This window comes from Saimiri boliviensis, chromosome 2 (genome assembly GCF_048565385.1).
Source record: "Saimiri boliviensis isolate mSaiBol1 chromosome 2, mSaiBol1.pri, whole genome shotgun sequence".
Classification (NCBI taxonomy): domain Eukaryota; kingdom Metazoa; phylum Chordata; class Mammalia; order Primates; family Cebidae; genus Saimiri; species Saimiri boliviensis.
In genome coordinates this window covers 213,064,617-213,316,434 of record NC_133450.1, presented here as the reverse complement: position 1 = coordinate 213,316,434, position 251,818 = coordinate 213,064,617, and the positions used below count along the sequence as shown (strand labels likewise).

The 251,818-nt window shown below is 43.9% G+C and overlaps 1 protein-coding gene across 1 annotated transcript; it reads left to right on the top strand.

The window, feature by feature from the left end:
• The first annotated feature begins 14,232 nt into the window (after positions 1–14,232).
• Positions 14,233–211,693, top strand: CDK5RAP2 (CDK5 regulatory subunit associated protein 2). The gene is made up of 38 exons (XM_003925184.4): positions 14,233–14,481; positions 22,311–22,378; positions 26,157–26,224; positions 45,605–45,715; positions 50,722–50,798; positions 57,631–57,754; positions 60,254–60,408; positions 66,412–66,574; positions 68,060–68,113; positions 68,932–69,051; positions 72,058–72,150; positions 78,067–78,285; positions 109,976–110,146; positions 113,976–114,119; positions 123,631–123,731; positions 128,759–128,889; positions 130,414–130,523; positions 132,943–133,080; positions 139,519–139,614; positions 141,568–141,740; positions 146,479–146,896; positions 152,863–153,094; positions 157,480–157,599; positions 160,900–161,473; positions 163,295–163,527; positions 175,377–175,431; positions 178,144–178,316; positions 182,725–182,844; positions 186,891–187,007; positions 189,117–189,306; positions 190,346–190,467; positions 191,835–192,074; positions 195,283–195,360; positions 196,324–196,589; positions 198,628–198,771; positions 206,048–206,174; positions 211,103–211,149; positions 211,600–211,693. Exons 1-38 carry the CDS (start codon positions 14,423–14,425, stop codon positions 211,654–211,656), a joined length of 5,688 nt encoding a protein of 1,895 aa, XP_003925233.1. The 5' UTR covers positions 14,233–14,422; the 3' UTR covers positions 211,657–211,693.
• Positions 211,694–251,818: the final 40,125 nt, after the last annotated feature.

Here is a 251,818-nt window from a genome sequence, read left to right as displayed (position 1 = left end):
TTTAAACCTTGTCTGTTGAATGGAACACTGCACTTCAAACAGCTGCAAAAGAAAACAGCCAAAACGTTTTCTTTGTATGTAATAAGAGTAGGTTTGGGTAATAAAGGAAGTGTTTGGGAGGAAATCTTCTTCTGTGGTTTCCTTTGTGTTGTCAGACAAACTGCTAAAATTGTGTATGTCAGTATTGGTTCTTTTAATCTTTGACTCAAAGAAGGAAAAGTCTCAGCTCTTTCCCATGTTAATTACTATTCCAATTCAACTATGTTAAACTCATACAATTTCCCACATATGCCAGGTTATATGATGTCTCCCTTTTGCTGATACGGCTTCCCCTACCTATAATATCCTTGAGAACGCTTATTCATTCTTTGCAAACCTCTGATAAAGGAAAGTTGATCAATTCTTAATTTGCCTGATGAATACTTCTACTACTGCACATATTTTATTATAAATACTTGTTAGTTCGTGCTTTCCCCAGTAGACTCTGTATTCCTTGAAATCAGGAGCATTTATTCTTCTGCCTGTAGCATCTGGCATGTTGCTTGTACATTATGGGTTTTCAGTGAGTGGTGGTTTATGTACAAAACGTACTTGACAGTACAAGAGTTGGTATGTGAACTTATTGAAGTTTGGTTAGAAAACGTCTATTCAGTGGATAGGATAATATTTCTTATGCGAGAGGTGTCAATTTATATGGGCTTCAGAGGTTCTGAGAAACACTTGAAATTTTAATGCTGTTTGTTTATTGATGCAATTTTTTTTTTTTTTTCTGGAGCGAAGACCCATACTTTAATCATCGTCTCAAAAGGATCCATGATCATCTGGGCATGGTGGCTCACGCCTATAGTTCCAGCACTTTGGGAGGTCAAGGCGGGCAGATCACCTGAGGTCAGGAGTTCGAGACCAGCCTGACCAACATGGTGCAACCCTATCTCTACTAAAATACAAAATATACCCAGGCACGGTGGTGTGCACCTGTAATCCCAGTTACCCAGGGGGCTGAGGCAGGAGAATTGCTTGAACCTGGGAGGTAAAGGTTGCAGTGAGCCGAGATCGCACCACTGCATTCCAGCCTGGGCAACAGAGTCAGACTCTGTCACACACACACACACACACACACACACACACACACACACACAAAAGGTATACTTGAATACCAACTGGGGTTTATCACATAAATGTAAATTTAGTATAACATTTAAAGATCAATTAATGTAATTCTCAAAGGCTGAGAAAGAAAAATGATGATTATCTCAATAGCTGTACAATAAGCATTTGACAAAAGTCAATATTCATTCATGATAAAAATGATGATGATACTGTCTTGTGATACTGTGATATAATAAGAAATCTAGGCCAGGCACAGAGGCTCACACCTGTAATCCCACCACTTTGGGAGGCTGAGGTGGGCAGATCACTTGTGGCTCAGAGTTTGAGACTGGCATGGCCCAACATGGTGAAACCCTGTCTCTACTAAAATACCAAAAACAAATGGCCTGGCATGGTGGTGCACATCTACAATCCCAGCTACTCTGGAGGCCGAGGCAGGAGAACCATCTGAACCCAGGATATGGAGACTGCAGTAAGCTGAGATTGCACCACTGCTCTCTAGCCTGGGCGACAGAGCAAGACCCTGTCTCAAAAAAAAAAAAAAAAAAAAAATATATATATATATATATATATACACACATATATATATGTGTATATATATATATATATATACGTATATATATATATATATATATATGTATATATATTAGTCTTTGTCTAGCTCCTAGCCAGACCTCTTAAACTCTGTACAAGTTTCTAAACAATAAGAGCTGTAGTAGCATCTTATGTTATATTTGGTTTTTGTCACTGGCTCTTGTAATAGGTTCATGGTGATAAAGGTGAAAGGAACACCTTTTGTTATTTATAAGAAGCCCCTGTTGACCACACCTGAGGTAATGAATTGACTTTGGAAAAGCCCTTCAAGATGAGGGTGCTGGTTGCTAGAGGAATCAACTGTACGTTTGGAGGATTGAAACGTTTAGCCCAGGAGGTTTTTTTGTTTGTTTTGTGACAAACTCTGTTGCCCAGGCAGGAGTGCAGTGGCGTGACCTTGGCTCACTGCAGCCTTGATGTCCCAGGCACAAGTGTTTCTCCCACCTCAGCTTCCTGAGTAGCTGGGACTACAATTGCATACCAGTACACCCAAATAATTTTAGTTTTTTTAGAGATAGTGTATTGCTATGCTGCCAGGGCTGGTCGTGAACTCCTGAGCTCAGGCAATCCTCCTGCCTTGACCTCCCAAAGTGCTGAAATTATAGGCATGAGCCACTGTGCCCGGTAAGGCCAAAAGGTCCAGGCTGTAGTGAGTCATGATCTCGCCACTGCAATCCAGACTGGGCAACAGAGCGAGGCCCCCCGCCCCACCCCACCCCTCTCTCTCTCACACACACACACACACACACACCCCTCATTAAATGGTAGTAAATGAATAATTGAATCAGGCCGCACCAGTTTTTACATTCGTAAGTACAATAAAGGTGTGTAAGTATACTGCAGTCTGTAGGCTTTGAATTTTTTATAAGTAGAATTGTCGATACTGCAAAAGAAGTAGTGCTCTAATATATATTTCCTCAGCAAGGCAATTTACTTCTATAGAAGGATGCGGCTCACAAATGGAACAATGGCGAGTGTATATCTGGACAAGGAAGGAAGGGATCCTTATGCCCTGATGGAGGTCACCCCTACTGCTGTGTCATTCCCCTATTGGCTACGGTTAGACCGCACAGTCTAGTCTAATTCTGATTGGCTATTTTAAAGGGAGCAGGGGTACAAGCCGGAATGGCAGGGTGTGTAGTTCGGCGGGAAGGACAGTTATGGCAGGTCAGAGCAGGTAAGCAGGGGTCAAAGCAGGTGACCAGAGCAGGTGGCCAGAGCAGGTGACTGGAGCAGGTGACCGGGATGAGTCAGGATGGGGCAGGGGACTGAGGGAACAGACGTGAACTACTGATTAGAACTAGTGGAAAAGATTGTTTACTGAAACTACAAGGAAGTTAAACTTTAAAACAGAGAATTGAATAAGGGAGTTGAACATACTGACTTACTGATTCTTTGAAGAGAAACTTGGGGTTCACTATATCTAGCAAATCAGTGCAAACTTAAACCGAAAACCCAATAAACTATTATTTTGGAAAACAAGTCACTTGTAAGTACGGATGTTTGTGAGTGACCCCAGGAACATACAGCACAAAATTTCCTTCCATGGAATGGTGCTGATGAAGCTCATTCCTTCCGTGCAGAGAGAGATCACACCCACAGACCTGACTGCATGGCCTCAAACACCGCGGCCTGTGCTGAGTGAGTAGGAAGCAAACATTGTCCAAAATATGGATGCTTTTGGTGCCCTCCCCTTTCTGCCTTTACTTTCACTAGCCTGCAGAACCAACAGGCTTCATCGCAGCTTTTTAATCTCCCCAAAACATTTTCTAAATGAGCCATTGTTATCTTTAATCACCATGGCTAGGGGGATGATCCAGCCTCATTTGAAGAAGCTATTTTTTTTTGTAAAGAATTGAGATTCTTCCAGACAAGGAAGAAGACATTAATGTTGTCTATTAAGATTCTGCTTTAGTCTAGATAATAATTTTAGGGTAATTAAGCAAATTGTACAGACTCCAATAGGCCATTAATCCCCAGGGGAATTGTCTGAACTGGGGAGGGCTTTAAATTTGAACACAGAGAATTTGGCAACAGTTACATTTTGAATTTCCTTCAGTTAAAATGAAAAGGTTTCAATGTTAACAGGTACTGTCCTGGGTAAAGAATTTTATTTACTTATAATTTGTATCCCAACTTTTTGTATTAAAAGATAGAGATCATTAAGCCTTAAATTAAGAGTTAAAGATCAGTTAAGTATACTAAGGAGGAAGCAGAAATATACCAGAAAACCTAGACCAAAGGCCTGAGTTAGCAATTGACACTGCTTAGCTATGAGCTGCCCAACAACTGACAACACAGATTATTTACCTATATTACTATCTAATTAAAAGGTGCACACTGGAACATCAACAGAATGTCTATTTTTCTTGGTTCTAAAAGATAATAGCTTACGGTACAAAGAGCATGAGCTCTGAAAGTGATACAGACAGGAGACAGGGAAATACTGAGTAGAAAAGGGTGGTTCCCTGGCAAAGGCCCCACCCTCAAGCCTGGAGACCTTCGGCCCTAAGTGAGAATAGGCATTTCTCTTTTTGCACCCAAAAAGTTTGCCTTTTGGGCCACAACATCTCCCTATTCTATACCAATATAAACCCCGCACTCCAGGCTCCAGAAGCAGACAAGCAGGCAAGGAGACGAGACAAGCAGATGAACAGCAGAATTATGCAGCAGAGAGCGAAAAGGAGGAATGCCTGAATGGCCAGAGGAGTTTGACTGGGGTTGGCCAGAGAAGAATTCAGCCACTGGATGGCCAGGTTGCAGGGGAATATCATCTTCCCACTCCATCCCCCTTTCCAGCTCCCCAACCATCCCTCTTAGAACCACCTACACCACTTAATAAAATCCCACATTCATCCTTCAAACCCGTGTGTGACCTGATTCTTCCGGGATGCTGGGCAAGAGCTCACAATACAGAAAGCTATTACACTGGCCCTCTGCCCTTGTGAAAAGGCAGAGGGTCCATTGAGCTGGTTAACACTCAAGCTGTCCACAGATGGCAGGGCTAAAAGAGCACACTGTAACACATGCCCACTGGAGCTCCCGAAACTGTCGGTCTGTGTGCTCCCCCTCCCCTCGGGGGTTTGAGTGGCGGCAGTGACCAAACAAGTGAGCCACGCTTGCCTTCACCATCCTGTGAGGGAGATCAGGGAACTCTCCCATTTCAAAAGCAAAGAGATATGGGTTCTAGTGCAGGCCTCACAACTATAGGATCTTGGGCGATTTAATAGATGGCTTTTCGTCTTGTTGCCATTACCTATAAAAGTAGCAACTTCTTCGTTATTACTTAACATGGTGTTCTGCCATGTCGCGCCAGGCTGGTCTTGATGCTGACCTCTTAGGGTTGCAGCGAGGTTAAGTGAAAGCTTTACGTGAAGCACTGCAGCACATGCAAGGTCTACAAGGAATAGTTCCCTTCCTCTCTCCCTATTATTTAAGAGGTCTTTAATAAAAAACTTTACCAAAAAAAAAATGTCATGTTTTTCTTTCTCTAGTGAGTGGAGAATTGGATCAATTATCAGCTGGTTTGCTTCCTGACTAGAAAACCAATATACAGCCTAGTATTTGAGTAAGGCCACTCTTGGGTTTGGGGTATACTTGGAATGAAATGAGATACCTCCCTAAGTTGAATTGCTGCTTTTCTGTGTTTTCGGTGAGTTGTCTGGGGCTGGGACGGCATCCATAGGAGGCTGAAAGAAGCAACGTGACATCTTGTCGGCATTCTGTGGTTCCACAGGGATCCATGAAGAGATGCCATATTTGCCATGGGAAAAGAGTGAAGGGGGGAGCTGTGAAGTGAGGAGAGCACAGGCCTGGGAGTCTGCCCACTTCGGGTCTATTCCCGCTCTGCTACACACTTGCAGAGTTAACTCGGGCAGGTTGCTGAATCCATCTGGATCTCAGTTTTTCCGTTGGTAAATCCAAGAGGTTTAGTTAAATGTTCTCTATGAGGACCTTTTTAATTCTTGTATTCTATTCGGTGGGAAGATAAGGGTGTTTAGAGTAAGAAGGTTAATTCTGGCTAAGATTTATTAATTGATTCTTTCCTCAACATTTATTAAATACCTACTATCTACCAGGGACTATAATAGACCAGGGGATATAGAATTAAAAGTTCCTGCTCTCCAAAGAAGCCAGATATAAGAGTATGTACTATGTGATTCCAGTCATAAGAAACTGTTGAAAAACAAATCTTGGCTGGGTGTGGTGGCTCATGTCTGTAATCCTAGTACTTTGGGAGGCTGAGACTTGAGAATAACTTGAGTTGAGGAGTTTGAGACCAGCCTGGGTGACATGGCAAAATCCTATCCCTACAAAAAATACAACAATTTGCTGAGTGTGGTACATGTGCCTGTAGTACCAGCCACTTGGGAGGCTGAGGCAGGAGGATGGCTAGAGTCCAGGAGGTAGAGGCCACAGTGAGCTATGATCGCACCACTGCATGCCAGCCTGGGTGACAGAATGAGACCTTGTCTCAAAACAACAACAACAACAAAACAAAGAATGAAAGAAAGGAATGACAAAAAAAAAATTTTTTTTTGAGGCAGGGTCTCACTCTGTTGCCCAGGTTGGAGTGCAGTGGTGCATTCTCAGCTGACTGCAACCTCTGCTTCCCAGGTTCAAGGAATCCTCCTGCCTCAGCTTCCCGAGTAGCTAGGACTACAGGCATATGCCACCACACCCAGCTAATTTTTATATTTTTAGTAGAGATGGAGTTTCACCATTTACCCAAGCTAGTCTTGAATTCCTGGCCTCAAGTGATCTGCCCACTTCAGCCTCCCAAAGTGCTGGGATTTCAGACATGAGCCATTGTGCCCACCTCATGACCCACTAATTTTTGAATATTTTGTAGAGACAAGATCTCTCTATATTGAGTAGGCTGTCCTCAAACTCCTGGGCTTAAGCAATCCTCCTGCTTTGGCCTCCAAAAGGTTTGGTATTATGGGTCTGAGCCACCATGACCGGCCTGAAAAGACAAATCTTTAATAATGAAAAATAGAACAGTGAGGCCAGGCATGGTGGCTCATGCCTGTAATCTCAGCACTTTGGGCAGCTGAGGCAGGTGGATCACCTGAGGTCAGAAGTTCGAGACTAGCCTGGCTAACATGGTGAAACCCCATCTCTACTAAAAAATACAAAAATTAGCTGAGAGTGGTGATGTATGTTTGTAATCCCAGCTACTCAGGAGGCTGAGGCAGGAGAATTGCTTGATCCTGGGAGGCGGAGGTTGCGGTGAGCCAAGATCATGCCATTGCACTCCAGCCTGGGCAATGAGAGCAAAACTGCGCCTCTAAAATAAATAAATAGATATAAATAAATAAATAAATAAATAAATAACAGAATCACTAGCATATATCGTTCTTCTGTGTGAGTTAGAACAAAGGCATCTCTACTTTGAAATAAACTCACAGCTTGTCCAGCACAGGATGGACTGAATTTCAGCCTCCATCCTCCTTCGTGTGGATGTGCTCATGTAGGGCGCAGCCTGTGCAGCGTACTTGGTGGTGTGTCACACAGAGCGGAGGACACATGCAAGGAAAAGGGGACTGTCACTTATCCCTTTGAGGAAGGAAGCACTGCAGCTGGCACAAGTGTCGTGTTCATCCTTCTCTAGATCCTGCTCTGTGCTCTCAGTGTGAATTCACTGCATTTAAGGGAGAAGCAAAGTTTACTGTCCCCTCCTACAAGTCACAAGACATTAAGAGCTTCTTTTAATCTGCAAAATGTCCAGACAGTTGATTAATTTAATTATCCTTCTCTGCCTAGAGCTATCACTGCTTTACATATTTGATCTGCAGCTGGAGAGGGTGCTTGAAAGTGCTTCTGGCATCCTAGGATACTTTTTCCAGCAACTTTTGGGTCTCTGATAGCCAGCCCCTGGATTTAAATGGGTGGAGGATCTGGCCATGGTATTGAGGATGATCAATATAGGTAGGAGATCTTGGCATGGGACATATCTGTGCCTCCTGCAAGTTTCAAAAACTCAGGAACCCTGGCTTTTGTGAATCAGGAAATGGAGGTCCAAGTTCCTCTTTGTCACTAGCTTGCTGTGTGACTTTGGGACAATCGGTTCATGTCTCTGAACCTCAATCCCCTTATCCATAGAAGAATGATAACAAACTTGTCTCAGAGCTGTTGTGAGGCAGAATCAAGGGAAGAAGAATGTGACATGGGCTTTGTAAATAGTTGCATCAAGCAGGGATTTTATCGTATCCCTGTGGACCTTCAAACATAAGGAGCTAGTGCACATATGGTATGTACAGGTTTTTATCCTGCTTTTGAAGGGCATAAGTCTTACTTGTAAAACAGCCTTCCCCAGTCTGGACACGGTGGCTCATGCCTGTAATCTCAGCACTTTGGGAGGCCAAGGCAGACGGATTACCTGAGGTTGGGAGTTCGAGACCAGCCTGGCCGACATGGTGAAACCCAGTCTCTACTAAAAATACAAAAGTTAGCCGGGTGTGGTGGCACACGCCTGTAGTCCCCAGCTATTTGGGAAACCGAGGCAGGAGAATCGCTTGAACGTGGGAGGTGGATGTTGCGGTGAGCCGAGATTGCGCCACTGCACTCCAGTCTGGGTGACAGAGCAAGACTCCATCTCAAAAAGAAAGAAAGGATGATGAAAATCACTAATTGGCAACAAATACTACTGTGAAAATTGTTGTGGGTAAGAATTATCCATAGATGCTAAAATTAGTGGGTGAAAGAAAGTATACAAACTGAATACATAGCTTCAAATATCTTCCCACAAGAATAGTATTAATGACAAAAGGAAAAACAGTAATTTTACTGCAGATACTACCTTAGCCAAGAAATCAGAGTTAACATCACCATTAATGAGACATATAAACATTCTGTGCCTTCTGATACGCAACCAAGGAAGTGGACATCATTTTTGTCATGTTCTTGTCAAAAGTGCATAACTTGGGCTCAGCATGGTGGCTCACACCTGTAATCCCAGTGCTTTGGGAGGCTGAGGCTGGAGGATCACTTGAGCCCAGGAGTTAGAGGCTGCAATGAGCCATGATGGTGCCACCACTGCACTCTAGCCTGGGTGAAGGAGTGAGACTCTGTCTCTGAAAAACAAAAAACAAAAACAGAAACAAAAACAGAAACAAAACAAAACAAAACAAAACAAAACAAAACAGTGCATAACTTGAATTTCATCATGAGAAAACACCACACAAACCCCAAATAAAGAACATTCTATCAAATAACTGGCAACTATATTTAGAAAGTGCCAGTGCTGGCTGGGCACAGTGGCTCACACCTGAAATCCCAGTACTTTGGGAGGCCGAGATTAACTGAGGTCAGGAGTTTGAGACCAGCCTGGCCAACATGGCAAAACTCCATCTCTACAAAAATACAAAAATTAGCTGGGTGTGGTGGTACATGCCTTGTATTCTTAGCTACTTGGGAGGATGAGGTAGGAGGATCACTTGAACCTGAGAGGCAGAGGTTGCAGTGAGCCAAGATCGTGCTACTGCACTCCAGCATGGGTGACAGAGTGAGACTGCATCTCAACAACAACAACAAAAAAAAAAAAAAAAAAAAGGAAAGAAAGAAAGAGTGTTAGTGCCGTGAAAGACAGAACTGTCAGAGGCTGGAGGAGAGTAAGGAGATGTAACAGGTAAATGCAATGTGGAACATTGGATTGGATCCTGGACCAGCAAAAGGAAATTAATGGAAAAAGATTAATAATTAATAATAAAAAAATAAAAATAAGGTCTGTAATAAGTGATTGTATCAATGCAATTTCTTAATTTTTGACAATTGTGCTATGGTTGTGGAAGATGTTAATATTTTAGAAATTCTTTGTACTATTTTTTTTTTTGAGACAGAGTCTCACTCTGTCACCCAGGCTGGAGTGCAGTGGTGCAATCTTGGCTCACTGCGACCTCTGCCTCCCAGGTTCAAGCGATGCTCCTGCCTCAGTCTCCCGAGTAGCTGGGATGACAGGCGCCTGCCCCTGCACCTAGCTGATTTTTGTAGTTTTTAGCAGAGACGGGGTTTCACCATCTTGGCCAGGCTGGTCTTGAACTCCTGACATTGTGAGCCACCCGCCTTGGCCTCCCAAAGTGCTAGGATTATAGGCATGAGCCACTTCACACGGTCTCTTTATACTATTATTGCAACTTTTTTCTAAATTTGAAATTATTTCTAAACAAAAAAGAAAAAAAAACTGTGGCCTTTGGGAAATCTCTTCCCTTCTCTGAGCCTTCAGTTTCTTCTTCTATAGAGTAGTGCGATCACCCCAATTCACTTCACAGCATCATAAGGATAAAATGGAAGAGTGCGAAGTAGCAGCATTGCGTATATATTGATCCTATAAAAAGTTATTCTTGCTGTTAGTAATGGCAGTTCAAGTGTCTTGGTCTACTAAAGCTTCAGGAGGGTTCTACCCAAATGAAAAACATCTGGCTGCAAGCTACTTCCTCCCAGCCATTTGATATGACCTTGTCCATGGAAATAATAATGCCAGCTTTGTGGCTGGGTGGCTGTTGTCAAGGAGATAGCTCCAGATAGCCCAAACAGCTGGTGGTAGTGACGTCACCTCTAGACTTGGCAGCAAGATCATGGTGAGACAGAGACAGGACAAAGGCCTCTGTCTCTGACCATGAAACCACTACAGTAGCAGGAAAACCAACTTCCAAATAGCCTTTCTTTAGTGCAGTTGATTCGGTTTTCAGTTTCCAGGTTCATTAAAGGGTTTAGCACACAATTCAGGGACATAGTCATGCTGAACAAGACAATGAACCAATCATAATGATAGCTCCTAGGCTGGGCTTGACAGCTCACGTCTGTAACCCCAGTACTTTCTGAGGCTAAGGTGGGAGGATCATTTGAGCCCAGGAGTTTGAGACGAGCCTGGGCAACATACCAAGACCTCATCTGTACTAAAAATAAACAAATTAGCCCGGCATGGCGGCACCCGCCTGTGGTCCCAGTTTCTTGGGAGGCTGAGGTGGGAGAATCACCTGGGCCTGGGAGGGGGAGGCTGCAGTGAGCTATGATCACTGTTTCTGCACTTCGGCCTGGTTGACAGAGCAAGACTCCGCGTAAAAAAAAAAAAAAAAATTAAAAAACCCCAGAAACCCAGCTCCTCACTGGTTCTTTCTTCTTCCTAGTGTCCAGCGTATTCAATTAGGTAATGCAGTCATTGACCTCAGCATTGTCCTTCACATTTACACATGGGAAAACTGAGGTGTAGCAAGAGGAAGGAGGCCCTGGGTCACAGGATAAATGGGAGGAGCTTCAGAGTCGGAATCATCCAGGTGTCCAGATTTCCATTCCTGGGAACTGCCCACACTAAGATTCACCTCCTAGCCGCTTTGAAGCAGTTGCCCAAGGAGTAAGGTCTGGTGAACACAGCCTTAAATACTGTTGTCTGGATGTAGACCTCACCTCTTAATCCTAAATTCTAAAGCAGATGAAAAAAGAAAACCCTAAATGGTGATGACAGGCTACCTGAAACAATCAAGGTGCTGGAATTCAAAGGAGCCTGGTCTCAACTCCCAGCTCTGTCACTTACCAGCTGTAGGAGCTTCAGTAAGTAGTTTTTACCTTTTGCAGCCTCAGTCTTTTCAATTGTAAGTAAAATAGCAGCATCTCCTGCAGGAGGTTGTTGGGGAGGGTTAAATGAGGGGGTGCCTGTGAAATGCCTGGGACAAGTGACATGTAAGACATGCTCAAAATGCGAAGTCCTCTTCCTTGTTTATATTCTCCGGAGTTTACATGGGCTGGAGATGCAAAGTTAGTTCCTTAATGTGGGAAGGGTTAGCCTCCCTCCCCAGAAGAGAGTTGGTCGTATGTTAGAAGCTTCGAAATCAGCACGGAAGCCAGGTGCGATGGCTCATGCCTGTAATCCCAGCACTCTGGGAGGCCGAGGCGGGCAGATCACCTGAGGTCAGGAGTTTGAGACCCATCTGGCCAACATGGTGAAACCCTATCTCTACTAAAAATACGAACATTAGCTGGGCATGGTGGTGGGTGCCTGTAAACCCAGCTACTTGGAAGGCAGAGGCAGGAGAATCGCTTGAACCTGGGAGGCGAGGGTTGTAGTGAGCCGTGATAGAGCAAGACTCCATCTCAAAAAAAAAAAAATCACCTCCAGAGCTGTAACATCCTGAGAGACTATGAGAGATTCAGCCTTCTCATTTATCAGATGTAGAAGCTAAGGTCCATAGAGAAGTGATCTGCCAGGCCAGACATGGTGGTTCATTCCTGTAATTTCAGCACTTCGGGAGGCCGAGGCAGGTAGATCACCTGAGGCCAGAGTTCGAGAGCAGCCTGACCAACATGGAGAAACCCTGCTTCTACTAAAAATACAAAATTAGCTGGGTGTGGTGGCACATACCTGTAATCTCAGCTTCTTGGGAGGCTGAGGCAAGAGAATCGCTTGAACCCAGGAGGCAGAGGTTGTGATGAGCTGAGATCTCGCCACTGCACTCCATCCTGGGCAACAAGAGCAAAACTTATCTAAAAAAAAAAAAAAATGATCACAGAGTTGGTGGCAGAGCTGGGTTGGGAATCCTGACACCCCAGCTTTCCTGCTTTTGGACACAATGATTTTAAGGGTTGAACTTACTGGCAAGGAATATTGGTTCCTGGCTTCAAGGACTGCCCCTTTCCTGGGGCAGTGCGCTCAGTGTGGCAAGCTCTCCCTCTTTCTCATGCTCTTACCATTGCTAATTCTGGGGGTGGTTGAAGATCTAGGGAAAGAAGAGAGACAGGCAATTTGGAAGCCTCATTAAAGCTGAGAGAGAAAGAGAGAGAGAGAGAGAAAGAAAGAGAGAGAGAAAGAGAGAATATGAAACTGGAATACACAGAATTAATATTGACTGAGCTCCTAAAAGTATTTTCGATCACTCTCACAAAAACCTTGCAGGATAGGTATTGGCATCATTTCCAGATTAATTGATTGAATCATTCATTCATTTAACATATATTTTCAACCAGCTGCTAAGTGGCAGACACAGTGCTAGGTGTTGAGGATATAGCAGTGCACAGTTCTGAATGTAGTCCGTGCCTCATGCAGCTTCCAGTCTAGTGCAAGGAAAGACACACACACACACACACACACACACACACACTTACAAAATATGGTAAGTGCTACAAAGGAATAATATGTGTTGCTCGATTTAGATTAAATTGAGTAGGAAGGGTTCTTTTGAAAAGTGTTAATAATTGGTTAATTACTTAACTGAAGAATGAAGGCCTGGTGCAGTGGCTCAGGCCTATAATCCCAGCACTTTGGGAGGCCAAGGTGGGAGAATTGCTTGAGACCAGGAGTTCAAGACCAGCCTGGGCAACACAGTGAGACCCTGTTTCTATTTTAAAAAAATGAGGACACTGAAGGTGAAAGGGGAATTGTTCAAGATTGCTAAGGGAAGTCACCATCTATCCGCTTGCCAACTGTTTCCAGTTATTTTCATCCGTGCTGTCACAGCAGCCTGCAGAGGAAGTAGCAACACTGAGTTGAGGAGGGGAAGCCTGATTTTACTGCTTAAGCTCTGCCAAGATTATCTAAATGTTTGGTTATTGCTATGTGCTTTAAGAAAGGCAGCCAAGGCGCTGGGCACGGTGGCTCATGCCTGTAATTCCAGCATTTTGGGAGGCTGAGGTTAGTGGATTACGAGGTCAAGAGATCCAGACCATCCTGGCCAACACGGTGAAACCCTGTCTCTACTAAAAAATAACCAGAATTAGCTGGGCGTGGTGGTGTGCGCCTGTAGTTCCAGCTACTCAGGAGGGAGAATCGCTTGAACCCGGGAGGCGGAGGTTGCAGTGAGCCTAGCTGAGATTGCGCCATTGTACTCCAGCTCAAAAAAAAAAAAAAGAAAAGAAAAGAAAAGAAAAAGAGAAAAGCAGCTAGGGTTTTATGCGGAGAGCCCTCATCTAGCTGGCAGGAGCTGCAGATCCCGCTCCAGTTGACTTATTGTCAATACTTAATTACTTTGGGAGAGTCCCTTACTCTCACTGGGCCTCAGTTTTGTGATCACAGGTGCCTTTGAGTCCTCACGGTAATAAAAGATCATTAGGTGAGAGACTAGAGTGGGAGTGTTGTTGACCACTGGCTCCTGGGAATGAGTTCTTTGCTTCAAACTAAGTCTGCAAATTACTGTTTGCCTTGAGATTACGCATGTAGGATTTTTCTGAAGCAAGTCAGCCCTCAATTATCTGGGTTTTATCTTGAGGCCAAATCCCAAAGTTCTGGGGTCATTATTCCAGAAAAGCAAACACTAGCTTAAGAACTTTGAAGATTCCTAAGGGGCTGTATTCATTCCCATCTCCCGCGTAAATTAACGGACTAGGGCCGGCTTTCGCCCTCAACAAAGATGGCACTTACCCTCGCCTCGGCTTGAGTGCCCTCACAAAGAATGGCCGCCGGCCCTTTTTTCTCTTAGTTTTTCTGGCACAAGCGCGGATGCTTTGCCCTTAGTTAAGATGGCGCCCACCCCCGCTTCCCTGCCCGTCCTCTGGCGCCAGCTGGTCGGCTTCACTGCGTGCACCTCGGTGACCCCGCCTAGTTTCCGTAGGAAGAAGCGCCGGGAAAGATGGCGGCTTCTGTGGTTTGAATTCCAGCGGCGCCGCCAGAATCCGAACAAGAGCTGGGGTGGAGGGGGCGGGGACCCCGGGAGCCCGGCGGGTCGCTACCGCGGGGGGAACTAGTGGCGCCGCCGCCGCAGACACCAACGCCGTCACCACCTCTGTATCCATGATGGACTCGGTTTTGGAAGAGGACGTCACCCTCCCTGGGACGCTCATCGGCTGCAGGTGCGGCCGGGGCATTGGTGGTCGCGGTAATCGGGCCGGGGTTGCAGCTGATGGGGTTTTGCCCTAACGCAGCCTTGGGGTTTGCTCTTGAGGGTGTCTGGTCAGGGGCAGTGTGCGGGGTGTGTTCCTTCGGAGAGGGTCTCTGGGCGGCCCACCATCTGACACTCTGGGGGGCTGGGGTCCCCGACCTGCACCACAGCCGCCTGTAGCATTGCGCCAGGTACCTTGTAGAAGGTGTGAAGAACAGGTAAGGAGTTTTCTGAAAGAGTAGGACGACGGTGGGGCCACTTGGAGAATCCCATTAGTGGGGTTAGGTGGAGAACAGGGACCTTGAGGGCACTTGATGGTTCATTCTGTTTTGAAGATTTATTTTCGTTATGGAGAGTGTAGTCTGGATGCCCAGACTTTGCTTTTTGGGTTGCATAGTGGCCACCTAGGAAGCAATGGAATGCAATGATTGAGAGCCTTGGCTGGAGTTGGACAAAACAGGATTCAAATCCAGCCCTGTATACTGACCAGCTGTGTGACCTTGGTAAAGTGACTTAACCGGCTTTCCCATCTGTAAAATGGGCCAGTGGTAATATCCACTCAACAGAGTTGGGATGAGGATTAAAAGAGGTGATGTCTGTGGAGCAATTAGTTTGGCAAGTGTAGTGCCTACTACATAATCAGTGCTTAAAAAATGATCCTGTGTTGCCATTAGTATTGTTATTACTACGATCATCAAAGGTGATATAAATCAGGGAATGATGGCCAAGAGTGGCCTCCCATGGTCCTGCCCCAAGAGACTGTGGGAGTCCCCATTGCTGGTGGAGCTGGGGTCTGGTAGGAAGGCCTAATAGAGCGCTGCACTGCTCCAGGGCTGGCCCCTGCGGTTGTCCTGGACTCCAGGTTGGAGAGTGAGTAGATGGAAGACAAGGAGATCCCTGTCTGAGAATCTGCACTGTTTACCCCACTCTACCAGGGACAAGCTGCTGCTTTTAGTCAACAGACCCTAATTGAAAGGGTGACCATGGTATTTACTGTGCTAACTGGGACACTTTTAAGAGTGAAAAGGGCCAGGTGCGGTGGTTCACCCCTGTAATCCAGCACTTTGGGGGCTGAGGTGGGCTGCTTGCTTGAGCTCAGGAGTGTGTGAGATCAACCTGGGCAACATGGTGAAACCCTGTCTTTACAAAAAATACAAAAATTAGCCAGGCATGGTGGCATGCATTTGTAGTCCCAGCTGCTTGGAAGGCTGAGTCAGGAGGATTGCTTGAGCTCGGAAGGTTGATGCTGCAGTGAGCTGTGTTCATGTCACTGCACTGTAGCCTGGGTGTCAAAGTGAGACTCTGTCTTAGAAAAAAAAAAAAGAAAAATGAAAAGTGAAAATCATATTTATGCCCAGGCAGCAGACATAAATAGGGTCTGTCTTGGGTCAACCTGGACAAATGGTTTTTCTGTTTATGGAGAACCTACATGTATCAGGCACAGACTAAGATGCTTTGTAGTTCCTGTCTAATTGAGTCCTATGACAGTTCATCATGCCCTTTTCTATCCATTTTACTTCCACTGTCCCCATATACTGGGAGTATGGCTTCTCTCCTGGGTTGTCCTTTGTACACCTAATAGTTTTTTATACTACAGTTGGAAACTTCTTTTAACTATAAGTCTGTTCTTCATAGTCTACTGCTTTATACTTTTAATGCTGCTTATTGCTGTTATCATAACTCCCATTATTATTCTCTCAGATAGCTGTTTTCATTTCATTGCTCGTTGGCCAAACACTTGGGTTTTGGGGTTCCAGACCTAGTAGGGTTTCAGTCCCAGTTCTGCCACTTAACAACCCCTTGATCTGGGGCAAGTCACTCATCCTCTGTGAGCCTCAGTGTTTATCATCTGTAAAATGGGTTAGTATAAAGTCTAGGATTGGCATAAGGATTAAAATGAATCTTAAAAAGTTTAGCTCAGCGTCTGACCCAGAATGACTACTGAACAGATCAGCAAATATTCTCCTTTCCCTCATCTCCCTGACTTTGCAGGACCTAGGTACTGCATACATTTCATCTTAACCATTTTAAAGCATATAGTTCAGTTGTATTAAATGTATTTGTATTGTTGCGCAACTGTCACAACTATCTTTGTAACCCTTCATCTTGCGAAACAGAAACTCTGCCCCTGTTTAAACATTAACTCCCTATTCCCCTCTTCTCCCAGCCCCTGACAACCACCATACTACTTTCTTTCTCTGTGATTTTTTTTTTTTTTTTTTTGAAACAGGGTCTCACTCTGTTGCCCATGCTGTAGTGCAGTGAAGCGATCTTGGCTCACTGCAACCTCCGCCTCCAGGGTTCAAGCAATTCTTGTGCCTCAGCTACTTAGTAGCTGGGACTATAGGCATGCCCCACTACGCCCAGCTAATTTTTGTATTTTTGGTAGAGACAGGGTTTCATCAGGTTGGCCAGGCTGGTCTTGAACTCCTGGCCTCAAGTGATCTGCCTGCCTTGGCCTCCCAAAGTGCTGGGATTACAGGTATGAGCCACTGAGCCCAGCCTGTCTCTATGATTTTGACTACTCTATAAGTATTGCATGTAAGTAGAATCATCACTCCTTTTGTGACTGGTTCATTAAACTTAGCATTATGTCCTCAAGGCTCATCCATGTTGTAGTATGTGTCAGAATTTCTTTCCTTTTGAAGGCTTTTCTTTTTAATTTTTTTTAGAGTCAGGGTCTTGCTATGTTACCCAGGCTGGTCTTAAATTCCTGGGCTCAAGTAATCCTCCTGCCTCTGCCTTGCTAATTGCTGGGATTATAGGCATAAGCCACTGTGCCTGGCCCTCACTGATATTTTTATTGTCCTTTTGATTGTAGCCATCCTTGGGATGTGACGTGGTATCTCATTGTGTGTGTGTTTTTTTTGTTTGTTTTTGAGACAGAGTCTCACTGGATTGCCCAGGCTGGAGTGCGGTGGCGCAATTTTGGCTCACCGAAACCTCTGCCTCCCGGGTTCATGCGATTCTTGTGCCTCAGCCTCCCAAGTAGCTGGGACTACAGATGCATGCCAACATGCTCGACTAATTTATATATATAAATATATATATATATATAAAATATATAAAAATATATAAATATATAAAAATATATATATAAATATATATAAAAATATATATATAAATATATATATAAAAATATATATATAAATATATATATATAAATATATATATTTATATATATAGTTTCACTCTTGTTGCCCAGGCTGGAGTGCAGTGGTGCAATCTCGGCTCTGCCTCACCACAACCTCTGCCTCCCAGGTCAAGTGATTCTCCTGCCTCAGCCTCCTGAGTAGCTGGGATTCCAGGCATGTGCCACCACACACAGCCAATTTTGTATTTTTTGTAGAGTCGAAGTTTCTTCATGTTGGGCAGGCTGGTCTCGAACTCCTAACCTCAGGTGATCCACCTGCCTTGGCCTCCCAAAGTGCTGGAATTACAGGTATGAGCCACTGTGTCTGGCCTAATTTTTATATTTTTAGTAGCGACGAGGTTTCACCCTGTTTGCTGGGCTGGTCTTGGAACTCCTGACCTCAGGTGATCTGCCTGCCTTTGCCTTCCAAAGTGCTGGGATTATAGGAGTGAGCCACCGTGCCCAACCCTTATTGTGGTATTAATTATACTTTAATGACTACTGATGTATCGAGCATCTTTCCATGAGCCTTTTAGCCATTTGTACACTTTCTTTGGAGAAATGTGTATTTAAATCCTTTGTCTGTTTACAAAATGTGAATATATTTTGACCCAGCAATTCTTCTTGTCATCTATTCTAGAGAAATTCTCATACTTGTGCAGAGTGGGACCTTATAAGGACATTCATATGACTGTGTGTGTAAAAGAAAAACTTGGAAACAAATTGAATTATCATCAGTAGGGGATTGGGTAAATACACATTCTTTCAAAGGTCTCTTTCAAACTGCGGCCCATTGGTAGCTCATGAAATTCAATTTTGTAGGTTCAACCAGGATTTAGAAAAGTAGAACAGAATAGAAAACATTTCAAGGATGAAGCATAATAAGATTTCTTCTGTGGTTCATGGTCAGTAAAGTTTGAATAATACTGCTGTAGAAAGCTTTGTAGGAGTTAAAAACTTTGAGGCATATCTATTTGTACTGTCATGAAAACATCTTGAGGGCATATTAAGTAGAAGAAACATGTCGTGGCATGATATATACTGTTTGATTGCATGTGTTTTATTTTTAAGCAGCAGAGTTAAAACTATGTAAAAATGTATAAAAAGATCTGGATGCTTATAGGTCTTTTTGATAACAGTGATTCCCTCTTAGGCAGGTACTAGATGGGAGTGAGGAGTAGCCAAGGAGAACTTTAGGTTTATCTGTATTTTTTTATTTATGTATTTTTCTGTAATTAAGAATAAATAAAATGGACTAGCTTGGAGTTTCCAGCTTATCAACTTTTGGGTCTTTGTTTCCTGTTTTTTTTTTTTTTTTTTTTAAAAAGAAAAGACCAGCCTGACCAACATGATGAAACCCTGTCTCTACTAAAAATACAAAAAATTAGCCCGGTGTGGTGGTGCGCACCTGTAATCTCAGCTACTAAGGAGACTGAGGCAGGAGAATAGCTTGAACCTGGGAGGCAGAGGTTGCAGTGAGCCAAGATGGTGCCACTGTACTCCAGCCTGGGTGACAGAGGGAGACTGTCTCAGAAAAAAAAGACAACATTAAAAAGTACCACCAACTGCACAAGGACTGTGGTGAGGATTAAACCTGATTTTAGTTTTAAAATTCACTTTAGAAAATGGACTTTAATCCTGTGATGAGGATGAAAGGGAGGGCTGCCTGTCCTGTGCTGAGTGTGGTGCTTGTGCAGCATGGGTGCCCCCACACAGGGCAGGTTTCTTAGATTGTGCTTTATTTTGCACGTGAGGAAACTGGTACTTCACTGTGTGTCACATTTGTATAGGAGCTTTGGGCAGTCCAGACACAGGTTAGCAAGTGGAAAAGCCACTGGGATCCTGGATTTGGGGCTTGGCTTTGCCACTGACTTGTGATTTTGAGCAAATAAGTTCCTAACCCATTTCTGGGTTTCAGTCTTCTCACCTGTGCACTGATAAGATCGTATCTGACCCCTCTTGTTTTGCTTACATTGTTTTTATTTCTAGTGAGTCTCCCAGAGGCCCCAACCTCAATTTTAAGGCTACAAGTGAATGATCAGAATGGGAAGAGGGAGGTGCTTGGGGCTGGAGGTGTGGTTGGAACTGACTGGAGGGTGCAGATGATAGAGAGTCATAGCATTTTAAAAGTGGGTAGGTAAAGCTCAAGTGGAAATTTGGCAGGATCCAGGCAAGAATTTCTGCATTACATAGTGGTTTTGTCTAAGACTTAGGATGTCAGGTATCATTTTTCAAACTTCAGTGTTTGCCTGTAGGATGCTTGTCTAAGACCAAAATCTTTGGCTTTGCTTGCTAGGTACTTTTCAGCTGTGATTGATGTTGGCTTGAGTTATTCATGGGCAGTTTCAGCCAGTGGGAGTTAACGTAATGGTGGTGGTGGAGAGAACCGCAGATTGAGAATGTAGGAGGAGACCTTAGGCCGAGCTTGGCCAATAACCTGGTGTGTGTGACCTTGGGCTTCTGAACCACCAACTGCAAAAGATGATGGTTGAACTTTATTTTAGTTTTTAAAATTCAGTTTAGAAAATTGACTTTGTCCTTTTAGTGATGTTTATTGGAGGAAATTGAGAATCATGGAATATTAAAAGAAAGAAAACCTCTCATTTTTCTACAAATGATGATTTTAAATATTTCAGTGTATTTTCTTTGTCTTGTTATGTATCTGTAGCCCACCTATTTCCAAAACGGACTTGAGGTGGCTTCAGTGTTTACGTACTGTATAGTATTTGTTTTCATCTGTTTATATTTTTTCATTTACCTTTGTAAAGGGGACACTTTTTTAATTTTTTGAGACAGAGACTCACTCTGTCACCCAGGCTGGAGTGCAGTGGTGCAAACATCTCGGCCTTCCAGGTTCAAGTGATTCTCCTGCCTCAGCCTCCCTAGTAGCTGGGATTACATGCACCTGCCACAATAACTGGCTATTTTTTTTATTTTTAGTAGAGATGGGGTTTTACTATGTTGGCCAGGCTGGTCTTGAACTCCTGATCTCAAGTGATCTGCCCACCTTGGCCTCCCAAAGTACTGGAATTATAGGCATGAGCCATTGTACCCAGCCCGGACACATTTTTTATGATCGTTTTCTTGATGTTGGAATTTTATGGTATTTCCAGTTTTTTGCTGTTTTTGATCTTGAAGGTCTATTCCAACTCCAAAGTTTGGTGGTCAGGCAAAATTGTCCCAGGAGCAGAATGAATTTGGATTTAGAGGCATGGAAAGAGCAAACTGCCAAAAAGTCAAGCTGAGCTTCCATCAACTCCTAGTTTATAGCGTGGGAGGGGGAGCGTTTGTGGAGGTTGGATGTTAAAGGCCTGGCTTCTGGACCTGGCTCTCCACTGAACTGCCATGTGATCTTGGCTAGGACAGTGAAATTGTCTGGGGCCTTGGAGCCTTCCTTTGAAAAATGTGTGCACCCTCAGGGAATTTGGCAATTCTAATGATGGCAAATCTTTTCTAAATTGCAAAGTACTAGCCGGGCGTAGTGGCTAACACCTGTAATCCCAGCATTTGGGATTATATATAATCCCCTATGTTTGGGAGACTGAGGCAGGTAGATTATGAGGTCAGGAGTTTGAGACCAGCCTGGCCAAGAGACTAGCCTGACTAATACGGTGAAACCCCGTCCCTACTAAAAATAAAAAATTTAGCTGGGCATGGTGGCGGGCGCCTGTAATCCCAGCGACTTGGGAGGCTGAGGCAGGAGAATTGCCTGAACCCAGGTGGTGGAGGTTGCAGTAAGCCAAAGATCGTGCCACTACATTCCAGACTGGGTGACAGAGAGTGACTCCAACTCGAAAAAAAAAAAAAAAAATTGTAAACCACTGTAGGTTTCAGGGTGACATGATATTTTGCTCCCATTTATGGAGTACCCACAATATATGGGTACCTTGCTATATCTTGTTTAATTGCCAATTACTCTGTGAGGTAGCTGCTGTTTTCCTTTTACAGCTGAAGAAAGTGAGGCTCAGAGACATACATGGCAGAGCTGAGAACAGAATTCAGGGTAGTGTCTTTTGTGTCATACCACCCCTCCTATTATGGTTAGTTTTCTGTCAATGTTTCCAGATCCTCACTGAACATATTTATATAATTCAACCAGGGCAACTTCCTGGATCAGTGAATTTTGCATTGTTTGACATTCTTAAAGCATCTAAGTTGGTGTCTGATTCCCAGAGGTTGTGATAGGTATATTAGTAGTCATAATGATGATAGTAACAAAACAATAGTTGCCATTTATTGAACACTTACTATGTGCTTTTTGTTTATATACATGAAGTAATTTAATTTTTATAGGGAGGGCATGGTATCCCCATGTACCAGATTAAGAAAGTAAGACCCAGAAACATAAGTAGCTTGTACTTGGCACAGTGCCTCTGCCACTAGCACATATTTGGCACACAGAACATTTGATGTATGGCTGAATGAATGAATGATATTACTGAAGGTCACTCAGCTACCAAGTGTTGGAGCTGGAACTCAGTCCTAAAGCCAGAACTCAGCCCCAAAGCCTGAGTTCTTAATCTCTGTGCTTCGTGCCTCACAGGTAGTTCAGCTGTGTGTCTGTCCCTCCTGGCCGTGGGATAATTGTCATGTGCAGTCCAGGCAGTCTTAACAATCTGTGTCGTTCAAACATTAGCTCATCTCTTATCCTATGTATTCTCTCCTAGTGGCCTTGTTCCTAATGTACCAGATGACCTGGATGGCGTCACCCCCAAAGCTGGGTTGGGAAATGGTGGTAAGTACACAAAACCAGGCATTCTCTTGAGAAAGAACAAGGAAAGTAGACATTAGACTGTGGGCATCTTGAGCTTTCATATCTCTGGAGCCCAGAGGCTTCCCTGGACTGGCACACAGTAGGTACTCAGTAGTTTTTGTGTGTATTGATTTGCTCTCCACTGCCTTTCGTAAACTCTGGACTAGAGGAATTGCCCTTTAGGCCATACTTGATGCATTTCGTTTGTTGCTCCTAAGCCTGTAGGGATTCAGTGAGCATTTGCTGAACTGAACAACTGCAGGGAGGCTGGACATTGAATTGGTGGCCAGGCCAGTGGCTGGAGGCCTAGGAGAGCTGCCATCTGGGCTCCAGCGTGCCAAGGCCTTCCTGGCAGGCTGCTGGATCCTGTTTGCCGGCTGAGGCCCAGCATTCCTACACGGGCCTGCCCTTTGGAGACAAATAGCTGGTTAGACCACAGGAGATGGCACTGGGTAAATAAATAGCGTATTGTGCTTAAGCTGGATTCTAAGGAGACTTTGCAGTTTGGGTCCAGCTAAGCATTCTTTATAATTTTTGTTTCTGAAAAAAGTGAATGCTTAAGCGTCTCTGTGGGTAGTGCTAGTTTTTGCAAAATATCTCTAAGATATTTTGACTTGTGTTTTTGTTTCTCTTCTCCACAGTGCTGAGATATGTGCAAAGAAAGGAGATTTTGGAGCAGACAGGAAAAGAGTCCCAAGGTTTATTTCTGGAAAATCCCTTAACTTACAGGGCACCCTCACGTTTTCCTTAGGAACTTGTTATCTTTTACTTTATTTTTACTTTTTATTTTTTTGAGACAGGATCTTGCCCTGTCACTCAGGCTGCGAGCGTGGAGGTGTGATCACACGCAGCACCCTTGACCTCTTGGACTCTCTCATCTGTCTCCTTGGTAGCTGGGACTACACATGTGTGCCACGACACCCGGCTCATTTTTGTATTTTTTCTACGACAGTTTTGCCATCTTGCCCTGGCTGGTCTTGAATTCCTGGACTCAAGTAATCCACCTGCCTCAGCTTCCTAAAGTGCTGAGATTACAGGCATGAGCCACTGCACTCACTGGCAACTTTTACTTTAAATGCAAAATGGAGCAAGTCTGATTTCGACTCTTCCTGCCCAGAGGCAGTTAGCAGAAGACTTATAGGCCTACTGTTTTTTTTTTGAGATGGAGTGTTGCTCTGTTGCCCAGGCTGGAGTGCCATGGTGTGATCTTGGCTCACTGCAATCTCCACCTCCTGGGTTCAAGCAGTTCTCCTACCTCAGACTCCCGAGTAGCTGGGATTACAGGCACATGCCACCACGGCTGGCTACTTTTTGTATTTTTAGTAGAGAGAGGTTTCATCATGTTGGCCAGGCTGGTCTAGAACTCCTGACCTGAGGTGATCTGCCCGCCTCAGCCTCCCAAAGTGCTGGGATTACAGGAGTGAGCCACCGTGCTCAGCCGGCCTATTTCTTTTCTTTTTTTTTTTTTTTTTAATTTAAAAAAATTCTCTTTTTTTTTTAAGACGGGGTTTCACCATGATGGCCAGGCTGGTCCACCCACCTCGGCCTGCCAAAGTGCTAGGATTACAGGTGTGAGTCACCATGCCTGTCGGCCGGCGTATTTCTTAATTCAGTCGATAGTATATATCTGCTTCGTGTCGGGCTCTGGGCTCAGTGCTGGAATTCAACCTCAGACATGGTTACTGTTAAGCTGAGAAGACAAACACTTATGAGAAACTGTGTGATCAGTGTCAGGAGCAAAGAAGTATAAAGTGCTATAAGAGGGCATTAAAGGGAGATTTCCTCTGGTGTGGAGGTGGGGCAGGCTAGAGTTTCCCAAGCAATTGACATTGGAGCAGAGACCTGAACAAGTAGGATGCAGGTAGGGAAGAAGGAGGGGATGAGTATCCCAGACACAGGTAAGGGCATGGCCTGTTTGAGGAATAGGAAAACAAACCAGTGTGCCCTTCATGTCTGCCCTGCCCACTGCTTAGCCTCTTTTCTGCTAAGCGGTTTCTGAACACCATGCCCACTCCCACCTCTGTGCTTCTGCCTGGGCTGTCTCTCCTTCCTTTTGTCTCTCTCATCTGCCTGGTGCCTGCTTGCTGCCTCTTTAAGACTCAGCTCAAAGCTCACCACCGTTTTTGGCTCTCCCCAGGCTAAGGTGTACTTTCCTCTTTGAACATTGTGTATTTCACTTCATCTCATTTCATTTCATTTATTCCTGTTGGCTACTTCTAAAGTATCAGAATGAGACTAGTTCTCACCTGCCTATACTCCTGCCATCCTGCTCCAAACCACCATGGTCTGTGGCCTAGATTATCCCAATGTTCTAACTGGTTTCCCTGTTTCACTTCTAAGCCCCTTAGAGTCTGTTCTCAGAAAGGCAGCCAGAGGGAGCCTGTAGAAGCCTAAGTCCAGTTATGTTATTCCTTAGCTCCAAACCTCTGCAGCTTCTGAGTCCTTAGAAGAGCCTAGAAACCATATGCAGTCTGTCCCCATTTACCTCTCTTACCTCCTCTCTTGCTGTCCCCCTTTGGTTATTGAGCTCCAGCCTATTGGCCTCTTGACTGTTCCCCACACCCACTGGGGACCATGCTTCCCCTTCAGGCTTCTCCCTGAAGAATTCTCCCCCAGGTAACTGGTCCTTTCCTCTTCAGGTCTGCCCAGATGTCACCTTCTTGGTGAGACCTTCCTTAACCACCTTACTTAAAATGGCAATCCTCACCCCATCCCTCCTATTTCCTATCCTTATCTACTTTATTTTTCCCCATAGCATTTATCATGTTTTTACATATTATTCAGTGGGTTTTTTTGGTTTTGTTTATTGTATTTCTTCCCTCTGGACTATCAGCTCCATTTGTTTGTTTTATGTCCTGATGTTTCCACATTTAGAAAGGGACCTAGCAGAAAGTGGGCTCTCAGTGCATATGATATGGAAGAATGAACTTCTTTACCCAGCGCACATTTACTGAACACCTGCAGAGTGCCACAGGCTTTCCTCAGCCTGATAACAGTTAGTTTAGATCTCCGTCTTGCCCACTTGATCGGGAACCTCTTGGATCCAGGATTGGTGTTGTCTCTACCATTGTTTCCTCAGCACACAGGGTGGGGCTTAGCACCAAGCAGGTGTGCAATGCAATATGTGTTTGTTGAGTTAAAGCTGTGCAGAGATTTGGGTATTGGCACAGTCTTTAAAACGGGTCAGCAATTTCTGGTCCACTGCTTGCTTTTGAAAATAAACTTTTATTGGAACATAACCACTTTGTTTGTGGATTGTTTGTGGCTGTTTTTCTGTGGCAACAGAAGATTTGAGTAGTTGTGACAGATTTTAGGCTTTGCCTATGGCCCACAAAGCCTAAAATACTGTCTGGCGTTTTAAGAAAAAGTTTGCCAACCCCTGCTGTCAAATCAGTTAGACATGCTTTGTTTTAATTACTGATATGAGAAGATGATAATTCTGTTGAGTAAAGTAATTTCTTGAAATAAGGAAGTACCTATTAGGACAGCCTGCTTTGCAGAATTGCTGATGCATTTGCTGGTTTCATCCTCTGATGTGCACATTCCTACTTTGGGGTTAGTTTAAGTAATTTGTCAATTAATGATTTAGAGTTTTCCCTGGCCTAAGATCAGTAAATCACGACAGACAGCAAGTACCAGCAGGGTATACTGTGGAAGCAGTTCATGTTTTTTTTTCTCCTCTGGGGTCTGTTCCCCAAAAGGAACATTGGGCAGTTTGAATGCTGTGACGTTTTCCTATGTCTGTTTCGTCTTTTTATAGTGCTCCCAAATGTGTCAGAAGAAACAGTGTCTCCCACCAGAGCACGGAACATGAAGGACTTTGAAAATGTAAGTGAAAATACCAAATTACTATCCCAGCAAATCATCTCTGCTGCTACTGTCCAGCCAGACCCAGGAAAGATGTGTTTCCTGAGATCTAAGTTCAGTGATACTAGAGGTAGAAGGGGTGCCATGTCTCCTGGACATCCTCTGTGAGACTTATATGTACACATGCAGTCAGCCCTTTATACAAGGGCCAAAGACAGGTTCTGACGGGTTCAGCAGTTTTCAACGTTGGGTGAAACCTTTGGTTTTCAAGTTTGGTGTCTCTCTGGCGTCCTAAAGGTGAGGATGTTCCCCTGTTGCAAGTTGAGGTGAGCTAATATTTGTCAAGGGCCTTAAGGCAAGTTATTTACGGTCCCCTATTTGATGCTCACTGCAACCCTTTGAGATATTTTGTATTATTCCCATTCCTACAGAGAAGGAATCTTAAGACCAGGAGAGACTTGTTTATGGTCATATAATGCAGGAGTGTCAGAGTTGGGATTTGAATCCAGGTTTTTATTAATTCCGAAGCCATTATTTCCACTGCATTGTGCTTCCCTTGCATTGTATAGACTTTATCATTGTTGCTTTTGAATGAAATGTGAGTAGCCTGTACCCAGTACTGTGTAGTTTTTTTCTGAGAATGGATTACTCGGTGCTAGATTTGGCTTCAGTGCTTAATGTCTTTTAGCGTTGTGTCTTTCATTTGTTAGCAGATGGGGTTTGTTGTCAAGTAACAGGAAAATAAGGTTATTTTCCCAATTCCAATTCTCTTTAACAAGTTACCTGTTCAGTGCTCTCATTTATCATGGGAAGAATTAGACCCTTCTTCATTTGTAAGCAAATGAAATCCATGCAATGCAAGACACAGGAGATACTTATCAGAGAGAAGATGGAGGACACAGAGAGAAGGACATTCCACAATTATGTTTCTCTCTCCCCAGTTGTCTTTACAGAACAGAGCAGTGCTGTCTCTGGATTTAATTTAGAATACTCATTACTGCTAATAGTTATCTGCAAACCACCAGTGACCAATTGAAGAAATGACTTGTCAGATCTCTAATGGAAACAAGTAATTTCTGAGCGTTGAGTTGTTATAATTTCAGCTGTACAACTCGATCTATGCTGTGGGGTCTGGGGCCTCAAACGAATTTGATTATTCTACATCGTGTATAATTAAAATATACTCTACTATTAAATGGTTGTTCCTGTTTTATCATAAGAGTAATAACAACTACTGTTTATTGAGCTTTTGCTCCGAGCTGGGCACTTTAAGTGCTAAGCTCCTTGTATATGTTACTCCAATATTAAAGCGGCTCTGCAAGATAGTTATTTCATTTTGAAGGGCACTGTGTTACATCTCATTTCTAAATTGGAAAATTTCACAGAATGTTAGACTTTTGGTGTCATATCTATTATCTGCTTATTGAATGGAAAGGAATCCGAGAATTGAGTACAACCCTCTTTATTATATGTAGGAGAAACTGAGGCCCAGGGATGTGGCGTGGCAAAATTGTTCTCAGAGGCAGTCTGTGCTGCCTAAGGACCATGGTCTCTGGAGCCAGGCTTTGTGTTTGTCCACTTCTGCTGGGTGCCCTGTGGCCAGTCACTTAACCTCCCTGTACTTCCCTCATTTTAAAAATGAGCATAGCAGTACCTACTTCATAGCGTTGTTCGGAGGATTGAATGAGTGAATATATGCAAAGCACAGATGCCTAGCACAGAGTACGTTCTGTGTTTGCCATCACTGCTTCTCCCTTTTCTTACTGTTACTGTTATAATTACTGTTATTTTTTTTTTCCATTCTTCCATGTGATCCAAATTTCCCTTGTTCAGATGTGTTCTTGATGACCTAAATCCTGTTTTTCTTTGAAGGTGAGGGAGAGCCTTCTATGCCAACATGTTTTAGGATTTATGTTTTTTTCTTTATGACTGTGGTCCTTTGGCTGCTGTTAGGTTTTTATGGCATTAATATTTTTTATTGTAGCATTTTCAAGAGCAAATTCTGCAGCCGGAATTGAAATGGCCACACTGTTCTCAGTGTCTCCCTTTCAGGTCTTTATAAGTCACTGAAATTTTTCATTTGGCCTGAGTTACAAAATGCATGATCTCTATGTAGTGGTAGTCTGAACTTTCTGTGGGATGCTTATAGGAAATGCTCTTGGCATCTAAAGCTAATTTTAGAGTCAGCATGCATGTTTAAGGAGGGGGCTGAGAGGTACTTTGGATTTAAAGTGGAAACTCATGATTCGTCTTACTCTAGTCGCAGATGATTGATACCTAACCATCAGGAGTTGCAGTTAGCTGGGGACTGGCAATACATAGGTACCTTACGGTTTTCCTCAGAGTTCATCCATTCAGTAAACAGTTTTTAATATATGCCACTGTGCCAGGCTGTCTGCCAGGGGGAATCTGCAGTGGATTAAGACCCAGGTAAGTCCCCCTGTCCAGAGCCTCCCCCTGTCCAGAGGCTCACAAGTCTTCATTTTGGTCTTTAAACTGGTAATCCATTAGTCTAATATCCTCATTAGTGGAGGGTATAATCACCTGTATGGCAGGCCTCATGGTAGGAATTAGGTAAATCAGTTGGTCTTCACTGGGAGCTGTCTTACTGGTCTTCCCTCCCTAGACCAGAGGAGGCCTTGTGGAAGCAGCATTTTGTGAAGGCCTGTGCTTACATGCTGTGACTTGTTCTGGACACTAATCTCTCTCTCTCTCTTTAAAAAAATGTTTTTTTGGGTGAGTATGGAAGACCCAGAATCTGGTACAACGTATGCTGTCCAGGTAGCTATCTTTCTCAATGTATGGAAGAGTTTAATTCTGGTGTTTGACAGGGAATGACATGGATAACTTTCCATTCTCAATACTGATGGATGGCATTATTATTGGCTGTGTAATATTAAATAAAGGCTTATTAAAAGGGATGGATTGAGCCATAATTTACATAACCTTACTGTGGGACATTTCAGGTTGTTTTTAATTTCTCACTTTTATAAACAAAGCTGTGATGAATCTCCTTGTGCATATATCTTTTTTTTTTTTTTTTCTTCTGAGATGGGGTCTTGCTCTGTCACTAGGCTGGAATGCAATGGCGCGATCTCGGCTCACTGCAATCTCCGCCTCCCGGGTTCAAGCAATTCTCCTGCCTCAGCCTCCCAAGTAGCTGGGATTAGAGGCACGTACCACCATGCCCAGCTAATTTTTGTATTTTTAGTAGAGACAGGGTTTCACCATGTTGGCCAGGCTGGTCTCGAATTTCTGACCTCGTGATCCACCCGCCTAGGCCTTTCAAAGTGCTGGGATTACAGGCGTGAGCCATCGCGCCTGGCCACACATATCTTTTTATAGTTATATGTGTGTGTCCTTTTTTTTTTTGAGATGGAGTTTCACTCTTGTTACCCAGGCTGGAGTGCAATGGTGCAATCTCGACTCACTGCAACCTCTGTCTCTTGGGTTCAGGCAATTCTCCTGCCTCAGCCTCCTGAGTAGCTGGGATTACAGGCACACACCACCATGCCCAGCTGATTTTTTGTGTTTTTAGTAGAGACGGGGTTTCACCATATTGACCAGGATAGTCTCGATCTCTTGACCTCATGATCCACCCACCTCGGCCTCCCAAAGTGCTGGGATTACAGGCGTGAGCTACTGCGCCCAGCCCGTGTGTGTTCTTTTTAAGGTAGATTCCTAGAAATAAGATTTCTGGATGTCGGAGATAGTAAGCATAACTTAGATGCAATAAACAGTAGATACTATGGAATAGGATTTGTTACGTCTAGTGGCTTCCTTTCTAAGAAATTGAAAGAACTCTTAGCCAGGAGTGGCGGAAACAATTGCCTGTATCCTGTCCACACCTGGTTTTGCTGTTCTTGTCTTATACTCACCTGCCTTGAGATGCTGGCCTTCTTGCATTGACGCTTTTGTTCCTATTGTTGAAAATTCTTGGTCTCAGCCGAGGCAGTTCATCAAATTTGAGTGTTTTATTTGTGATTTCACTAGCAGATTGGCATCTTTAAATTTGCTCTGTGATGTCTATGTTGTCAGTTACTTAGTACCAGATCATAGTTCCCTCATCTTCCACCCCTGCCCCACTTGTATGGCCCTGAAGCTTTCAGAAGCACCGTGGTGTATTGATATGACATGGATTTGAGAATGCTGAGGACTGGGTTTCAGATTTCGCCCTGCCACTTACTAACCTATGGCCTTAAATGGGTTGCTTCCAAAACTTGATGTATAAAGTGGGGCTACTACTGTCTTTCTTTCAGATTTATTAATTAGGTAAAGTATGGAAAACACCTAGCATGCCTGGTGCAAAGTGGCTACTCAATACATGCTGATGTTTGACCTAATCTGAAGATTCTGTTGACTGCCCTTGGTTTTGCCCCATGAGTGTTCAGTTTCTGCAGACCCTTCTGTGATGTTTCTTTGACCTTGGAATAAAATCCCTAACCTTACCGTGGTCCATGAGAACCTGCCCTGTTTGATTGGCAACTTCCTGTCTCTTTGAACTCAGCATATTCCTCTCCCCATCCTACACTGCTCTAGCCACAGAGGCTGCTCTTCCTCAGCCACACCCAGCTTGTCCCTGTGCCAGGGCCTTCATGCATGCTCCACCCTCTGCCTGGACACTCTTTTTCCCTTTCCTTGAATGGCAGGCCTCTGGACCTTCTTGCCTTAGTTTAATGTGACCTTGTTAGAGACGCCATCCCTGACTCCCTTCTCAACTCATGATTACTTCTAGCAAGTACTCAGCACCCTGTCTCTCCCATCATGACTCTTGTGACAATTTGTGATTATTTCTTTATTAGTGTTCTTGCTTAACATGTGTTTCTCTTCCATGTCTAATACTCAACACTGAACCTAACAAAATGGTAGGCACTTAATAGTTGTGGATTGAATGAATGTGTGACCTTGTATGGAATACTAAAGCTCCAAGTTTTGCTTGCTTTAGCTGTAAATCTGGGGAAAAATACTTATCTGAGGCTTGTGGTGAGGAGTAAATAACATGCTAGGATAGTGCCTGCTATACCAGATCTTTAGCAACCCGGGCGGCTGCTGTGGTTATTGTTAGTAAAGTGGCTGGAGAGGAGATACACCTAAAGACACACTAGGCAGATAGCTTATAATGAGGATGGGGGCATGCAGGACCAGAGTCATAGGAAAACAAGTAGTAATGAGGGCAAGGTGAGGCTAAGGGTGGGAGAATGAGGGTGAGCGTAGAACGTGGCAGGAGTGCAAGAACCGTGTGGGATGCAGCTCAGTGGAAGTGGTTGAAGACCAGGTCTGTAGCCGGCAGAGTGAGTGTTGTAGCCACTTCCCATGGAGCTCTGACGGTGCTAGGGCTCTTTGCAGAGTTGAGTACTTGGAATCAAGTTGGGCTTATGGCTGGTGGGGTAAAAGTGTTAAGTCCAGGGGTTCATCTGTGTAGGACGATGGCCTGCTGGATTGAATGCTCTGAGTTCCCATACCTCTGCGTGTCCTGGCCGTGTCCTCCAAAAACCTGGCCAGATGGAGGGCTGAGTCGTGTAAATTTTTACCATCTTTTTGAAGGCCATTTGGAAAGAGATTTTGATAGTCATAAATATAAAATTACTCTTGAGCCCAATCATCCATTTTGGGGAAATTGATAGTAGGGAAACAACCCAGTAGAAGGAAAAAGCTCTGTTCATGAAGGTATTTGTTGCCACATTGTGTATAATTGTGAAAAATTGGAAGGAAGGGAAATTACATTTTATATTTGTTATCTCTTTGCTTGCGACAAGTGTGTTGAGGATATTTCACAGATGAGGAGGCTGAGGTTGGAGGGATTAAACAACTTGCCAATGAACTTGTTGTCACTGAGAAACAAAAGGCAAAATTCAAGCCTGGTCTTTCCGGTTGTAAAAGCTTGTCACTTTCCATTAGAACACACTGAGTCCGTCAGTGCACGGCAGAGAAATGGTTATACAATTGACTGTGAATCACTTCAGTAGAATATAGAGCGGTTATTTCAACTGGAAGTTTTGTGCAATTCTGCCACAATATGAAAAATACTTAAGAAATACTAAGTGAAAGCAATGGAATATGCAAATTCACTTAGGTTATAGTTCTACAGAAATATGTATTCATGAGCAAAGGTTGAAAACAATATGAAAAGATTTCATAAGGTAGTTAAATTCCAACTAGTGTTTGGGATTCAGTTTTAAATTTCTGTTATTGAGGCTGGGTGTGATGGCTCATGCATGTAATTTCAGCACTTTGGGAGACCAAGGCAGGGGGATCACTTGAACGTAGGAGTTTAAGACCAGCTTGGGTCACAAAGTGAGACCCTGTCTCTACCAAAAAATAAAAAAATTAGCTCAGCATGGTGGTGCGCACCTGTGGTCCCAGCTACTCAGGAGGCTGAGGTGGGAGGATTGCTTGAGCCTGGAAGGCTGAGGCTGCAGTGAGCCATGAGTGCACCACTGCACTCTAGCCTGAGTGACAGAGAGAGACCCTGTTTAAAAAAAAATCCTGTTATTACTCCAATATTATTTATAATAGATACTTACCTGGTAACAGTTTTCTTGATGATTTGAAGACACCAAAGAGAGTATCTGCATCAGAAACTTGATTCCAAAGTATCCTCCCCTCTTTACTACCTCACTTAGCTGCTGGAGGCAGAATTATCTTACGTGCAGCATTGTTTACTAGAGATCAATTTTGGGTAGCCAAGTTCATGGTTTCTGTTATGTCTAGGTGAGTTCTTTCAGTTTTTGTACTTTCAAAAAGGATAAAAAATTCATTATGGTCCAAGTATCTGCTTATTGAAGGCCTGAGAAGTGAATTCTTTTTTTTTTTTTTTAGGCTTTATTGTGTGTGTGTGTTTACACATACAGTTATTTAAGATAGACGAAATATCAGCTGGGCACAGTGGCCTGTAATCCCAGCACTTTGGGAGGCTGAGACAGGCACATCACCCGGGGTCAGGAGTTTGAGACCAGCCTGGCCAGCATGGTGAAACCCCATCTCTACTAAAAATAAAAAAATTAGGTGGGCATGGTGGTGGCTGCCTGTAATCCAGCTACTTGGGAGGCTGAGGTAGGAGAATTGCTTGAACCCAGAAGGCGAAGGTTGCAGTGAGCTGAGATTGCGCCACTGCACTCTAGCTTGGGCTACAGAGTAAGACTCTGTCTCAAAAAAAAAAAAAAAAAAAAAAAAAGACAATACTACCATCTGTGTATGCAGACCAGAATAATTCCCTAGATGTAAAAATAGATGGTTTCATGGAGGAAGGATACCATACTGTCCTGAGACTGTGAGTGGGGCTGGCAAATGGTACATAATCACAGGGTTAGCAACAGCCAGGATGGCACAGACCATTCCCAGTCAATAGTGAGTGGAGGACACAGGTCTTGAGACAGCCAGATGGGCAGGTTGGAGAAGATCTCCTCCCTTTAGCGCTATGGCATTGCCTTCACGCTACATGATTTTTAACACTGTTCTGTGTTTACTGCTTGTTAAGTCCAGGGCTCTGCCAGGTGCTTTAGTTAATTTAGTTGTCACAACACCTCTGTGAAAGAATTGATTTTGTCCTCATTTTATAGATGAGCCACCATTGGCACAAAGATGTTAAATAATTTTCCCAAGGTCACACAATGCAAAAGTAGCATCTCTGGTAGTATCGTCTGTTTCTGCTGACCCCAGAGCTCTTGCTCTTAGCCCTTTCTGTCTTAGATGGGAAGATGATTTGGTAGGGTGAGCCTCAGCTTTGGAGGCCCAGCTTCTTGTGAGCCATTGAAATGGAGAGCCAGAGTTAGGCCCTTTGCTTAGATTTCAGTTGTGGTGGGGCTGGTTGGAGTTGCCCTGATTCCTTTTCATGTTGGTTTTTCTTCCCTTTTAGATGGAACTGCAGGCTAGGCAAGGCTTTTGACAGACTGGGATTAGGAGGAGGCCAGAAAGACTGACTCGTAGCTCCTGCAAAATTTTTCCTACTGCTAAGCTGGGGCCCTTCTCCAGTTTCAGAAAGCACCACCCCATAATCATGTTGGGACGTTTTCCATTTCAGATGGCTGCACTTCCACAATAACATGTGGCTTCCAACGGCTGGAACGTGGCTAACACAGCCTTGCGTTGGCTTACTTTTGAGCATTGGGTTTCCAAGTCATATTTGGTGGGTTTTGTATTTTGAGTATTTATTCCTACTGTATTGTAAGCTGTATCCAGTTTCTCCACCCCAAGTTTTTTTTTTTTTTTCTTTGTTTCTCTTAAAGGGAAAAGTACACATGAGAAAAACATTAAAATGTTTTAAATTCTTATGTTGTGCTAGGCACTATACTAAACATTGTAATTAATTCCTTTCAATTCTTAGACTGGCTCTTTGAGATGGTTATAATAATCCCTTTTTTGCAGAGACAGGAGCTGAGGCACATAGGAAAAGTGAATTTCAGTAAGGTCATACAGCAAGTAAAGTGGTCCAGATTGTATTTATTCATTAGTTTGTTCATTCATTTAACAGATTATTGAGCATCTCCTGTGTTCTAGATACTTGTTGAAACCTCAGAGGAAACAGCCATGAAAGATTAAGTGGATTATATTCATGTAATAAACACTATAATAAGAAAAATGCAAATAGATGAGACAAATACAGATTGTGAAACATTCTAGCAAGAAAGTAAGAGCTATGCATTAGAGTGAGCTGGTTAAGGTAGTAGAGATGGGGCCCACTTTAGATGGTGTAGTTGGGAAGGGCCTCCCTGAGGCAGTGACATTTGAGCTAAGATGGAAGGGATGAGACAGAGCCACTCTGGCAGATGCTGCAGAAAGAGCTTTGTAGGTAGATAAGGGCTTGGCTTATTTCAGGACCAGAAAGGAGGCCAGTGAGGCTGGAATATTGTGAACAGGGAGAAGATGATACCTGATGAGGTTGGAGAAGTAGACAGGGTCCAGATGATGCAGGCATTTTGTGACTGTGGTAGGAAGTTTTATTCTTTTCTAAGAATGATGGGGGGAAAAAGAAAACTAATGGAGGATTGCCGGGCGCGGTGGCTCAAGCCTGTAATCCCAGCACTTTGGGAGGCCGAGGCGGGTGGATCACGAGGTCAAGAGATCGAGACCATCCTGGTCAACATGGTGAAACCCCGTCTCTACTAAAAATACTAAAAATTAGCTGGGCATGGTGGCGTGTGCCTGTAATCCCAGCTACTCAGGAGGCTGAGGCAGGAGAATTGCCTGAACCCAGGAGGCGGAGGTTGCGGTGAGCCGAGATCGTGCCATTGCACTCCAGCCTGGGCAACAAGAGCGAAACTCCGTCTCAAAAAAAAAAAAACAAAAACAAACAAACAAACAAACAAAAAAAACGAATGGAGGGTTTAACCGGGGAGTGATGTATACCAGATCCGTCTGGTATACATCAGACGGATGTATACCAAATTTTTAAAATTTAAAAAATTTAAAAATTTTAAAAAGTGGCTTATACCTGTAATCCCAGTACTTTGGGAGGCTGAGGTGGGTGGATCACCTGATGTCAGGAGTTTGAGACCAGCCTGGCCAACATGATGAAACCCTGTCTCTATTAAAACTACAAAAATTAGCCGGGTGTGGTGGTGGGTGCCTGTAATCCCAGCTACTTGGGAGGCTGAAGCAGGGAGAATCTCTAGAACCTGGCAGGTGGAGGTTACATTGAGCCAAAATCGCGACACTGGACTCTAGCCTGGGTGACAAAGGGAGACTCCATCTCAAAACAAAAAACGAAACAAAAAAATTTTTTTTGATAGAGGGTCTCACTGTCATCCAGGCTGGAGTGCAATAGCACGATCATGGCTTACTGTGGCTTTGACCTCCTGGGCTCAATTGATCCTCCCACCTCAGCCACTCGAGTACCTGGAACAACAGGTGTGTGTCACTACGCCCGGCTAATTTTCAAAATTTTTTTTATAGAGAGGTGGTTTCGCCATGTTGCCCAGGCTGATCTTTAAACTCCTGGTCTCAAGTGATCCGCCTGTGTCTGCCCACCAAAGTGCTGGGATTACAGGTGTGAACCACCCTACCCAGCCAAGAAATTTCTAAATGTATCTGTCTGTCCATCTATTCTGCCAACCGTTGACTATTCAGTAGCCGTCTCGTTGGTTACAGACTAGAGTGCTGCACAAGGTCATTATGGGATGGGGGTGGGTAGAAAGGCAAACATCCAGCTAGTACAATGCAGTGTGGTCATTGCTCTGATTAAGAAAGTAGAGGGTGTATGGAAACATGTAGAAGGATCCTCATTCCAGCCTGGTGGTGGTATTCAGAGAAAACTGTGAGGGAAGTGGTACTAAGCAGAGAACAGAACTGGCCATGGTGAAAAAGATGGTGCTTGTATTTCATTTCATTCATTTGGGACTGTCTAAAGGCGTATTTTCCTTTGCCATATACATTTTTAAAATTTCCTTACCTATAAATAGGACAAATATTCTTTGAAGTGTTGCTAGGAATTTTAGCTTTGTGTACAATGGAGGCATTTTGACCAACCTCCATAAATATTTTATTGGTAGCTGAGTAACAGAATAAGGTTTCTCTTTATAGGAAGCATCTGGCGGGGGGTAGTCATTTTTGTTTGAATGAATGTTTTATGTGCTGTTTTCTTAAAACATTTAAAAGGAGGTGCTAATGAACCTACCAGTTGTTCCTTGTGCTGTTCTTGTTAGCCACAAAATTGAAACCTTAAGTGATAACAAGAGGGCCAAGGGTAGTTTGAAAATATACTTAATGTGAAATATGCTTATCGTTTTCTTTTATCCAGTCATAAAATTGTATTTATTGACCGGGAGCGCTGGCTCACGCCTGTAACCCCAGCACTTTGGGAGGCCAAGGCAGGTGGATTGCCTGAGGTCAGGAGTTGAAGACCAGCCTGACCAACTTGGAGAAACCCTGTCTCTACTAAAAATACACAATTAGCCATGCATTGGGGCGCATGCCTGTAATCTCAGCTACTGGGGAGGCTGAGGCAGGAGAATTGCTTGAAACTGGGAGGCAGAGGTTGCAGTGAGCCGAGGTCGTGCCACTGCTTTCAAGCCTGGGCAACAGAGTTAGACTCTGTTCTCAAAAAAGAAAAGTTGTATTTATTAAACATAATATGATATACTATTGAAATTATTTTTAAAAACTGGAAAAAATACCTGATGAGTGTTTATGTGTGGGAATGTACTAGCTTCCAAGTGTAGCTTTTCCATTTTGCTGTGTTTCATTTCAGTCATTTTAAAAATCAGCTTTATTGATGTATAATTTATGTAAAATGCCCAGCCAGGCACAGTGGCTCACACCTGTAATCCCAGCACTTTGGATCACGAAATCCAGAGTTTGAGACCAGCCTGGCTGACATGGTGAAACTCTCTGCTAAAAGTACAAAAATTATCTGGGCGTGGTGGCAGGTGCCTGTAATCCCAGCTACTCTGGAGGCTGAGACTGGAGAATCACTTAAACCTGGGAGGTGGAGGTTGCAGTGGGCCAGGATCACGCCATTGCACTCCAGTCTGGGCAACAAGAGCAAAACTCCATCTCCTTCCCTAGATCGTTCTTAAGGTCAGTGCTTAAGATATTTCATAAACCCTGCCCTTGATGGATCAGCTGGCACCACCCAGAGTGACAAGCTGGCTTGTTTGATTTTGTGGCCCTTACTCAGGAACTGACTTAGCACAAGAAGACAGCCATCACTGTAAAATGGTGGAGACTAAAACAAAGTATTGCTACCCAGTTACAGATTATGTTCCCAAGGACATGAAACAAGTTGGAGGCCTTTAGCTAAGTTTGTTAATGACTGTTTTGTTGGGCTGGCTTGAATAGCAGCCTTATAGTGGCCTGGGCCTGCATCCTAACCTATGATACCCTTTCTTTGACAGAACCATACAGAAAGACATGCAAAGCCCACCAGATTGTCCACAGCTTAAGACCAACCTTACCAATCCTTTTTAATTAATTGTACATTTACAGGGAACATAAACAGTGATCCTTAGTATCCCATTTACTGGTTTGCACAGGGAGAGAGAAGCCAAAAGCCTAACTGGTAAGAAAATTTTACCCTTTTGCTGGTATATCAGGCTTCTGGATTCCGTTCTCCCGAGCTCAGCTCTATGCCAGGCATCTTAAGGTTTGGAAAATTAGTTTTTCCTAGGTTGGAAGAACATTATAAAAGAGAAAGAAGTCATTTTAAAACCACAAAAGAAGGAAAAACACCCTAGAAAGGAGTTCCAGTTAGGGTTGTCGAGAGGTATTGCCTCTCTTCCTATTGGGAACGCCGTTTCCCCTGTTTCTTTGCCTGCCGTATTTTCTCTTTCCCCTTCTGGCCTACTGTAGGAGACGTATTGCTTATCTCCAAAATTGTTTTCTGCTTGCAGGGCTACCTGTTTTAGCTGCAGTAAGGGTTTGACTTAGTAGCAACATACATCCCTCCATGCGAGGTCAAATACCTGAGTTAAATTTTGGAATGCTTCTGTCTACCTCTCAGGGTCATCAGAAAACCAGCCTCAGTTTTCCTTTACTTGCCTAAGGTCCTGCAATGAGAAGGGAACCTAAAGGGGCCCCAAATAAGGGGGACCCTCAGATGACTTCCCTGAAAGTTACTTTTTTTTTTAATTTTGGGGAACTGTTTTCCCTGGGCCTGCCTGATGTGGCTGCAAAAGAAAATAAGCCACTTTTTCTTCAAAGTTTCAAGGTTGAAGGAGTGCCAGTGTTTCGAAACACACTCCAGGGGAGTGCCTGTTGAAGACGATCTGTCACCCATCTAGAAAGAGAAGTGAGAATAAAAGCGTCCTTTTAGTCTCCTTCCTTTTGGTATGTGATCCAGGATGGAGATGAAAACAGTAGAGGGCATCCCCCCAACTATTCTCTGCATCGCTCCTGGATTCCCAGCACCCACTTAAATGTGCCGCCCATGACTGCAGGTTTGACCCTCCAAGCCATGGCACCAGAGGAACTGAGTTTTGGGCCTTAGTCATTCTGTCCCCAAGCAATCAGTTCTCTGCCTTTTGTTTCCCCTTGATCTCCTAGACTTGTGTGGCCTGTGTGCCTTACAAAAAACCGGATTTCAAGGAAAACCATGTAATTAGGCAAGGCCCCTCTAAGGGAGGGGGAGTACCAGATTGAACTCTATATCCTGATATCATAGCTCATGCTGAAGCATTTACCCATCCAGAAATGGTTCTGGTTAACTTCCAGACTTAAAATCCCCTTATTAATTAGGCGCTGTCTTAATAGGAGACAAAATAGATGCCTTAAAGGAACATAGAAACTAAATGCCCATTTCCCTGCCAGTGGGACAATATTGGGACTAAAATTTGGCTACAGAAGACATCTTTCTCCTAACTGCTCAAAGCAGAAACTTCCCATTTCCAGAAGAGGCCTAGAGCCTAATTTCTACTGGGTGGCTTAGAAATACCATGTACTGACCAGGTGCGGTGGCTCACGCCTGTAATCCCAGCACTTTGGGAAGCCAAGGCAGGCAGATCACGAGGTCAGAAGATTGAGACCATTGCGGCTAACACGGTGAAACCGCGTCTCTACTAAAAATACAAAAAATTAGTGGAGCATGGTGTCATGCATGGGTAGTCTCAGCTACTCACGAGGCTGAGGCAAGACAATTGCTTGAACCTAGGAGGCGGAGGTCTCAGTGAGCCGATATTGCGCCACTGCATTCCAGCCTGCGTGACAGAGTGAGATTCCGTCTCAAAGAAAAAAGAGAAAAGAAATACCATGTATTCACCAGAGAAAACGTAGAGGGAGAGCCATTTATTGAGTTACCACCTGCCATGATTCACGATCTTTTCGAACAGACCTGTTTCTTGAACTATAAAGATTCCTGCACATTAGACACACACAGAGAGGGGAAGAGACCACGGATAGAAAGAGAGTTTGGTAACATGGTAGCTGGAAGAGAGCCTTGAGATTAAAGGACAGATTTAAAGTTGAAATCTGCTCTACACTCACCAGTCTGATGATTGAATTTCCTTTCCTGGCCTATGCAACAAAATGATAAGGTTCTGATGAGTGGAGGAACACCAGGGTTCTTGGTCCTCATGCCGGTTTAGATAAAACGAGGCAGACACATGTGGAATGGTTTTAAGGAGTGGAGAGTTTAATAGGCAAGAGGGAGAAGACAGAAGGAAGAAGCTCCGTCATACTGAGACAGAGGGAGGGGGCCTCCAAAGCCAGAAGAGGAGGTCCCCCAATATTCAGTTTTTTAAGTCTTTAATTAAATGTGTTTTCTGTAGATGTATGGCTTTTTTTTTTTTAGATGCCCTTTAGCAGATTAGCAAAAATTTCTCTTTAATTTCTAGTTAGCTGAGTTTTAAAAAAATGAATGGCAGTTGGGTTCTGCATCTGTTGGTATGATCATGTTTTTTTTTTTTTCTTCTGTAGTCTGGTAGCATGGTGGCTTACATGGATTGACTTTCAAATATTAAATTAGCCTTGCATTTCTGGGATGAATCTCACCCACAACTGGGTGTGTTGGCATGCACCGGTAGTCCCAGTTACTTGAGAAGCTGAGATGGGAGGATTGTGTGAGCCTAGGAGTTAGGGGCCAGCCTTAGCAACATAGTGAGACCCTGTCTTTAAAAATAAAAAATAAACCCCATTCATGATGTATGAATCTGTTATTCATTTTGCAAAATTTAGTTGAGGATTTTGTGTCTATGTTCATGAAGGATTTAGACTGTGGTTTTCTTTTCTTTCTTTTTTTTGAGATGGAGTCTTGCTCTGTCGCTTAGGCTGGAGTGTACTGGTACAATCTCGGCTCACTGCAACCTCTGCCTCCCGAGTTCAAGATATTCTCCTGCCTCAGCCTCCTGAGTAGCTGGGATTACAGGCGCATGCCACCACACCCGGCTAATTTTTGTGTTTTTAGTAGAGATGGGGTTTCATCATTTTGGTCAGGCTGTTCTCAAACTCCTGACCTTGTGATCTGCCCACCTCGGCCTTCCCAAGTGTGGGATTATAGCTGTGAGCCACCGTGCCCAGCCTACTCTATCATTATATTTAAAGTGGTTTGTTACATACAGCATATAGTTGGATTTGTTTTTCTCCTTCTGTAAAAAAAAAAAAAATTTTTTTTCCAAATCCAGGACCAGGTTTTTTTTTTTTTTTTTTTTTTAAATCCTGACAGTCGGCCGGGCGCGGTGGCTCAAGCCTGTAATCCCAGCACTTTGGGAGGCCGAGGCGGGTGGATCACGAGGTCAAGAGATCGAGACCATCCTGGTCAACATGGTGAAACCCCATCTCCACTAAAAATACAAAAAATCAGCTGGGCATGGTGGCACATGCCTGTAATCCCAGCTACTCAGGAGGCTGAGGCAGGAGAATTGACTGAACCCAGGAGGCGGAGGTTGCGGTGAGCCGAGATCGCGCCATTGCATTCCAGCCTGGGTAACAAGAGCGAAACTCCGTCTCAAAAAACAAACAAACAAACAAAAAAACCTTTGAACATTTTTAGTGGTTGCTTTAGAGGTTGCGATATACACTACATACTTAACTCTTCATTTTAGTATTAGTGAAATGTAAAAATGTTACTACTGCCCATCCCCCCCAGCACGTATCATATCACTGCCTATTGAAAATTTCACCCGACCATGTTATAACTTTGCTTTCAGCTGTCATACATGATTTAAAGAATTTGTAGATTTTTAATTTGAATTGCTGTAGTTACTCAGATATTTACAATTTGTTATTCTCTTCCTTAATTTCTGAGGTTACACATTTCTTTCTGGTATCATTTCTTTCCTGTCTAAAGAACTTCCTTTAGGAGGTCCAGAACAGGTCTGTAGGCAAGGAATTAATTTACTTTGTTTTCTTTTGAGAATGTCTTCATTTACCTTCATTTTCAAGGATAATTTTAATGGATATGGAATTCTGACATGGAAGTCCCTTTCAGTGCTTTAGTAATATTGTTCTACTGCCTCTGAACTCTGTGGTTTTGGTTGACAGATCTGCTGCCATTCAGATCATTGTTCATTGCCCCATAGGTAATATGTCATTTTCTCAGGTTGCTTTTGAGGTTTTTTGGTCTTAAGTGTTCATCAGTCTCTGGGTGTGAGTTACCTTGATCTTATCTTGTTTGGTGTTTGATGAGCTTCTTGAGTCTTTATGTTTTGTTCCTTTTTCCAGAATTCGAAAGTTTTAGATTATTATTTATTCAAATGTTTTTTTTTCTGGCTGGGTGCAGTGGCTTGTGCCTGTAATCCCAGCATTTTGGGAGGCTGAGGTGGGTGAATCCGTTGAGGTTGGGAATTTGGGACCAGCCTGACCAACATGGAGAAACCCCGTCTCTACTAAAAACGCAAAATTAATCAGGTGTGGTGGCACATGCCTGTAATCTCAGCTACTCAGGAGGCCGAGGCAGGAGAATCGGTTGAACCCAGGAGGCAGAGGTTGTGGTGAGCTGAGATTGCACTGTGGCCCTCCAGCCTGGGCAAGAGCAAAACTCTGTCTTAAACAAACACTACATCAGAAATTAGCTAGGCATGGTGGCACATGATTGTAGACCCAGTTGCTTGGGAGGCTGAGGCAGGAGACTGGCTTGAACCCAGGAGGTGGAGGTTGCAAAGAGCTTAAGATTGCACCATTGCATTCCAGCCTGGGTGACAGAGGGAGACTCCATTTCATTTATTCATTTATTTTCTTATCACAAAATAGTCAAATTCATTTATTTTCTTATCACAAAAAGCTTTGAGACTGATTTTGTTATCCCTGTTTTAAAGTTGAGAAAACTGAGGCTCAAAGAAGTAGCAAGTCTAGGTTGCATCATAAAAGAGAGTTAAGATTGAACTTGATACTGTCTCCAAAGCTGTTGATCTTTCTGCCTTACCATTGAGAACTGAGGTGAACAGTGACTTTGAGAATGGAAAGGGAACAACAGATGCACAAACTATAGTGTGGACAGGCACACTGCATTTAGCACAATATCATTAGTACTCTTTTTACAATTCGGAGAGTCTCAAAAAAAGATTGTGTTTATCTGTTGTTACTTTAAATTTAATTTATTTATAAGAAATTTATGTGGTACAAATATGCAGTGTACTTCTGGATGCATACTAGCATATCAAGTAATTAATTATGTATTCATATCCCCTGCCTTTTTAAAACCTGTCTGTATAATGTTCCATACCATGTGTTTTTATTTAACAATGTGTCTTGGAGATAATTTCCTGTGAGTGCACCATGTGGTCTCTCGTTCTTCTTTATGATTCTAGCATATTCCATTGAGTTGACATGCTATAATTTACTTAACCGTGAATGAATTGACTTTTAATAATTGACATACTGTAATTTACTTAATCATGGATGAATTGACTTTTAATAATTCACATTAACCATAGTCTAATAGACTATTTGACTTTAAAAACTTTAAAAAAATGAGGTCAAGTGTGATGACTTGCACCTGTAATCCCAGCACTTTGGGAGGCTGAGGTGAGAGGGTTGCTTGAGCTCAGGAGTTTGAGGCTGCAGTGAGCTGTAATTCTACCACTTCACTCCAGCCTGGGTGATAAGCAAGACCTCATATTTAAAAAACAAAACAAAACAAACAAACTTTTAAAGAAGTGTAACATACATGCAGGCATACCCACAAATTACATGTGAACAGTTCAAGGAATTATCAAAAGAGGAGCATACCCTATAACCATCACCAAAGCCAAGATGTGGAACATTATCAGTACCACAGAAGTTTGCTTTGTAGCTCATTCTAGGCAGTACCTACCTTTCCTCCCCAAAGGTAACCATCATCTTGAACTAATTTAAAGTCCCTTCCTAGCTTGCGCTTCTGTCACTCTCTCTATAACAGTGTTAAGGAGAGAAATTTTTCCCCCCCTAAAGGCAGAGTCTTAAAAATATGTGAAACAGAGAGGGAGAACTTGGGGATGTTGGTAGGATTTTGGAGAACATTTAGATATTTAAATAGGTGATATAAACATACTAGGAATTACTTTATTGTGTAGGCTCATATCTGTTCTCAAAGTTAAGTTAGACTGCATAGAAAAGTGTACTGGATGAACCAAACCAAAAAATTGGGAATTTTCTCTATAGGCAGTGAGGTTTAATTGACAGATCATGATTACTGGAGTCAGACAGCAGGATAGGAATCCCAGCTCTTCCCCTACTGGTGTGATCTTTGATCTTGTATATATTGGAGACGGTACTTTTGCAGTGTTACTTTAAAAATTGAGATGTCGTATGTAAATCATCCAGCTTGGTGGTGGTTTATGTAGAGGTAGGTTTGCAGTAAATATACTTTTTCTTAATTCTCTTTTCCTCCATCTTTTTATTGTGACAGATTTCAAGCATATGAAAAAGTTGCAAAATAGTATAGTGAACAATCATGTGTTATTCATCTGGATTCACCAATTAATGTTTTCTATATTTGCTTTATCTCTTTTTTTCCTGTCTCCACTTATCTGAGTTAATTGCAGATGTCTTGACACAGTACTTCAGCATGGGTCTCTTTCTTAGGATATTTTCCTGTAAAATCATAATATTATTACCTAATATAAAGTTGTGATTCTAGTTTCCCTGGGTATCATCATATAACTGTTTTTGTAAGAAATTCAAGATTCTATTGTACTTAGTAGTCATGCCTCTTCAACTTCCATTTATTTAGAAGAGTTCACCAAACATTTTTGCCTTAGGATTGTCATTAAGATTTTTGAAGAGTTCAGTCCTGTTGTTTTACAGAATATTCTTCAAATTAGATTTATCCGGTAGACTCCTCTTGATTAGATACATGTTAGAGGTTATAGACAGAAGCACTTTAGATGGAATTGTTTGCTCTCATTGATTTATTTCAGGAGGAACATGATGTTAGTTTATCCCTTCAGTGGTGATAAAGATAAATTTTTTTGGTTAAGATGGTGTTTGCAAGGTTCTAAATTTTAAAGGTAACTTTTCCTTTTGTAATTAAGCCATTTGTGGGGCGATATGTCTGAGACTGCCTGAATATGATGTTCTGTAATGCTCTTTCATCTAGTGCTTTTAGTGTTGCTGATTCTTACCTGAATCAATCATTACCGTAGAGGTTGTACAATAGTGATTTTCTGTTCTTCTTATTCTTCTACATTTATTAACTGGATTTCTTTTGAAAGGAAGAGATTCTCCTTTCCTTTTCTTATTTCTTATTATCAGTGTGGAGTTTCTTTATTTATTCAGTCTTTATTTATTCTTTATTTATTCAGTTTCTTTCTTTATTCAGTCATTATTCATTCCTGTCATTATTCATTTGAATGCTCAAATTGTACTAACCTTGTCTAGTGGGAACCACTTAATTCTTCTGGGTTAGTACAATGGTAGCAAAAATAAGCTTTCTCTAGTATTTAACATTTGAATCCATTTTGTAGCTTCTTAATCTATAGGGATTAATGTATGTACTATCTCTTGGACCCTCTGTCTTTTGTTTGCTTTTGATGACCCTTCTGTGATATTTTCCAGCAAATCACTGAATTGAAGAAAGAAAACTTTAACCTAAAGCTTCGCATCTATTTCCTTGAGGAAAGAATGCAACAGGAATTTCATGGTCCCACTGAACACATCTACAAAACTGTGAGTGGCCCACTTCTCATTTCTGTCCCTTGTGTCTTTTCTTATTGTCATTTCAAGCTGAAATTTGATTAATATTTGTTCTCAGAGTTAGTGTGACTAGAGATGCTTTCATTTAATCTGAATTGATTATGGGGAGCATAAAGATACTAGGATGACTTTAATATTAAGTAAAGGGTACCTGATTAATTTTAAGGAAGTCTTTCATTCTGTCTTAAAAATCAGAATTTGGATTCAACTGCTTTTTACCTCAATTAAGTTTTTATAATTACGTGTTATTTAGCAGTGGAATGGTGGAATGATTTTGAAGTTGAATTCCACTGTTACCAGCTAACTTGTGTAACTTAGGCAAGTGGCTTTAGCTCTTGGGGCTTGCTTCCAGAATTAAGTGATAATCCCTTCGTCATAGGGTTATTTGTATGGATTGAAATGAGAAGACAGATGAAAAACTCCAGCACACAGTCAGTGTTTGACAATCATTGTCTTCTCGAGGCTTCCTTTGGCAGCCCAAAGTTAGGATTGTCAGTTTTTCTGTGATAGGATTCTTCTGTATTCTTGTGTGCTTGCCTGTAACTGTCAGAAGAAAAGCCTATCCCCATTTGAAGTCTTGACCTGGAGGTCTTTGTCTGAAAACAAACTATGGTTCTGAAAGTTGAAAAAAGAACTTGGCTTTCTTGAAAAGACATGAGTACAAACAATATTTCAGTGCCTGTTTCTTGGCTTTTTCTAGTAGATTAGCCCTTGGCCTGGGAATTATTCTGGCTTTTCTTCTCTGAAGTTTGTACCAGTGGAAACTTTTGAAGGAGGAAAAAGAACTCTCCTTGAGTTTCAGCAGATGAACTTAAATTGACTTGTCTTGAAGAGGGATTGTGCTGTACTTCTGAGCCTTTTCAACAATTGAAAAGCTTCTTTGTCCCTTATGAGAGTTTTTTCCTTCACTCTGGGGGTGGAAAGACAATGAAGATGTCCCCTTTTCTGGAAGGGAGTGGTGGTGCAATCACACTTTTAAAGGAAAACCAATAGTCTAAAGCAGTTTATATGTGAGTATGGTGGTCATGCGTCTCAGGACTTCTTGGATGATAGGAATATGAAACGTGTCAGTTGCCAACTCTTGTCAGGCACTGTCTTGGGCATCTGTACATTTGCATCTTATTGTAGCTCTCACAGTAGCTCTATGCAGTGGAATTTATCTTCATCTTACAGGGGAGGAAACTGAGGCTTATGGAAGTTGAGGAACCCATTTGATGTCATATATCTACTATGTGAGGTGGATTTTGAGCCCAGGTCTTCCAACCTGATTGTACTCTGCTGCTTCAGCTGTCTGACTGGACCTGATTTCATTGCCCCTTTCTTTAGTGTACATTTTTGCATAGGTGCACATGGTTTAGAATTCAAAAAGTCTAAGAGATACACACTGAAAAGACTCTCCCAACCTTGTGTCCTGGTTTTCTAGATCTAATAACTATTGATTGCTTATGCAGAGGAATTTTATGTATATATAGTACAGGCAGGTTTGTATTTGTGTGTGTATGTGTATAAACCCTCTTTTTACATAAATGCAAGCATGTCCTGTTCTGTATCTTACATTTTTCACTTAGTGATATCTTTTTTTTTTTTTTTTTCCTGAGACAGAGTCTCTGTTACCCAGGCTGGAGTACGGTGGTACAGTCTTGGTTCACTACAACCTCTACCTCCCAGGTACAAGTGATTGTTGTACCTCAGCCTCCTGATTAGCTGGGATTACATGTGCACACCAGCATGCCTGGCTAATTTTTTTGTATTTTTGGTAGAGATGGGGTTTTGCCATGTTCTCCAGGCTGGTCTCAAACTCCTGGCCTCAGGTGATCCATCTGCCTTGGCCTCCCAAAGTGTTCACATTACAGGCCTGAGTCGCTTTGCCCAGCCTTACTTAATGATATCTTGGGTATCTTTCTTTCACAGCAGTTTAAGAATGAATTTCTTTATTCTTTTTGTTTTTGAGACAGGATCTCACTCTGTCACCTGGCTGGAGTGTAGTGGCCTGATCATAGCTCACTGCAATGTTGAACTCCTGGGCTCAAGGGATCCTCCCACCTCAGTCTCCTGAGTAGTTGGAACTACAGGCATGCACCAGCACACCTGGCATTTTTTAATTTTTATTTTTTGTAGAGATGGGGTCTTCCTATATTGCCCAAGATTGGTCTTGAACTTCTGGCCTGAAGCCATCCTCCTGCCTTGGCTTCCCAAAGTGTTGGAACTTACAGATGTGAGCCACCACACTAAGCTGCCTTTTTTTATAGTTTTCATAAAATTCCATTTTATGCTTTGAAGGTGCCCTTACTTTTGGTTTGGAAATTATAGTTATGTATATAAGTTTGTAACTTGAGATCCATTGGGCTTGAGAAAAATAGCCTAATGGACCTATTAGTATTCATTATTTTAAATTTATTAAATTGGAGTGCTTGCCAGGTTATCAAAAAATGAAGCACTTTGAGTTTATTATATCAGTTCATAAATAGAAGCTCTCCACCCTTCTGAGAGCTGGAAAAGGAATCCTCTGTTTAAAGGATGTTTCTGTGTTTTTCACGGAATAACAGTTGAGGACATTATATACTGTCACCCAGTGTCCTTTATGTAAAGATCACTTTCTTCAAGAGAAAATTCTGCCTCATAGATGACTTCTTTAGTTCTTGTTCTTTGACAGTGAAGAAGATAACCTATTTTGAGCCCTGTCTCCCAGGCCTTTCTCATTTGCTACCTCATTTAGTCCTTAAAGCCCCCATGTCGTGGGAGCTTTTCTGCTTTGTTTTTGACACTTGAGGGATTGGAAAGAAGCATTGCTTTCTCACCCTGTGGGCTGACGCGTCTAAGGACAGTTACAGTATTGTGCTTCCAGTTTTGTATTCTACGTTAGCATGTCTTGTTCTTCACTTCATTGTCTTCTGTGGTAGGTCCTTCACTGGTGCTTGGTACATTTCTGTGACGTAAAGGAGTGAATAAGGGAGTCGCCACTGACTCTGGTCTTCTCCTGGTAGAGAGTAGAGACAGGTAGAGAGAGTAGAGACAGAATTTGTACCCATGTCCTTTCGGTCACACATCCATGACCTTTCTGTCATGGCTATGCTTCTTAACCTGAAGTACTTGTTTCTCTAGGGCTGCTTGACAGAAAGAAGGGAGGCATGTCCTTTGAGATGGTAAATTTTACTGGAAATGATTTTTTTTTTGAGATGGAGTCTTGCTATGTCGTCCAGGCTGGAGTGCAGTGGCATGATCTCGGCTCACTGCAACCTCCGCTTCTCAGGTTCAAGTGATTCTTCTGCCTCAGCCTCCCAAGTGTCTGGGACTACAGGCATGTGTCACCACACCTGGCTAATTTTTGTAATTTTGGTTGAGACGAGGTTTCACCATGTTGGCCGGGCTGGTCTTGAACTCCTGACCTCAAGGATCCGCCCACCTTGGCCTCCCAAAGTGCTGGGATTATAGATGTGAACCATTGCACCGGCCTGGAAATATTTTTGTTTAAATAATACACATGCAGTTGGGCGAGGTGGCTCAGACCTGTAATCCCAACACTTTGTGTGGCTGAGGTGGGCAGATCACTTGAGGACAGGAGTTCAAGACCAGCCTGGTCAACATGGCGAAACCCTGTCTCAACCAAAAATACAAAAAAATTAGCTGGGCTTGGTGGCAGACACCTGTAATCCGAGCTACTCAGAGGCTGAGGCAGGAGAATCACTTGAACCAGGGAGGTGGAGGTTGCAGTGAGCTAAGATCATGCCACCACACTCTAGCCTGGGTGAAAAGAGCGAGACTTTATCTTGGAAAAAAAAAAAGCAAAACTCATGTATGATGGAGTAGAATGTAAAATTGGGATGGATTATTAAAATAAAAGAGGAACTGCAAGCCCAGTGCTTTGGGAGGCTGAGGCAGGAGGATCGTTTGAAGCCAGAAGTTCAAGACCAGCCTGGGCAATATAGCAAGACCCCATCCTTAAAAAAAAAAAAAAAAAAAAAAAGACAGGCATGGCAGTTTACATCTGTAGTTCCAGCTACTCAGGAGGTTGAGGTAGGAATATCCCTTGAGCCCAGGAGTTTGAGACCTGCAGTGAGCTGTGATGGCACCACTGCACTCCAGCCTGGGCAACAGCAGAGCGAGACCCTGCCTCTAAATAAAACAACAACAACAAAAAGGGAGATTTCCAAGATATCTGAGATTTATAGCAGTCCTCCACACACTATGCATCCAAACCTCCATCCACTACATGAGTTCATCTAATATCCTGTCTGGGATTCATTTGTGGGTAAGTTTGAGAAGCCTGCCACTGTTCCACTGTCTTGTATTGCATTCCATTTGCCAAGCATTCTATCTTGGATTCTAACATGAGTTGTTAGCCCAAGGCTGTGTGCAACTCCCTTTGTTCCAGTGAGTTAAGAGGAAGACATTTGGTTGGAGAACATTGTGGTGTTCCTTACAGACAGCTTGCCCCATGCGGTTGCAGCTTTTCTGTAAGTGAGAAGCCTGAAATCTTGTATTGAAATGACACATGCCATGATGTGGCCTCCTGTTTTCCATCCACATGTTTTCTTTTTTTTTTTTTTAAAGCCGTAACACGTCCGCACTGTCACAGCTCCCACGTGCATGATTGTGAACAACCACCAGTAATTGCTTTGGAATGGGAAAAACACACTGCAGAATTGCTTGTAAATTTGCTTGGCGGAAGGCATACGATTTTTAAATCAGCCTTACTTGTATGACATTTATGCCTTGATATTTGAGTGTTCTGGCTGTTAGAAGCATTTACATAATTGTTCCAAGTCTCCCGAAATCTAGGTCTTTCTTTTGAGACCACCAGTGTTGGATAATTCCCTTTTTCTTGTGCCCTGAGGCTAATGAGGGTTTTTGAATCATCTAACATCTGCCTATTACAGGCATCCTGTAGTCAGTCCTGCTGGAAGCAGTTTCCCCATTGTTGACATTCATAGGGCCTGTATTTTATATTGTTTCTTTTCTTTCTTAATCTTGTCTTGAAGAACATTGAGCTCAAGGTGGAAGTGGAAAGTCTGAAGCGAGAACTCCAGGAGAGAGAGCGGCTGCTCATCAAAGCCTCGTGAGTACCGTCATCCGGTCGAAAGCCTGCAGGTCGCCCACACTGGATTGGTCAGTGAAATAGAGCCGTACACTTTTCTAAGACAGTTGATTTCCAACTGGACTCTGAGGTCTCCATGGAGGTTTTTGTTTTTACTTACTTACTTTTCAACAAGCTTTTAAGGTAGACCATGTTTATACAAAAATGAACAGATCTTAAGTGTACAGCATGAATATTCACAAGGAAACACACCCATGGAGCCACCATCTAGATCAGGAAACAGAACATACCAGCCCCTCAAAAGCCCTCTTTGTGTTCTCAGAACCCAGCTTTCTCCCCTAAAGATAACTACCATTCTGACCACTGTTAGTGCTGCCTGTTTTTAGACTTTATATAGAAGGAATTGTATGGTAGGTTCTCTTTTGTGTCTGGCTTCTTTCTTCAGCAATATATTTGTGAGCTTGAGCCATATTGTTAATTATCAGCAGTGCCGGGTGCGGTGGCTCACGCCTGTAATCCTAGCACTTTGGGAGGCCGAGGCGGGCAGATCACGAGGTCAAGAGATCGAGACCATCCTGGTCAACATGGTGAAACCCCGTCTCTACTAAAAATACAAAAATTAGCTGGGCGTGGTAGTGCGTGCCTGTAATCCCAGCTACTCAGGAGGCTGAGGCAGGAGAATTGCCCGAACCCAGGAGGCGGAGGTTGCGGTGAGCCGAAATTTCACCATTGCATTCCAGCCTGGGTAACAAGAGCGAAACTCTGTCTCAAAAAAAAAAAAAAAAAAAAAAAAAAAAAAAATTATACCAGTAGTTCATTCTTCTTGTTGTAAAAGCCTGGGAGGATTTGAAGGGGTCCTGGTGAGTGAGGCAGAGAGACAGAGGATGGGGCTTCAGCCAGAGTAACTGACTTTTGTTTTTCCTTTAAGATCTGTTAAATATACTAGGGACCCTCGTAATATTTTACTTGAAAGAGGTTCTACTGCTTAAAAAACATTTGAAAACTAGTATTTTCATTTATTGAATTTGCAGTTTAGCAAATACAGCCTATGAGTCAATGGACTATTCACTCATTCATAAACATTTATTATATGATTACTTGTGAACTACACAAGTATTTCGAATCTAGCATCTGCCTGAAGATCTGAAAAGAGACAGCCCTCCACCTCTCTGCTCCAAGAGCACATCAGAGACTGGTGATCTGTCCATCACACCTGTGAAAAATAACATGCCAGGGAGGTACAGTGATGGAGGGTGTTTGTGGGTAAAGTGGAGGCACCAAAGTGTGCTCAGTTTTGTTCTGTGACAGTGGAGTAAGACTTTCTAGGGCTGTCTCACTGAGGTTCTAGCGTAAAGCTTATGTGGAAATGCTTTATTTGTCCTGGCAATAGAGCTCCTGCTGGGTATGGTAGGCCAGGACCATGGAGTCCTTGGCTTAGGGCATGGCTGCACTGCTCTGGGCCAGGCCGGTATAATTCCCTTCATTGCCACAGGGTCGAGCAGCTGGAAGTTGGCCTGCTGTTGGCTTTGAGCAGACTAGAGGATACCAGGCCCAGGCTTCTTCTCCGGGTTATGCTGAACTGGCACACATGGTACTTTCTGAATCAGTGAAGTAATAAATATCACTAGATTAGCAAGTTGTTGTTGTTGATTGAAGTACATCATTTTCTGGGCAGAGAGGCAAATTTGCTTTATCAAGCCTGAAGATCAGTAATGGAATTTGGTTTCTTTCATACTCAGTGGCCTGTCTGCTGCAGGTCTTGGCTTGGACTTGTTTTTCGTTAAGCTCATACGCGTGGAAACCTCAGTTCGTAAAGGCTTGTATACACTCCTCAGTACCAACACACGGGATTGAGTATTTTGGAGGCTTTGTGCACCTGTTTATAGGTATATATTTCCCAAACTACTCAGCCTGGTGTGGTCTGACTAGCTTTACTGATTTATTCAGAAAATATTTGTTAAGTGGCTCTTGTGTGCTGCAGTGGACTAGGTTCCTGGGTGTACAGTGGTGATGCAAGCAGATGCATGAGGCTCACATTCTAGTGGGAGTGATGATGATGAAATACTTGGAGTAATAAGTATATAAACACAAGTTGGAGAAAGAGCTATGAGGAAAAATAAAGGGAGCTATGAGAATTTACAGGTAGGGGAGTAAATATATATTATTATTGATTTTTGAGACAGAGTTTCACTCTGCCAGGCTAGAGTTCAGTGGTGTGATCTTGGCTCACTGCAACCTCTGCTTCCTGGGTCTAGGTGATTCTCTTGCCTCGGCCTCCCGAGTAGCTGGGATTACAGGCATGTGCCACCATGCTCAGCTAACTTTTGTATTTTTAGTAGAGATGGGGTTTCGCCATGTTGGCCAAGGTTGGTCTCGAACCCTTGGCCTCACGTGCTCTGCTCACCTTGGCCTCCCAAAGTACTGGGATTCCAGGCGTGAGCCTCTGTGCCTGGCTTGGTAGGGGAGAAAATATATAGATGTGGCTGTATAGCAGGGAATGTGTCCCTGAAGAGGTGGCATTTGAGATGAGATCTGAAGGATATGTAGGAATTAACCAGGTGAATGGGTAGAGAAAATGTTCAAGGAGAAGAGAAAGTATAGGTCTGAGGGAATAGGAGCAGTCTAGAACACTAGAGATTTTGGTCTTTATCCTAAGATCTCATGGAAAGCAGTCATGGGTTTCAAGCGAGAGGCACAATCAGAGTTCTGTTTTTGCAAAGGTCATTCAGGAAGCTGGGTGGGAAGTGGATGGTGGAGGGAGCCCGAGTGGAAGCTGGGAAACCAATCAGGAAGCTAGTCCAGTGGTTGAGGTGAGAGGTGAGTAACAGAGCAGCCATTGAATCAGACATTTGGGAAGCAGAATCAACAGGCTTTGATGATGGATGGGAAGGGAGATGTCTGGGGTTAACGTCATGAGCTCTGTTTAAGAATGTTTGCAATGACCTGACTGCTCCAACTTCCTCTCCACCAACTCTATCCCAAACGCAGTTCATGGATGCTAAAATGTTCTTGCTTTTGCTGCTCTAACTCTGCCCCAGTAGACCTCCTCCCCTCTCATCTCCTCCCAGACCAAATGCTTTCCATTGCTCAGCCCTTTGTAAAGCCTCAGATCTGGAACCACACATGGCTTCCTCTAGCCCGCATCAGTCTCTTGAGGGACTTCACTGGTACAGAATGAAAATACTCTATGTGTAACACTTTTAATTTATAAAACACTTTCACATCCATTTATATTACATCGTTGTTCTGGGAACTAGAAAAGTCTTGAGGAATACCCTCATTTCATAGAGGAGAGACTATAGGCCAGGAAAAGGGAGGGGCCATCCAGGAAGGTCACATCTGGTATTAGAACCCAAGTCCGTGACTTCTAGTTCAGTACTAGGTTCCATGTTCTTTTTTAAATTTTTGTATGCATATATAGTGTGTGCATAATATCTATGTGTTTGTTCAGTGACAGTATCTACCATGAAACCACCAAGTATGCTTTTCTTTCTCTCTTTTTTTTTTTTTTTTTTTTTTTGAGATGGAGTCTTGCTCTGTTGCCCAGGCTGGAGTGCAATGGTGCAATCTTGACTCTTTGCAAACTCCGCCTCCTGGGTTCAAGTGATTCTCCTGCCTCAGCCTCCTGAGTAGCTGGGATTACAGGCATGTGCCACAATGCCCGACTAATTTTTGTATTTTTGGCAGAGACAGGGTTTTGCCATGTTGGCCAGGCTGGTCTCTAATTCCTGACGTCAGGTGATCCACCTGCCTCAACCTCCCAAAATGCTGGGATTGCACCCGTGAGCCACAGTGCCCGGCCATGCCTTTCTCTTTAACCCTAGTTTCCTAGCTCCCAGCAGTCTGTCTATAGTGGATACTTGCTGATGGAAAATATCTATGTTAATATAATACTCTCAACACTCCTTTTCAGTGTTAGGATTTTTGGTAGGTTGTGGGGATACGATATGAGATCCGCCACTGCTTTTTCCTGAAGAACCGTAATTAGATTGGAAGAATCCAGGAGAAATGTGGAGGAGCAAAAAGGGTAGAGAAGCTGGCATTTACAAAATCTGGCTTTCCTGTATTGGGTGGAAAGCTAGATGAAACCAGTTTCTCTTACCCTTTCCTCTCCTCAGGTCTTGCTGTCCACCTTGTGTGTTAGCCCAGATTCTGCAAGGAAAGGAAGGGTTGAGGGAGGGAGCTGACACTTACTGAGATCCTTCTTGGTTCCATACCCTGTGCCTGGCACTTGATAGGCTTCATTGTATTTGATCAGGTATGTGGGCAGCCAGTATTCCCATTTGAGTGGAGAGAAAACCGAGGTTCAGAGGAATGGAGAGACGTGCAGGGTCTGCTCTGGCTCCAGAGCATGCTGTGCCTTGCTGTGAAATAAACACGTTTGTTAGCTAGTTTTCCACTGTTACGTTTATCAGTTGCTGTAAGAGGACATTAAAAATGAAAGCAGTCATATTGTTGGAAGTAAATTTGATCTCTGTAGCTTTAAAACACAAACAAAAATAATAATTCCATTAGTAGAGGGAAATTGTACCACACTACTGAGTATAAATTTTATTGCTACAGAAACTGTAAAACACAAAGATGATAAATGAAAAGTTGGGACATTTATTGGGAATATGTTTTATTGCTATAACTACAACTCAAACAAATGGAATAATAATAGTACTTGTTAAAAATTGTAGTCAGCCTCTTGACAATGTATGTGATTCAGATGGCAAAACACAAAGGTTAAATCTGGGCTGATAGGAGGGAGACGGCGTGTTTGCACTCTGGTGGGTGGTGTAGAGGGGTGAGGGCAGGGGTAGCAGGCGAGCCATTTTATAGAGGTGGCTCTATAAAGCCCCATGCCTCAGACCTTGGTGAATGGGTAGCAGAAATTCATTCCTGGAAAATCCTGTATCTAAGGATTGGGAAGGAGGGGCCTCTTGTCCAGAATTCTTTCGATCATGTATAATGCTCCGTAAGGAGTGATAGAAATGATTGTGAGTCACTGTGAATTCAAGACAGTGATCCAGAAATGAGCCCAGGGAGTGGGGGATGACGGCATTCAATGGCATTAATCAGGAAATGGAACTGGCCATCGTGGCTGTAGCCAGCGGAGACCCCAGCAGAGGGTAGCATGAGGCCTCTCACAGCAGCTCAGCAGGAGCCAGTGGTGTGTGGGCCTCAGAGGCCGAGGGCTAGCATGCAGAGCTCTCTGATCAGAGAGGAACAGGCCCACATGTGTGAGCACATTAATTCTGAGAGGTAATCATCTCATTTTTCACATGAGGAAACTGAGGTGTGAGAGGTAATTTACTGAGGCTAGATAATTCACCCAGAGTCACACTGAGGATATAATAGAGTAAAAATTTAGAAGCAGATCTGTCCAGCTTCAGAGCCCATGCTCTTTTTCATTTGTTCACATTGAATTTCATTAAAATGATATGACACTGGGGCCTTCTGAAGCCTTATTGGTGAAAAGAAAAAAAGATATGAATAAAGTCTTTATTTTCAGGCCACTCATGTTTGAGACTTGGACAACAACTATGGCCCTCTTGACTTTCCATTGTTCTCAGTGAAAAACTCACATGGCTCGTACATGTGAGTGTCTGATCACGTGGCTCTCAGTTGGAAAAATTGTATATATCTCTAAAGTAGGGCATGGGAAGCTGGTGGTGAATAGATTTGTTCTGTTGCAGTTTTTCTGAGAAACCAGCCTTAGGTGGAAGCATTTCTTTTATTATTCTGCCTCTGGAAACCTGCAGTGATTTTAGAAATCTGATGAGGACTGTTCATACAGTCTTACAGAGTCATGTTTGACATTGTTTGTCTTCTGGCATCAGTGGTTGTAGTCCTGTGTCTGATTTGGGCGTGCCATTCCCACCACTGCCGGTCATGTGGAGAGAATATTCCATGGTGCTCTAGCAGTGTGTACTCTGTGTTTTATGTTAGAGTAACACGGAGTGTGGCCTGCTTATGTAGCCTCCCGTCTTCATGCCCTAAGAGTTAGCTAGTGCATGAACAGATTTGATCCTGATGCATTTAAAATGCTTTTCCCTTCAGTTGGCAGAAGGTGAAATGTACAGACCCTTACTCCCACAGATTCATTTTCGTTGCATACTGCTCCTTTGCACGTTAGTTTGTCAGATCAGCGCTCTGCCCTCCTTGAACCACTGATGCAGGTGTACTTTGTTGGAAGCCCCCTGATGGGAAGTTTGGCAATAGCTGTCCAGAGTCTTAGCAGTGGGCTTACTCTGTGATCCAGCTATTCTCTTTCTAGAAATCTATTTTCAGGAAGTCACTGGATAGTGGACAAACAAGGATGCTTTTAATAACATTGCTTGTTACGGTTAACAGTATCACCAACATTTATTGAATACTTACTTTGTACCAGGCACTGCTCTCAGAACTTCATGAGTATCATCAGATACAATGTGTTAAATGAGCAACAATTTAAATGTTTTAAAAATAGAGACTTGATTTAGTAAACTATAGCACATTTCATACATTGAGTTAATATGCAGCCTTTAAAAATGATATAGACATTTATTGACATAAAAGGATGTTTATAGTATATTAAGTAATAAAATCAATTCACTGATGTGTACTAAATGGTTCTTTTTTGTAGAAAATGTCTTAAAGGCTATATGCTAAAATATTGACTTAGTTATCCTGAGTGACAAGATTATGGGTGAATCTTACTTTTTTCTTATCTGTGTTTTTGAATTATGAATATTAAGCTAAAGAAAAAGAAGCTCAGCACAGGTCTGTGGGTGAGGTGACTAACAAATATTCCTTGTCTTTTTGGGGCTGCGAAATGACCCTCGTACTGTCACCCTTGCACGTTTTACCGCGGTGCCTCTTTTTGCAGCAAAGCAGTTGAGAGCTTAGCTGAAGCGGGTGGCTCTGAAATCCAGCGGGTAAAAGAAGATGCTCGAAAGAAGGTGCAGCAGGTGGAAGATCTCCTGACCAAAAGAATACTCGTTTTACAAAAGGCAAGTCTGGAAATCCCGAGGGCAGTATATTTCTTACAGTGAGTTAATTAATACCAGGCTGGTATAGTTTTGTTTCTTTTTTTCATAAACCATCAGTTTCAGCAGAAACAACAGCCACCCTTATTGAGCATTTCCTGCATTGTAGCCCCATTTCAGGCATTTTACATGTACAATTTCTAACCCCTTTACCCTGCAAACTGACCATTGTGGTCTTCATTTCTGTATGAGGACGCTGAGATACAGTGAGAAGTACTAATGTGTTTAATCTAATACTAATAGATTTAATCCTGGGTTTAACTATGCTGATTTTAAAGCCCATGCTTTTTCTAAGCAGCACTCTGCTTATTGTCTAGTTTAGCCCATTGTTTATGTGGAAGCTGAGGACCAGAGAAGGGAAACGACTTACCTAACAGTAACCAAACCTGGAACCAGACTCTGACCTTTAGGCCACTGCTTGTCCGTCCAGCTCTGGTCCCTGGTATCCAGCTTCTCTCCAACCATCCTGCCGGTCTTTTCTCTGTGAGGTATTCCACGCCACTTCTCCTTCTATTTATTCTCAGTTAGGTATTTCTGTCACTGTGATGGGAGTCAGGATGTTTCTTGGCTAGAAAATTCTTTCTCCTAGATGTTAAAAAGTTCTTATCTATTTTAAGCTAGTATTAAGTAGTACTATTTGGTTCTTGGTCTTTGAAATCTATAGTTTTATCACAGTTTCTCTACCTGAACCTCTGGTTCTTTTTAGATATGGAGAGAAATGGCACCAAAAGCACTTCTGGATACAAAGAGCAGACACTGTATTTTGCAGTTCACGATTTTCCATTTATGATGTTCACATCAGCCCTTAAATTGTCCTCTTGGGGATATGTAGATATTAGGCCCAAAATACTGGTGTGGAAACAGGCTTGGAGAGGGTCGGAAACATAGTATAGGTGAGAAATGGTAGAACTAGAACTACAGGAAGGGTCTCCTGATCACAAATTCTGAATTTTAGCTGAAATGTAATTATGAGGTGTAACTTACTGGTTCATTTGTTTTTCCCTGTAAGTGCTTTCTCATGTGTTGGGGTGCCAGATCTTTGCTCTGTCACTTACTGGTTTTATTACCTGGGCTAAGGTATTTGCCTACTTTGAGCCTCTGCTTCGTCATCTGTAAAATGAGGACAGTGATGCCTGGTTTGCAGTGGTAATTGTAATAATAACTGTGGTATTAACAATTTATTGTGGGCTTACCATTTCATTGTGTGAGACATCCTTCTAAGCTCTTTATAGACATAAAGGTAATCTTTTCAGTAAACCTCTGTGAGGTGAATACTTCTGTCATCCTTTTTTTTTTTTTTTTTTTTAAACAGATGATGAAATAGACACAGAGTGGCTGATTCACTTGCTGAGGGCCACACAGGCAGTAAATATCGGGTAGTCTGGCTTCAGACCTGCATTCTAACTGCTGTACTCTATTGTCTCAGGATAGAACATTTTAGGGTTGGATACAGATCAGAGGTAATACGAATGAAGCTCCTTGCTCAGAGCCTGGCATTTAGTAGGCATTCAGTAAATAACAGGCTTTGATGTTGTCTAAGAATATGATAAGTTATTTTTTTCAGCTTTCATTGAGAGTGACAGGAAGCCCCCTGGGGAGTTAGTGGTGGGGGCAGCACTGTCGAGGGCAAGGGCGGGGAGGAGGGAGCCAGCATTTTTTCCTGAGCTTCCTGTGATGGAGCAGGCATTTGACAGACTCACGGCAGCTTTTTGATGGGACGGTGGTTATCCCTATTTTATAGATTGGGAAGCTCAGGCTCAGAGAGGTTTCGCAACTACCTGAGTACGTGGGAGAGCTGGGTTTTGAACCCAATTTTATTTGATGTTTATCTTTGTGATATAATTGGAGGCAATTGGTGTGAGTAGTAGGACATTCATATATACTCCCAGGTCACTTTCATAAGCACCGGGGCCTTTTTCCCTAACATAGACACTGCCTGCATGATTTAGATAATTTCCTCATTGGCTTCTATAACCTCTTGGGAAGAACATAGAGGTTTCCGCTCCGACACCTAAATCACCTTGGAGATAAAGAAAACGTACTTTAGAATTGTTCAGTCATTATCTTAAAAAAAATAGTGAGGGCGGTAGGGGTGTGTGGGAAGAATTTGTATGGAAATTATGGTGACTCTTTGGAATTTATGTATGTTTAGTATTGAGAGGAGCATTTCTCCTTGTTCTTATTGAAGCTGTAAATATTGATCTGATTTTTCAAAACCAAAAATGCAGTTCTTACAGAGTCGAGTCTTTTCCATTGGAAATGCCTCTTACGCTTCAGGATACAAGAGGGAAAAATGGCTGGCAAATGTATTTATTACCAATTCTCTCCATGTATAGTACAATTCAGGGAGGGGAAATGTGCCGGAGAAAAAGTCATAAATATTTATATTTTAATCCAATTTCCTTTGAAAATGTTCCCAATTGTATTGAAAAATTGCATCAAATGCATTTAATTTAACTCTAGGATGTGAAAGCCGCCCAAGCAGAACTGGAAAAGGCCTTTGCAGGGACGGAAACGGAGAAGGCTCTTCGGCTGAGTTTGGAAAGCAAGCTTTCAGCGATGAAGAAGATGCACGAGGGGGACTCGGAGATGGCTCTGGTCCTGGATGAGAAAGACAGGTCTGGCTCTTGTCCTTGTCATCCCTTGACATCACATTATCTGGCAGCGTGGGGAAGGAATTCTTGCCTTTTCTTACCTTTTGTCCCTCCCTTCTCCCCATGTTTCCCAAAGGACTTGAGTGACTAATGGGAACAATTCGAGCACAGTTAGACAACTAGGGATAAGGTCAGGAGGAAGAGAGAAGGACTAGCGTAGTCATATGAGGTCAGAGATAGTCTACTGATAGACATTCATGTTGAAATGTTCTACTCAGATACTAAAGTTAGCATTTGGTTTTGGCTGTAAGCCTCCTGGGAGCCAAAGGAAAGAGGGTAGAGACAAGATTCACATTGCAAACGAAGTAAAACAAGCTAGTAACTCAGGAGAAGTCCAGTTTTACTTGGCACTGTCAAAGGAGATTACTTTTCTGGTTCTTCCCAAAGTGAACAGTGAGCGACTGCCCCCACAAGAAATGCCGGTGAATTTCACGTGACTTGTTTGCCATCATATCTTTTAATTGCAGGCCAAGGCCCAAATTAGTATAGGGCAAGGTGTCAAAAAGAAAACAGTAGAGACCAAATACAGAACTCCAGGATAAAACAGATGCCTTATAGTTTATTGGATAGCTGATATGGCCTTTAGGCAATCTTTTTTTTTTTTTTTTTTTTTTTTTTTGAGACGGAATCTCGCTCTGTCACCAGGCTGGATTGCAGGGGTGTGATCTCGGGGCTCACTGCAACCTCTGCCTCCCAGGTTCAAGCGATTCTCCTGCCTCAGCCTCCTGAGTAGCTGAGACTACAGGTATGTGCCACCATGCCTGGCTAATTTTTGTATTTTTAGTAGAGTCGGGGTTTCACCATGGTGGCCAGGATGGTCTCAATCTCCTGACGTCATGATCTGCCTGGCCTCCCAAAATGCTGGGATTACAGGCATGAGCCACTATGCCCAGTCCTAGGCAATCTTTAATGCCCGTCATATTTTGCAACCAAATTTTTGATAAAAACTTGTCAGGAGAAAGCTGATGTTATTCCTTACCATGAACCTTCCATTTTGATACTCTTGCCTTATTCTGGCAGTCACTAAGTGGAAGGTTAACTAAATAGAAAAGAAACTGCTGGATAACCTGTGACCTATCTGTTGAAGAGCCAAGCTTGTTTGGAATTTGATAGAAATTCTTCCAATGCAAATGATCTGTTTCAGAGGATACTGACTGGCTCCTTTTTCTTGGTCATTTGGTGCCCCAGCGTGTTCTGGGCCTGATTGCCCTGGTTCCTCAAGTGTTGTCTGCTTTTACTTCTGCCTTGGTACCACCTGTGGAGATTGGAAAATCAGATGAGCAAATCCCAATCCTTGGGATAGGATTATCCTTAAAAGGGAATAAATAGACCCAGAGGGAGAGCACATGCCTCCATGTAAGTGCCCTAGCTTCAGCATTTGGAGGTGCGAGCATTTATTTGGTGCTCTGCAATCTTTTCTTAGCTTTGATCTGGAAAATGGAAGTTTGATGATTAATAATTTCAGGGTGAGTGAGGAAACTGGGTTCCCCTTGTACCTCGGAGTGAATGTGTATTATCTCAGTTTACCCGTTTGAGACCTTGTGTTTTTCTTGACTTCGTGGCTGGGAAGAGAAACTTCCCTGGTATGTGCCCTCCTACTGAGCCTCCCCCCAGAGTACCGGCCTTTCTAGGCACCACCCATGTAGCCTCCAGACTGCGAGAATTCTACAGAATCATTTCTGTGTTCCCTTGAGTCTTTCCCAACCCATCAGCAGTGAGGCCCTTAGACTAAGGCTTATGGGCTTGCCTTCTTGGGGGAACTACAGGTCTGGAGGAGTTAAACTGGGAGCAGGGGACCCGGGGAATAAAATATGTGAGCAGCCACCAAAGAAGGAAAAACAGGCAGAATTCCTGGCACCTGTGAAGGGGAAGGAGAGTTCTTGGGATAGATTTGAAAGGAGGTCCTGGGGCAGAGTGAATAGACAAGGCCCTGCGAGGGTCCTGACAGATGTTGAGCAGTCAGTTCGTTGGTTCTATTGGATCTTTATGCCTTTGATTCAACAAATATTTCCTGAGCATCTTCTACTTAGCACAGTGGTGATGAGAATGCAAAAGGGAGTGGTACAGCCTGGGTTCCTCTCCCCAGGAATCCCATTGTTTGGTTGAAACTTACCATTTAGTAGGGTGGGAGGGATAGAGGGAGGAGCAGGATGATAAGGGCTAAGTGGGATCAATGCTGTGTTAACATTTATCTAATTCAGTTTAGAGAGGTTAGAAAAAGCTTCCTGGGAGAAGTACTAGGATGAGGAAGAATTAGTTGGACAAAGAAAGGGAAGTAAAGGAATAGTGCCTGTGAAAGTCCAGAGGCAAGAAGAAACATGGCAGGATCCAGGCACAGGAGGGTGCGCAGCCTGGCCTGGGTGCTGTGTTCTGGAAAGGAGGGTGGAGGAGGTGAGGAGAGGGAAGCTGGGAGGTGACATGACCTTGCTGAAGAATTTGAGTTTTATCTGAAAGGCATACAAGAAGGCATTGAAGAGTTGGGTGGGGCTTTGGGGAATGACAAGATCAGATTTAAATTTAGAAAGGTCTTTCTGGCTGCCCTTGGGAATGGATTGGCGCTGGGGCTGAGTAGAACACTGCTTCTCAGGCTGATGCAGAAATCCAGGAAAGAGTTGATGGTGACCAAGGTGGAGGTGACAGAGCTGGGAACGGAGAACAGGCTAGAAGGTAGACATGATGGGCTTGAAGGGCTTGGTGACTGACTGGATTTGGGAGATGAGGGGAGAGGCTACAGCGACACACCTTGCCCAGGGTTTTTTTTTTTGAGACAGAATCTTAACTCTGTCCTCCAGGCTGGAGCGCAGTGGTATGATCTTGGCTCACTGCAACCTCTGCCTCCTGTATTTAAGTGATTCTCTTACCTCAGCCTCCTGAGCAGCTGGGATTACAGGCGCCCACCACCAAAAAAGCCTTGGTAATTTTTGTATTTTTAGTGGAGATGGGATTTCACCATGTTGGCCAGGCAGGTCTCGAACTCCTGACCTCAGGTGATTTGCCAGCCTCCCAAAATGCTGAGATTATAGGCATGAGCCTTAGCAACTGGCCCTTGCCCAAGTTTTGAGCATGCGTAGCTGTGGGATGGTGCAGTTTATTAAGTTTTGTCAGGGGAAGAGGAAAAAAGAGGAAATGTTTCTGGGTAGAGGGAGAGGGAAGATGGTGCCTTCAGTTGGCCATGCTGGGTTTGAGGGCCTTGAGCCTCAGTGAGTAGTGTCTAGGATGTGGTTGGATATATAGATTAAGGCTTGAATTAAAGAAAATACAGATTCATTCCTTAACCAACTACCGTATGTAGCCTTGGGAATGTGTGCTGGGAATGCAGGGCTGAATGTTGTCCTGCTTCTGTACTGCTCCCAGTGTGGGAGGGGATAGATGTCAAAAAAAATATGTCATGATTGATGCTGTGATAGAGGTGAGCCCAGGGTTCTGTGCTGTGACGAGCAAGATGTGCTTGGGCGTGCGATGGGAAGGGCTTGTCAGACAAGGAGTCCTGGGAGTTGGGTGAGGACGCTTTGCCAAGCAGAGAGAACAGCACGTAAAGGTACAGAGCTTGGCAAATTTTAAGGCGATCCTAGAGGAGAGTGGTCCTATTAGCATGTGCCACAGAAGCTTGATCGCTCATCTTTTTTGGAAGGCAGACTTTGGGAAAGGTTAACGTGTATCAAGTACTAACCGTGTTCTAGGCGGTGGAGTCTCCATGGATGTTGAATCATGGCTTTGCTAAAGGCTGCATCTTCCTGGGATTTCCCATAGGTCTGGCTAGACAGGCACTGAAACCCAATTTGTCAGTCCTGTGAATGCAGCTGTGTCTCAGGGGTAGCTGTGCCCCAGGTTCACTCCCAGAGACCAGTGCAGCAGTCAGATGCCAACTGTGGATTTTTGCTCAGGGTGTGGCCCCATTGGTGGTGATACTCTCCTGGGTGTAGGATCAGTGTGCCCCCTCCCTGAAGGCAGGCCTGCCTAGGAAGCTAAGTCAAGCTCAGATGGTTAGCAGAGAACTGGAGCCAGAGTCCTTGGTTTCGCTTGGTGAGATGATCCAGGTCTGCCACACAGATGGACTCACTGTCGGGCGGGGCAGGGCAGGTTGTTGAATCTTTAGCGCTCACGAGGATGGGCTCTGCCAGTATCTTTCTGGGCTCCCACCGCTCTTTTTAAAGGTGCATGCTTTAGCGACTTTATTGTCTTCAATCTGGCCTTTGAGCTGCTCTGTGTCTTTAGGACAGATAGTACTGGGAAGCCCTGCAGATCATATATGCCAACAGATATGTTCTGTTTGGCTTATAGTATTTTTTCAAGTGTGAATTAGTTGCTAATATATAAAAAATTGAATTTCATGCAGAAGTCTGGATTTCCAAAGTCTGGATTTCCAGCTTCTCTTTAAAACCTGGGAGATTGGCAGCCCTGGGTATCATCTTGCTGGATTGAGGCTACTGCTCCCCTTAGATGGGCCTGGTGCTCCAGCTTGGCCACAGGAGTCCCCACCAGGCCTGCCTACTTTTTCTGTTCCCTATCTAGAACTTGCTTTAAGGTTACTTAAAAAAAAAAAAAGTTTTGTTGACGTATAAACTACGTACAACTCAGTGCTTTAATTTTAAGTGTATATTTTGGTGACTACCTCTCCCATTGATTATGTGACGATTTCAGAGTTGAACCCCTAGAGGGCACTCTTACACCTCTTTCCAGGTTTTCTGGAGCATTGCACCAGTGCTGCCTGACACCCTGGAAACTAGTGCACTGCTAGGTATTTTAATTACCTTGTCTCCCTCCGTACCTTCATCCTGGGAAGCTGTGTTTCACTAGGGCAGCTCTGTCTGACTGCAGAACCTTTGTTCTTTCTACCAAACAAAGTTGCTTTAGAGCCCTAGCTGCAGAAAGGCTATTCCGAGGGTCTTCTGACAAAATGCTAATTGCTACATGTTAAAAAAAAAAAAAAGTAATAATTACAGCAACTGCCATTTGTTGAGTTCCACCATATTTCAGGAGTGGTGTAAGGTTGTTTTAAATACCTTGTCTCTGGTCCGCGATCGCAAGTCAATGCTATTTTGCAGCTGAGGAGGCACAGGCTCAGAGAGGTTGAATTACTTGCCATGGCCAAGGGCCAGTTGCCATGGGATAACTTGGTAATTATATTGTGTTTGATAACACAGCCCACAGAGGGATGTGTTCAGCTGTTCCTGAGGGGGGCCTTAGGGGTGCAGGGTAGCAAAGCTTCCTGGAGGGGAGGTGATACTTGATTAATTCTGGCAGGATGAATGGGTGTTTGTCAGGTAGAGGTGGGGGTGAAGTGGGGGTAGGGTGGGGAAGGGCATTTTAGGTGGAGGGAATAGCATAAGCAAAGGCGTAGAGGTATGAAACAGTCTGGCTTCCGCAGGGAACTGGAAATGAGGCTACTGAGTGGAGACGGGGAGGGCGATGGTTTCCTGTGAGAGAGGAGACCGAAGCTGTCAGCAGGGGCCTCTGATCTGGTAAGCCCTAAGACCTGGGCCTACAATGCCTGCGAAGGAATTTCACTTTTATCTTGAACGTCAGTATGTTTTTATACTTTGCCCTGAGAAGCCTTGGCAAGACATTCCACTTATTCCACACTCACCGGAACGGCTCTCCTTCATTGGTTTTGTTTGCTTAGATTTCAGTGACATTTCTTTTGGAGAGATGATTTCTTGGCCAAAAAAAATTAGTAGTCCACTGCTGTTGGTGGGGGCGTCAAAGGTATTTGAACAGGAGTACAGCTTGGTTAAAGTCCAGAAGCTCTGAGTTGAATTGACTGGAGCCAGGCTGGAGGCAGGCAGGGGACCAGTGAGTGTCACACAAATTCTGGTCCTTAATCTCCTCCCTGCAAAATGTGATTCTGTTTATGTTCAGCCATTGTGTATGTCTACTTTGAAGATACCTGGCCCCATTTCCTGCCTCCTCCTCCACTGAGCTAAGAGAACAGCTTAGAATTAATATTTAAATTTTGTTCTCTTTTAGACTGATTGAGGAGTTGAAGCTGTCTTTGAAGAGCAAAGAAGCTTTAATTCAGTGCCTTAAAGAAGAGAAATCTCAGATGGCATCTCCTGATGAGAATGTGTCATCTAGAGAGCTCCGAGGATTTTGTGCTGCTGGGAGGGAAGAGAAGGAGAGAGAAACTGAGGTGAGGTGACGGGACATGAAGCAGGGACTTTAATTAGCCACCTAGGCTCCTCTGTGGAAAATGGAATGCGCATTCAGTCCTCATGGTTCACACACAGTCTGCTTCTAAATATGAGTTCCCTGTCAGCTGAAGAGTGAGCAGAAACTGCCTTTGTCAGGAGTCCTGACGTTCTTTTTTCCTTCTCAGCCTCCTGTTCCTATGAAGAGTTGCTTAAGGCCAGGTGCGGTGGCTTCCATCTGTAATCCTAGCACTTTGGGAGGCCAAGGCAGGCGGATCATGAGGTCAAGAGATTGAGACCATTCTGGCCAACATGGTGAAACACTGTCTCTACTAAAAATACAAAATTTAGCTGGGCATGGTGCCTGGTGCCTGTAGTCCCAGCTAGTCGGGAGGCTGAGGCAGGAGAATCGCTTGAACCTGGGAGGCAGAGGTTGCAGTGAGCCGAGATCGCACCACTGCACTCCAGCCTGGAGACAGAGTAAGACTCTGTCTCAAAAAAAAAAAAAGAGTTGCTTAAAAAAACCAGTCCCTACCTGCTTGGCTCTGTTTTACCATGTACTGATCTGCTGTTACCTGGGGACTTTATTTTCATCCTTTGGGTTTTCTTAGGATGCAGTTGTGGTACATTGTTTTCCATCTTGCCTTTTTGGTTAGAAGTAGGCATGAGGCCAACTTTCGTCTGCAACTTGAGAGGTAGGGTGGGAAGGGAACTAACTTGTATCAGGCTTGGCAGCACAGGAGAGGTTCCGCATACCCCCTCGTTCAGTCCTCTTAGCCACCTGGTGAGATAGAGCTCATGGTCTCCTTGTCAAATTTAGAAACAGCCTCAGAGGAATTGTTACATTTTTCCAGGTTCCAAGAGATGGATTACTAGTAACTGACCCCACAGCCTCCCCGGACTCCTGCTTCCGCATTAGGCGGCCTCCCCAGCAAGCTCTTTTGAAGAGGGTAGGCAGGCCAGGGAAGTGCAGGTAGGTCTTCGTCTAGGCCTTCCATTCTTGTTGGACTAAGAGTAGCTGCTGCACATGGTAATGTTCACATTGGGGATGTTCCGGTTGTTCACAGAAAGTCTTGATTTCTTTGTGGGGCAGGGCCTGTGTTCCTGCCCTGGCAGTGAACGCTGTAGCCTTGGCAGTTCCTTTTCATCTCTGATCCACGGTTGTCCCCTGCCCCTCCTCTCAACCCTCTTTCCCACTTCCCCGGCCCTGCCCTCTAGTAGGCCTCCATCTTGTTCAGCAGCACCTTGGTTTACTCTCTGTGGGGCTGGTGATCAACTAGTGTAGGTTGTTTGTCTTCACGTTTTTCTTCATTCAAATCAGGCGGGGCTTTGGGTGGGGCAGAGAGAGGGAGGGGACACTTGTTTTAATGAGTGCCGCAGTAGTAGGGGAAAGTGAGTAGGCAACAAGGACGTGCTCATTCTAATTGTTCTGGAGAAGCTGTTGGATTGCACGTCTCTTCTTGACACCAATTAATGCCTTTTCTTAGGCTGCACAAATGGAACATCAGAAGGAGAGAAACAGCTTTGAAGAGAGGATCCAGGTATGCTGATACAATTTTAAAAAATGTATTGAAGATTTAGCCTATTCTTGCCTCTTGTTTTATTCTGAGTGCAGCAGATAATTCTGTGTCACAATAGCTGTCATTCACTGAATGCTGCTGTATACCAGCCAAGCCTAAGGTACTCAAGAAAGGGTTTCTTAATCTTTGCAGTAACTCTGTGAAGTAGGCATTCCCATTTTACAGATGTGGTACCTGAGGCCCTGAGAGGTGAGGTCACTTGCCTAAGAGCACATAGCTAGGAAGAGGTAGAGCAAAGATTCGGACCTGCCCCTGCTCCGTGGTTCCTCTGTCACAGCAGGAGGCATTTGTGTAGTGCCTGCCAGCTTAGAAAGTGCTTTCACATCCATTATCCCATTTGATCCTCGCAACAGCCCGGGAGGGAGGCAGTGGTGATTATCTTTAGAAATGAACTCAGACTATAAATGTATAGTTCAGTCTCCATCAAAAGGAATGAAATTAATGATCTGTTATTTCCCCCAAATAACCTGGTATGGTTTCAAAGACTCTGAGTGACTGTATTCAAATTCCAGAAGGCATTGGAATCCTTCCCATAGGAGTAGCTGTCATCGTCTTAACTGATTTGATCCCCTTCCCTTCACCCAGCCCTGTTGCCGGGAGCGGTAACACAGTAACTTGGAGCTGATGCCACTGTGTTCAGCTCCACTTGGAAACATTAATCACAGGTTGACAGGAATAAGATAGAATAACTGCATTTGAGTGTGCTCTTAAAGATATATTTACAGTGCATTTTGGTTGGAACGCATCAACTTAGTGAATCTTTTTCTAATCTAATTTAGGCACTTGAGAAGGACCTGAGAGAGAAGGAAAGAGAAATTTCTACTGAGAAGAAAAATAGTTTAAAGAGGGATAAAGCCATTCAGGGTTTAACCATGGCATTAAAATCAAAGGAAAAAGAGGTATGTCTGATACACTTGAAGTAAGATTTTTCTTTATTAGCTTCTATGACTGGCCTGTCCTACCCTGAATTTTTAGCTTTAGATAAAAAGTTTATAAGAGAGCTGAGATAGTGAAGTCAGGAAATGATCCTGTAGTCAACCGGAAATTCTTTTGGAGGGTCTAATCCAGTGCTGTCCAGTAGAAATATGAGTTACATATGTGATTTAAAGCTTTCACATTAAAAGGAAGTAAAAAGTGGCCACATTAAAAGAAGTAAAAAGAAATGAAATTAATTTTAATTGTATATATGTATATATAATATAATCAGTTCAACATCATCAGTCCAAACATAATCAGTTCAACATGTAATCAGTAAAACAAAAGTAATAAGATAGTCCACACTTTTTTTTCCAGAACTAAGCATTTTGAAGTCCAGATGTGTTTATAGCACACCTCAGTTTAGTCTAACTGCATTTCACATGCCGAGAGCCACATGTGGCTAGTGACTGCTACATTGGATGATGCAGGTCTAATCTTCTGAAGGATAACAGAAAATTGAGATAAAGGAGTTTTGGGAGGCAAGGCCATGGCCGAGCCGGTTAAAGAGCTACCTGAGTGTTGCCTTTGTGATCCAAGGTGGTAGTTGATGGTTCTGTGCTGTTTTCTTGTCCTTACTATGGCAATCTCTTGTGTCCTAGTAACTATGCTAGGCACAGACATAGAGAAGAAAACCCAACTCTGCCTGCAAGTCTACTGGGGAAGAAAGAGTGATGAGTGTTGTGATTGAGGGAAGTGTAGGGAGCTGGGGAGGTAGAGGGAAGGGGACCTGATCCAGATTAGGTGTGGATGTCATGTGTGGGGAGTAGAAGGTGTCTGAGCTGCATCTTAAAGGATGAGTGGGAGTTAGTTGGGAGGGAAGGCAGGGACGGGGAGGCCATTTTGGACAGAGGGAGAACATTGGTCAAGGTGTTTAGTTAGGAGAGACCCTATGTGCACCACAGACAGTTTGGAGTTGTCAGAGCACAAAGTAGAAAACTTAAAGGAGGAGAGAGAAGTTGAAGCTTCTTCAAGTGGCCAGCTGGTGGGGGTTGGGGAAACTAATCATATTGAGCTGCTTGAGTGGTACTTAGTCCTCTGAAAACTCTTAAGCACGTTTTCATTTTGGAGAGGTCCCTGGCTCTATCTGAAGAGTGGATTGCAGGAGGGAGAGAATGGAGGCTGGGAGGCCAGTAGCCTCTGTGAGAGCTAAGAAAGGCTGAATGAGAGCAGTGGGCGCAGCAGGTAGGAATGGAGGGAGAGGGGCTTATTCAAGAAATAAAATTCAAAGTAATTAGAAATAGGGTTGGGAAAATTAGAGGATTAGATGTGGTGCTTCAGAGAAGCATAGTGAAGGATGACTTCTAGGTGTCTGGCTTGCATGACTAGAGGTATGGTGGTGCCATTGACTCAGTTCAAAGCGTGGACAATGGAGGCTGATGGCAAGATTTGGGGCAGTGTTAGATGTGATGAATCTGATTAGAAAGTGCAGACTTTGGGCTGGGCGCGGTGGCTCAAGCCTGTAATCCCAGCACTTTGGGAGGCCGAGGCGGGTGGATCACGAGGTCAAGAGATCGAGACCATCCTGGTCAACATGGTGAAACCCCGTCTCTACTAAAAATACAAAAAAATCAGCTGGGCATGGTGGCGCGTGCCTGTAATCCCAGCTACTCAGGAGGCTGAGGCAGGAGAATTGCTTGAACCCAGGAGGCGGAAGTTGCGGTGAGCCGAGATGGTGCCATTGCACTCCAGCCTGGGTAACAAGAGCAAAACTCAGTCTCAAAAAAAAAAAACAAAAAGAAAGTGCAGACTTTGAGGAGCCCATGGACCATCCATGTGAGATGTCCAGGAGGCAGATAATGTGCATGCCTAAAGTTTGGACAGAGCTCAGTCCTGAAGAGATCAATCTAGGAATCCCTTGTGTACAGGTGTGAGTTAAGATTTTGAGAGTTGATCTACTTATCTATGGAGAGTATAGACTGGGAAAGAAGGTTGACGATGGGATTGCAGAGGACATCAGAATTTCAGGGATAGGAAGGGGAATGCACAAAGGAGACAGAAGGAATGGTTGCAGAAGTAGGAAAATAACCAGGAAACTGTGGTGGTGTTGCTAAGGAGTTTGAATGATCACCAGTGTCAGATGCAGCAGAGATTGGCCTCCTAGTAATAGTAGTCATGGTGGGCATGGTGTCCTTTTATTCCAACATTTTGGGAGGCTGAGGTGGGAGGACCAGCCTGGGCAACAAGGTGAGACTGTATCTCTTATAAAAATACATAAAAGTAGCCAGATATGGTGGCATGTAGCCATGGTCCCAGCTACTTGGGAGGCTAAGGCAGGAGACTTGCTTGAGCCTGGGAAGTTGAGCTGCAGTGAGCTGTGATCAGCCACTGTACTCTAGCCTGCGCGACAGACCAATAACCTGTCTCAAAAAAAAAAAACCAAAAAGTCAACATTGTATCACGTGTGGGGAGTTTTAGCCCCAGCAGAGATGGGAGGGCTTCAGTGTGTCAGGACATTGGTGGCGGAGCTGCTCTGGGTGCTGGCAAAGTCCAGAGTGTGGCCACAGTGGTTCATGGCCAACTCCAGGGTGTAGGAGAAAGTCACTGGAAGATGAGGAATTTGGGGAATATCCAGGCTAGGTTGTTGGGTAGGTAATCTGTGCAGATAATAATAATGGTAACAATATGAACCAGGCATTATTTTAGCAGTGATGCACATTACCTTATTTAACCCTAACAACACAAGAGCTGGGTGAGTGGTGGCATCCTCATTTTACAGTTGAGGCAATGGAGTCTCAAAGATGTTAGGTACCTTGCCTGAAGTTACCCAGCTAGTAAACGGCTTAAACTGGAAATCCCACTCGGATCTTTTCTGACTACAAAGCCCTTGATTATAAGCAGGACACAATTGAGCAGGAAAAGCATGTGGGCTGTGCAGAGAGAGGAGGGGCCTGTCATATACTTGGCTGGAATTCTTGATTTTTCCCCAGGTTGAAGGACTTAACTCTGAAATTGAAGAGCTCAGTGCTGCCTTTGCTAAAGCCAGAGAGGCTCTGCAGAAAGCACAGACCCAGGAATTCCAGGTAAGTGTTCACTTTGACTTAAGTGGCAGTCTCTTTGATCCTGACCCCTGGTGAGGCGAGGACTCTGCAGCTGAAAGGAACTTGGATGATTTTAATAAGGAAAACTGTGGGTGGTCTTTAGTGATAGAATTTGTTCAGTCTAATTAAAGGGAAATTCTCCACCAGATTTGGGAGCTTTTCTAGCCCCCTCCTCAATATGTAAGTACCTCCACATTTAGGAGTGCTGAGTGTTCTCTGTGGTAAGTAATAGTGGAAGATACGTGAATTATCTCATTTAATCTTCGCCAGCCTCTGGGGAAGGTAATCATCATCCCCCTTGTGTTTGTGAATTTTTTTTTAAGACGGAGTCTCGCTCTGTCGCTGAGGCTCGAGTGCAGTGGTGCAATCTCTGCTCACTGGAACCTCCACCTCCTGGGTTCAGGCAATTTTCCTGCATCAACATTCTGAGCAGCTGGCATTACAGCCCACCACCATGCCTGGCTAATTTTTACTAAAGACAGGGTCTCACCATGTTGGCCAGGCTGGTCTCGAACTCCTGACCTCAAGTGATCCACCCACCTTGGCCTTCCAAAGTGCTGGGATTACAGGTGTGAACCACTGTGCATGACTGTATTTGTGAGGTTTTGAGGCCAAGGAGTATATGCGGCTTGTTCACTGTCACATAGTTAGCAAATGGCAGAACCAAGATGTTAATGTAGTAATTGCTAATAATAGCAAGAGGCATTTATTTATTTTATTTTATTTTATTTTTTTTTTGAGACGGAGTTTCGCTCTTGTTACCTAGGCTGGAGTGCAATAGCACGATCTCGGCTCACCGCAGCCTCCGCCTCCCGGGTTCAGGCAATTCTCCTGCCTCAGCCTCCTGAGTAGCTGGGATTACAGGCACGTGCCACCATGCCCAGCTAATTTTTTGTATTTTTAGTAGAGACGGGGTTTCACCGCGTTGACCAGGATGGTCTCGATCTCTTGACCTCGTGATCCACCCGCCTCGGCCTCCCAAAGTGCTGGGATTACAGGCTTGAGCCACCGCGCCCGGCCATGAGGCATTTATTGAACACATACTACGTGCCAAGGCCTGCTAAGTGCTCCGCATAGATTATCTCAGTTATCTGCATAGCTGCTCAATGAAGTAAATACTATTAATTTTTTTTTTTTTTTTTTTAACTGCTGAGGAAATCCAAGTTAAATTCTAGTAACTTGCTTAGGCTCCCCGAACTGGTAAGTAATAGAGCTAGGATTTGACTCCAGAGCCAATCTGACTCCAAAGACTGTGCTTTTACTGTCAACCCATATCTCCCTCCCCTGGCTGCTTTGGTCTCAGCTGCTCCTTTCCAGGTTCTGTTCCAGACCTTGATGGTTTTGACCTGCCTTTTCTCTCCTCCCTCTACCCACCAATGTGGAACTATAAGGACTCCTGCTGATCAAGCCCTCTTTCTTCCTAATTTTAATTTTGTATTTTAAATTATTTTAATGTGTTTCTTCTCATGTATCTAGTTTTCTATACAGCTTATACCTATCACTAATAACTTAATCAATCAATAAAGTGTCATCAACAAAATAAATCCCTGCTGCCTGAAGCTTCCTCCTCCCACCCCTTGCACTGATGTTGCTTTTGGTTGTAATGTAGAAGTTAGAAATTAAATCTAATTTAAGACTGTTTCATTTCCAAGATTCATATCCCATGCCTTATCTTTTGCAGAGCTTTGGTTCACAATAAGAATAATTGAAGTAATTTGGTTTAAATCATGGTACGCTAGGAACATAGACAGATCTTTGCTTTTGGAATCTCAGACTTGCCTTCTCTCACCGTTTTGACAGTGGTTGATGAAATGGAGCTAAGATTATACTGTTTCTCTTTTTTCTTGCATAGAAAATAACAAGCTTTAGAAGCTGAATTCTTGGGAAAATTGTGTTTTCCATTGCTTAGGAAAAAATCTGTTGGCTGCTGATAGCTAGAGAGACTGATATAAACATTGTGATATTTTACTTGTTATTATAGGCCTTAAAGGAAAGAAAGGAATCTTGTAAATTTAAATGTTACCCAGATTTATCACGTACATTTAACTTAATAACCCCCAGTCTTAGTCAAAAAACTTTAAGAATGAGTTTTGAGGTCTTACAGCGTACAGTGTTGGTCAGCTTTCTTATCTTGCAGCACACAGAGATCAAGAACTATTGTAACTCCTCAGGTTATACATGTCAGGTTGGCTCTTCAGAGAATCCTCATTTAATCCTTGCCCAACGAGGTAGCAGATTTACAAATCAGTGAGTTTTTGCAGGACTTGAACTCAAGTCTGTCTTCAAAGCCTATGTTCTTTCCACTCCTCTGCTGGTGTGTGAGTAAATGCACACAACACACCTACATTAGTGATCTCATTGTGAGGTCTACATAGTTTGAATAGTGCACAGATACTTGTAAATACATTTTTTTCCCCCCGTGTATTGGGATCTTTTTGGGATATCCTGTGATTTGAGCCAACTGCAGCATGAGTTAAATAGCCAGCGTTCACAAGGTTGGCATCAAGCCTGACATTGAAGCAACAGCAGGTGATATTTAAACCCTTGATGTGATTGCCAAAAGTTCAGAAGCAGAGATGTGAATTCTGATCACTGCTATCACTGTTCAGGTGATAGTGTGGCCTGGCTGCTGCTACCTCCATACTCATTAAAAAAATATTTTCAAATTGGAAACGGCATCCTTCCAGCTATTAAAGTAAAAATGCACATTGTAGGAAATTTATAAAATACTTAAAGTAGTAGTAAGAGATTGATAGAAAAAATTAGCTGCCTCTTGCTTTGACTCTAATGCATATTTGTACATATATGCATATAAACTTTAAACAATGAAATAGGATCATAATATGTATTTTGTTCTATGACCATTTAAAAAAATTTAACATTCTTGCCGTGGCAGTATATAGAGATCTACCCAGTCTTTTCCTTTTTAATTTTTATTTTGACGTAATTGTAGATTTACATGTACATTCTGTATCCTCTTTACCCAGTTCTCCTAAAGGTAACATCTTGCATAATTGTGATATAATATCACTACCAGGACATTGACATAGTACAGGTTAGCTTGTTTAGATTTTTAGCAGTTGACATGCATTCATTAGTTTATGTGTGGGGGTGTGTTTGTGTTTAGCTCTGTGCTACTCAGTCTTTTTAAACAACTGTGTATAGTCCATTATATGGAGATACCATATTATTTTTATTGGGAAGAACATGGAGTAGGACATGGATTTGAATCTTGACTCTTCTCTTGCTAACTGTACTAATTCATTCTCATGCTGCTAATAAAGACATGCCTGAGACTGGGGATTTATAAAGAAAAGAGGTTTAATGGACTCACAGTTCTTCATGGCTGGGGAATCACAATCATGGCAGAAGGTGAAGGAGGAGCAAAGACACGTCTTTCATGGTCACGAGGAAGAGAGCATGTGCAAGGGACCTGCTTTTTATAAAACCATCAGAACTTGTGAGACTTTTTCACTATCATGAGAACAGCATGGGAAATATCTGCCCCCATGATTCAGTTACCTCCCACTGGGTCCCTCCCACTGGCATGTGGAAATTGTGGGAGCTACAATTCAAGATGAGATTTGGGTGGGGACACAGCCAAACCATGTCACTAACTGTAACCTTGGCAAGATATTTGAGCTCTCCCAGTCTGTTTGTGCATTGTAAAACCTAGATAATCACACAAGGATTAAATAAGAAAGCGTATATGGGCACAGTAAATGTTGTTAGCTCACCCTTAGATTAGGTGGTATTTGGACAAAAATAGTACTTTGGTCTGTTTTTCAAATTCTTGGTTAATAGTGTTGCTATATATAGCTTTTGGTTTGTGGAACCTCTGTTATCTTTTGATTGGGAATGAAAGATAATGACTAAGTAAAGGAAAAGTAGAACTAGATTTATTTGTGTATATTTGAGATGGAGTCTTACTCTGTCACCCAGACCGGAGTGCAGTGGCACAGTCTCCGCTTACTGCAACCTCAGCCTTCCAGGTTCAAGCAATTCTCCTGTCTCAGCCTCCCGAGTAGCTGGGACTACAGGTGCCAGCCACCATGCCCTGCTAATTTTTGTATTTTTAGTAGAGATGGGGTTTCACCATATTGGTCAGACTGGTCTTGAACTCTTGACCTCAGGTGATCCACCTGCCTCCGGCTCCCAAAGTGCTGGGATTATAGGCGTAAGCCACCATACCCAGCCTGTGTATCCTATTTAATCTTCACAATGACCATAACAAAATAGAGCTCATTCCTCCCAAAGTGTTGGGGTTATAGTCAGTGAGTCGCTGTGCCTGGCTAAGAATGTGTTTCTTGATATGAGTGTGTTCAGTTTGTGAATATTTGTTGAGCTGTATACTGATGATTTGTGTACCTTTCTGTATATATGCTATATTTAGTGGAATGCTGATAAACCAGCTTTCAGAAAAAAAAGGAAAAAATATAATTAAAAGAGAGGTAATTACTTCCCATTTCACAGATGTACATGTATTTGACAATTGTATGTATTTTCTGTTTTTTTGAGATGGAATTTTGCTCGTTACCTGGGCTGGAGTGTAATGGCACAATCTCGGCCTACTGCAACCTCCGCCTGCTGGGTTCAGGTGATTTTGCTGCCTCAGCCTCCCGGAGTAGCTGGGATTATAGGCATGTGCCACTACGCCTGGCTAATTTTGTATTTTTAGTAAAGATGGGGTGTCTCCTTGTTGGTCAGGCTGGTCTCAAACTCCCGACCTCAGGTGATCTGCAGGCATTGGCCTCCCAAAGTGCTGGAATTATAGGCATGCGCCACTGTGCCTGGCCAATTGTATGTGTTTTCTTTAGTGAACTGTGTATTACTGAAATTTCACATATTCTTGACTCATTTTGCACTTGGACTTTGCTGAAGTTATAGTCTCTCAAGCTGGCCATGGAACTAGCATGCTGACCACTTTTTTTTTTTCCTCCAAATGACTCTGGGTTTGAGCCATTCTTATGTGATGAACATTGCAAGTGCTTACATACGTGCTTTTTGTCGATCTAAACAACAGAGAGAATCTCTCTAAAATAAAATGATACTTATTAAGGAATAGGACATTGAAGTGGGAATACATGTGTCATAGCTATGTGCATATTCAGGGAGGTTAAGGAAGACAAACATTTTTACAGAAAAATAAGAATTACGTAACTGTATTGAGATACTTATCCTTGGCTACAAGGATCAATGACAAGGATGACACCAGCCCTAGGTGGGATAGGCAGTTGCTGGGGAGATGTCCTTGGAGAAGTATTTTTGTATAGGATTTCAGTGGCCTTTGTGCAAGGTTGTGATTTTTACAGAGTCTTTTGTGATAGCTTTTGTTATGAGGCATTTATGTTTGAGTAATCCGTCTTCATAGCCTTACCCGAATCTATTTGTCAAATTTTTTTTTTTTTTTTTTTTTTTTCCAAAACACAAATGACTCCATTTTGATTCTGACAACTTTCACATTTTCAAATGAAGGTCTTCATTTTCTCCCATTTAAAAATGACTTGATTAAATTGTTTTTTAAATCATTATCAAAGTAACATGCTCACTTACCTTAGAACAGTTGAAAATACAGAGATATGAAGAAAGTAAATTATAGTTTCACCCAACTAAAGACAGTTAGTGTGAAAATTTGTGCTTTTCTTCTGGTCCTTTAAGAAAATACTTCTTTCACACGACCATACTGTTTTCTTCCTTAACATCACATCATAAGAAACATTATCTTGTGTTATTCGAAAATCTTCATATAATTTTTCCTTTGGATTCTGAATGTTGTCTATGTTAATCTTTTTTTTTCTTTCTTTTTTTTCCCCCAATGTGAAAAAGAGCCCAGGTTTCTTGGTTTGTTTCATGAGGTATGAAAATTAGCTCATCTTGCCTCTCTGCCTTCTCTTCTAGGGGTCCGAAGGCTATGAGGCTGTTCTATCAGAAAAGGAAGCCCTTTTGGCTGAGCTGCGCTCACAAAACCTCACCAAGAGTACAGAGAACCACAGGCTGCGTAGAAGCATTAAGAAGATCACCCAGGAGCTGAGTGACCTGCAGCAGGAGAGGGAGAGACTGGAGAAGGACCTGAAGGAAGTCCATCGAGAGAAGAGCAAAGGAGACTGCACCATCCGTGTGAGTACCGCCCTGCCCTTCTGACACAGTGGGCAGTGCTCTGGGGCTGGGACTATGTGGTTGTGTCTGTCTGGTTGTAGGGTGATATTCAGTACAGAAGACTTAAGAAAAAATTATACTCATTTCACTACCTCAAAATGACCATCTTCCTTTGATCTATTTGATATTTCAGTCCTTTTATTCTCTTTCTTTCTCTGACACACACACACACACACACACACACACACACACACACAGGCACACACAGTTGGTATCAAGCTGAAAATACAGATTTGTATCGTGCTTTTTTAACTTTAATGTTCTCTTTCTGGTGTATTGCCATATCATGAATGTTCTTCAAAAACAATTTTTTTGTGCCAGCATAATATTTCATCACTTGGATGTATTGCAATTTATTTAGCTCTTTTTTGAATGGCATTTAGGTTATTTTCCTTTTTTTTTTTTTGCCTTATGACTTCTGCAGCAAATATTCTTGTACATAAATATTTATCCACTGATTCTTCCTTTTTTGTTTTTTTAAGATAGGGTCTTACTCTTTTTCCTGGGCTTTTCCTGAACCCTTGGCCTCAAGTGATCCTCCCACCTCAGCGTCCTGAGTAGCTGGGATTATAGGCACATGCCACCAGTCTACCTCACTGATTATTCCTGATAGAGGTATAATAACTGGGCCAAAGAGTATGAATATTTTAAGGACTGTTTTATAGATATATTCAAATTGTTCTACAGAAAGATTATACTAGGTTTCTCTAGGTGATCTTTTTAATGACTGTACTCTATTTAGCATTGGGTATTAACATTTAAAAATCCTCTCTGAGTTTGGTAGGCTTGTTACATTTCAATTATACTTAAACTTAAATATTCAGTGTCTTTTAATTTAATCCCTCCTTAGAGTTGCATCCAGATACATAGTGTTGGTGCAATTAGGTAGGATTGGGGTCAGAGTCTGAGTGATCGTTGCCATGCAGGTTAATTGAATTGTCTGCCTGAGATCCTGGGCCAGGCGGTCATTAGAGTAGAGGACTCAAAAGAGTACCAGTGGTTAGTTCTCTGGTGGCTGCTGATGGTAGGGACACCAGGATCCAGAGGTTGAAATCCCAGTGTTAACACTGAAGAAAGAATTGAAATGCAAATGTTTGCATATTTAATTAATTAATTTATTTTCAAGCTCCCATGCTCTTGTGAGAGGGGATCCCAGAGAGGGAAATCCCTGTTTGCATATTTTAATAAAATTTTAACAAACATTAACGGAATGATAAAAGAAATCTAGAAAAATAAGAAAATGGTAGCTATAATTCCACTACCCTGACAAAGTAAACTCTGATTTTCAGTATTACTCCTGGTGCACCTGGGCTCCAGGTCTAATCAGTGGCTACATACCGTTCTGTATTCTTTGATCACTTAGTCTATCATAGGCACCACCCCATGTTGTAGGCTCCAGAACAATCAAGTTGAATGATGGTGCATGTTCTTTCATGGAATAGATTTCACAAGATTTACTTAATAATTTCCTTTGTTGGACATTTTGGCTATTTAATGCCATAGTGGACATCTTTTGACTTAAGGGTATTTTCTCTTGAAATCCCTAGGATAGATCCTGTGGAGTGAGATTACTGGGTCAGATAGTGCCGATTTTACGTATATATATATATATATGTACACACACACACACACACACACACACACTTTTTTTAAAGACAGAATTTCTTACTATTCCTAAACTGGAGTGTGGTGGCATGCTCATAATTCAGTGCAGCCTAAAACTTCTGGGCTCAAGGGATCTGACTACCTCACCCTCCTGTGTAGCTGGGACTTCAGGTGAATACCACCATGCCCAGCTAATTTAATTTTTATTTTTTGTGGAGACAGCATCCAGCTGTGTTGCCCAGGCTGGTCTCAAACTCCTGGTTTCAAATGATCTTCCCATCTTGGCCTCTGAAAGTGCCAGGATTACAAGTGTGAAACACTGTACCTGGCCAGTATTTTATACTGGCTCATCATGCTGCCAAATTGTCCAAAAGGCTGATTCATTTTATGCTGCCACCAGCAATGTTAGAGTGCACTTGTTTATTGCATGTTATTAAAAAACCTGTTTCTCGTATTTATTGGATGTTACTGAACACAGAATATATCTGGTTTAGATACTGATGGAATTACAATACATAACTTCTGAAAGTTTTATTTTTCTAAGGGAGATGAAAATGTTATACAAGACAAAATACAAAACAGTTTAAAATCCACAGCTAATTAATATAACCTATACTCAGTGCAAAAGATCCTGTGTGATGCAGTAGTTAGGGAAATCTTCTAGGAGGAGCTGACACTTGAGAATGAGAGGAGTAAGATTTGAGTAGTGTGCCTTTGCATAGGTGAGATAAAGAGAAGCCTGGCCAGGGGGCCCAGAGCCGCACGTTTCATAGGCAATTCTTATATTCTTCACTATTAGATGACAGTTTTTTCTAGTTTAAAACAATTACCCCCATTCCCCACTGCCATTATATATGTTTGGTAAAATTTGAATGGCTGAGGATGAGGGGATGATACACACAAACACACACACACACACACACACTCTCTCTCTCTCTCTCTCTCTCTCTCTCTCTCTCCCCTTTGTAATCATTTGAAATGGCTGTATAACATTACATCAAGTGTATATACTGTAATTTTCTTAGGTATACCTCTGTTGTTAGACATTATTTGTTGGTTTCATGATTTTCTTTTTCATGTAAATTCTGGTACTTGTAGAGTAATTTTGGGCTGCTGTGGATAAAAAGATGTATATCTTGTCATGTATACATCTACATGACATGTATACATCTTCCTATGGAGGTATTTGGCAGGAATGGAAGGGGACTGTGATGGCAAGAGGGCAGGGATTGGGGGTGAGTATACTGTGGGTAGGACTTTCTTGTGAGTGCCAGAAACCTGGCTTGAACTAAGTTTGGTAGAAAGGGAACTTGATTGCCTTGTGTAAACTGCTGGAAGGACAGGAGCTCTGGAACACTACCAGGACGGACTCTATCTCTGAGAGCTGGCTGTTTTTTCTTGCATCCATACTCCAGTTCCGAGTGGTTGAACTCCTCATTGCCAGCCATGCTGGGATTGCATCTTCCCAGTTTATTGCAGAAGAGGAAAAAGGACTCCCACAGTTTGCTGCCCTGGCTGATCTCTTATCAGGCTGGCCCGATGGGTGATACACTGAGAATCTCAATTGGGGTCACATGTTCATTGTGCCTTGGCAGAAGGGTGTGTGTGTGTGTGTGTGTATACCATCATTGGCAGCCCCCCCAGAACCACATGTTTGGAAGGGGAGGAGCAGGTACCCAGAGAAAGTGGTATTTTGTTTCCGGGCACTGGGCAGACCAAAACAGTGCTATATAATCTAAATGCTTTCCTCAGGTAAGCATGCCAGTGACTCAAGCTTCCTGGCTTCTCATGGTGACTACCTTTACACATCAAGTTACATACATGTTTCCAACAAGATGATACGGCCATGGTTTCCTTCTTTTTGCATAGATACTGTATCACAGTTGTATCTCTAGTTAACTTTTGCTTATAGTCTAAGAATTTGGTTGTGACCATCTCACATGACTATTTTACACCTGGTCTTGGGAGTACTGGCTTACTCAGAGCCTGAGGAAACATGGCAGGGTGGTACTTTTGCCTTACAGCGCTAGGATAAATGCACAGGTGGAGCATAACACACTAGCCTTGAATAGCTTATCAGCTTGTTTCTGGTAACTAGGCTTCTTATTTAACTGGAGTACCGCCCACTCACCAGCTGTTACTGGTGTTGCTTTTGGATTGAAACAGAAAAACCTAGACCTTTTAGTGGTCTCTGTTTCTGTCCTGGCAAAAGAAAGGAATCCATTCATACGTTCAGCAACGTTGAACACTTGGTGTGAGCCCTCTACTAGATAAGGAGAAAATTCCATTATAGAGGCATTAACTAACTACCACAGGAGCACAGAGAAAGGAAGTGGCTTGGAGGACCACAGCAGGACCCTGGGGAAAGTAACTTTTGAACTGGTTCTGAAGTTTGGGCTAGAGATTAATAGATAGGCAAGGGAGAGGAGAGTTTTGTATAGAAGGCAAAGGTTTAGAGGTGGGAGAGGGTATGGTGATTTGGGGGAAGAAGAGTGTGGGGTGGTTGAAGGGTGGTGCCTTTAGGGATGTGTCGGGAGATTAACCAGAGAGAAGTTGGTTTGTGGAGAGCCTTGGATGCAGAATTTGGGAGCCTGGACTTGAGGTGTAGGCAAGGGGCCCCTGACGGGGTAGGGGTTGGGTATGGCAGTCAGAGGGTAGACAGGCTCAGATTTGCAGTTTAGAAAGACTAGTCTGATAGATGTCTAGAGGATGGATCCATGAGGAAACAAGATGAGAAAAGGCTTTCCTTAACACATAAGTCAGGTTCTGAGAGGTCAGAGTTATAGGGGAAAAAGAAAAGGAACGTGTTTTTCTGTAATGGGGATGCTCAGGTGTGCCTTCTAGGGCTTTACTTGGTGCATATTCAGTGCCTCATCACGAGGGCTCTAGGATGTTCAGCTTTGGGTCCCTCTCATGTTTGCTCAAACTTTGCTGCATCCCCACAGGTAGGATAAGGAAAACGTTGGTAAAGACAACATCTGAAACACAGGTCTCGTTTTCAATTTACATTCAGCTTAACCCTCATTGTCCTCTTTGGAAATGAAAACTGCTATTCAGAGTGATAGAAATACAGCACGTATGATCCTGACGTGTAGATTGTACTGTACAATTTATAGAGATTGCCTGTGTGTCCACATAATGCTCCCAGCGTTGGGTTTGGGCATAGAGAATGTTTTCCTCATTTTATAGATTAATCTGTGCCTCAGAATTTACATTGCTTGTCTGTCATTACATAGAAAGTGATGTATATGTGACATGGATTCAGGTCTATGGACTGTATCTAATTTCAGGACTTTGCTAAGATACTATGCTGTTGCTATGCCAAGCCATCAGTAATTATGTTGAGTATACTGTGCTTTTGGCAGAAAGGAAGATTGGTATATTTTCAGCTTTTCAACAGACCAGAATAATATATTCTCAAAAACACCCAACTTGAAGTATTCTGGCTAATTGAAGCTGTAAACATTTTAATTTGTTCCTTTTTGTGTTTCAGAAATACTTGCAGAGGTTTATAAAAAGTCATAAGATTAATTGGAATTAAAAATAAAGGCTTTAGGGTCAAGGAAAAATAAAAGTTACTAGCAAAATAAAACCAGAGTGAGTATTTTAATTAATTCGTTCATTCAAGGCAGGGTCTTACTCTATCATTCAGGCTGGTGTGTAGTGGCACGATCCTAGCTCACTGCAGCTTCAAACCTTCAGGCTCAAGTAGTCTTCCTGTCTCAGCCTCCTGAGTAGGTGGGGCTATAGACATGCACTACCACACCTGGCTAATTTGTTATATTTTTGTAGAGAAAAGGTTTTGCTATGTTGCTCAGACTGGTCTTGAATTCTTGACCTCAAGCAGTCCTTCCACCTTGGCCTCCCAAAGTTTTAGGATTATAGATGTGAGCCACTGCACCTGGCACAGAGTGAGTATATAAAAATGCATGTTGTGGTCGGGCGCCGTGTCTCATGCCTATAATCCCAGCACTTTGGGAGGCCGAGGTGGGCAGATCACCTGAGGTCAGGAGTTCAAGACCAGCCTGGTCAATATGATGAAACCCCATCTCTACTAAAAATACAGAAATTAGCCTAGCATGGTGGTGCACGCCTGTAGTCCCAGCTACTCTGGAGGCTGAGGCAGGAGAATGACTTCAACTTGGGAGGTGGAGCTTGCAGTGAGCTGGGATCGTGTCACCGCACTCCAGCCTTGGCAAAAGAGTGAGATTCTGTTTCAAAAAAAAAAAGCATGTTGTGATATCCTTCACAGTGCTAAAGAGGGGGACTTACAATTCAACTGGTAGTTCCTGGCAGGGAAAGCAAAAAGAGAAAATCAGTTACAAGGTCTCCATTGTCTGTAAGATGAATATGTGAAGTAAAAGGACAGCTTTTGCTGGCACTGAGGCCCAAGAAAAGAATTGTCTCTGGTGGGCTTTTATAAAGAGTACTTTGAGCAATTTAGAGTGTCTTCAACATTACCCCATTCAACAAAAGCAATTCTGTGCAGGGACAGATTTATGTTATCCAAGTCAGTAAGTTTGTAAGCAGAAGGTGTTCAGTCCCTGGGACTACATCTAGCTGCTTCTCATTCTCTTTTCTTGGACAAGAACTACAAAATCAATTGGAAATGCTGCAGCCCTATTTCACAGATGAGCCATGACTTAAAGCCTGTGTACGGGATCCAGATCAAGCAGTCCTGGTTTTTGTAACATTCCTTGAATTTTGATGGTAAGCCAACCATTATGCTTGGATGTGATCAAACCATCCTTTGCTCATGCCAACAACATTTATTGCCAGTCTCATTGTGTCTATTCTTTAACATTTTGTAGGGAGGCAATTCTTTTGCTGAAAATTCAGCTTGGATCAGAGGCTTATGAATTCACTGTGTCTGATTGTGCATGAACACTGAAAAGTTGAAACCCGAGAGTTGGTTCTCTATGTTTGTTTGTTTTAATTGCCTGAGATTGCAGTGACCTAGTGCCAGTTGACTCAGCATGTGTTGTAATTTGCAGTTGTTTGTTTATTCAACACACATTTATTGAGTACTTGTAATGATATTGTTAGGCTCTGGTGAATACAAGCTTTGATTTTTACTTTGGGAATCTTGTTTACAATGAAGGAGTTCAAAAAGTGAGGAACACAGATAGATTCCCTGTATTGTATTATACCTCTTTGCTGCCAAAGGGACCCACAGCCCTTCAAGGAAATTCAGGAGACCTTTGCAAAAGCAAACAAAAAATTCAGTGTTCCCAAGTCTATACCTGAACTGTGATTTTTAAAGTGTCCTGCTCCTGAGGTTGGTAACAGGGATACTGCTTGGATCTTCACATCTCTGCCTTAATACATCTGAGTTTGATACATTGTCAGAACCCAGAGTCCTTTTAGTGTGTGTGAGTGTGCACATGTGCATGAATGTGTGTGTTTGGTGAAGGGTGAGAAAAAGAAATCTTTATTTTAGTTTCACTCTCTCTGGTTCAGGCACTCAGTATTCTACTCAGGGTAGGTGTGGGACAGAAGCAAGCTAAGGTTTTTTTTTGTTGTTGTTGTTCTCCTTGATAAGCAACATATATTAGACCATTGGCTTAGCCGTATTCCTCAAACTGTTTCAGAATGCTTTCATCTGTTTTAAGACCTGTCATCCACTACCCTGACAAATGTGTGCTTCAGTACCTGGGCACTTAGCTCTGTGGGGATGTATTTGCTGGCCAAAGCCCAAAAATCTAATTAAAGTTGTACCTGTCACCCAGCTGGCTAATCCCGTGTGCTTTGACAGGAGTGGGTTTAATTTCAGGGTAGTTGAGCCTGAACCCCCCAGTTCTCACATGTACTCATTGATGGATAGCTCTGAATGAGATTGACAGCATTTAGAACATCTCTTGGTTAATCAGAATCAAAACATGGCATTTGGAGACAGTGTCTCTACAGGCTAGTTGGCTAGGGCTAAGACCACAGACCTGAGGTAGTGTGTTTTTTACTAAGGGCCAAAGCCCCTCTTGCCTTAAAAAAAAAAAAAAAAAAAAAAGGAAAAGAAAAAGAAAAAATATATATAAATAAATTTATTAGGTGTGAAGATTTTGAGTTGGTGTCTTGACAGAATAATGTGCAGTTTAAATGACCCATGTTGGAAGAAGTACTGCCTTTGCAAATTTCAGTTTCTTGTGAGAGAGCCTGAATGCAGAAACACTGGAATCAAACTGGTTTGGAGTCCTGGCTCCATTACTTACTAGCTGTTGAACTGTGAACCAGCAAATTTGCTTCTTCGAACCATAGGATGTCCATTTCTTACCAGACTAATAGCCATTAGTTGTTAGGATTATTTGAGAGAGGAAGTGACACTTAGCATAATACTTGACAGATCATAAATGAGCAATAATTGGTAGTTATTTTGATGATGGTGCCTTGGCCTCGGGCACTAGAACCGTAGCAACTTCAGTGGGCATCTTTGGAACAGTGGAAAATAGTTTTCAACTTGGGTTGCAATCTCAGCTTCACTTAACTCTAAGCCAACTACTTAAACTCGCTGAACTAATGTTCACTACCTTAAAATGGGATTGATTATATCTATTTTAGGATTAAACAAAATGTAATGTGTGAGAAAATGCCTACTGTGGTTCCTGGCACAGAGAAGTTGATGCTCAGTGTATCAAATTCCTCCTTTTTTTCTGCTCTTTTCCTGCTTTTAATTGTGTGGCAGGGGCTGGCTCAGGACTTTGAATAACAAACCATCGCTTGCTAGAATCTACCAGATGCTGTTGATTAATAAATGTGGTCTAGCCTTTTACCACCCAAGCCACCAAAGCTGTAAGTTTCTTCCTGGATCAACAGCAACCTCTCCTCTGAAGAAAGTGCTTGTCTGTTCCTTTGCAGCGGATTGATCCCTCTAGGAAGGGAGTCGGAGCACTCTTCTATTGGGAAACTCTGGAGTATCCCAGTAGCTCACATGTGGGGCTGCTGTTAAAGCTGCTTTAAAAGGATGTCCCCATCAGTTTTCATATGGAATTGCTGTGATCTCCATGGGGCACAAATAGGGATATTTTCCCTTATCTCACCCTCTGATTTTATCATTTCTGTGCCAGGCTCTGTCCTGGGCACTAGGAGTACAGGACTGAATCAAATCATACACAGTTTCTGAAGGAATCTAGTTAAGAAATAGAATAGAAATTAAAGCGCTAATTGAAATATAGCATGGTAAGGGCTGTTAGTGGGAAGGACCGAATGCTGTGGAAGCTCGGAGAATGGAACTGTGTTAAGAGACTATAAGGGTAGGGACGGAAGGCTTCACAGAGGAGGTGGATTCGAGCTGAGATTTGAAGGATAAGTAGCTGTTTGCCTGGGGGAATGGGAGGTGAGAATGCATTCCTGGTAACAAGAAGGCCTGTGCCAAGGCTTGGGGGCATGAATGAGCCTGGCTCATGGGGAACAGTGACTGGGGCTTGAGGAGGGGGCAACTGGTGAAAGCTCCATCAAGCCCCTTGCTCAGAACTTGTGCAGTCATCACAGCCATGCTGTTAGGTGAGTCACATGTTTGTTCTTTATGGCAAGGACTGTTACATTCTGGTGGTCTCCAGTTTTTTTTCCCCCAGCATATGAATTTGTTTGAATGAAGTGTTACATGGAGGAAAAACATAAAAGTGGAACTGCTCAGGGTGAAGTGAGGTAAGAGGCCTGGCACCCACCTCCCCGCATCATCTGTTTCTGCCACAGCCGCCAGGAGCAATGAGGCTCCACAAGACGTGGCTTGAACACCACTCTTCATCTACTAATTCTGGAAATTCTTCTTATATCACAGAGTACCCTCTTCGTCATTAAGTTTGTGGAGAAATTTCCTTTGTATATTTAAAGGTAACCACTGAGCACTTTGACAACTTTCTCTCAGTGAAACCTGATAAGGTGGAAAATTGATGGACGAGAACCTTTTCATTCTTCATTTGGCCAGAGATAAAACAAAACTAGCTGGATGGAGGAGGAAGTGTGAGGGCTTGACTTTTCATTTCTAATATGATTCTAAGATTTTAGGGACATGTTATTTTTCAAACAATCCACTTAATTTTTTTTTTTTTTTTTTTTTTTTTTTTTTAACATAAGCCAATCTGCTCTAAGAGAGCCCTGCCATGCAGAGGCAGCTCTCAGCCCAGTGCTAGTCCATAGTGCACCTGTGAACCTTAAAGGAAAATTGCCCATTAGTGTAGAAATTGAGGCCATCAGTTGACATCATTATACAGGTCTTGCTGTGGCAGCACTAACTTTAAATCAAGATGATAGTCTGGTATAGGATGGTGTTCTTTTTTTTTTTCTTGTGTAAACCCTTTGTTCAGAAGCAAATAAAACAGATGCACCCAGGGGAGCTCTGCAGATTCCTTAGAATGGTGGCTTTTTGTATTGAAATCAAATATAATTTTCTGTGCTCCTCCCTAAGCTACTGAGTCCGTTTCTGGAAGAATGCCCAAGAATATGTAGTTAGAGGATACTGATATCCAACCAGGTTTGGGTATTCCTAATCCTAGAGCTTCTTAGGTTTGGCTTGTAAAATCACTGGTGTAGTAAAAAGAATACAGGTAGACTTGGTTTCAGATCCTGCTTTCACTGCTTTTTACCTGTGTTACTTTGGTTAAGTTGCTTCAAGTCTTTGAACTTCAGTTTTCTGACTGGTAAAAAGGGTATAATTAAAGTACAGATATTGGGCCAGGCGTGGTGGCTCACGCCTGTAATCTCAGCACTTTGGGAGGCCGAGGCGGGTGGATCACGAGGTCAAGAGATCGAGACCATCCTGGTCAACGCGGTGAAACCCCGTCTCTACTAAAAATACAAAAAATTAGCTGGGCATGGTGGCACGTGCCTGTAATCCCAGCTACTCAGGAGGCTGAGGCAGGAGAATTGTCTGAACCCAGGAGGTGGAGGTTGCGGTGAGCCGAGATGGTGCCATTGCACTCCAGCCTGTAACAAGAGCGAAACTCCGTCTCAAAAAAAAAAAAAACAACAAAAAACAAAAAACAAATATCCCTCAGGAGATATTAGGATTGGAATAAAACAAGTCATATGAATTTTTTGGTTTTCCAGTGAATATAAAAGTTATGTTAACCCTATACTATGGTCTATTATGTGTGCAACAGCATTATGTCTAAAATAAAAATGTACATATCTGAATTAAAAATACTTTACTGCCCAAAAATTCTAATGATCATTAGAAACTTCAACTAGTTGTAATCTTTGTTGGTGGAAGGTCTTGCCTCAGTGTTGATGGCTGCTGACTGATAGGGTCGTGGTTGCTGAAATAATGAAGTTTGCCACATTGATTAACTCTTCTTTTCACAAAATATTTCTCAATGGCATGTGATACTGTTTGTAGCATTTTACCCACGATAGAACTTCTTTCAAAATTGGATTCAGTTCTCTCAAACCCTGCTGCTGCTTTATCAACTAAGTTTGCATAATATTCTAAGTCTTTTGTTGTCATTTCAACAATGTTCACAGCATCCTAAGATGGAGAAGACTCCATCTCATGAAACTACTTTCTTTGCCCATTCATAAGAATTAATGCCTCATTTGTTCAAACTTTATCATGAGCTTGCAGCAATTCAGTCAGATCTTTAGACTCCACTTCTATTTCCCTTGCTGTTTCTCCCACATTAGCAGTGAAGTGAAGTCTTGAATCCCTCATAGTCATCATGAGGGTTGAAATCAGATTCTTTCAAACTCCTGTAATGTTGGTATTTTGACCCTTCTTATGAATCACGAATGTTACTAATGGTATTTAGAATGATGAATTCTCTCCAGAAGGTTTTCAGTTTATGTTGCCCAGATCCATCAGAGGAGTCGTTTTTTAAAATACATTTCTTAGAGACTTGAAAAGTTAAAATTACTCCTTGATCTGTGGGTTGCAGAATGGATGTTGTGTTAGCAGGCATGAAAACAGCGTTCATCTTCTTGTACATCTCCATCAGAGCTCTGGGATGACCAGGTGCATTGTCAATGAGCAGTAACATATATACATACATATATATATATATATATGTATATATATATATATATAAATAAATATATATTTTTTAAATTGTACTTTAAGTTCTGGGGTACATTTGCAGATGATGCAGGATTATTGCATAGGTATACACATGCCATGGTGGTTTGCTGTCTCTGTCTGCCCATCACCTACATCAGGCGTTTCTCCCAATGTTATCCCTTCCCAACCTCCCCACCTCCCACTGTCCCTCCCTTAGCCCTCTATCCCCCAACAGACCCCAGTGTGTGACATTCTCCTCCCTGTGCTCATGTGTTCTCATTGTTGAACACCTGCCTGTGAGTGAGAACATGCAGTGTTTTTTTTTCTGTTCTTGTGTCAGTTTGTTGAGAATGATGGTTTCCAGATTCATCCATGTCCCTACAAAGGACATGAACTCACCTTTTTTTATGGCTGCATAGTATTCCATGGTGTATATGTGTCATATTTTCTTTGTCCAGTCTAACATTGATGGGCATTTGGATTGGTTCCAAGTCTTTGCTGTTGTAAACAGTGCTACAGTGAACATTTGTATGCATGTGTGTTTATAATAGAATAATTTATAATTCTTTGGGTGTATATCCAGTAATGGGATTGCTGGGTCAAGTGGAATTTGTATTTCTAGATCCTTGAGGAATTGCCACACTGTCTTCCATAATGGTTGAACTAATTTACACTCCCACCAACAGTGTAAAAGTGTTCCTATTTCTCCACATCCTCTCCAGCATCTGTTGTCTCCAGATTTTTTTGATGATTGCCATTCTAACTGGAATGAAATGGTATCTCAATGTGGTTTTGATTTGCTTTTGTCTAATGACCAGTGATGACAGCAGTAATATTTTTAAAGGAATCTTTGTTTTGAATAGTAGGTCTCAACAGTGGGCTTGAAATATTCAGTAAAACATGCTGTAAACAGCTGTGCTGTCATTTAGATTTTGTTGTTTCATTGTAGAGCACAGAGTTGATTGAGCATAATTTTTAACGAGTTTTGGAATCATAGGTAAGCATCGGCTTCCACTTAAAGTTACTAGCTGTGTTAACTCCTAATAAGAAATTCACCCTGTCCTTTGAAGTTTTGAAGCCAGACTGTTCCTCTGTAGCTATGAAACTCCTAGATGGCATCTTCTTCTAGTATAAGGCTGTGTCGTCTTCATTGAAAACCTGTTGTTTAGTGTAGCTACCTCCCATCAATTACCTTATTTAGATCTCTTGGGTAACGAACTGCAGCTTCTACATCAGCACTTGTAACTTCCTTGCACTTTTATGTTACTTAGATGGCGTCTTTCCTTAAACCTCAGGAACCAACCTCTGCTAGCTTCAATTTTCATTTGTTCTTTTCGCAGCTTCTTCACCTCTCTCAGTCCTCATAGAATTCAAGAGAGTTAAGGCTTTGCTCTGGATTAGACTTTGGCTTAAGGGAATGTTGTGGCTGGTTTGATTTATTCAGACCGTAGCTTCCTCCATATCAGCAAGGCTGTTTAGCTTTCTTACCATTCATTTGTTCACTGGAGGAGCACTTTTAATTTCCTTCAACTTTATCTTTGCATTCACAATTTGGCTAACTGGTGCGAGAGGCCTAGCTTTTGGCTATGTGGCTTTTTTTTTTTTTGGGACAGCATTTCGCTCTTGTTGCCCAGGCTGGAGTGCAATGGCATGATCTTGGCTCACTGCAACCTCTACCTCCGAGGTTCAAGTGATTTTCCTGCCTAAGCCTCTGGAGTAGCTGGGATTACAGGCATGTGCCACCATATTTAGCTAATTTTGAGACGGGGTTTCACCATGTTGGTCAGGCTGGTCTCAAACTCCTGACCTTAGGTGATCTGCCCGCCTCGGCCTCCCAAAGTGCTGGGATTACAGGCATGAGCAACTGCACCCGGCAGGCTATATCTATCGACTTTTGGCATGCCTTCCTCACTAAAGTTAATCATTTCTAGCTTTCGATTTAAAGTGAGAGACACACTTTAAATTTAAAAGAGACACACATCGACTCTTTCTTTCACTTGAACATTTAGTAGCCATCATAGTTATTCACTGGCGTAATTTCAGTTTTGTTATATCTTAGGGCATAGAGAAGCCTGAGGAGAGGGAGACAGAGGAATGGCCAGTTGTTGGAGCACTCAGAACACACACTTTTCCTTTTTTTTTTTAATGTACAGCACAACTACAATCAGGAGAAAGAACACTCACTTTTAAGTTTGCTGTCTTATATGGGTGTGATTTGAGGCACTCCCAGACAATTGGAATCAGAACATCAAAGATCAGTGATCACCGTAACAGATACTAATAATGAAAAAGTTTGAAATATTGCAAGAATTACCAAAAGGCAACACAGAGACATGAAATGAACACGTGCTGTTGGAAGAGTGATGCTAACAGACTTGCTTGATGGAGGGTTGCTGCAGACCTTCCATGTATAAAATACAAAATCTCTGTGAAGTATAGTAGAGCAGAGCACAATGAGATGAGCTGTGCGTGTACCTGCTTCCTAGGGTTGCGAGAGTGGAATGAGGTGATGGGTAAAGAGCCCAGCACTCTCCTAAATGTCATAGAGTTTGTGGAAGAAAGTGTTGGGTGGTATTTTATGAAGATGATTGTTGTTGGCCTGAGTAATCAAATTGGGCTTTGTAGAAGAGGTGACACTTGGATTGGGCCTTGAAGGATAGCGTGCTTTCTCTAGGTGGAGCTGGAGGGAATTCATACTTTTTTCAGGTGGAGGGGACTAGTAGGTACAGGCAAAGAGCCTGAAAGTATGTTAATGAAGTGGCTGGGTGGAGGCGACTGGTTGCAGATAAAGCTGAAATGTAAGCTGAAGCCCACAGGTGGGAGCCTTGAGTAGACGCCTTGTAGGGTAGCTTCGTTCTGCAGTTAACTTGGGGTCACTGAAGGATGCTTAGCAGCGATGTAATGATCAGAGGTCTACATGTGGTTTGGCGGAGTGAACCTAGAAGCAGCAAGACCGGTTAGGAAGCTGTTGAAGTTGACTAGCTGGGAGATGAGTTCTGAAGAAGGCAGAGGCAGTGGGATGGGGAGCAGGGAATACTTCTTGTCTGGCAGGGAGGAATATTTTCTCAGTACTGCAGCTTCTACCCTTCTTCCTTTCTAATTAAGGAAGGAGTTACCAATCTAAGTGATGAGAGTTCAGGGTATTTTGGGCGCCATCCTTGCTCATGGGTAAGTTATAAGAACCCAAATTTCAGATTCTTTCACTTTCCTGCTCCAGACCCACCCAGGCTTAGCCCTCGCTGGGCAGGTCAACTCCCTCATTTCCTCATCAGTTGTCTTTGTGCACTTCTACTTCTACTTGAGTAAGAGGACTTGGGCAGCTCCTTAAGCTGCATGCACCCTTCCTTTTCCCAAACAATAACAAAAACCCTTAATTTTATCAGAAAGCACTTATCTGGATATGAGATTGTCACAGAAGGATTCCCATTCTGCTATTGTGTATAACTCTTTTGAGAACTCGGGGGATAGTAGGAATGATTGACAGGGCAGGATTTGGACACTCAGCCATGAAGAGCACCAAATCCTCGCTCTTCATCTCCGCGTGCTCTATGTTGAGGGCGAGCCGCACCTTGAGGCCTGGGTTAACTGTTGGATGACAAGGTGCCTGTGAGAGGGGCAGGCAAGAGCTGAACCTTGTGGCAGGATGGGGGTGGTGGTGGTGGTGCCATGGCCACATAAGGAAACTGGCTAGTGGGGATCAGCCTGGGGGTTGTGTGTGGGGGGAGAGGGAGGTGAGACGGCTTCATTTGCTCTGCACTGTTGTCTGCTGGGCACCCCATTGTGCATTCTCTCCTCCAGCCCTCCAAGCACCCTGGAAGTTTGCATTATTATCTTCATTTACCAGAAAGGAAACACTCAAAGATCTCAGTTCTCCATCTCTGGTCACACAGCTAGTTAGCAGTAGAGGCAGGATTCAAGGCGAGGGTTGTCTGTTTTCACAGTCCAGAAATATTGAAGGAGGTTTAGAAAAACCACCCAAGATTATCAATTTTCAGTTCTGATTGTTATACTCAGGCAAGACAGGCCATCTCCATGCCTTCCCAAAACATTTATTCGAACCCCACTGGTGGCAGATGCCTGAGTCTGTCCGCCGTCCGTGTGTTGCCATGACAGCCTCTCTTCTTCAGGGCCACCTCAGCACGCAAACCTGCCCTCCCACTAGTCATTTCACTTTAAACCTTCTTTGACTGCTCTTCATATGAGGTTCAGGGTGCTTGGTCCTGCCCCATTTATTAGAAGGAGGGCATCAGTTTCAGGCTAGTGTATCAGTCCAAGTCCTTAAGAAATGATAAAATTAATTTCAGGTATTGGAATTTTTGGCTAGTGGAAGCCTGTGTCACAGTGGTTTTATATTTAGCCTTAACAATAGCACATTTGTGTGGAAAAAGCACAGAATTCGGGGTCATACTGACTGGGGTTTGAATTTCAGCACTAGAACTTACTAGAGCTTTTGTAAAGCTATGTGAAAATCTCTCAAGCTTTGTGGGCCTTAGTTCTCTTTCTGTAAAAACAGAACTAATAATACCATCTAGGCAGTCATTAGGGTTGGAGGTATTTTATGTAAAAATGCCTTGGCCTGTGCTTGGTTCATAGCTGTGCTCAGTAAATGGTGGTTTCCATAACTGAGTAAAATAAGGGAAGTGGTCTATCCTCTTTGGTATCCCAACTTTCCCCAAGACCTGATGATGCTGTGGGCCCTCCACCCACCCCCAACCCCAAATACACGCACACACACACACATTTGCATAGGTTCCCAGGCCTCCCAGTCAATAGTCCTTAGGTTGTTAAGAACTCCTAATCTTGGGGAATGACCAAACTACATGTCCTTTGTAACAGGTCATTTTCACATTGTCAACTCTGTTAAGTTTAGTGGATTTGTGGAAGAAATGTGGCACATTAGTAGCCCTTAACACTTAAGCCATGTAAGATGCTCTTAACCTAGGTAGCTGAATTAAAAATTTTAAAGGAAATTAAAGGGAGAATGGAACAAATGGTTGTTAAATATACATGTATACACTAGAACTTGAACCAGACATCACAGTATGGGTCTGATAGGTGTTTGTATAGAGGAGGGAACTGAATCTCGGAAGTGAGATAAGTGCACAGGAAAAGTGCACACTCTTTACTCAGCACGATACATGAACATTTTTAGAATTAACAGGTATACATGATCTTTCTAGGATGACATACACATTTATTGTGAATTTAAAGATGTACCTAAATGGCTGGCTTAACATGGATTTTATAGTTACTCTTCACAGCATTTTTCAGGGGAAGATTTTTTAAAAATATATTTTGTATTTTTAAAATTTTCTTTTATTTATTTATTTATTCAATGATTAAATCACCAGCACTTTATTATGACATAGTTGATGGTGAGTTCTCAAAATGTGATTTTAGGGAGCCACTACAGCAAGCAAGTGAAGAAAATATCAGAAAGCCAGAAGTAATGTGGGATAAATCAGTACAGTATTCCAGTACCAGAACCCCAAAGGAACAAAAATGTTAGCAAGAACTTACATATTGACATTGCTCTTTGGCCCGTAAAATGCAGAGAAGTAGTATTTATTTTTTCTTTTCTTTTTTTTTTCTTCAAGCTTTTTGGATTTTTATTAAATTACAGCACAGAAAAGGGAGTAAAAGTGGCTACTGCTTGGGTTAGGCCTAAATGATTGTATTTTGTTCTTAATGTTTGAAGACACCTACCATAAATGAACACATTTCTATAAGACGGCCATAAAATGTATATGCACATATAATCTTTGACTTTTTACAATGAGATTGCTGTATTAGCTGAAGTCGTAGTCATTCTCCTGCATCTGTAGTCTTAAAGATTGTATTTTCTTTCTTTCTTACTTTTTTCTTTTTTTTTTTTTTTTTTGGCTTGTTTTGTTTCGTTTTTGACATATATTTTATTGCACTTCTAGGCTCTGGGGCACATGTGCAGATCTTGCAGGACTGTTGCATAGGTACACACATGGCAATGTAGTTTGCTGCCTCTGTCCGCCTGTCACCTATATCTGGCATTTCTCCCCATGTTATCCATTCCCAACTCCCCACTCCCTGCTGTCCCTGCCCTATTCCCCCGCAACAGACCCCAGTGTGAGATGCTCCCCTCCCTGTGTCCTTGTGTTCTCATTCTTCAATACCCACCTATGAGTGAAAATGATGGTTTCCAGATTCATCCATGTCCCTACAAAGGACATGAACTCATTGTTTTTTATGGCTGCATAGTATTCCATGGTGTAGATGTGTCACATTTTCCTTGTCCCGTCTGTCATCTATAGGCATTTGGGTTGGTTCCAGGTTGTTGCTGTTGTAAGCAGTGCCACAATGAACGTACATATGCATGTGTCTTTATAGTAGAATGATTTATAATCCTTTGGCTATATACCTGGTAATGGGATTGGTGGGTCAAATGGAATGTCTATTTGTAGGTCCTTGCGGAATCGCCACACTGTCTTCCACAATGGTTGAACTAATTTACGCTCCCACCAACAGTGTAAAAGTGTTCCTGTTTCTCCACATCCTCTCCAGCATCTGTTGTCTCCAGATTTTTTAATGATCGCCATTCTAACTGGCGTGAGATGGTATCTCAATGTGGTTTTGATTGACATTTCTCTAATGACCAGTGATGATGAGCATTTTTTCATATGTTTTTTGGCCTCATAATGTCTTCTTTTGAAAAGTGTCTGTTCCGTGTCCTTCGTCGACTTTTGAATGGGTTTGTTTGTTTTTTCTTGTAAATCTGTTTTAGTTTTTTGTAGATTCTGGATATCAGCCCTTTGTCAGATGGGTAGACTGCAAAAATTTTTTCCCATTCTGTTGGTTGCTGGTTTACTCTAATGATTGTTTCTTTTGCTGTACAGAAGCTCTGGAGTTTAATTAGATCCCATTTGTCCGTTTTGGCTTTTGTTGCCAATGCTTTTGGTGTTTTAGTCATGAAGTCCTTGCCTATGCTTATGTCCTGAATGGTTTTGCTTAGGTTTTCTTTTTGGGTTTTTATGGTGTTAGGCCTTATGTTTAAGTCTTTAATCTATCTGGAGATAATTTTACTGTAAAATGTCAGAAAGGGGTCCAGTTTCTGCTTTCTGCACATGGCTAGCCAGTTTCCCCAACATCGTTTATTAAACAGGGACTCCTTTTCTCATTGCTTGTTTTTGTCAGGGTTGTCAAAGATCAGATGGTTGTAGATGTGTGGCTTTGCCTCTGAGGCCTCTGTTCTGTTCCATTGGTCTATATCTCTTGTTTTGGTACCAATACCATGCTGTTTTGATTACTGTAGCTTTGTAGTATAGTTTGAAGTCAGGTAGCGTGATGCCTCCAGCTTTGTTCTTTTTGCTTAGAATTGTCTTGGCTATGTGGGCTCTCTTTTGGTTCCATATGAAGTTTAAGGTGTTTTTTTCCCAAGTCTGTGAAGAAGGTTATAGGTAGCTTGATGGGGATAGTGTTGCATCTATAAATTACTTTGGGCAGTATGGCCATTTTCACAATACTGATTCTTCCTAACCATGAGCATGGAATGTTTCTCCATCTGTTTGTGTCCTCTCATTTCCTTGAGCAGTGGTTTGTAGTTCTTCTTCAAGAGGTCCTTTACATCCTTTGTTAGTTCTATTCCTAGGTATTTTATTCTCTTTCTAGCAATTGTGAATGGCAGTTCATTCTTGATTTGGCTCTCTTTAAGTCTGTTATTGGTGTATAGGAATACTTGTGATTTCTGCACATTGATTTTGTATCCTGAGACTTTGCTGAAGTTGCTTATCAGTTTCAGTAGATTTGGGCTGAGACGATGGGGTCTTCTAAATATGCAATTATGTCATTTGCAAATAGAGACAATTTGACTTCCTCCTTTCCTAATTGAATACCCTTTATTTCTTTTTATTGCCTGATTGCTCTAGCTAGAACTTCCAATACTATATTGAATAGGAGTGGTGAGAGAGGGCATCCTTGTCTAGTGCCAGATTTCGAAGGGAATGCTTCCAATTTTTGCTTATTCAGTATGATATTGGCTGTGGGTTTGTAGTAAATAGCTTTTATTATTTTGAGATACATTCCATTGATACCTAGTTTGTTGAGAGTTTTTAGCATAAAGGGCTGTTGAATTTTGTAGAAGGCCTTCTCTGCATCTATTGAGATAATCATGTGGTTTTTGTCTTTGGTTCAGTTTATTTGGTGGATTACGTTTATAGACTTGTGTATGTTGAACCAGTTTTGTGTCCCCTGGATGAAGCCTACTTGATCATGATGGATACGCTTTTTGATGTGCTGTTGCAATTGGTTTGCCAGTATTTTATTGGAGATTTTTGCATCTATATTCATTATGGATATTGGCCTGAAGTTTTCTTTTTTGTTGAGTGTCTGCCAGGTTTTGGTATCAGGATGATGTAGGTCTCATAAAATGATTTGGGAAGGATTTCCTCTCTTTGGATTGTTTGGAATAGTTTCAGAAGGAGTGGCACCAGCTCCTCTTTGTATGTCTGGTAGAATTTGGCTGTGAACCCATCTGGACCTGGGTGTTTTTTTGGTTGGTAGGCTATTAATTGCTGTCTCAACCTCAGCCCTTGTTATTGGTCTATTCAGGGTTTCGACTTCTTCCTGGTTTAGGCTTGGGAAGGTGCAAATGTCCAGGAATTTATCCATTTCTTTCAAGTTTACTGGTTTGCGTGCATAGAGTTGTTTGTAGTAATCTCTGATGGTAGTTTGTATTTCTGTGGAATCTGTGGTGATAACCCCTTTATCGTTTTTTATTGCATCTATTTGATTCTTTGCTCTTTTTTTATTAATCTGGGTAGTGGTCTATTTTGTTGATCTTTTCAGTAAACCAGATCCTGGATGTGTTGATTTTTTTTGAAGGGTTTTTTGTGTCTCTGGCTCCTTCACTTCTGCTCTGATCTTACTTGTTTCTTGTCTTCTGTTAGCTTTTGAGTTTTTTTGATCTTGCTCCTCTAGCTCTTTCAATTTTGATGATAGAGTGTCGATTTTAGATCTTTCCTTGCTTCTCATGTGGGCATTTATTGCTATAAATTTTCCTCTAGACACTGCTTTAAATGTGTCCCAGAGATTCTAGTACATTGTGTCTTCGTTCTCGTCGGTTTTGAAGAAAATCTTTATTTCTGCCTTCATTTCATAGTTTATCCAGTCAACATTGAAGAGCCAGTTGTTCAGTTTCCATGTGTTTGTGCAATTCTTAGTTTCTTCATCCTGAGTTCTAATTTGATTGCACTGTGGTCTGAGACACTGTTATGATTTCTGTTCTTTTGCATTTGCTGAGGAGTGATTTACTTCCAATTATGTGGTCAATTTTAGAGTAGGTGTGATGTGGTGCTGAGAAGAATATATATTCTGTGGATTTGGGGTGGAGAGTTCTGTAGCTGTCTATTAGGTTTGCTTGGTCCGGATCTGAGTTCAAGTTGTGGATATCCTTGTTGATTTTCTGTCTCGTTGATCTGTCTAATATTGACAGTGTAGTGTTAAAATCTACCACTATTATTGTATGGGAGTCTGAGTGTTTTTGTAAGTCATTAAGAACTTGATTTATGTACCTGGCTGCTCCTGTATTGGGTGCGTACGTATTTAGGATTGTTAGCTCTTCTTGTTGCATTGATCTTTTTACCATTGTGTAATGCCCTTCTTTGTCTCTTTTGATCTTTGTTGGTTTAAAGTCTGTTTTATCAGAAACTAGGATTGCAACTCCTGCTTTTTTTTTGCTCTCCCATTTGCTCAGTAAATCTTCCTCCATCCCTTTGTTTTGAGCCTATGTGTATCCTTGTATTGAGATGGGTTTTCTGGATACAGCACACTGATGGGTTTTGACTTTTTATCCAATTTGCCAGTCTGTGTCTTTTGATTGGGACATTTAACCCATTTATATTTAAGGTTAATATTGTTATGTGTGAATTTGATCCTGCCGTTTTGATGCTAGCTGGTTGTTTTGCCCGTTAGTTGATGCAGTTTCTTCATTGTGTTGATGCTTTTTTTACCATTTGATACATTTTTGGAGTGGCTGGTACTGGTTGTTCCTTTCTATATGTTTAGTGCTTCTTTCAGGAGCTCTTTGTAGTGCAGGCCTGGTGGTAATGGAATCTCTGAGCAAATTGCTTGTTGGTAAAGGATTTTATTTCTCCTTCGCTTATGAAGCTTAGTTTGGCTGGATATAAAATTCTAGGTTGAAAGTTCTTTTCTTTAAGGATGTTGAATATTGGCCCCCACCATCTTCTGGCTTGTAGGGTTTCTATCGAGAGATCCGCTGTGAGTCTGATGGGCTTCCCTTTGTGGGTAACCCGACCTTTCTCTCTGGCTGCCCTTAGCATTTTTTTCTTCATTTCGACCCTGGTAAACCTGATGATTATGTGCCTTGGCGTTGCTCTTTTTGAGGAATCTTTGTGGTGTTTTCTGTATTTCCTGGACTTGAATGATGACCTGCCTTGGTAGGTTGGGAAAGTTCTCCTGGATAAATATCCTGAAGAGTGTTTCCTAGTTTGGATTCATTCTCTCTGTCACATTCAGGTACACGTATCAAATGTAGATTGTCTTTTCACATAATCCCATATATCTTGGAGGCTTTGTTCATTTCTTTTCACTCTTTTTTCTCTAATCTTGCCTTCTTGTTTTATTTCATTGAGTTGATTTTCAGTCTTTGATACCCTTTCTTCTACTTGTTCGATTCTGCTGTTGAAACTTATGTATGCTTCACGAAGTTCTCGTGTTGTGTTTTCCAGCTCCATTAAGTCATTTATATTCTTCTTTAAGCTTTTTATTCTTGTTAGCATTTCGTCAAACCGTTTTTCAAGGTTCTTAGTGTTTTTGTATTGGTTTAGAACATGTTCTTTTAGCTCAGAGAGGTTTGTTATTTCCCACCTTGTGAAGCCTGTTTCTGTGAATTCATCAGACTCATTCTCCATCCAGCTTTGTTCCTCAGCTGGTGATGAGTTGTGATCCCTTGGAGGAGGAGAGGCATTCTGGTTTTGGGTGTTTTCATCCTTTTTGTGCTGGTTTGTGCCCATCTTTGTGGATTTATCTACCTGTGGTCTTTGTAGTTGGTGACTTTTGGATGGGGTCTCTGAGTGGACATCCTTTTTGTTGCTGATGAAGTTACTTCTTTCTGCTTTTTAGTTTTCCTTCTAACAGGGCTCTCTGGTATAGGACTGCTGGAGGTCCACTCCAGACCCTGCTTGCCTGTGGATCACCTGCAGCAGCTGTAGAACATTAAGGGTTTCTGCCAGTTTCTTCTTCTGTTATCTTCATCCTAGAAGGATACCCACCAGATGTCAGCCTGAGCTCTCCTTTATGAGGTGACTCTTTGGATATATGGGGGTCAGGAAGCTGCTTGAGGAGACAGTCTGTCCCTTATAGGAGCTCAAGGGCTGAGCCGTGAGCTCCGTTGTTCTGTTCAGAGCTGCTGGGCAGGTACATTTAAGTCTGCTGCAGCGGAACTCATAACCACCTCTTTTCCTAGGTGCTCTGTCCTGGGAAGGTGGGGCTTTATTTATAAGTTCCTGACATGCTGCTTCCTTTTTTCAGAGCTACCCTTCCCAGCAAGGAGGTAGTCTAGTCACAGTCTACCAGTAGAAGTGTTGCTGGGCTCTGTCCAGCAGCTGTGTGAACTTCCTTGCAGTTTTGTTTATAGAGGTACAGTTAAAACTGCCTTGGTAATGGCGGACTGCCTCTGTAATGGCAAACTGCCTCGGTAATGGCAGACTGCTTCTGTAATGATGATTGCCTTGGTAATGGTGGACTGCCTCGGTAATAATGGAGTGCCTTGGTAATGGCAGACTGCCTCGATCATGGTGGACTGCCCAGTAATGGCGGACTGCCTTGGTGATGGTGGACTGCCTCTGTAGTGGCGGATGCCCTTCCCCCAGCAGAGCTGGACCGTCCTGGGTCCAGCTGCGCTTGCTGTGAAACTGTCAATCCAGAGCATTTCAGATTGCTGTTCTTTGTGGGTGGGGGACCCACCAACCCAGGTTACCTGGCTCCCTGTTTCAACCCCCTTTTTTTCAGTTGAATGTGCGGCTCTGTCTCCCAGGTGTTCCAGGCACCAGTTGAAATGGCTGCCCAGATTTGTGTGAGTTTTTGTGTGGAGACCTGCTGTGCCAGCTGAAACAGCTGTGCTGGAAACTCCTGGCGCTTTTCAGCCCAGGAATCTCTTGGTCTGTGGGCAGTAATAACTCGTTTGGAAATGAGGTGTTCACTCACCCTCTGCGTTGTTCTTGCTGGGAGCTGCATTCCAGAGCTGTTCTGTTCTGCCATCTTGGATCTGCCTCTCCAGGGTAAGATTTCTGAAAGTGAGTGTTAGATAAACATGAAGTGGATTGGGAACATTGCCGTTAGTGAGTGATGCAAAAGAGTGGAGGTGAACTGAGAAGATGTGGAATCAGAGATCTGGAATCAGGCAGATGTTGTCCCTTAGTGACTATGATCTTGGACAAATTACCTGTCTCAGCCCGTTTCCTCATGCATAGAATGGTAGCAGTCCCATCCAACTCATTTCTTGATTCATTCAGTCATCCAGCAGACGCTTATTGAGTGCTTTCCTGGTTATCTATTGCTGCGTAACAAATTACTCCAAAATGTGGTGTCTTAAAACAATAAGCATGTCATTATACCTCATGAGTTTGTGAGCCAAGGACTTGGGCAGTGCATATCTGGCTTTTCTGCTCTACGTGGCCCAGGTTACTCAGTCTTCAGCTGGTGAATTCGGTGGGCTGGAGGGTCCATGATTCTTCACTCACATGTCTGGTACTTGGCTGGAAGGAACAGAAACTGGCACACTGTCACTTCTGCCGTATTCTCATGGTCACAGCAGGTGCTACGCTGCCCACATTCAGTGGAAGGGGACATAGACATCACACCTCTCGATGGAAGGAAAGTCATAATTTATGGCCGTGTTTAATCTGCCATAGTGTCTACAACATGACAGGTACCATTCTAGGTACTGGAGATACAGCAGTGAACAAAATACACAAAACTCCCTGCCCTTTTGGAGCATACATTCTGGTGGGAAAACTTAAAGCAAAATACACATGTAAATTATATACTATATTAGGAGGTGCCATGGGGCACAATGGTGAAGGGAAGGAATATGGAGAGTAGGGTGGATGGTCAGGGAAGACTGGACTGAGAAGATGACGGTTGAGCACATACTTTAAGAAAGTAAGGGGAGCAACCTGGAGAACTTTCCAGGCAGACAGAGCAGCAGGCTTAAGGGCTTTGACCTGGTGTGTAGGAGGAACAGGAAGACAGCCAGGGTTGCCAGAGCAGAACTGGTTGGGGAGAGACACAGGAAAAAGAGGGCAGTGAAGTCAAGGGGGTCCAGCTGGTGGGTGCCTTGTGGGTCATCATATGTTGTGAAGAGTGAATGCATCATTGTGAAAGTGTCTAGCACCTTGCCTGGAACAATGGTAGGTGCTTGACACAGAATATCTTCTATTATTAATAAAACTAAAATGTGGGAGCTCCCAGATGTAGGAATTTCCAGGTAGGGGAGTTCCCAGGCCCCCCTTACTCAACTCAGTACCCACTCTTTAGCCACAGCTGCTCTGGCACTGGTGGTTTGGACTATTTCTGAACAGTCACTGACCAGCAAAACACAATCAAGAAGGCAAAAACATAATGATGTCCATTTGAAAGGTGAACCCTCATAATCAGCCTCTTCTCTAATAGCGTTAGTTTGGTAGCTAGACCTTGCCCTGGTAGATTTTCTCATGTAGGGGGAAAATGAGCTTTTGTGTATATGTTTGTGTATGTACACCTTGGGTGATTCTTGAGAGATCAGCTTTTCATTATGACTGTCCTTGAAACTATTTTCATTCATGGCCCACAAGGACAGTTTGCACAAGGAGAAATTCGAACAATAGTCAAATATATAGAAGCATGATTGGCAATTAAAGGATGCAAATTCCAACACTTGTGAAGAACCTTTTAGTACCAATTAAATTAGCAAACATTTAAGAAAATATCAGTGTTGGTGAGGATGTGGTGAAACAAAAAACTCACACTTGGTGATTGTACGTTTGCCACTCTTTTTTGGAAGAAAGTTTGTCACTTTATAGAAGGAATCCTGAAAACGTACTTACCCTTTTGGCCTAGTAGTTCGACTTTTGGGTATTTGGCCTAAGAAAACAAATCCGAAATTAGAAAAAACTACTTGCTTTATGCTCACAGTTATTCCTTGTTGTATTTTTCTTTTCTTTTTAAATTTTTTTTTCTGAGATGGAGTTTCACTCTTAACTGCCCAGACTGGAGTGCAATGGCACTATCTCGGCTCACCACAACCTTCCACCTCCTGGGTTCAAGCGATTCTCCTGCCTCAGCCTCCTGAGTAGCTGGGGTTACAGGCATGTGTCACCGTGCTCAGCTAATTTTGTATTTTTAGTAGAGATGGGGTTCTTCCATGTTGGTCAGGCTGGTCTCGAACTCCCGATCTCAGGTAATCCACCCACCTTGGCCTCCCAAAGTGCTGGGATTACAGGTGTGAGCCACTGCGCCTGGCCTCTTTGTTGTATTTTCTTAACTACCAAACAGTTGGTGACAGTGGGAAAGTAGTTAAGTGACCTAAGAGATATTCATTAAAATTGTTAAGCATAAAGATTATGTGCTTTCACTTTAAGCTCTGCCTTGCCACCTGTCCTGCCTTTCTTTTAGACTAAAAGAATAAGCAGAGCCCCAAGGTGGAAGCTCAGTACAGCAGCTCTCTAGACCTTTCTCATTTCTTTTTTTTTTTTTTTTTTTTTTTTGAGACGGAGTTTCGCTTGTTACCCAGGCTGGAGTGCAATGGCGCGATCTCGGCTCACCGCAACCTCCACCGCCCGGGTTCAGGCAATTCTCCTGCCTCAGCCTCCTGAGTAGCTGGGATTACAGGCACGTGCCACCATGCCCAGCTAATTTTTTTGGATTTTTTAGTAGAGACGGGGTTTCACCATGTTGACCAGGATGGTCTCGATCTCTTGACCTTGTGATCCACCCGCCTCGGCCTCTCAAAGTGCTGGGATTACAGGCTTGAGCCACCGCACCTGGCCGACCTTTCTCATTTCTGTACTTAAAACACTTCTTGACTTTATACTCTTAAGCTTTTCTTTTTGTTTAATTGTTCTTTTATGTCATTATTTAGTTGCTGTCTGCTCTTTGTAGACCATAGTATAATGGAGTAAACTGAAATGGGGTAAAGTTCAAACCAAACTTAAAACTGTATAAAAATTAGGGCTGCAGATGGACAAGAACTGAAAGGAGCACCTACTGTTTGAGAATTTTGAGAATATTTGAGAATATTGCCATGACTGTATTTTGGGGGAATGTTTTTATTCTTTAGCTTAGAATTCTGTTAATGTTGCTTCAGTATCATTTGTAAAATAATATAAAAACCCCTTTCTTTCCTTCTCCAGAATTGAATTTCTATTTACTGACATTTATAATTCATGCTAGGTTCTTGGTCTAGCTGTTTGGAGTAAAGGTTTAGGACAATCTCATCATCATCTTTTTGCCCAAGAAAAAATTAACCATTTTTAAAGCATTTTAAAAAATGTTACTTTACCAGTTATGAATGTAGTCTTTGCTTAGTGTGAAATATTTTAAATTTGAGAAAAGAATAAGACAATTTAAAAAAAACCCTCCTTAATCGTGTGTTCTGGTATTTCTTGCAGGTTTCTAATAAATACCTTAAATTAGAAAAACCTTGCTTGTTATCGAAAATTTCGAATACCCACAAAATGAGAGAATAGTACATTGAACCCCTATGTATTTGTCTCCCATCATCAGCCATCATAAACTCAGAGCTAATCGTGTATCATCTCGTTCTCCCTCTCATTCCCTCCTTTTCAACACTGAATTACTTTAAGCAATTCCCAGACACATCGTTTTATCAGCATTCCAGTATGCTTTAAAAAATACCATTTTCACATCAAAAAGCGCAGTAATCTCTTTAAGATTACCAAACAACCAATAAATTTTCAGATTTCCCTGATTGTCTCATTAAAAACAATTGTTTGAAACAGTTTGTTTAAATCATGATTCAAGGAATGGTGTAGTGGCTCATGCCTGTAATCCCAGCACTTTGCGAGACTGAGATGGGAGGATTGCTTGAACCCAGGAGTTTGAGATCAACTTGGACAACATAGTAAGACCTTGTCTCTAAAAAAAGACAAATCGTGATCAAAACAAGGCATACACATCGCTGTTTGTTTGTTTATTTTAGAGATGGGGTCTTGCCATGTTGTCTAGGCGGGTGTCAAACTCCTGGGTTCAAATAGTCCTCCTGCCTTGGGCTTCCAAAGTAGTGGTATTACAGGCGTGAGTCACCACACTTGTAGATATGTTTTTTCTTATAAAAGGCTTTTTATTTTGAAATAATTTTAAACATACAGGAAAGGTGCAAAAACAATATAGAGAGTTCCCACATATCCCCTAGTGTTAACATGGTGCGTAACTGTGGTATACTTATCAGTATCAGGAAATTAACAGTGATGCAACACTATTAATCTACAGACTCTATTTGAATTCTGCCGGTTTTACCATGAGTGACCCTTTTCTGGTTCAGGATCTCACGAAGGATCCACATTAAATTGTCATGTCTCCTTAGTCTTGGCTCATCTGGAACAGTTGCTCAGACTTTGTCTTTTATGACCTTGACTGGTTTGAAGGGTAATGGTCAGTTATTTTGTGAAATGTTCTTAAATTTGGGCTGGTCTGGTGTTTTCTCATTATTAGATGGAGGTTTTGTGTTTTGGGCAAGAATAGCATGAAAGTGATGTGCTTCTCTTAGTGTGTCGTATTTGGAGGTACATAATGTCAATCTTTCATTATTGATGAGGTTAGTCTTAGTCATTTGGTTAAAGTGGAATCTTCTGGGTTTCTTCACTGTAAAGTCACTATTTTATTCACTTTATAATTAATTTTGTGGGGAGACCTTTTGAGACTATATGAATATCCTGTTTCTTGTCATACTTTCAAGACTTCTAGCATCCATTGATGATTCTTACTTGCAACAGTTATTACTGCGGTGTTTACCTAGTTGTTACATATGTTTTCAATCTTTCTTTCTATTCTTATTAGTTGTAAGTCTACTATGAGGAAGAGCTGTCCTCTTCCTTCTCCTGCACTTATTTATTATTTTGCTGTTAAATTTCAGTGGATTATTTTGGTCTGATATAAGCTTATGCAATGGAGAATATTTTCATGTTACTTACATTAACATTATTGCTTCTGTTACTCAATAGAGTTGTTTCTATCAGTATGGACTTGTGGATATTCTTTTACTCTAAGTTATAAACCATTACTATCATTATTTATTTTATTGTTCAGATTGACCCAGATTTGGCCATTGGGAGCACCTTCACATTGATTTCTGTGCCTTTTCAACATGACCCTTCATTTTTTTGAGCAATTCCTTGCTTTCTAGGACCACGAGGTATCCTGGGCTCATCTTGTATTATATTTTCCCTGCTCTAAGCCTGGAATCAAGTATTTTCTGAAGAAACACTGGTTTCTTCTATTGGAAAATGATATTAGAAACCAAGATATGAATGACAGGTAATCTCATTACTACTGGAGTGTTACTGCCTCTAGGCTTTGTCAGTGTACAGAGCTGAAATATGCATGTGTATTGACACATGCATACAAACATCTGTATTTCTGAATCTGTCCAATTCTGTGTGTGTGTGTGTGTGTGTGTGTGTGTGTGTGTGTGTGTGTGATCATGAATTCAGCCACACATAATCTCTCCCAAAGTGCTGAGATTACAGGCCAACTTTTTTACTTACTATTTAATAAGTAGGCAGCTTCTCCCTCCTGTTTTTTCCCCCATGTAATTTATTTGTTGAATATGTTGGGTCATTTGTTCTTTAGAGTTTTTCACATTATGGATTTTGCTGACTGTCTCTGTAATGTCATTTGACTTATTTCTCTGTTGACTCTATTTCTAGTAAAGTGGTAGTTTAAATAAGATGCATGGTCAAATTCAGGTTAAATTTTTTGACAAGATTACATTATAAATGGTCATTTGTACTTTCAAATATTTGATAGTCTCTCTTTTTGTGATATTACTAGCTACTGATCATTTGCAAGTGGTGATAATTTAATTTCATTGTTCCTTTTATAGCTGAATACGTCTGTAGAGAGAAACTTGGTTTTTCATCACTTGTTTAGTTACCCTGAGGTGCAGTTCATACAGGAAAGTCAAGACAAGTTCCATAGAATCCTCCAAAGATGACTGTATTAGCGTTCTGTTGCTGCTGGAACAAATTACCACAAACTTGGTGGCTTAACAATACAAATCTGTATCTTGCAATTCTAAAAGTCAGAAGTTTGAAATGGGTTGTACTGGACTAAACTCAAGGTGTTGGCAGGGCTGCATTCCTCCTGAATGCTTTAGAGGAGAGTTGGTTCCTTGCCTTCCCCAGCTCCTAGAGCCTACCTGATATCCAGGTCTGAGTCATCTTTCCATCCTCGGAACCAGCAATATAGTTGCATATATGCAGGTGATACTGATTATGCTGTTCTAAGGACTGTGTTTTGGAACCACTGCTTTAAAGAACCCTGTTCTTTTTTTGTGGGAAAACGTATTTAGAGACTATAGTCTGGGTACCAGGGAGGACATCAGTTCTAACTGTTTTAAGTGGAAGAAAGGAAACAACAGAAAATAGAAGTTCATATTGATAATCGATATTTCAAATTCAAATTGAGAATGACAGAATGACAAGTTTTCACTTCTTTTGTATTTGTATTTCTTTTCTACTTAAAGTTTGGCTTTTGTGACATTAATAATTGTTTAATAAATATATTTGCTATATATACTCACACGGTTTTGGAATAACATTACCAGTAGTGTCGCTGATAACATGGTTACTAAAAACAGTAAGATTTTTTGCAACCTCTTTTGTGCTTAGAGAAATATCCCACTAGGGATGTAAAAATTATTCTGTTTCAGTGTTACTGAAATAATTGCTCTCTGGTTAAACAATCAACTGGTTACAAAGTTAGATTCATTTGTTTGTTTGCTCTTCATTCAGTTTTAAGGGATTTTTATTTTATTTTTAAGATAATTGTATAAACATTTAAATGATTGCAACATCATATGTGTAAAATGAGTTCTAGTTTCTATCTTTGTCCCTTCTACCTTTTTCTCTCTTATACCTTATAGGCACTCATTTAATTTGTTTTGTGGTTAAATAAATGGCAGTATGCTATTCATACCTATTTCTCCTGGGTCTCTGCTGCTGCCACACACACTTAACAAAATATTCAGAAGATTACTTTAGGGCAGTATATTTATAGAGAGTCCTTTTCCTTTATAGCTTAGGAGTGCTCTATTGTGAGAATGTACCATAGTTTATTCCTCTATTGGTGGACATTTGGATTGTTTACAACCTTTTGCTCTTATGAATAGTGCTTCAGTATTACAAATAATACATATTTAAGGCTAGTCACAATCATTCTGAATATGGTTTTTTCTTGTCTTTTTCTGTAACATGGAAATAACATGAACATTTTTTTGTATCATTATGAATTCTTTGTAAATGGTATTAAGACAGTTTTTTCCCCTGATTGTAAAGATAACACAGAATTATTTAGAAATTGTGGAAACTTAGAAAAATAAGTAAGTAAAAATCAACTGAAAGTGAGCCATAATTCCTCTACTTAGATATGCTGTTGTTGTTTTGATGTGTTACCTCATAGCCTTAGGGCATTTGTATAAACATTTAGAAAATAATGAGCTGCTTCTTATTTGTACAGTTTGATAATCTGGTTGTTTTGACTCATAATTGTGTGTGTGTGTTTTTTAAAATACTGTACTCTTTATAATTATTTCTCTGTTATTGACTATCTAGTTTTTTTGTGAGTTTTCAGCATTTTAAATAATGCTGTGATAAATATGCATAAATCTTTTGCCAAATTGCAGATTATTCTTATAGTGGTTTTTGTCAGATTTTGTAAATGAGAAGTATATACTTGTATACTCCCTTAAATACATCTATTATCTTGTTCTCTTACAGCAGTAATTTAGCAAGTCAAACACATAAGAGATTAAAATTTTTGTCAAGTAAATTCCATTTTTTAATTTTCTTCTGGTAGGACCTTAGAAATGAAGTTGAAAAATTACGCAATGAAGTGAATGAAAGAGAGAAGGCAATGGAAAATCGTTATAAGAATCTTTTGAGTGAAAGCAGTAAAAAATTGCACAGTCAAGAGCAAGCGATCAAACATCTAACAGAAAGTACCAGTCAAAAGGACTTGCTGCTTCAGGTACTGTCACTTTTGTATTTAGATTTCTAAATTTGGCATGGGTTGATTTTTTTTTTTTTCCCAAAACAATTCTTTGCAGGAATATTTATGATTATAGTCATCATTGCTATGTTTCAGAGCACTCTAGAGCTTTCATTATGTCATTTGGGCTTCAGCCACCAGGGAAGTGAGTGTGGTGAAACGGGAACTCAGAGAAGGGAAGAACATATCCTGGGTCATGTGACTATTAAATAGCAGAGCTTGGATTCAGGCTCTGGTTTGTTTTGCCCTAGGGGTCAACGCACTTCACTGAGGTTCTTCTATTGCAAATACTTCCTGTTGCTTATTTATAATATGCCCTTTCACTCCTCTGTACATTTCCTCTAACTGTTCCTTTTTCTTTAGGAGTACCCTTCTTGTTTGATCATATGGTGAACTTTTGAGATTCACTCAGACTTATAGATAACCATGATAGAGTAAACATAGGCATTTAATTCTGCTTCCTCTGGAAACCTCATTCAAATAACAGTGAACGAATAAAAAGGTATAAACCCACAGGGACTAACTAGGAGACTGGAAGCAGATATAATGTGAGTTGTCTACAGAATTTTGGATAAGTGTGGCTTGTAAACAAAAGAGGTGGGAAAAAAAAAAAAGAAAAAATTGGCTAAGTGGAGGAGTGAGTGTTAGGGGCATAGAATTTGGCTTTCTCCATGCCTTTGGGACAGAAAGCCAACAAGAAGCAAGCTGATTTGTGCTACAGAACTCCAGAAAGGCATTGGATATACTTGGTATCTTTAAAAATGGGAGATTGGCTGGAATTCTAAGAGTTATAGGTGAGCCACTCCTCACCAGCAGGAGACCTCTGGAGACCTTAAACCAGAGAAGCTGTGGCCATTGGGCCACCAGATGTAACTGAAAGCAGGAGTGACCACTTAAGTGAAAACAGGGAGGGAGTGGAAGTGTGCATGCCTAGTAATGAGATGCCTGGGAAGGGAGAAACAACCAAATGATGCTGACAGTTGGGGCTCCTCCAGCAAAATATCTGGGCCCCCACCTGCGTACGTCACTGTGAGGCCACCTTTGATGGGTCCTTTCCACACTCCCAGAGCTGCTGCTGAGCACTTTTAACCCCTAAAAGTAGATGGATGGCCTGAGTTTTATTAAATGAGAGAAAAGAATTTAAGAGGAAAGATGGCTGGCCATGGTGGCTCATGCCTGTAATTCAGCACTATGGGAGGCCAAGGCAGGCAGATCACCTGAGGTTGGAAGTTTGAGACCAGCCTGACCAACATGGAGAAACCTATCTCTGCTAAAAGTACAAAATTAGCTGGGCATGGTGGTACATGTCTGTAATACCAGCTACTCAGGAGGCTGAGGCAGGAGAACCGCTTAAACCCAGGAGGTGGAGGTTGCAGTGAGCGGAGATATTGCCATTGGCCATTGCACTCCAGCTTGGGCAACAAGAGTGAAACTCCATCTGAAAAAAAAAAAAAGGAAAGACAAAGGCCAAACAGAACAGAGGGAGGTAAAGGAAATAGAAATGTGCAAGGAGGAGAAAACAAGACAGCTTTAAAAATCCAAAAATTCAGGGCTGTAACATCTTTAGAGAAGACTCTGACAAAAAAGATACTTGGAAAAGACGAATGACCTATTGGTAATTGAAAGTATGATTACAGATATAAAAAGTTTAAGAGTAAGAAAAGTTGGAAGATACAGTTAAGTAAGTCTTCCAGAAAATAGAACTAAACAAATAAACAGATGAGAAAATGGGAGAGGAAAGAAAACCAGAGGCTTGATACAAGAGGTCCAAAATATGACTAATAGGAGTTCCAGAAAGACAGAACAGGCAAAACAGAGGGAAGGAAATTTTCAGAGTAATAAGATAAAATTCCCCAGAATGGAAGGACAGCTATTCCTACATTGAAAGGGCCTGCTATGTTTCTAGCACAAAGAATGAAAAAAGACCCATACCCCATGGTGTGTCATTTTGAAATATCAGAACACAGGGATAAAGAGAGGACCCGAAAGGCTTCCACAGAGAGGAAAATACAGGTCACATACAAAGAACCCACACTTGGAATGACATCAGAATTCTCAGCAGCAACATTGGAAACCAGAAGATGGAAGAGCAGTGCTTTCAGATTTTGAGGAAAAGTGATTTCCAGTCCAGCATTCTGTACTCAGCCAAGCTGTCCGCAAGCGTGAGGGCAGAATAAAGGCATTTTCAGACATTTGATGCCTGCAGTCATCTGCCTCCTGTGTACTCTTTTGCAGGAAGCTCTTGGTGGATGATTCCACATGTATAAAGGAATAACCAAATGGGAGGGAGTAACCAAAAGAGAGAGGCATGGGCTCCGGAAAGTAGGGAATTCACATGGCATGTGGTGAAGGGAAGTCCTGGGATGAGAGCTGAGCTGCTTCTGTAGAAATTCCAGATTTGAGCTCTTGAGGAGGGCTTCAGTTGAAATTTCTCCACAAAAGTAAAATGTAAATGGTCAGTTTTTTGATGCGTGATCATAGAACACCATGTGGCTAAGTCATGAGCAGTATTTGCTGGCTATAATGTAAATGCAGACTATTGATTTAACTAAAATTGGCATAGAATTATTAGGAAAAAGGTTGAGGGACAAAGGATGTAAGAGCTGAATCCTCAAACTTCTATGGCAGGAGCCAATAGATACAATCTAAACTTAAGAAACTAAGAAATGTACGAGTAAGATTTTGTATAGAAACATGGAGGTATATAGCAGAAGAAATAGCTGAAGAGTTTGAAGGTTGTTTTTCTTTGGGAGTGGGATTTGAGAGGTGAGAGGAGAGGAGAGGGAGAGGATACTAATTTTCCATTTAAGCCTGTACTACTATTTGACTGTTAAACTGTATATATCTATAATTGGACTTTAGAAAAATGAAAATGAATAGTGTAATTTAAGCACAACTGTATTGTAACAATTCTAGAAAGTCAGTATTGGTTATTCGATTCCTAGTTCTATTACAGTTCAGTGGGTTTTTATAAAGAATTGCTTCTACTTTTTTTGTTTGTTCACTGAATTTCTTATAAAAGTTTGAATGGATAAATTAATTCTGCTAGGTGCTTAGGAATAAGATGTGGTTCCTACCCATTATTTTTGACAGAGAGTGGACAGAATCCTAGTTCAAGAGTTACCAGGATTTTAAATGGTTAGTAATAGATTCCATGCAGAAGACCGGAGATATGTCTCTGGTCCTGTCGTATTGTTGGATGTTAGATCTTCTGAGGGTTCAGTCAGTGGAACTGTATTGTGTGTGATCATGAAGGACCCTTTCATATGTGACCAGATCCTAAAGCAATATTTGCAGTCTTGGTTTTTTCTTCCTGGAAGTCAGATCTCCTTTTCGATATGGACAGTTCAAGTTTTGTCAAATTTGTAACATTTCAAGAGAGACTAAGACTTTGTTGGGTTTTGATGTACAGGTCTTATAATCATCCCCATAATCCCACAGGGTTGGAAACAGATCACATCCTGAGCAGGATCAACCCAGGTTTGGAACCAGGTCTGTCGGATGAGAGCCTGGCTTTGTCCTCTACACCCACTGGAAGGTCATCACAGTGGTGGTGAGCGAGGACAGTTTGTAGCAACTGCCACCGTCCTTAGCTCTGCCTTGCTGGCATGCTGCTATTTTCCAAGTTGTAATAACATAGAAATGGACTTACATGATGGTTTTGTAATTGCCTAGTATTTTGGAATGATGAAAATTATGTAGGGGACATTGTGAACAAATAAAATATTTTTCCTTAAGGAGTTTGGGACAGTTTCTTAATATTTTTTTCTTGATGACAACTTCCTTATAATTTGTTTCATTTCATTAGAAATTCAATGAAAAAGATTTGGAAGTAATACAGCAGAACTGCTATTTAATGGCTGCAGAGGATCTCCAGCTCAGGAGTGAAGGCTTAATAACAGGAAAGTGCTCTTCTCAACAGTCACCAGGCAGCAAAACCATCTTCTCTAAGGTAAGCTTGACTGAAATGGGACGTTCACATGTGAATGGATTCATATAGTTTTCTGAAACATATTTGATAGCTCCTTTGATCTAGAGATCCTCAAATGCCTTCTTGCTGATAATTGAGTCTACAACAGGTAGGAGGAGAAGTTCTTATCTTACCATGTTACAGATTAATACCCTTTAGCTGAATGTAAGTATTTGTACTACACAGCAAACTGAGAAATCACAGCTTGTTAAGCGAGGAGCCTCGTTTGCTCTTTCAGGGCTTACCTCTTAAGAACTGTGTAATCACAAGTGTTTCATAAGTTTTCCTGTTTAAATTCATACAAAAAAATGGCACAGCAGGCTCTTCCTTATCTGGCCCCAAATCATCTTTTCCATCTCATTTTCTTTCTTCTCCAGCAATAGCGGATTTTTTACAGATTCCTGAAAACACCATGTTTGTACCTCTTTGTGCCTTCGCGTGTGTAGAACCGTCTGCCTGGAATGATTTTTCCTTCCCTGTTCACGTGCTAACTCCTGAACATCTCTGCAGGTGCCATCCTAATGTCGCCTTCTCTGTGGAGCCTTTCCTGACCCTGCTTAGTAGTGAGGTCCCCTCTTCCTCTTGTTCACCAGCACTTTACACACTCCTCCATCATGGCACTTACTCTGTGCGTTGGAGTTATAGATCCACTTTTCTGCTTCCCCTCACCTGGGCTCCTGTGCTCCTGTACAGCACCCTGGGCAGGCACTTCTTGGGTAGGGAACTGGCACATGTTCTGAATCCCAGTGTTCAGCCTGTTGCTTGGCTCTGTAAATATTGTTTAGTGAATGAATGAATAATACAACCAGGCAGCCAGATACGGGAAAGGAAAAGAATTAGCTGTAGGCTAGTTTTTTTTTTTTTTAAAAAAAGAAAAACCTGGCTTTAATTAAGTTCATACATTTGGAAGATAGAGAACTCTTAGGCAAATTAGTTTTCTGATGAGTGGCTCTGATCGTGACTTGCGGTTTTGTGAAGGGTGATTCTCAAAAGAATTAACAACTGGTGCAGCATGGGCATCAGCCTTCAGAAAATACTCAGGCACTACGGCTGGAGACCTGGAGGCCTGCTCCTGTGCCAGGCATCAACTGTGTAGTTTAAAAACTACTAGGGACCTCATGGCAAGATCCTAGGGAGGAGCCAGGGCAGCTAGAGTGGTTGGAATGGATGGTCCAGTGTTTATTTTGCAGTTGGTGTGGAAGTATTTCAGTATTTTAGCAACCAGTACTAGCCACTGTGCTGTGTATCTGCTCAGTATCAGAGCTTGTCCTGGAGGTATCATTGGCTGAGCAGTTGGAGCTGTTTCTTAATTCTGACCGTTTGTGTATTTGCATTTTGCTGTTTCTCTTGAGAATGTCACCATGGAATCATGGAGCCTTTGGGCTGGGCCAGCAATCTGGAGGCCTGAATTTCTCTCTCTCGACTCTGTCATTTCACTTACATAAGCCAGGGCAAGTCTGATAACTAAATCTCAGAGGGTTAATAGTTTGTGATTCTGATTAGCATTTAGCTAATTTGATTTTGACCAACTTTACTTGACTAAGATTCGTATTAACCTGTAATAGGACATAGTCTGTTTCATACCAAGATAGCAGCTCATCAGGTTATTTTAGATAGAAATATCTTCATTACTTTGAATATATTTAGTTAGTTAAACTAAAATGCTATTTTGAATCACATTTTTAGTCATGTAAAAATATCTGTATGTTGAACAAAATGTTTATAAATTTATTGGACAGGTTGGGTATTTTAAAATTTAATTTCACTAGTTTTATCATTTTGTTTTTAGTTTTTTTGTGGTAGTTGATGTCTGTACTTCATATGACCACAAATAACAAATATAAAGTTACTGCCTGGGCGTTTTGGTAATATTCAGATCCTGGTGATATTTAAATTACTGTGTCAAATACCTAAGTATTTTAGCAAAGGCTTTAATTGTGTTCTGCAAAATGAATTGCAAATTGTAGCTAGTTACTGGCCAGCCACCATAGCTCACATCTGTTAATGCTAGCACTGTGGGAGGCTGAGACAGGAGGATTGCTTGAGGCCAGGAGTTTGAGACTAGTCTGAGCAGCATAGTAAGACCCCAGCATCTACCAAAAAAATTACAAAAATTAAGTTGGCACAGTGGTACATACTTGTAGTCCCAGCTACTCAGGAAGCTGAGGCAAGAGGATTGCTTGAGTCCAGGAGTTGAAGGCTGCAATGAACTATGATCGTGCCACTGCACTCCAGCCTGGGTTACAGAGTGAGCCCCAGTCTCTTTATTTTTATATTTTTTGAGACAGAGTCTTATCTGTTACCCAGGCTGGAGTGCAGTAGCACAATGTTGGCTAACTGCAGCCTCTGCCTCCCGGGTTCAAGTGATTCTCCCACCTCAGCCTCCCAGATATCTAGGATTATAAGCATGTGCCACCATGCCTGGCTAATTTTTTTTGTAGTTTTGGGAGAGGCATGGTTTCACCACATTGAGCAGGCTGGCCTCAAACTGCTGACCTCAAGTGATCTACCTGCCTCAGCCTCCTAAAGTGCTGGGATCACAGACATGAGCCACCAGGCCTGGCCGAGACCCAGTTTCTTTTAAAAAACAAAATAATGGCAACGAAAGAATTGTAAGTGATCACTTAAGAATTGTGAATTTCTGGTGTCAATCCGAATTGTCACAGCCTTGAGGTCATAACCCCCCAAACCCCCCCACTCCAAGAAAGGTATGCTTTTCAGATTGTAGTTCTTTGTAGAAAATGTGAATTTCTTCTGCTCTGTCCTTGGCTATTTTGTGTTGGTTTAGAATTTATCATGTGCCCATTTCCAGAAAGGACTTGAGGCTATGATCATGTCTCCATAGACTCTGGGCAGTCTGTTTTCCTTCTAATTATTGTGTGATCCTGAGAATTAATGCTAGATGACTAGGGAATTGAAGAATAGAGAGTAAAACACACTGACCATATTTAACTTACTGCAGCCAGAGATTTATAGCTTGGTTATTGACATGGTTGGGACATTGCTGCTGAATTTTCCTAGTATTAAAATTAATGTCTTTGTTGCAGGGCTGTGACATAGCTACTGAAATAGACACCATCTATCTACTAGGCCGCTAAATTGCCTTGATTACCAAGAAGTGATCCATTAAGCTTTCTCGTTATGTGTCTGCTGCCTCTTTAGATGTGATCTGCACATTACATGTGTTTCCTTCAAGTCATTAAGGAAACTATGGTAAAGTAGAAAATGCCTGGCTTTGGTGTCAGAATGCTAGTCCTGCTACTCACTGGCTCTGTAATCTTGGGCAACTCACTTAATGCCTCTGAAACTCACTTTCCTCATCTGTGAAGTGGGCAACTGCATGCCTGCCGTTTGAGAGGATTAGAAATAATGGAAGTAGATTAGTTAAGGTTGTTTTGGTTGCCAGCCACAGAACCCCACACTGGGTGGTCTGAGCATGGCCACCCTGAAAGGGAATATTGATTGGGAGCAGACCGGAGGCTTTCACAGATGCCAGGCAAGACTTGAGCAGCCACACTTTGGGGAGGGTGAAACTAGAGCAGCACCATGGACCTTGACAGCAGAAGTCCCAGACTTTAAGGCTCTGTCGTTGACATGACACAGGCCTAGAGACTCCCAGCTGTCTCGTGTCTTGGTTTCAATCTCTCACTTCCTGGGAGAGAATTGTACTGGTTTAGCAAGCAGGCCCAAGCCTGGCTCATAAAGGAGAGGAGTCTTCCTGGGACTCACTCCTGTGTTTTAGGGACAGTTCTCAGGTGAGGCAGGGGAATGCAGTAAGTGGGGTGGTCATTTCAAGGGCCGTGTGGAACACATCACAGAGCCAGACACAGAGCAGATGTGCAGCAGTGATGAGTCTTATCTGCACTGAGAGGCTTCTTGTCTGGGTTGCTCCTTGTTTGGACAGGCTGGGTGGAGAGGGGAGGGTGGGGGTTAGTGGCTCCTGCTGAGCAGGTGCTTCTCATGACTCCCCTCTGGGCAGCCTGGCCGCCTGCCTATGTGTCCAAGAGAAGCTACTGGTTTGTCTGCTCTGCTGAGGGAGCCAAATGACTTCATTCTAATGGGGCATGATTCAATGCAGGGGAATAGGTGATTGATGAAATGGGACCCAAATGGCTTTGAAGAGTTCATTTATTTAACATGGGTAAGCAATTTGCTTCTAGGAAGACGTTGACTCACTCTGACTTCCATTATGCAAAATAACCCCAGGAATCTCTGCTCTTAAGATTCATATCAGTCTCTGGGTTCCCCTCTTACCTACTTAATCATCAGTTCAGCAAGTATTTGTGGCAGCATTGATTTGTGCCAGGCACTGTGCCTGGCTTAGGACACTGCTGCTTGCCAGGATCCGTCAGCCCTGTAGACAGGTGGCTGGTGCACCAGCTCTGGGGGCTGGAGGAGGGCATCTTTGTCAGTCAAGAAAGGGCTTCCTGATGAGATTCGGCCTGAGCAGATCCTGTAAGGTACCCTGGAGAGTGGTAAATGATGGCACTGGGTCTTTGCGGGGGGGGGGGGGAATAGACATTCCCCCTGGGGCTCTGTTGGAGGGATTTTCCAGTTCCACTGAGATACAAGGGCAGGAGAAAGGGAAAAGGGCAGGAGCTGAGGAGAGTGATGGCCTGAACATTTTGAGGAACCTTTGGAATAGCTGCCAGAAAGAAGAAAAGAGCCTGAGCTGATAGGCAGGCCCTGGTGTGGCAGTGGGCTGTCTTCCTCTAGGACTAGGAGCCAGCCTGCAGCGGTCCTGTTAAGAAGCTGGGTCCCACATACATACATTCCTGGAGTCTCTGTGCCATCTATCAGAAATCCATATTTACTGTTTTTTTTTCTTGATCCTAACCTTTTTTGGTTGGCTTTGAAGTTACATACTTAAGCACAAATTCTCCCTTTACCAGTGACTAGCTGAGTGGACTCAAACAAGTTACTTCTGCTCCCAGAGTCGGTTTCATCATTTGAAAAATGGAAAGTTCCCTGGAATGCTGTGGCAACTAGAGATAATATGTCAGTAGCTAGTATAGCACTCGGGAGTGTAAGAATAATAGTAACGGCTGACATTTATCAAGTGTTTGCTTCGAGCCAGGCATCATTCTGAGAACTTTGTCTGGATTAACTCATTTAATCTCTTTAACACTCCAGGACATAGGTAGAATGATTACCTCTACTTAGAGTTAAGAATATTGACATACAGAGAGGTTGAGTAACTTGTTCAAAGTTGCACAGTTTGTAAAGTCACACACTCTTAATCATTACTGCCCCTCATGTTAGGTGCTCACAAAACAATAGATCTTCTTATTTTGTCACTGGCTTTTCTTATTTTCTTTGGCTGGGCTTTATATGGCTGACAGTGATGATGTTACCCTTGCCAAGCACCCAGATGCACTATATTTAAGGCATCTATTATGGGGCAGTGATGAGTGGGCTAAAGAGCATGGGCCTAGAAGCCCACACCTGGCCTCATCGTCTTGAACTTCTGTGCCACAGTTTCCTCATCTCTAAGATGGGGAGCATAGTAACACATAAGCACATTGGGTCCTTGTGAAGATTAAATAAGAAATTGCCTTGAGGTCGGGCGCGGTGGCTCACGCCTGTAATCCCAGCTCTTTGGTAGGCTGAGGTGCGTGGATCACAAGGTCAGGAGATTGAGACCATCCTGGCCAACATGGTGCAACCCTATCTCTACTAAAAAAATACAAAAATTAGCTGGGCATGGTAGCGAGTGCCTGTAATCCAAGCTATTTGGGAAGCTGAGGCAGGAGAATCACTTGAACCAGGGAGTCATAGGTTGCAGTGAGCCAAGATTGCGCCACTGCACTCCAGCCTGGTGACAGAGTGAGACTTCATCTCAAAAAAAAAAAAAAAAAAAAAAAAACGGGTCGGGGGGGATAAAAAAGAAAATGCCTGGAATGCACTTAGCTTGGTGGCTGACATACTGGACCTGGAGATGTCCTCTTTAAATCCTGCCCACTCTTCTCTGGGGTTCTCTGGCTGCGCATGTGTTTTTGTGCAGGTGGAAGCTGAGAGAATCCCACATGATACTGTTGTTATGTACAAATGGCATTTGGGAACTCCTTGTGCCGTTGACATGTGGCATGATTTACAAAAGGGCCTGGCTTTTCCAGCAGTCTGGATGACTGACTTATCATGACGAAACTGGTGGTTTAGCATTTAAAAGCTTTAATTGGCAGCTGGTGCCTTGGGCTTGTTTTGTCAGGCTTGGAAGCATAACGGTATTCCCCTAGATCAGGGATGCTTCACCTTTTTTGCCCTCCGCATCCTTTTGGCAATCTACTGAAGCCAGAGACCCTTATCTTGAAAAAATGTTTAAATGCATAAAATGTATGTGTAGGATTCTAAAGGAAACCAAATATTTTGAAATTAAGTTATCAAAATATAAAATTATGCTATGGAAATCATGCTTCTTTATTAATATGTTAAATAGTAAGATCTGGTGAGTATAAGTAACTGCCATAGTTATAAAGTAGCAATAAAAATGAATATTTTGAGATATCTGCAACATATACAAATCTTTTGATGACAAAGTCAAGGTAATACCACTAGTATTACTATGGTTTGTAGGAATAGCAATATTTCTTTAATTCATAATTGAAGGTAATACTAAATTTCAGTTAGAGGTTAGTGGAAACAGATGTAATTTTTTTCCTCTGCTCATATGCCTTCAGCCTGTAAATTTTAATCAGGTTGAAAACCCCTGTTGTAGGTGGTATCTTAGCTTTAGGAGAAAACGTTAAGTCAGTGTGAACTACAAAGGCTGTTTGCGGCCCCAGTTTCTTCACTAACTGAACATCCGCCTTCCAGCATTTAGAGAGCAGTTAGTTGGTTCTAGGCCCTGTATTGGGTATTCTATACCATTAACTTTAATTGAACATTTTTTCTTATTTTGAAAAAGTTTTAAATTTGTAGAAAAGTACAAAAATAAATGATTGTATTTTTTCTGAGCCTTCTGAGAGAAAGTTGCCAATGTGAAGCCTTGCCTCCTCTGAATATGCTAGTGTGTATTTCTTATAAACAGGAACATTCTCCTGTATAACCTCAGCCCAGCCACTACCACCAGGAAATTAACCTGGACTAATTTTCTCCATCGCTACCTTCTAATTCTCAGAATCATTCGCATTTCATCCGTTGTCTCGATAACATCCTTTGCAGCAAAATGATCCTATTCGGGATTATTAGAAATGCCTTGCATTTAATAGTCTTGATACTTTAGTCTTTAGTTTGGAAAAGTTCCAGAATCTTCCCTTGACTTTCATGACTTTGACATTTTTGAAGTGCCCAGGCCAGTTATGTTACAGAATGTCACTTCAGTTTGGGTTGTTTGTCTGGTGTTTTTTTTGCTGATTAGGTTCAGTTTATGCATCTTTGGCAGGAATATCATGGCAGTGATGCTGTGTCTTCTCATTGCGTCCTGTCTGGTGATTCACAATTGGATTTGTCCCATGATTGGCTATGCTAACTTGGATAACTTTATGAAGATAGTGTCTGCCAGGTGTCTTGACTGTCTAGTTATGCTTTTTTTCTCTTTGTATTTAATAAGTATTTTAGGAGAAGTGTTTTGAGTCTGTGTAAATATCTTGATCTTCAAACTTTTACCTACTAGTTTTGGCATTCTTTTATGTTTCTTGGTTGAATTATTTATTACTGTGTTGGTTGGCAAAGGGTGATTTTTCTGATTCCATCATTCTTTCTACATTTATTATTCATCATTTTTTCTATAAAGGAAAGCCTGCTCTTTTTCCCTCCCATTTATATCAGTATGGATTTATGAATTCCTATTTTATTTGGTGGGTTATAATCTATTACTATCAGTGGGGTATAAACCATTACTCTCAGTATTTATTTCAGTGCTCAAATCATCCCAGATTTGGCTTGTGGAAGCCTTTTCAAACTGTATGTATGTCCTTTTTGACAACATACCATCATTATTTAAGCATTTCTTTAAAAATTTTTTTTCAGCTTTGAGTTATAATTGACAACTTAAAATTGGATATATATAAGGTACACTAGATGTTTTGATAAACATATACATTGTGAAATGATCACTATAATCAAGTTAATTGGCACATCTATCATCTCACATTGTTACTTTTTTTTTTTTTTTGTGATGAAGAAACTTAAGATCTACTCGCTTGGTACATTTCCAGTATAAAATACAGTATTTTTTGTTTGTTTGTTGTTTCAGGACCTTGCTCTGTTGCCCAGGCTTCAGTGCAGTGGCATGATCCTAGCTCATTGTGGCCTCAAACGTCTGGGCTCAAGGGATCCTCTTGCCTTAGCCTCCCAAGTAGCTGGGACTATAGGCGCATGCCACCATATGTAGCGAATGTTTTTTATTTTTTACTTTTTTGTAGAGGTGGGGTCTTGCTATGTTGCCCAGGCTGGCCTTGAACTTCTGGCCTCAAGTAATTCTCCCATCTTGGCCTCCTACAGTGCTGTGATTATAGGTGTGAGCCACTGTTCCTGGCCAGGGTATTATTATGTATCGTCGTCATGCTGTACATTACATCTCCAGAATTTATTCATCTTGTATAACTAAAATTTTGTTTCCTTTGATCAGCGTCTCCCATATCCTCATCCCTCCAGCCTCTGGCAACCACTGTTCTATAAGCACTTCCTCATTTTCTGGCGCAATAAAATGCTATACACATATCTTTTATTGTTCCTGGTTTTCCTTTTCCTAATACAGGAATTGGCCATTTCTCCAGGTATTTCTGGTTCTTTACAGTACACAGGTTATCTTTTATCTGCTCCATAACTCCATAAGGTGGTGGCAATTGCCCACCATTTTTACAGGTGAGAATACCAAGGCTCCCAGTAAGTAACTTCCCAGAGTCTCAGAACTGGTAAGTGGCAGAATCAAATTTTGAACATTAAAACATTTCACATTTGTGAATGTGAATTCACAAAACGACATCCCCATTTCATAAATGAGGAGATTGAAGTTCATAGAGGTTTGTTAAGCTACTTACCCAAGATCATACCTCTAGTAAGTGGCAGAGATCCAACTCAGGTCTCTTCATCATCACCCTGTTCTGGATGCCTCCCAAGAATGTCTCAGTTGACCTCTTGTATGTGACTCTAAATCCCTAGTCGCCAGTACTTGCCAGGTTTTTGTTTGTGAATTTCTCTTCTTTGGAGCAACAGTGAGTATGGAAAGACATTTTTTTGTAGTGTTGTAAAAATGATGACCAGCAACTCTGAGGGGTGACAGTCTCATGATGGACTAATCCCATAACTGATGCGTCTTCCTAGCAGCTGTTGGAAGCTCGGCTCTCAGCTTTGTTCTGGGGTGAGTGATGGGCGGTCATTCCCCACTCCTCCTGAAGGTGGTGCTCTCTGACTGTGGCCTGAGCCAGAGCTAGGCACAGGGCCTCACCTTCGTTTGGTTTTAAAATCTGGGACTAGCTACATCTGTTTGTATAATATAAGGATGTACTCTTTCAAAATTCTTCCCTTAATGTCATGTCTTCATTATTTCCAGGAAAAGAAACAATCATCAGACTATGAAGAGCTGATTCAGGTCTTAAAGAAAGAGCAGGACATCTATACCCATCTGGTCAAATCTCTGCAGGAATCAGACAGGTAAGCATTTCTTTCTGTCTGGACATCACACACGTAAATGCGCGTGCATGTGCACACACACACACACACGCGCGCACACACACACACACACACACACACACCCGCCCGCCCCCTTCAGTCAGTGCTGGCGATCTCTAAGGCAGCAAAGTCCTGCCAGGTTGCTTATGGAGCTTATAAAGCTTAGATGGTGATTGCCCTATTTAATAATCAGATGTACCTGTTTTGTATCAAGAATTGTCAAGAAGCGTCTGATTTTTGGCAAGAAAATTATGATTAAAATATCATGATTATTCAGGTTTTAAAAATACTGTATTATATATTTAGAAAATGCTTCCATGTGTATTATCTCATATGATCCTCATAGCCATTCTATGAAGTAATAATAATGCTATCCCTGTTTTCTATAAGGTCATGAAAACTAAGATAGGGTAAGTGACTTGTTGAAAGTCACACAGATGTCAAGCGACAGAACCCTGGGACTCAAATAAGTCTTCCTATCTCTGCAGAATTGCTGAAATGATTTGCTGTCAGCAAGTGTGGCGAGGAGAGCCAACTCTAGGATAGAGGCCTTGTTCTAGCCTTGGCTCTCCCACTTTCTGGCTCTGTGTCCACAGGCAAGTGTCCTGCTCTGGGCCTCTGTTCACATATCTGTACATGCAGGGTTGGCCTCAGGGAGTTCTCACATTGAGAAATCATCTCTTTACACAGCAGGATGGGTACAGTTGAAAGGATATGATGTCTGGAATTCATTTCCAAACAGTGCAGAAGCTGAGGAAGTGGGTGGGGAACAAGATTGGCCCTGGCTCTCTGATTGTTGGGGCTGGGGCACATGTAGATGGGGGAGAGGTTCATTATAGTAGTTAGTTTTTTCTTTTGTATGTGTCTAAAATTTTCTGTAATAAAAGCTAAAGAAGAATCACCCCTCATTTCTCTGTCTTGTATGCCTTCTGCTCTCACCATAGTGAGCTCTTTATCATTCCCTGGGCTGCATGTTCCTGCCTGTATTCTTCACCTGGGTTTCCTACCCCTCTATTCCCAGCCTTTCCACTACTTTGTCCTCCCAGTCCTTAAAATTTAGATTGACTGTTACCCTTGTCAGGCGACCCAGCTAATCCCCAGAACACTTGCCTCTCTGTGTTTCTACCCTGTGTTGGGAGGTCACCTTGTGTCACCATCTGTGCCTGCTCTGCCTCCTCACCTGTGTCGGGAGCTCCCTTAGGGCAGGGATCCCACCTTACTCTCTCGGCCTTCTGGGGCCAGTACAGAGTAGGCAGGAATGTTCTATTCAGGAATGCCCCTCCCCACCATGCTGATCTTCTAAATTGTGAGATAATTTCTAGAATTTTTCACTGGAAATGAATTTAGGGAAAATTAAAACATGCTGCTGAAGAGGGGGCGGCGGGGGTTTGAGTCATGTGTGGAAACTCACTTAGGGAATGGACACATTTCCTTTCAATCGTGCAGCTTCTCTGGATAGGAGCCAGGTTGATTCTGGGTACTGAGAGGCCCTGTGGGTGGATGTGGTTGCCCTTGAGTCTTCTCAGCTTCATGAGTGGCTCCAAGTTTCACAGGCTCTTTCTTAATGAATGAAAACTTGGATGGGACTGAGACAGGTCAGGGCTGTGACTAACAAGGATTCTTAAAAGGTTTCCTGTTCATCTTCAGACTTGTAATACATTTGGTGGGAGATAGACCTGGGTCCACTTCTCAGCTCTGCCACTCAGCAGCCCTGAGCTCTTGGGGAAGTAGTTTCTCACTCTGAGCCTCAGTGTGTTTGTGAACTTGAGATTGGCTGGTCTGCCTGCTTACCTACCTACTTACATATCTACCTACTTTACAGGGTTGTGTTGAAACTGGAGAGGACACTGTCTATTAATAAAGACTTAATACTTCCTGGCATGTAATAAGCACTCAGTAAATAGTAAGATTCTTAAGAATAATGACAACATGAAAAGCTTACATATGTCTCAATATTCCATCATGCGTAAACTTAGTTTGCAGGGGGCTTTTGAATCCTCAGACCGTGGCGTATCCAGAGGGCAGTATGTGGGCTAAGGAAGATGGAGCTCCCTTCTGTAACTCTAGCACTGTTCACTCTGGAAATTGGCAGGAAAGGTGGATGACCCTGGAGACAGATGAGGTACTGTGATTAAATCTGGAAACGGAGGGCAGGAAGGGAGGAAACTCATCGTGAGCAAGAATATGGCTGATCCTTTCACTTTTACTATTAATTCTTCACAGCAGCACTTAGAAGTTGGTGGATTATCCCCAAATTACAGAAGTGAAAATGTGCATTCTAAGACACTGTGTCCGCAGTGAAGGATTATCAGTGCTCGGGTCGCCTTGGCTCCCGAGCCAGGTTCTTGCTGATACACTCCCAATCTTGAGGACTAGCTCAGTTTCCCTGTAACTCAGGGTTTCTCAGCCTCAGCAGTATGAGGCTTTTTGGGGCCGGATAATTTTTTTTTGTCATGAGGGCATGTCCTGTGCTTTGTAAGATGTTTAGTAGTCCCTGGCTTCTCTCATGGGAGGCTCAGCACACCTGATTCTCCCATGCAGTTTGAAGAACCAAAAGTGTCTCCAGACATGGCCAAATGTCCCCTGTGGGGTGGGGGCAACATCATCTCCAGATGAGAATCATTGCTGTAACTCACGTAAATCAGCAATTTTGGCTCGTAAATACTATCTTCTGTATGGGAGTTGTCGGAGTACGTGTAAGGAAGGAAATGATGTTTGTTGAGCATCTCATATGTGTTAGGCCCTGTCCTAAGATCTTTCCCACGTAACATCTGATTTACTCCTCAAAACAATCGCAGAGCAAAGGTATTCTTCCCCGCATTTTGGATGAGGAAATCAGGACTCAGGTAGTTGAACTGGCCTGCCCAGAAGTGGTGGCGTGCTATTTTGAGCTTGGGTCCCTCCAACGCCTCATTTTTGTTCCTGTCTGCCCTGCCCCGATTCCAGGAAGAAGGGTTTTGTTTTTTTTCTGAGGGACGCACCTTTTGTTCTCCCAACTCCTCACACGCTGGAAAGCTTCTCAAGTTGGGAAAACATAAATGACAGACACAGGAGCAGCAGCTGTGTACTTTTCACCCTGTCAGAAAATGAAAGAGGGAGTGAAGCAGTTCCTTTCCCCAGCCCTAATTGCAGGAGCATTGCTAAAACAGTCTCTTTTTTCCCCTTGGTTAAATGCCTCTGTGGTACCACGGCATCCAAGCGAGTGCTGTGCCGTGACACCTCTGTGAGGTTTTTCATCAGCCTTACAAATTGATCATTGTGATTGTCTTAAAATGGAACTAGGTACAAGTTGCTAGTAGGACCCTTTCCCTTGCGTGAAGACCGCTTCACAATGAACTGTCCTCAAAGCAGCAAGCATAGAAGATTAGGCATGATGGCTTATTTTCCTTCCAGTGTGTGTTGATTTATGTGTGCAGTTCAATGGGTGTAGTTGGAAGTCTCTGAAGGAGAAGTGGGGCTTCTTTGAGGAGTCTGGCACACATATTTAGAGCAATTGCTTCTAACCATTCGGGGGGTATTGATCCCTTTAGAAAAAACTGATGAAAGCTTATAGGCCCTCTCCCTAGAAAAATCCACATATTCGTACCTTTTTGCAGATAATTTCATGGCATTGATGGACCTTTTTAGGGAACTGTAGGTGCTGGATGGAGAATGATCGCTCTCTGGCTGTCTAAAAAATGAACCTTTCTGATTTGTTAATGTGTTTCAGTAGTCTTAAAGATTTTCATATACTTTGACCCAGTAATTGCATTGCTGGGAATCTTTCTTAAGAAAATAACCTGGATGTCAAACAAGGCTTTAAGCACAGAGATGCACAGTGAAACATTATTTATGCTATTCAGATGTCAGCTGGGGTCTCCATGTTCTTCCGAGAGCTGGATTTAAGTGGTCAGATCTCTGCCAATTGCACATCAGTAGGAGTCCAAAGCCTTCCTTATGGATCTGCACTGTCCACTTCAGTAGCCACTAGCCATGTGGCTTTTCACATTTAAACTTACTTTTAATTTAATAAAATTAAACATTCAGTTCCTTGGCACGTTAGCCACATTTCAGATGCTCAATAGGCACATTTAGCTAGTGGCTACTATAGTTGACAGTGCAGATATAGAACATTTCCATCACTGGAGAAAGTTCTATTGGACAGGGCTCCCCAAGATTAATGCAGGTTCTGGGAGGTGTGCATTTTCTTGGTCTCTCTGGGTTTTGGGCTTCTGTTCCATGCAAGCTCTCTGTACAGCTAGGCACTACATTCCCTCTCCCAGAATAGAAATCCATTCATACGATTCATTTTTGAGTGGTTAACCCACCACAGTTGAGTTTTTTTGGCCCCTAACTTAGTCCTTTTCTCCCTCTTACTGTTGACTGACTCCTCCTTTTTTTCTCTTCCCACCTGTCCCACATCCTTACTTCCATTCTGACTTTTTTGGGGAGTAACATAACAGGAGTCCTCTGTCTCCCTTTCTTCTGAAGCCTAGGTGCCCAAGTAACACCAGGCCCTGGGGAGCCTCCCTTTTTATATCCAAGCCCTTTCAGGGCATTGTTCTGAACAGAGACACATTCTGGACTGGAGAATTAAATTATTTTCACCTAGATAGGCCTATAGCAAAAACTTGGAAATGACCCAGGTATCCACTAATAGGGGACGAGTTAAAGTAAGTGGTGGGACAGTCACCTGGTTTCATATTATACAGTCATTAAAAATGATGTTTGCAAACAGTTTCTAAAATTATAGGGAATTATGACGCAAGGAATGCTCATCAGAATTGTATGTCTAGTAGTATTACAGCCATGTAAATTATGCATAGGAGAAAAGATTGGTGGTAGGAGCATGGTCGTTTTTGTTTTCTTTATACTGTTGTATTTAAAATTTTCTATAGTAAACCTGTGTTTACTTTTATAACCAGAAAAAACCGCAAATGACATAAAAATCACAGGAAGGCTTTCTGGGCTTTGCATCTAAAAGAACAAATAGGTCTGTTTTAAAACTTCTGGTGTCTTGTTTTACCAAGTATCAACAACCTGCAGGCTGAGTTAAAAAACATTTTTGCTCTGCGGAAGCAACTGGAGTGGGATGTGCTGTCTTACCAGAATTTGCGAAAGACCTTGGAGGAGCAGATCAGCGAAATTCGGAGGCGGGAAGGTACTCACTTTCTTCTACGCACTTCTCTTTGGTTTTTCCACTTGGAGGGCATGGACTGAACTTCAGGAGAGTCCTAAATGTTTGTTGAGGGATGAGACATACACGGGGTTTAGTCTGGAGAGCCTTTTTGTGGTGACCATGCTGATGCTGGCCTTCTAATAGAAGAGCCCAGGAAGTTGTACTAATTCTGCAGAAGGTCGGGTGCAGCGTTGCTCCCGCGGTACCTCTGCTACTTTCTGCATCATTTGATACTTCTAGTTCCAACTATCCCTGGGCCCTTGCAATCCCCTTTTTCTGGGGATTGCGGCCCTTGCTGCCTAAAACGTCTGAGTACTGCCACCACAGCACCTACTGCAGAGATCCCAAGACTGCACAGACATATGGTGAGGCGCTGTTTCAGGTTGAAACACTGTTTGTAGCATTGTAGATGCATTAAGGGCCCTCCCTCCCTACAAGATGAGGGTCCTGTGGGACTTAGGTTTTCCGGACTCATCACAGTAATATTAATATTTGACCCCCTTCACTGGTAGAACTCAAGCCCTTTAAAATCTGGGTTAATATCTGATTCCCTTCTGTATCTCTAGCCCAGTGCCTGACACATTTGGTAAAAATTGGTGATAACAGTGATAGGTTTGACATTTCTTGAGCATCTGCGGTGTACAAGGCATGGTGCTAGGCACCTAACTTTTCATCTGTGATCCTCAGCGTCATCTCATTAGGTAGAGTAGGTATTAACTTCATTTTACAGATGAAGAAACTAAGGCTCAGCTGGGGGTTGATGTGCCCAGATTTGAGCCAGGGCATCTTCTTTTAAGCTTAGCTCTTTCTCGTTTTCTGTACTGTATTTTGGATATATCAGCTCTTACATGGATGTATTAAATGAGGTACTGTTTGTGGATATGCCTTGCTCAATACACATATCTTCTCCCTGCCCCTGCTTCTTCCCTTCCTATTAGAATTGACCTTTGCTGCAAAGGAAGCAGTTCCTCCTTACATTGGTGACCAGAGATGCTTTTATCTTAGCACTAGCAGGCACTTTCTGCACTTAGTGTGTTGTTTCCCATGAGGGGTCTGGGGCCTGTACAAAAATAGATCAGACACTTTTATCTCCCTTGAGTTCTACCCTTGAGGGTCACATCTAATTTTTCTGCATTCTCCCCTAAACACAATCAGTCCCTCATTTAAACTGAAATCACCATTTACTGGTGCCATTCAGAATGGTCTCCAGGCACAATACTTGATATGCAAGTTATAATTCACAGTTGGCCACAGTGAAAACCTACAGCCTAAGATGAAACTATACATTGAAATATCAGCCTGTTGAGAAAGGGCAAATTACGTTTGCTCCAAAATTGGTGCCTTCAGCTCCCTCTGTGTACTTACGCTCCCTTCCACCCACCGTCCCCATTCACACTGCTTCAGATGGATTGCACAGGGGTAAGTCTTGGGAGAATCTGTTTCTGATATTCTTTCTCTCTTCCCAATCCTCACTTTTTTTTTTTGTTTGTTTCTTTTTGGGAGCAGAAGAATCATTTTCATTTTATAGTGATCAGACATCTTACCTAAGTATTTGCCTTGAAGAAAACAACCGGTTTCAAGTGGAGCATTTTTCTCAAGAAGAGCTTAAGAAAAAGGTATTGACCTATTAACTTTTAGTGCTTTTCTTTTGTTTAATGTATCTTGGGTTCCTGAGGAGAGGCTAAGATTCTGAAGGCCCTTCTTCCTTCCTTCCTGTCCCCTCTTGTGTGTGCCCCTCCTGTGTCCATTACCTGGAGTACCTTCCCTCGTGTCTGATAAACTCCTCAGGCCCAAGAACCCAGCCAGCCTTGATCTCCTTGAGGAAAAGCTCTCTGGCCCCTCAGTTTAAGAGTTAGCCACCTTTCCTTCAGGTTGTTCACCTCTTTTCTTGTACCTAATCCAAATAAATGTCCTTTTCTTGCTGATCTGCAATTATCTGGTTATTTGTGTGTATTTCCTTGCTAGGCTGTGACCATCTTAATCTTAGTGATTGTGTTTTATTTATTTCTGATTTCCCATTGCCTGGCACACATATAGGAGGTAATAACAGATGCATTTTGAATGAATAAATTTCCAGGTTTGATCAGCAAATCTTTTTTTAAACTGGAAAGGATTTTCTTTTCTTTTTTTTCTTTTGAGACAGAGTCTCGCTGTGTCACCCAGGCTGGAGTACAATGGCATGATCTCTGCTTACCTCAACCTCCGCCTCCTGGGTTCAAGTGATTCTCCTGCCTCAGTCTCCCAAGTAGCTGGGATTACAGGTGCACACCACCACACCCGGCTAATTTTTCGTATTTTTCTTAGAGACAGGGTTTCACCATGTTTGCCAGGCTGGTCTTGAACTCCTGACCTCATGATCCACCCGTCTCAGACTCCCAAAGTGCTGGGATTACAGGCATGAGCCACCATGCCTGGCCTGGAAAGGGTTTTCAATATGTTGATCAGTGGCATGGTTAGAGCGGCTTAGTGTTTCGAGGTTCTGAAAACCATTGTTAGGAATAGGAAGTGTGAAACTATATGGTTTATTATAAAATTATCATGTATGTGTGACTGAGATTCAGTTTCGGTCTTGGAATAATTTATATTCTGATAGAAGAGACAGTCATGTAAGCAAGTAAGTGCAGTATGAGGTACGAGGTTGCTATATGGGCAGCTGTACAAGGTATAGCAGTAGCAGAGGAGAGGTTAACTGCCTGTATGGGAGATGGGACAGGGGTGAACTCACTTGATCAGGGGAAGCTTCTCAACAGAAGTGAGACTTGCAGTGGGGTTTGAAGGACAAATTCGGAGTTTGTCCAGGTCTCCACTTTCTTAACCAAGAAAGAGAAAACAGCCTGCGTAAGGCACAGAGCTAAGAAATAGCAAGGATAATACAAATTTGGGTTTGGGAGGAGAAGGACAAGAAGTATGGTGGCAGCTCTTCATTTTTAAAGATGAAAATAGAGATGATAATAGCTGCTGCTAGTGTCCACTGGGGCTGTGGTAAGGGCAGGAGGTAGTTCGCTGGGTTGGCACTTAGTAAATGTTTGTAGAACCAGAATGTCTTGTTTTTCCTACCAGAACCTCCTTGAGGATTAGATCCAATTTTTGTTCATATTTTGATGTATTGGACATCGACTATGTGTACTCAGGGTGGGGATTTCCATGTTATCTGAAGAGCTAATAATCGCTTCCATCAAGAAGCCTTCGAAAATTACTGGCCTTTGGGATTTGAAGACTACAGGAAACCAAGGTGGTGTCTGCTTGATTCCTTATGTGCCTGGCCTTGCAAGATCCGGGCCCAGCTCTGCCTGTGTGGAGGCAGCTGCTCTTTCCCACATGGTTAGACATTTGGCCATTGTTCTGTCTCATTTAGTTCTCCAGACACCTCATCTGTGGGACTTTGGGCAGTTAATATCTTTGTATTTCATGTCCTCGTTGTAAAACGGAGATAGTCACACTAGCCTGTCCACCTCCTCAGGATTTTTGCAAGGAGTGATTGACTAAAGCTTGTAGGAGTATTTTAGTAGCCATAAATTGCTTTATAATTGACAGCTGTTAATATTACTGGCATTGCCAGATAGGTGTACAAAGGAGGAGTTCATTGGTGAAAAATAAGACTGATACAGTTTCAGAAACTTTAGCATTGGGAGACTTTTCTTCCAGAGGGTCTCAAGTGCAAGGGAGATATAGTATTAGCTGTCACGGACTGAGCACTTAGACTCTGCCAGGACTTTAGTGCACTGTGACCATAGTCCTGCCCAGTTCTCATCGTAACTCTACAGATGAGGAAACTGGAGCTTAGATTGTGCAGCTTGCCCAGGATATTTTTGCCTTGAAATAAGTGATGACTCTGGGATTAGAATACTGTCATGCCAGGTGTTAAAGCCAGTGTTTTTGCCACTGTGTGCATGATATCCTGAGGGCTAGAATCAGCCTGATTTCCCATGACTGTGGTGTGAAAGAGTCACCTAATAGGGCTGTCTGGGGCTGTGGCCAGGGGAAGCTGAAGCCTCCTGCTGGATATACAGTCCTTTCCCCATTCTTACCTCCTAGGTCAGTGACCTCATACAGCTAGTGAAAGAGCTGTATACAGACAACCAGCAGCTGAAGAAAACCATTTTTGATCTCTCCTGCATGGGTTTCCAGGGAAATGGGTTTCCAGACAGACTTGAACCTACGGAAAAAACAGAGGTAAGAAACATTTTTGTTGTCATGCGCTAATTACAAAAAATACAACAACTGGCTTAGTGTGATGGCTCACGCCTATACTCCCAGTACTTTGGGAGGCTGAGGTGGGAGGATCACTTTGGCCCAGGAGGTCGAGGCTATACTATGATGAGCTGTGATTACACCACTACACTTCAGCCTCGGCGACAGAGCGAAACCCTGTCTCAATTAAAAAAACAAACTAAAACCACATATTTGTATATATGTATGTATACAAACCATATATTTATATATGTATATATATGTGTAACAACCCGAAAGGTTTTTTAAGACTGCATCTGTTTCTGGGGAGGTCTCTAATTGAAATTCCCTTTGTTGTGGGCTGGGTGTTGAGAGCCCCACTAGGCTGGCAGGTCTGTCCACAGGCTTCCTCAGTTCGGATCATGTCTCCATGGACACGTTCGATATACTATGATGCTTTGACTCTGGGCCAGCTCTGGGACCTGTGCTGAAGATGGCACATCTGGATGAGTGATGTGGTCTCAGAGGGATCTGGAGAGTTTCCAAACCAACCAGATAATTGGAATAGCATGGATGCAGCCTTAATGAATACATTAACATTGAAAAACTGACATATACACAACCTACCCGGGAAAGGAGGAAAGAAACCTTCTTCGCCTTGATGACTTCTGGGTCTCAGTGCAGATCTTTGTGATTTGTTGGCTCTGATTTTCTCTGTTTGGGACCTGGACTGAACAATGGGAGGCCCCTGAAGTTGTGATGTTGTTTGTTTCCCTCTTCATCCCCTAGCTTGGCCTAACTCTCCCGTAGGAAGAGCCTTTCTTCATGCATGTATTAGCATTGTTTCAGAAGTCAAGAACTCTTCTCTCATGAAGTGCAGTAGTAGGGCCTTTTTGTACTTGGGTCCCTCACGTGTGAAACTGGAATCTTCCTGGTTGGGGTTGTCTTCTGCTCTACCTGGAGTGCCAGGTAAATGGAGAGCTCACATTCATTGCAGCATCATTTCTTGGGAAAGATTTGTCAACTTTAAGCTGTCCCCTCCTACCTTCCAAGTGGGAAATGCTCAAAGGTATTTATACTGCACTCTGGCCATCTGCTTTCTTTGAGAGAGGGTATATTATTGATGTTAGCCTCCAGGACTCTAGATAATTTTGAAAACCAAGAATATCTGCGATCCATTTAGGGAGAAAGAAGTCTGATTTGCTTCCTCCGAGGCAGCATTCTTCAACTTCATTTGAGACACAAATGGTGTCTTTTGTTTGTTCATTTGCCTTTAAAAAAAATCTGTTAATTGTCTCATTATGTCCTTTGGAGAAAAAGGCTTTTTCCTTTTCCCACCCTAAGATCTTAATATCAGCCAACTTAGATTTGTTGAGTCTTTTGTCATATTGTACTTCGATTTGATGTTCCCCATGAATAGCCTTGTTCTTTATAGCACACCTCCCCATCATCCCTCAGAATGGGATGGGAAAGGTGATGTGCCCACTGTAATTTTGAGCTGAGGGAGTAGATGGAGTTATGGTGAGGGTGAGATGAGAAAGAGTGGAGCCTGCAGTTCTCTGGGAGTATGCACAGCTCTCTTTTGATGAGAAACAAAGCAGAAACAAACCAGAAATGCTTATATTGTCCACAGCATTTTCCGAGCAGCATGACGTGCAGAGTGGGGTCTGGGCATGATTCCTGTTCTCTAGGAGCCTATAAATCAGAAACGCAGGCAGGGGGAGAGCAAGTATGTTTTTATTTTTAAAATGCAGAATCTCCTCTCCAATATTTAATTAACCCATAGCATTACCCCAACATTTGGAAAACAGAGAGAATAAATGGCCACTAATTCTGTCACTTTAAAAGGAGCACATAGTGGATTAACGTTCGGAAGTGTGCCTTCTGTATTCATGTGCATGAACATGTGGATGCACACACCTCTCCTGGAATACATCTTTGTCTCCTGTTCTTGCTAATTGCCATTATGTCATAGAATCTTATTCCATCTTATGAATGCGCTGAAACTTAACTGCCTCATTGCTGTTGGACATGTAGGTTGATTCTAGTGATATACTCTCTTGAATTCTCTAATGAATGTCTTTGGACAAAAATCTTTTTCTGTGTTTAGAAGTTTTTTTTTTTTTCCTTAGAGTTGATTCCCAGATATGTGTAATTGGTAGGTCAAAGGACAGATATGGATATGCAATAGGCATAAACTTTATTTTCATATACCCTTCTCCCCCCCAACAACCTTTTTTTTTTTTTGAGACAGAGTCTCGCTCTGTTGCCGAGGCTGGAGTGCATTGGCGCGATCTTGGCTCACTGCAACTCTGCCTCCTGGATTCAAGTGATTCTCCTGCCTCAACCTCCTGAGTAGCTGGGATTACAGGTATGCATCACCATGCCTGGCTGATTTTTGTATTTTTAGTAGAGACAGGGTTTCATCATGTTGGTCAGGCTGATCTTGAACTTCTGACCTTGTGATTTGCCCGCCTCAGCCTCCCAAAGTGCTGGGATTACAGGTGTGAGCCACCAACAATTTTTAATTTCTGAAAGACCGTAAGTAGTTTGAAGGCTCTGATAGAGTTTGTCAGGTTTCTTTCTAAGATACTGGCCCTGGTATGGAGCCCCACCAGCTGGCTACCATGGTGCCCAGTTCCTGCCTGGTGACATATCACATAGACATCACCAAATAAAAAACCAAGAATAGGTATCCTGTTGTTGCCATGTGCATTAAAAAAAAAATCTCTAATGAGGTTGCACCTGTTTTCTCATATTTATTTGCTGGTTATTTATGCATTATAGGAGAATTAGGTTGAAAATCGATATAGAGGAGTGATTTCAGCAGAGTGTAGTTAGGTTGGTCAACATAGCCAGGAACTGGGTGACTTGTGGACCTGCCATCTCTGAGTATAGGCTGCATGTAAAGAAAGCACGTGGCACAGGTCCTGGCACACTGCAAAGGCTCAAAAGGGTTACTATTATTATTTACTTCTATTGCCATTATTAAGAATGGTTAGAAAACTATTTTTGGCATAGAGAGGAAATGTTGATAAAGGGGCATAATTTAGTTGAACTCAAATATTTGTAGGGCTGTTGTGTTGATAAGAAATAGGCCTTCTGTGACTCTAAAGGGCAGAAATGCTCTCAGAAGTAGAAGGTGCCTGTTAAATATTCTGTTAATAGTAACAATAAAACTTGGCTTGTCAGAGCAGATTTAATTTCATTAAAAGGAGGAACTTTCTAACAATTTGACTTCATATATTATTATGAGTTTTACAAGATTTATAAAGCCTTTGGCACAGTTCTGGCAAGTGGTAGGCACTCAGTTACACAGCTATTTTAATTTATTTTTATTTTTTTGTTAAGTTAGTGGCAGAGATGGGACTATAACCCTCTTCTGACTCTGTTTAGAGCTGTTTAGCACCATAGGGCAGTGCTTATGAAATTTAATGTGCATGTAAATTTCCCGGGAGCCTTTTCGAAATGCAGATTCTTGTCCAATAAGCTTGGGATGGGGCCTGAGAGTCTGTATTTCTAACAAATTTGGGTGATGATGCTTCCGCTGCCCTGGAATACATTTTGAGTAGCAAGACTAGAGGTAATCCTGAAAAGGACTTATTTTTAGCTCTTGTTTTGAAAAAAGTCTTGATTCATTTGTTTATTTGTTCAGCAGTGTTGAGCATCAGGCATTGATGTTAAAACTATGAACGCAGACATGTCCCTGCCTTGTCTAGGATGTAATCCAGAGAAGCAGAGGGGCAACTGCAGCAGAGTGTGGTGAAGGCTGTGATGGAGTGAATGCTGAGTCTCAAGGGAGATGTAGACAGGTGCCCAGCCTTCACTTTGGGGATTAAGGGAAATTCTCTCTGGAGGAGGAAGGGGAGGTGCCAAACAAATGGAAGAAAGATTAGCTCAAGAGGTAGGTGGAGAACAGGTAGAGTGCAGAGTAGCAGTGTGGGGTTTCAAGGAGGGAGTGTTTCATAGTGTCGAACACTGAGAAGACAAGAAAGAAGAAAGTACTGGGAACTTCCTGTGAGTCCCATGACCTGAGCGGTTTCATCAGAGTGAGGGGGATAGAAGCCAGCGTGCAGGGGATAGAGAAGTGATGAGAAGTGAGGAAATGAGGATAGAGCCAGTTGACACTTGGAGGCTTGGAGGTTGCTTCTTTAGTAGGGCTGGAAGCGGAGCCAGGTATAGTGACTCAGTTCTTTCTGATATCTTAGTTCTGTGTCTTTGAAAATGGGTAAGTAGCATGTAGCATGCAGAACATTTCCCTATGTCCATAACATTTAATTTCTTGACCATTCCTGGAAACTGAGAGTTAAGATTAATTTTGACCAAGTCAATAGAGGTAAAGAGAAATGAAAGTTAATTTTTGTTTCACTGTATCAAGTATTGGCATTGTTGTGGCTCTAGAAATGCAGAATAACTTTGATGCTTTTGATATTTCAACTTGGAATGACGTGTTAATGCTACTGTCTTTGCTTAGCTAAACTTAAGGGAAACCCTTCTCAGATCCTCAGGAGTCAGGGAGGAGCTTCTCTCTGCCTCCTTCCTAACCCCATGTGAATTTCATCTCTCATTAATACAAGGAGGTCTTTGGGGACTTTTCCTGGGCAGTAAAAGCCACATTGCAGAAGGTAAGAATAGACCCCTTGCAGAAGCTTGGAGAGAGACAGAGAACACTCAGTGACCAGAGCTGTTGGGGAATCAGAGAGAGACGTTGTTGTTGTTTTGTTTATTTAAAAAGATGAGAGAGACTTTTCTCCCAATATTTTATTTTGAAAAAATTCAGACATAGCAAAGTGAAAAGAATTTTACAGTGAACACCCATCTACTCACCGCCTGGGTTCTATTCATGTTTCCCACATTTATAAACTTTTATGCCTCCGTAGGTATATGTATGCACGTCTAGTCTGTTTCATGCTTGGTGGTATAGTAGGATGTGGTTTTTGATCATCACTTCCATTTGGTCCTGATTACAGATTTGGAATATGGTTAGATTGAATGTATTCTGACCTTGAGAAGTTTCTATAAAAACTGAACTCAGTTGGCTTTGTTTTTCTTCCAAAACAAGGTTTTTCCTCTGAAAGGAAAACCAGAGAGTTGAGCTGGAGAGCTATGGGGATAATTGACTAAATGTAGGGATTCAGAAATAAAACTTGAGCTAGAACATCGGTATCTTACATGTACAACACACCCAAAAAATGACCCAGTACTTTGTGGTTTCAGCATCTTTGGCACAAGACTATTTTGTTTTGTTTTTTGTTTTCAAGACAGGATGTTACCCTGTTGGCCAGGCTGGAGTGCAGTGGTGTGATCACAGCTCACTGCAGTCTTGACCTCCCTGAGCTCAGGTGATCCTCCTGCCTCAGCCTTCTAAGTAGCCGGGACTACAGCATGTTCCATCACGTCTGGCTAACTTTTATGTTTTTTGTAGAGATAGTCGTCTCAGTCTGTTGCCCCAACCGGTCTTGAACTGCTGGGCTCAAGCAGTCTACCTGCCTTGGGCTCCCAAAGTGCTAGTATTATAGGTGTGAGCCACTGCAACTGGCCAGACTCTTTTATTGGTGAGATAAGGTTTGGTTTAATTTTGAAATAGCTTTGACTGATTCCTTACCTGGGAGTGACTGGCCACCTTTTTTCTCATTTTTAATTTGGTTAATTCAATTGTCCCCTGACTAGAATTTTTGCTTTTCCAGAGAGCTGAGAACTGGCTTTCTTGACAACTTTGTACTGTCCATTTTGTAGAAATCAGAAGCTTTGGGATTTACACTTCTTTGGAGCATTAGGGATTTATGCAGTCTTTATAAATAACTGTCCTTCATTTCCAAAAGCATAAAGTTATCGTCAGGCAAGCGTGATACTCTTCTCATTAGAGATGAGGACTTTTTGTCAGCAAAATGACAGTGTTGCTAGGACTGTCCATCTCAGATGTGTGACAGTATAGCAAGAAGAGGTTTATGCCTTGTGCTAAATAGGAGAAGTGATGCATAAATTGGGCACATAAATTTCATTTATTACTTTCTTGCTATTTGATATTTTCAATTCCATCAATAGCTATTTTCCGAAATCTTGTTACTTTTCTATAATCTGAAAGTGAATTTAGCAAAGGCAGGACTGGCAGTGGCAGTGGCATGACAGCATATTTAATTTACGGCAGCTCTGGAAAGGCCGTGCAAGGGCAGGGGGAAATGCCTTTAGTTACTGTCTTGGGGAATTTGTCTTTAAATTATGCTTGATTTGGGCAGCTGGGTGTGATTCGCCACAACTAGTAACTCTAACTTTGGTTAATTTTTATTTCATGGCTTTGGCATTTGTTTCTTCCTCTTTTTTGTTTTTTCGCTTTGTGTTTTGCTTAAAAAAAAAAAAAAAGACATCACTGGCTTATTCATACATATTCATGCTGTACACTTTTTTGGGTTGCATTTTCACATCATTCCATGCTCCACGCAGCTTCTGGCTAGCAAGGAGGATGAGGGCACAATCAGAACTGGAGAGGATGACGAGAATAATTTCCTGAGTGACCAGCATTTGCAGCAGAGTAATGAGGTAGGTACCTTGCCGTTAACTCCTTATTTCATCCACTCCACTCTGTGTTCAAACCAGTCTTTGAGTCTGGAATGAATCCAGTGGGTTTTCTGTTCATTCTGCCTATATCCCGTGCCTTCCATGTGCCAGTGGAAAGCAAAGACTAGGTCTCTTCCCTCTTAGAAGTTATAAACTGGATGATAGAGCCAGTCATGAAACATGAAAACAAGCATGTACTTGCAAATAAAAATGGGCTTGTCGTAGGAGAATAGCAGGCACTGGATGTTTGACTTGGACAAATCTTTAGTGTTCTAATCCAACCCATTTTATGATTTAGAAACTGAGGCCTTTGAGGGGTGATGATTTATTCAGGACACAGAGTAAGTCAGTGATGGAGTTGGGATAAGAACCCTTGTTTCTGGACTGTGTGAACTACCAGATCATTTGGTTAAGGTATAAAGGCCCACTGATGGAACTTACCTCCCCTTGCTGGGGTCCTTCTGCAGTCTCCTCATCTGGAACCAACATTACTGTCATTTGGGCATTGTGAGAATCTGACCCCCGTCCACATAGGGTGCTCTTCCAATCACATTGATAATGAACATTTGGAGCAAGCTGTCTCTAACCCTCTAATTCATAAAATGGGTAGGAGACTCTAATCAGTCTCCAAGGTTGAAAGAACCCTGGAGACGGGGATGTGGTGGGGGTAACATGCTACAGACTTGGGCTTTTTGGCCTTCAGGGTGTTGAAGTTTGTGGAGTCACAAATGGGAGATCTTAAAATGTAGATCGTTTTAGAAAGCAAAGTAATTAAAAGTTGGGCTTTGCAATCAGATGGACCTCATTTGAAGTCTTAGCTTTGGCACCACTATCTCTGTGACCTTGGTTAATTAGTGCTTAACCTCTAAGCCTGAGTTTCCTTATCAATGAGGATAGTAACACTTCCTATTTTAGGATTGTGATACTCAAATAGAAAGGCATGTAATAACTACTCAGTAAATAATTATTTTTTTATTATTCTACACATTTCCTTCTTTGGAGGTTTGCTTATTAGATGGATTTAAAAACTAGGTTGGTGGCAAAGAAGACCCTATAAATAACAACTTACTTGTGTAGGTCTTACCTTCCATTTAAAAAGCTTAATCATTTCACCAGTGTGTAGAGTTGGGGGTGATGGCTAGTGTGTATATCACCAGCAGTAATGAAGTCAAGAGGAATTATTTATAGACTGGTAGAAGAAATTTACAGCTTCGGATAGGGGAGAAAGGATGCTAATTGCGGCACCTCAAGACATGCCCAGCACAGGCTTTAACTAGATGCATCTTTGGTACCACTCTCTGGGATCCTCAGTGACCCAAGAAGGTGGTCTGTAAATAACATCTCCATGAAATTAGGAACTCCCTACCTTTGTAATGAGAAAGATAGAAGCCATGTTAACTAATATGTATCTGTAAAGAGTAAGTCAGCTTTCTGATGTATCCTAAGGAGGATACATTGCAAGAAGAATATAATAAACACTCAAATCATTGTTAATGACATGGGTTCCATACTATTCTTAGGAAGCACTTTCAAGGAGTGGGCTGTAGGTGTAGGAGAACACATTTCCAGTGTGCACCTGTAGTGACTAAGACATGTAACCCGAGGTGGTCTCATTTTATTCTTCTAACCACCTGGGGAGGTACCATTACTATCCCCATTTTATACGTGAGGAAACAGGGTGAGGAGAAGTGATGTAAGCATCTCTGTCTTCTTTCTAGAACATCTCCCTGTGTTAAAGTGAGTATTTGTGCACCTGCATGCCTGTGTCTCTCTCTGTTCCTCCTTCTCCTCCCCCTTTCCTTTTCTGTTTCTCTCTGGCTCAGCGTGTCTGGCTTACTTGCACTTACTCATTTACCCTACATCTCCGTCCTCTCTCTATGCGCCCCATTCCCCTCCTCCTTATTCCATTATTTGACCGAATACTCTTATTTGCAGGTTATGAAAGATGTTTCCAAAGGAGGCTGCAAAAATGGATATTTAAGGCACACAGAGTCTAAGATTTTAGACTACGATGGGGCCAACACGCCTGGCTGCCTAGAAGAAGGCGAGTTCATGAACCTGCTTGCCCCTTTGTTCAATGAGAAGGCCACGTTGTTACTGGAATCCAGGTAGACATGGGGCCCAGACATTCCTTTGTTTCTCTAGTTCTAGGGGAGAACAAACTCATTTTGCTAAGTGGGTTTAGATGATGGTGCTGTGTAATTTACCTGAGAGAGCTCCTGAAATGGTTTGGAAGGAATCTTGCCAGTCATGCAATTAAGTAATTAGGCTGCATGCTGGTGGCTGTGAGGGGACGTCAGCAAAACCTCATGTAAGCCCATTATAAAGAGGAGAAAGAAAGCTTTCTTTGAGAATTACTCCTGGGAGCCCCAGAAAGGGCTGCCTCACTGTCAGCGAGAGGAATCAGCCCTACTGAAATCTCTTTCAGTTTCAACAACAGCTTAAAAAATACCATTGTAGCTGTAATTTTGCTGTTTTTGTTGAGCTGGAATTAAAGTTCTCTTCTCTATCTGTTGGGAGCCATTCCTATGTGAGGTAGTTTTCCTTAAAAAGAAGAAACATTCAGTACTTTTTGTATTTTTTCAATTAATCCTTTAGGAATCATTTTCTCCCCTTTCATATTCTTCCTAGTCCATCCATAACAGCTGTTTGGGCTTTGGAACCAAAAAGAACTGTCCATGTGCATCTCAGTGCCTCAAATTCTCTGATTACTTCTTAAGGCTGCTGTGGGGAGTAAGAAAAAAATGTTTAAGAAAAATGGCCGGCATGAGGTGTGGTGCGTGTTCAATAACAGTTTTCAGTTTTCCTCCCCAGCAGATAGAGATATGGAGCAGGAGTGATTGCCCATGACTCTTGATAAGAGCCAGGAACCCTAGTATTTCTTGTATCATTGATGGACTAAGCCTTATGGCATTTCTTCAGCTAAATAGCAGGGTTGAAGCACTCTGTTTTGGGGAGCTCAGCAAGGCTAACCCTTCCCTAGTCCCTGACATCTGTCCAGTATTTTTCTAGCATGAGCCTTCTTGGAAGACATCCTTAGTGGCAGTCCTGACTTGTGATCACATGTAGTTAGGTGACCATAGTAGTTGGTGCTTGAGAAATGGAGCATTTTCTAAACATCAGGGTCCCAAACTTTACTTAAGAATTAAAAGATACTTTCTGTCTGAGGGCCATGTGGGAATGTACTTGGGTGATGTGAACCAGGGAGAATGCAGTGGGCTATGGTAGGAGCTTGGTGAATTGGCGGTTGTGGGAGCATTTCAGCCCCAGCTGATGGTTGGGAGTCAGAAAGGTCTGGGATCTCGTCTTTGCTCTGCCACTTGGTTGGGGGGATCCTGAATCTTTATGAGCCCATTTCTTCATCTGTAAAATGGACTTTTTAAAGAGTCCCCCTGTCACAGTCTTATTGTGAGGATTCAGTGTATTTAGAGGATCTGGCACATGGTAAGTGCTTAGGAAATGTCAGTTCCTCTCCCCTTACACCTTCTTCATGGCACAGATGCCCAGGAAGGGGGCATAAACAATATTTAAGCTCTGAAAAGTCTCTTGGACTGAACCATTGAAAAGGTCCTGCTTACAGTGATAGCTTAATGAATCTGTTGTTCAGATTTCTAGCAAAGTGACACTTGAAATATTTTATTTAATAGCACTACCACATTTGTGTATTATAATGGCCTCTTTCACCACCTTTTACTACCCATTTGTAAAGTATTTTTCCTCGGTTTTATTGTATTGTTTGGTGGTAAGTAATGGTCCTCCCTTGGCTAGCTAAATAACAATTGTCATTATTTTTTATCTATATTAAAGAGGTGGAGGAAAGGAAAATTTAATTTAACATCTCCTGAAGCTTGAAATGCCAGAAATATTTTTATTAAAGTCTGGGTTTCTTATAGTTTGAGGTTGTTTCTGTCATTACATAATTTCACGTTAGAAGTGAAAAAAGTACCGTACATTAAAATTTTGTTATTAACCCCATTTCAGTGTGCTGTAGCTGTTTAATTTAAATGGAGTTGACTCTGCCTCCATCTAGATAATAGAAATCTGGATATGCAGAGGGTCTTCCCCCTCCCCTCGTAGGCCTCAGTGGGGAAAACAACATGGGGTGCCTGTCATTGCCAGTGGCAGCAAAGATCGGAGGAAGGGAAGGTCGGAGTATGTTAAAGGAGTTGTAGAGTGCAGCCTGACTGTTTCACAAGGTTTCTGGAAAAAGGGCAGGTAGTAGAAGTGAGAAGAAAAAAGAACACCAGTGAGGACCTTCTGTTCCTTTCTCTTCGCTGACTGCCACCATCTCACCCAGACCTGCGTTTTCTTTCTCCCGGGAGTTAGCAACAGCTTTCTAACTGGTCTCTACCTTTCTACTTCCCGCTGTTTCTTTTCCCAGAATTTTCTGTCTCAATTTCATAACTCTCTCTTCTTATGATTTTTTTTCTTTATTTTTGTTTTAAACATACTTATTTAAAAATCTTCAGATTGCTTTATTATTTCTATTTCTTCAGTTGTGAATTCTCTCATTTGTTAGATTTTTGTCTTTTTTAATAGCCCCCTTCTTACAGCTATGGGTTTTCTCCCCTGTTTCTGATCTTTGGATACTTCTATCTTGATTTTGAACCCTGTAGTATACCTTACACCACTTTTTTTAAGGTATGCATATTTTGCAGTCATTCCTCTGTGATTAGACCAGCATGAGGGGAACTCCTGTGTGTTTGAGGCCTCTCTGTCCATTCTCTATGCAGTAGCAGCCACAGTCACCTTTATTTATTTATTTATTTATTTATTTTTGACACAAGTTTTGGCTCTATTGCCCAGGCTGGAGTGCAGGTGGTGTGATCTCAGCTCACTGCAGCCTCTGCCTTCTGGGTTCAAACCATCCTCCCACCTCAGCCTCTCAAGTAGCTGGGATTACAGGCACTCGCCACCATACCTGGCTAAGTTTTTGTAGAGATAGGATTTTCTCATGTTGCCCAGGCTGGTCTCAAACTTGCGAGTTCAAGCTATCTGCCTGCTCCGGCCTCCGAAAGTGTTGGGATTACAGACGTAAGCCACGATGCCCGGCCTGGAGTCACCTTTCTGTAGCACTTGTGTGACCGGCCCACTCCATCGCAGGGCCTTTCAGTGGCCTTCCTTTTCTTTAACGTGTTGTGCAGGACTCTTCGTTTCTCCCCTACCCTGCTTTCCAGCCTTACCCTCTTCTTCGCCACTTGACTCAGTTCATGTTGTTTTCCATGCTTAGCCTGTTCCATTTCCCCTCCTCGAGGCTTGCCTGTCGTGGATGTTAGAAGCTCTCTCCTGTCATTCTCCCTGCCACCCCCCGTCTGGGGCACTCTGGGATAGTTGCCCTGTAACCCTCATAGTTTGTTTACATCTGTTTCTCTAAAACCGGTCCATGTCCTTCTGGGATGGTTTTATATCCCTGGTGCCTACTGCAGTGCACAGCACAAGAAACACGCAAGGGGCCCTTGAGCTGCTCCACCCAAGCACCATTCCAGGTGTTTTACATGCTGACTTAGTTTTGCTTCCCTGGAAATCAAAGCCTGAGATACAGGTTAGAGTATAAGGAGTTTATTTGGGATTTAACATCAGGGAGCAGGAATGAGGGCTCAGGTAGAGTAAGACAGGAATAAAAGCAAAGCGAATAAGGGTGCAGTAATGACCTGGTTACTGCTGGGCACCCTGTGAGGGACTGCATAGACCATACCTGTGTTGTCCCTCTGAAGGATGGGAGACTGGGACATTTACTCAATGGCTGTCTTTCCCCACTGGCTGAGTTTCCCCAGAAATGGAGACTGTTTCACACTTTCACACTGCTTTACTGGCTTGCTCAGAGAGCTCTGGAAAAAGCCCCAAGGCCCCAGAGATGTAGAGAGGGTGTCTGAGGTGGGACTCTGTCTATGAGAACTATCCACACACCTGCAACTGAAATCAGAGGTGGGCCAAGGTTATGTGGCAAGGGACATGAATATACATTAAATGAGATAATTGTAGCATTTGCTGCCTATACATGATCTCGTTTAATCGTCATAGCTGTCTTGTGGAGGAACACTTACCTTCCTTCCAAAGAATTGCGGAGTTAGAATATGAAGGCATCTGTATCCATCTTCAAAGCCAACACACTTTCTACTATGCCTGTATACAAATATCCCTTCATTAACACTTCTTTACTCAGCATCCGTTTTACATCCAGATGGATTAGAGCAGGTGTCCCCAAACTTTTTACACAGGGGGCCAGTTCACTGTCCCTCAGACCGTTGGAGGGCCGCCACATACTGTGCTCCTCTCACTGACCACCAGTGAAAGATGTGCCCCTTCCTGAAGTGCGGTGGGGGCCGGATAAATGGCCTCAGGGGGCTGCATGCGGCCCACGGGCCGTAGTTTGGGGATGCCTGGAAGATCATGGAGTAATCAGCCAAGTTGGCTAGATTCATCTAGAGCCATACTTGCCACTGGATGTAGAAATGGGGTCAGGGCCAGGAGGCTGGCTGGTGGGGTGGAGTAGGGGAAGACCCTGTAATTGTCGGACACCGTATGATCCTGTGTGTTTCTACCTGGGCCCAGCCTGCGTTCACATATTCATGTGGCCCACTCACCTGCTGTGTACCTTGTGTCAAGATTAATTCTGCTCGTCTTATCCATGAAATGACATGGTAGTACCTGCCTTGTTTGGTTGCCATGAGGTTACACAGGATAAAATACTGAGTGTGGGTCCTGGCATGTTGTGGGTACACGCTATGTTTAGTTTTGATGGAATCTGGGCAACAGTAGGTGGGGATAACTTGGGATACTGGCTAGGGGACAAGGCCTAGCAGAGAAAGCTTAGTTCTCCCACTTCCTTCTTTTTTGGAAAAACAGGCCAGACCTTCTAAAAGTGCTACAGGAACTGCTTCTGGGACAACTATGCTTGACAGAGCAGGAAGTTTCTGGAGAACGCCTTGATGGTAAAACTAAGAAGACACCTAAGAAAAAAGGTGAACTCAGACATTTTGTCCAAACCAACTCATTTTCCAAGCCACGTGATGCACTGCAGTTGTCTTGTGAGGCCCAGCTAGTAAAGGCAGGTGGAGTGCCCAAGATTGAGCTGACCGACGCCTCAGTGCAAACTGTGGCCACGGAGGGCGACCTGCTCAGATTCAAGCATGAAGCAAAGAGAGAGGCTTGGGACGAGCCATCAACTAACACTGCACTCAGCGCAGAGCATCGGCCAGAGAACCCGCGCAGGGTGCCTGGGTTGCAGGCTGCTCTCCCTTCTTTCCCTGGTGGGACCAACAGAGTAAGTTTTTCCATGTATTAATTATGTACTTACTTTATACAAACAAAAAACTTTAAACATCACCTTTAATCCCACCACTTTTTCCCCATTTATATGACGAGAATGTCCAGTTTCTCCCTCTGCTTGCACTTACCCTGGCCTCCACCTAGAGCTGTGTGTCCTCTCTGACCTTCCCCTGTCTCCCTCTGTCTGTCTTCCTCCATCTCAGCCCTATCTAATTTATCTATATATTGTGACAAGTATGTGTTTCCCTTAGGAAAAACACACGCGGGGTCATGTTGTTACATCTGTCTGTAGCTTTCTCTTTCATGTTATGAGGAACGTCTTTCCTTGCAATGGCCGCATAAGGTTGCATTGTGGAGATGTCCCCAAATTTATACAGTTTTCATTGTATTGATGAAAATTTGCTTTTGCAGGTTGCAGTCAAACTGTCATAACCTGACTTTAGGGGTAGGGATGAGAACCTAGGTTTTATCTTGTGCAGACTTTGTGTAGGAGAGAGATTATTCTGAGGGCTTCGTCTGCATTCTCTTATCCTGACCATACTCATCAAAGATCTGGAAGCCACATCCAGATCTTTGTGAACCATTGTTAACTAGTGGTTAAGGGGCTGAGCCGGGACTCCCACCATACCTGACTGCACAGCCACACCCTTTCCCTGGATCAAGCTACCTTCCAAACCTGGTGGCATGAAATGATAAAGTCTGGGTTTGTTGAGTGAATGTCTGCATGTTGATTTTCCTTCAGCTTAGATACTGTCTCTAAGCCCTGAAAATGCTATCAAATATGCCAGATGGTCAAAACCAGATTCTTTTAGCAATATTTGATTGGACCCTTATGAAAATCCTCTTGAGGTCATTACTTGGGGTCACGAATCCCCATAGAAGGGAGATGTGTGCTGGGAGAGAAGGCAATAGGTCGTGTTTCTAATAGTGAAGCCTTGAGTGAAGGCTGTTGATATTCTTGTTTCTGATGGGTGTTTTGTATTTGAGAAATCAACTGTACACACTGCTTTATAGCATCAGAATAGAGAATTAAGTTTATTTTCTGACCATTAAATTACTGCTTTTGCACATACAAAAGAGAGTTAGATATATCATTAGCAAAATTGCTTTTGATTGTTTTAAATTATGCACCAAAACTGTAATTTCTAGAAAAGGGTTTTCTAAAGATACCAGTAGAGATTAAAAAAAAAAAAAAAAAAAAAAAAAAGAGAGACAGAGAGAGATAGTGCCATTATATTAATGGTACTAGAAATGCAAATTTGTACAGTTTGGCTAGAATAAAAATGCTGTCATCTGCCCCAGCTCCTTCAGTTTGTACCTGTATATCAGGAAAAGTAGGTGTCTTTTGTTTGTTTGGTTTTTTTGTTTGTATTTTTTATTGTGTGAGAGATGTCATTCTGTACTCAGTAAAACTGGAAAATTGAATGGACTTAATTTCCCCAAATATGTTAAAATATATATATTTTTAGTTTGAAATTATTCTTCTTGCTATGTCTTCCTAAGGAAGGAAACTGTGTTTGTTTATTATTATTTCTAGTATCTGTTAGGAATTGTGCTACTCTCTCTGTGTGTATATATATATATATGTATATATATAATCTCATTTAATTTTCTCAACAAGAATATCACTTTGGTAAGTATTACCTACATTTTACTTGTGGAAAAATACAGGCTCTGAGAAAACTAGCTGGTAAGTGGAGTGATAGGGATAAAAACGAAATTCTGGTTTCAGATGCAGATAGAGATATTATAAAGCTACCTTTTTCTGGGAGGGAAGAGCCCTCCTATCACCACCATGACCTCCAGTCTCTGCAAAGTAGAAGGAAATTTAATGATATTCTTTGTGGTCTTTGGTAGTCAAGGAGTTGAGAATCCTATGGCTTACCTCTTTTAATAGGAGACTCTGATATCCTGTTAAAAGGAACATCATTGCAGCCCGAGGGTGAGACAAGGAGACCAGATATCCTTCCAGTTGTTTAGTTGTAGAGACAAGGAAACCAGGCTTCCTTCCAATTGTTTAGTTACAGACAAGAGGATGGACTTTACTGATACACATGGGTTTGCATCGAGCCTGGCCACTTACCTGCTTTGAGCCTTTGGCAAGTGTCTAACACAGTACCTTGTACATGGTAGGAGCTCGGAGTGTGTGAGTTCCTGTCTCCCTTACATTCCCAAGTAAGAAGTTCCAGTGTGAAGTCTTTAATAATGTGGTAGGTGGGACTCTGTTCAGAGTCCATAAGGTAGCATTTTGTGTGGTGTTATTTTAGAACCAGCGTTAGGTTGACTGACGGCAGTCTTCCAGCTTGAAATTGGCTTTGGCATTTGTGTACTTGCAGACATCTTTTCTGCTGCCGTATGACACACAGATTTGGATCCAGGAATAAAGATTGGTGGAGAGTGAGGACCAAGCAAATGATTGTTATTTTCCAGCCCTCTTTGCTGAGGCATACACCTCCTCCCACGTGGTCTCTTTTGCCATCTCAAACTGTTCTTATCCCCAAACCTGCTCTTTCCTCTTACCTGAAATTTCAGAGCAGAACTGAGCACTGGACCCTGAAGAGTTAGTCTGAGGTCTCACTCTTTTTTTTTTTTTTTTTTTTTGAGGTGGAGTTTCACTCTTGTTACCCAGGCTGGAGTGCAATGGCGCGATCTCGGCTCACCGCAACCTCCGCCTCCTGGGTTCAGGCAATTCTCCTGCCTCAGCCTCCTGAGTAGCTGGGATTACAGGCACGCGCCACCATGCCCAGCTAATTTTTTGTATTTTTAGTAGAGACGGGGTTTCACCATGTTGACCAGGATGGTCTTGATCTCTCGACCTCGTGATCCACCCGCCTCGGCCTCCCAAAGTGCTGGGATTACAGGCTTGAGCCACCGTGCCTGGCGAGGTCTGACTCTTGAACCTTCTTGCACTGTGACATTGGACGAGTTGTTTGGCATCTTGGTTCTTCATCTGGTGGCATCTTGGTTCTTCATCTGGAAAATAAGCATGATAATGTCTCTTATCTTTTGAGTTCTAGGAATGCAGAGTTTTCTTCAGGATTATGGGAAAGAGCCCTTGAAAGCATTTATATGCTAGAATGTTCAAGAAGGGACCCTTCCTCTTTTTCTTTCTTGAGAGACCTCAGTGATCTCATTTCTTGGGTCCCAAATATTTTCTGTTTTCCTCTTGAGTTCCTTCTTCTCTGCTATTTAAAAACCTTAAAGGCTGGGCGCGGTGGCTCAAGCCTGTAATCCCAGCACTTTGGGAGGCCGAGGCGGGTGGATCACGAGGTCAAGAGATCGAGACCATCCTGGTCAACATGGTGAAACCCCATCTCTACTAAAAATTCAAAAAATTAGCTGGGCATGGTGGTGCGTGCCTGTAATCCCAGCTACTCAGGAGGCTGAGGCAGGAGAATTGCCTGAACCCAGGAGGCGGAGGTTGCGGTGAGCCTAGATCGCACCATTGCACTCCAGCCTGGGTAACAAGAGCGAAACTCCGTCTCATAAATAAATAAATAAATAAATAAATAAATAAAATAAAAACCTTAAAAAAACAAACAGCCTTTTTGAGGTTTAATTCACATATCATACAATGCATCCATTTAAGGTATACAATTCAGTGTTTTTTTTTTTTTTAGTCTATTCACAGAGTTGTACAACAATTTTGGAACATTTTCATCATCCAAAAAGAAGCCTTGTACTCATTAACATTCACTTCTCATTTCCCTCCAACTTGTCTACCCCAGCCCTAGGCTACCACAAATCTACTTTCTGTCTCTTTCAATTTTCAATTTGCCTGTTCTGGATTATTTCATATAAATGAAATCATGCCATATGTGGTCTTTGGTGACTGGCTTCTTCCACTTAGCATACTGTTTTTGAGGTTCATTCATGTTGTAGCATGTATCAGTATTTCATTTGTTTTTATTGCCAAACAGTTTTCCATAGTATATCCATATGGATATACCACATTCATTAGTTGTTGCACATTTGAGCTGTTTCCACTTTTGGTTGTTAGGAATAATGTTGCTATTCATGTACAAGTTTGGGGGTGGTAATCTCTTTATTTCTCTTGAGTACATAGCTAGGCGAAGAATTGATGGGTAAGATGGTAACTCCATGTTTAACCTTTTTGAGGAATTGCCAGTCTGTTTTCTAAAGTGCCTGTACCCATTTTACATTCTCAACAGCAGTGTGTGAGGGTTCCAGGTTCTCTGCTTCTTTATCAACATTTATTGTTGTCCTTTGATTATAGCCATCCTAATAGGTATGAAGTAGGGGTATTTTATTGGGATTTGATTTGCATTTTCCTTGGTGACTAATGATGTGGAGCATTTTTTCACATGCTTATTGGCCATACACATATCTCCTTTGGAGAAATGACCATTAGAGTTTTTGCTCATCTTTTAATTGGATTATTTATTTTTATTATTGAGTTGTAATATTTCTTTATACATAGTCTGGATTTAAGTCCCCCTTCCCAGCTTTTGAATGTTTTAAATTCCCCTGTTGAAAGAGACCCCCATTTGGCCTCTTAAGTTATTGTTTATATGTTCATTCCATAAATAGTTGTTGAGTACCTACTATGTACTAGTTTTTATGCTAGAAGCTACACAGAGAGTATGGCCAAGATATGCAAAGCCTCTTAATCCTGGAGCTCACAGGTTGGTGCAGAAGATAGACAAGGAACAGGTAATTGCACAGGTATTTAATTAAAATGTTACTAACGTTCTCTGAGGGGATATGTAGCGGACTGTGAGTGTGTAGTATAGAGACCTGACTTGGTCTTGGATATCAAGGCCCATTCTCTTGAGGAAGGCCTATTTTAGCTGAGTATTAATGAATGCTTTAGAGTTAGTTGGGGAAGTAGGAAGAAGTGAGTGTTCCGGGCAAAGGAGTCGGCATATGCTGAGGTCTTGAGGTGGAGGGAAGGCATTTTGAGGAACCAAGGTCATGGTGGATGAAGAGTAGGGTTAGTGGGAGGTGGTGATAACTCAGGACACAAGTTCTGCAGGACTTTGTAGTTTGTGGTATGGATGTTGACCTTTGTCATGAGAGAACTGGGAAGCAGTTAAAAGAGTTTTAGGCAGAGGAGAGGAGTAGTAGGTTTGTCTTTTTGCTGTAGCATGGAGAATGGCTTAGAGAGGGCCAAAGTGAATGTGTGGAGACCACCCAGGCGGCTGTTGCCATGACTTGAAGCTAACAGCATCTTGGAGTTGGGTGGTGGCAGTGGAGGATGAGAAGGGTTCAAAGAATTGAGAGACATCTTGGGAGTTGGACTTAATGGACCCTGATGAATGGTGAAGGTGGGTGGCAAGAATAAAGGGAAACTTAACAATTATTCCCATGGTTCTAGATTGTGTAGTATATGGCTGATCATGTGATTCACCAAGACAAAGATTGTTGAAGTGGCATGGATTTGCAGTGGAGACTTGGGGATGGAGCTGAAGAGTTGAATTTTCAGTTGACTCTGTAGTGCCATGAGTCATTACAAATGAAGATGTCTGGGATAGGCAGGTTGGGAAACCTGAGCCTGGGAAATGTCTACTGGGTTGGCAGCTTAGTAGCCACCGAAGGAAGGGGTGGTTCTAGTGGACTAGCAAGGGTTGGTAGGCCAGATTAGATTAGGCTGAGGAATGTTTGGGAAACAAGGAAATAGATAAGGAGCAAAATAACATTTCCCGGAAGATCATGTTAGAAGAAGAACTGCCATTTATGAAGCGTCTGGATTGTCCAGAGATACAGTGGACCAGGGACAGGAGGGTGGTGAGGAGAAGCTTGGGCCTTGATGATCAGAGGAGGGACCTGCCAAGATACAAGCTCTTTGACTGGTGGATAGACACAGATGCCATTTTAGGAACCAGAAGTCTGGGCAGCCAGTTCGAATTCCATTTTATAAGCCTGGCATGAGAATGTTGACTGTGCAAGCAAAGGAGGTGTGTTCAAAGTGTGTTCATTGTTGCATATGTGTGTTTTCAGGAGGCTAAGAAGTCCCGCTTGCCAATCCTAATAAAACCATCTGGGTCATCAGGAAATACATATCATCTCCCTGGTACCCAGGAGGTGGTGGCCCAGCTGCAGAACCAGATCTTGGAGCTGCAGGGGGAGCTGAAGGAGTTAAAAACTTGTAATGAGCAACTTCACCAAAAGTTAATTCTGGCTGAAGCAATGGAGGACGGGAGGCCAACGCCCGACAAAATGTTACTGAATGGTAAGCACTAGGAAAAATGTATTCCCTGTGAGCTAGACAAACGACCCGATAGAACTGCTTGAAATGTCAACCTTGTTGTTTAGAATTGCAATAAGTTTGAGTATAAATTTCGTGAATTGCAGTGATTAATCTTGACTCTTGACAAATGTACAACAGAGGGAACACAATAAGGAGAATGAATCCATTGCTTTCATTTTATTCTGGTGTCTGGATAAAAGGAACTTGTAGTGCTCACAGGTCTTGGGAGACATTGCTGCCTTCACTTAGGATGGCCTGCAGATGCCCCAGTTGTGTTTGGCTTTGTCTGTGGCATCAGAGGTATGCAAGTGAGGGTCCACTTCGCAGGGCTCTCTGGAATGGCCAAGCCAACTTGGGGCTAATTCCAAATCTTACTAACCTTGTATCTTCCCCACCGTCTTTGAATCTGCTGGCTCTGCTCTCTTGGAAAGCAAGACAACACAGAGCCCCTGTGTTAAAATGTATCTAAAAAGTTAGAATCCCGAGACTTGGAGGAAGTGCATCTAGTGGCATCCTCTAGTCTAGGACAGTGGTGCTTAGAGATTTTGGACCACTAACCCTCTGAGAACCTGAAGAAAACTGGGGGCCCTCCCACGGCATGATGCAGGTGAGCATATGAGTAGCATTTTACATCATTTTCTCAGGGCTCAGGAATCCACAAAAGTGCATATGTTGACTCCCAATTTTGAACTTCTGTAAGCAGATGGCTGCAGCACCATAACAGGAACCACAAAAGTAATCTTTTATTTGTTTCTTCATTTCTCCTGTGTGCCAGGCACTATTCTAGGCACTGAGGAGAGAGGAGTGAACAAAGCAGATGAAGTCTGTGTCTAGCTTACATTCTTGTGTCTGTGCAGGGTCGGGGGGAAGACAGAAAGCTGATAAGCATATGTATAACGTGAGAAAATAGGTGCCGTGGAAAAGAATGAAGCAGGATTTGGGTGTGGGGAATGTGGAGAAGGAGCAGGATTTGCTCATGTCATGAATGCTTAGAGAGCCTCCGTGGTGAGGTGGCATTTGAAGGGAAATGGGAAATGAGTGCACTAGTCATCCTGGGAAGAAGGAAGAAGGCAAAGTCCCTGGAGCTGCTGTGAGCAGGGGAAGATGGATGAATAGTAAGGAAGCTGATTGTGTGGCTGGAGGGGAGTGAGGAAGAGGGAGAGTCATAGAAGATGATGTCCGGAAGGCGGCACATCAGGCAGGCTCTCAAAGGCCATTCTGGGACTCTTTTACTTGGTAAGATTGGAGACTTCTGGAGGGATTTGAGCAGCAGAGTCACAATCTGACTTAAGCCGTAAAGTAGGAGTTGACAGGCTGGGCACTGTGGCTCACACCTGTAATTCCAGCACTTTGGGAGGCCGAGGTGGGCTGATTACCTGAGGTCAGCAGTTTGAGATCAGTCTGGCCAACATGGGGAAGCCCTGTCTCTACTAAAAATGCAAAATTAGCCAGGCGTGGTAGTGTGTGCTTGTAATCTCAGCTACTTGGGAGGCTGAAGTAGGAGAATTGCTTGAACCTGGAAGGTGGAGGTTGTGGGGAGCAGAGATGAGCAAAACTCCATATCAAAAAAAAAAAAAAAGGAGGAGGAGTTGACGAACCACATGCTGTGGGCCAAATCCAACTCACTTCCTATTTTTGAAAATAAAGTTTTATTGAAACACAGCCACACCCATGTTTGCATATTGTCTGCTTGCTTTTGTGCTACGATGGCCGAGTTGAACAGTTAGTTACCATTAGAGACCCTATGGCCTGCAAAGCCTGAAGTATTTATGATTTGACTCTTTAAGAAAAGTAGTCCAACCTTTGCTTTAAAGGATTACTTTGGATATGAACCTTTGGAAGGATGGAGTTGTCATTCACTGAGATGAGAAAGACTGCATGAGATGTAAGCTTGAGGGGGACATTTGGGGTCTGCTTTGGACATATGAGATGCCTGTTGGCCATCCTGGTGGAGATATCAGATAGGCAGTTGAAAGACAGATGAGGCTGGAGTCAAGGGCAGACGTTCTTGAATTAGAGATGTAAAGTTAGGAAATAGCAATACACTGGTAGTATTTATAGCTATATGACTTGAAGCCATAGCAGTAAGGTCCAGGAATTGAAACTGGGGCTCTCTAGTGGTTAAAGGGTGGACTGAGCCGGGCACGGTGGCTCGAGCCTGTAATCCCAGCACTTTGGGAGGCCGAGGTGGGTGGATCACGAGGTCAAAAGATCGAGACCATCCTGGTCAACATGGTGAAACCCCGTCTCTACTAAAAATACAAAAAATTAGCCGGGCATGGTGGCGCGTGCCTGTAATTCCAGCTACTCAGGAGGCTGAGGCAGGAGAATTGCCTGAACCCAGGAGGCGGAGGTTGCGGTGAGCCAAGATTGCGCCATTGCACTCCAGCCTGGGTAGCAAGAGCGAAACTCTGTCTCAAAAAAAAAAAAAAAAAAAAAAAAAAAGGTTGGACTGGGAAGACCAGGCAATGAGGTAGGAGGGAGCCAAGAGAGGATGACTTCGCAGAAGCAGAGTAAGGAGGGGATTCGCTGTGTCAGATAATTGCTGTAGGATAGTTAAGACAAGGACTGAGGACTGGCTTTGGGATTTAACAATGTGGAAATCATTGGTGTCCTTGAAGGGAGCTGTCTCCGTGGAGTGGGTGGGGCCTGATTGGCATGGGTTCCAGAGAGAGAATGGAGAAGAGAGATTGGAGACAGCAGGCATAGGCAGCTCTGAGGAATTATACTATAAAACGATGTAGGGAAGGAAGGCAGTTAGGAGCCACATTGTCAACTAATCTCAAGGGATTCAGTGAATCGGGACTGTGGATGACTACAGTAAAGTGGGGTTGTCTGTGGTATAGTCTGAAAGCATGAGCTACAAAGCTGGAATTTTCAGGGAAGAGAGAGAATGATCTAGAATTGGAAGTGAGGAACAAAGACACTTATTGGGAAGGAAATGACCACAAAGGCTGCAGGAGAAGCGGAGTCCTTGGGGGCATCCCAGGTTCACTTGGAATGACGGGGAGAGATGAATGTTCAGAAAGGATATTAATGTTCTTTGGGACTTGCAAATGAAGGGAATGAGTACCAGGGTGCGAGGCTGCATCAGATTTGAGGATTTCCAGAGTGGTTCAGGGATTGGAGATGACTCTGGAGTCTTGGACATACTGTGGTGGTAATGAAACAAGCACCTATTATTTACCGAGTCTTGCTATGTGCTCTAAGTACCAGATCTAATAGGGTCTTCCCAATAGTCCTTTGAGGCAGATACAGTAATTACCGCCATCTTATATTAAGGCACCAGTTTCAGAGATAAAGTAACTTGGCTACAGTCACACAGTGACTAACTTTTCTAGCTAGATGGGAATCGGCCTGCCTAATTTCAAAGCCCACGTTCTTTACTGTTTCACAAAGCCTAGTATCTGATACTACTTGTATGGATTTTATGATGATCCATAGCCAAAGGTATGTTCCATTTAATTTTGGGTTTTCTTTTGGGTTTACCATAGTTGAGGTTTCCAGATAATATGACCTTTGGCAGAATTGCTCTTCCCTTACCACCTCCTTATCTACCCTCTGCTGATCCATTCAGCCATCATCCAGGCATCTTCTCATTCATTCAGTGAACATTCCCTGAGCACCTACTTCGTCTCCAATCTCATGCACTGGGGGTAGGAGAGAAATAAATCAGATACAGTCTCTGCTCCCTGAGAACTCCCTGTCTGGTGGGGGTTGGGAGAGGTGGGTACAGGGTTGTGGGGACCTTCATAGAGGAGAGATTTTATGACAGAGGTAACTTAGCTCAACAGAGTCCCTGGCACTTTGCCATAGCTTGCCATTTTTAAAAATTCAAATTTAAATTTTTTATATTTTGTAGAGATGGGGGTCTTGCTGTCTTGCTCAGGCTGGTCTTGCTCACTCCTGGCCTCAAGTGACCCTCCTGCCTCAGCCTCCAAAGTGTTGGGATTATAGGTGTAAGCCACCATGCTGTCTCCTACCTTGCCATTTGCACTCAATACTGTTTTTAGCTTTTAATGAGACACCAGGCTGCCTCAACCTCAGGTGCTACCTCGACAGTTGCCCAGGAAACCCTAGGGCCTCTCTCTTCTTGGGAAAAATGGGCATGATTTGATAGAATTCATTTTCTCACTCAGCTTTTTGAGGGCCTGGACTTAAACCATTTCAGACAAGCTGCAGTATATTTATGCTTTTTATGTCCTGTTTTGGCAGCTCGATAGATTAATTTTATCTTATAAATTGCATTTTGCCTCCCCAGTGTTTTTATTTTCCCTGTTGTATCTCTGTGTTCTTCTCAGTTGCTTGGCTAAGTTTCAAGTCTTAGGGTTTTATTTATTTTTCTTCCTCTTTGTGATTGCCTGTAGCTCAGTCCCCAGGGGGAGCAGCCTACCAGGACAGCCCAGGAGAGCGGAAAGGAATTAAAACCACATCTGTCTGGAGAGACAAGGAAATGGACAGTGATCAGCAAACAAGCTACGAGATCGGTCAGAATTCAACCCCTGTGTGTATTGAACAGGTTCCATGCACCAGGCACCATTTGGGATGTTTTATCTAAAAATTATTACTAAGCCCGTAGTAGCCCTCTCGAGGCATTATTATCATTCCAGTCTAACACATGGGAAGCTGAGGTTTTAGGAAGTAATTGACCCGGGGTCGCCGAGCTGGTAAGTAGGGGAAGAGTTAAGGTAGAGGAGGATGTCAGAGCTCACCCGTCCATGTGTCAGCCTGCTTCTCTACCAGGCAGTGGACTGGGTTCTGGTGGTTCAACATGAAAAGGCACAGCCTGCTGTCAGGGACCCCACAGCTCAGAGGAGACCACCGTCCCAACAGCCTGTCAGTATTCAGCATGGGGCTGCCTGTTGCTGAGGTGTGCTCCATGTTGGTCCGTGTGCCTGGGAGGAGTGGGTCAGAGGAGACCCTGAGGCTGAGACTGGGTTTGTGGGGTTTGCCAGGCAGATCAGTGGAAAAGGTGCGGAGATGTGGGTGAGGGCACAGGCAAGTTATATTCCTTTCTTTTTAAAATTATAAAGTATTGGAAGCATACAGTAGGCACAAAAGATAATATAACAAATACTCATGATCTCATTCAACCAGAATGAACAAATGCCTACATTCTTATTACATTATATCATCTTTTCCCCCTTCACAATGCAGATATTAATAAATGGTCTTAGGGAGATCTTTTGATGTCTTCTTCATAGTTATTAGTAAAGACTTCTTAACAATCGACAGCTTCCCTTTCCCTGTCAGGACTTCCCTTCATGGCTGAACAGCTTTCATGTTTCGGACTGTGCTTCCAGAACTTTGCACATGAGTTGTGTGTGCCTGAACTTCCACCTCTTAATTGTTGCCCAGTTGAGGCTGGGTGCTGCATGTGACATCTTCACTGCTGTTTCTTTTTCACGAGGCCCTTGACAGATACTTGGGATGTGAATAAAGGATTTCATAGGCATCCTGGCCTTCACACTGAAGGTTAAGAATTAACTCTCTTTGCTCATGCACACTGGTACAGGGGATTCCATTGCAGGAGTGTTATGGTGGGAAGCAGCGTTCAGTGTGTTAGAGGCAGACTGCCAGGCTTTGATGAAGGGCTCTACTGCTTACCTACCCTAAACCCTGAGCTAATTCTTAAGCTCTCTATGCCTCAACCTCCTCTTCTGTAAAATGGGGATACTAGTGATGCCTCATAATTGCTTAAGGAAAGTCCTGAGAACTAATCTTTATTTCCATGAGTGAACATGCTTCTTGCCATGAAGTACAGAACAAATTCCATCATCATAAAGTTGTTACAGCAAAGATGTTTTCCTGTCTTGGAGGGTGATTCACTGGAACAAAGCCTTATTGAGAGATATCTCCCTCTCCTGCTCCCCTTTCTCTTTCTTGTTCAGCCAGAAGTACTTGCTGAGTACATTCTCCCTCTCAGGCCCTGTGCCAAATACTGGAGAAACAGACATGGATGATATGGCCTCTACCCTCAAGGCTCTTATTGACTAGTTATCGTAACAAATTGTGTACAATAAAAATACGGTATTAGGAATGCTTCCTTTAGGTCATGTAGCAGCTGCTTGCTAAAATGAAATACCATATTTTATGATATTTGCATCATGAACAGAGACAAGAGTGTATCTAAAGTCACAAGGAGCAGATTGCAGAACCAGAAATTGGGACATGCAGTCTTAACGAGGATTTTTGTACGAATTCATTTCTGAGAGATCTCCTAGGTCACGCAGTCCGACTCACGTTGTTGCTTTTGTAGCATTTTTCTAGGTGAGCCTTCGCATGCACGCCTCCAGTGGTGAGCGCCTCCTCTGTCTTCGAATGGTTAAAGGATGTTTGTGTTACTTGGATTCCTTCACTATGTGCCAGATACTGTGTTAGGCTTTTTTTTCTTTTTGCAGATATTGTTCCATATAATCGCTAAAAACAAACAAACACACAAACAACTTTTCACAGTGAATGACGTTCTTTCCATTTTACAGATAAAGCTACTAAGGCTCAGAGGGTCAAGTAACTTGCCTAAGTGGCAGAGCCAGAGTTTGAAACCATGTCTTGAATTTCAAAGACAGGTTTTACTCCTACATTCCGCTGCCTCTTAAGTATTCACACAGCTCTCTGTGTTGAGCGGAACTTTCCCTGGGCAGCCAGCAGTGCGGTATTGTGGTTAAGAACAGAAGCTCTGGAGTCAGGCCTGAGCTTGAATGAAGCCTCACTGCAACCATATGAGACATCTCTTTCCACATTTTAGACACGGGGAAACTGAGGCTCTTGGATAGTAAGTCACTTGCCTCAGGCTGTGCAGCCTTCAAAGCTTCATATTCTTTCTGCTCTACCACTGCGCTTCTTAAACAAGTCTGGCTGCATCTCTAAGGGTTTAGCTCTTAATAGCTGTAAGAAAATATTTCCTGGCAGGGCTGTGAGTGAAACACCTCACTAAAGGAGATGTCCTGGCATCTCCTGGAAGCTGTTAGGCATGAAAATGAGAAGACGCTCACGCGTCATGGATATTTAGAATTACTGCTCCATACTCTTGCTTCACAAAGTCTCTCAATATTTCTCAGCACTGACACTGACTTCTGATCTGGGTTAGGTACTGCACCAGATGCTGAGAATGTGAAAATGAAAGGCCACATCCCTGCCATGAGGAAGCGTGCAGTCTGGTGAAGGAGAGAGGCATTCAGATAGCTAATTGCTATGTGAATCAATAAATAAGCCACTTAATATTTTTGCTTTAGCACCCAGCACATAGTATATTTGTCTTGAGTGATATGTACAAGGTACTACAGGACCACGGCGAGTTGTGACTTTTGCATAGTTTGGCAGTGGGCTTGCAGAGGAAGGAAAATTAGATCTGGGTATGGAAAGAGTTCATTAGGTAGGAGTAGACTAGAGGGCTGAGGGTGTTCCGGGCAGAGGGCACAGGCCATGCAAAAGCATGGAGGCATGAAACAGCATGCTGTGTGCAGGGAACCACGATTAATTTTGTAGGAATCTCCATAGTGGTGCCAGTGGAACTAGATCGTGGAAGGTCTCATGTAGATAGATAGTGGGAGTATTGATGAATTTTAGGGTGTGTGTCTGTGGGTTTATCATGGTTAAATTTACTTTTTGGAACGGTCACTCTGAGGAAGAGGATGATGAAGCAGTAAGACGGAAAGACTAGGGCCTTTTTGAGGGAGGCGTGTTAGGCCGCTGCAGTGGTCTTGGCTTGGCTCTGGCTGTGAGGAAGGAGAGAGGGGTCGGATTTTAGTAAAAGAGATACTGACATCAGTGTATTTGATTTTCAGACTCTGATATTTGCCCACCTGATGACCTTGCCATCTTGCCCTCATGCAAAGAAAATCCTGAAGATATTCTGAGCCCAGCTTCAACAGCTACTTGTTTGAGTTCCAAGAGTCAGACTTCTGTTAAAGTCAGTGTGGTGGGGACTGATCAGTCAGAGAGCACTGATACCTCAAATGAGGCAGAATACTTAAAACAAAAAATCCATGACTTGGAAACTGAGCTAGAGGGCTACCAGAATTTTATATTTCAGCTTCAAAAGCACTCCCAGTGCAGTGAGGCCATTATTACAGTTTTGTGTGGGACAGAGGGGGCCCAGGATGGCTTGAGCAAGCCCAGGGGCGGTTCTGATGAAGAAGAAATGACCTTTTCAAGTTTGCACCAAGTGCGATACGTAAAACACATGAAAATCCTCCATCCGCTGGCCCCAGAGATGATGGACGGCAGGACGCCAGAGAACCTCAAACAGCAGCTGGAGGAACAGGAGTACGAGCTGCAGAAGGAGCAGAATTTGAACATGGAACTCCTCAGTGAGATTCATAATCTGCAGAATAAGTTCAGAGATCTCTCACCTTCCAGGTACATTCCACCTCTGCCTTCTCCCCGTGGGAGCCCATGAGCTAAAAGAGAATGCTGCTCTGTGATGGGTGGAGTGTGTTCTGGGTAGGGCTTGGTGGTGAGGTTCAGGCAGGCAGGTCCTGTGGGGAAGTGAGAGGTGAGGCCACAAAGAAGACGAACAGCGACCACACTCTTGAACATCAGTTACGAGTCTTGGATCCTCTAAAAATTGGCAGGGCAGGTTTCACCCTCCTCAAGTTGGGGGCTCAGGGTAAAGGTTTCATACCAGTCACTTGGTGAGTGATAGTGCCTTTGCTGAACTGCGGTGTGTACTCCTGGACTCTGTTACTGGCTTTCACTGTGCTGTGAAACTAAAGCGGATGTCTAGGCAAGGTAGGAGGAATATAAATATTTTCCATATCTTTACCTTTTAAGGTCATCTTAGAGAATAAGCCTGTGTTGAAAGAGAAGAATTCTTAGGTCATGAAGATAATGCTTTATGGGCATAGATATGTACAGTTTTGCTTCATGAGATATGGCAAAAGTGGGATCATTTGTAAAGATGACCTTCATTTGTCACTAATTTGAGTCACACATATTGTTGTGAATTGTCAGGAGCCAGGATGAATTTTTCAAGACTTCCCAAAGCAGTGAGATTGAAGGAAGCTTATAATTATTGAAAGGCTGTTGTCTCAGGTCCCTGGTTGGCACTTTTCTTATCTAATCCTCAAAATCACCTGAAATGGAGGTGTTCCTAGACTCGTTTTTGTAGATAAGGAAACTGAGCCTTAAAGCAGCTGCTGTCACTTGGCAGAAAACATTCACAGAGCTGGTCGGAGCCATTGCCAGGGTTTAAGCCCACATTATCCCACTCCAATACCCCTGTTTCCTCATGTTACTCATGAGTTACCCCTGTTACTCCAGTACTCACATGATACTGGCCCCCACCTTTAATCACAGTATCATGTGATCTGCATGTGCACACTCTGTATGGAAGGTGACCGACTGCCAGCCCATGTAGTGTTGTCATTTCCGGGAAGCAGAAACATAATGTTGAACCGAAGTGTCAACATCTTTGCCAGGCTACTCTTCAGTACAAGGTTATTGTGGCCAGTTTACACGAGTGACCTGTGTGTTTCTCGGTGCCTTTCCCTAATGGGCACACGTAGGAAAAGGTGGCACATGGTGGTAAGAAAGTAATGTTGCATAATGAGCTTTGAAGTGACAATTATGTTTGAATCCGAAATCTTCACCACTTAACTAGCTTTGCAGTCAGTTTCTTCTTCTGTAAAAGGGGACATTCATACATTTGTTGGAAGACCGAGAGGATCAGATAACATATAAAGCACTGAGTTCAGTTACTGACAGGTCCTAGACCCTCAATAAATGGTAGTTAGCATCATGATCATTCGCCGACATCTCATTCGGGAGGAGAGAGTCCCATCTTTTTTTCCTTGCCGTACACTTAATTTTTATCACATGTCATGAGAATTTTTGGTGGGTCCTCTGACCCTTGGGGCTCTTGTTTCTACAATTCAGAATAGTATTTTTAAAGAGTATGTGGAAACTAATTGTTCGCCTGAGTCCTTGCCAATCTATACTTTAATTGGGGGCTTTATAAGGTTAAAAATGTTGCAGAAGAATCTTTGTTCCAGCATTTGTTGGCTGTGTGAAATCAAAGAAGGAGTGACCTTGTGCAGTTTCAATTTTTCTAAAAGTATATATACTTGTACAGCTGCAGGCTTTTAAAAATTGTACTCTGTCATTTTTCCAATTAGTGTAAAGGTCACAAAAATTCAATTCTAAAATGGTCCAAGTATTTTCTTTCCCATCTTTTATCAGATACGATTCATTAGTTCAGTCCCAAGCCAGGGAGCTCTCCCTTCAACGGCAGCAGATTAAGGACGGCCATGGCATCTGTGTCGTCTCCCGTCAACACATGAACACCATGATTAAGGCATTTGAGGAGTTGCTGCAGGCCAGCGACGTGGATTGCTGCGTGGCTGAGGGTTTCCAGGAACAGCTGAATCAATGTGCCGAGCTGTTGGAGAAATTGGAAAAGCTATTTCTCAATGGTAAGTAGGGTGAGGTACGTGAGTCCTAAGACATCAGTAATTGACCCAGGACTTCTCGGAGAGGCACAGGAGGAGCTGACTCCTTGGCCTTACTTATCTCTCACCCCTTGAGGTGATAGTAGAGCCACACTAGGCACTGCTTCCTTCCAGTGACCACTTCCATGTGGCTTGTGGTTGGCACGGTTACAAAGCAGGAGTCCAGTTTAGATGCCTCAGGGCCAGGTTGGCGAGGTACATGAGTGAAGCCAGCCAGGAGGCGCTGCCTCTCAGCTCTGGTCACATGGTTGCTAGTTCTTTATCTCACACATTTTCCAGAGAAGATGGGTGTGTGAAAACTCACGTGTTTTAAATGTTGGCAACCAGAAAATCCAATCAACCAAGCCAAATTTTTATCAGTTACAAAGTATGTCAGAGAGTTTAAAAGTATATCAGAGAGTTAAAGATGGCCAGAAAGAATGGGATGAAAGAAACCTTTGCTATGTGCTAGGTAAAATTTTGTTTTGAGACTACAGCAAAGAACTCCCATTTACTGTGCACCCAGTTTCATCAGTTGTTAGCATTTCCCACATTTCTTTTATCTTTCCCTGTCTGTACACACATGAGCACTATTATCTTTCTGAGCCCTATGAGAGTGGATTGATGCTATCATGTTCCTTTCTTCCTAGATAATTTGGGGAATAGTTCCTCAGACCAAGGATATTTTTGTACATAACCATGGTATTGTTACCACAATCAGAAACAGTGTTGTCTAATATACTATTATCTAATATACAGCCTATATTTGAATTTTTGTATTTGATTCACTAATATCTTGTATGACAGTTTATTCTGGATCCTGATCCTGATCCAGGATCCGGTCCCCACATTACATTTAGTTGTCATGTATCTCTGGTCTCATCTGGAGTAGTTCCTCACCCTTTCTTCTTTTCATGATGTAAACCTGCTTGAGTAGTTCAGGCTAGCCCCTCACTTTGGGATTATCTGTTCTTCCCTGATCACTCAATTCATGGTTAGATTTGATTGGTTAGATTTGATTGGCCATACAGTTTTGACGAGAATGCTACATAAGGGATTATTTTGTTCTTATGGTATTTTCTTAAGGAGGCACACAATATCAATCCTATTTTTTGGTAGTATTATTTTGATCACTTCCTTAAGATAATGTCTGTCAGTTTTCTCCAATGTAAATTATTTTAACCTGTGTAATAAATGAGTAATTCATAGAAGATACTTTGTAAGTATTGTGTTCCACTTCAGACTTCTACCATGAGTTTTACTGTATTGATTCCTGAGTCAAATGTTACTATGATGATTTTTTTTCTAACACAAGCATTTTTTCCTCTGGTTCCTTTTTCATTTGTATTAAGTAGCGTTTAGTAGAAGGACACATTCTCTATTAAATTTATTTTATCAATGTATTTCTTGTTTATTTGTTTCTGAGCAATATGGACTTTAAGATTCTTTTTTTATTCAGTGGACTATTATCCATTCTGACATTCATGTTATATTGTCCCAGATTTGGTAAGTGGCCGTTTCGTTTGACATGTCTCCATCTTTTTGGGAGCACTTCCTTATTTTCTGGGACAAAATAGATTTTTTGTGCTCTCTTTGTATTGCTCCTGCCCTGAAAAAGCCATTTCGCCAAGTAGCCTTGATTCCTTTTAGTGAGGAATGATATTTAACAATCAAGATTTGGTGCTCACTGTGTTCATTGCTATGAGGGTGTCATTGTGTCTAGGCCCTTTAGCAGGCTCTGTGTGTGTGTGTGTGTGTGTGTGTCTCTGTGTGTGTGTGCAAATGTGTAATTATTTTTTTAAAAATCAGTATTTTACAATGATGCCTTTAATTCCAGTCCAAACTCACTAGGTTCTTTCTTGTTTTTCCTGAGTCCATATTTTTATTGCCCGTATCCAACAGTGAGAACCCTGGCTTTAATAACACCACCATGTCTGCAAATTTACTCAATTCAGTAAGGTATGCACATAGTTACAGAATTACTCCACTGTTTCCACTGTGAAAAACGAACCCACTGGGAGAGATCAAGATTTGTTTATTAAAGTAGTTTTCTTTGTTTTTAGGCTAAAAGTATATCATAGTATACTAATTCTTAAAGTTGTTTGGTTTCATTCTTTATACAGCCGTTGATGTGTTAGTCATTTGAAACACAATTAGATTCATTTGTTTCTATTTGTATTCAGTTTTAGAGGTTTTTAAAATCCTATTCTTATTGATTTAAATTTTTGAATATACATAACATTAATATGATTCCAAAGTCAAAACTGCATCCTTTTAACTTGCTCTATGAAGTCATTATTTTTGTGCTTTTTCTTTATCTCCGTTAGTATTACTTTCCAGTCTCCTTTTTCTCTTAAACCCATTGAGACTAGACTCTCAGTCATCTCATCAACTCCTCCACTGAAACAGTTTGCCTGTCACTAACAGCTTCCCCTTTGCCAAATCTAAGCATCAGTTTTCAGTCTTTATCTTGCTCAGACTGCAGGAATATTTGATATGTCGATCCCTTCCTCTTTGGCTCACTTGGCTTCCAGATGATGCCACTGAGAGTTCAGTTCTCCTCTCCCTCCCTGGCTGCCTCTGTGTAGCTCTGCCCTCTGTGTGTCTTCCATCTCTGACCAGTCCTCACGACCACGGCTTCAGTTTGCCTCTCTTACCTCACTTGGATGCTGCAGGCCTCTCCTCTTTGGCTTCTGGGCTTCCCTCCTTTCCTCACTGTAATGCATTTTCCACACAGTAGTCAATGATCTTTTAAAAATGTAAGTCAGTTCTTGTCCCTGCCCCCAAACCAAAGCCTTCCCTTTTCATTCAGTGTAAAAATCCAGATAAGGGCCGGCAAAGCCCTGTAGCATCACCCTGGCCACACTCTTACCTTGTCTTATCCCGCCCCACACGCTCCTTCCTCCTCTCCATAGCTACTGACCCTGCAGTTGAAATTTCTTTTCTTTTTTTTTTTTTTGATATATATGTTATTGCATTTTCGGTTTTGTGGTACATGTGAAGAATATGCAGGATTGTTGCATAGGTACATACATAGCAATGTGGTTTGCTGCCTTCCTCCCCATCACCTATATCTGGCATTCCTCCCCATGTCATCCCTCCCCGACTCCCCACCCCCTACTATCCCTCCCCTAGCTCCCCCCGACAGACCTCAGTGTGTGACGCTCCCCTCCCTGTGTCCATGTGTTCCCATTCTTCAACACTCGCCTGTGAGTGGGAACATGCGTTTGATTTTCTGTTCTTGTGTCAGTTTGCTGAGAACGATGGTTTCCTGGCTCATCCATGTCCCTACAAAGGACACGAACTCATTGCTTTTTATGACTGCATAGTATTCCGTGGTGTATATGTGCCACATTTTTCCTGTCCGATGGGCATTTGGGTTGGTTCCAAGTCTTTGCTATTGTAAACAGTGCTGCAATGAACATTCGTGTGCATGTGTTCTTATAACAGAACAATTTATAATCCTTTGGATATATACTCAGTAATGGGATTGCTGGGTCAAGTGGAATTTCTATTTCTAGGTCCTTGAGGAATCGCCACACTGTCTTTCACAATGGTTGAACTAATTTACACTCCCACCAACAGTGTAAAAGTGTTCCTGTTTCTCCACATCCTCTCCAGCATCTGTTGTCTCCAGATTTTTAATGATCGCCATTCTAACGGGCATGAGATGGTATCTCAATGTAGTTTTGATTTGCACTTCTCTAATGACCAGTGATGATGAGCCTTTTTCTATATGCAGTTGAAATTTCTAGCATGCCCAGGCCAGCTCCTCCTTCAGAGGCTTTGCACTTTCTCTTCTCTCTGGTGTCCCTGATCCTTTCAGACCTTTTCTTAAATGTCATCCTATCAGTGAGGTGCTCTTTGACAGCTCTTTATGAAATAGCAAGGTACCCCTGCCCATCCCTGGCATTCCATTTTCCCCTTACCCTGCTTTATTTTCCTCATTTCTGCCCACAACCATCTTGCATGTTATGTGTTTACTACCCATAACCATCTTGCATTGTTATATGTTTACTTGCATGTTACATGTTTATTATTCTGCCTTCCCTGTTAGAAAGTAATCCCTACAAATGTGTATGGATCTTGTCCCTTGTGTTTGTTGCTATAGCGCTAGGATATAGATTACATTTGGTGTATGGTAGACACACAACACATATTTTCAGAGAATGAGTAAATGAATGAGTGAGTGAGTGAATCCAGTTTTACAGCTGTGGAGAGTGGCCCAGTGAAAACGGGCAACTCATCTGAGACCATTTATGGAGGGGATGGCAGAGCTGGGATTTCAAATCAGGTCTTTGGACAAAAAAACTTTTGCTACTAGATCTGCCTGTATTACGGTTGGTACCATGTAGGTTATTTGATTTAAACTTTACAGTGACCTTGGAAGCACAATGCATTAGTTAAGTTTTATAGATGATGAGCTGAGGCATAGTGATAGAACCTTACATATCTAAATAAATGGGCCTAGCAGTGAAGAATGCATCATTGGAGCTGGGCTGGCCAGATTAGAGCTCTGGCTTCCCACTTGTAAGCTGTATACCTTGGGAAATTTCCTAAATTCCTTGCCTCAGTTTCTTTTTTCACCTATAAACTTAGCATTCTAATACCTAACTGGTAGAATCTTTGTAAGAATTAAATTACGAATGTGAAACCTTGCTTGGCTCAATGCTGGGTGCATGGTTCTTATGTACGGAGTGCTTGTTAATGTTCGTACTTTTTGTGAGTTGGGGCTGAATCCCTGGAACAGCTTGTTTTTCGGGTGAGGAACTTAGACTTAACAAATAAGAGTTTGTTGCTCAAAGTCATGACTGACTTGGAGAACCAGGATTTGACTGTGTTCCCCTTGTCTTCATATGTACAAAATAGATTTATGATGGCCCACGTAATTCATTTAATTCCAGGATAGCATATGGAATAGTTTACCCATCTGGGCCTAGTGAATGTTTTCCCCCAGCTTTTCCAAAGGGCCCAGCAGTTAAGACCTGCTGTAGACTAATGTTGCTAATACCAGTTCCTAGGACTTGTGAGGACCGGGGTATATAGGAGTACCTTAATTTTCCCAGCTTTATAAAAACTTACTTCCTTCTAGCTAAGGGTATTCTAAATTAACTAGTTTTCATTTTATTGGTGGAGAAATATCTGGGTCCTCATGATAAAGCCGTATCTTCTAGGCCCAAGTCATTTTCTGTGAGCCTCTTTTGTTCTTGAAGGTGCTCACTCTTGGCCCTAGGAAATGGAGGGCTGAGAGAAGGTGCCTCTGGCACCAGCTGCCCTCCCTCCCTTATCCAGCCACTCCCCTTGATTTATTTTTTGGTTATTTACCTTAAGAAGCCCAAGGGAGCCTGCTTATTCTCTGTAGGTTCTGCAGGCAGAAGAAGCATTTTAAGTTTAGCAGATAACACAAACATAGAACTTTATTTTCTCCTGCAAAAAGCATAGAAGTCCCAGAAACCTCACCACAGCTTCTTTTCTTAGGGGCTAAAATGTAACACAGAGGTAGGCATTTCTTGGATGTTGTATAAGGGGCCTGGCTCTTGAATTATGAAACAAGTTTATCATAAAACAGTTTTATATTTGAGGCAGTGTTAAGAACTCATGCATAGCATGAGTTCTTAAAAATTTAAATACAGCCTTTAAAAATATTAATACAAAGCAATACATGTTTACTGTTGAATAAAAGATAAGCAAATACTCCTATAATTGCATCACACAGCAAAGCATGAATACCCTGGAGTATACATGCCCAGACCTTTTTTATTGATATGTGTATTTTTTATGGCAGTGGGGCTATTTGCATCCTCTCCCTTTGTTCAGTTATAGATAATAAATATACATTGTAAGTTGTAGTGGCTGCAGGACATTCTTTTGTATCAATATACCATAATGTATTTAATCATTCCCCATTAGATGAACATTTAGATTGTTCCATTTTGGGCCTCTTATAAAGAACACTCTATTGGAATCTTTGCATATTCCTATTTCTTTAATAATGTTTGGTTGGTAGGCTCTGAGAAGCAGGATGATAGTGTGGTTTCTTAATTCTTGTAAGGGGACTCTCCCTTGGCTCCATTAAACTAGGATTCCACTAGGCACCTGGAAACCTGCAAGGTTTTGTGGGTAAGTACATTTTCCTGGGCTGAGGGTCTATAACTTAGATTCCCAAGAGGGCTGGGATCTAAAGTAGATCAGGAACTGGTGTTGCAGCCAGATTTTCCACTGTGTTCTGGTTCTTGGTACCTCCCAAGAGCAGTTGCATAAATAAGGCAGGTGGTATTTGGTCTTCAGGTATTTTTGAGTAAGCTGTGTTTGACACTGGGAAAGGTACAAAGAAGACAGTTTGATCAGTGAGCTCACTACGTGAACAAAGAGAGCTGCTGGACTCCCTTGCCTTAGTTCTCTGCTGACAGAAGTGAACCTGAAACATTCATTCAAGGCCTTCCACAGTCTAGAGGGGGCCTTTGCCAGCTCACCACCCTCTGGTGATGATGATGGTAATGACGGAGTTGAAGGAGAAACACTGAGGAAGTGAGGAAGGCTGATCTTTACTGGGTGCTTGCAATATGCCAGGCACTGTTTTTAGCCTAAGAGGAAGTATTATTGGTTATCCTCATTTAACAAGTGAGGAACAGAGAGGCTAATTCACGTGCTCTAAGTCAGACAGGAAGTGCAGAGTCTGAATTTGAGTCCACATAGTTCACTTTCACGGCCTCCCTTTCTAAGCGCCATATCATGCTTCTCACACTGCTGTCAAATCGGATGTGCTGGTCAAACATTTATGTGGGCCAGGCCTTGCATTTCCTCTCTTCTGATTCTGTTCAAACCGTTATTTTTTCTATAAGACTTTTACTCCCTTTCCATTTAGAAAAATTTAGAGAAATTCTGCCTATCTTTCAGGAAACTTTTCTTTGTTCACTTGAAGTGGGAGTAAAATGTATTCCTCCCCCCGCCCTCCCCTGGTTTGTTTATAGCTTGCACTTGATATTCACATCTGACCTTGTGATAGAGGCGGTCACAAGGGTGTTGGGTTGGAAGAACAAGACCTTTGGAGTCAGACAGACTGGAGTTCAGATCCCAGCTTTATGGATCATTTATCCCTTGAAGGGCCAGATTTTCTCTATGGGGGATAGTAGTACCTGTCTTATAGAGATGTTTGTGAGGATTAAATGAGATTATTTAAGCTTGTCCAATTTGTGGCCCATGGGCTGCATGCAGCTCAGGATGGCTTTGAATGTGGTGCAAAACAAATTTGTGAACTTGCTTGAAACATTATGAATTTTTTTTTTTAAGTTCATCAGCTGTTGTTAGTGTATTTTATGTGTGGTCTAAAACAGTTTTTCTTCCAATGTGGCCCAGGGAAGCCAAAAGATTGGACACCCCTGATTTCTTTAATTTTTAAATTGTTTTAAAATTTCTGGCCAAACAGCAAACCCAGTAGACACTCCTGATTTAAAGGGTGTCCTGCATGGCAAATAGTGGGAGCTCAGGAAGGTATGTAAACCAAAATTAGTCCTACAACTGGCTGAATGGACCCTTCTCTCAGCTAAGGGAACCCAACAAAACCTGAAAAACTAGTTTAGACCATGATGGGAAAGTGGTTGGCACGGGCTGGGGCGGGGTGGGTTTGTCAGACATGCCTCATTATCTCATTATGCTCCCCTCCCTTTGGAGTTGGCACACAACCGACCAGTAGTAACATTGAAATAGAGATCCTTAGGCTGACAGAACAGACTCTTGGTAGCAATAAGAAACCAAATTCTAACGTGACTCCATTATAGCGTCACATAACTGATAGCAGGGTCCTGAAAGACATCAAATTACTATTTTACCCCAAAATATATTTCTTTGACATATTTTAAAATGGTCCTGAAATGCTGTCTTTTGTAGAGAATGTTTACATTCTATAGAGAATTGCCTTCCCTTTCCAGGTTTTTTTCTGATCCTGAAGAGATTGGCTGAGAGTCTAGTACCTTTTAAGGATCTGAATAGGAAACATTTGCCTCTGGGGGTGGCCGTCTCTGGAACTTCATCCACATAATAAAAATCTTGGTCTCCATAACTGCTTACCTTAACTCAGACACTCCTTTCTGTTGATTTCGGGTCTTTAGAAAATAACTCTTTCAACAAAGTGCCTATCAGAAAAATCTTTGAATCCACCTATGACCCGGAAGTCCCCCACCCACTTTGAGTTTCCCTGTCTGTCCAGACCAGCCTGGGATCTACCACACATACATCGATCGATATCTTAGGTCTCTCTAAGACATATAAAACCAAGCTGTAACCTAATCACCTTGGGCACATGGCCTCAGGACCTTCTGGAGCTGTCACTTGCCACGATTCATAACCTTGGCAAAATAAGCTTCAAAACTGGTTGAGATTTGTCTCAGATGCTTTCTGGTTTACAGTGACAACAGTAATAACGGGGCATACGCGTTATGGTTAGCAGAGGAATCCAGGCTTTCAGAGAAAATGGAGGGTTTTTCCCCCTAAGAATCCCTGGAACTGCTTCCCCAGAGCCCCTTAGTGTCTTCCCACCTTTATAAAGCAGTTCTTTCCTCCGTCAAAGATACGGCTCCATTGCCACCTCCGTCACATGTACCTAATAGTCCAGGCTGGATTCTGTTTGTCTCCTCTGTGTGCCTTCGCACAGCATCCATTGCTGCCCCTTATCACAGCACTGTAGTGTAATTGTCTTTTGGGTCCACCCTTTCCTCTCAGGTGAACTCACTGCGGGCGGGCGACTCCTCATTCATCTCTGTATCCTCAGTGTCTGGCACAGGCACCTGGTAGGAGCACTGTAAATATTAAAATAGAATAGAATTAGTTTCTACCAATTACTAAAGAGACAGAAAGGAAGAAACCTCTGGGTCAGGTAGGAGATGCCAGGCTGTGGGATTTGAAGGTAACTCTGTAGGACTGATGTATTTTGAGCTGGGAAGTACTGTTTCAAAAGAGGTTTCTTAAGTGGTAGCACTGTACAGAATGGATCAGTGCAGAGAGGAAACTGAAGTTGGGTCAACCAGTTATCAGTCTATCCAGCATACTAGTCCTCTCTTGCCTGTTCAGTTATGGATGGGATAACTAGATGTTTTTTTTATTTGAAAAGATGAAGTCCTCCTATTGCCTCACACTACACAGTTCTTAGGCATAGCAACAAGATTTGCCTGAGAGATGGGAGCAGCGTTTTCATGACACGAATCCTAAGCTTTTGAATAGCCAGACAGATGGCACCCTGTCACCTGTGTGAAGGCAGTTTCCACCAAGAAGTTTAGCACATTAGTTGTTGTGATCTCCCTGTGACTCCTACAGTAACTGTTGTCACTTGGTTTTAAATAACTCTGTTATAATAGGGAAATGGATGGAATACAGTTGTTGAGTTGTTGCAGGTTCCTTGAGGGTCTCTTATTTGAAGGGGAAACTCATGCTGCTTGTGGCAGCAGGGTACTTCCTGGTGTGCTCGTGGGTTTGGTTAGGAATGGAGGAGAGGTTTTGGATGGATTTGAGGTATGGAGACCTTGAATGCTTAAAGTCTGCCCCAAACCAAGGGTACTCACCCTGTGAAGTTCATGAGGGAGAAACTAAAGAACAATGTGAATGCGGCCAGGTGCAGTGGCTCACGCCTGTAATTCCAGCACTTTGGGAGGCTGCAGCAGGTGGATCACTTGAGACTGGGAGTTGGAGATGAGCCTGGCCAACATGGTGAAAACATGTCTCTACTAAAAATACAGAAACTTTAGCTGGGTGTGATGGTGCATGCCTGTAGTCCCAGCTTCTCCGGAGACTGAGGCATGAATGAGAATTGCTTGAACCTAGGAGGTGCAGGTTGCAGTGAGCCAAGATCATGCCAGTGCACTCCAGCCTGAGTGACAGAGCAAGACTCCATCTCAAAAAAACCAAACAAACAGTGTAAATGTGAAGCAGAATGTCATGTAAGTTTGCCTGACTAGTACCTGACTAAGTCCTCAGCTTTTTGGAAGGCTGGGCTGGGACAGATGGTACATTCTCAGGGTCTGTAGGGTCAGTCTTACCTGCTGAATGTTGGTAAGCAGCCCAGTGCACGTGTGAGATGAAAAATGCTGACCAAGCTGTTCTTTTAACATACAGTTGTCTGTCCATTAGGGATGGTCTTACAAACTGGGACTTCAGCAAAGGTCTTGAAATCTGACTTAATCAGGTGTGGATTGCCCCTCTTGAAGAGGATTGTAGGGAACAGAAATGTGGAGTCTTTGAGAGGATCCACTAATGAAGGCCTGTCAACCTCTATCAAAATATAATGCCATTTTTGACCAGGATGTAACCAGGAGGCATAGGTTTGTGACTGAGGTAGCTATAAGGATATTTCCATCTCTCTTGCCTAACTATAAACTGTAGTAAAGTAAGGGAGAGTGTGATCAGACAAAGTGAGAGTTGAAACATGAAGCATCCTGGATTTCCACTTCTTTGCTTTAAAACAGAGATACGAACACCATGCTTATAGGATCATTGTGAGGCCTGAAGGAGATAGCAGATATTAAAGAGCCATACTCAGGCCCTTGTGCCTGGTCACTCAGGCCTGGGTGACTCATTCTTGATGGTGACAGTGCCCTGCAGTGATAGGTGATTTTCCACCACTCACCATGTTTCATTGACTCTTGGTGCCCAGGTGGCTGGCCTGGTGGGTGATAGGGACCCTGGATGGCCATGCCAGCTAGCCATGTGAGTCTGTAGGTGGAAACTTTTAGACATAAAGGAAATGTGCAAGGCTTCAGTGATCTTTTCCTCTATACTGTGGTGTTTGAGAACTTTTTCTTTTAGGAATAGTTTTGAAAATTGCATGTGTGGGTGCAGTTTAATTATAGTCTCATTTTTCAAGCACAACTATAGAAGAGTTTGTTTTTTCTGTAGCCACGCATCGGTTTCTTCAAAGAGCTCATCCCAGCCTGTAATTTCCAGGGTTCTGAAGTATTTTTAAAATAAAGTTGTTAGTCTCTTTGAAATCTGGGCTCATGTGCTTCCTTTCAAACAGCAAATGATGACATGCAGGAAGAGAGCAGAGCATCTTTTGCCCAGCTTCATTCTGAGCTTTATTTTGTTTTCTTTTGTGATTTTTTAAAGTCATTTCCCCTGCTGTAGACAGTGGGTTTTTCAACTGAACTCATGTACTCCTTTCTCTAGATTTAATCCTACTTCTGAGACCCTTCCTGAGGAAATATTAAACTGCAGATTAAGCTATATGCACAAAGATGCTTATTTCATTTGCTTGTAAAAGTAGAAATTTGGAAATGACCTAAGCGTCAAATAGAGAACTGGCAACATTGTGGTAATGCATGCCTACAGTGGAATATTAGTGCAGGTATTAAAAATGATGTTTCGGAAGGAAATTTAGTGAGAGAAACGCTTATAATAATGTACTAAGTGAAAAAATTATGTTGTAATACTGTATCTCCTATGCCAAAATGCATTAAAGAAAGAATGGAAGGAAATCCAGTAACTTGTCTGTGGGGGTGCCAGGATATTGATCTTTTTTTTTATTCCATTACTCATTTTCTGTAATGAGCATATATTCTGTTAGCATCAGAGTTTTAGAGAAAGAAAAAGAACCTGCACCAGCAATGCCTTGTGATTGCTTTTTAGATGCAGTGCTATCACCTAGAACTAGTGTCAATGCAGTGATAAAGGGGAAGTCTATAGTCTGAATTGTGCTCTTGGTAATCCTACTTTAAATCTCCAGGATTGTTATAGAGCATTTAAACAAGCGGAATAGTGCTTCTGCAAATGAATGAGCAGGAAATTATTAGGGAACACTTAAAAATATTTTTTTCCTCCTTCTTTCTTGATGTTATTTCTGCTTCCAGGAAAATCAGCTGGAGTGGAAATGAACACCCACACCCAGAATGAACTGATGGAGAGGTGAGTGTGTAACATTTGTTAAGAAGACTTTCTAGGACTTTCTAGATCTGATTTACCTGCCAGCTTATAAAATATTTTGGCTCCTTCCCATTCAATTTGTTCCCTGCTTTTTGTAAATAAAGTGTAAACATCTGTGGAACTGACAGTGGCCTTACAAAACCGAGAGTTCATGCCATATGTCCTATTGCCTTCATTCATTCATTTCAGGTTACCTGTGTCATCTCTATTCGGTGATTTGAACCAGATGACATTTTCATTTGTTGGCTCCCAGATGCCTGCAGGATAAACTCCAGATTCCTTTACCTGGCATTTGAGGTTCTTCTCAGTCTGACCCCAATCTCTTCTCCCCTTCCTATTCTCCTCACTTCCCTTCCCCGATGTACACCATGTTTCAGTCTTATTTCGCTTTGTATTTTCCGCACCATGGCTGTGCACTCTACCTTCTTCCTCTTGAAGTTTGAAAATCATTCTTCAGAGTCCATTCAAATGTAAATGAACCTGGTGCTCCCCAAAACCCTCCCTCCCCACCACATCCCAGCATCAGTTATTCTTGCTGTAGCACTTGGACATAATTACGTTACAGCATTTGCCACATGGTATTGTAATGCTTTCTGCATTTATCTTTCTATTCCCAGAATTCCTTGGAAGAGGAAAGGAGCTTGCTAGTGTTCCCTAGGTATTGGTGTGTGTCAGCTGCTGCCATAGGCATTCACATTTACTAGTTCTCACCATATAAGGTTTGAAGTAATTATTTTAGGATGAGGAAGTTGTGGGTCAGAGTCGCATACTTGCCATATGAGGCAGGGCTAGGATTTGAACATGAATCTATCACACTCCATCCAATGCATGTCCTTCCTTTTACTGTTATTCCACATTGTCTTTTGAGGGCAATGACTGTGTCTTGAATATCTCTCCCTGCTCCAGCTCCAAATTTCTGGCATGTAGTTGGAGTTCAGAAAATGTTCATGGAATAAGTGAACTGTATGATTTCTTAGCTTCTCTCTATTGTCAATTGAAAATGCCAAGGTCTTGCCCTCTTTTATTTAATTGTAAAAGAATCCGAATGCTATTAATGTTGCTATGTACTTTCCTCTTCTTTAAAGATCCTTTGGGCTTCTGGGAATAAAATAGAGACCAGTCTAGGGTGTAGACTTGTAGATTTTATTGGCATCACGAAGGGCACTAGCTTCATTAGAGAGGTATCACAGCTCATGGAAGGACATTTATAATCAGAGCTTCTGTAAGTTTAAAAGAAATTCTCTTCTCCCACTGTAGTATTGTCAAAGTCCCAGTTCAATCCTCCATTTCCATTCTTGTAATAATAGATCGCATCCCACCGTCATGCTTTAGAGAGGGCAAGGAAGGCTTCCCATAGTGGGGACATTCATCGCCGAGATCTAAAGGGTGAGAGTAGAAAGGGCTGGGGGCTGTTGGTAGAGCATCCGTGCCTGAGGCAAAGGAGACATGGTCCTTTTGAGCAGTTTAGCTGACACAAAGAGGGTCAAAAAAGCTGGAGAGGCAGGCTGGGTCCTGTTGAGCTGGTCCTCAAATGTTGTGTTAAAAATCCAAACTGTAGGAAGTAGGGAGTCTTCGAAGGAGGATAAGCTGGGACTAAACTTGATCACATTTGACATTTAGGAAGACTGTTGTGGTTGTTTGCAGAAGGAGTTGGAGTGAGGCGTGGAATCGCTTAGCCTCCTCAACCAATGTGTCACTCCTTTTCATTTCTAACAGATTTGTTTTTTACCTTCTGTTCTTCCTCTCTCAACTATAGTTTAGCACTCACATGGGCTACTTCTAAGCTAATTAAGTGGGTGCCCTTGGCCCATGCTGCACTTCTGCAAGCCACCAGCAAGCCTGTGCATCAATCACACTGTCTGGCCAAAGTTGCATCAGATGTTTACCTGTTAATGAATGCATTGCAGCCTTGGAGTCCTTTGCTCTTGTCTGAACTCATGAATAATGAGACTGTGACTGCTGACAAGAAGTAATAGGAAAATGTGGGAGAAGAAGAGCTTCAGTTAAGGAGTTTATCTGTAATGGAGATTCATGTGGGCTTTTCACAGCATTCAGATTGTTTTTTCTTATGGCTTAGGTGGTCCTTGGGAAATACAGGTTAATAACCAGATGATTGCCAGAATAATGATACTAAACCTGTTTGGGAACCATGACAGTTTTGAGATTTTTAAATCCATAGGTCACCTCACGGTTTTGGGCTGGGCTCCCACATTCTCCTGTGTCCTTGGAGCCAGGCAGGCCTGGTTGGAATCTCAACTGTGCTTCTGACCAAGCTGTGAGACAGCGGACCAGTTTATGATCAGCCCCAGTTCCACCACTCTAAATGAGTAATTCCTACCTCCAAGGGTTTCTGTGAGGCCCAACTGAAATCTCAAGAATGCTTGGTGTAGAGAGGTTATTTGGTAAACAGCTGCCACTGACACATGTCCTCTTGGGTCCCTCCCCTGTAACCCAGGCTGTGGGACAGGCATAATCCCCTGCTTCCCCTTTGTTGGCTCTAAACTCAAGCCCACTGAGCCTTTCTTGCTTTTAGAATGTTGTTGCTTAATGTTGTAGAGAAATCAAAGGTCTGAGTGAAGTTGCAAACATGGGGAAGTTACTAAGGGTAGAGTAATCTAAAGTATTCGTAAGACATAGTCCTGGCTTGGGATTTTAGCATGGTAGATGATTTATTTTTCAATTTCAATGGTTAAGCATTGAGGAAGACAACTTAACCTACCAACACCTTCTACCTGAATCTCCTGAGCCTTCAGCTTCTCATGCGCTCTCTGATTGTGAAACGTCTGAAAAGTCCTTCTTCTCACAAGACCAGAAGCAAGATAATGAGACGGAGAAGACTTCAGTTATGGTGAACAATTTTTCTCAAGGTAAGCTAAGCTTCATTAAGCATTTTAAACATAGCCTGATTAAAACAATAGTTTGCCATCTTACCTTAGTAAGCAGAGTGTGGTGACATTTGAATATTTCTCTGATGAAAGGAAATCCCATTAGGGCCAGTGCTGGTCATTCAGAGTATCATTTATCACTGGAGAAAGCTATGGTTGTTGAAAGTGTTGGCGATTGGGGAAAAGTCACTTTTATTTTTTAAATTACGACTAAATATATGACTTGCCATTTCCTGCAGGCTGTGTGCCACTGAACCTGTATGTCAGTGCAGATTTGTGAATTTCCTATTGTTTCTTTCAAACTCATCCTAAGGCAGGGTCACTTCAAAGACTCTTCTATTTTGAGTTGCCCAAGAGTATCTAGCTCCCTGCTCTGATATTTTTATAGAAATACAACATTTGTGATTGTGGAAATTGACTTCGTTTTCCTTTAGTGTGGACCCATGGCCCATTGGGTCAGGCCTTTTGTCTTAATCTGTTTGGATTGTTGTAGCTGAATGCCACAGAATGGGTGGCTTATAAACAGTAGAAGTTTATTTCTTATGGTTCAGAGGCTACAAAGTCCAAGATCAGGGTACCAGCCAGCATGCCAGGCTCTGGTAAGGGCCTTCCTCCAGGTTGCAGACTGCCGTTTTCTTGTATTCTCACGTGGAAGAAGGAAGGCGAGAGAGGTGGGATCTGTTTTATAAGGGCACTGATCTCACTTGTGAGGGCTCTACCCTCATAATCTAATAATCTCCCAAAGCTCTCGCTTCCTAATATTACATTGGGACTTAGAGCTTCAACGTAGGAATTTTGGAGACACAAACATTCAGTCCATAACTCCTTTGTTCTGCCTCTGACCATGGACTGAGTTAGCAGATGCAAATTTTCATAGAGACCCCATGCAGCGTGTAAACGAGATAAGCATGGAACCGTCATCCTGTGGTGACCTCTGAGGCTTCTCGAGGTCACTTAGGACTCAGAGGAGCCCAGTTTGAAGACAGAAGACATACCTAGAGTGTGAAGTCTATATTGTTGGTGAAACTCAGGTATCAGCTGGGGTCCTCCAGCAGCATCATCTAGACCTAGTTTCCTTGTATTTCTGGCTGTATCTCTCTGCAGTTTTTGTGTGTTTCTGAGTACTTGGTTTTTCTTGGTCATTTCTGGCTCTGCATTCTGCCTTTCCTGAATTTGGGTCATACCACAAATTGTTTCTCTGTCGCTAGTGCCACTTCCTTCTGTATTGTATCCATCTGGTGTGTAACTCAGTGACTTTCCAAGAATCCCCAGAGGCCACTCCCAGGAGGCCTTTGTGCAGACTTGATTGAGGAACCAGAGGAGAGTGGTGTTTACACCGCAGCAACCAAATGATTTAAACTGGAACACTTGGGATCCCTGTTCTTTTCACTAGGCAGTTCCCTCTGCTCCTTCTTGCTAGCCCCTCTTTTTCCACCCTTCACCCTGTCCGCCACCCCAACCTTGTTCTGTTTCTGATGCAGAACCTTTTAGGCATTTCTTCTATTTCTTATTCCTCTGGGGACCCATGACCTTGGGCTCATTATGCCCTCTTAGTGGGTTACCTGAACCAGGGGAGTGCATCCTGGAACCATCCCAGTAAGCCCACCGTTACTTCTTTTGGTGTGTCTTCAGCCATTTGGTCTCTGCATTTGGTTTTTCTTTTGTCATATTAGTGATCTATATAGAGAGATAATTTAGTATTTTTCTTTTTCTCACTTAATATTCTGTCATAAGTTTTCTGACATGTTACATAACATTTTTAGTGGCTTTAGACTAGTCCATTGAGTGGTGGAATTGCAGTTTTCCTTCTGTTCCCTGGTTGCCGAACATTTAAATCATTTCCAGATTTCACAATCATAAACAATGCTGCAGGGGATGTCTGTGAACATGAAGCTTTTCCCTTATTTGGGGGCTTTTTAAATACAGATTCTGTAAATTGGAACTGCTAGGCAAGAGAGAGACACTTTGTTTTGTGGTTCCTTATTGGATTTATGCTTTTAAAGAATTAGCATTTGTCAAAAGGGCATTATTCTGAGAGAGAGAGAGAGAGAGAGAGAGAGAGAGAGAGGGATATTTTTTCTCCCATTTTGTAAAGGCTAGTATAGTGTTTCCTTCTCTTCAGTTTGGCTGCATAATTAATAAGCGGTGTCCAATTCAACTGGGAATGTTTCCTTAAGCCCAAGTGATGATTCCACCTCTTGGCGAAAGACTCAGTGGAAGATGGCATGTATCGATGGCTACTAAGCATTTATGTCACCTGCTCACAGTTAGGAGTCTGCGACTTGGATAAACCAGCAAGGAAGGTTGCAGTCCAGCAAAGAAGTTTCTGACTGACTCTGACCTGACTAGCTGCTGGAAAATTTGCAGGGCAATAAGGCAGAAGTGGAGAGGTACAGTGCCATAGTTGCCAGGTGTTTAAGTGGGGAGATACAGTGCCATGGGTGCCAGGAATTTAAGGAATGGGGAGGTGCAGCGCCGTGGGTGCCAGTAGCTTTGTGCAGAGTCCTTCCGTGCAGACATTCCACCAAATTACTTGCCACACTTCTGGCATTAGCGGGAGTTAGCTGAAGGTCTGGAAATTAAGTCATCTCATAAACATTCAAATTCATGGTAAAATTACTATTTAATTAGGAAAAGATCTGTAACATTGTGCTACTTTTAAATGAAAGTCATTTTGGAGGAATTAAAACTGGGTCATAACATTAGTGTAATGTTTTAAAACAAACATTACTAAGACATACTGAGTATACCCTAATTGATAAATTAAAGACATTAGTTTTGCCTTTGGATACTTAATGTGATTATGCTTTAAACACTGACTCTAGAAACCTACCTCTGGTTTGGAACTGTGTTTCCTTCTTTCTTTGTTAAAGTGAGTTGTGGCAGATACTGAACAAATACACGCTCATTCTGGAAAATTTAGAAAATTTAAAATTCTATGTATTATTAAGTATTATGTCAAAATGTAATATAGAATTTTTGAAAAACTAAAATCTGCCACCTAAAGGTAACTGCTATTAATATTTAGGTATATTTCCTTCTTTCATATATTTGTGTCTTTCCTTATCTGTACAAATTTTTAAGTAGAGTTGTGTGATATTGTGAAGGATATATTTGGTCTTCCTCTCAGTATCCTTCATAATGAACCAGTAAACATAAGCAAATGTATTCCTGAGTTTTTGAGCCAGTCTAGCAAATTAATCCAACCCCAGGAGGCAGGTGAGGGAACCGAATTTTTAGTCAGTTGGTCAGAGGCCAACAACTGGGGGCTTGTGATTGACATCAGAAGTTGTTGGAGGGGGCAGTCTTGGGAGTGACCCTCAATCTGTGGATCTGATGCTATCTTCAGGTACATAGTATTAGAACTGAACTGAATTAGAGGACACCTGGCTGGTGTCTGCTGCAGAGCTGATTGTTGGTCTGCGGGGTAAAAACCCCCTCACATCTGGTCACAGAAGTCTTCTGTGCTGATTGTTAAGTGAGTGTATGGGAGAAACTGAATTTGTTTTTTTCCTATAAGTTGTGATTATGTTCAATAATTGATTTGGCATCGATTTTAAGGTTTAATTTTTTAATATTATATAGTCTTCGTAACATAATTTTAATACTGCGTAATACTGCATCATCCTGAATGTACTACAGTTTTTTATTTAACAGTTGGAGTTACTTCAGTTCTTAGTTACATCTAAAGCTAAGGTGAACCTTTTCCTGCATTCTGGCAAATGCTTGTCAGCCTTTCTGGTGGTATCTTTAAATAGAGTCCTAAGAGTTGAACTATTTGGTAAAAGACATTGGAAACTAATTTTTCTAAGGTTAATGATAGAAGTAACCCCAAAGTGTCATATACATTTATACTCAATGCTAACAAGATGTACTCTTGAGATCACTTTTCTTATTACCAGTCTCACTAGCATTGTTTTGCTTTATTATTTAAGTCTTAAATTAGTAAATGATAAATGGATAATGTATTCTTTTCAAAAAATTAGTCTTGAAAATATCTGGATTCATTATGAAGGTAGTTTAATCAACTCAGGCAATTCAAGCAGACTTGAACATGATCTGTTAGTTTCACCGTAAGGAAGATTTGAAATTAATATTTGATATTTAGAAGAATAAAAGGCTACATTAGAGATAGCATTAAAATTGTATGGAATTTAATTTTTCTATGTGATATAAAATATCTTCCTCATGGAGGGCTACAGAGAATCATTGTAGAACTGTGTCTGTGGGCTGTGGGAAATTGCTCAACCTCCCCATGTCTAGGAAAGAATTGCCAGTTGCTAACTATCTTAATACATCCAATACTGTTTGGAATTTCAGGATCCCTGCATAATGCATAAATTTGTTGGGGGTTTAGACTTTAAATTAAAAATGCCCTTCTTTCCTGTAGACTTACTAATGGAACACATACAGGAAATTCGAACTTTGAGAAAGCGTTTAGAAGAATCTATTAAAACAAATGAGAAGCTCCGGAAACAGTTGGAACGGCAAGGATCTGAATTTGATCAAGGTAAGGAAAGACCTCCCAGAGGGCTGTACACGTCTGTGAGTGCTTCACTGTGAAGCATTTGCCTGAGTAAGCATCTGTGTGCAAAGCAGGTGCTTGATAGATGTTCGTTTCTCCATCTTGGAGAAGTCTGCCTGCCTCTGGCATCCTGAATTGTGACTGGCACCTCATTTGACTTTGGAATCTGGAGAGAAATAGATAGGGATTTTAAGTTAAAACAAAGCAATATATTGTCTTTTCATCTGTAACGGATTATAAAACTGTCAGCATTTTGGCAATTTGGTAAATTTCACATGCCAATCTAAAGGTCACACATATTCCTGCATAACCACAGTTAGCTCCGAATAGAATGATTGTCCATGCAGAACTTAAAAATATCCCCCGCCACAGGTAAGACATTCACATGCTTCAAAAATTCAAAACCTCCATTCTTTACCCATTAACCCTTGTTTTCTTTCCCCTCTTCTTCACTTTTTTCTTGTTTTTCTTCTGTATCCTTAACAGTGATTTTTAAAATGCAGATACCAGTATATATTCTTATTCTTCCTCTTCACCCCAAAGGTAACTTACTGTATATCCAGGATTCTGTCCCATGTGTCATGAACAGTAAATCCTGGACATCTTTCATTATTGTTCTAGAGAGAGTTCTCCTTCCATAAAGCATGTATCTTGAGAACAGCCTGGTGCACTCGGAAAAGCTGAGTTTAGGAGTTGAACTGGCCTGAGTATGGACTCTGTTCTGCTGTTTATTAGCTTTATGACTTTGAGCAATTCACTCATCTCTTCCAGTCTTAATTGTTTCATAAAACAGGGTCATTGCGAGATTAAATGAGGCAATGTTATGAGTCGGGCCTTGCTCAGTGCCTCACTCAGTAAATGGTTGCTTTCATCATCATTATAAATTTTATTTTACTATTTTATTCTGTATAACATTGCAAAGCTCTGCAATGGGCAGGGACCCTAATGTGATTCCCATTTTTAGAGATGACAGTGTTGTACTGGAGCGAGCATAGAAAGTCAACACCAAGACAAAAGTATGCTGAATTGCAGGCTCTTTATTGTGGCCACGGAGGACTCGTGTCTCTCCAATCCGTGGCCCCGAAAGGAGGGTGTTAAGACCTTTTGTACCCGTAAAACCACCTCGGGAGTGAGGCTGAGGGCAGGGGTAGGGGTGAGGGGCTTCAGACATTCTGAGGGCTAGTGGATTCTGTAAATCACCTCCTGGGTGGAGATGAGGGTGAGGGGCTCTGGACATTCTGAGGGCCAGGGGACTCTGACATTCTGATTGTTACTTAAGTGGTTCACAGAAGTCAAAATAAGCATTTGTTTACATGTTGTCTGGCTAGGGTGGAAATCACAGACCTTAATTACTTATTACAAGTCGAAGGGGCCAAGATGGCTTGGGTTTAGACTGCCAGCCTGTCACATTAGGGCTTACAGAGAGCAGTTTCAACATGAAAGCCGAGGTACAGTTGAGGTATGCAGTTTTATGGGGCTTTTACCATGTCACAATAGAACTGAGTTCTGGAAAGATAGTGCTCCATGGCAGCACCTGAGTCCTTGGACCCTTGTCCAGGTGTCATTTCTCTCTAGCCATCATCTTCCTAGTTCCTCTAGCTACCAGCTGGGAGAGACCTCTTTCCAAAGTGCTGTGCATGCTGCCGTTCGCAAGGGAAGCCGAATGGCTCCATCTGGCCCTCTACCTCCCTCCTCCCTCCTTCCTCTTGCTCACTCCACCCACTTTCTGCATCCACCCCCCTCACCCTCAGGGAAATTGATTGATCTGAGTTATTAGTTGTATCAAACACAGGCAAGAAATACACGCCTGGGCCCTTCACGTACACTCTTAGTAATGCCTGAATTAGATTCATTCTGTTTAACATTTTCCCTGGCAAATCCAATTATAGAATTATTTGGGGTTGCAAATGGCCACCAGCTACAATGGAGCAGGCAATTGCTCTGGAGAGTAATTCACTCTGATGGGAAGGTTTACAAAAGCATTCATAAAGTATTTACACTGGTGGCAAGACGTGCTGTTCTCACTGTGTTGTCACGATGTCTCAAAAGACAAAGGAATAAAAGTGGCTCCGCCTCCGCTTGCTGTGAAATGTTCACCTTGGGGAGCAGGCCTGAGAAAGGTATGGCTTCTTACGATATTGAGCTGGAATAGTGTTAAAAACCGGCCTCTCATGTGTTAGAGCTTCCAGCTTGTCACCAGCTGTACAGGCTTACGGTGATGACACTCAGAGGAAAGACTAGCCTCCTAGCATCAGAAGTGGGCTTCGCTAGCTCAAGTTTAGGCTGGTCGGGAACTGTTCTTTGGCCTAATTATTTCTTTGCAAAGAAATACTGCCTCCAAAGCTGTCACCTTAGCTTTGGTCATGATAAACTTTGGTAGAATTTTTCCTGCTTATTCACGTTACTTTTTGGTGCTGTTCTGGCTTCAGTCTATCATTAATTGTTTTAGTCATACAAACGGTAAAAGCAGTAGCAGTAACATCATTTTTATTTAGTTAATGGAGACTTAGGGAAGTTATGTGATTTGCCTGAGGTCATGCAGCTATGAAGAAGCCAGAGCCATGGTTCAATGGTGTCTCTAAAAAGATACCAGCGTTCACAGTGGAGAGTGGAGGAAGATGGTGGGGAGAGACATAGTGAGTAAAAAAAGTATATGACATTGCAGTAAGTGAACCGTTAACATGAGAGAAAGGTAGTGCTGTAGAGCGGAAGGACTGTGAGCTCCGTGGACAACTGATGTCGTTCCTCCCCTACAAGGAGTTTGAAAAGGATAGGTATTCAGTTGTGTGCCAGGATGCTTTCAGCTGCAAACAACAGAATGAGAGTAGCAGCTGATAGTAACAACAGGGATTTGTGTTTTCTCACCTAACAAGAAACCCAGAGGCAGGTAGTTCCAAGGTAGGTTTATGGCTCAGTGACAGCAGAGTTTGGTTTACTATCTGTGATGACTGCAGTAGTTACAATCATCCCAGTCTCTCAGACAGTGTCCAAAGCATGGGAAAGAAGAAGGTGGGGCTTCTTCCTGTCCTCTTTTCATGCTGGTGGCAAGTTTTTCCCAGAAGACCCTGGCAGACTTCCTGTCAGGCCTCACTAGCCAGAAGTGGCACATGACCGTGTCTTCAATGCAGGGTGGCTAGGAAAGCAGGAATCTGGCATTTTGGCTCTGTGGTGTAGTAAGTGGACCCAATGAGTGTGTAGGACAGGGAGGGAAGCATCTCCTGCCACATAGAGAAGGCACCTTGCGCATAGTAGGCACTCTCCTGAGGGTGGCCGTGAACTTGAATGTTATCTGTGGAGTAGAGGTATCTAAACTAAGAAGATGGCCCTTGTGTTTTGTTGTGTGATTGTCCTTTGCCATGGTGGGTCATCAGATGTTTCTGAATAGACAGTTACTTAAATGGACTTTGTTTAGGATAATAACCCGTAAGCATTGGCAGAATAGCAGGGAGACAGGGTTAGAGAGCGAAGTGATAAGGCCTAAACTTTAGGACGAAAAAAGAGTAGGTCCGTGTGGAAGCATTTTGGAGGAAGCAGCAGCAGTTGTGATTGCTTGATTGGGCAGTGGAAGAAGGAGCTTTCTAGTTTGGGTTAGGGATTGTGGTGATATCATCTCATGAGGCAGGAAACAGGTGAGAGAGAGCAGGTTTAGAAGGATGAGGAGTTCAGCTTTGGCTCTGTGGACTGAGTGACAGAGCTGCCTCAGTGGTGAGGTGCAGCAGGCAGCTGGATATGTGAATTTTGACCTTAGGAGAGACATCTGTGAAGGTGAAGACTCTCATTCGCTCACCCCACTCCTGGTCCAAGTCTTCTGCTTTGTTCTCCCTTTGGTAAGATGTGGGGGAGCCCCTCTGCCCCCTCTTTCAGGCTTACTCTCATTTCTCTTTGGCCTCTGGTAATTCCTTACATAGTTAACAGAAGGGATTGTCATGGTATGTTGTGTTAACTCATTGTTTAAAACTGTTTTCTAGAAAGTTCCATCTCTGCTGATCTAAAGACTGTTTATAAATCAGTCTTTATATGTGTTTTTATAGGTTCTACAAACATTTTTGCTTCTGGTTCCGAGCTTCATAGTTCTCTAACATCAGAAATTCATTTCTTGAGGAAGCAGAACCAGGCCCTCAATGCAATGCTCATTAAAGGATCCAGAGGTAAGAATTAAAGGAGTCACTGGAAGCCTGGAATGCCAGAGCTTTCTGTGACATGGAAAGAATGCAGGCGTTGGAGTCTGACCAACCTAAGTATGAATCCTGTGGCTCTGTGATGGCTTTACACCATTTAATTGTCACAGTAGCCCTGTGAGGTGTTCCTATTTTATAGCTGAGAACACTGGAATCAGAGAGGTTCAGGAATACCTCACAGGGCTGTTGGGACAATTGAACGGTGTAAAGCTCTCAGTATAGTGTCTCTAATAGGGACTCAGTAAGTGTTACTTTATTTGCTTGTCACTCATCCCCTCTATAGCCACATGTCTTTCATCCTAGTTCACACAATACTGCCAAAGTCTCCACTAGAGAATTCCTGCTAACAGCAAGATTTATCCAGTACTTTTTATAAAGATCCCTTCTCTTAATTCCTTCTATTTGGAGCTTGGCTTCTGAAGAGCTTTCACTTACATTATCTTTCACGGCTGAAATCAATTCTGGGATGATGTATCATTAGTCCCATTTGACAGGTGAGAAACTGAGGCTGAGGGAACTGCCCGGCCTGTGGTCACAGAGCTAGAAGGTGGTGGAGCTAGAACTTGAGCCAGCGTATCCCACTTTTCCTAAAAGGATACTGATGCTCCTTTTGGCTTAAGAGATGAAACTGGGGCTTCAGTCAGTCAGTCATTCACTCAGCAGTCATTTCCTATCTCCTGTTTTACTTCAGGGCCATGTAGACTGTGATACAGAAATGAAAGCAATTTCATCCCTTCCTTCAGGGAGCTCATAATCTGATGGAAGAGACAGCCAGACCATCTTGGCAGGCCAGTGTGAACCTCAGCCATGATAAAGTCAGGCTGTGGGGACTGCAGGACCCTGGAGAAGGCATCCTGACTCAGGAAAAGCTTGCCTTCAAGAATGGAGTCGAGGAGGGCTTGGTGAAGGTGCCACAGATTGAGAGGAGCCAGGGCCTTTTAAATAGAACGAAGAGAGCAGACAAAGGCCCGGGGGTTAGCAAAGAAGAGAGTCTAGGCCATTCGGAAAGTATAGGAAGCGTGATGTGTCTGGAGCTTGAGGGAAGGGGTGAATGTTTGCTTAGAAATTACTTGTTGTGGTTAAGAATGGAGTCAGAGAAGCTGGGGGGAAAAAAAAAAAAAAAAAAAAGGAACGGAGTCAGAAAACCTGAGTCCGAATTCTGGCTCTGCCACCTACTGGCCATGTGACCTTAAGGAAGTTTCTTATCTGGAAAGCAGAGAATAATAGTGTCTGCTTTGGAAGTCAGCCCTGAAGATTAACTAGGGCACTGCATGTCAGGGCCCCAGTGTCACACCTGCAGAGACAGCGCTGGTGCAGGTCAGCTGTTCCCACCCCCGGCACTGCTGACAACTCATCCTGACGGAGCTTCCAGCCCCCCGAGTGCTCCTGAAGACCTGTGGTAAACCTTTCATAGATGGCAGCCAGTTAATCCACACACTAACACATGTGAGGAAACACATTTTATAGCTGGTAGCTCAGTTAATCTGCATAATAACACATATGGAGAAGTGAAGAGCCTCCTCGCCCAAGGTTATGAAGTCAGGAAATGGAGAAGCTGCTCTTGAATATGGCCTCTCTGCCTCCAGCACTGTGCTCTTGACCACGGTGTCTCTTGTACCTCTGGGTGTGTTTCATTCCTCAGGAGAGGTGCTGTCTTCGGCCTCAGGAGCGAGGGCCTCAAGGTACCATCTGCACAGCCCTGCTGGCCTCCGGGGGCGAGGCTGGTAGAAGGCCTGTGGCCAGTCCAGCACCCATTCCCAGAGTTCTGGGCCCTGTGTTTTCCTCTGTCTGGACTTTCTACCTGCCGTTTGCTCTGTGAAGGCAAAATAACTAGGTTTGCATGGCCTGTTGTTTAATGGAAAATTAAACAGGCCCATTTTATCCCAGTGACGTTTAATCTGCAGCCTTGATGTTGACGAATTTATCTGCCCAAAGTGTGTAAGATAATTGGAATGCCAAAATCATAAATGCCAGATCGAATCTCATTCTCTTTTGTATTCTTGAAGTGCTGTATTTATATAATAAGGTTGGAAAAAACAAATGGTGGCCCTTCTCAGTGGCGCCTTTTTGTGTTTGCAGATAAACAGAAGGAGAATGACAAATTACGAGAGTCCCTCTCCAGGAAGACCGCGAGCCTGGAGCACCTTCAGCGGGAGTATGCCAGTGTGAAGGAAGAAAATGAAAGGCTGCAGAAGGAAGGCAGTGAGAAAGAGAGGCACAGCCAGCAGCTGATCCAGGAGGCCTGCCGCAGCCGCCAGGAGCTGAGCAGGTAGGGGCCATGCTTCCCTGGTGCCCTGCTGGCTGAACCACGCATCCGCGCCCTGGACTGCAGTTGGGGAATCAGGCACGCAGGCCTCTGCCCTAGTGCACAGTGGCAGGCAGTAGACACAAACACATCATACGTCTGGTGGGCCTACCACATGTGGAGAAAAATCCCGTAAGGAGGAGAGGGCTTGGCAGTGGGTTGCTGGTTTTCGTCGAGGGTGAGTCAGGGAAGGCTTTTCTGCAAAGATGCCGTTTGCACAGAGAGCTGTGAATGCAGTGAGGAGGTGAGTGTTGCCGCTACCTGGGGAAGATCATTTTAGGCAGAATGGACGCAGGCCCTGAGGCAGCGTGGCTTAGACCTGTGCCCGACAGAGCAGGGCAGTGCATCGCATCCCGAGAGGCAAGATGCCGGGGGCCAAGATGCCGAATCACATCGGGCCTTAGAGCCAGTGTGAGGACTTTGGGTTTTACTCTGAGTGGCATGAGAAGCGTGGGAGATTCTGAGCAGAGGAGTGACGTGGATCTGCTGTTGTTTTTAAAAGGATCGCACCAGTTGTCCTTCTGCCGTTTCCCTATTTGAGTCTGTCTGGTTCCACATTTCAGTTGTTCCTGTTGGCATGTGTGAATGCCCCACTCTCGAAGAGTTACCGTCGTCACCCAGGGTGGTGCAGTGAGGTAGCAAGATTGTTGTCTCTGCCGCCAGATAGTCCTGGGCCTCAGTCCAGCTCCCCTCCCGAGCTGTGCACCCCTGGATAGGAGACAGCCTTTTTTGAGTTTCATTTCCTCGTATCTCTGAACTGAGGATCAGAGGGCACTGACCTTTTAGGGTGTCTGTGAAGATGACATGAGATCACATAGGTAAGGGGCTGGACGCAGGGGCCATTTAGAAACTGTGGCTGTGACTGGAATTCTTAACCATGCTTGTCACTTCTTGGTCCACATTCTTGTGACTGAGGCTGGAATTGGCCTACCCTGTGGGATTTGAATAAGTGATCCTAAGGTAGAATTAACCTGTCCTTCTCATGCCTGTGGGGCCTTCTCAGGGTGCAGGAGGAGGTGAAGTTGAGGCAGCAGTTGCTCTCACAGAATGACAAGCTATTGCAGTCCCTCCGAGTGGAGCTGAAGGCGTATGAGAAGCTGGATGAAGAGCACAGGAGACCGAGAGGTAATGGGGGCTCTGGTCTGAGGCCCTTCTCATCTTGAGGCTACTGTGCCTTGGGCTGTAAGCCCACCCAGTAGTTGGTTGTAGGCGCAGGTGGGCATAGCTCAGCACTCTCCACTCTGGCCTCATGGGTAGAGTAGATGGGTGTTGAAGCTGGCGCTTTGGCCCACTCTTCTTTGGAAGGAACAGTAGGAAACATGGAAGGACTGAGGCTTAGCACCCAGGCCAGCTGAGGTCCGGGTTCCCACTCCCTTGTTCTGGGCTGTGTGACCCTCAGCAGGCCACTTCACCCTTTGAGCACATACCTTCCTCTATAAAACATGTCTCTCAACACTTGCTGTGTGGAGAGTTATGTTAACAGCACTTTGGGAGGCCGAGGCGGGTGGATCACGAGGTCAAGAGATTGAGACCATCCTGGTCAACATGGTGAAACCCCGTCTCTGCTAAAAATACAAAAAATTAGCTGGGCATGGTGGCACGTGCCTGTAATCCCAGCTACTCAGGAGGCTGAGGCAGGAGAATTGCCCGAACCCGGGAGGCGGAGGTTGCGGTGAGCCGAGATCGCGCCATTGCACTCCAGCCTGGGTAACAAGAGCGAAACTCCGTCTCAAAAAAAAAAAAAAATTGAATGAGACCATTTATTAAAAGCATCCTAGCATGGTACCTGACACATAGTAGGCACTCGGGAAATGACTTTTATTACAGTCGTCCTGCTAGTATGTGTTACTTTTTGCCCTTTCATTCACCAAACATGTATGGACACCTCTCATGTGCTGGGCATTGCTCTGGGGATGCTTGTTGGCCTCAGTGCTCTCTATATCCTGAGAGAGAGACCAGATCAGAGTGCCTCAACTATGAGGTCTAATGTTTCAGAATCAGTTTTGAGGTGTGGTGAGGTGTTTTTTTTTTAGAACTAATTTTCCAGATGGTTTCCCTCTATTGAAAGTTTATCTAGAAAAGGGTCATCTCACAGCTTTTATTTTCTCCTCAACTTGCTTTTCTTATTCTTGCTGTTGTGTCTTTTTAATATACTGTGGCTCTTAAAATCATCCCCTTTCGTTCTATAATTCTAGCCCAAATAGATTTTATTACTACTAGACATAATTTCGAGGTTTGGTGTGCAATTTGCTAGGCTTTTATGGCCAGAAGTGAAAATTAATTTCCAGCTCTTATTTAGCCTGTGGAATAGCAGCAATTAAGTCTGCCAATATTTTTGTTTCTAAAGTCAAGTTGTTATTTTAGATTGTACCTAGTTCTTAGGAAGGGGGAGGGCAATGGTGGTGGCGGGGGTAAAACACGGTTGAGTTCCTTCGAAGGCTGACCCTGTGGTTGTAGAGGATGTCAGGGCTTCCCTTTGCACATGTCTACAGAGGCGTCGGGAGAAGGCTGGAAGGAGCAGGATCCTTTCACAGACCTGCACAGCCTCCTGATGGAGATCCAGGCTCTGCGGTTGCAACTGGAAAGGAGCATCCAAACCAACAGCATGCTGCAGAGCAGGCTCGAGGAACAGCTGGCAAGTGGGGCAGAGAAGGCACAAGAAGGAGCCCTCACTCTGGCCGTCCAAGCCCTCTCCATCCCTGAGCTGCCCCTTCCGTCCGACAAACAACACGGTACTGCATCTGCCTCTCCCCACTTCCTGAGCATGCAGCTCTGAGCATCTGTGTGTGACATGTGAACTTCTGAACGATGCCTTTGCCCCACAGAGGTGTCTTTCCATTGATAGCGGACACACTGTAGCCTAGGAGCCAGGGGACCTGACTGCTAATTAATTAGCCGTCACCTTTGGCAAAGTGGTGCGGTCTGTCTGAGGCAGCTTCATTCTCAGGGAAGTGGAATTTGGACTTGCAGACAGCTTCAGTGCCTCTGGTGTTGCTCCCTCCTATCTGTTTTGTCCTGCTCATGTCACTTTGATGCTGAAATTTCTTTTAGTTTTCTTACTACCTTTAGAAGGGAACCTAAACATCTTAATCTGGCTTTCACTGTCTTTCAGGATCTGAAAAGCATCCTGATAGGTTTAAAAAGTAGATCTGTGGGGCCGGGCGCGGTGGCTCAAGCCTGTAATCCCAGCACTTTGGGAGGCCGAGGCGGGCGGATCACAAGGTCAAGAGATCGAGACCATCCTGGTCAACATGGTGAAACCCCGTCTCTACTAAAAATACAAAAAATTAGCTGGGCATGGTGGTGCGTGCCTGTAATCCCAGCTACTCTGGAGGCTGAGGCAGGAGAATTGCCTGAACCCAGGAGGCGGAGGTTGCGGTGAGCCGAGATCGCACCATTGCACTCCAGCCTGAGTAACAAGAGCGAAACTCCGTCTCAAAAAAAAAAAAAAAGTAGATCTGTTTTGCATTTGTTTGTGGGTTAGTTGCCTAGCCCTGGAGAGGCTGTAGAGGGTACCAGAAAGAGGGCCAGACACCTCTGCCACCCGCCCACCACAGGGTGTGGAGGAAACCAGTAAATGGTGAGGTGCAGAGCAGTCAGGCAGCCTATCCTCTTTGCTCTAGAAATGAAAAATGAAGGCCCAGAGAGCGGATGGTGCTTGCCCAAAGTGGCACAGCAAGTAGGTGGCAGAGCTGATGCTAGAAGCCATTTCTAGCTTTGAGTCCAGGGCTGTTCCTGAACCCCACCGGACCCTCTAGAGTCTTGGGTATCCTGGGATTGTCGTCCTGACACCAATAGCGTCAATGTGTGTATCCAGTGGAATGAGGAATGCCAACATGCTTATAAGCAAGTATTGTATTAAAATTTGGACCTACTTTTACTTGGATACCTCTAGTTAAAAAAGTAAAAATAAATCTTAAGGAGCACCTCGTCAATCTGCCTTAGAACTTGTAGTGAAACTAATCAGTTCATTGATTTCTCATCGATAAGGATCTTAAAATTTAATCAAAAAGATGATGTAATATGAAAAACGTGAACAGTGAAAAAATTTCATGATTCTGCACATTGATCATTTTTTAACATTTATTAAATATGAGCATGAATTTGTATTTTTCAGATTGGTTTTGTGTCATTCTGTGTCCTTTCTTTTTGTCCAGCATTAGATCATACACGTTCCCCCGCCTTCACACAGGCTTCCTAATGACCGTGTGCGGGTTATTCGCAGCCACCAATCCATGACCCTGTTGATTATTAAAGTGGTCTCTGATCTGGAGCCACAGTAGGCATCAATGTTAGTATGCTTTTTGTTGTTAAACAATAATCTTAGGAGAAAAACGCTACCAAGGAAATCTCAGAAGTTTGGAAAGGTGCCATGTTGCCACCTTCTAAATGGTCTACACATCGGCAATGTACAAAGGTAGTGGTTTTTGCATGACTTCATCAGCCTTGGGCATTACTATTTTCAACATAGGTCTGTACCTGGCCCTTTTTAAGGCTTTGAGGAGTGGGATTAAGGAACTTGTGGGGTGGGCCAGGGGAGATTGGAGTAGGGAGAACAATTCTGTGCTTGGGGTGCCCAGGAAGGAGAGTTGGGTAGCTGAAGTCAGGAGGCCATCCAATAGCCTTTACCTGCTTTTGACATTGGCTCAGAGGCAGCCCTCGGCATGCCTGGCCAGGAGGCATCCAGGAGAGTGTTCACAGTGCTGCCACAGCAGGCAAGTTTTCTAATTTCCTTGAGTCAAAATCAGAATTATATCATAAGCAGCAGCATCTCTTCCTTTGCAAAAGACTTCTCAGGTCTGTATTTAAGTGCATCTGTTATAAAAATTCTGTTCTAAAGGCTGATGTCTTTTGCTGAGAGTGATTCTTCTCGGGGCCAGCTCTGTGGAGCTGACCTCCTGGCTCCTAGGCCTTAGGAATTGTAGCAGACCCTTGGGAGGTGCTAGAGTGCAATTAGCCCTCCCTGTGTTGCAGGAGCCCGGATGGGGGTTCCTAGGCCCTGCGCTTGCTTGCTCTCTGCCACTGACATGGTGGATTATGCTGGACAGATCACTTTCTATCTCTGCCCCTTGGTCTCCCTTTCCATGAAATCTGAATTACAGTGTGTTCTGCCCACTGAGATATTGAGTTCAGTAGCTTTTCATATGTGAAAGTGCTTTCCAAATTATAAAGTATTGCTCAGGTCATCTGTACAGCATCTATTGATTTTGCCTCCTTACAGTGTTGCAAATACATCACCCCCCAGATCCTTTTGTGGGTTACTCTCATCTCTAGCTTAGGGTAGTGTGGCAGCCTCCTGACCCACTCCTGCAGTACAAAATACAGACCTCAGCTTGACATTGCCCTGGTCAAAGCCTTTGAGTGGGTCCCTCAGTCCTCATGGTTCTGGCCTTGCATCCTGCTTTGTCCTTCCCTGCACCCGGGGCCTTGGGCCTATGAACTGCTCATTTCTCTCCGAGTGATGATTCTATTCTTTGTCCCACTGCCTGCCTCCCCTCACCCCACCCCACCCCACCCCCCCAGCCCACTGTGCTGCCTGGCATTTCTTTCCCTCCTTCTTACCATAGGTCAGTGTCAATCAGTCTGCAAACATAAGGTTTTAAAACAGGTATTAGCCTTTGGGAGGCCAAGTTGGGGGTAGTGCCCCTCACCTGAGCCCCAGTAGCCTGTGTTTCCCTCCCCTGTCCTTGATCTCACTGAATTAAAATTGCATTTTGACTTCTCTGCTGATGTATTTCTAGGGAATGGACTGAATCTGGTGACTCTGTCTCCCACCCCACACAGATGGGCCTGGCAGGACAGGGGCCCAGTGAAGATTTAAAGGAATGCTGTGTGTGTATGAATAAGTGAATGTGAGGTGCTTGACTGCGTTCTCATTCAGTTCTCTCTTGAATGCTGGTAACAGTGAAACTAACAGTTCTTATGTTTTGCATTTTGTAGATGGTGACAAATATCCCATGGAAAGTGATAATTCATTTGATCTGTTCGATTCCACCCAGGCAGTGACACCAAAATCAGGTACAAAGCTGAATCTGGATAACTGTGGCAGCATTGGATGTGACAGTAAGACTTTTTGAATTGCAGAAAAGGGGCTCCCTGGTCCCAACTCAGGAGGGTATTGGCAAGGATTTGGGATTTCAGGTTCTCAGCATCTCCATCTGGTGATCTCCTCCTCCAAGCCAGTTAATCCACTCCTAGGTGTTATCAACCTTAGAATGTCATTGGGTCCTGTTGCCGTAGATTGAACCTGTGACCACCTTCGTGAGGCTTTCAAAGGCCCTCCAGGATACAGCTCCAGTGGGCCCATCCCACCTTATCCCTTACCGTGGTGTAGCCACACACAGGTCACCATCCTGTAGACAGGCCCACACTTTCCTCTCACGGTGACTTTTAGACCCCCTTTGTCCCACTCTTTGTCAGTAAAAGTCTCATTTCCTCAAGACTCATCATGAATGCACATTTCTCTGTGACATACTTTTGCTGCTCTCCCTGGTCAGAATGACTCATCATTAGTGTAATTCTTGCTATTTGCTCAATCCAGCTCAAATGCTGCTCCTTCTCAGAAGCCTTCCCTGTTCTCTCCCTCCCTGTACAGATAATTGTTTTTCCTCTGCCTCTGACCCTTCTTCACTCTGCTGTTGCACCTTCTGCAGTGTCTATGTTCTGATCAGACTGTGGACTACTGGAATACAGGCACCAGCTTGAGTCATCCTTGTGAATCTGGGGTCTTCTACCGAGTGGGTGGTTGCCAAGTGTTGGTTGAATTGACTTGAACCTCTCCTACAAGATGACTCATAGCCCAGTGTGGGGTAATATACAGAGGTCCAGGAGCCAAGTGGCTTTTCCCCTCTGGACTTGTGTTGGATGACATTTGGGCATGAGGGCCTGTCCTGGACCTCCTAGCTAGCTTCAACATCATAAGCTCCTTGAATGCAGAGTGTTAGCTGAAACAGATTTTACATCCTACCTCTCATGTTACAGTTTCAGAGACTCCTCCACTCTCTGGGAATGACACAGACTCCCTCTCCTGCAACAGTGGCAGCTCGGTAACTAGCACTCCGTGTGTGTCCCGCCTGGTCACTGGCCACCGCCTATGGGCCGACAAGAGTGGCTGCCACGTCCTGGGCCTGATTGAGGACTATGAGGCCCTGCTCAAGCAGATCGGCCAGGGACAGAGGCTCCTTGCCGAAATGGACATTCAAACCCAAGAGACTCCCAGCTCCGCAAGTCCAGAGCTGGGAACAAAGGTAACCTGATCACAGAGCTAGAGGGCACAGGCTGCTCCCTGGGAGTGTCAGTAGAAGGGATAGGGGAGTCAACTGGTGCAGTTGTCCTCAGTAGGACCCTGAGGAGAGGGACCAGGAAGTGTGGCTCCAGAGAGCTCAGAGGTCAGGTCCAGTGTGGGGGACTGTTGGTGGTGGTGGTGTTTGGTGGGGGTCACACCCTGTCTTCCTGTAACTGCTTCCTGGGCTCTGCTGTCTTGCTCCCATGACGGGTCTGTACATCTGGTCCCTCATCCATTCTTTTCTCCATCTGCACGCCCATGTTTCCATTCATCTGCCATCCACCTGACTGTCACCCATTATGAAGTGGAATTAGTAGTTCAAAGGCTGTGAAGTTTTTAGGGCTCTTGATGATAACCATTGCTACATTACTTTCCAAAATGATTCTGTCTCTGTTCATGAATGGAACGTTTGTCTCACTACATTTTTGTCTTTATTGAGTTTTTGTTGTTGTTGTATTTTTTTGTTTTGAGTCAGGAGCTAGCTCTGTCGCCCAGGCTGGAGTACAGTGGTGTGATCATGGCTCGCTGTAGCCTCGACCTCCACCTCATAGGCTCAAGCAGTCTTCCTGCCTCAGCCTCCTAAGTAGCTGTGACCACAGGGGTGTGCCATCACTTGGCTATTTTTTTAGAGGCAGGGTCTCACTATGTTGCCCAGGCTGGCCTTGAACTGCTGGGCTCAAATGATCCTCCCAGCTTGACTGCCCAAAGTGTTGGGATTACAGGTGTGAGCTATTTTATATATATATATATATATATATATTTCCCCCCTCCCCATGGTGTCTCATTTCTGTCACCCAGGCTGGAGTTCAGTGGCGTGATCTCGGTTCATTGTAGCCTCTGCCTCCTGGGTTCAAGTGATTCTCCTGCCTCAGCCTTTCTAGTAGCTGGGATTACAGGTGTCTGCCACCATGCCCAACTAATTTTTGTATTTGTAGTAGAGATGGGATTTCGCCATGTTGGCCAGGCTGGTCTTGAACTCCTGACCTCAGGTGATCCACCCATCTTGGCTTCCCAAAGTGCTATAATTACAGGCATGAACCACCACGCCTGGCTGAGATAATTTTATTTATAATGATTGTTTTGTCACTTTGATATCTAAAAAGCGTGTGTCTTTTTCTTTTTTTTTTTTATTTGAGGCAGGGTCTGGCAGTGTTACCCAGGCTGGGGTGTGTGGCACTATTATGGCTCACTGCAGCCTTGACCTCCTGGACTTAAGCAATCCTCCCATCTCAGCTTCCCAAGTAGCCAGGACTACAGGTGTGCTGGACTGCCACACCTAGCTAATTTTTTATTTTTTGTAGAGATGGGATCTCACAATGTTGCCTAGGGTGGTCTCGAATTCCTGAGCTCAAGCAATCCTCCTGCCTTGGCCTCCCAAGGTGTTAGGATTACAGCCATGAACTGCTGTGTCTGACCTTGTTCTATGTTTGTATTTATTTGATTACTTATAAAAACAAATGCTTTTTTCATTTCTTCTTTTTTTGTGTTTCTCCTTTTCCGAGTCACATACTTAGTTTTCTTATGTCCTTGATACCTCCCAATTTGAGTTTGCTCTGCCAGTAGAGAGGGTGAAAGAGACTTTACAAGGCCCTGTTATCATATTCACTACAGCAGGGCCATTTAACAGGGACCACTGAAGACAAAACCATTTATTGCTTGCTGTTCGTGTCATTTGCTCCTGGGGGGAGGTCTCTGTGGGCTGCTGAACAGTGAGAATAGCCCTCCCACAGATCCTTTACTTAGAGTAGTAACTGTAGTTAATGCTGGTGGTTATTAATCATAGTTATTGATTGGGCTAAAATCACCACTGAAATTCTCTCATAATCTACAATTCGCCAGTCTGTAAGAACAATAAATTGGTGTTACGTGGCACCAGGCTTTTGCTCAGCATGTGAAACCGAAGCCCTACAGTCTGGAGATTTATGCTGCATGTTAACTCTTGCTTGTCCAAAATCTTTTTCATGACTGCATATAACAGCCTTTATATCCCCACTATGTAGGGTCCACACCTGGTACCACTTAGCAAGTTTATGAGCAGTGTGAGCACAGCCAGGCTGACCCTGGAAGAGGCCTACCGGCGGCTGACGCACCTCTGGAGAGTCTCTCTGCCCTCGGATGGCCAGTGCCCTCTTCACTGTAAGCAGGTAGGTGGTGACACATGATTGAGAGGCTCAAGGATGTCACTGGGGCCCGTGTCTCAGTTTCCTCCATGCCAAGCCCAGGACCTGGCCCATAGCAGATGTGCCCACCATTTGGGATATGTATCGGGGAGGAGATGGCACTTTTTGCCATGGCTTCACCGTGTTCTTACTTGATCCGTCCCGCACTCCTGTAGCCCTGACCTGTCTGAGCACATCTTTGTTGAGTAGAATCCTGTCCACATTCTGCACATGAGGAAACTCCGACTCCGGCAGCCAAGGCACTTGGTCAGGGTTAGAGCTTGAAGTCCCAGTTTGTCCTCATGGACTAGCTCATCCTTTTCTACTCATCATTCATCCCTTTTATAAATGCCTTTCTCTGAACCTTCTAATTCTTATCAATAGTTTTCATCATCATCTTTTTCTGTATTTTTGTTTTGTTTTGTTTTGTTTTTGAGGTGGAGTTTTACTCTTGTTGCCCAGTCTGGAGTGCAATGGTGCTATCTTGGCTCACTGCAACCTCCGCCTCCTGGGTTCAAATGATTCTCCTGCCTCAGCCTCCCGAGTAGCTGGGATTACAGACATGTGCCACCATGTCCAGCTAATTTTTTGTATTTTTAGTAGAGATGGGGTTTCTCCTTGTTGGTCAGGCTGGTCTCAAACTCCCAACCTCAGGTGATCCACCCGCTTTGGCCTCCCAAAGTGCTGGGACTACAGGCATGAGCCACCATGCTCAGCCTTATCATCATATTTGAGTGGAACTTGTTCAAAATCTGTTTTAACTACTTAGGCTGCAAACCAGGAGTCAGAGAGAATAGAAGCTGTCCCCTGATTTCTGTGTGTGGGATGTGTGGGATACATGTGGTATCATAACAAGGTGAGTGCCCACTCTGGCTAATCCGAGAAATCTCCTTGGAAGAAGGGACATGCAGGCTAAGGAAAAGTTAGAACTCTCTGCTTGGTGGCCTGATAGATATTTGCCCCTTTGTTTATCTAACCTGTAAGTTCTTGCCAAAGGGCAGCAGAATAGCAAAAGGGAAATTTACATTTTGTGTCATTATCTCATTTAGTTAAACCCCTTTTGACAGCTGTCAGGTTTCTCAAACATGACCATGAAGTAGCTGGTAGGGCAGCCCTCTGCTCTGAAGGTCCTAATGAGCCTGTCCTAAGATTTCCCTCTTGGGATCCTGGGGACAAAGTTTGGATGCACTAAGCTCAGGGAAGTTCATAACTGTTCATTGCATAGAAAAATCTTTTTTCCCCCCATATTTAGCTGGTGCCAGTATCAGGTGAAAAAGCGTCACTGGGGTCCAGCCTCACGTTGGTCTTTCCCTTCTTCTATTTTTTTTTTTTTTTTTTAAGATGGGGTTTCGCCATACTGGTCAGGCTGGTCTCAAACTCCTGACCTCAGGTGATCCGCCACCTCAGCCTCCCAAAGTGCTGGGATTACAGACGTGAGCCACTGCGCCTGGCCTTTCCCTTCTTGTAATCCATCAAGCCCTTTTCCATCTTATGCTTAGGTGACACAGATGGCCTGGAGTGTCCCATGTCCTGCTCCTGGCTGGCTCCTTCTCACCTTTCAAGTCTTAGCTTAAATATTACCCCAGAGTCAGAGAGGGCTCCCTGATTCCTTCATCATAGCCTCCTCTTCTGTTTCATCATGGCCTTTTCAACAAATTTTAATTGTGTATTTGTTTAATATCTGTCTTCCTCTATTTTCCTTCAGAGGACAGTGTTTGTTCTATTTATATTTTTGAATGAACCAGTGATTTTCTTTCTGTACACCCAAACTAGTACCTGCCTCATATGATTTTAACATAAACATGTCTGAACTAAACAATTGACCCTTAATGCAGTGTTTCTGTCGTTATCACATAGTAGTAACTGTTGAATCGACAGAATATAGCACACACACATACACACACACACACACACACACATACATATGTATAATTATGTATACATACACACACAAATTATAGCCACATTGATTTTCCCCTGCTTGCAAATCATTCCAGGAATGGTTGGTGCTCCTGAGTGCCCCTTTCCTTCCAAAGGTTTCTTGAGTAATTGATTATGCTCACTTTGATGTCATGGAATTGTGGAGCCAGAAAAAGGACCTTTGAGATGCTCTGATGTGGTTGCTGGGCTACAGACCCCCTGTGTGGTGTTAAATTGCCTCTAACCACTTTCCTGTCACTTCTGTGTTTCATACAGTGCCTTTGCTTGGTGTGAAATGTGTGTAATGCTGATTTGTAAGTTTTCACCAGCAACCCAGGGTTTTGAACTACCTGGTGTTTTCTCTTGAGTGTTATTAATTGCCTTTTGCATTTAATATACCATCCCATGCAGTCTGGACTACTCTGGAAAGTGTGTATCATGTGCACCAGTTGTGTGGAGGGATACAAATGTACACACATACTTACTTATAATAATTTTTTAAAATGGAGAATAAACAATAATAAAACAGGCTATATATAGTAGTGGGAGGGGAGAGATTGGAGTAACAGATAGAAGGTCGATTTCTCTGAATAGACTTTGTTTTGTAGATTTGACTTTGCAACTGTATAAATGTATTTACATAATTATAAAAAAAATTGAAATGAGAAAACAGTTTCTAAAAATTCTTGCCAAGATGAAACAAACCTTACTGTATGTGGTATTATAGGCATAACAGCACAAAAAAGAAGCATTTCAATGACTAAAACACAGTAGTTTGACCACACATTTCTAGTAGAAATATTCTAAGAGCAAGAAAAAATTTAAACTCTTCTCAATGGTTATATAGGTAGTAATAATATTGATATTGATATTCTGAATTATTGTATTTCTCGTAAGAGAATACAACCTTTAATTTTATTGGGAACTGATATTTTTACTATGAGGAAAAAGAGATATGAAACAAAACAAATAACCCTGTAATCCTAAATTTGAATAGCAGATATCAGTATGAACTTGTGATGTATTATCCATTAAAAAAAATTATGAACCTTCTCAACATATAGTGCTCTAGAAATCATGTCTGTTCTAGCACCAATGAGCACCCTTGATGCCCAAATTATGGTTTCTAGATACCTTTGTCCACTAAAAGGAACTAGGGTTTCTTGCAGAAATGGTTTGCTCCCAGGTTTGGGGCAGGAAATGTATAGTATGAGCCTGAAACATATTTCATCCTAGTGAGAAAGGATCCAGCATAAGGAAAGAGAGAGGGAACCCCATGGATTTAGAGTGGTTCCCAAAGTGTGGGCCCTGGATCTGCAGCACCTGCACCACCTTCAAAATGGACCTTCTCGGGTCTCACACCAAACCTACTGAATCAGTAACTGTGAGAGTGCACCCCAGCAGTCTGGTTTTACAGCCCTCTACGTAGGTTTGAGAACCACTGGATTAAAAGAAACTTAAGTGATAAACAGATGCCAAACATGGGTCTTATTTGCATTCTGAATTGAACCAATTTTTTCAAAAAAGAAAATTATGAAGCTATCAGGGAAGGTTCACTGACTGTATTTGGTGATACTAAGGAATTATTGCCCTTTTTTTTTTTTAAGGTATCATAATGATATTGTGATTTTTTTTTTTTTTTTAAAGGATCTTTTTATGGCTGGGATGGTGGCTTATGCCCGTGATCCCAGCACTTTTAGAGGCCAAGGTGGGAAGATCACCTGAGGCCAGAATTTCGAGAGCAGCCTGGGCAACATAGTAAGATGCTGTCTCTATTTCAAACAAACAAACAAACAAACAAAAAAACACACAACTTTTTCTTCTAGAGAGATGTAAAAAAATTTATAGATGAAATGATATGATTGGCTTCTAGGGTTGGTTTCAGAATCATCTTGGGGAGAGGATGGGCAGGAATGTAGTAGATATAAGTGTGGCCATGAATTGATCATTGCTGCAGCTGGATGGTCACTTGGGGATTCATTATCCACTTCTTTCTACTTTTGTAAATGTTTGAGATTTTTCACCATAAAAAAACGATCAAAAATTCCTGTCCATGAAGTCAGGCAAAACACTGACGCAGAAGCCTGAGGCCTCCTGGGAAGGGGTGGCTTCCAGCGCTGCAGCTCTGTGGCCCTCGGGAAGGGTTGTTCTGGCGAGTTTCTGCGGACACCAGGCACACTGCTTACACCCAGCGTTTTATTTGATCCCTTGAGGAAATTTTGAAGGAGTTAGCCATGATTCTTCCCCTTTTCCAGAGGTAGGAACGGAAACTCCAAGAGGTTAAGTGACTTGCTTTAGTGTCATAGAGCTGGGCAGTGCTGGAGCTGTGCTTTGAGCCCCTGCTGTTGTTACCATGGTATATCCATTCTATAAAAATGAAGATTTGAATCCAGGGGAACAACAGACATGTAAACAATTAAAATTCCCTGTTTGGGCCGGGCGCGGTGGCTCAAGCTTGTAATCCCAGCACTTTGGGAGGCCGAGGCGGGTGGATCACGAGGTCGAGAGATCGAGACCATCCTGGTCAACATGGTGAAACCCCGTCTCTACTAAAAATACAAAAAATTAGCTGGGCATGGTGGCACGTGCCTGTAATCCCAGCTACTCAGGAGGCTGAGGCAGGAGAATTGCCTGAACCCGGGAGGCGGAGGTTGCGGTGAGCCGAGATCGCGCCATTGCACTCCAGCCTGGGTAACAAGAGCGAAACTCCGTCTCAAAAAAAAAAAAAAAAAAAATTCCCTGTTTTAAGTACTGGATAGAATATGTACAGGGTGTTATGAGAGCACCAGTGAAAATTAGCCCACTGTGAGTGGCTACATGGTGTCACAGCACCTGCTCTGCATCAGACACTGGTGGTTAGAGGGAGGAAATAAGCCTGTGGTCAGTACAGGAAGCAAACAAGTAAAGGACCAGTCACTCCAGCGTGCCATAACATGGGCAGTGATGGGGAGACACTGAGGCCCTGGGGCACCCAGAGTAGCAGCAGCCAGCCTAAAAGAAGTGCCAGGTCAACTTCCTGGAGGAGGCGACACCTGAGCTGACTTTAGAAAGCAGAATGGGTCAGTCAGGCTGAGTTTGAAATTATCATTCCTGCTGTCTTCCATTGCCTCATTTGAGTCTCACTCTACTGCAGTGTGGTAGCTGGGTCAGGGATTATTATTCTGATTTTACAGATGTGGGACTAAGGTTTTGACTGTAGAGAGACTTTGTCCTGGAATGTGTGGCCTCTAGAGCCATGACCAGAACCTAAATCTTCGTGGCTCTTAGCCCCAAGGAAAAGAATCAAAGCAAACCTAATGTTTAAAATTAGGATCTGTTTGGGAAGAAACTGTTGAAGTCCTTGTACCTGACATGAGTGGTTAATCTTAAAAGTAGGTTAAGTCAGAATCAAAAAATGATACGTACCTTAAACATTTTAGTTTAACTTAAAACAGATAAATGTACATTCATTTGCCATTCTTTTGATGTAGGGCCAGGGCCTTTTCTTTGAATTTGGGTCTTGTGATTGGAGTTTCACATCTTCTTTCTTTCATAAACTACATCCATAATATATGTCTGTCACTTCCAATTTCTGTTTCTTTAAGATGAAGAGAAAACTTAGACACTTGCAAAGCAATTTGAATATGGAATTCTTCTAGACTGTGTTCCTCCCACATCTTTTATAGTTGTCTCACCCACACCTAATTTGCCAGAAATGTGTTTTTTAGTGATTTGCTTTTATCAAGTCTTTCCTGAAGCATATGTTAGTTTTCATACAACCAGTTCTCTCTTTTAATACACATATTTCATGGGCTTACTTAATATTTAATTAAATTATGCAATTTGATTACAAGTACAGCTACCATAAACAAGTTTGGGAACAAACTAAAGTGACTCTTTCTGAGCTGACAACTCACCATGTCTCCTGTTGGGAACAGAAGTGTTTTGGTGTAGCAGAGAGCAGCCTGTGCCAGGGGACTTTCCTGACAGAAAGGGAGTGTCTTTCCTCTGTGAGCTGGTTTGGTGGAGATTGGCTGAGAGAGCCGGCTCCACCCTGTGTGTATTTCACCTCAGAGCACTGGGGACCCTGGTTTTGCCGTCCATCCACAGTTTACGCTGCAAAACCAAAAGTTTCTCCTAATGGAGCATACTCTTCTGTTAGAAACAGATGCTTGGTGCAGCAAAGAAAAATTAGCACTGAGACAAAGGATTTTTTAGCCATGCAATTTTTACTTCCTGAACTGCAGGAAGGGTACCCTTGCTAGCCATTGTGCCATGAGAGTACAATGAACGAAGGAAAAGCAGACAAATTTATCCCTTACACATTTGGGGTTGTTCTTACTGCTGTGTTTGATTTCCACTGGTTGGAGGCAGACCTCACAATTTAAACTGAAACATGATTGACTAATAACTTAAAACTTTTTTAAACCAGGTAAAAGCACTGGAGCACTGGGACATGCCTGTGAGCACGTCCAGCACAGGTATCTTGGTTAAAGTACAAGGATACAGAATGTACTACGTGCCTGTAAGCATGGCGTGTCTAACAGCTACATAGGATAGGGCTTAACAGAGAGTTATTAGCACACTTATGATTTATTTTTTGACAAGAAAGGAAACTTTAAAAAGGAACTTTTCTACTTCCCACATCTTCTAATAATACTTTTATATGATCTTTTTAAGATTTAGACATGGAAAAGTTTTTAAAATCAGCATTACAGTTTTTTTTTTTTCACTCAATTTGAAATCATATCTCATGGAGACAATTGCTGTGAACATTTTGATGACATCTATGGATGTGGACATTTGTGGAACAGGAAGGCCTTAGATACAGGATGTGTTGTTCTGGGCTCTTTTGTCAGTAACTGTGGTCATTTTTTGATATCAATATATAGAGCTCTACAACATCATTTTTAGTGGTTGCAAAATTATTGTATTCTATGTAAGTATCATAATTTATCCAGATCAATATTGAAACAAATCTGGTTATGTTTTCCTGCCATAAACAATACTGAGACGAACATCCTTGTACATAGGCATCTTCTTGTGCTCATGTTGTTGTTCCTTGGGGTAAATGCCAGAGTGGAGCACTGCGGGGGCAAGGAGTTAAGCGCATCTTCGTTTGGTGGATCTCGCCAAGGTGTTCTTGCTGGGCCATGCCAACCTGCACTTCCACCAGAAGTCACGAGGTCTTTCCCCTCACCTTCAATGGGTTTTGTCCAAATTTGCCCTTTCCTGCTTATTTCCATTCAAATATTTTTTTCTAGTGAGGTTGAGCACTTTTTCATATGGCTTTGTAATCCTTCCTATGTAATATGACGTTTTATGTTCTTTGTTCATTTTTCTAATTTATTTTTTCCTCTAGATTGGAGAAATGAAGGCAGAGATCACTAAACTACAAAAAAAATTGTTTGAGCAAGAAAAGAAGTTGCAAAACACTGTGAAGCTTTTGCAGCTGAGCAAGCGCCAGGAAAAAGTCATCTTTGATCAGTGTGAGTGAGGGTGGGGGTGACCGCTCTACCTGACTTCCTGCCTCCGAGGGCTCCCAGTTCAGCCCTGGAGTACCCACTTTGGAACCCAGATTGTTTGTAATCATGCTTCTCATTTGTGGGTTTCTTGTCATACTCCATCCTTCTGACTCACATGGACAAGTGTATTCACTTAACACACCTTTGTAGAGCAGCCCTTGGTGCCAGGGACTGTCATCGCACTGGGGTGGGAGTGGGGTGGCCATCACTCTGTCCCAGGGAGGTGGGCGTCTTAGACAAAGTGACCTCTGCACTGAGTGTGAAGGGAGGAGTAGGCGTGGTCAGATGGAGTGGGGAGTGGCCGTCCAGTCGGGAAGGGCGTGGAGAGAGGTACAGAGGCAAGAAATCGGTTTTGTATGTCAGAAACCAAAAACAGTCCCTGTCGGTGGGGTAAAGGCTGCAAACAGTGGATTAAGGCGGGCGGGACTGGGGATCAGGGAGTGCTTCATGACCAACTGTAGGTGGCAGGCTCAGGGCAGAGGATTGACCTGTTACATCTGTGTGCAAGAGTGGCTCACTGGTGGCTGCTTCACCACCAGTCAGGCAGGAAAGAAGGCCCTTGGCCATGACACTGGAGATCCAGAGGAGGGCACGGATTTGAGAAAACTTCTCAAGGCAGATGCTGAGACTCGGGGTCGGTGAGGTTGAGTAACTTTTGTAAGGTCAGTCCCATTTCCAATCTAGCCACTTTGGAGATTGTTGGGGAGCAGCTCCATTTCCCGGTTTAAACCCTCCGCACTCCCTCCCACTGCATGTTTAGAGGAGCAGGCGGCAGCTGAGTTTCCATTAGTGCCTGTTGGCAACATGGCACCGGCCAAGCCTGCGCTGCCTGCGTTTCAGTTTCCTGTCTTAGGAGAACTGCTGACTGTAGCACTTTCTCTCTGGAGGTGCCAGCCTGCCTTGTGCATCTCTCTTATCAAAGTCCGGCGTTTCTGAGAAGCAGAAATTATTGCCAAGTAGGAGTTCTCCTTAGCCACACCTGGGAACCTTCTGAAAATAGACTCTGTGAGACTGGCAGCATTTGAACTGCAAAAGAGAGAAGCTCAGCCACTGAGCAGGCACTGAGTTTCTGTTCTTTGCCCCCTCATGCCAGTCTCTGGGGACAGAGGTGAACAAGACAGTCTTTGCCAGTGAGGGTTGTGGGCTTAACGTCGGAGACACAGAGCTTAGCTGCAGGATGGTGTGCTGAGTGCATCCTAGGAGACCTGAGAGGTGGTTCAAGACGGACTGGTTCTCGAGGGATGACGAGGAGTTCATCAGACAGTGAAGGGGCAGGAAGAGGATCCTGGCAGATGGCCCTGTGGCCTTGCTGCTGTGCTCCCAGGGGTGAGAGAGAACTCAGTGCTCAGGGACATGCTTAAGAGATATACAAAGGGTTTTCCTGTGGGAGATGAGTGAGAGGGGTAAGCAGGAACCAGGTTTCAAGGAGCCTTGTGGACAGGACTCCAGGATAAGCAGCAGGGACTGGCGGGGTCCACGCGTGGATTAGAAGATCCCATGGCTGAGCTTGGAGGGGCTAGGAGGGCGGGAAGACCTCTTTCGGGGCTGCAGCAGTCTCGCAGGTGGGCAGTGGTTCAGGACTGTCGGGGAGAAGGGATGGTTTTGAAAGACTGTAGGGAAGTCAACCTGGCAGAGTGGCAGATGTCTCTGGGGTTCTGGCTGAGGACTTTGTGTCCCTCACAGAGAACCTGGAGGGAGACAGTGCCAGTTGTGGTCATGTTAAGGCAGCGGTGGAGTATTTGGGTTAGACACTTGGGTGGGAAGCGATGCTCTGCATAGGTTTAGGAAAAGGCAGAATTCTCTGCATTGGCACCTCTCCTCCTCAGCAGCTTACGGCCCTGACCAGTCACAGGGCAGGTAGCTGACCCTTTTGACAGGTGAGGAAATTGCAGAAGTAGGTTTGGATGGGTTGATTACTGTGGGAGGTCAAAAGGACAGAACCCAGGCCCCCTGTGTCCTAGGTCAGAGAGCATGGAATTATTGATTGAACACAGTTAAAATCTCTACTCTCCTATGTGACCTGCATTCGACTAAAAACCTAAGCTTTAGATTCCTCATATCTAACTGGAGACACGAATTCCAAAGGACTCAGACTAGATAGTTGGGCCTGGGTTCCATAGCAGCTTTATGAAAAGCACCCCGGTTTTCTTATCTGTAAAATAAGGATGATAATGCTACCTAAACTATATTGTGCTTAGCGCAGTCCCCCACACAGAGATGAGGCTCAACCAGTCTCTTCCTCTCTCTTTCCATTAGGCCAGACCAAATCCTATGCGTGGAGGTGGCAAATCATTCATAGTAAGAAGAACCACAAATGTCTCATAGCATTGCCCTGCCTGAGCTGGTGTTGCCCGTCTCCATATCTCCTAGGCCTGGCACAGAGCAGGCTTGACCAGAGCAGGGTAAGGGGCTTGCCCCGGGCAGCAGAACTAGTGCCTGACCCGGGGCCTGCAACTCCTGGGCCAGGCTCTGCAGCTCGTTCTGAGGAGTCAGATCCTCAGCAATTCTCCAAGCCTGGTGGACCTCACTGACCTGCTCTGGGTCTAAAGGGACCAGGTGTAAGTTGGTGTAGCACCTCCTCTTCCTCTGTCCCCACCGTGGTGATGGGGAAGAGCAAATGCCAGGGCTGATTTTTGCCTGGTCAAGCTGACACTAAACCTTCTCTCAGAGTCTAGAGGGAAAAGTAAAGAAAGGGCATCCCAGTGGGACGCTGAGAGTCCTGATGCCCTGGGGCCACTCACTGGCCACGTGACCTGGAACCAGCTCCCTCACTTCGAAGCCTCAGGTCCTCATTTGCAAAGCGAGGGCGGTAGTTCTGCCTCATAGGGTGGGGGAATATTCAGTGGGAAACCACTTGTCACCAGGTCAACACTGCTCCACTCAGATCGGTACCTTCTTCCCTGCACCCTGCTAAGGTGGGAAGAACCGTGGACTGAGCTAAGCAGGCCTGTGTGTGAGTCCCATCTCTGCGCTGGGGCCAGTGTAGATTTGGGACAAGTCCTTCATCGCTGTGTCCCTTGATCTTTTCCTTGAAGTGGGGATTTCTGTGCTTTGAAATGTGACAGTGCTGTTCAGGTGTAGGGGTCCCCTCAAAGCTTGAGTCACGTGATCCTTAGTTCTGGCATGAGCTTTGTTCTCTAGGTACATGTAGCGTTCTTTCACAATTATCTTTAACCTCCACAGCTGTGATACTTAATCCTTTCTGGGTCACAGTCCCCTTGGTGAATCTGGAGAAAGCTATGGTCTCTCTCTCTCTGGAGAAATGCAGACATCTAGACCACACCCACATTTGCAGTGTCTGAGGATTTAGGACTGACTCCCCAAACATATCCATGGCCCCATGTTGAGAACTTCCACCCTGCAGGAGAGGTTGCTTAGGGTAGAAAGGCTGTGGCCACCTCTGAAAGTTGTTTTGCTTAGCTAAAAACAAAGTCCACACCGACTGTCTCATCCCCAATGTCACAGATTGCAAACAAACTCCATTACCTTCAGATGGGAATTTCTGTGAGGCAAGAAATACAGATTTTTGCCGGGCGCGGTGGCTCAAGCCTGTAATCCCAGCACTTTGGGAGGCCGAGGTGGGTGGATCACGAGGTAAAGACATCGAGACCATCCTGGTCAACATGGTGAAACCCCGTCTCTACTAAAAATACAAAAAAATTAGCTGGGCATGGTGGCGCATGCCTGTAATCCCAGCTACTCAGGAGGTCGAGGCAGGAGAATTGCCTGAACCCAGGAGGCGGAGGTTGCGGTGAGCCGAGATCGTGCCATTGCACTCCAGCCTGGGTAACAAGAGTGAAACTCTGTCTCAAAAAAAAAAAAAAAAAAGAAATACAGATTTTCTCAAGGGCACCACACAGCACCTATTCTGAAGAAGCCACTGGGGAGTCGGGCTGTGTGTGTTGGGCGTGAGTCTGGGACAGCCTCTGGCACTTTTGGCTAAAGGCGTGGCTCCAGAAGCCTTCGATGTTTCCTGCGTGGGGAGTAAGCTAATTTTCTGACCCTCACCCAGCCCTGCTGAGAACAGATACCGTGTCAGGCTCAGAACTCTGATCAAGAGGGGCATTCTTGCTACTGCTGGCATTTGTGTTGGACAAGAAAAAGCCTGAAGGAAGAAGCCACCTTACTTTACAGCTGCTCCTGAAAGCCAGGGCTTGCCCGCTCCTTCCAGGAATTCTGACACAGTGGGGATCTGTCTAGTACACTGCTCTGGGCGTCAGCGTCGTCAGGGAGCTCTGAAACCATCCCACCCAACCAGCTCCTGTCCAGGCAGAAGGTGACTTGCCCAGGGGAAGCAGGCTGGGCTATTCCACCACCTAAAGTACAGGCAAAGGAGAAGCAGCATGCCCACGATTCTTTCTTCCAGGCCATTTGGAGCTGGCTCTAAGAGCTGCTTGGTAAAAACCTGGCCTTTTGGGACTTGGACCGTCACATGTGGGTTTGCCTGATCAAGGCACAGTCTCTTCTCACAGCTGCATCCCAGAGGGCCTAGGAAACCTGGGAGGCAGGCCCAGGCCTCTACCCTCCCAGTGCCATTGCCCTCCCTGGGCCACAGAGGTGAACCTGAGGGATACCTGGGAAGCCAGCTAGCCGTGCAGAGCTGTGATGGTGTCTTCTGTGAAATGCCATAGCATGCGTCAGCCTCTGCATTGCTGTCAGGTGGTGGCTTTTCGGGGCCTTCAAGAGGTGTTGTTGATGGGTTATTTGGTCTGGGGTATGTGATGGGTCAGGTGGGGCCTTCGTACCTCTCTCTGGTCTGGATGCTTCAGACCACATGTTGTCCACATGTCTGAGCCGTTTGGGGTGGGGCTTATCTTCCCTGCACTTGGCTTTCACACTGCTCTCCTGGTCGTTCATGCCCCTAATTATCACATTCTTTGCTCTCTCCTCAGTGGTCGTAACCCACAAAATCCTTCGGAAGGCCAGAGGAAACCTGGAGGTATGCCCTTTGAGTCTTGTCACTGCAGGCCATGTGGAAGGTTGGGTGGGGTGCAGGCCCAGAAAGGACCTCTTGAAAAATGAAGGTGCAGGTGGAGCCAGGGGACATGTCCTCGGAGAGTTGTGTGTTTCTCCCAGCAGTGCATGAAAAGTTGTGTTTCATCATGCCATGTCGCCAGTGGGGATTCTAAGTTTTAAATTTGTATGCTATTTTTACCAGTAAGAAATACAGCAAACAGTGCTTGGCACATAGTAGGCATTTGATGAATATTTCTTGAATGAATGAATACAGTATGATCTCATCGTCATTTTATTCAGTAAATATTTACTCATCAAACAGTATGTCTTCGAAAGCACTTTCAGAAAAACAATCTCGCACCTCTGTCAGGGATCTGACTTCAGAAACCTCTACTGGATTTAAAATTCTCCTTTTTTTCCCTCCTTTTCCTAGCTTAGGCCCAGGGGTGCCCATCCAGGAACATGCAGTCCCAGCAGACCAGGCTCCTGAGGAGAACTTTCAGCCAATAAAGCTTGTGCTTCCTCCACTGAGCTCACGCTGTCTCTTTCTTCCAAGTGTGGTTCCTATTTATTGAGGAAGAAAGAGCTGTCTGGCCAAAGGAAATCTATTTTTTCCCTTCGTGTTTTCTCTCTGAAAGTTGGCTTGAGAGTTGTTGTCAGAAAGGTTCATATACTCCACAACTGGGTGGTAAAAGGCCTCGAGCTCTTGGATGCTGCATTTCAGATCTGGGGCAGGCACCAGAGCTGAGGCTGTGCGCCTTGGTGGGCTTCAGGTCTTCCCTGGGTTTGCTTAGTACTCAGCCGGTGCTGCAGTTTGAAGATTCTCATTAAGTGATTCATTTCATTTCACCTTGATGATTCAGTTGTTGTGTGGAGCCTCAAAGCCCAGGTCCCCAGATCCCAAATGGGACTGGCCAGGGTTCCACGAGTCGCATAACTCAGTGCTGAGCTCGTTCAGGTGATCAGAGAAACCAGCCCCGTGCAGTGTGGCCATGGGCACTGGCGTGTGCTCAGCATCTCACAATCTGCTGGACAGCAGCCCTTGCCGTGGTGCCATTCCCAGCTTAGCAAAGAGCGAAGGGAGGCCCAGAGCTGGGACATGGCATCTGCATTGTTCCCATGATGACTGGGGTGTATCGTCAGCCGTCCACATTGCTGCCTCTGACCAAGATGCCCCAGCCAAAACACTTTAGCGGCTTCCCGCTACCCACTGATCCAAGCCTGAGCCCCTAACAAGGTTTACAAGCCTTGCTGGCACCTCCAGCTCCTCTCCCTTCCTGCCTCCTCCCTCTCCACTTTGTGTTCTTTGCAAATGGAACAATGTTCTCCCCAGCCTAACCCAGGCTGTGCCCTCTTGGACTCCCACCCTTTTTCTTTCTAGTTGGCTTTGAATGGTCCTTCAGAAATATTTTTTGGGCCCTTTGGGAAGCCTCTCTTGACCCGATACTAGGTGACATGCCCCACCTCTGCTTCCGCAGCCCTCACACCACTGTGTGTGAATCCTCTGAGCCCCTGGAGAGCAGAAGCTTGTGTTGACCATGGAATTGCCAGTGCCTGGCCTGGCACCCAGCTCCCCAGACACAGTGGAGAGGGAAGGAGACGGGATTGCCTCGGCTGGAAGCACAGGGTGCAGCAGCCTAGACTGGGAGTCCAGGGAGTAGCCTCATGCCAGGTACCCCACTTAGCCTGCTTCCCCATCCATTAAGAGAGGGGCAGGGGTAAGTGGGCAGTACAGACCCTTTCTGCTTGGGTTCCTACTATCTGTGCTCTTTCTGAGAAATATTTGCACGGATATACCTCAGTTTAATATGTTCCAGTGTGTGGAAACTCAGATTGAGCCATAATGTCACTGGAGTGCCTTTTGCAAGCAGTCGCGCAGTTGACTTCCTAAATGGAAGCTGAGTGGGCTGAGGCTCCAGGTCAGCATGGCGCTGTGGAGCAGGCAGCCTGGTTCCAGTCCGAGTCTCATGCTTCTATAAATGAGAGTTACTGTTGCCCAGTACTCTTACAGAATTGGGAGCCTCAAATTTTGGAAGCAGCTGAACAACAAGACCCTTTCCACAAATTGGTGACTCTTACTCAGTGTCTCAGTGGCTGCTCTTAAGTTTTAAAATACTGTTTTAAGTTTTATGGCTATGTTGTGCCAAGCCCCTTTTAACCTCAGTAGAGAAGGCACCAGGTTCAAGAGGTATGAGAAGAAACCCAAAGCCAGCAAATGAGATGTGGGCTCTACTGGGGGCTTACATACAGGGGGACAGTCCAGAGGCAGCAGGCTGGACAGGAGAACTGCTTTTCGGTCCAGTGGCAGCGGCTGAACAACATAACCCATGGCCCAGTGGCAGCAGGTAAGGCAGGAAACCTCCACCACTTATAAATAGCATGCAGTTTCTATAACGTTTTCACTTAACCTTCCCCCAGTGACCTCTACCTGGGAACCTTCTTTTAACCCAAAACTTAGGGCCTCAGTCCCCTGTATAGCCTGTGTCCCATGAGACGGGCTGGGAGCTCAGGTACTCCTCATAGACAAGGAACAAATCTCCAGGTTGGCCATCCTAGATTTTCTAGCTTGGAACAACATTCAGACGCGTTTGCCACATAGGGTCATTCTAAGGGTATGCTCAAGCTATTGCTGTCAGGGCGTTTACCCTCCAGGCAGATGTGCACAAATGTAAGTGTGTGTGGTTGGGCATGGTGGGGAGGGGAGCACGTTGTACAGTATAGTTGTTAGAGCTCAGGCTAGGCTTGGAAGTAAGACTTGGGCTCAGATGTCCCTGCAGGGGAACAGCCCTACCTTGCCTGGCACATGGTCAGTGCACAGCCCATGGGAGCTGAACTTGGTTGTTGGCAGGGGCTTGAGTTGGAGGGGTTAGAGGAGAGATCCACATTGGATTCTGGTACGTCCCAGGCCCGTCTGGTTGGTGAAGCCAGGCATGCCTGGGAGCAGGACCTGCAGAGGAGGGGACTCTGGAAGCCCAGCTGGGCATTCGCTTCAGGTCACCCACAGCTTTTCAGGAACACAATAATCTAAGTGTATTTTTGTCCCCCAGTTTAGAGTCATGTAAAATACCTTCAACCTTGGGCTAGTGAAGGCCCTCCCTCTTCTGGGAGGTGGAGGAGCAGCCTGGTTTGTTTGGGCTGGATTAGTGCCAAGAACAAACTGCAAATAAGACAATTTGGACCTTGGAGAAAGCTCCATTGTCCCTGGTGAGTTAATTTTACCAGCAGCTGAATTCAGGAGGCTTTGAAGCAGTAATCAGAAAATGCGTCAATTTCCCATCGGTGAAATTAATCACCACGTGTGCTGGAGGAGCTGCACCTGAGAGAAACAGCTGCAGGGACTAAATATATAGTGAGAGAAGGAGGGGGAGAGGGAGACAGGCCCTGGGCCCCCTGCTTGTCCTACCTTGAAAATGGTGCTTTGATCTCACTTCTGAAGCCCACCTCCCTACATCTCTATCAGGAGCCTGGAGAGTAAAATCCTCGCCCCTGTGGCCGGCGCTCACCTGGATAGCAGTAGCCACGCTGTGCATCTCAGTAATCTGTACCGCCCCTCCCCCCATTTTACAAATGAGAGGACCAAGGGATGGAGCCAGAATTTGAACTGATGTCCCTTGGATTATCAACATTCCCCCCAAAATGCCATCTCTTTGAAAAACTGCAGCGTTTCCCTGTGTTACAAATCGAAGTATTCTCATTCTACCCTTTCCAACAAAATGTCTCTGGATGACCAGAGCAGGGGCCCAGAGACCCACAATTGAATTCCTCAACACAGCAGCCCTGAGAACTTCTTGTAACTGGGTCGTGGAAGGGAGAAAGAGTGATCTTGTTAATAAGTCCTCGGTATTGTGGAAGCTGAGAAACCTGCCTGGGGGATTGGGCCCTGCCAAATTGCCTCTTCAATCTTGGCTATATTTTAAATCTAACTCAAGTACTCATCCCATTTCCTGAGAAGCCCAGGACTCTCCCTCAGGGCTAGACCCATTTACCTCTTGCCACAGATGGGTGCCAGGTGGGGTGGGGATGGGTGGATCCAGAGACCCAGGCCCCCAAGGTGGGGCCTTCTAGTGGAACCAAACCTCAGTTTCCTTGTCTGCAAAATTATGAGATGTGGAAAGATAAAGATATACAATGGCTAACCATGAGGCCCGGACGTCGCCCAAATTGCTGGGGTTCATCCACTCACCTTAGTTAAGGGTCGGCCTCTGGCCAGCAGTACATGCTGGAGACATCCTTACGCCTCCTCTCCCTCTCCCTCCATATCCCATCCGTGATCAGGGCCACTGTCTCCAGTTTTATCTCCCAAGGCTACTGCTTCGTTCATCTCCACTGCCACCTCGGTTCAAGTGACCATCAACTCTCACCTGGACAGCTTACTGTAATAGCTTTCCAGTTGGCCTACCACATCCACCTCACCTCTCTGAATGTCTGCCATACCACAGCAAGAGTGACTCTTTGAAAGGTAAAGTAAATCATATTATTCCCCTCATTTAAAATGTGGGATGCCTCTCATCACCGAGTGTGGCCAGCAAGCCCTTGGTTTCCTGAGCCCTTTTGTCCACCCTCTTGGCTCCTTGTGCTTCAGTCTCTTTGGGCTTTCGTCTCTGGCCACAGGACCTTTGCACATGCTGCCCCCTGCCCAGCATGCGCCCACCCTGGCTACTCTTGCTAGTCAGAGACAGCTTCCAGATCTGGAGCACCTATTCTGTGTGGTCAGAGTGTGATGATCCCCCCTCAATGACGCTTGGCTGCTGTGTGACTTAGGGTTGTGTATGCAGTTGTGATGTTTTGGGTTATGGCTCTCCCTGTCATTGACCTGAAACTCTGTGAGAACACAGACCCCACATAATTTGCTCACCACATCAGCCCTGCTGCCTGGCACAGGGCCGGTAAATATAGTCACTCAGCAAACCTCCCCAGAGCTTCTCCCACTTCCTTCTGGAAGAACTCAGGTTGAGGGGGAGAACAGACGAGTAATATAGCTAATAGAGAACACTTGCTTAGACCTGGGGTCCTGGGAGCCTGGCTGTCTTTGGAACATCATCACAAGCAGTCATTGTGACAGCCCTGGCTGGGAGGGACTGCTTTTTCCATATGAAGGACTGAGGCACAGAGTGACCCGCCCAAGATCACACAGCTTTGGATGGAGGCCTGCGGGCTGCAGAGCCCAGTTCCCCACCGCTGCGTGCAAGTGAAGTTCAGTATGGCGAGTGCCCAGGCGGCTGGCCAGGCTGGAGTGGGGCCCACGCTGGCAATGTCTCCTTCCACTTACGGCCCGCTCAGGCGGTTCCTGCTTGTGATCCAAAGCCCAGCCCTGCCCCCTGGTGTGGCCACTCTCTGGGCCTCATCCTTGCTGGAAGGCAGGCAGTTGGCGTTTCTTCTGACTGGTCCTTTTAGACTTCTTTATTCTCAGAGTTGCCCAGGTCCCTTCTGTTCCCGTTGACCCCATTCCCAGGGAAGCCGCCAGTCCTGCCTGACCCTAGAGGGCAGCACTGGGCAGGGCTCACCCCTCCGACTGGATCACAATGGGACTAAGTGCATGGTGGTTACCAAGCGCCCTCCCACACGCTCCTCTCTAAATGCGAAATCACATCCTCGTTAACAGGCATTCACAGGAGAGCTTAATTACATGTTTTCAGGTCTAAAACGATCCTGTTTGTATTAATGCTACTTTCCCCTTCCAAACAGAACAGCGTGTGGTTCCAGCTTGTGTGTGGCACTGGCCGACCGTGCGGGCAGACACAGGGAAAAAAGAATAGGAAGTCACTCTGGCCTTGCCCTCCTCTTTAGCAAAGACTACGGTGGGGTCAGGGACCACAGACAGAGTGACCAGGCCCAGGGCTCCTTTGTGGTGGAAGCCAGTGGCTGGGAGCCCACCTGGAGAGTATGGGGTGGTTGTGAGAGGGGACACAGGTGGGCGAGGTGTGGACATTCAGTGTAAGAAGGTATTTGGAGACAGTCACAGTTACGCACCCAACATCTGCTGGCACCTACCCAACCAAGCCCAGAGTTCCCAGAGCTGCCACTGCCCTGCAGGCCCCCGAGGCACTCCCAGTCAAGCATGGGGAACAGGCCAGCACATAGGTGATCCATGGTCGTGACAAATGGTCAAAGTAGCTGTGGGCACCCGGGGAACCAGCCCCTACCCAGCCTTTGAGGTGAGCAGGGCAGGTGCCCTGGGGTGACCCTAGGTGAGCGGTAGGGGTGGAGAAAGGCGATGGGGTTCCTAGGCAGAGGAAATGCAGCAGGGCCTAGGGTCTGTGAGTGGTGTGTTGGCCTGGCTAGAGCTTAGAATCCAGGCAGCGGCATGGACAGTGCCTCGGGTGGCAGCTTGAGGCCGGCGGGCATCATCGGGAGCAGTAGGAAAGGCAAGGGTAGGTTTTTGCCTGGGAAGGGGGCACCTGCCAAGTGTCCAGGGTGCAGGCCTGAATTGTCCTCACCTGATCAGGAGATGGGAATAGAGAACCAGGGTGGATCTGGGACACTTGAGAGGACCTGGGGACATGTGTGTGCGCGCACACGCCCTGGCGGTGGGGGTGAAGAGGAGAGGGTCCATGCTGCTGGTTTCTGGCCCAGCCAATGGTGTGGCCACCTCCACAGGGAGAGAACAGTATGGAAAGTGTGGAATAGTATGGAATGCCAACTGCATCTTTCAAGGTGGGCAGAATCTACAGGGTTGGGGTGAAGGAGGAACCAGCTGTGCAAAGGTGTGGAGGTCACTGAGGGACCCATGGTAGTGGAGCGTGGCAGGGCAGGAAACACCAGCTTGGATACAAGGTACTTGAATTTGGGCCTTTTTTTTTTTTTTTTTTTTTTTTTGGCATTGGGAAAACAATAGTGATTGCTCCAGCGATGAAGGAGAAAGCCCTGGGAGGAGGCAGAAAGAATTATCTAGACTGGAGCCAGTCAGGGGAGAGGGTGGGGGACTCAATCATCTCTCAGGCAGTGAGCCCTAGGGCTGTGAGGACACAGAAGCCGTCTCTCTTCCCGCTGCTGTTGCAGGAAGGCTGATGGCAAGAAAGGAAGCCGGCCTCCTACTCAGATGGGGCCATGGGGGTGGTCTCCCTGGGGACTACCTGGGACTCCTGTTTTAGAACCCTAGAGTGACCCAGTGACCCACCCACAGGCAGCTCCTCTGTCTAGAGACAGGGCAGGTCCAAGCAGCTGCCTAGAGAGGGGCTGTGACATAGAAACATGGGTGATTTGAACTCAGGCTCAGTTTCCAGCCTCACCTTTAAAGTGGGGTTAATGACACTTCCTTTTTTCTACCCAAGCCTCCTCCTCCCTTGGGAGTTCCTTATCTTGGAGTTCAGAGCTCCTTCAGGCTCCGCAACAGGCCATCCTGTCCTCTCCCCCGCCCAGCAGGTTCTGCCTCCTTCCTCAGCCTCTCCACTGTGTCCTCTCCATCTCCACCTCCTCCTCACAGCTGCTTGTCTGCAGCTAGCACTGGGCACCTGTGGCCTGGGCAAAGGCAGCAGCCTTCTCATGGGTCTCCCTGCCTCCTGCACATGCCCCCACCCCTCACTGTCTCTGCCCACATCCGGGACCATCTTGTGAATTGCAAGCCCAATCATGTCACTTCTCTGCTTGCAGACCCTCCCAAGACAAAAGCCCCACTCCTCCATTGCATCCAAACCTTGGCCTCCCATCTGACCTTGGCCTTCGTCTCCCATAGACTGGGGCTCATCCTTGGTGATCTCCCCCTGCCCCCATCCATGAGGTTGGCTAGTCTTGCCACACTCCTTGCAGACCCCTGAGAACACCTCCTTGGTATCCTCTAGCTCTGGGCTTTGCACCTGCGTCTCCTGTTCCTAAATGCCCATCTCTGACATCCCAGGGCTGACTCACTCCCACTCATCTTTACCTCAGGCATCACCTCTGGGCTTTCATCCTTTATGCCTCAATTTATCTCTCTATAACGGGGGTATGATCCCTTGTAACTAGAGATGGTCTTCGGGTCTTAATTGACTGCAAGCAACTAAGTTAACTGAGACATAAGAAGTCTAAAATGCGAATGGTGCCTTGGCTGCATTAATAGAGATAGAGTCCAAACAAGAGAGGTGAATTATCTTGCTCTTGTCAGACCTCCACGGCTTCTCAGACTATGCTGCAGGCCTTGTGATCATTTCCTCTGCCTTGCTTTAGGAAGAATATTGACCAAGTGGCTCGTATCATTGATGCTTTTGCCTCAGTTCATTGAATTTGTTTGCCATTTGTTAGAAATAGATGCTTGATGCCAAAAAGGAAAATTAGCACTGAGACAAAGGATCTTCCAGCAATACAATTTTTACTTCCTGGACTGCAGGAAGGTTACTCTCGCTAGCCATCTTGCCAGAGAGTACAATGAACAAAGGAAAAGCAGACAAATTTATCCCTTATGCATCTGGGGTCATCCTTACTCCTGTATCTATTTCCGTTGGTTGGAGCCAGACCTCACAATCTAAACTAAAACCTGATTGGCTAATAACCTAAAACTTATCTAAACAGGTAAAAGCAGTGGAGAGCTGGAACATGCCTGTGAGCAGGTCCAGCGCAGATATCTTGGTTAAAGTACAAGGACACAGAATGTACTACGTGCCTGTAAGCATGGCGTGTCTAACAGCTACATGGGATAGGGCTTAACAAAGTTGTTAGTGCACTTATTCTTTAACAAGAAGGGAAACCTTACAAAGGAACTTTTCTACTTCCCACACCATTCATCAAGCATGTATATGCCAGGCACTACATACATATAGTGACACTTAATGCCATAAAGCATTATGATGCCCTTTGTGCAGATGAAGAGGAAGTCACAATATATTAGGTATTATAATAATAAAATAGCGCCTGTGGTAGGCAGAACAACAGCCCTAAAGATGTCCATACTCTAATCCCGGAATCTGTGAATATGTTACTTTATATGGCAAAAAGGAACTTACAGAGGTGATTAAAGTTAAGGACTTTGAGATAGGACATCTTTCTGGATTATCCAGGTAGGTCCACTCTAATTCCATAATTCTTTAAGGGAGAAGAACCTTTTCCCATCTGTGGCCAGAGAGAGATGTGACACCAGGCAAAGGGTCAGAGTGGCTGAAGACAGAGCGAGGGGCCATGAGACAGGGAATGCAGGTGACTTTGGAAAGATGGAAAAGGCAGGAAACAGATTCTCCCCTAAAGGACCCAGAAAAAGAGCACAGTTCCGCCTACCCCTTGATTTTAACCCAGCGAGACCCTCCTCGGACTTCTGCATCTAGAACTGTAAGATAATAAATGTGTGTTGTTTTAAGCCACAAGGTTTGTGCTGATTTGTTATGACAGCAATAGAGAATGAATCTGGTGCCTCCGTCAGTACAAATGTGATCATATGAATTTAGAGCTGATACGCAGATGCTTATAGTGTGTAATTTCTTTTTCTTTTTTTTTTTTTTTTTTTGAGGCAGAGTTTCACTCTTGTTACCCAGGCTGGAGTGCAATGGCGCGATCTCGGCTCACCACAACCTCCGCCTCCTGGGTTCAGGCAATTCTCCTGCCTCAGCCTCCTGAGTAGCTGGGATTACAGGCACGCGCCACCATGCCCAGCTAATTTTTTGTATTTTTAGTAGAGACGGGGTTTCACCATGTTGACCAGGATGGTCTCAATCTCTTGACCTCGTGATCCACCCGCCTCAGCCTCCCAAAGTGCTGGGATTACAGGCTTGAGCCACCGCGCCCGGCCTAGTATGTAATTTCTTAATGACGGGCCACTGAATAGATAACCTGTGAGGTAGTGAGCTCCCTATCCTCAGACATGTGTGACAGAGGCTGCCTGCTAGCTGTTGATGATGTTTTGGAGATGGTTTTTGCTCAATGGGCAGGTGCTTGGACCAAGGACTTCCTCCAGAGTCTCCAGAGAATAGAGTGAGAAGCCACATGGCCCGAGGCTGGAGGAGGTGGTGGTTGTCCCTACCAGCTGGGAGGTCTGTCACCACATACAGGGTCTCCCTTTAGGCGTGTTATGATATATGGTTCCAGCACTCCATTACTTCAGAACACTTCTATGTGATGCATTGAAGGAATTATTGAAATGTGTAATTACAGTGTGCATTGTAATATAAAACAAGTCTGTTATATTCATTAGATGGAACTGTGCTCCATAATGTCTATTCTAATATAAAAGTTTCTGCCATTAGAGTGTTATATCGTGTGATGATAATTGTCCATCTGCAGACACTGTCTCCTGTCTTCACCCAGTTCCCTTTCTCCTGATGCTCCTGCTACCACGAAACTGGAATACCCAAACTTCCCACGTGAGAGGGCACTTGGGGGTGATTGGGTCCATCCCCACATTAGATAGATGGGGAAGGTGAAGCCCTGAGCCCAGAGCTGGTAACACTAGCATCTTCCAAGTCCCAGCCAGTGGCCAGCCTGTGGTTCCTAAACATCTGTGAATTGGAACCCTTTGTTCAAAAAGAAATCTCGTGTGGAACCCCAATATACAAAGCAGATGGGTCAGCTCTAGGGCAAGCCAAGATGGGCCACCCAGGGTCCTGAGTGTTTGGGAGCCCACTAAGCCTCACCCCCGCTCTGAGGTTCCTCTACCAAACACTAGGGCTTCAAGGGACACCCTGTGAAAATCAGCCTCTGAAACTGGTCCAGATGGGAAAATCGAGTCCCTGAGTGTGGCAAACGCTTGCCCGAGATCATACCCCAAGCTGGAGGCGGAGCTGGGATCAGCACTCGGCGTCTGCTTGGTCTGTGCTTCTCCATTCCGGTTGCAATGCGAACCCGGCTGTTCTCAACCCTGGCTGTGTTGGAATTACCACGGACTTGTCAGCATGAGGATCGGAGCCCTGGTCCTACAGACTGTGGTGTGATGAGTCTGGCAAGATGCAGGGCTTCCTGTTTTTGTTTTTGGTTTTTTTGTTTTTTTTTTTTTGAGACGGAGTTTCGCTCTTGTTACCCAGGCTGGAGTGCAAAGGCGCGATCTCGGCTCACCGCAACCTCCGCCTCCTGGGTTCAGGCAATTCTCTTGCCTCAGCCTCCTGAGTAGCTGGGATTATAGGCATGCGCCACCATGCCCAGCTACTTTTTTGTATTTTTAGTAGAGACGGGGTTTCACCATGTTGACCAGGATGGTCTCGATCTCTTGACCTCGTGATCCACCCGCCTCAGCCACCCAAAGAGCTGGGATTACAGGCTTGAGCCACCGAGCCCGGCTAGGATTTCCTGTTTTTGAAAAGAGCCCTCGAGGCTCCTGCTGCACAGAGTGAGTTAAGAACGACTTCCTCCCGAACATCGCTTGGGTTTGCGCTCCTCGCTGCCCAAGTCAGGCCCCGTCACCTGCAGTTGTCCTCTTTCCACAAATATTAACAGAGTAGGCACTGTCCTGGGCCTTTGGGACTAAACAAAGATCCCTGCTTAGATTCTAGCGGCGGAAGCCGGTGATAAGCCCACGGTCTCCTCTGTTAGAGGGGAAATGTGTTATGGCAGAAAGGACTGGAGTGCAGGGCAGTGGAGGGTGAGAGAGGGGAGCTGATGTTAGGATTTAACTGGACAGGGGATCCTAGTGGAGACGGGATGTGAGCAGAGAAAAGTCATCCCAATACCTCCATTGCCTGGACTTGTCCAGTAGCATGTTGAGAACAGAAAATGGGAAAATACTGCTCTCCCAGGTTGCCTGCCTTCTCATTGAGTTCTGAAGCCGTCCTGCTTGGGCCGGGTTGTCACAGTTCCTCTCCCTCCTGGCTGCAGCCTTGAGGTGAACAGTGGTCAGATCGAGGCCTGGGCTGGGCTGGGACAGTCTCGTCTTGGCTCCACCCCAGAGCCATGGAGCCTCGGCTTCATCAGTCTCTTCCCCAAAGTCCTGCTGGCCGTGAGATTAACTCATGTAGGCAAATGCCTCTGATTCATTGGAGGAGTCAGACATGGAAGCTTGGGTTTCAAAGCTCTGCCTACAGTCTCAGTGCTTACAACACCCCTATGTGGCTGAGTGTAATTCTCCCATTTTTCTTTCTTCTTATTTTTTGAGATGGTGTTTCACTCTTGTTACCCAGGCTGGAGTGCAATGACGCAGTCTCGGCTCACTGCAACCTCTGCCTCCCAGGTTTAAGTGATTCTCCTGCCTCAGCCTCCTGAATAGCTGGTATACGCACCCACTACCACGGCTGGCTGATTTTTGTATTTTTAGTAGAGATGGGGTTTCACCATCTTGGTCAGGCTGGTCTCAAACTCCTGACCTCATGATCTGCCCCCACCTTGACCTCCCAAAGTGCTGGGATTATAGGCGTGAGCCATGGTGCCATGCTAATTCTCCCGTTTTTCAGAAGAATAAATAAAGCTCAGTGAGGTTAATCCACTTGCTTAGAGTCATGTACCTAGTAAACCAATGAGCTGATAGTGGAGCCAGGTCTGTTCAACTGTTTCTGCTGAGTCATGTCATCTCACTAAATGTTTGCTGAACTGCTGAATGGAGGCGTGGAGTTTTAGGCTTGCTGAGTTAGAATCCCCAGACTGGCAATTTAGAGCGTGTTATTCAAATCCAGCGGACTCCTGTTTTACAGTAACCATCATCAAAGGCCGCTGTTAACAGCGGCCACATCTTTGTGCATTTGAAAAAAAATCCATCTCAAAGCCATCACATCCGGCAGTGACCACGGAGGAGTCAGTAGGAATTAAATCTGAAGCCAGAAACAGGAAGAAGCGAGAGGAAGGTCATCTTTTGAAATGACAAAGAGGTGCTGTTTTCTCAGTCGGGTAGGCCCGGCTACTGTAGCACCAACTGGGCCGCGAATTTTAATTCCAATCTCTGCAGCTGCTAATGTGCTTGTTGCTTGGAGAATAGACACTAATTGACAAGCAACTAAATAAATAATGTGTAACATGAAAGCAAACACAAGCTTTAAAAGAAAAAAATAGCAAAGAGGATGAAATTAAAAATGCGGGAGGTTGAACGGTGTTTTCCACACTCCATTAAAGTGACATCAAAAGGCTTTTCAAAATATTTGTTTTATGGTGAAGATAGAGTTAGGAATCATCTGTGCTCCTGTCCCCAAGCTGCTGCGCTGGAGATCAGAGGTGGCATGGTGAGAAGAGGAGAGATGCTTCTTCAAGAGGAGCTGGAGAGACGAAAGCTGAGTGCCTGAAGCATGACGTATCAGCCCCCTGGTCCTACAGGGGGACAGACAGAGGCCCAGAGAGGCCCAGAGGAGCACCAGAGTCACCCACTGGGTCCCTGGGAGGTTAAGCCTCTGGTATGGATTGAATTGTATCCCCCAAAGAGATATGTTGAAGTCCTAACCGTGAGTACCTCAGATTGTGACCTTATTCGAAAATAGGTTCATTGCCGATGTAATTAGTTAAGATGAGGGCATACTGGAGCAGGGTGGACCCTTGGTCCACTATGGCCAGTGTCCTTATAAGAAACGGGAGAGGGCCAGGTGCATGGCTAACACCTATAATCCCAGCACTGTGGGAGGCTGAGGCGGTGGATCACGAGGTCAGGAGTTCGAGAACCGCCTGACCAACATGGTGAAACCCCACCTCTACTAAAAATACAAAAATAGCCGGGCATGGTGGTGTGCGCCTGTAATCCCAGCTTCTTAGGAGGCTGAGGCAGGAGGATTGCTTGAACCCAGTAGGAAGAGGTTGCAGTAGGCCGAGACTGTGCCATGGCACTCCAGCCTGGGTGACAAAGCGAGACTCTGCCTAAAAGAAAAAAAGAAAGAAACAGGAGAGACAGGGGAGATGAACACCATGTGAAGACAGACACAGTGAGAAGATGGCCGTGTGACAACAGGCCACGAGGCAGGGACAGATTCCACCTGAGCCTCAGATGGAGCATGGCCCTGCTGAGGCCTTGGTTTCAGACTTCTGCCCTCCAGAGCTGCAGGAGAATAGACCTCTGTTCTTCCAAGCTGCTGAGTGGGCGGTGCTCTGTCCCAGCAGCCCTAGGAGATGAACCCTGCCTGCCCGCTGTGCTCCCGCTGCCCACTGTGGCAGCCCAAGGTGGACAACAGTTTCGCGTCCTGACTGGAGACACTGCTTCTCAGAACTCCCCTGACGTCCTCCAGCCAGTTATGCTCTGATCATGTAGCCATGAAATGTCGCTTACATTCCCCCATTTTAATTATTCACGTAGTTCTTGCTACCTAGACTATGAGAATCTTTTCAAATTTCAATTCAATTTGTTCAACAAGAACTTCTTGAGCTTCTTAACCAAATGTGCCTGCCTCTCCCAGGGGCCACCAGCCCCTCTCCCCTCCTTCTCCGCTTCCTCCAAACTGGCCACCTGTCTCCCTTGCTTTTACCTGAGCATGTCTGACATGCGCTGCTTCAAAGACTGGACGCTGTCCTGCCTAGAATCCCCTTTCCGCAGACATCTGCGTGGCCCACCCTACTCTCTCACCTCCTTGACGTCACCTTCTCAGTCAGGACTACACTGACCTCCCACCCCTATGCGTAATCCCCTCCTTCCCCTGTGCACCTGATGCCACCTCGCTGGCCTCGTGCTGTGTGATTTATGTGTGTGTTATGCTTATCATTTGTCATGTTTTCCCACCATAGACTATAAACTCCATGAAGCCAGGGACTCCTCTGTGTTGCTCACCTAGAATGGTTCTGGTGCTCTGTAGATATTTGTTGATGAATGACACTCTCCCTGTGCTAGGCCCAGGGCTGGGTACTGGGGAGACTGATTTGTGATCCTTAAATAGCTCACAGCATCCTAGGGGACCAGCATACGCTGACAATTCCAGCTTAGGTGCTATGAGTAGCAATAGGCTGACCGCCACCACAGACCCAGGAGTGCTGAGTCACTCTTTCTGGGGTGGCCAGAAGGGTCTTCCAGATCAAGTGTTGTCTAAAACAAGTAGGCAGGTGGTGGTAGGAGGGGCTGGCCTAGGGGCCCAGTGTGCAAAAGTGTGGCGGCAAGAAGCATGGTGAGATCCCATTCCCATGAGACATGATGGTGTTGCGGTGAGGCTGTGTGTGAAGGATGCCAGGGTGGGAGGTGAGCCTGGGGTTGGCAGTGGGGCCTGAGCCTGAGGGCTTTGTGTACCCGTGGCTTCATCTTGGAGTGAGGCAGGGACAAGACATCTCCAGGTTGCAGAATATCCACTTCTAGCCCCTCCGCCCACTGTGCTTAGCCTCAATCCACTGGAGACAGTTCCTGCCACATTAGGCTGAGCTCTTCCTTTCTCCCAGCTCTGAGTCCAAATGTACTTGGAACTCTTGGGTAACAAGTGATAGAAACCCCATTCAAAGCAAGTTAGAGCATGAAGGGGCTTTAAGTGTCTTGTGTAACCAACTGGGAGGAGTAAGGGTGGAGCAGCCTCAGAAGGAGCTGGAAGCAGGACCTCTCCATGCTGCTCGGCACTTCGAGCCTCTGTGGGCAACTCATATCGCTCCTAGGTGGGCTGGGAGTGGGGCCACACTTGGAGCAGCATCTGGGTCTAACCAAAGGCCTCCAAGTCAACATTTATAACAGACCCCCATCTAGGTACCAGGGTAAAGATCTGGAGTCAGAGCCTGGTTGGGAGCATTTTTTTTTCCAACATGTCCTAGCAATTTCTCCTCTGGGAGCCTCAGTTTCCTCACCTGTAAAATGTGGAAGACAGGCTTGGCTTTAAAAGGGTTTTTGTTGGGCAGGGGTGTCCACACTGGAGGGTGCAGAAACACTCGATAAACACGAGAGGGCTGTGCATTTGTGAGGCCACAGGCTCAGCATTGGCCCTCCCTAGATCCTGGGATGGAGGGAGGGATGATGGTGAGCTGGGAAGGGCCCTCAGAGGCGGGTTAATGCCATGCGTTCATTTCTCAGTGGGGAGACTGAGGCCCGGGGGGGAGGGGGAGCAGCTCATCTGAGGCCTCTGGTGCCTTCTCTGTGAGGTTTGCCACAGCCCCTCGAAGTGAGAGCTAATGTGACAAATTGGCGCTGAGGAGGGCGCCTGGCATAAAATGAAATTGCTTATCAGAGAAATAACGCTAAAAGTAAAATAAATTAGGCTTCGCACTGACGTCGTAATTTTAAAAATTAATTAAGAATAAAATAAAAGAAGATGCATCTCGAAGGAAGGGAGAAGTCTAATTTCGACAGACAGTAATTAATTCCTTCGTTCAGGGATTCATTAGTAAGGCTGAAGTACAAATTGCTCCTTTGCAGGGCCTGAAATCCCCAGGGACCTTTGCAAGGCAGTGCCGGGTATAAGGGCCCATGGCAGGGAGGCTACTTCTGGGGACTTGTGTCTGGGCCCCCCAAGACCAACTCCTGGCTGGACTTCTCTGAGTTTTGTGGGTGGTCCTGGTGGAGTGTGACTGTGGTTCTCCCATCCGTAACATGCCTCGATCAGGCCGTGGGCTCTTAACACTGAACACCTACTGTGTGCTGTGCTGGGGCTGGCTGGGTGCTGAATACGTCTGGAGAACTGGATAGAGCTTTGGCCCTTGCTGGGCTCACAGTCAGATGGAGGAGATGGATCTTATTTACAACATGTGCTACTTGCTGTGTTGGGACTGGGGAAGGAGAGGGGGTTGGTGATATGTGGGATGTGGAGGAGGTGGCTCCTGAGGTGTCTCAGAGGATGTCAGGAAAGAAGAGGAGTGGGGCATTCAAGGCAGAGTAAAACACAAAGGGGAGAAACAGCACAGCCTCTGGGAGCTGCTTGCATGGGCACTGTCTGCAGTATGATGTGTTAGAGGGAATGCATGAGGCAGGCTGGGTGCTGTCCATCGGGAGGGTCTGGTGGCCTTGAATGCCAGGCTCAGGAAGTTGGGCTTTCTCCCGAGGACAGCAAGAGTCATTGAAAGGATCTAAGGCAGGACGGTGGTTTCTATTTTAGAAAGAAACCACAATGTCTGAAGTCTCACCATTATGTCTCCTCCTTTGTACCCGGAGTGGTGACCTTCCAGAACAGAGTTCCTTTCCTTCATGTCCCTAGGGCACATTGCTGCTTTTTACAATAAATGTCTTAATTTTGAAACAATCCTAGATGTACAGAAAAGTTGCAGATATGGTACAAAGAACTACCATTCCTGAACCATTTGAGAATTATGTACCATCTGACACCTCATTAGACCTGAATAGTGTGTATTTCACACAAATATGGACATTCCCCTACATAATCATATAATAACGGGTAACTGTATTGGTTACCTATTGCTGTGTAACAAATTACCCCGAAAGTTAGCAGCTCAAAACAACAAGCATTGATAGTTTCAAAAGCACAACTTAGCCAGTGGCTGGAGGTCTCCATGAGATGCGGTCACACTGTTGGCTGGGGCTGCAGTCCTCCTGACTTGACTGGGTCTGAAGGACCCACGTCCAAGCTCACTGAGCTGGTCGTTAGGAGGCTTCGGTTCCTCCTGGGCTGCTGGGCTGAGGGCCTCTGTTCGTCACCATGACGGAAAAGCCTCTTAGGGCTTTCCACAGAATAGCAGCTTGCTTCCACGGGAAAACGAAGCCATAGTCTTTTTGAAACCTACTCTTGGAAGTGACTCCCTATTACTTCTGCCATATTCTCAGTTAAGGGAGTGAATACAGGAGGTGAGGCTCACTGGGGGCCATGTCAGAGGCTGCCTACCACAGCAACCATTGCCACTGGGACATTCACATTGATACATTACTACGTCTATTTCAGACTCCACCCAGGTTTCTCCAAACAGCCCAATAATTGTCTTTCATAGCCAAAGGATTCGGGATCAGTATCATGTGTGTTACATCCAGCCGCCATGTCTCTAGTCTCCTTCAGCCTAGAAGAGTTCCTCATCCTTTCTGGGATCTGTATCACAAGTGTTGCATGAAGCTGTCTCTAGGCTTCTTCACCCTGGAACAGTTCCTCACTCTTTTCTAAACTTTCATGACCTTGACATTTTTGCCATTATTTCCCAGAATGTCCCTTCATCTGGGTTTGCCTAATGGTTCCTCGTGATTAGATCCAGGTCATGCTTCTTAGGAAGCATATCCTAGAAGTGAGACCTCGTCTCGGTACCTTCTACCAGGTTGTGTGAGTTTGAATATGTTGCATTACTACTGGTGTTCATTTTGATCACTTGATCTAGGCGGTGTCTGTTACTTCTTTTACCTTTGTAATTAGTAATTATTTTACGGCATTATCCCCTTTTGCATCAAACTTTCAATTTAACTTTTCAGTTAATTCACTTATTTCCATCTGTACAGACTCACGGTTTTATTTGAGTTTGTGGGCTATAATCCGTTACTATCATTCCTTATGTTGATGCCCACATTGTTGGCCAGCAGGAACTCCTTTGAGCTGGCTCCTGGGTCTTCCTGACTAGAAGCATTCGCTCTTTGAAACCTTTACTTTTTCCATCATTTTATGCAAGTTCCCCAGGGGCCCTGTGACCATTTTCTCCCATTGTTCTTGGGAGGGCACTGAGATAGCTGTTTCCACCTTGCCTTTTGGCCTCAAGCCCACTGCTCTCCAAGGTGCTTTTGTGAGCCTCATGCCCCAGCGCCCTTGATGGAGAGGCTGAGGAGGAGGGAGTGGGTGTGTCCCTCAGCTCAGCCCTTGCCTCAGGCAGGCCCTGAAGGGAAGCAGGCTGCCTCCCTTCCCCACAGGTTCTTGCAGATAGAATATTCTTTGTGGGGCTGAAGCTCAGCCATCAGACTCTGGAGGGCCTTTGGGGATCATTTGATCACCCTTCCCCTCCTGACAGCCCGGAGAGGGAAAGGCACTTGCCTAGCATCACAAAGCATGCTAGTGGCAGAGCTGTAATTAGAGCCCAGCCCCCCTCTTTCCCAGCCCTGACCCTGGAATAATGGGATGATGTGGATATGTTCTGCTGGACAGGGGCACCGATCATGAGAAAAGGCGTGAATGTGGAGCACTGCCACCCTTCCCGCAAGGTGAGCTTCACCTCCTGACCTGTAGGGTGGGACGCTAGCTCCAGGGTCTTTCTGGCTGGTCTTCCCGGGCCCTCCAACCTCCTCCAGTGCCCTCTTCTCTTGTAGGGAATACAGATGGAGTGAGTGGCTCAGTTATGCAGAATCAGTAGGCACCTATAACTCGGGTTAGAGTGGAAGACCTGATTTGGAAGGTGGGTGGGGGGTGGTTGAGAAAGCTGCACGTTTATCTTCTGGAACTGGGAGCTGGGAGGGAGGGGACTTATTTGTATAAGGAACCCAGAGCCTTTTAGGAGAACAGATCAGAGACCACAGCTTCTGCTGCCAGAGGCACACAGCTGGGGAAAGATCTATCAGTGAGAGCTGGCATGGCCCTCAGTGAGGATCAGAAGCAAGGAAGGGCAAGGAGATCCGGAAAATAGCCTCTCCTTTGGGGAAGGGGGACTGTCTGATGTGTGTGGGTGGTGTTGGCACCCTTGGCCAGAAAAAAATCTTTGAGAATTTTTTAATGAAACGAAGATGTGCTTATAATATAATGCTGAATGGAGAAAGTGGGATGCCATATGTGATATGATTTTGGGGTGTTAGTAAAACTGAATGGAACAGAGTCCACCACAATGTTAACAGGTTTAAATCTAGATTGTGGGTGACTTTTATTCCCTTCTTTATCTTTCTGTGTTTGCTGCAATAAACAATGTTACTTATATTACTTGCAATAAAAATATTATAAAAAAAAATATTACTTTTATAATAAGAAAAAAAAACCCATAAAAATTTACAAAAGGAGCCTAACACCACGTAATTTGTAAGTGACACTATCTCAGTGGAAAGCCATTACTATTTCTTCCGCGGTGGTTTTTCTTACCCTATCCAGAGGCACAGATCACCTGAATCATATCCTGCCCTCTCAAAAAGCCCCTGTGTCTGCATGAGGATGGCATTTAATTTATTTATTTATATTTTGAGACAGAGTCTGTCGCCTGGGCTGGAGTGCAGTGGCGCGATCTTGGCTTATTGCAACCTTTGCCTTCCAGGTTCAAGTGATTCTCCTGCCTCAGCCTCCTGAGTAGCTGGAATTACAGGCACCTGCCACCACACCTGGCTAATTTTTGTTGTTGTTGTATTTTCAGTAGAGACAGGGTTTCACTATGTTGGCAAGGCTGGTCTTGAACTCCTGACCTCGTGTTCCACCTGCCTTGGCATCCCAAAGTTCTGGAGTTACAGTCGTGAGCCACCGTGCCTGACCAAGGGTGGCATTTATAAATGCAAAATGGAGTTAAAGGAAGATGGGACCAGAAGAGCAAGTCCCTAGTAGGAAGAATAGGGAGAAGCAGGAGGAGAAAATGATGACAATTTCAGCTGAGTGACCCATGATCCCCAGGCAGTTGTTTTCTTCCCAGTGATTGGAAGGAGTTGCAGTGAGTCATTCACACCCCTCACCCTCACCACTTGGGAATTATGGCATATATTTGTGAGGTGGTTGGGCAGAATTAGATAGGATGCAATCTGTGGTCAGAGAACAGAAGCAGTTTCAGGAACTGAACTAATCATCATAAAAGATGAAACCCCAGATGGTTTATAAAGTACCTTTTCCTATTTTGTTTCACCATCTCAACAACACCATGGAGTAGATAGTATTATCTCTATTTGGGTAACAAGGAGGCTAAGGTCAGAAATGCTAAGAATTTTGTCCAAGACGCATATCTCCTAACAGGATTTGGACTTTTGGCTGGCCGTCCAGATGTTGAGTTTTGGCTACACCCCTTGTGATCATCACTCTACCAGGTGATGTTCTGGCCACTGAAAACCATGGATGGCCTGATCCTGAAAGCCTCAGGGTCACCACTTGGGCTGTGGTTCTAACCCCTTTTCCTGGAGTTAACTTGCTGGTGAACTCCACTTCCCCCTAGAAGATTTCCTGGGTTAGCACCACACATTAGCAGAGTGTATATGGGTGGATTGCTTGAGCCTAGGAAATCGAGACCAGCTTGGGCAACATGATGAAATCTTGTCTCTACAAAAAGTACAGAAATTAGCCAGGCCGGGTGGCATGCGCCTGTAGTCCTAACTACTTGGGAGGCTGAGGTGGGAGGATCGCTTGAGCCTGGGAGATTGAGGCTACAAGTGAGCTAAAATCACGCCACTGCTCTGCTCTCCAGCCTGGGTGACAGAGTGATTCTGTCTCAAAAAAAGAGGTGTGGGGGGAATTCAATGGGTAAGATAATGTAAATCTGAAGGATGATATAAGCTTCAGGCACATTCAGGGATTCAATAAGGTTGTCAGCGCTGATGTCGATTCAGTCTATATGCAGATGCATGTCCAGTAGCAGGCAGATGGACACAGAAAGCCCTAGGGTGCCATTCTCCTGACTTGACAATGTTGGCTGAAAGTCAGTATCTTTCCCAACAGTGCTGGTGAAAAAGTCTCAGGTAAGATTCTGATTGGCCGGGATGGGTCATGTGACCACTCCTGTGGCCACCAGGACAGGTCTGCCCTACCTCACACACGCAAATGGGTATCCCCAAGGAAAGAGGGGTTTTCTCACCAAACAAAAACAGATGTCTATCAACAATTGAAGCTTTACATATAGTTCTGTTTCTTGACTCACCTTCTTTGGACAGTATTTGTTGCCTCCCTGCTAAGAAAGTTGAGGAATTGAGCACGCTTTATTGCTTTCCAACTGTCTTGTTACGTACTGAATTTTGCAGTTACAGGCATTATTCTTAGTTCTTCTACTGATTGCCTTTTTAAGTTTTAATAACCTACTAAGTATCTATTTCTTGATTTATTTCTTTTGGATTGTAAGTATTGATCTCTGCTGTGAAAAATAAAGAAGTCCGTCCACTTCCACTGCACCCATCTGCACCCAATTCTTGTTAAATAATTATTCTTACGTTGTCAAGGTTCATAACATTTATATTCACTCTGTTACCATAATGGTCTTTCATGATTTCTCTATAGGTTAGTTCTAAAATTTTAAGCCCAATAAAAATATCATTTATACACTTTATGGAAATATTCACTGCAGAGCTAAGCGATCTGATTAGGCCTGTAGAGAAGAGAATGCCATCAATCCTATGTCTGGAAACCCTTACTGCTCGAAGGGAATGTTCTAAACATCAGGGTCAGCAGATTCTCTTATAATTTGGTTTGTGCTTTCTTGATCTTAACTTATCCTTAAATGTCATTATTTCCCATGTCTACTCTTTTTCTCCTTAATGCCAAATTTACCATTTTAATGATTTTAAAGTGTATAATTAAGTGGCATTAAGTACATTCATAGTATTATGTACTCAACACTGCTCTCCAGTTCCAGAATTTGTTCTTTACCCTAAAAGGAAACCTTGCATCCCTTAAGCAGTCACCTTTCATTCTTTCCTCTCACCACCCCCAGCAATGACTAATCTGCTTTCTATCCCTGTGGATTTGCTTGTTGTGGACATTTAATAAAAAGAGAATCATATAACATGTGGCCTTTTGTGTCTGGCTTCTTCCTGTAATAAAATGTTTTCAAGATTCCTCCAGGTTGTAGCGTGTATGGGTGCTTCATTCCTTGTTTACAGCTGAATGATATTCCATTGTATGGATGTACCGCATTTATTTATCCAGTCATCAGTTGATGGATATTTGGGTTGTTTCTACCTTTTGACTGTCATGAATAGTGCTGCTGTGAACGTTTGTGTATTAGTATTCTTTGAGTTTCTGTTTTCAATTTTTTTTTTTTTTTTTTTTTGAGACAGGATCTTACCCTGTTACCCAGGCTGGAGTGTAGTGGCACAATCACAACTCACTACAGCCTTGACCTCCTGGATTCAGGTGATTCTCCTACCTCAGCCTCCAAAGTAGCTGGGACTACAGGCCATGCCCAGCTAATTTTTGTATTTTTTAAAGAGATGGGATTTCACCATGTTGCCCAGGCTAGTCTTGAACTCCTGGACTCAAGCAATCCACTTGCCTTGGCCCTCCAAAATGCTTGGATTACAGGTATGAGCCACTGTGTCCAGCCTACTTCCAGTTATTCTGGGTAGATACTTAGGAGTGAAATGGTTAGATTATGTGGTAATTCTATATTTACCTTGCTGATGAACTACCGAAATGTTTTCCAAACTGTGGAGCTATAGAACCCTGAGTAAAACTTCTCTTTGGAATTCAGAAGCTGTGGGAGGCTGAATGGTTCCCTAAAATATCCAGGTCCTAATTTCTGGATCTGTGACCATTACTTTATATGGCAAGGGGGACTTTGCAGATGTGATTATGGAACTTGAGAGGGAGAGGGTATCCTGGGCTATTCAGGAGGGCCCTAAATGTAATCCCGTGTCTTTATTAGAGGGAGGTAGAGGGAGATTTGTCCAGAGAGGAAGAAGATGATGTGGCTACTGAAGCAAGGTTCTGGGCTGCTGCTGGCTTTGAAGCAGGAAGAGGTGAGGAGCCAAGGAGTGTAAGGAATGCCACTCTAGAAGCCAGAAAAGGTCAGAAACTAAGCAGAGTCTCCTCTGGGGCCTCTGGATGGTGTGCAGTCAGACACCTTAGTTTGTCTGTAATGAGACTGATTTCAGAATTCTCATCTCCAGAACTGTAAAAGAATAAATCTGTGTTATTTTAAGCCACTAAGTCTGTGGCCATTGATTACAGCAGCCCTAGGCATTTAAGATAGAGGTCTTGCTATTTCCTGCAGCATCCGGTAGGGTGGATAACCTTGGTAGGTGGTGGTTTTGCTTTTCAGAAGCCTTTACGATTTTTTATTTTATTTATTTTTATTTATTTATTTATTTTTGAAACAGAGTCTCACTCTTGTTGCCCAGGCTGGAGTGCAGTGGCATGATCTCGGCTCACTGCAACCTCCACCTCCCAGGTTCAAGCGATTCTCCTGCTTTAGCCTCCTAAGTAGCTGGGATTACAGGCACCTGCCACGACGCCTGGCTAATTTTTCTCTTTTTTAGTAGAGATGGGGTTTCATCATGTTGGCCAGGCTAGTCTCGAACTGTTCTCAAGTGATCTTCCCGCCTCCGCTTCCCAAAGTGCTGGGATTACAGGTGTGAGCCACTGTGCTGGCCCCAAATTTTCTCTTTATCTTTGGAGTGCCAAAAATCTTACCCAGAGCTGCGTCTTTCTCATTCATCCTGCTTGGCGTGGGTGCTGTGTGTTCTGTAAGGCTGCAGCTATCCCCAGCACCCCAAACGCAGCCCCTTGACAAATCTGATGACATCCCCATTCCCGAGGCCAGCACAGCTGTTGGCATTAGTGACTTGGCGCCTGGACCTTCTTTTAGCCTCCCTGAAGTCCCACAGTAAGTCCTGCTGTCTCAGACCACGGTTTGCTCAGCTTTCCCCTGTCCATGCATTAGTGCATTTTAAAATTTTTAGTTATTTTTTTACTTCAAACATTTTTAAACGGATACAAAAGCAGAGACTAGTATGGTGAACCCCTAGATGCTGATGATCCAGTTTCAACAGTGATACGGTTTCGATCTGGGTCCCTACCGAAATCTCACGTTGAATTGTAAGCCCCAGTATTGGAGGTGGGGCCTGTTGCAAGGTGACTGAATCATGGGGACAGATGACTGTGTTGGTGCTGTTCTTTGTCCTCATGAGATGTGGTCATTTAAAGGTGTGTGCACCTCCCACTCTCTCTCTTCCTTCTGCCCAGACCAGGTGAGATAAGCCTGCTTCCCCTTTGCCTTCCACCACGACTGTAAGTTTCCTGAGGCATCCTCAGGAACAAAAGTCGCTATGATTCCTACACAGCCTGAAGAACCATGAGCCAATTCAACCTCTTTTCTTTTTTTATTTTAAGTTCTGGGGTACAAGCGCAGGATGTGCAGGTTTGTTACACAAGTAAATGTGTGCCACAGTGGTTTGCTGCCCCTATCAACCCGTCACCTAAGCAGGCATCCCCAAACTACCGCCCCGGGCCGCATGCGGCCCCCTGAGGCCATTTATCCAGCCCCCGCCGAACTTCAGGAAGGGGCACCTCTTTCACTGGTGGTCAGTGAGAGGAGCACAGTATGTGGCGGCCCTCCAACGGTCTGAGGGACAGTGAACTGGCCCCCTGTGTAAGAAGTTTGGGGATGCCTAAGTATTAAGCCCAGAGTGCATTAGCTATTTTCCCTGAACTTTGCCCTTTCCTCCCTTCCCCACTCTCCCAACAGGCCCCAGTATGTGTTGTTCCTTTTCCAGTGTTCATGTGTTCTCATCATTCAGCTCCCACTATGAGTAAGAACATGTGGTGTTTGGTTTTCTGTTCCTGTGTTAGTTTGCTAAGGATAGTGGCTTCCAGCTCATCCTTGTTTCTGCAAAGGACATGATCTCACTCTTTTTTATGGCTGCATAGTATTCCATGGTGTATATGTACCACATTTTCTTTATCCAGTTTACCATTGATGGACATTTAGGTTGATTCCACGGCTTTGCTATTGTGAATAGTGCTGCAATAAACTTACACATACATATAAAATATCTTCATAACAGAATGATAGATATTCTTTTGGATATATAACAGCTATCAATATTCCTCTTTGCCTTACTTCCCATGGTTTCTTTCCTCTCTTTGTGAAATTTGTGCTCTCCCCACCACCATTAAATATTGAGAAGTGATTCTCAGTATTGATACACAGGTAAATGTGTATTGAGAGGTGATTCTCAATATTTAATGTGCTAACGAATCACCTGAGGGTCTCAATCAAATTCTGATTCAGTAGTTCTGGGGTAATCTGAGGATTTGCCTTTCTAACAAGCTCCCAGGTGAAACTGTTGCTGCTAGTCCCCAGGGCTGCACTTGAATCACAAATTCTAGACATCATGTAATTTCACCCCATACAGCCCAGCCTGCGCTGCCATAAAACAGGTAGAATTGGTGCACCTTTAAAATAAATATGCATGCATACATTTTCTTTGTTTATGTGTTGTTCTGTTTTTTTTTTTTTCTTGTATTAAATTATATATGTTCCTCAAAGACAGGAGCTATACCAGCTCTTGGCCGTCTGTATCCCAACCATCTGGTGTGGATTGCCTTCCTTACTCTGAGAAGATTGAGAATCGCTTCTCTTAGTGATCACAAGTCTCTCTCTCTCTCCTAATCATTGCCTTGCCCAAGCCTCTGCTAGTTCTGTTCTGATAAGGTTTCAAGCATTGGAGCAAAGTAGGGAGGTCACAGTGCAGTGCAGGGAGCCTTGGTGTAGGAGGCAGAGACCCGGGATCTGGCTGTCAGCAGCCGCTTCTCTTAGCTGCAATTACTGTTGCTTCATATGTGCTTGACTTGGGAGCTGGCTGCTCTCAGCTTCTCCTCCTCGCTGCAGGATCCAGGCTGACCGCATTTTCTTTGGTCTCTGCCTTGACAGGTAAAGGGAGGGAGGTCTCAAGAAGAGAGCTGCCTCTGTCCTCAAGGAGATGGAAACTGTCTCCTGGGAATTAGCTGTGCAAATCCAGACCTGAGAAAGGACAGCAAATGTCACCTTTTCATTCCCCTGCATGATTAGAGCATTCTGTTAGGTCCCGTCCAGGACTCAATGGCCCATCTGTAACGCTGTGCGAGGCCTGTGGCAGGTGCAGAAGACAGATCCGGTCCCTGCCCTTGAAGCAGTTCCACCTGGACCGTCTTAGTTAGCAGGGCTGCTGTAACACACCACCAGCTGTGAGGCTTCAACAACAGACTTTTAGGTGTTTATTTCTCACAGTTCTGCAGGCTGAGGAATCCAAGATCAAGGTGCTGGCCAATTCAGTTCCTGGTATGCACTCTCTTCCTCACTTACAGATGGCTGTCTTCCTGCTCAAAAGACACATGGCAGAGAGAGGTGGGGGGTCGTTGGTCTCTTCCTCTTGTTATAAAAACACGAATCTGGCCAGGTGCAGTGGCTCATGCCTGTAATCTCAGCACTTTGAGAGGCCAAGGTGGGATGATTGCTCAAACCCCGAAATTCGAGAACCAGCCTGGGCAACATAGCACAACCCCATTTCTACGAAAAGAAAAAAAATTAGCCAGGTATGGTGGCACGTCTGTAATCCCAGCTACTTGGGAGGTTGAGGTGTGATACGGTTTGACGCTGCATCCGCACCCAATCCTACCTTGAATTGCAATCTCCGCAATCTCCATAATCAAGGGTAGGACCAGGTGGAGGTAATTGGATCATGGGGGTAGTTTCCCCCAGGCTGTTCTTGTGATGGTGAGTGAGTTCTCGTGAGATCTGATGGTTTTATAAGTATCTGGCCTTTCTCCTGCTGGGACTCACTCCGTCTTGCTGCCCTGTGAAGAAGGTGCCTGTTTCTCCTTCACTTTTGCCATGATGGTAAGTTTCTTGAGGCCTCCCCAGCAATGCAGAACTGTGAGTCAATTAAACCTCTTTCCTTTATAAATTACCCACCCTGGGGTATTTCTTTACAGCCGTGTGAGAACAAACTAATGCAAGGTGGGAGGATGGCTTGAGATATGGAGGTAAAGCCTGCAGTGAGTCACGACTGAGCCACTGCACCACTGCACTCCAGCCTGGGCAACAGAGCAAGACCTTGTCTCAAAACAAAGTGCAAAACCCCCACAAATCCCATTGCAGGGGCTCCACCCTCAGTACCTTGTCTATACCTATTAATAATTACGTCCGAAAGACTCTACCTGCAAATACCATTTGTTGAGAATGACAGCTTCAACAGGTGAATTTGAGGGCGGTACATACATTCAGTCAATATCACAGATCAACAAGAAACACATTTCATCTTTCTCAACGTCAGTGAGTAGCCAGACCTCTTCATAGGAGACATCCAGAATCGGGTAAGGGTATTCTGGGGATTGTGGTTTGGATGAGTAAATATTTTAAAGAGAGTCAAGAGCCAGGAAAAGAGTCTTTGTAGAAGAGCTGTATCAAATGGAAGCCGTTGGGCCTCTGCAAATTAGCTCGAGAACCGGCACCTCCGATACTCTCAGGACAGTCAGAGAAGATCTGTGACCATGATGCAGGTGTGGTGGGGCCTCTTCGGGACTCTGTGCAGTGCTCGGGACATCACGATGCTTAGTAAATATTGGATGAGTAAGTCAGTGTTGTTTTGTATTCTTCTTGAAGAAATGGTTTGCGATACATGAAAAAATATTGCCGGATAAATGAATGAGGATATTGTTCAAAACTCAGAATATGGCTAGACCTCTGAAAAGTGTTTTTTCCAGATCCAGAAGAAAATGTTAGAATCATGTATGGACCTTCACTTGAAGCTGGGCTCTTAGGAAATTAGAGCAGAAAATCATAACGAGGGTAAAGCCGAGATGAGCAGATACTTGGATGAACTATAAAGAGAGATGGATGAGATAAGGAAGGATTACAAGGGATTTAAAAGGCTATAGAATCATTACAACATCCCTGGAAACATTGATGTTGAAATTGACTTTATGGAAAATCAAACCAGAGATGTTGCGGACAATCTTAAGTTCTCTTTGAAGGCAGAATGAAAGGATCAAGACAGAAACTTTGGGGGCCATAATATTATGGTGGTTCTTGAGGAAGAACAAGACTATAACCCCCAAAGCAGAACTTCTAAAATTTTGTTTATTATTTTATTTTTTGGGGGTCGGAATCTCGCTGTGTCACCTAGGCTGGAGTGCAGTGATGTGATCTTGGCTCACTGCAACCTCTGCCTCCCGGGTTCAAGCGATTCTCCTGCCTCAGCTTCCTGAGTAACTGGGTTTACAAGCACTCGCCACTATGCCTAGCTAATTTTGTATTTTTAGTAGAGATGGGGTTTCGCCATGTTGGTCAGGCTGGTCTCGAACTCCTGACCTCAGGTGATCCACCCACCTCAGCCTCCCAAAGTGCTGGGATTACAGGGATGAGCCACTGCACCTGGCCTTAAAGTTTTGTTTATTTTTGAGACAGGGTCTTGGTCTGTTGTCCAAGCTGGAGTGCAGTGCTGTGATCAAGGCTCACTGCTTCCTTGAACTCCTGGGCTTAAGCGATCCTCCCGCTTCAGCCTCTCAAGTAGCTATGGCTACAGGCACACACCACCACTCGTGACTACTTTTTTAATTATTATTTTTAGTAGAGACAAGGTCTTGATATATTGCCCAGGCTGGTCTTGAACTCTTGGGCTCAAGTGATCTTTCTGTATCTGCCTCCCAAAGAGCTGGGATTACAGGGAAGAGCTACTGTACCCCACCCCCCACTCAAAGCAGAAATTAAAGATCAGCTGTGCAGGGTAAAAAAGCCCCCTCCTTCCTGATGAAACCAGTGGAAGGAGACCCAGGCTTATATGAATCCAAGTATTGAAATACAAGGAAAAAAGTAAAAACAGGTATCTTGCAAGAATCTGGACAGGAAAAAGCAAAATATTGAAGAGGCAACTCAGTAAGAAGCAAGTTGGGCTGGCTTCAGATTTCCTTTGAAGCAACAGGCCAGCATCTAGAGAGTTGGAGAAGAAATGGTTGTGGCCCAGTGACTTTCTATTCTTCTGAAGAGTCTTATATATAGAAAGGCTGGCTGGGCACCGTGGCTCACACCTGTAATCCCAGCACTTTGGGAGACTGAGGTGGGTGGATCACTTCAGACCAGGAGTTCGAGACCAGGAGTTCAAGACCAGCCTGGCCAACATAGTGAAACTTTCTCTACTAAAAATGCAAAACATAGCCAAGTGTGGTGGTGCGTGCCTGTAATCCCAGCCACTCGGGAGGCTGAGGTGGGAGAATTGCTTGAATCCGAGAGACAGGTTGCAGTGAGCTGAGACTAGGCCTCTGCACTGCAGCCTGGGCGACAGAGCAAGACACCATCTCACAAGAAAAGAGAGGCAAACTGTTCCTCATCTGTAAGATGGGGATAACAACAGTGCTTCCTTACAGGATTCTTTTTGCATAAAGTCCTTGGAATAGTGCCCAGCATATATCAGCTCTCAAATGAAAATGCTGACTTCGGTTGGGCCATGTTCAGTTGGAGCTCAAGAGAGAGGTCTGGGGTGAAGACCACCTAGAGCTCTGCGTGGTCATCAAAGCTAAGGGTGCAGATGAAGCCACCGGCAAAGTGCTTGGTGACAGAAGAGAAGTTGCAGGAGCACCACCGTTAGGCTCTGGGCAGGTGAGGACCTGCAGTGGGTCTAGGCATAATCTGGGGTTTAACCTGTGTCTGCTCTTGGCTGTGGCGCTCACCTGGGAACCAACAGTCAAGTAGTTGCCTGATCCAAGACAAATATCTCCTTGTGGATGTGCCTCTACCAGGCCTAAAGGTCCAGCCCCAGGAACCTGCCCCAGATTGTGGGAGCACCAAATTGCCCACTGCAGGCAGAGCTCCCCTGGCACATCCCTGCCCTGTGGCTCTCCTCCTGGTACCCAGGAAGGCCCTCGGTTTTCATTTCAGAACAGCTGGCCAATCACTGAGAACTCCAGGCTCTGAGTTTTTATTCGCCTCTTGTCAATAAGGACATCTCCCCCCTCCTTCTAGATCAGGGCAGGCTAATTGGGACCAGGACATTGGGTGGCTGAAGATTGTATGATTGCAGAAATACACAAATTTAATTTCACCTGGCCAGATTCAATTCTGCTGTAATCAGATAAATAGAAAACTCCGCGACAAAGATGACTTTGTAAACACTTCCTAGGAACTGAGGCCTCTGGCCTTGCTGGGCTGGGGGAAGGGAGTGGCTTTGGTGGAGCTTTGTTATCTCAATAGGTCAATCTCCTCTTTTCCTGTAGAGCCTGAGAGTGAGGCTTTTGAATAGTGCCTTGGACAGAGCTTGGAACATGAAGGTGAATACTGTGGTGGGGAGAAAGCGTCCCTCCGCCGGGCTCTGAGCCGGGGCCAGCTTTGGATCCTGCTAGCCCCACGGATACAGAGGTAAGGCCGAGCACCTGGAGGCAATGCTCAGGGCTAAGGGAAGCCTGGGGCTGAAACCTTCACATATAAAGAGTGACTCAGGTGCTGGCGGGAGGCTGTCTCTTAACTCCCGCACCTGCTTTATGCGCCTCCCTCTCTGTTCCTGCTGTTTCCTCCACTGGAGTGCCCTTCCTCCCCGTGAGTACCCACTTGCATCCTTCAAAGCCAGTGCAGAATGTCCCTTCTGAAAGCCTAGCTGTGCCCAGGCAAGGCAGGTCGCTCTGCTCTGCAGCGGCGTGGCTGCATGAAAGCGTCATTATTGCTTTATTGTCTTCCTCTCCCTGCGTCTGCTTTTTTCGTGAAAGCACTAGTTAGAGCTGAACCCAGGCTGTCTCTATCCCCCGTAACTCAGTTTTAGAAACAGAGGCAGGCACCATCCTACAGTGTTGGTGATACAGGGGACAGGGTAGATCCTCAGGCCAGCCCCTTTGTGTCACATGGACAAGCGCCCCTGGAGCTGCAGGCCTGGCTGGCGGAGACTCTGGGGCATATGCTGTTGTGCGCTCGTAGACATAAAGGCCTTTGCTTTTGAAGAGGAGTGAGTTCCTTTCTTTGGGTCCACTGAGAGAGGAAGGGGAGGCCAGGACCATAGTGGCAGTGGTATGTGGCCCGGCCCTAGCCTGGTCTCTTGGACATAGGGGTGTAGGGCCTGAGCCCTGGTGCTGCCAGGTCAGGGGTTTCTGAAATCTCTCTGGGTCTGTTTCCTCATCTGTGAAATGGGGATAATAGCAGTCTTTCCTTATATGATTGTTAGAGCAGATTCAGTGAAATATCCATGCAAAGCTCTTAGAACAGCACACAGGTTAGCACTCAAGCATTAGTTAGTAGTCGTGGTTGTTGAGTCATTAGCAGCAGTAACATCCTTCTGGAGAGGTGTTAGCATCAGAAGCTGCAGAAGAGTCTTTGGGAGGGATGTTGTGTTTCTAGACTCAAGCAGTGCTGCTTCAGACTTTAGAGATGGGAAGGGGACCAAGTCCCCATAGTTACTCTCTGTTTGGGAGTGCAGAGAAGCAGCTTAGCATCTACTCTCTGCCAGCATCTTGTGAACTCTTATTTAATCTTCACAAGAACCTCAGCTATAGACCCGTTTTACAGATCGAACACTCAGGAAACCTGATCATCAGTGCAGTAACCAGAAGGCAAACATGAGTTTGTCCAACACTGCAGCCTGTGCCTTGGGCATTAGCACTCAAAACCCTTGATCTCATTTCATATTCCCATGGGTCATGACCCCTGGTCTGATTCTATTCCTTAACTGCCCAGGAAACCCAGCCCAGAGATGTCCAGTGCCCTTCAGGTTATGAGCTGTAGGACCAGGGTTTGATCCTAGGCCTCAGCTTTTTCTTCCATGCCAAGTGGCCAAAAGGGAAGCGTGATGGGGCTGATGCAGGTTTTTCCTTCCTGCCATGCCCAGGGACCCAAGGACCTGGCTCAGAGGTGGCAGAAGCGCTGTTTCAGCAGGGGCGAGTCATTCACCTCTACAAGCCTTAGCCCCATTTAAAGCTGGCCCTGGGATCATTGCTGTAGGAAAAGAGCCTTCATTGCTTACTATCTTTTGAAACTTAAACGACCTATGAATGATAACAGATAATTTGCAAATTTAACATTATCAGTCCTGGCCAATTTCGTTCAATTATTTGTTAATAAACATCAGGACCCCTGGCTGGAGTTTTATGCTTCCAAATTTGAAATAAAAAGCTAGAAGGCTGAATAGAGTAGAATACCTGTCTCTTCTCTTGCTGAATATTTATAAAGAATTTTATTTCAGCAGGGTCAGGCAACACCCAAGGTTTACTTGGTGTTCATTTGCATTGTGAATTTTTTTTAAAAATAGTAATTATCTGCAAGAGGTCAAATATTTGCTTTATCTATATAATTCAATTTCCCAAAGGCCTTTGGGATTCAAATTAATGCCCTTGTAATATCTTCATTGAAAAAGAAGATTAATTATGCTTACATGGAACCTAATTTGGCTTATCAGACCTTTAATATGGCTGCGATCGTGAGTGCATTTAAATTTAGGATTATGCGGGTGATCTCGGTCCCATATTTGGGAGACTTTTAATATTTGTCATTATTTTTATGCATATCATTTTTCCCTCCTGCTTGGGAAAATTAAAATGTCAGTTCTGAAAGAAATAAACATTATGTATTGACACTGGTAATTATGTTTTGGTATTTAAGGATGCATAAAAAACTGCACGCAGGGCCTCAAATATAAATTTGCAGTTAATGTCCCTAAATGGAAACTGGAGCTCTTTTACCAGACTCAGTAAATTGGGAGAAGCTCTCTCTGGGGGTGTTATACTGCATAGCCAGGGATGGGGATTTGGGCATATAACTTTTAGCAGCGCTCAAAGATGTTGAAGGTTTGAGTGGTCCCAGGAACTCTGGATTTAGTAGGGTCAGGAGGCCTGGGTGTCCTCCTCATCACTAAAGTGCTGTGTGATTATGATCAATTGGAGGCCCTTTCTGAGTCTCAGGTTCCTGTCTGTGGACCGTAATGATTTGTTTAGGTTCCTTCTCTCTGGATGGTCAGTTGCTCATGGCAGGGCCGTATCTTATTTAATCTTGAGCTTCCAGGTCTGTCAGCACAGTGTCTGTTACTTGTGGACTCTATGTAGGATTTTTTTTTGGTAATAGCACTTTCTTTTCTTTTTTTTTTTTTTTTTTTTGAGACGGAGTTTCGCTCTTGTTACCCAGGCTGGAGTGCGATGGCTCGATCTCGGCTCACCGCAACCTCTGCCTCCCGGGTTCAGGTAATTCTCCTGCCTCAGCCTCCTGAGTAGCTGGGATTACAAGCTTGCACCACCATGCCCAGCTAATTTTTTGTATTTTTAGTAGAGATGGGGTTTCACCCTGTTGACCAGGATGGTCTCGATCTCTTGACCTCGTGATCCACCCGCCTCGGCCTCCCAAAGTGCTGGGATTACAGGTGTGAGCCACTGCGCCTGGCCTGGTAATAGCACTTTCTGATAAGGAGACGTGTGTAAGATTTTGATTCTTATCAAAGGCAGTGGGATCTTGGAGATAATAGGGATTGTGAGTCACAGTTCAGTTTTGTATCAGTTAGTTATTGCTGCGTAATAAATTGTGCCAAAACCCAGTGGCTTAATATAAGAACTATTGATTGTTTTTCAAGAGACTAAGGGTCACCTGTGGTGTTCTGATGATCTGGGATGGATTGGTTAATCTTGGATGAACTCGTTCATGTGTCTTAGATGAGCTGGCAGGTGGGCTGGGGGTTGGCTGGTCTAGGATGGCCTTGGATGAGATGTTCTCAGTATTTTCATGTTCTTTAACAGACTAGTCTTGGCTTGTTCTCCTGGCTGAACAGGGGTCGGAGGGAGGGAGAAGAAACATGGAAATACTTTTTCAAACTTTTGCTTGCATCTGCTTTGCTACTGCTTGATTAGCTGAAGTAAGTGATACGGCCACATGGAGAGTCCATAGAGGAGGGTCTACCAAACAGCAGGGAAGCAGAGGGACAGCCAAACTGGGGGCCACCAAAGCAATCAACCAACCACAGGCTTAACTGTGGCCCTGCCCCTTACTAGCTATGTGAATGGAGTCATGTGACTTAAAACTCAGCTTCAGTCTCTTCATCTGTCAAATCTGGCAGAGATGTGATGAGGTTTAAATGAGATAAACACATTTTAAGTATTCGGCACCAGGTACCTGATAGTTGCCCAGGAATGTGTACCCAAGGCTGCGAAGATGAATGTTGAAGGATGGGCATTGCAGGTTTGTTTTTAAGAGCAAAAGAAATCAGAAACTATCTAAATAATGATTAGAAGGGACCTGGTTAAATAAATCATGATATACATGTTTAATGGAATACGTCTTAGCCTGTAGGTCAATAGATCAATACGCTGGCATGAAAGGGTGTTCATGATAAATTGTTAAGTGGAAAAGAAGAATAAGTTTCAGCATAATCTGTAATGTACAATGTAATTGTGTGTGTGTGTGTGTTTGTGTATGAAATGACAGCAATGTTAATTTCTGCTTATAGAGAAAAGTCTGCAAGACTATGCCCTGAGCTAAGAGTAGTGGGATTCAGTGCTTCTGGATTGCTTGAATTTTTACACTGAAATATATTGCTTTTGGAATTAAAAAAAAAAAAAAAAAAGACTAACGAAACATTTTAGGTAAAGAACCACAAAAATGATGTTTGTGTTCTGAGTAAGCTGAACTTAAACTGTTTATAATATTATTATAAGTCAACATAAACCTGATAACAGCCACCATTTAGTGGAGACCCATGATGGGCTAAGCATTTCACATCCTTAGTCTATGAAACCTGAAAAAGAGGTGAGAGCCCCCGCTTTCCAGGTGAGGAAACTGAGGCTCAGAGTCCGAAAGTAACTTGGCTCAGTTGAGAGCTGCTACCAGGATCAACCAGGGCTGTCTTTGATGTTAAATCCTTGCCCCTTAGATTGAGAGCCCACATCTGAGGTCCCCCACACTTGGCTGCCTACCAAACGTGCTAGAAAAGCTTCCCCCCCCAAATACAGATTCCTGGGTCCCACTCCATTTGCAGTGAACCATTCTTCTTTGGGGTGGGGGCCCAGGAGTCTGTATTTTAGTATGTATCTTCAGGGACTCTGGGGAAGTCAGTCTGGTATTCAGGAACTCATCTAGTGGCTCATTTGATCTTCATAACATCCAGGAAAATAAACAAGATGAAGACTGTGGCCATCACTCCCATTTTATATGTGAGAAAACTGAGGCTTAGAGAGGGGAAGTCACTTGCTCAGGGTCCTGGAGCTAGGAAATGGGATTGGAGGCTCTCCTGACTCTAAGCCCATGTGCTATCCTAACCCACTGAGTGGGCCGACTGTGGGGAAGGCTCTTGGGAGGGTGACAGAAAAGAGGGAAGCTTGCAGGTTACCTGGCATCTTGTGGCTGCCAACTGCTCTCTGCCCTGTGCTCTTAGCTGTTAGAGTCCAGACGGTAGGATCTCGCAACCCATTTCTCTGCCATGCACTTGGAGGTGGATACCACTGGGAAGCTGTGGGTGGAATTACTGGCTATACCCATTTTCCACTAGAAGTGCTTCCCCCCAATTCCTCTCAATCCTCTTCCCTTTACTCCTCTGCCCTTCCCAGCCACTGGGACTTGAAGAGCTCTTTTCCCTCCTCTTCCATTTGTTGCTTCCTGGCTTTTATTAGTGACTTTCAGGGAAATGATCAAAGGCAGCTGTAATCGGAGAGCTGCTTCATCTACCACATGAGTGCCAGAGAAGACTCCACCTGTGTCAGCCTTCAGAGCTGGTGGGAGCCAACTGCGTGGGAAAGTGGGGCTGGGAACAGCCATCTGTGTTGGTGGGAGGCCCTGGAGCCCTGTAGATGTCTCCTGGCCCTCCTAAACATCAAAGGGACTTGTCTGCCACCGTTGTTCCCGCCTTGTCATGTGGGGCGGCAAAGGTTTCTTTCCCAGGACGAGGAACCCTGTGATGCCAGCCCTCCTGCCTCCATTGTCCCCCAACAGGCCTCTTGCCTCCTTTCAGCCTCTTGGAGATTTGTTTACAGTTTTTTTTTCTTTATCTTTGTAACAGCTTCATTGAAATACAAGTCACATACCGTTCATATAACCCATTTAAGCTGTACAATTCTGTGGTACAATTGAATGGGATTCGCAGAATCGTGCAACCACTATCCCATCAATTTTCAAATATTTTCATCTCCCCAAAAGAAAACCTGATACCCTTCAGCCATCACCCTCAAAACTTCCATTCTACTGTTGCCCTCGATTTCCCTGTTCTGAGCATTTCATATAAATGTAGTCATATAATACACGGTCTTTGGCAATTGGCCTCTTTCACTTAGTATAATGTTTTCAAGGTTTATCCATATTGTAGCACATATCAGTAATTCATCCCTTTTTATGGTGAAATAATATTCCATTATTTTGATAAATGGGCAGACATACCATTATTTTATTTTATAAATATTTTCTCTTACAAAATACAAACAGCACTGCCAGATTAAAAATATGAGACCATTTCTAAGAATTTTCTATGAGAAGAATATCACACAAATGAGAGAAATAATCGCACCAGGAATTCCAAGGCTGCTTGCTCCATAATGACCAAAAAATGAGAAAGAGCCTAACATCCATAGAAACAGGATCTGGCTAAATAAATGATGGCAGCCCATATGATAGAATACTGTGCGGTCATGTGGATTTATATCATTGACATGAAAAGCAATCTACGATACATGGTTGAGTCAGTTATATGATGTCATTTTTATAAAATTATACTTTCATTATTACGCCCATCTAGGAGGAGGTCCACCAAAATGTTCACATGAACATTCATCTCTGAGGGGGGTAGAATTTCAAATGGTATGTGTGGATTTTTATTTTGGGGAAAAAAAAGCATAAGGTAATTGGGATAGGAGTAAATAGTATAGCAACATAAGATAAACCCAAGGGAGTGTTTGTTTCCCCAGATGCATTCTGGGAAGCCATCTGCAGCGGTAGAAAGGATGTCTTTGTTTCCTTTCAGTGGATACTAGGAAACGGATTGGGCTGGGTGATCACAGTGTACATGTGGCTTTGAGCTCCCTAGTAGCCAAAGCAAAGAGTAAAAGGAGCATCTACAACTTGTTTGCTGTTGACCAAAGGAGCCACAGCCGTTCCTGGGAGAGGCTGAGAGAGGCCCCTCTGGATCTCTGGGAGGGGCCGCTCCCCGCTGTGATGAACAGTGTCCCCCACAACACGTTCCCAGTGCACACAAGAATGAGACGCCAGGGCGATTCCTAAATGCTGGCCATATAGTCCCCCGCGGTCAGGGCAGTGAATGAGCCTGTGAGGCATGAAATGAGGCAGGGGAGGGGAGTTGCTCTTGGCTGCTAGCTCCTGATGTTTGGGTGTGTGCCCATGGAGTTCAGCAGGCTGCCCTGCAGGGGAGGGAAGGGAAGGAGCTCTCGTTGGTCCCTACTCTGGGCTGGGTACTCCTCCTGTTCATCCTTATGAGAGGTCTGGCTGATGGGGCTCATCATGCCCATTTTGCAGCTGAGCAACCCGAGAGGAGACATCCATTGCCAGAGCTCATCTAGCTGCAGAATGGCAGAGCCGTAAACTCTGGCTGGGTCCTGTTTTCCAGCTTAGCCTCACGAGGTAGAGCCCCCTACACACTAAGCAGCCCCATCCCTGGGGCTCTGACATGCTCTGGCTCTTTCCCTTGAGGCTGGCCTGGCTCTCGTCCACTCACTCTGCATACTTTACTCTTGGGTAGCCCGGGCAAGTTACTTAAACTCTCTGGGCCTCAGCTTCCTTATCTGGAAAATGGGGATAATAGAAGTACCTGCTTCACTGGCTTCTGATGAGGAGGAAGTGAGTTAATAAACATGCAAGGTGTTGAGGGTGTGGCCTGGTACACAGTAAATACTCCCTAGTCTCATACAGCTGGCTTCTTTCTTCCCACCCATCCTCCTCTTCACATCGGACAGACTTTTCTGAAATGCAGAAAAGGATGCTGATGCCACCTCTCCTTTCCGGAAACCCATTCTCATTGACAGGATTCTGTGTCCTCAGGCCCAGCTCACCTCCCTGAGGTCTTCCCTCCCCACCCCTTCCTGCGAGTGCCATGGCCATGGGCCTGGGGCCTCACGCTGGTGGGTTTTGTTCTTCTTTCCCTCTGACATCTCATGCCTGCAGGTCTCAGGGGGACATAACCAGGCAGAACGGGGTGGAGGTTGAGTGAGTGACATGTGCTCACCATTCTGGGCTCCGGGCACTAATAACTCCCACGTCTCTGGGCTCATGGTTCAGAGAATGCCTTTTTTCAGCACGTCTCCGTCATCCCCATCTGCTTTGGGGTCCATTTCTCCTTGGGAAATGGTTTGTTTCGGCAGGTAGCAAGTTCCCCGACCCTGGATGACAGCAGAGGCTGGAGGATGAAGAGAGAAGTCAGATGCTGGGAGCTGGATCTGGAAGGGACCATGTCTAAGGTCATCTTGGGCCCTGTGAATCTGAGTGTACTTGTGGTTCTCTCGTTTCTGCAGGCCTTTCCACTTGCAGCATTAAGTGGGGCTTTCCTCTGCTGATCAGAGGCCAAAGGTGGGGAATTTGTTGGCTGGAATGACTGCCTCACACTCTCTCTGCCTCCTCCATGTCACACATTTGCTCTGCATCTTGAAGTCAGAGGAATGCTTCTCAGATGTTAGGTTTTGCACCAACCTAAATAATCTGGCCATGTCTTTTTCTTCTTTAGAAGCTGGAGGAGGCCCCCCTGTGCTCATGTTTGGAGTCTTTTGCATGATCAGGCCCCACTACCTTGCTCACCTTTTCCTCCCAGCCACAGCCCCGGCCACACCACACTTTTAAGGTGTCTAAAGGTGGGGTTACTGCATGCGGATACCTGCTGCTCTCTGCCCATCCTCAGGCTCTTCTCTTGGCTAACACACACCGGTCCTTCAGGTCCCAGTTCACATGTCACCTCCTCCAGAAGCCTTCCCTAACCCCAGAGACTGGGTCCAGGGTCCCGCTAGATGCCTGCCTGCCTCCATCTCAGCCCTCGTCAACTGGAATTGTAATCCTCATGAATCTGTCTCCTTCATTGGTGGAGGGCTCTTTGCGGGTGTCTTTGTATCTCCAGCATCTAACACAGAGTTGGGCCTCAGGGTCCCAGGCCTGACTCTGCCGTTCACTGGCTCCAGTGGCCACTCTTAGTTATCTGAGGTTAGTGTGTAAAACAAAATTCCTATGTGATGCAAGGCAAAATGAGGTATGGGGCCAGGCACAGTGGCTCATGCCTGTAATCCTGGCATTTGGGAGGCTGAGGCAGAGTTCGAGACCAGCCTGGCCAACATGGTGAAAACCCATCTCTACTGAAAATACAATACTTAGCCGGGCGTGGTGGTGGGAGCCTGTAATCCCAGCTACTTGGGAGGCTTAGGCAGGAGAATCGTTTGAACTCAGGAGGCGGAGGTTGCAGTGAGCCAGGAGCGCGCCACTGTACTCCGGCCTGCGTGACAGAGTGAACTCCATCTCAAAAACAAAACAAAACAAAACCCCAAACCCAACCTGGTGCAAACCATTGTGACATTATAGTGTAGGCATGTACCTGACCATTTTCAGAGCTCTCCACTATCTTGTGACATCTCAGTATTTGTCCTCTGAGCTAGGTGGGGCTGGGGTTATTAGCTTCATTCTCTGTCTGAGAAAACAGAGGCTGTGAGAGTGGAAGTGACTTGTCGCATATCTGGGAAGAGGCAGGAGCTGGTGTAAAGCTGGCTTCTGACCGCCTGCTGCTGTAAGAGCTTGAGTAACCAGGGAAGGTGTCTTTGGGAAGCAGCATTTCTGCTGTGCTTTGAAGTCTAGGTAAGACTGGAAAGAAGAGACGGGGGTAGGCAAGGAAGCTTCAAGTGGGAGGGGAGGCAGCCTGAGCAAGGTCACCGTGTGGAAAACTGTGATGAGAGAGGAGCACAGAGGAGCTCTGTGCTCCTGGCCCCTCTGAGCCTGGGTGAGCAGGCTCAAGAGTTAGGTTGGGACTAGATCCTGGTGACTTCTGGAAGCTGGACCAAGGATTGAACTTATTCCCTAGGCTACAGAAAGCTGGCAAGGGTCTTTGAGCAGGAAAGAGGCTTCACCCCAAAGGAGGATGAATGTGGGGGCTGGGAGGCCACTGAGAAACGGGGGAGCAATGTCCAGGCGCTGGTGGGTAGCAGTGAGCTGGAACAGAGGACATGCCACCTCCCTTTGTCCTCTATCTGACCTTGGCGGGGGTTCCCTAGGATGCATTCGGATTCAGCCAGTGGTCTCTGCCTCAGAGGCGGCAGCTGCTGGGTGGCCCTCCTTCAGAGGGTCTGGGGCTGCTGTCAGAGGTGCTCAGTTGAAAGAATGGGGGCAGGGGAGAGGGGATGCTGGAGGTGGGAGCAGCAGCTGCTGCCTCTGATTTCCACAGGGGGTCAGTGTAACATTAAAGTTCCTCCCGACTGCTCTGCCCCACGCAACCCCAAAGGAGGCCCTTTGGCTCAGGAATCTGGGTCAGCTGG

Excerpts from the sequence above, each read along its gene's own strand:
- CDK5RAP2 (XM_003925184.4), top strand. The coding sequence starts at position 14,423 with ATGATGGACTCGGTTTTGGAAGAGGACGTCACCCTCCCTGGGACGCTC. Across the intron at positions 130,524-132,942 it reads AAGAAGAGCTTAAGAAAAAG|GTCAGTGACCTCATACAGCT; the intron begins GTATTGACCTAT and ends CTTACCTCCTAG. Across the intron at positions 153,095-157,479 it reads CGACAAAATGTTACTGAATG|CTCAGTCCCCAGGGGGAGCA; the intron begins GTAAGCACTAGG and ends GATTGCCTGTAG.